Source organism: Cinclus cinclus, chromosome 16 (assembly GCF_963662255.1).
Source record: "Cinclus cinclus chromosome 16, bCinCin1.1, whole genome shotgun sequence".
Lineage (NCBI taxonomy): Eukaryota > Metazoa > Chordata > Aves > Passeriformes > Cinclidae > Cinclus > Cinclus cinclus.
In genome coordinates, this window is record NC_085061.1 from 5,048,704 (window position 1) to 5,329,655 (window position 280,952).

The 280,952-nt window shown below is 48.2% G+C and overlaps 6 protein-coding genes and 1 long non-coding RNA gene across 17 annotated transcripts; 5 read left to right on the forward strand and 2 right to left on the reverse strand.

Annotated features, from left to right (window-relative positions):
* The first annotated feature begins 27,936 nt into the window (after positions 1-27,936).
* On the forward strand, positions 27,937-33,336 carry PSMG3 (proteasome assembly chaperone 3). 3 transcript variants are annotated; one of them, XM_062503975.1, is made up of 3 exons: positions 27,937-28,860; positions 29,213-29,430; positions 31,450-33,336. In XM_062503975.1, the coding sequence occupies exons 2-3, from the start codon at positions 29,215-29,217 to the stop codon at positions 31,600-31,602; spliced, it is 369 nt and encodes a 122-aa protein (XP_062359959.1). In that variant the 5' UTR covers positions 27,937-28,860; positions 29,213-29,214; the 3' UTR covers positions 31,603-33,336. The 3 variants fall into 3 exon arrangements, with proteins under 3 accessions (XP_062359959.1, XP_062359960.1, XP_062359961.1); XM_062503976.1 differs by lacking the exon at positions 27,937-28,860 and adding an exon at positions 28,878-29,112; XM_062503977.1 differs by lacking the exon at positions 27,937-28,860 and having other exon boundaries at positions 28,878-29,430; positions 32,162-33,336.
* LOC134050710 (uncharacterized) lies at positions 32,608-35,335 on the reverse strand. The gene is made up of 3 exons (XR_009933722.1): positions 34,483-35,335; positions 33,351-34,360; positions 32,608-32,728 (listed from the first exon to the last, which is right to left on the reverse strand). It is a non-coding gene; the product is annotated as an uncharacterized LOC134050710 (long non-coding RNA).
* A 1,057-nt stretch (positions 35,336-36,392) lies between these two features.
* Positions 36,393-41,905, forward strand: TMEM184A (transmembrane protein 184A). The gene is given in 9 exon segments (XM_062503969.1): positions 36,393-37,064; positions 37,066-37,296; positions 37,946-38,111; positions 38,903-38,993; positions 39,081-39,156; positions 39,721-39,812; positions 40,180-40,349; positions 40,449-40,646; positions 41,082-41,905. Coding segments are annotated over 9 exon segments (1,368 nt in total). The 5' UTR covers positions 36,393-36,971; the 3' UTR covers positions 41,333-41,905.
* A 5,031-nt stretch (positions 41,906-46,936) lies between these two features.
* MAFK (MAF bZIP transcription factor K) lies at positions 46,937-59,486 on the reverse strand. Of its 5 annotated transcripts, none has more exons than XM_062503973.1 (3): positions 59,373-59,486; positions 51,235-51,314; positions 46,937-50,457 (listed from the first exon to the last, which is right to left on the reverse strand). In XM_062503973.1, the coding sequence occupies exons 2-3, from the start codon at positions 51,268-51,270 to the stop codon at positions 50,023-50,025; spliced, it is 471 nt and encodes a 156-aa protein (XP_062359957.1). In that variant the 5' UTR covers positions 51,271-51,314; positions 59,373-59,486; the 3' UTR covers positions 46,937-50,022. The 5 variants fall into 5 exon arrangements, with proteins under 5 accessions (XP_062359957.1, XP_062359956.1, XP_062359954.1 ...); XM_062503972.1 differs by lacking the exon at positions 59,373-59,486 and adding an exon at positions 58,743-58,855; XM_062503970.1 differs by lacking the exon at positions 59,373-59,486 and adding an exon at positions 58,270-58,377.
* LOC134050705 (lysosomal alpha-glucosidase-like) lies at positions 57,453-74,119 on the forward strand. 2 transcript variants are annotated; one of them, XM_062503968.1, is made up of 20 exons: positions 57,453-57,723; positions 64,421-64,952; positions 65,152-65,297; positions 66,248-66,413; positions 66,909-67,005; positions 68,038-68,157; positions 68,408-68,526; positions 68,595-68,723; positions 69,467-69,577; positions 70,382-70,495; positions 70,654-70,738; positions 71,087-71,204; positions 71,554-71,687; positions 71,784-71,935; positions 72,057-72,205; positions 72,296-72,437; positions 72,637-72,735; positions 72,843-73,007; positions 73,087-73,233; positions 73,440-74,119. In XM_062503968.1, exons 2-20 carry the CDS (start codon positions 64,431-64,433, stop codon positions 73,500-73,502), a joined length of 2,778 nt encoding a protein of 925 aa, XP_062359952.1. In that variant the 5' UTR covers positions 57,453-57,723; positions 64,421-64,430; the 3' UTR covers positions 73,503-74,119. The 2 variants fall into 2 exon arrangements, with proteins under 2 accessions (XP_062359952.1, XP_062359951.1); XM_062503967.1 differs by lacking the exon at positions 57,453-57,723 and adding an exon at positions 63,149-63,277.
* Positions 74,120-74,442: 323 nt separating this feature from the next.
* Positions 74,443-102,369, forward strand: INTS1 (integrator complex subunit 1). 4 transcript variants are annotated; one of them, XM_062503998.1, is made up of 48 exons: positions 74,443-74,682; positions 74,817-75,107; positions 75,656-75,852; positions 76,067-76,204; positions 76,808-76,967; positions 77,264-77,369; positions 77,639-77,825; positions 77,960-78,105; positions 78,408-78,549; positions 78,889-79,065; positions 79,319-79,427; positions 80,043-80,163; positions 80,784-80,861; positions 81,374-81,531; positions 82,708-82,804; positions 83,223-83,314; positions 83,637-83,697; positions 84,069-84,266; positions 84,544-84,673; positions 84,833-85,012; positions 85,104-85,253; positions 85,818-85,997; positions 86,185-86,289; positions 87,116-87,283; positions 87,598-87,709; positions 88,040-88,201; positions 88,953-89,099; positions 89,437-89,535; positions 89,902-90,026; positions 90,722-91,021; positions 91,547-91,706; positions 92,306-92,446; positions 92,842-93,022; positions 93,106-93,229; positions 93,300-93,317; positions 93,750-93,868; positions 94,847-94,934; positions 95,545-95,771; positions 96,754-96,877; positions 97,356-97,489; positions 97,861-98,053; positions 98,318-98,445; positions 98,911-99,023; positions 99,543-99,656; positions 100,486-100,556; positions 101,057-101,148; positions 101,221-101,330; positions 101,737-102,369. In XM_062503998.1, exons 1-48 carry the CDS (start codon positions 74,625-74,627, stop codon positions 101,850-101,852), a joined length of 6,627 nt encoding a protein of 2,208 aa, XP_062359982.1. In that variant the 5' UTR covers positions 74,443-74,624; the 3' UTR covers positions 101,853-102,369. The 4 variants fall into 4 exon arrangements, with proteins under 4 accessions (XP_062359982.1, XP_062359979.1, XP_062359980.1 ...); XM_062503995.1 differs by lacking the exon at positions 93,300-93,317 and having other exon boundaries at positions 82,693-82,804; XM_062503996.1 differs by lacking the exon at positions 93,300-93,317 and having other exon boundaries at positions 82,693-82,804; positions 88,043-88,201.
* An 8,806-nt stretch (positions 102,370-111,175) lies between these two features.
* Positions 111,176-135,107, forward strand: MICALL2 (MICAL like 2). The gene is made up of 17 exons (XM_062503425.1): positions 111,176-111,352; positions 117,563-117,611; positions 121,117-121,258; positions 123,679-123,839; positions 124,463-124,584; positions 124,939-125,610; positions 125,818-125,987; positions 126,871-126,946; positions 127,095-127,210; positions 127,756-127,905; positions 130,593-130,648; positions 131,046-131,169; positions 131,621-131,711; positions 132,075-132,148; positions 132,449-132,563; positions 133,469-133,515; positions 133,607-135,107. Exons 1-17 carry the CDS (start codon positions 111,210-111,212, stop codon positions 133,690-133,692), a joined length of 2,394 nt encoding a protein of 797 aa, XP_062359409.1. The 5' UTR covers positions 111,176-111,209; the 3' UTR covers positions 133,693-135,107.
* The last annotated feature ends 145,845 nt before the right edge of the window (positions 135,108-280,952 follow it).

Genomic DNA, 280,952 nt, shown 5'->3' on the forward strand with positions numbered 1-280,952 from the left:
CATTGAAATGAAAAGGTCCAGTCAAGACACCAGCCACACCAGCAACACTTGGATACTAGTATCTTTCCAGACAGAGAAATAATCTGAAAAAACAATTTCCATCCCTCAGTATAAAGTGAGAGGGTGGGACATCTGCTCTAGCTTTGAGAAGGATTTTTGCCTTTCATGCTCTTCTCCTTTTCTCTTTTATTTTTACTGACTCTCCTGCCTCACCTCTGAGACTCTCCCACACAGACCAGCCAAGGACCACAGTGGCAGCAATAAAAAAGGGGGAAATTTGTCCAACTGTCCCCATTGCCTTCCCCGGGTGGCACACTCACTGGGACATAACTCGGTAAGCACATCCTGCTCAGCTCACAGCTGATTTGGCCTCAGTGGGGGTGACACAACCATGTAACATGTTCTTCTCCATCATGTTCCATCAGAACTCAGGAAGAGCAATTACCAAAACCCCTGTCTGAATCTAATCAGCGTGGAGGGCTCCTGCCTCAAGCAGGGAGAGCCTCAATGTACTCCCTGGAGAAAAAGATGTGAAATTAGCCTTGCCAGACTGGGGAGTGCTTTCAAATTGCTGAAGTGTTTGAGAGATAGCTCTACTCTCCACAGGAGCTTCTCCCCATCCTTGGGATTTAAGCCTGTTAATAGTGGAGCATGATGATATTATCTGTTTGTGTTCCACTTTTTATCATAAACAGTCCCCATAGTGATTTGCTATAATTTCCTCTGAAAGCTGCTGAAACAAAGGCCCTGGTGGGAAGCAGCAGCAGCAAAGCAGCCACCACCCTGCTTACAGGGGAGAGAAAGGGGGAATTTGGACCAAGAAAATCACATCCTTGGTTCCTCAGACTCTCACAAACCAGCAGTGATGTGGGATTTTTGGTCCTATCCAAAAGATCTGTGTACTAGACAGTGCACTCTGTCTATGTGATGATAGATGGGTGGGATGACAGAGCAAACTCTGACCTTGGCCAGGCTGGGACACTGCTCCTGGGCAAAGGAGTGGCTTCAGCCCCAAGCCCAACACATGCCTTGCTGCTCCACACTGGACACAAGTTCCCAGTGCCTCACCTGGCTCATGTCCTTTTAATTAAACCAGAGGAGGTGGGAGCTAGTGGGCTAAAACGTGGGGGCAGTAAGGAGCAGGGAAGCACTAAGCAAAGGGCTGACCAAGTTTCTCAAGGGCAGGTTTCAGGAATGCCAGTGTTTTCATCATTTAATGTTTTAATTAGTGACCTTGGTATAAAAATTAGTCTTATGCTAATGAGATGCTCTAGAAATGCAATGCTGTGAAATATCCTCAATACAGAGGCACATAATATCATACCAGAAGACCTGGGTGATCTCAACATGAGTAGAAGTGATTAAATCTAAGAGTGCCTGAAGTGCAAGGTCACTCACATAAGGGCAGATAAGGAGAACTTCTGCTACCAGCTGGGAGCTGAGCAGCAGCTCAGGAAAAATGCCTGAGTCACGTAGTTAATGGTGGGTGACCACACTGCAGAGATGCAACCCAGCCCCAGGATGGGCCTGTTGTGTCCATCTCAGCATCACAGCAAAACGTGGGTGTAAGTCAAATAAAGGAGGAGTATTCCCAGGTGGTGTGTGACCCCCGTGGCACACAGGGGCATCACCAGGAGCTGTACCAGGCTCTGTGCATCCACTGGTGTCTCAAAACATGGTGACAGTGATGGAAGGACCTGTGTCCCCATTACTGACTGTTAATATTTTACCACCTATTTTGTACCCATTTTCATTTTGATTCCAGCATAATTTGTATCAGTTTATGAAATGTGGCCTTTCTTTCATTGCAGAAGAACACAGACACAACTATGATGTCTAGGTCTTATTGACTTAAAGCATGTATAGGTGTGTGCTTTATTTGATCATCTCAATTTTTCTAATTTTCCCCTTCCCATATTCTTTTTCCTTTTTATTACATTGCTGGCTGTTGGAGGCCCTTAAACAGAAATAAAATTTTAAGGTAATATTTCTTAATAAAAAACATAATTTATTATTGTTATTCCCTACAAATAAAAGCTCAGCTCCTTCTCTCATTGTTTTAAGTCTAGATTAACATCTTTTGTGGCAAGGCTGGAATAGATACCTGAATATGACTGCAGCTGTACTCAGGTGTAGGTGTGCTAACAGAGGTCAGGTCTCAGCCACCGGCAGTGAATTACATGTGGCAATTCCTTGCTGCCACAGCTGGCCACTGAGTATGGAAGAGATTTTGTTTCAGGCTCCTGCATTTACCCTGTAGTACTGAGAGCTGAGAGGCTCCTGACACCAGTGCCTGATCCTGCACCACTTGTCCTCAAGTCAAGGTGCTGCTTGTTGAATTTCAGCTCAGATGCTTCCCCTCCTCTTTGCCTCAACAGTTTATCAGAATGTAAGGACAGAGATGTCTCTGGAAGACACCTGAGCTGTTGTTTATTGTATTGGCATTTCAAGGAAAAGCCTTTTGTGTAAAAGACACTAAAATAACTAATGGCATTAATATAAACATATACTTTAACTACCGTTTAAGGCTGTCACTGGGTTAAAATAATCCCTGGTGCTGCATCCCAAGTGCACAGTAATTATGTGGCGAATATCTTTATTACAGGGTGTCAATCAAGCCACGATGTAGCTGCGAGTGAAATCTCTTTGTGGCTCCACTGATATTCCCAGCACGGAGCTGAATGCTCCACGATGCTTCTGGAGCTCTGCGTGCCTGTGCCCAGGATGTCTCATTAAAACGTGGCCGTAGGAAGGAGAATTGGACACAGTAACTGTGCTTGGCTTTCAGGGAAGGAAATGCTTCTGAAAAGTATCTGTCCAGCTCCCTGTCAAAGCAAAGCACACAGAATTACTTGTTCTAATTTTGTGCATCTTCAGGTGATGCTCACAGGCCACTGCACTGCAGTCTCCAGCCTGGATGGCCATGTGGCTGGGCAGAAGCTAGTCCTGCCTTTGCTGGTCCTGCCTTTGCTGGTGCTGGCAGGCACTGAGCTGTACAAACAGCCAGCCTCACCACAGCCCTGGCTAGAGCCTCAGTGGTGCTCTCAGACACTGCCTGCACCACAGGCTGTGGTGTGCAGCCTCCCCTGTGCTTGCACAGGGCGTTTTGGGACCATCTCTTGCCATTCCTCCTGCTGGGACAAATGCATGGTGGCCAGGGATAGTGGCATGGAACTGGAGTTCTGCTGGACCTTTAGTGCAGCTGGCCAGTGGCTCCTGGCATCCCCACACAAAGGCCAGGGCGGAGGTCAGGGCAGCCAGATTAATCCTGCAGCCAGGTTAATCCTGCAGCCAGGCTGTGAAACTGCCCAGGAAGTCAGTTCTGGGGTAATAATGGAATAAAGGACACAGCTTAGGGAGGAGACAGGTCTGCACCCACACAGCTTGTAACCCTGAAGTGTGCAGCAGCCTTGTCTCTGAGGGAGGAGGGGACCACACAGGTGCTCTTAGGACAGACTGAGGCCCTCTGCAGTCACAGTGACAGCCTGCTGCTGGTCACTGTCTTCTCAGGAGGTGGAAGCAATGTGGGGATTTAAAGGTCTGTATCTGAATCTAGTTAGAAAGCACCCCAAAACCTTCCTCTTTACATACATCCTTCCACAGTGATGCCTGCACTCCTTAGCAGGAACCTCAGCCTTCTCCTGGAGCTCTACAAACCTGTCCCAGCAGATCTCGCCATGGAAAAGAACAGCCTTACAGCATCACCACATCCCAGGGGGATGTCACTGTTAGCACTCACTGCATGTGGATCACCGAAGTTACTCTGTGAATGTGTAAAAAACCAGAAGCCCTGCACAGAGGACACTGAAGTGCAAGGGACAAGACAGAGAAGGTCCCCAATGGATGGAGGATGTCACAGTATCTACAAGGAGCCATTCCAGAGCTCAGCCGATGGGAAGGTCAGTGCACATGTCCTCATGGCCCAAAGAATTTTTAACTCTTCTCTCCAGCTGAGTGGCAGGTAAGAAGTAACCTCAGTGATTGCATTTCTTTGTATGACCCCATCTAAAACTTTCTGCATCAGATAAACAACTCCCAAGGGTCAATTAACATGTCTTGAGATGATTAGAGTCTGACACTGATGAAACCCAGCAGTAATTAGCAAATTAAAAAAAAAAAAACAACCCTTTTGATTAGTACTCAGCATAATTCCCTCCAATTATTCAAAGTTCATGACTACAGGGGGTGGAATATCTCCAGGAATATTTATTTATATCCCTATTTTTTTCCAATCAACTTTGTGAATCTAGTTAATCATCAGCACTTGAACTTGTTAACTTGGAGAGTTTCAGAGCTGTCACTCTGTCTGATTGCTGGAGACAGCCGGGGGAAGAGTTTGGGGAGCACAGAGAATCCAAATACCTGTCTGAAGCAAAATAAAAAAAAAAAATAAAAAAAAAAAACAGAAGAAAGAAAAAAACTCCAACTCAGTGCAGCAGCAGAGAAAATAAAAATACTGTGTTTTCCCTCTCTGTGTTTTGAGTCACAGCTTGGTGCTGGCATGTTTTGCATTAGCCTGTCAGACGGTGCTTTGCAAAGGCAATACATTCCCTTCTGCACACGGACAAAATCCTCTCCGAAGGCATGCTCCTTCCTGCAAAGCCCAAATATCTGGGTAGGAACAGTCCAGGCAGCCAAGCTTCCCTGAAAACGTGCTCCATGGTAAGGCAGGCACAGAATGGCTTTAAGCTATGTAGCTGCTTGTCTGCAGGTGCAGTAAATCAGCTCCCCAGCCATCCCCCCGCTGCGGCTGGGGCAGGGCTGACCTGCCCACCATTCACGGCAAGGGCAAGCCACGAAAAAGCTGGAATTGCTCTGGAAGTCGCTGTTGCCTGCAGGGAAGCTTTGCTAAAGCATTTCATGCCTGTCTTCAGATGGTATGAGAACAGTTTTCCTGCCCTAAATCCTCCCACATCCTTTCCAGCAGGAGGGAAGGGGTTGGGAACCACGAAACCACTCCTTCACTATCCCTGCCCAAAGGGAAATCGCTGCTCCAGGGATCTGTGCTCCTGGCTGAATGTGGGACTGCTGTCAGAGGGGGATCTGTGATCCCATCTGCTCTAGAGTGCTGCTGTGTCCTTGCTCTCAGAGGTGGCTCCGGACCTATGGGAGAGGCAGATGAAGAGGGAGTTGGAGATGCCAACACTTTGAAGGATCACAGTGGTCGGATCACCACGAGGCCTTATCGGGCCACTGCTCCAGTGGAATCAGATAAAAGCTACACTTTGCAGAGAGGACAGGCCCTCTCTCATCTCCTGGCACTGGCTCTCAGTATCCCCATCTCTGCTGGCCCTTGCCTCCCACCAGGCACATTGTTTGGGCAGACACACTGTCCACCCTGGTGGCCTGCAGGGACTGCCCTTGTTGATCTACCTGGGCAAGTCCCAGGGGCATGGGGAAGTGGCCACATAGAAAGTGGGCTTGTCAGGCTCTGAGCTGCAACTCCTCCACCCTCTGCTTCATTAAAAACTTCTTCCCTGCCTGACTGAGCCCTGAGGGATGGAGAAGGCTAGTCCTAGATAGGAAGACATACACTTAAACCTTTCAAAGCCATTTTTCATTGGACTTTTCTATATTCATCACTGCAGACTAACAGAGATTTTCTCTCTAGTTTAGATGATATTTTTTTTAATTTAATCCTATCCAGAGAGAGCCCTCTAGGGAGCTTCTAACCCTGCTTTAATAACATGCTCATTAGCAAGGTTATTCAGGGAGTGGTTTCTATTTGACACTCCAGCATCTTTCCAATTAATGTTGCTTTAAAACAAGCAAACCTTAAAAAAGAGAGACTATCAAACAGCTCAGAGTCAGCACTGCAGGAAGCCAGCAATTTCCTCTGGATTTTCATCTCCCTCCTCTCCAAAACTTGGTTCTTAGTATCACAGCCATTTGATGAGACAGAATTAATCATAAGACTACAAGGCCCTGCTATCTCCCTAGCTCAGAGATCTCAAACCAGAAGCCACAACACCGAGTAGGACAACAAGGGTGATTTTGTTGAGCTGGATCAGGTCCAGCATGATGCATTCTCTGGGCCATGCAAATGCAAGGTTGTACCAATACACACAGGCACTGCCATGGGCCAAGGGACAGCTGGGTGACATTTCCTGCCATCTCTGCAACTGGAAATCCCTCCATCAGCTCAACATCTCCCAGCACAGGAGATCTTTCCCTGGGTCCCTCACTTGAGGCTCCCAAAGGGAGGTCACTGCTCCAGTGACCAGTGCTCCTGGCTGAACGTGGGACCAGCATCCCCATACTGCTGGTGTGCTGGGGGGGGGATGTGTGATCCCATCCTACAGCTCCATCTGCTCCAGGTGCTGCAGAAGGTGAAGCATTGCACTATCAGGACATGAGTTATTGAAAACCATTTCAAAACATGCTCAAATTGTCCAATATAAGCAGGACTGAAGCACTTCCTCCACTGCCCACCACTTCCCCTGCTGCAGTAACAGGACCTATTAATTTCATTTTAGGTGATGGAAATTGAAATCTGGGTCAGAAGCGTGGAAAGCAGAGGCACACAAGGTACACAGCCACTGCAAAGAAATACCACCCCTGGCAAGTCAGCAGTTACAGAGGAAGCAAGACGGGGACAAATTCTGTACTGTTGGAGGGCCAGCACTAGTCCAGTGGCCAAAGAGAACTGCAGCAATTTGTACCCAGTTGAGCTTGGCCCCAGAGGCATGAGAGCAAGTACTGCTAGAGCCAGGAATGAAATCAAAGTGGTGAAACACCAAGGGGGAAAAAGGTGTTCAGAGCCTGTGAGTGCCTAGAGCTGGTAACAATACCAAGACTTGTTACCTTTGGTGTCCTCCAGTCATTCCCCATGACTTGGACTGAAGTAAGTGCATAACTGTGTTTCCTACCACAGCTCACCTTGCACACCTTGCTGTCTGTGATGCAGGGAATGTTACCTGGTTGTGGGAACAGATAAACTCTGAGTAAGTGCTGGTGTCTTCTGCTCTCTATTATCACGAGTCCCCCTCAGGCTCTTCTCTTTGCCTTCCCCAGTCTTACACAGAATTTTGGCTCTTTCCTTGTTAATTAAATGACAGCTGTCTGCAGCCAGAGCTTAAATTACACCTGCCTAAAGCGATCAGCAGTGATTGGAATTGTCGTATCATTTTGATTGCAAAGATTCCCACACAAGTCAAAACAAGCAGGGAGTGCAGGCATGTGCTGAGAGCTCTTATGAAGCTGAGACAATCCCTTTCTGCTCACACACACCCAAGGCCTGTCCCAAGCTCTTCTCTGCAAGAGTTTAAGAGCAAGACTGAGCAGTGGGTTTTTTTCCCTTCTGCTGCAGCTCCTTGCAATGGTTTGCAGTGGGAGCAGATGATGCTGCTGCTGGCCAGAGCTGTTTGTGGGACCCGAGGTAGTGCTAGAGATGAGGCACAGCCCACGTACATCCTGCTCTGCTGTGTCAGGATTATTTCTTCACATCAGGCTTGCAGTAGTTGATGTTTCCCTGGCTTGTTTTACAGCTGTGGTGGAAGAAGAAAAGCCAATGAAAGGGATGTAACTGAAATAGGGCAACTTAGAAGCAGGCACATAAAGATGAAAGAGTATAGATCAGTGAGGCTCTATGGAAGCTCTCCCCAGCAAGCCTCATGCCAGGATTTCCCAAGGGATTGTCCACTCCTATTCATACTGCACTGCAGTGCAAACACCAGCCCTCCTCTGCAGTTGTTCTCCACTCCCCATAAAGTTTTGACCATACACACAATGAACGGGATGCCCAAGACTTCTCAGTACATCAGGAAAAATCTGTCCCAAAGCTCATGGGAGGCTGTGATGGCACAGCTACACTGGGAGAGGACTTGTGAGTAGCTTGGGGAGAGGAGGGTCAGGCATCAACAGAACTCCAAATCCCTTATTTCCATCAGCTCTTACATTGAACCAGGCACATGTAAAATGTTTTCAGTAAATATCAAACCAGCCAGGAAACAGATAATCCAAGAATTCAAAATCATTGGTGAAATCAGGCTGAATTTGGGAAAACTGCAATGAGAATCCCTGGGAGAAGAAAGCAGAAGAAAGATGTTGCCCTCTATAAATGAAATTTCTAACCGTGGTTTCAAAGGACAGTTTTCTTTAAGACCAGACCTCATTTTTAAAGTGAAGCAGGGAGAAGGCAGGCAAAGTGTGTGTCAGGTCAAATAACCTAAAGCAAAATATTTCAATTCAAGTCTAGTGAAACAGCTGGGGTCCCCAGCTAAAAGATGAAGCAGGGGGAAACTGAACCAATATTTTTCCCCCTGATTTATTGGACCAGATACCAGCCAAAAAGACCTCTGACGTGCCAGCTCTGCTCTCCAGCCCAGGGCTGTGGCAGGGGCACCCACTGGGGCAGCACACTGCTCAATCCCGCTCAGGAATTGCGGTGCCCCTTTCTGTTGCTACAGAAGCAGCCATGATGTCATCCCCGCAGATGAGGAGGTAGTGCAGGAGCTCCCGGGAAGGGCAGAGAGGTCACTCAGGACTGTGTCCTCCCTGTGCCAAACCACAGGCACTCTGTCCCCAGGCATGCAAAGGTGTGCTGGGGAACACAAGAGCTGCAGGAGAAGAGGTGAACAGATTTGTGTCCTCAATTTTAAGCATTTTAAGTACTGAAAACTCACATTTTTTTGGAGGTCTGGAATAGATTCTTCAATGCATTGGTTTGGAGCAATAATGACATCCAGTGGCTGGTTAGCTTAGTTCTCAAGGGGAATTGTGCATGAGCATCCCCCGTCCTGTTGCTGCTCCAAGATGTTAGAGAGGGACAGGCTGGAGCAGACAGGGCTGTTTTCAGGTCACTCCATGCTCCTCTTGCAGCTGGAAGGAGCAGCACTAGGACGAGCGCTCCAGCAGCTAAAAACATGCTCCCAGGACATACTCCTGCTGCATCTTCCCCAGCAAGCCCCAAGCCTGCTTCTTTTGAAGTCTCTTGGTTTCAGGGTGAGAGCAGAGTGAGAGGCAAGAACTCTGCTGCTTCCAGCAACCCCGGGCTTGCTGGAGAAGCAGGTATGGTGAACACCAACCTACAGCAGAATGGGCACTGAATGCTGACATGGTTTGTGGAATTGAGTGACAAAAGCTGAGACATTTGAGGCCAAGCTGAGCAATTTCTGTGCCCAGGGAAACCAGGGAACCCTGAAACACTGGGACACCATGACAGGTTACATGGGCCAGAGGATGCCAACACAGAGCAACTCCATTGGATGCCACTGTGCCCATGCCAAGGGTGACACTGACAGTTGTGCCCCACAGCTTTCTCAGCAATTGCCCTGAAAGGGGTTCCCCAGGCACCATGGTGAAGGGGCCAAGGCCAGGGGCACATCACAACCTCTGCATAGGAGAAACACTTTCGTCTGCATGGTGGGCAGGAGCACATTTCCTTGGTGTCTGGCAGATGGTGTGGAGTCAATATCTCTTCCCAGCCCTGCTGTCCCTCCTTCAGTCCCAGCCAGGCTGTGTGTGTGGCATTTGGAGAAGCAGTGGCTGGAGAGCCTCCTGGCAGACCTCCTCCTGCAAGGTCAGGCTCCCAAGCAGGAACAAAGCCAACCTTAAAAAACCAAGCAGCATCTCAGGGCCTTTGGCAAGATGCAGCACTGTGTCCCTGTTGCCCAAACCAGGGGCTGGGACAGCAAAATTTGGGGATCTGAGGCATAGAATATTAGCAGATTTACATGGGATTAAATGAAACTCAGCACCTGGGGTGTGGATTAATCACATCCCCCAATGATAGCAAAGGCAGGATAGTGATTTATTTGAAGCCAGAGCCCAGTTGTTGTGTTTTTAAGGTCTCTGAAAGTGTTCTTTGCAAAAAGCCAGGTTGGCAAAGCCTGTCAGGAGTGGTTTCTCTGCTCATCCCTGCCAATGATTACTGGGTCAGGCAGAAGTTTCACTCTGGAGCTGATGGTTTTACATGCATGGATGTTCCCAGTTCCCCTCAAGGCTCCAGCAGCAAACACAGCTCAGCTCACGTGCGCCTGCCCAGACCCCAACCAAGCCACTGAGACGTGAAGGATGCAGTTATGCAAGCGGAGAGTGAGCTCCAGTGCCTCTGCCCCTGAAGCTCAAAAATGGGCTGAGCTGGAAGACGGGCTGGCACAGCATCCCCCCACATCCCTGCTAGAGCTGACAGGATGATTTGGATCAATGCAGGTGCAGGCCATGGCTATGGCACGGTCCCAGGAGCCTCTCACCCTTTGACAGCAGCCTTAAAGCTCTCCCTCACATGTGCTAAGAGTGTGAGGTTTGCCCCACATCTGCTTCTCATCTGTAACTGCATCTCAGGGAGAGCCACCTTTGTCCTGGATGAGCAGATGAAGCCATTCATCTCTGAGGAACCTGGGAGAATGCTAAAGTCAATTAAGCCAGGGTACTAATTGCAGAGGGTCAACAGGCATCTCTCACCACCCTGCAAGATGTGCCAAGACCCATGAACACAGAAGATTAGTTGACTTGGACAATCATCTCTTTACAAAGCCACTTTGGCAGTAAGGCCATCACCTTCTAGAATGATCTGTGCTCTCTGCAGTGACATTTTCCCAGCACAGATTGCACCGCTTTCTATCACAGCCTATAAGCTCACAAACACCTTCATTGCAGTGCTGTGAGGGCTTTGCTTACACTCCTCACTCCTTGGAGAGAATTACTCTGTGTGCCCAATGCCCAAACATAACTGCAGGAGGAAAAAAAGGGGAAAGAAATGGAAAAGAAGTGTGAAAAGGAAAAATAAAAAAAAAGAAAGAAAAGAAAAGAAAGGAAAGGGAAATGGTAAAAGAAAATAAAAAGAGAAGCTATTCCAAACCCAAAGGACCCTTCCAGGCCAACATTTGATAGGTTTTCTTCTGTTATATTAGCACCACACAATCAAACTGTTCAGCACAAGGTTATTTCCCTCAAGGATAAGGCAGTGACCTGGTGAATGCTTAAGAAGATCTAACAGACGTGTTATTGTGTTCCTGAAGGCTGAGGAATCACCAACAGTTCATGCTGGTCTCTGATGGCCTCATGCTGCTGGGCATGATGGGTTTGATATGAGACAAACTGGATGTCTCAGCTGAGGGAAGTCATCCCAGGCTCTGCCTTTTGTCCCAGGCAGGTAGGGACCCCATTCCCTGGCCAGCCCCAGACATGTGGCAGTTCTGTCCCAGCTCACCTGTGCACACACGTGGCTCTGCTGGGCTTCCCAAAGTGCTCTTGCCAGCTGCCATTGAACAGCTGCCATGTGGCCCCTGAGAGGTTTCCTCATGCCAGCATCTGATCCTCCACCGCCTCGCAAAACATGGGAACAGATACACATCCTACCCACAGCATCCCACAGCCAGTCACTGCCACGGCCCTCCTGCCTGCACTGGGGACACTGTGCTGTGCACTGAGTGATCTGCTGCCCAGTTCCACTGCGGGGCCCAAACCCCAGCCAGTCTCACTGCTGAAAAGTGGGTTTCAGTTATGTAAATGGATTTTTTTCTCTCTCTCTTGCAGCTCATGGCCACAAGGTACAGTTTTGTCAGTCGCTAATTAAGCAAAATCATGGATTTCCTTCCTTCAGGCAGGGCTCCTTACACCATTATATCTTAGCCTGAATATCCCCTACTTTCCTCTACAGATTTAATTTCCTTAATCTTTTGTCCTGTAACTCCCCGCAACTTCCTATACTGGTCCTTTATTGACATGCCCCAACCTGGGATTCCTCTGCGGCATCCCCTGTGCTGGACAATGCAAACAGGTCCTGGGTCATCTTACACACAAAACCTCCAAGTGGTCCATCACCTGCCACAGGATACTTTCTTTCTTTCTTTCCTTCCTTCCTTCCTTCCTTCCTTCCTTCCTTCCTTCCTTCCTTCCTTCCTTCCTTCCTTCCTTCCTTCCTTCCTCCCCTCCCCCTCCCCCTCCCCTCCCCCTCCCCCTCCCCTCCCCTCCCCTCCCCTCCCCTCCCCTCCCCTTCCCTTCCCTTCCCTTCCCTTCCCTTCCCTTCCCTTCCCTTCCCTTCCCTTCCCTTCCCTTCCCTTCCCTTCCCTTCCCTTCCCTTCCCTTCCCTTCCCTTCCCTTCCCTTCCCTTCCCTTCCCTTCCCTTCCCTTCCCTTCCCTTCCCTTCTCCCTTCTCCCTTCTCCCTTCTCCCTTCTCCCTTCTCCCTTCTCCCTTCTCATACCTCATTTCCTTTGAGCGCTCTGATTTCAACCCACACTCACCATTTCTGTTGTATTCCCCCTCATTACATCACATTTTAGGCCCCTAGTCCTATTACAGAGATGAGACATGTCCATGTAGTTAAAGGTCTGTGGCTCAGAGACAGGGATTTAACTCCCCTCCATGACACACTCCGTTTGTACAGTAAAGTGTTTGGATATGACAGCAGTGAGACCCATAGAAAATCCCTCTGAGGCTTATTTATGGAGGATGGTAAAGTGCATTTGAAACATCCAGTCCCTACAGGTGCAGAGTTGCTCAGTCTCACTTTTCCTAGTCCATGTGACTCTTCTGTGGAGTTTAGAAACATCAATATCTCCCCAGCCTAGCACTGCTCTGTTGCTAGCATAAATTCCAGCTCCCCTGTGCTGCAGCAAGCCCTTTAGAGCTATTTTAAATGACATTACCTTTTCTTTGTATATTTTTGATCCAAAGCACAGGAGAAAGCAAACAGAGGGAAATCAGCATTTTAACTTGGTGATGTGGCATTTCATAAGCAAGTCAGCTTATACATGGGTTTGGATGATACAAAAATTGGCTAGTGGGAAGAATATTTACAGGAGTCTTTTCCCAGCTTTGGAATTAGAGAAAATAATCCTACTAAATTAAACAAAAGTGATAATAATATAAGAGAGTACTTCTTAAACACAACAGCATCCTTCCTTGCCAGCAACATAGAACTCAATGTTTTCAACACATGTATAATGCATTTTTAATGTAAACAGCATGAGGCAAAATTCCAGCACAGGATGTGAAATAGAAAGAGAAATTGTTCAGGAAGTGAGCTGGGGAAATTGCTAACGTTGCACACAGAATGAAACTTTCTCTAAATCCTAAGCTCTGTCTACAGGGCATTACAGCATCAATACCATTATCGCTGCACACCATGGGCCACTTATTGCTTTTAATTATGTTAGCAAAATAAAGGATCCTTTCTGGCCGGACTGGATGGACAATGTTAAGCCATACTGGCAAAGCTGGATAAAACTCATTAAGGAGAATTTGGCACAGAGAGAGATAAGGCTGCACGCTCACCGAGTTGAGGGTACTTCAAAGGGAAAAAAGGCTTTTGATAATGGATTTCTTGGGAGTCACAACATGGCTGGGCACCTTACTCATCCTGCAGCCAAGTGCTACAGAGGAGGGGAGGTCTCCCTGGGGACGGGCCCTCTGCTTGCCTTGCCACCTCCACAGCCACTTGATGTGATGGTGCTGCATCACAGCCAAATTGTGGGGTGACAAGACTCTGCCCCATAGTTTTAGTGCCCCTGAAACCACTGAGCATGCAGTGAAAGGACCATGGCCCCAGGAAAGCACAAAATGGGATGGCAGATCCCTGCAGATCTGCTATATCAAATGGCTCCCAGACTGTATGGACAGCTGGGCTGCACATTCTTCTGTGTTTGCTCCATTTTGTTTGCATGGAAGACACAGTGAGGGATGAAGGAGCAGGGTTATTAGGCATGCAGACAAGAGTGATTGAGGAGGGATGGCAAGGACACTTCAGGGACAAAGTTAGAATTCAAAATGATTTAGCCAAGTTGGATGAAACTGCCCCAAATGCTGAGGTGAAATGCAAATTGGGGACAACAGCCAGGCACTGCATTTCAGTAGGAGGCACTAACTGCTCACATGCAGGGTGGGAATGAATGGAGGCATGGTTTTTCTTCCAGAAAAGAACTGGGATAATGGCAGATACAGGGTAATGGTCTCTCCTGCAGCTCCAAATGAGGAATGGTTCCTCTCCTTGCATAGCTTAATAAGTAGCAGAGAAGAGATGTTAACCTTGTCTCCCTCTCAGCTTAACTATTCAGTCCTTAAGGCCTTTAAAAGATAACATTCTGAGGAAGGGAACAGTCTGTCCTGCACAGCTGCAGCACACAGGACAAGATGACACAGGTTTAAATTGCAGTGAGAGCAAATCAGGTTAGACACAGAGGATGTTTACAGGGTCTGGAGTAGATAACTTTGGGATGCTGGGGAGTTTCCATGTCAAGAGCTGTAAACTTTTTTTCCTGTTAATCTACAGGTCTTTTCTCCCTTCTGTGAGGTCTAAAATGCTATCTGTGTGGCAAAGGTACTTGAGAATTTTACCTATCCCTTGAGGAGAAGAGCTTGTCTGGGTTCCCCTGAAGCATTCTCCCTAGCACAGGGAAGGCAAGGCCAGCTCATCATCCCATGTACTAACACTGCCCTGAATATTGGGAAAAGAGAAGCGATGCTATTTTTGAAGGCAATATTGAATATAAATAGACATGGCAAGGCACCAGCTTCAAAACAGAACTGTTTCCAATAGAGCTGGGCGAGGCACTCAAAGAATCTTTTGAAAAATCCATTAAGGCTCCACCAAAACAAGGAGCCTTTCAGGATGACAGACACATAGGTGCCTCCTTCAGCTCATTCACTGAAGTAGAAAAATCAGGCATGTTTTCTCCTTATTTCCTTTCATTCAGATTCAGCCCCTTCAGAGGAAAAAGAAAGTAAATTAAAGTTTCTGTTGCAGAGAAGAAGCCAGCACCATTTCAAGTTTTAAAAGATCTTCTACTGATTAGGCTTAAATCAGATCTTATATTGGCTGTGTGCTGTCTTCAGTCGAGCTCTCGGCTCTGCTGCACTGCTGCTGACATGGAAAGGACTTAGCAGGCAAGCAGAGCGCTCCCGAGTCTGCAACCCTCATCTGGTGCTCAAAGCTTCAAAATGCAGAAGCTTTCAAGACTGAAAAGCCCAGGCTTTTGCCTTTCCACCAGTAGGTCTTTGAACACCTCTGGGTCTTTGTAATAGCAGCATCTGCTTCATCATTTCAATTTCTGCATGACTCACAGTTTCCCTTATGTACTACTTTTCCTTTCCCACTTTGCCTCAGAGATAAGAATTCACTGTCCCAGAGCAGAGATTTGAGAAACCTCAGGCAATGGATTCATGTCCAGAAAAAAAAAGAATCTTGTCTATGACAAAGAGGGAAAAGGAAGGGGGCGAAATGTGTTTGTAGTAAAATTGTTAAGAGACCAAATCTGTGCTTCCTTAGGAAGTTCCTGGGTTGTAAAGCACCAATTAATGTGCACATGATGTGAAATATGAATAGGCCAGGGCTTTGACTCATCCCCCAGTGCAAACCAAGTGAAGAGCTTGAGTTGGCAACATGAGCAGCAATTTCAAGAGGGAAAAGGGAAGCCTTTCACTTGATCTGGACGTGCCTCCAGCCACAGCTGAGGGACAGAGGAAGTAATACAAGTTAGGAAGTGCCAAGACATGGAGATGTGAGAAAACAGCACCTGGGGTCTGCCCTGGCCACATGCCAGATGACTGCCCTAGGTCCTTGCAATTATTTCCATCATGAATCCAACAACCACTGCAGATTTGCACACATAAGCAAGGACCTCAGATTCCGAAGGAACAATACACACTTCAGCTGTGGATCCCCAAGCACTGTGTCGTGCTGATCAACCAACCCACTCAGTGCCTCTGGCAGCAGAGTATTTTTACAATATTTTAGGAGACAGGGAAAGGATCAAGTTGTTGAGAAAGCCACCAGAATTGATAATTTTATTCTTTAGAAGATGCTTGTTCTACATGATTGCAGCTGAATGCTGGGGACATAAGGAGATAGATGGGTGATACGTCCTTGGTTGTGACCCCCAACTGTCCCAGGCAGGACAGCATTAGTGCCCCCATCCTGCCTGGCTGATTGATATTTGGGACCCAGCATAGTTGGTGCCCAGATGCTGAGGACAAATCAAAGCCATTTTGGGTGCACTCTCTATTTACAGTTGCAGCACAACCAAATCCATCAAACAGGAAGAAGAGTTCAGTTGTCACTGTCACATCCCAGAGGAAGACTGGGCTGACTCAATTAGAAGACATACACGAGTATTGATTATTGCCAAGTACAAATTCTCTCTCCCTCTCAGCTATGTGGTATACTCTTAGTTTATTTTCCCCCTCCAGGTTATTCTTAATTTCAAAATAATGTGATTGTTGTTGTTCCCAATGTACAATACAAATTGACAATATAATGTAGCTTGTATTACCACAGTCCCTACTGGCCTCGGATGAGTTAGTAATTCAGCCATTCGATTTCCTCATATTTTTTTCCTTTTTTGCTTGTGGATTCCAAGTGCTCTGAAAATGTATTTCATGTTTATGTTCAAGCAAAGCCACCTCAGAGCTATAGGATGTCTGAAATACCTTTCCCTTTGACTCTACTATAGAAGGAGCTGGATCTGTTCCAAAGATCTCATCCTGTAATTGCAGCCATCAGTCACTTATTCCCAGGGAAATTTATTTCCAGGGCATCAAAGGGTGTTAAGGGCAGGTTCCTGGGAGCCAACCCTCTCTGTATGCTGGGACAACTATTTGGGAGGGGACAGTAGAGGCTGTGAGCTCCCTTCCTTAGCTTACAGGCTGGGACTAAGCAAGGAACGGATGTATCAAGCTACAGTCTCTGAGGGTAAAGGAAGTGTTAGATCCCACCAAACACATCTGCCTGGAGACCTATTTATTCAAGGGGGAATCCATCATCCCCACCTGTGGAAATAAAGCCATTAGAGTACCTTGCTATAAACTCATGAGACTAAAAAAGAGTCTCCCTCATCTGAAAATGGAGATCTCATGGTCCTGCACAGAGCAAACAGAAAAGTCCAACTTTCTACTCAAGCATCATCACTCTCCTGCCCTTGCAGGGGAGTCTGGGAGCCCAACTTCTCCCACACCTGCAGTTCCCTGCATGGAACTGGCAAAATGCACTGACTGCATTGAGTAAGCCTAGGGACTCAGAGGTCCCATGATCTCACCAGGAGATATTAAAATTCTTCATCTTCCTCTCGCCTGATGAAAGAGGGATGAACTGTGCTCGAGCCAGTTAGAAATTAAACTATTTCCAGTGTATAACATCTATTGCTCTCCTTGGGGATGACTCAGGATGTGAGCTACACATTTCTGGGGGAATGGTACTGGAGAGGACAGCAGGGCCAGCACTTCAGTTCTGTATTTATGGATATCATCAGAAAAGTTTTATTGGATACATATTTTGCACCCCTCTCTCTTGAGGATCTTGCTTACTTTCATAGTAGTTTTGTTCTCTTGCTTTCAGTAACTGGTTTTATACATGTATGTATACACAGGGATTTGGGTATGAATTCCTCAAAGTGTGGAGAAACACTGGGTGTTTCCTACCTTATATAGGGAAGGAACATGGAACTCCAGCCTTGACTGGAAGTCCAAAGGGGCTGGAATGGGTCTAACCCTTCTACCTGTCACCACATCACATTTCCCTTCTCTAAAGGAAGACTGCCATGCATTTGTCTTGCACAAAGGCAACCTGCCAAGGCTGTTTGTTCTCCCCAGCAAGACGTGCTGCTTTCTTCATTTAAATCACCCATCAAGGGCACCCGAGTACCTCCCTTGAGGGCTACTCCCACTGATGATCCCCCCAAGGAGCCCTAGGTTGTGTTTCAGAGGGTTCCCAAAAGCCTTACTGCCAAGCATTGAGCCCAACTTTCCCCGGGGACAGTGCTCACATGGTGGAATGACTGAGACATGGGACCACTGTGTAGATAAATAAAAAACCCTTCTGCATTCAGATGCACCAGACAGTGATTTGGTACCTGTCCTGGTTTAGCACCTTGGTCTAGGTACCACATGATCTCATTGGAGTGTGTTTGCCTTTCTCCAAAATGTGAGACATCCTAAGATTTTTCACTCAAATAGGGAAAAATGAATAAATATTTTAAAGGTTTTCACAAAAACAGCATGTCCTGCAGGTAGTTTGGGTCAATCAAATGTTTTCTTTTGCTCACTTTTCCTATGTAAGATAAAATGTGGATAAAAAAATCGACATGAAGTGAAATGACTGCAACTTAGTTTGAAAAATCATCAAAGCAAAACACTGTAACCTAAAAGTTACTTTTGAAAATGGAGTGATCAAAATAATATGGCCTGATGCGTCAAAATAACATTTCCAACAAAAATCCCTTTAACAACATTTTCTCAAATGCTCCACCATTCCCAAACGGATCATTCCTGGTGATAACATGAAGAGAACACTTAGAAATTTTCTCCTCTTATGCTTCCTCCTAAGGCAGTGGTAACATGTATTGGTCTCTACTTCTCTCTTCATTTGCTGTCTTTGAGACTTCTAGTCTTTTGTACTAAGTCTTGTTATTAATGTTGGGCATGGGGAGCAGATGTGTGAGATGCACAGCACCACAGACCCTGCAGAGCTGTATCACGTTTGCCTTCAATAGCAGGGACTTGTTGAACTGACACTGATGTCCCCAAGACAGAAGAGATCTTTCAGAAGGAAAGGCAGCCCCACATGAAGGTCACACAACACGTTTTGCCCCATTCATACTGGTAAGTGCAATGTGTTGCTGTTTGCTGCTGTGTATGTACAGAGCACATACGTAGATGAGAGGGGGTGTGCTCATGCACTAGTCAGCAGAGTATTGAGATGTCCAGTACATCATAGAAATATATACAGGAGATGATCATTGGAGCATGAGTGTGTGATCCCTCTGCCCAAGATAGTACACACTGAATTCTGTCCACACGAGTAGGCTGCTACAGACCCGAACAGAACAGAATGAATGCTCTTCATCATGCAGGTGTCACTTCTGACTCACATTCAATTACACTCGTGGAACTGATTGCAGATTTCAGCCTACTCTTGCATATCAAGCACATATTAGATGTTCCAGGGACTCAATGAAACAAAAAGTCAGCACATGATCTTCCTTACAGCCCCTGAGGCTTGTTCATCCCTGGTGGAGCCACGTAAAGAATGAGTTTGGCCTATTTTGTCAGATGCAGGGATGTCTGTGGGATAGTGTTCAATCCTTTATGTAATCTATCTCTTCTCAGCAAAATGTATCTGTGATTACTTCTCCATTTGCTGTTTTTTTTAAATGCAGAATTATACAATAACCCTCAAACTGAAAGAGAGGGGAATAAAAATGTTTAATTTAAAAGTTTAACTAGTCAAAACAAAGTTAGGGAAAGCACTGAGCATCTCAGGTGCTGGTTAACCTATAAATGAAAAATAATGAAGGCTGGAAAAAGGAATATTAAATTAAGTATATTCTTTGAGGAATCATATCTTGGCTCATATACAAGTCCTCAGTGCTGCAGGAAAAAAAATGGGAAGATTGAGCTGGAGGAAAAGGGAAAATCAGTGTCTTCTCACATAAAACAAGGGAAAACGTCAGTGGAGCTTGGGTAGAATAGAAAATAGCTCCACTTAAAAAAGTTTAGGTCACATTCATACCATATAACAGCAATAATGTGTTTTGCCCTCAAAAACAAACAGCAAAGCAAGTTTCATGCTCACATACAGCTTATCCACGCATGCAGCTTACACACAGCCCTGTAGGGATTGTTCCTGTTGCATGGAGCTCCTGCCTTATTGTACAGAAGCACTTGTAGTGTCAGGAGAGCATCCAGAGAGGAAGTTGCACACTTCTCTTTCTCCACCAGAGAGGGACACAGTCCCTTGGGAGCAGATACTGGCTTTTGCAGACACAGCCTCCTTCATAATTTATGGCAAGTTGTCTCAACTTCCTCCCTGGATGCTTTCCTTTCCCTTGTGGAGGCATGTGGGATCCAGAACCAGTGCAAGGGCCATCCCCTCCCACAGCAGGTTTGGGGACAAGGATGGCTATAGACACATCAGTCCTGCTGTCTCCAGCTTCTCTGTGGGAGCTGATGCTGTGAGATCCATGTTGCATTGTTGTGTAGAAAAGATGAAACTCCCCTCCAAAGCTCTAACATGGCTTCCAAGTCAACAGCAAATAAACTTCTGCACAGAAAGCTGAATTGTAATGCTGGTCCCAGCTGGTTTGGGGAACACTGTTCTGTTGGAAACCATATTTCATGGTCTGTAACTGTGACAGGGTTTTCTGAAGATGGCCAAGCATGTGGGAACACTGCTCACTCCCTGAAAGCAAATGGTTGCTCCTCATCAGAGATTTAAAATTCAATTAAAAAAAAATGAGGGAAAGAGACGAAATTTTGATTAACACTGCTCTAAATCACCAAAACTTTAGCTGGAAACTACCTGGTTTTGCCAACCTAAGCCATAACATATATTAGAGGACTGACAGTAGAAACAATTAGAGAGGAGAATAAAACAAGAATAGGGCAAATGATGGTCTCACTTGCTCAGGAGCAAACCCATGACATAAATAGTTACTCCATATTTATGTGGCTGCAGAAGCTCAGTTTGTCCCAGTGCCTTCTCTACACTGAACATTTGTCCTGCCTTCTAATCTTTAGGACCTTCCCCTAGCAAGTCTCCTGTCAAGCTCCTATTTTTCCTGTTTGCATGATATATCAGGAAACATCTCTAAAAAGAAACATCAGTCTATGGCATGGAATTCTCTCTGGGAAATAACCTGCTGTGCTGCAGGCTGTGTAGGGGAGATCTGTTACCATTCAAGAGCTATCCTGTACAAAAGCTGCTGAAGCAAAGTGCAAAAATCCTCTGAGTCAACCCTAAACCAAAGTCACAGTCAACATCAGGGAGCCCTTTTCTGTTAGAAGAGCCTCTTTTCAGTTAAGACTTTCATCCAAGGTTATCTGAACACTTGCAATCAAATGGCATTTAGTGCTAACATTAATCCTGGTGTCCTGGCCACGTTCCAATTCAAGTACCAACATTCTGCCAACCTAAATTCCTCCAGAGGCTCCAGTAGGATGGAATTTTCTTCTTCCTTTTTGTCATTCATTTCTGGGTAGTTAATTCTGAACAGTGCAAAAGACTGACCACCTCCCAACCCAGCACTGGCAGCACCTCTATCAGGAGGAAAGTGGACCTTGAAATGAGAAGGACCAAAATCCTTAATGAAAATACATAACTAATAATAAATGACTTTTAAAACACTTAGGTGTTTTTCTTTGAATTCTGGTATCAGTTGAAAATGTAGAGCTGGAATATTACTGACATTTCTGAGAAAGTTTATCAGCGATCCCAGCAATTAGTACAGAAAGGTGCCTTTTAAGTTGTAATCAATACACCTGTGACACAAATGAAAGGGAGATGTTACATAAGGAGTTTTTTCCACTGGAGAGAGCCCTGACAGCCAGTTATTGCACTGAGGAAAGGAAGTCACCCAGATGGACTCTCCGTCACACTAATGAAGCCATCTCATAACTGTAACAGAGACCTCATGTATCTGCTGCGACACTTAGAAAATCCGGGCATGAATAAATAACCAAAGTCCAATTGAATTAACCTCCAGCTGATCAGGCCTACTAAACAAATTATCCTAAACTCTGAACAAGATTAGAAGGACTGGCGCAGGCCAGAATCATGTGGCAGGAGTGTTAATTCAGTTTAACAAGTTTAAACCTAATCCTCCAGTGTTCTCAGATCTCAGGGTTTCAGGGCAAACTAGTTCCAAAATGCTCTTGGAAGGGTTAGAAAAGGAGGCTCACATGAAGTTGAGAACAAAAACATGAGCTCATCCTAGACAGAGTCACCTGAAGATACAGAAGATGAATTGCAAATGCAGAGCAAAGAAGGATTTAGGTGGACCATTTCTTATTGAGACAGAAGAGAGCAGGAAAATTACATTGATTTCCTCATGGAATATTCCAACCTCATTTCCAAGATGAAACTTAAAAGTTCGATAGCATATCTGACTTTCTTAATTATCATGTTTCTTGCGTAGAAACAGGAGATAAGCACCTATGAAATAAGGAACAATACTCCATTTTAATGCCATTTTCCCCGGTAGATAATTGTATTTTCTTCTAAGAGTACATTTGTACAGTCAATCAAAAGCACAATTAAATCATCACAAACTTCAGTTCATTACTTAGAATGGCACTAACAAACAATTTCAGTACTTCTTTATTTTTATGTTGATTCATAAAAGAATTTATGTGGTCAGTTAAAATTAATTTTGAACTTCAACTTTAACAGACTCAATATTTTGCAGGTCTTTGAAATATTAAATCTGTTTCCAAGAGGACATATGTATTTGATTACTCTCTAGACACAGGAAGAGATGTAGTAAACTCTACAAGTTTTCTGAAATGGAGATAACCAGGATTAGAAACTCTTCTAAAAACAAATTCCTGCGGTGCATGCACATGCCTCACAAAATCTTTCAAACTGCAATATTCATAAATGTGTTTCCAATATTCTGTCATAGGTAAGTCCTTCAACAGAGTTCCCAGTTTCCTAAAATCTCACATCTTTTCAGTGAGTCTGCTTGGTACAGGCAGATGAAGACAGAAATCTGAGAGTCTCTATAGCCCACTAAAGGACACCTGCCTGCATTCTCCTACCTTGCCATGGAATGTCTTTATGCAAGTCTGACTTGGATTCTTTACTGTGGCTTACTGCAAAACTTCAGTTTTATGTGCTAAACTTAAGCATCAGAGAGGATGATAATTCTGACTAGATGGCAAACGAATTTAATGTATCATGAAAGAGGCATTCAGACACCAGGCATTCCCACCATCTTCAATACCTTTGATACCTATAAAGAACTTAAAAATCAGATTAGGCCACTCTTCACCTAATATTCAGAAGTAATAAATAATACTCAGAAATTATTTCAGCATTGTTTCATTGGCAAGACATTGTTCCCCATTTTGTTGAGAACTGCCTGAATGCTTCCACATATTTGAGAGTTGCAAAATGAACACCTCCTGTAATTATGAAACTTTTGTTACACAACCCTCAAAATGGAATCATAACTTGTCTACTGTGTACTTTGCTGTTATTTATGCAGTATATAAATGCAAGGTAAATATTTATTCTCATTTTCCACTGTGTGCACTGACTGATATCTCCAAAAGTTAACAGCAGCATTATGAACTGCAAATGATGACACATTGTCAAAGTTGAAACCATTTGATTAGATGCCTCTTACATTTTCAAATATTCCAAGTGTAATTTCATAACTGTCTTGAAAATAATGAGGCAATGGATTTTTCCTCTTCCAACTGTGTAACAATGAACAACTATTAGAAACTATTATTTCCAGAGTTTGAGGGATCAGTGGCCACAGAGAAAGTATGCCCTTTTCAACCAAGTTTTTAATTGTTTTCTCACTTGAAAGAGGAGCTAATTTATTACTGGCAGCACAGAAAGCATTTGTCTCATCAAGATATATCATTTCAACTGTGGGTGAATTCTAGACAACACCACTATTTAATTTGCTGTCACAATTAAGTGATTTATAGGACTGACTATACTATTAGCATCATACTAATACTCTGACATTCTTGTTACTTCTGCAAGAGCCATGGAGTTATTTTCTGTGCTTTCATACTTCTCAGGAACAGAGGGGTATGAGTTTTACTCTTAGAAGCTATGCCACAGTAATTTTTGCAATCCACTCCATTTGCATGTCGTCTTCCATCTGACAGACCATCACAAGCACCTGAAAATCTCCTACATAAACTACAGTGGGCTTTAAGGCAATTACTGCTGTCTTTACTGACCCATGGAAATAATTCCTTTGGCCATTGCAGCAATACAAAGCTTCTGCTGCTCACAGGTCTGCTGATGGATGATACCAATCCACAGGCGCTGTCACGGTTGTGATCTATGAAGGACTGTTATTTGACAAATGAAAATTATGTAAACAGTACTCAAACTCAATCTTGCCTCATGATGACTCTGTCTGTTCCATACCCCCTGCCTACAGTGCCCAGAACAGCCAGCTGTTATCTCATGATAAATATCGAGGATAAAATTATCATCAGACAGCACCAGGTTGACTGCATGATGTAATCCTGACTCTTTTAGGTATCTGGAGCACTTTTAGCTCCCTTAGGTAGTCTGGAGTGTTTCTGGAGATATATCTCACACATTTCCAGACTGTTGTTTTTATTTCAGTGGTTGTTGAAGTAATTTCTGGAGAAATTTTTGTGAAGAAATTTAGCATGTGCTGGTTTTAAGGGTACTGAAAAAATGAGAGGTCCTGCTGTTTGAGATCAAGCACCCTAGAAACTGTTTTCAGCAAAGTCCTTCTGCAGGTGTGACTTGTTTCACTCTTGCCAGGCTCTGCAACCTTAGTATGAGCCCCTTCCCAAAATCGTCCCCCAGCACCAAGGTTGCTCCTTTCTCTTCCTAGCCCCATGGATCTTTAATCCTCCTCCCCCAGCCTGCAGAGCAGCTCAGAAAACACCAATGACACAGCATAAAAAAGTCCTACAAGGGCTGGAGTACTCCTCTATTTATAGGTCGCTAAATCTGACTAAAAAAAACTTCCACAGAGCACCAGTCAAATTGCTACCTAGATGTTTCCAGGCCCAGCCAGGGCATGCTGGCTTACTGCCATGTTTTTAAATCCTACCCTGTGCATTGAGCTTTCTCAGGAAAATCTGCTAGTGCTCATATGTGGGCTGTTACTATTGACACAAACATTAATGAACATTCCCATATTGCTTCCTTACTAAGCTGCAAGTTCAAGAAACCAAAACAATAGCATGACCTGACAGTCTCAGGCATGTAAGCACATCCAGCACTTTGATTTTAGATGTGCAGCTGAGTGCAACTCACTCAGAAAGGCAACAATTTGGGTTTAAGTGTTATGTTTGTTTTTTCTTCCAAGACTATGTTTTTTGCTGGCTGAATTCTACACTGAGAAAAAAATGTTTCATCAACAACAAAATAGGTTGGAGTGGTTCCACAATGCCTGATGGATTGGCTGAGCCTTCCTCTCACACAATCAATGAAATAAGAGATGTTCCATACAATAAGAGCCATGGGGACAACTTCAGAACAAAGCAAACCTCTTAGAATTGTCTCTCAGAATAAGAACTGATAATCTTGTTATCCTAAGGAGCACAGAAAAGGGACCCATGCACAAAAGAGCCAGAATCCCCTCATCTTCCTTCAAAACATTGAGAACGTAAACTGAGAGCCTCAGAGCTGTAACTCTGAGATGCTGTTCGGGTATCACCTAATCCTGGACACATCTGAACTCCTCAGCGGCTCACACTCCACCCTCAGGCTCCCCTGCACACCTGATGTCCCATTTCTGCTCATGTGCAGAAGCAGCCAGGCTGTGGTCATGTTTGGCAGGCTCATACCTATATCAGGAGGAGCTCTAGAAACCCAGAGATAAACCAACCAACTTCAGGCACAGCAAGGGTGACTCCTGACTGTGGACAGTCGGGTTCAAAGCTGTGTTTTCATTCTGCACCAAAGGCCAAAGTCTCTCTCTGCTGACTGCGGAGAGCCAGCCCGGGAGACCTGACTGCTGGGGCCAAACAGCCCCAGGTGTGCTCTTCTCCCTGCCTCTCCCAGGGACTCCATTCACTATTATTTTCTGAACACAGTCTCTTCCCGGCTAATTAAATGCAGTGGGGATAGTTTAAAAGGAGAAATCCAGGAGGTGAATTTCTGATGTTCCCTCTACTCCTTTTACAATGGCCCCATAAAGAGAGCCCTCACACAACCCTGCACCACCCACATCCCCGACCTTGCTGTGACAATAATAAGGGGAAGAGGAGCGTTCTGATAGTGTCTGGCCCGAGGAATGTACTCACAGGCAGCTCCACTTCACGTACCTGATTTATAACAAGGGCCACAATCATTCCCAAGCAGCTCCTGCATCAGGGAGCAAACTAATTCCTTACCTCTCGCCTTGGCTGCACAACCCAGAGTCCAGCTGCACCGGAGGTTCCAGCTCACAGTCTATATTCTGCATCATAAAAGATACAAGAGAGAAATCTAAACTAGAGAAGTAATAACCTGTAAACTAATAAACCAACACAGCACTTTGATAGTGAGGCGCTCCCCAGAGCAGGGATTATTAATGGGAGTCCTGAAACACTGTGTGTCTATGTTTGAGAGTAGTGGGAAATATTTCTGATGCTCTGTGGATCTTACACATTTGTTCTTATAAAATCAGTTCAGATAAATGCAAAGACTAATATAAAAGCAGCTCCTTCCATTCTACACACACAAAAGCCCTTAAGCAGCTTAAGAAGAAAAGCAGTACGAAACTGCTCAAATAAATAATAATAAAGGTGTTAAGCTGCAATATTAGGAGTAGTTTTGCTTGTCAAAGTATGGGGCTGCACAGTCATTGATTTTCTCTTATAATTGAGATAGTGACATGCATGACTTATGTTTCTTTGGCAGCAAGTGCATGGAAATGGAAGAAGGGATCTTGAAATCCTGTGAAATCTCCAGCTGAGGATTTGATGGCTCTGAAACTGTTGTCAGTCTCGATTCTTTATTTCCCTCAAAATGTAAAATGGGTTATATTATCAATCTGCTATGATGAAAGACAGTTTATGAAGCTAAATGTAATCATGTTTGCAATGCGATCAGGGATCACTGGAGGAGAAGTATTATAGAAGCCAGGAGTGTGAGTATGGATACAGATCCTTCTCAGGCAGAAATACTGGGGAAAACAGGACAGACAGACAGACCCCCTGAAGAAAGGTCTCATTACCTGTCCTGGTGTGTATTGTCAAATTCCCATCCCCTGTCTCAGTCACACAGACAACAGGAGTCTTCTCAGTTCATTTCTTTAACATTCACTTTCAGTGAGGAGGATTCAGTGCTCAGTTACTTCAGCTTACTATATCCCACCTCAGCTACAAGCTGAAATGAGACATCCAATTGACTGAAACTGTGAAAGACAACTTTTTTTTTTGTCCCAAACTAATGCAAAACAGCAAAGAATGCTGTTTCCATGTAAATCTGAACTACAGTGGACTCCCTTTGTTCTCCTCTCATGTAAAAAATAAAATTAAGTCTGGCAAGGATGGCAGGAAGAATTCAGTCCTTTGTGTCCTGAAGTAAAGTTACCCTCTGGAGAAGGCAGAGCAGGAATAAACTTCTTTAAGAATCAGGAGGTTTTACTGACAATAGCTGCTATTATCTCTGTCAAACAGGCGAAGCCTCGAGTGATTGTGGTAAGGAAGAAAGAGGAATGCTGTTTATTCAGTGCCGGAAAACAGACTATTTGCCAGACTGCAAAGAGTACCAAAAAGGTATTGGGTCTCTCTGAATTAACCACAGAAATAACCTGCAAAATCAAAAGCTTTTCCATGGACCTCTGCTGCTCTCTAACGGTGCCTTAAAGAATTCTCAGCACAAACGCTGTGTGCTCCTTCTGTAATCAAGTTTTGGTAAAAATTGTAATGCAAAACAAACAAAAGAAGCGTTCATGAGGTCCTTCAGAGATGTTCCCTGAACAGATAACCCACAGGTCACGTAGCTATTGCTGTACCCATGGCCAGGACATTTGGGATGTGGTGAGGATGTTGGTAAAGGAGAGCTAAAACATGGGAATGCAGGTTTCGACTGTATTTTAGATGCAGCAATTGCAGGAGTCTGGGAGGTTGCAAACTTCTGGGAAATGCCGATTTTCAGGGCTTCGTATAAATAAGAATACGAAATTTTTATTCATGAGTACCAGTATTCCAAAGGAAAAATAATAGCACTGTATTAACTGGGTATAATTAACAGAAACAAATGCTTGCACCTGGAACACACATATTTGGTTTCACTCTCCTCACACACATCTTTCTTTTATCCCCCAGTAAAGGTCCATTGGGCATGCTCACCTGGCTAATGGAAAGGCTATTTCCATTACTAAAACCAGCCTTGTTTTCATAAAATCACAGAATGGTTAGTGCTGGAAAGGACCTTAAAGATCATGTCGTTTCACCCTGCCATGGGCAGGGACACCTTCCACTATCCCAGGTTGCTCCAAGCCCTGTTCAGCCTGGCCTTGGACACTTTCAGGGATGGGCCAGCCAGAGCTTCCCTGGGCAACCTGTGCCAGGGCCTCAGCATCCTCACAGAGTTCTTCCTAACAGCCAATCTAAATTTCTTCCCTTTGAGTTTAAAAGCTTTCACCTTGTCCTATCTTTGTCTGCCTATGTAAAAAGTTGCCTCCTTAACACAAACCCCATTTATAACTCACTTTTATTTAGATGGGAAAGCACACTCAGGATCTTACAATGTGGCCTACCACCACCCAGTAGCGGGAGCGATGGCATCCCATGGGGAAATGGGGAGGAAAAGAAACACAATATTCGGGCCACCAGGGTCACCTGTCCCGTCACCCCACTCCCTCATGGCACAGGGTGACCTTGCCCTGTGACTCCTCCCCAACTCCTGGTGTGAAAACTGGGAGAAACTGGGCATGGGACCAGACCGGGTGAAGGGATTCATCCCCAGAGAAGGGGATCATTCCCAGAGAAGGGGTTCATCCCCAGGAAAAGGGGATCATTCCCAGAGAAGGGGATCATCCCCAGGAGAAGGGGATCATTCCCAGAGAAGGGGTTCATTCCCAGAGAAGGGGATCATTCCCAGAGAAGGGGATCATTCCCAGAGAAGGGATTCATCCTCAGATAAAGGGTTCATCCCCGGAGAAGGGGATCACCCCTGGGAGAGGGGGTTCATCCCCGGGAGAAGGGACCGGGAGCAGCAGCTCCGCCCGGGGCCGCCGAGGGCCCGTGAGGGGAGCGGGGGGCCGGAGATGGCGCCTCGCCGCGCGCGAGCGCAGCGGGTAATGGCGGCTGAGGGAAGGGGAGGGGACAGGCCGTGAGAGCAGCGGCTGCCCCGCGCCATCGCCACCCGCCGGCTACGGGAGGAGGGAGGGAAAGGAAAGGGAAAGAAAGGCACCGCTTCCGCCACGGCGGGGCGGGCCTGGGCGGAGAGCGGCGGCGCGGCGGGGCTGGCAAGGCTAGGGGCGGTGAGGGCCGCGGCCCGGCGGGAGGGGGGGTGGCTGTGTCTCTGTCTCCATGTCTCTCTCAGGAAAAGCCTGGTGGAGCCGGGGTGGAAAGCAGGGCTCGAGGTTTCCCCTCGGTACAGGCTACCCTCGTTAGCGGGGCCCCTGTCTGAGGCAGCAGGGCCATGCGGGGCAGTGATGCCATCGCTGCAGGGCTGCGAAGTTTCCCCACCCCCGCAGTCAGGAGTGCGGGTTTGCGCTGAAATTAACTTAGCCGTGGGTATTTCAGATTATGGGAAGGTTTCGGTCTTTTTGTAGCCCGCAGCGCATGTTTTTAATGTTGTTACGGTGTTGTCATTTTGTTCTTTTTCGGAAGCGATGGAAGCGGGTCCCATCGTGACGTCCAAGCAGCGAGAGGAGGTGGTGCACGGGGTGCCGACCGAGGTGGTGTGCACGGCCTTCTCCAACTCGGTCCTCGTGGTGGTCACACAGTACGGCAAGATGGGCACCATCGTCTACGTGGATCCCAACACCATCGGCGACAACGTGGGCAGGCCCTCGCTCACCACGAAGGTGCTGCTGGGCAAGGATGAGGTGAGGTGAGAGAGGATGCGAACGCAGAGGCAGCCAGGATAAGGGGGAAATGTAGTAGGTGGGGCTCAGCAAGTTGCCAGGGAGTTGATGAATCACAGCAGTTAAGCAGTGTTTGAATAGTGATAAGATTAATTTTAAAATGAGGAAAGAGGGGCTCATCAGAAAAGTATGTGCACTCGGCTGCTCTTGGACATAAAAGTTTAACTAACCGTGAGTGGTTTGGCGATCTGTTGTTTTGTGTCCCACAGGATATGGATTGCTTCTGCATGTTTATGGAAAGTTTGATAAAGCTCTGTTGATTTAAGGGTTGCAAGATTAAATATGCAGCCATTGATAACCTTTTTGGGTTTCTGTTCCAGTGAGTTTGTTTTCCTTTTCAGGTCTGTTTTCCCACCCCCATCCTCCCCATCTATGCCAGCCCCATAATGGACTTTAGTTGCCCTCTCCCAAGTGTGCCTGCCAGCACCTTCCCTTGATAAAGTTTAATTTGTTTTGCTTCAACGAAATGAGGTTCTTAATCGACCATTTCACAAAGCTAGAGAGAAAGCAGAAGTAAATGTGTTTCACAAAGCATCAACTGGTCAAACATTAAAACAGAAAGTTACAGAGCTACAAGATTATGAGGCTTTCCATCAGGATTGAAGCTATCACATATTACTTGCCAGCTTTAACTAGAAAAGCTGTAGCAGGACAAGTTCCTGATTATATCAATGACTTCCCCTTGTGGAGCTCTTTCTCTTGAGCAGTAGCCTTCCCTTTTTGGATGGGAGATATTTTGCTTCCTCTGCTTTGATATCTGCTAATGCTGACCACCTCCACTCCCAAGCTTATTTTGTGTTTTATTTGGAAATGGGAAGTGCTATGTTTACTTTGTTCCATTCTATTTTTAAATAATTGTAAATAACTGATCTAAACTTCAAGAGAAGACTTTCACTAGTTTGCTGCTTTCCTGCTTGTCACTGTTAACATCCTTCTTTGGCATGTTACACACTTCCGAACAGCAGCTAAAATCAAGCAAACTCACATGTATTCTGACAGATACACTACTATGGGTGTAAATAAAACCTAGACAAGCTGGATGGTTCAAAGCTGTGCTGGGTGAAGCTGAGACTGGACATTAGAAAACATCTCTTCACCAAGAGGGTGGTCAGACACTGGAACAGGCTTGAGGTGGTTGATGCTCTGAGCCTGTCAGTGTTTAAGAGCCATTTGGACAATCCCCTGAACAATGTTTTAACCTGGTCAGCTCTCAGTCGGTCAGGCAGTTGGACTAGATGTTGCTGTAGATGCCTTCCAGGTGAAATAGTTAATGCTGTTCTGATCTGATCTTGTTAAAGAAATCTCATGGAAAAGATTATATCCCTTTTTTTGCCTCCTTCAGCCTCACTACTTATTTCTGGTTTTCATTATTCTATTAAAATAAAAAGAAACATGTTTGTAACACCAAGCATACAAAAATTGTATATATAATACCATTTGGAGGTCTGTAAGAATTACAAGAATAACAGCTTTTTTTTTCCAGAGCTTATCAGTGGAACATCCCCTCTTCAGAACAAGTTTTTAAACAAAAAAAAATGTAATGCAAACTTCTTTAGAAACCTGGCTGTGAAGGAAATAAAGGCATTTGGATCCACAGCATTTCATGTAATTTAACACTGGTGCCATAGTTCAGGTGGGAGGATTATGGAAGGAAAGCTCTGTTTCAAAGACTTCCAGACAGTGCTGAACTCAATTCAAGTGCAGCTCCAGTAAAGTCATTTCAGGGTGGTGTGGGTGGCTGGCACACGCATGGGACCAAACTCTTCCCTTTTAAGCTGGTTGAGAAAGACCTTTCTAAATTTCCCTGTCCCATGGCTTGCCTTTGCTGACCATGTCAGAACTGCTCAGCAAACATCAAGCTCAGTCTGAATCCAGGATCAACAGGTTCTCTGCGTCACTCCGGGACTCTTCCTTTCCTAACTGCTGAGGGAGGGCTCACCCATGTGTAGGAATGTACATCTGTATCTCTTTGCTTTTCAGCCCCTCGTTCATGTTTGTGCCAAAAACCTGGTGGCATTCGTGTCTCAGGAAGCTGGGAACAAACCTGTTCTCCTCGCCATGGCTTTAAAGGACAAAACCATGGAAGGAATACAGGCTCTCCGAGAAGTGATCCGAAGTTGCCAAGTGTGGTGAAGTTATGCCATCTGGATTCAAGGAAATGATCTTGAGTCCATGACTCATCACCACCTATTTAAAAGGACTAGAAATGAAAATGCTGGTAATGTCTTTGTGGTGGTTTTGGACGTCCTGAGGAATTTCATGAATTTTTCTCTACTGTGTAGAACATTTGTGGGTTTTGTTACTGGGACAGGTTTTCAAGTCCATATAGACAGTGGTGAGACGAGAGCAATTGCCTCAGTATAGGAGAGAAGTGCTACTTTTATCTTGTTGGGTGCGTCATTTATTTGGGGAAAGGCTCAGCTCTGCACATGTGTCCTGAGGAGCAGCAGATGCCAAGCTCTGTAGCTGCGCCGTACCACAAAGGGGGAACACCCAGTGCAGAGGGAATAAAAGAAACATTGTCAAATCAAATTTTACCTGTTTTCTTTTTTGCTCTGTGAGAATAACTTCCATTGAAACACAAGCCTTGGTAAAAAAATCAACAGTTGTATAATGGGAAAGATTTTCTTGCCTTTTTTAAGGAATTGAGTCCTAAATGGCTGCTTTTGTCCTTATGTCCATTCCTTCCTAGATGCAGTCTGAATTCATTTTCTACTTTCACGCTGATTTTAAACAGAAGCAGATAATGATGCTCTGCAAATTTCATGAAAGCTGATATCAGAGTGGAAGACAGAAACCCACAACAGTGATAAGAAAATCTCTGCCAATGGATTACATGCTACCAACTCATCAGAGAAACAGAACATCCATAGGCTGATCACCTGCAGTGAGCATCTGTCTTAGGAGACATGGGGACAGAGGGTTTGAGGGGTTACACAGGGTTGTTTCTGCCAAGTCATTTACAGAAAGTGTCAGATTAAGTTGTTGAGCTGATGCAAAGATTAATAGCCAAACTTTTGCCTTTTGCTTGGAAAGCGCATTTGTTTTTACCTCTTGTAACAAGAACAAGTTGTAAATTTTTAGTGAGCTGTTAACACACTTTTGTCACTTAGGAACTTGACAGCACAGAGGCCAGGTCTTGGATTCTGGGCAGGGAGGAGTTGTGCTAAGACCAGTTGGTACAGCAGAATCAGCACAGAGCCTGTACCTGCCCCATGGTGATGTAGCTGCTAGGCCATTTCTGTTGCTAAAAAATCCCCTAGAAGTTGAAAAGCAGAAAATGGATTTTGAAAGGACTCTTTTCTCTGAAGTAAGGGTTATTTACAGCATTTAAATGGATTATGAGAAATGAAACTTAAAAAATACATTCAAACTCTGCAAGGCTTCCAGCTGCCCTTGACAAGAAACTTCATCTAAAAATAATTTTCCAAACTGTGTTTCCAAGAACCAAAGATTCGCATCTGTCAGAACTATAAATTTTTCCTCTTTTACACTTCCCTTTTTTTTTGTCTAGGAAGGCTGAGTGAGGCATGTGGAATTAGTTACTGTCCATCTTAGTTTGCTAGTAGGGATGCTCTCCTGACACAAAACTGGTGTCAGGAGAGAACTGGTGTCCATAGCTCCAGCAGCTTGAGGAGAACATACATTAATTAGCAAATTGGTTGGAAATTGCGTATTCCACTGTGGTGATACAGTGGCATACTACCGCAGTGCTCCAAAGAGCTGAGTGTTAACTGCCTAAAACCCAGGCACAAGTTAAGCACCTTCATTTTCTGGCTGTGTATGTGCCACCAGGTCTGCACAGGGCAGCAAAGGAACGTGGGTGAGAATAGGACGTGGAAACCTCTCTGATTTGATGCTCGGAGCCAGGACAAACTTACCTTGCTGCCTTTCCATGTGCGATAAATTAGAGCACGAGCAATTGGTCCTTCGACTTTGCTCCTCTCTGCTGCACAGTAAACCAAGGGGAAGGCCTGTCCAAACAACAGGCACAAGGTGCCACCAGCTGCCTGCCTTTTAGTCATCGCTCTCCTCCAGGCAGGGATTAATTCCCGATTGCTGGGAAAGCTGCCTCTGCCACCCAGGCAGAGCTCTTGCCCCCGGCCGCAGGACGAGTGCTGGGTGGGGGGCAGCAGCGTCGGGCCGCACCGCGGCTTTCCATCCGTGTTTGCTTTCCGGGCGTGGGTGCCGAGCGCGGCGGACTGGAAAGGTAAGTTGGGTAGCTTTGCGGGAGACAAAGCCCGACCTGCTGCTCCAGCTCCCGCGGGGCCCGGGGCGCGGGGAGGGCGCTGGCAGGGCGAGCCGGGCACAGCGAGGCGGTGCTGGTAAGGTAAGCGGGGCGCCGGCGGGACCCGGGCACAGCAAGGGCCAGTGGGGGGCTGGCAGGGAGAGTGGGGCGCTGACGGGGCCCAAGGCGAGTGGGGCACTGGTGGGAGCCGGGGAGCAACGGGGGTAGCTGGGGCAGTGGCAGGGCCCGCGGCCAGCAGGCGGGCAGGGCTGGAAAGGTGTCCGGAGGAGGAGTCTCCAGCGGTGCAGGTGGAGGAGGGCACGGGGGATGCAGAGGCAGATGCACGGCAGCCAGACTCCCTCCCGGAGGATCCCCAAAGGGTGAGTGGGGCCCTGGGGGCTGCAAGGCAGCTGAGGGAAACCCCACAAATCAGGGTTGACCCAAGCCATTGGTTCTGATCACCTGTGGGAGCCGCTGGGAGGGCAGCGCCTCCTCTAAGAGCTCTGTGCCTGCGTCATCAGCGCCTCCAGATAGGCTTCAAGGAGGGCTCGATGCTGCTCTGGCGCGATTTGTAGCTGTGTGCTCTAAGTCCTTCCTCCTGAGTGGCCTGATGGTGGTGTGGAGAGGCTGGTCCGGTCAATAACCCGAGTGTCCTGGCTTTATCTGAAAGCAATCAGGAGAAAAGGCATGTCTCCTGCTCTGGTGGGGCTAAACCTGGATGCTACCCTCCCCGGGATGTGGGTCAGGGATCTCAGAGGCACTGCTGGGGGACTGCGAGGGCTCACCTTTCCCTGCTGACTTGGTTCACCCTGCAGGGGGCTGCCGCTGAGATGGGGATTTGTCCTAGGTTCTGCAGGACACAGGGAGGGATGTGAGCTGGGAGTCTGAGCTCTAGCAGCCGGCACATGGAGGGGAATCCCTGGCAAGGTGAAAAGCCCCATTTGCAGGTGGCCTGCTTGAACACAAGCTTCACTTCTCAGTTTATCTTCTCAGTTCTCACTTAGCATCTCTAATATCCCAGGGAGCATGTGTAACAGGTAGACACTGTATGGCAGGTACCTACAAGGTGTCTGAAAACCGACAGATTGGATATGGCTCAGTCCCATCGAGGAGCAGAATTTGGCAGTTGATATTCCCGGTGTCTCCTTGCTGCCTTTGTTTTGGAAGCAAATGTCTCTCTAACTGCATTGAATTGCCTGACTACCTTGCACGGCCGGGATCTAATTACCTGTGGATCTGGGAGCCCAGTCTCCGAGTGGCACAGAGGCTTTTGCTTTTAATGACTTGCTCTGCCACGTTCAGAGTGTGACAATATAGGGGAGGCTGCCAGGACTGGCTGTTGGTGCCACCATGCTCACACCACAATGACTGGGAAATAACTTAATAGGAGATGGGATATATTGGGCCAGGCATCTGTGGCACAGCACTGGGTTGAAAACAAAATAAATGGATCTAGTGAAGAGCACAGTTCTTTGCCATGTCTTTGGGAGTAACCTGGATCAGTAGAAAAGTGACTAGAAAAACACAGCTAGAAAGAGTGAGCTTTTATCCTGCTCTGTCATGATGCTCTGGCAGAGGCAAAGCATGGCCAAATTCAGCCATTCAGCCCCGGCCAGCAGCAGGGCAGCCCCCAGAGAGAGTAAAGAGTGACTGGGAAATGGGGCACAGCCGGACTCTCATCTCCCTCCCTGTGCCACGAGCTATCTCTGTCCTCCTGTTAATGTTTACAAGGCAGGTCCGACAGCATCCAAGTCTGTCCAAAGACCAGATCTGGCCCCAGCTTTCCCAGGATCCTTTCTCCTGCTGGCTAGGGCAGACCACAGGCCGGTGGCAGGGAAGAAGAGCATGGCACCTTGCTGCCTGTGTAACACTATCGGCCCCGCTGTCCCTGCAGCCAGCTTCAGCTCTGCTTCTCCACTCGCAGTGCAGGTACTCCGGGGTGAGCTCCTGGGGCCTCGCCAGCTGCTGCCCGAGCATCTCCACTTACACACAACTCCTGCCAGGCTGAGCCAGGCAAAGGTATTTTTAGGGCTGTTGATCTGACACCAGCTGAGTTTCCTCTCCTGTGAGGTTGGGGTTCAGTGAGAGGGCAGAACAGGGAGCCACAGCACCAGTTCTTGCTTTGGTTTGTTTTCAGTATTTACTTGGACTGAAGTATTCCCTACTGCTCTTATCCATGGCAGATATTTTATGCTTCTCTCCAGTTCATGCTTACAGTTTTACCCCAGGCAATAGTTACCCAACAGCTAAAACATTTGTTTATTAACAATGCACTGAGAAGCATCGATATATATATATATATATATATATATATGTAATTCAGCTTGCAGGTTGTTGTTTTTTTTAAACTGCTATTGCTATACTTGGGGAAAAGCAGCTTTCCATAGATTAGCAGAAAGAGAACCCAAACATGGCAGTTTATGCATCTGTTGGCCTTGAGATATGAAGCTGCCCTATAAATAATTGCTTATTATTAGGTTGGTCCTTGCTGTCTGGAGCCACAGGGTACACGGTGTCCGTATGCCCAGCCACCCTCTGCACCAGGAATGCTCAGTGCCTTGGGGCAGCCAGCTTCCAGGAGCATACACTGATCAGGGAGATGCCATAGCATCCCCAAAGGGCAGCAGCCCTGCCTCTGGCATGGCAGGCTTGCTCCCTTGTGCTTAATTTGGGTGCAGGAGGGACTGCTGGCTGTCCTTCAGGTTTTGGGGTTGGCACTACTGGCACACTGACACCCCCCACAAACCTGAAATAACTGGGTGAAGAATGTGGGTGACACCAAATGTCTGGTTTCTTAGGCAGCCCCAGACTTTTTCCCCAGTAGGCCACACCTGATGAAAGGAGCTAAATTTGGGGGGGGGCTGGTGTTTTCTGGGTTCCCAAGGAAGATGACATAAGTGTTCTGATGCCTTGTTGGTAAGGGTCTCTTTATTATCCTGGGTGAAGAATTGGTTTAACCCTTAAGTCTCTGGTTCCTGATGGAAAAGGGTCCTGAACCACAAGTGTGAACTCACAGCGGTGCAAATATGCACAGATCATTGTCTTTCAAGCGGGAGTGATTCCTGAGGAAACAAGGAGCAAAGCTGGGAAGAAGTGTGCCTTTTGGGAGACACGGGAATTGCACAGACCTCCCCATGGAAAAGAGGGTCTGCTCTTGATGGATATTTGAACTTTCCTGCTGGGAGAATCAGTCATGGCAAATGGGCTGGTTTGCATGAGGTAAAAATGCTGGAAAAACCCTGGGGAGGAGATAAATCTCACAGGAAGTTTGTACATGCTGTGTGGGCTGGGAAATCTGCTGGGACCTTCCCTGTCACCAGCTTACCTCGCTCCTGGCTTCCTGCACCACTCCCCTTCCCTCTCCCTCTCTGCAGATGAGTAATGCCACACGTGCTGTGCCCTCTCCTGTGGTACCTGGCACGCTGGGGCCTGACACAGCAGCCAGGCTGGCCTCAGCCCCCCCATTCTCACCTGTTGCCCTACTTACGGCTGCACACAACAACTCCCAGGATGGCCAGCAGCTTTTCCTGACCACGACAGCGGCACAGGTCATCTCTGGAATCTTCGTGTGGTCAGCGCTCATCGTCACCTTCCACCAGGTATGGGCTGCAGCAGAGATGGGGCTCAGCACAGGGGTTGACATGAGAGCAAAACTATTGATTGCCCCCAAGTCCATTGCAAGTCAGCTCCAGATAAGTATTTCTTCCTGTTGCTGCCCAGAGGCGATATCCTTGCTGTCAGGAGCCTGGTGCTGGCAGCTCATGGACTTTGCCCACACCTTCCCCAGCTGGTTACCAGAGCCAGGAGAGGCTACAGGGCATTGGCACTGCCCAGAGGCAACACCCAGTAGGGCATTTGGAGTGTTTGGGGTGCACAGCACCAGCTGCCTTGAGGCATACCCCAAGTGGGCATGGTTTAGGAGGCCATGCAGGTCTGCGCTGCTGAAGGCAGCCCTGGGGCAAGCTACTGTGTCCAAGCACTGGGATGGGGCTGCACAGGGGTAGGCACATTCCTCACACAGCCCAGGGAAGGAACCTGATTTCCACAGGTTTTCATGCAAGGGATTGGCCCAGGGACTGGGAAGGAGCCTGTTGTGTGTGGTCACTGCGTTGGGTCTGTGCTGGAAAGCTGGCAGAGCTATCACCCCAGAGAGGAGGGTTACCACAGCATCCCTGTGGGCTTGGGGACACCTCTAGTTCCTATCCTGATCTGTGGCAGCCACAACTCTGCATGCTGGGCACTTTGCAGATCTACACACACCTGAGGAATTACACCATCCCAAATGAGCAGCGCTACATCATCCGCATCCTCTTCATTGTGCCTGTCTATGCCTTTGACTCCTGGCTCAGCCTCCTCCTCCTCGGCAGCCACCAGTACTACGTCTACTTCGACTCGGTGCGTGACTGCTATGAAGGTGAGCACAGCATCTGCTCAGCAGGGAGGCTGAGGGCGAAGCAGAGCTCTCCTCCTGCTGACCTGTCTCTGGAGTGTCTCGGATTGTGAAGTGATGAATTTCCACCACTTCCCACTCACCCTTCCTCCATGCAGAAGTTTTCCCCTTCCTTCTTCGTCAGCAGCAGGGAGGGGATGCCCCACAAACACAGGCTTGGAGGGACCCCAGCACCATGGTCCTGGGAAAGAGGTTTTCTGGCTGCCTGTGCAGCTTCTCTAGAACACATGGCAGATGAACCCAAGAAACTGGGGAATTGGGGAGTGTTGAAGTGCAAGGGAAACTTGTCAGGATTAAGCCCGTTTTTCTACCTTGTTCCTCTCTTCTTCAAGAACTCAGTTGTGTGGGCATTTGCATTAATTCAGGTTTGGAGTATATGAAAAGTAAGTGGTGGGGATGTCCAAGAAAACTGTCCAAGACCTGCTCCTTGCTGGCCACCAGCCGTTTGTGCTGCCCCGTAGCAATTCTGAGGCACTTCCATGCATAGTCCCTGGATAGACTGTGTGTGCCCAGAGGAGCTGCTGTGTCTGTAATGAACTCTGTGCACATAGCACGATGTGTCTCACGCCACTTGGAAGTAGGATGGATTTGACCAGCTGCTCCTCTCACTGGGCTCCCACCCACCAGCATCCCAAATCTTGATGCACTGCCAGGTTGGATGAGGAAACACCTGAGCAGGAAGGAATGTGAGATGAAACAACCCCTTCCAGGACTTCCATCAGTCCTGCTGATCATGTCTGCCCTTGCTTTGGCAGCTTTTGTGATTTACAGCTTCCTGAGCCTGTGTTTTGAGTACCTTGGAGGGGAGAGCACCATCATGACAGAGATCCGAGGGAAGCCCATTGCGTAAGTCCCAGCATCCTGTGAGTTCCTTCTTCACCCACCTTCCCTACCCAGCACCCCCAACGGCATCCCCTCGCCTTCTGCTTCCAGGTCCAGCTGCTTTTATGGGACTTGCTGCCTTCAGGGTATGTCCTACTCCATTGGGTTCCTGCGCTTCTGCAAGCAGGTGGGTACCTGATGGGGAGCATCGACTCCACTTCCCTCAGATGAGGGCTCTCTGGGTAGCAGGTTCCTTCCCCGCTGCCCTGCTAAGGGGGCTTAACTTCATTATTCTCTTACGATGCTGGATTTGGAGGCTGTTTTCCTCTGAGGGAGGCAGGTCACCAGCTCACTGGCACCTGGCCAGCAGCAAGGCTGCTCAATGTCCTTGCCTCTGACTCACTGCTGAGTCAGGGTCCCCTCCCACTGCAGAGCTCAGATTGCCATCTCTGTCCAGTCCCAAGTTAGCCTGGATGCTGTCTCACTCTCCAGGACTGCACTGTGGGCTGAATTCTGTCACGGTCTGTCCCCAAGCACTCTGGTCCCCCACCTTGGACTGGTTATGCTGCCTTTTGGGAGCCGCTTTCTGGAAGCCACACTCCCTCACATCTGCAGATCTTGTGCTGGTTCATATTTCACCCCACACCACTGCTCTCTCCTCTGTGTGTGTGTGTCCCTGGAGCAGAGGGGTGGGATGTGGGAAGTGGGATGTCCTGCTGCCTGTGGTACTCTGTGTCTCTCCCTTGTGCAGGCCACACTGCAGTTCTGCATCGTGAAACCCCTCATGGCAATCATCACCATCATCCTGCAGGCATTTGGGAAGTACCACGATGGAGACTTCAAGTGAGAATGCTGGGTGGGGCTGGGGGGTGGTGAATGGGAGAGGATAGATCTCTGCTCCATCACCAGTCTCCCCAGGAAGCTGCTCCATGGATAGTGAGAGCACTGTGAGCCCAAATTTCCAGGGAACAGACTCACTGCCCCCAAACTATAAAGGGACAAATCAATAAAATAATAAATAAAAAGAGGTCCTGCCAAGAGAGGAGAAGCTGCTACCTCTGCCCTTCTCCCCCTCCTGGGCTGTGTTCTCCCCCACAGCAAAGCTATGCACCTTCCTCTTCCCCATTTGATCTGTCTTTGCCCCCAGTTGCACTTGCTGTGCTCCCCACAGCCCAGGGCAGCAGCTCTCTCTCTCTCTCTCTGCCTGCAGCGTCCACAGTGGATACCTCTACATCACCATCATCTACAACTTCTCTGTCAGCCTGGCCCTTTACGCCCTTTTCCTCTTCTACTTTGCCACCATGGACCTCCTGCGCCCATTTAAGCCAGTCCTCAAGTTCATCACCATCAAGGCTGTCATCTTCCTCTCCTTCTGGCAAGGTGGGTCCCACCATGGACACCCAGCACTTCTCCTCCCATAGCCCTACCTGGATCAGGGTTGCAGGAGAAGAACTGATCTCTCTCCCTTCCCCCGCACAGGGACACTGCTGGCAATCCTGGAGAAATGTGGGGTGATCCCTGAAGTTCAGATCATCGATGGGAAGGAGGTGGGAGCTGGGACAGTGGCTGCTGGCTACCAGAACTTCATCATCTGTATTGAAATGTTCTTCGCTTCCATTGCCCTGCGCTACGCATTCACGTGCCAGGTGTACAGGGAGAAGAAAGAAAACTCAACAGGTAACTCCTCCTCACTTCTTCCTTTCTACAATGACTAAGGAAAGAGGAATCTTCCCTTATTTTATTAATATCCCATTACCAATGGGATGCTAAAAGGTACAAGAGGAATTTCTTTATCCTATGCTCCATGCATTTCTTCTCCCTCTCCCCTTATTACACCCACAAACTAAAACAAGTGGGGCGGGTAAGGAGACCTTGGTGTGGCTGGGAAGGATTAGGGAATGGTGGTTATTACCCACATGCTGTTGGAAAGGATCTATCCTCTTTGGAACACGGAGCTGGGATTGCCTCCCCTCCCTTGGAACTTGAAGGCACAAGCTGACGTGGCCCACAATGAGCCCCTGATCTTGAACTTCTAAGGAAAAGTGTCCTGGATCACTTGGGCTTATTGATTGTCTGCTGTCCCATCACCCTCCTGCTTTCCCTGTTTTGCAGCAAACCTCGCCCCAATGCAGAGCATCTCGAGTGGGCTGAAGGAGACAATCAGCCCCCAGGACATTGTGCAGGATGCCATCCACAACTTCTCACCTGCATACCAGCAGTACACTCAGCAGTCGATGCAGGAGGCAGAGCACAAAGCACCAGGGGAGAATGGCCACGTGGCCTCCAAGGTAGATGGACAGAGCAGCAGGAAGAGCAAAAACATTGAAAAGAGAATGCTAATCCTGTCAGATGAGGAGTTGTAGGAGGTATCAGAAAAGACACTGACACTGAAGAGGTTTTAACCCATGCAAAGGGGAGGTGTCTTGAGGCTGAGAGAGCTTGGGCTAATCAGAGCACTGAGAAGCCAGGAACTCTATCCAAAAAGCTAGTCTCTCAAAGGGAAGATGCAATAACCCAGAAAAGGTTAAGTCAAATAGTGCCAGCCTCTGCTGTCATGGATGGAGCCGTGCTGCCCCACTGCTGCTGTCTCTCTGCCAGCCCTGTGCCAATGCTGGGGGATGCCAGGCAGGGAGGGGAGCTGGGTGCAGGAGAACCAGCCGCCCTCACCCTCTTCTTACCTCCAAGCAGTGCTGAAGCCTGAGAGAAATGCTTTTCTCAGCACAGTTCTGCTCTAGTTTCTCCCAGTTTGAGTAAAAAATTATCTCCAAGGGCTCCGTGGAGAAAACCAGCCCAGGAAGGTGACTTCGCTTCACCTCAAAACCCGGTAAAGGTTGAAAGACGTCATTCCTTTTTTTTACATCTTTACCCCTCTCCTTCTCATAGCAAAGCTTACAGAGATGTGCAAATGACCTTTACCATAGAGAAAGTCATCCTATTCTCCCTCCAGATGTGGATGCAGCTGTCCAAGTAACTCCCCCAGGAGTGTGCAGGACATCACTGGGACTAACCAGAGGTCCACAGCTGCATTTCTGAGAGCTGCCGGTGACAGAAGCGCTTGTTTATGTCTAAAGCAGCTTATCTGTGAATGGATCAGAAGTTAAAAGGGATTCCAGCTTCCTTATCAGAATCTTTAGTAGGGAACCAGACTGTGACTGGTGGTGGTAGGAATTCACTTACTGAGAACTGTCTGTTCCTCCTAACCCTTCGCTATTCCCCATCCCTGGGCTTTGCCTGACCTGTGGGAAGGCAAGCAAGAGCTGAGCCCAGCTGGGTGACCATTGCAAGGATAGAGAGGTGCTGAGGGATGTTGCCATGTGGGGCAAGACCACAGACAATGGAAGACTGTGTACAGAGGGATGCTCCTCATATCAGTGATGATGAGCTCACATCCTTCTGTTAAGACTTCTTTTCCTTTCTTCCCCAGTTTTTAGTCTAATTCCTAGTTTCCTGTTAATGAGATGATCCCTGGGAATGAACTTAGGCACTGGTTGGGCTGTCATCTGGTATGGTAGCTGGTTAGTGGAAGGATGAAGGCAAATCTACAGCCTCAGATTTGCAGCCATGTGGCAAACAAAACAATGGATAAGGCTTGGACCCCTTTTAAACACAACTTGTAGAACTTGGATCCTTTTTCCCCCTGCTCTTAAGCTGCAAAATGTAAATCACAACACGAAATTATTTATTTTTTTTCTAATAAACAGCAATTTCTAGCACAGAGCAAGCATTTTCACTGAGCTCAGCAAGCAAAGCCCACGATCTGCCTGTTCCTGCTATAGTGCTGATGCTCTTAAGCTTAACGTCCTCCCTGCCCCTCAGTGCTGGCCCAGCAGAAATACCTGCACACGCAGCATCCTGCACATTTTGGCATTCCTACAGGATTTGTGCTCATCTTTTTCAGTCCACAAAGAATGTGCGTGTCTCCCAGTTGCTCTCCTTGCACAGCACCTCTTCCAACCCTTGCCTAAGCTGTGGATGCAGTGGTTAAGAGGTGCTGGATCTGGTTTAGCTAAGCTAAGCCCAGACTCCAGCAGCAACAAGACAAGCTCTGTTTAGTATTATTGGAGCAATCTTACCATGCTATAGCCCAGACTCCACCTGAGCAACCTATAGTTCAGCCAGTCCTGCAAGTCTCTCTGGTCTGAAGGAGCACTGCTCATACCTGCTCAGCCGGTGAGACTGCTGCCACTTTTCTTGCAATAAGGTCCATAAGCAAGAGCCAGATGCTCTGTACATCCAGGCATTCATCCAGGATCCCATACATCCTGAGAGCAAGACTGTTCTGCATAGAAAGTGCAGCTTCAGTACTCAGGGACAAGGCTGTTTGGCTTTGTAATGCAGCCAGCACAGAAGCAGCGACATCTCAGCTGAACATCTTGGTCTTCACCCCTCTGGGAGAGGACAGCCACAGCTGCAGGAACAGAGGCTGCTCTGGCTCCTGGGGCGAGGACAGACTGCAAAGGTGATGAAGGCACATCTGCTGGTGCGCTCGCAGCCTCCGAGATAAAGACTTGCACAAGAACACAGCAAGAACCGTGGTTGTACTTCATTGCACAAATGATCGACTCCGGTGCATAATGGGCTGCCTTCATTGCTCTGCCAGCAGGTGCAATTCCCATTGCAGACAATAACATTTGCCTATTTATGTCAAGCCCTGATTACTGTATTATATGTAAAACAGATCTTTCTTGCAAGCCAAACAAGGGGGGGGAAGGAAAAAAAAAAAGTCAGCTGTGACTCATGCAAGTCAGCAGTGTGATACCAGCCTGAAGGAGCCGTGCTGGGCTGGACACCAGCTGGCTGCCGCGACAGCAACAGCAGGCACCCTCCCTGCTCCAGCCGGCGTGAGCTGGGCCTCCTCCTCGTCCTTTTGCTTGGAGAGGGGAGAGAGGCAAGAGCTGACGGCTCAGGCTGGGCACTGTCATGGCACTCAAACCCTTAGGCTGTCAAAAGGCATCCATGGGGAGTAGAAATGCCAGCAGTGGAATAGGCTGGACGCGGTCTCCTCTGCTAATGCGTCTCCTCCACCTCCTCAACAAGGACACGGGGAAAGCTGGCAGCGAGCACACGGGTGACCTACACAGGAGCCTGCTGTGCCTGGAGCCACGCCAGCAGGCAGCCTGGAGGAACAGGCGTCTCTCACTGCCAGCAGCAGGCTCCGGTGGTCGGCAGATTTGTTTTCCCATTGTCGCTTGTCCTCAGGGTTTCCCCAAGGACAAGGCTGAACTGCAGCTCTCAGAGCTCTTAGTGCTTTTTGGGCTTGGATCAGGCAGGTTTACACCCCACTCATGGCAGGGATGATCGTCACAGGGCAGACCCTGCCACTACACCTGCAGGAGCTCAGGCTGACCTCCCTAAAAGCAGAGGGGAAGGAAGGCAGCTGCTGGCACCGCAGCAGAGACAGCCCTCATGCACGGCTGCTCGCTGCACAGCACCCAGTCAGAGACAGACACTTCTTTTTTTGGATGCTAGCACTCACCAACAAGTCCCTGGGCCCAGCTGCTGACAGGCACCAGACTGCCAGACCTGTGCCAGAGAGCAGGATTTGTGCTTTTACCAGCCTGTTCACAGAGACCTTCTATGCTCCTCTCCTATGCATTGTGAACGTCGAGTTTCCTTTCACTTCTGAACCTCCCCTGGCCCATTCCTGATGCCCTTTTCCTCCTGAACTAATGCTCCTCCAACAGTCAGAACTGGCCCACGTCCCTGTCCCCTCCCTTGTCACCAGCTCTTTGCTGCAGTAACTTCAGGCAGGAGCCAAAGCAGCTGATAATGCTTTTTTTCCCTCAGCACAGAGACTGCTATCACCCCCAGGCATCACCCAAGTGCCTGCTCAGCCAAGCCTGCCTGGCCCCACCTAATGACCATCCATTACCTGCTGACACACAAAGCCTTTCAGCCCTGCTCCTCTCCACTTTGCCCTACCTCTTAATTCTAGCTTTGGCCAACACACCCATCTGTCTTCAACCTAGTGCCTCAACACTAAGTGTTCGACCCTCTTCAGCTGTTCCCTCAAGAAACTCGACCACTTGAAATAGGGAATTAAAGCCAACACAACCCCCGAAAGCTCGCTGGCACAAGGTACCACCTTTTTAAAAGCCCCAACAGGGAAAAGCAAAAAGATGAAGTATTGATGTAAGGGGTTAAAGGAGTTTATTCACAAGCAGTCACACAGGGAAACTGTGAAGGGATATTTCATAACCCAAAGGAAGACAGAGGAGTGTCTCTCCAGCACTTCAAGATCACAGTCACAGTGTCTCCAAGCCACAGATGGCTTTGCTCAGCATCACAACTGCAGACAGGTGTCTGCTGAGTTCAGTGCTGCTTCTGCTAACACAGACCCCCACTGACTGTGCACAAAGACAGAGCCCCTGGGTTAGGAACAGACACACATAGTGAGCACGGGATCAACCTGACAAACAGCTGGGACAAGAGCTATCCCTGTAGCACATTCCAAGTGTCCCAAGAAAGCACCACAGCAAGCCTGAGATGGGCTCCAGGAGGCTGGGTCAGATGATGGAAAAAGCCCAAGCTGCCATCCCACTCACCTTAGCCCAGCCTGCCTCCAAAAAACACATCACTCACCGCAGCACCACAGCCAGCCGGGTGCTGCACCGGGGACAGGCAGCAAAAAAACCCGAGGAAAACACTCCACTGAAGATCAATTCAGGTTCCAAAACGCTGACCATAGACCAGGGCAAGTCTGAAACCAGAAAATGCTTTATTGGAAAGGTACAAAAAAACCAGTCACTGCAGCTAAATTTACAGCAATAAATTACGTTGTGGCTGTCAAGAGAAGTAATGGACACATACACAGGGCTATTCGCCTTACAAACAGGAACCCACATTGCTTGGTATATCAATAATTTATTTTATAATAAAAAAGCAGCACAAAAATAAATATTGAAATGAAATTACTGAGTAACCACAGAGGATAGAATGAGCTGGTGATAAAAAACAACTTAAAACAGAAGACTTCTATCATTAAAAAAATGAAAGCAAGTATCCACCATCTACAGAAACACCCCAGCAGACTGAAATACAGACAAAGGAAAACAAATCCACATTACAAAAGTTTTTCAGTTTTGTTTTTTTTTTCCTTTTTTTTTCTCCTTTTTTTCCTTTTTTTTTTTTAAATAAAAACAATCATGACAATGAAGTTTAAATGATTCGAGAGAGAAAAAACTGCCACCTTCTCCTCCTCCCCGGGTCTGAGCCATCCCGTGGCACAGCTCGCCTCGTCCCTCCCCGCCGTCCCGGAGCTGCCGTGGCACCCAGGTCTGCACTTTGTGGTCTCCTCCTGGCAGATGGTACAGCTGGGCAGGAGCAGAGACGCAGCCTTGTTTCAAAGGGATCTGGAGCTGCCCTGGAGGGAAAGGTTCCCCACTCCCGACAGAGAGCACAGCAAACACATCTACGAGAACAGAGGTGTCCCTTCCCGGTCCCTGCGCGACGCTTTCTTCTTCTCCTGCCTCCCACCCACCCTCGGTTCCCACGTCACACTGTAGATGGGGAGCAACCAAAGAAAGGCCAGGCCCAGGGGAGAGGATCCTAGCACCCAAAAATCAGAGCCCCCCGCTCCTCCTCGGGGGGACAAACTAAGAGGGGCAGAGAAGGGAGCCCCAGTATCCAAAGTACTGCAGCAGAGAGACGCGCGGGAGGTGCGGCTGCGGGGACGCATCCCACGCCACGCTCGCCCTGGGTGTCAGGCTGGCAAGTGCAGGACGGAGAGAAAAACAAAACAAAACAAAAAAATAAAACACAACAGAAACAAACCGAACCCCAGAGGAATGCAACGCGACAACCCCAAGCTGGAGGGCCCTCCAGGGAGGAGGGTGGAGGAGCTGGGTCTCCAATGTAATCAACAGCTTTCGGGTCATTCCTCCCTCCACGTTACCTTGCAATTCTGATCCCTCTGTGGAAGTTTAGCCAGGACATTTCATTCCCCTCCAGGTCACCACCCAGGGAGCCCTGGACTGGCAATTTCTTTTAATAAAGATTTACAGTATCAAACTTGGAAAAAAAATTATTTTTTTCTTTTTTACGAAAAATCTGTACGATAAAATGTATATAATTATATATTTATATATATATTTCTCTCTCTTTAAATATTTCCACGTGGTCCTTATGGATATCCAATATGGATTACCTACCATGGCTATGGTATCAACAGCTTTCACAACACCCAGGCCTCTTGTTCTTTATCGAGTGACCAGAGATTTAAGTGCCTACCAGCACTTATCTAGCAATCACTTGGACAAGCCTTTGGCACCCTTCCAAGAACTGGAAAAAAAAGAAATATTTGGCCACAAGGGAAGTGCCACAGAAAGATATGTTTCTCAACTCATTCCAACAGCAAGAAGACCCCAGGAACAAAGTTTGACCTCCGTCCCCTTCAGTGAGACAGGTCTGATTTCCCCGGAGGGGTGTCAAGGGCAGCCAGAGGGTGTTCCTATCTAGCCAGGAATGTTACGGAGCTCTGGAGCTGTTTTAAAGACTGGAAGCATTTGGGCATTTTCAAGTCAACTGGCCTTTTTCATTAAAGTTTTCATTTAAAGCCCCAACAGTGCCAGGAGTCTCCATTTTGCCTGTTTTTGGAGGCACCTGTAAGGTCTGGGAAAGTGTCCAATGTCTGTGAGCTGGAGAACATGAGAGGACCAGGAAATGACCGTAACATCTTTCTCTTCCTCAGCTTCTGCTGTGGGAGTCAATAACTGGTACTGATACACAGGACATCAATCTGCCTGTTTGGAGATAGGGAGGGAATGGAGGAGAAATGAGGTAACACTAAGTGTCATCCAAACTCTACGTGTTGGAAAATCACTTAAAGGAAACTTCCTGCTCCCCTCCAAAACATGTGGATGTGGCAGGGGGAACGAGCCTTCAGGAAGCATTTCACTGACACCCTTTCTGGCTCAGTAAGGTCACGGACGTCGATGTTGGGGACTGAATGAGAACCAAGTCTGAGGTTTCTCTTTTCATTAACCTATTTCACACAGGATCCTCCTGGGAAATCCAGAGACTCTGATGACAAGGTGAAAAAAAAAGTAAAAGCAAGCTAACAACTTCTTCAAAAGACAAGTAGGGCTTCACTAAATTTCTACCAACTTACTGCCATTCAAGGCAAGACAAAGCCTCAAACAACAAATTATACTGGGTGTCAGATGCCAGTTCACTGTCTTCTTTCCAACAACGGTAGCACTTGATTATTCTCTTTCAGTCCAAACCACTTATGAATTCTCCATGATCTTTGTTTTCTGTTCTGGAGCCCAAATTCTCTAAGCTCTTCTCCTCATCTTAAACCTCAGCAATCTCATTCTCTTCTCACCTGCATGACAACAGGCATCGTCCATTCCACAAGTCTCTGACATGCCCTATAAAACACACGGTCCCTTTTCTTTCCTACTTCAAGAAAAAAAAAAACAAACAAACAACAACAAAACACACAAACACCAACATAGCTATTTTTTTTTTACAGTGACCTGGAAACATTCATCATTTCATCACTGCTGCGTGACAGCAGAATCTCTCCTTTCAGCTTCCTAAACCCTGCCCACTGCCAAGCCAGAAATCCCTCTCCCAAACCACTGCTCAGAGCCAAACAAACGACTTCTCAATCCCAATTTTTCTGTCCTCTACACGCACATTGATTTTCCATCCTGCCCTCCGTGTGCCTCTCAAGATAACTCGCCCACTTGCAAGAGAAAGCATCAAGTTTCAGGGTCACATTCACACAGGTTGTCTGAACACTGAGGGTTGTTCACTGTACTCTTTGGATCCCAAATTCAGCATTTGATATGTTATGGAGAGGGAAAGACTCTTCCAAGCTCCCATCTAACCTCCCCATAGCCCTTCTCTGATCACCAAGGACTGGTGAGCACAGCTCTCCAGCTAAGGATGCTCATTGCTAATATACCAATGCTTGTGTCAAAGAGGAGACTCTAAACTTCTCTCCTCCTGGCTGAATGCTATTGTCCTCTAGTTACACTTCAGTGCTTTAAAAACATCCTTCTGAAATACTCTGCACAAACCCCTTCCTGTAGCGCTGATCCCAGCAGAACTGTCCCACCTTCTCTCACAGCCAATTCTGCCTCCACCAGTAATACATGCAGCAATTTTTCTCCTCATCCCCCCTTCTCCTCCACAGTGCACGCTCTTCACAGCATTTACTGTGCCTCCCTCCCTTCAGCTTCAGGTAACCCAGGAAAAAAAAGCTTCTACTTCAAGACTGTGGATCATCTGGAAGAAATAAACTGCATAAATATACCCAATTCACAGGCACACCTTAGGGAATGAGCTATCAGGAAACTTGGGCTTGGAATAAAGGAGGCTGCAATGTGGTTTTTTACAGGCCACACAGGTAATGGGGCATATTAAAATATGCAAAATATATATTTTTCCATATTTTAACAGCATGGATTGAAAACAAAAGGTTATTCTTAATGGGTGTGGTCAGACCCAAGCATTTATCTCCATCATCCTCCCGCTCCCATCCACTCTTAGCAGGATGAAATTAAACCCAAAAAGCCTATATTCCTGCCCTCATAATATAGGATGGAAGTGGGGAAGGTAGGGGAGACCCTTCTTATAAGGAGTAGGAGGCCACTAAAGGAAACTCTTTTTCCCATACATTCATCTCACATGATGATTTCTACGGTCCATATATTTCCTGGCTCTTGAGCATCATTCACGAAGATTCCGGAGACTCCTCAGGTATCTTCTCCCAGCTGGAAAGCTGCCCACAGCTGAGAGGGGTTTGTGGAGGCAGAGGGAAGGAGGAAACGGATCTTGCAATTTGTACTGCATACAGAGCTCAAATCCTGGACACAAGAGGTTGATGGAGCCACTGAGTCCAGACAGAAGCAGCCAGTTACGTTCCCTTTGTAGGGACCCTTTGGGTTTGTTTTTCTCTTTTTCTATTTTCTTCTGTTTTTTGCACTTTTGGAAGAGACTTCTTAAAATGCCAATTCTTGACGTGACCAAGGACTCCGGAACAATGCATAAGAGCCTTATCCCCTCCCCTCTGAAAGGCTGCTAGTTCCCCCCACCGAGGGCACTAGGAGGCTGCTGAAAACGGCACAGAACTGGATGAGATTTCGGCTGACTTCACGATGGTGATGACACTGGTGGTGGCAACTTTGGTCGGGGTAATAGGCCCTCGCGCCACAGTACGAGCAAAGGTCTGGAGTGCTTCGTACTTGGAGCGCAAGGCATCCAGCTCTAGCTTCATGCTGCTGTTTTCTCTGGCCAGCTTCTCCACCTCTTGCTGCAGCTCAACCCGCTGCCTCTCGAGCTCCTCTTTCTGAGTCACACGCTTGATGCGGCAGCTGGCAGCGTAGCCCCGGTTCTTCAGCGTGCGCCTCCGCTGCTTCAGACGGATGACCTCCTCTTTGGTGAGACCCCTCAGGTGCTGGTTCAGCTCCCGTACGGACATTGACACGAGTTCATCATCACTCAGCACTGGGGCATTCTCTCCTGACTCCTCCTTTACCTGCAAATACCAACAGCACAGGGGTAGCAGCAACCCGACGTGAGTGGATGCTCTGGGCAGCAGAAGGAGAAAAGGGCATCCCTCAGCAACGTGACATCCCTAGCTGGGAAACACCCCTGATGTGCTGTGCAGAGCACAAGCTCCACTGAAACAACTGGGTTAAATGTGGCAGAGATCTGAGTACTGCAGTTGTCTGGTTTGGGTCGCCCTCTTAGGTCAGAGAAAGCAGTGAGCTTTAAATACCCAGCATGAACCCAACAGCAAGATTTTCAAGGGGATAAATGTAAAGTCAGCTGAAGCCTTTTTTTGTGAAGTCCTTTGCCCGGACCTGGAATTCATCACGAATGCTAAAAATGACACCTTTTCCCAGGATTACGCTGGGACACCAGTGCAGAATCTCAAAAGCAGAATAGCTGCTTCTGTGCAGGGCTTAATTCAGCATTTTCTGGTTTTTCGTTGAAGATTGCTCATTTGAGTAGCAAACAAAACCAACTATGCTTGGCTTCAAGGACAGCCTGATTTGGTTTTGATGGGTCACAGCATGTAGTAACTGAAGTTACATGAGAATACCACCAAGGCCTTGCCCCTTCCTCGAGCACGTTTGCCACCACCATTACTTTCAGAACTACAGAATTGTTTAAGGCGAAAAAAACCTTCAATATCACTGAACGCAGAACTTTTAAGACACCATCCTTTTGGCCTTCCAGAGACTGCAGGACATATGGAAGGAAGAGCCTCCCCAGCCACCCAGCACCACCCACTCAGCTTCTTCCCTACCTTTAATGCCTTGTTCGGTTTGGGATTAGTCGTCATAACCTGAGCACAGTCTTCCAGACAAAACTGCTCAGAAATTGCAACTGGAAAAACAAAACAAGGTTTCCAGGTTAATCTCGGAGACAAGGGCAGAAAGAAGACATCCAACACATGGCCCGAAACCCCAAATCAACCACCATTAAAAGAAATAAGAACACAGTTGTTTGAAGCACCGGGATGGATTCAGATATCATTTACCCTATTCAGATAAGAGAAATTTGTGTTGACAAGTGCATTGCTTTTCAACACCAAGACCTCGTATTTTGCTGTTAACCACACTAAGATCCAGCAGAGAAGATAGGGCATGGAGGAAAGAAGGACACCCACATTCATCTGTAAACAAGAGTCACACTAAGCATCACGCACCACCTTGCCATGTGCCACCCCTTCCCAAGGGGAGAATGGAGCGTGGCCTCCAAGGCCCTGTCACTGGCTCACCTCCCTCTGGAGGCATCCCAGACGCTCCAAATGGCCTATTAGGGGCTGAATTAAGAGTTACCTCTGCTCATAAAAGGCACTGAAAAGCCACAAGACAACAACTCCCTTCATTCTCATTTTGATGATTATTAGCTCCGCTCAAAATTGAGCCAGCCACCCAGAGAGAAGCTGCCAGGTTTGTAACCTGCTTCCAGCACTGTCCCCACCCCAAAGGAGACGCTACCAGAAAACCCAAACAACAGAAACAAAAGCCCCCGACAACAAAGCCAGGAAGGAGTTCACCTCTCCCAACACACCAAGACTGTTGCTCCCCCAATCTTCCAGCCCAGACTGCAAGAGCAGACCTGCTTGATATTTCTAGTGACGTGGAGGCACGTCCATCGCCAGCCAGCCCGTCCCCTGCCGCGACACTGCCCTTCACTCTCACCTTAGCCAGAGACTACACCCCTCCGACCAGCGCCTTGCAGAAAATCCACCTGCCCGCACCTCCACCCAACCCCTTCACCCCGTGGTGACGGCAGCATGACGGCCCCATGGTACCTACCCTGGGAGAGGTACTGGCAGCCGTTCCACCATCACAGCCTCTGCTATGGCTCCCCAGCGGGGAGGGGGCGAGGCGCTGGTGCCCCCGACACAGGGTGGCTTCGAGGGCTGCACACCCGCGGCACCGCAGAGCGCTGCCTGTCTGGCGGGAGTCCTCTCTCCCCCCCACCTTCTCCAGCCCAGCCCAAACCCTCCCCATTTCCACGTCTGCATCGTGTCACACATCCTAATCATTCATGAAAAATCCAGCCAAAGCATCCCAAGCATGATTCCCTTCTGATAGTTGCCATGGTGACCTTGGGAAAGTAGCCAACCCGGAGACAGTCACCATGGAAACAGAGAAGCCCAAAAGCAATAATGACTTCAGGTCATGTCTGTGCAAAGACATCACGAGGTCGTCAGAGAGTAAACAAACTCATTCATATCTGCAAACAGGGGTATCGGGATTTGGGGGGGGTGCAAAGGTGGGGCGTGGGGACCAGTGGGAGCCAGGTGGGTGAAGGTGCTGGCTCAGCCCGTGCTGCTGTCACTTGAATTTTATCAGTCAAGGCATCTCATCATCGTCATACGACTTACATAAAAATCAAGATGAAGAGCAGGAGGGGAAAAAAAATAATCCTGTAATTGCAGAGCTGCAAGATACTATCCTAGATATTAGGGAGTGTATTTAGGCGCCTCCTCTATTTTTAAGCCCGAGACAGCACAGCTCTCCATGTCTGGAGGAGGGACAAGGACAGCCGCACAGCACACAAGCCAAGATGCTCCGTGATGAATGGACCACTTACAGCAACTGGTGTGCGCTGCATTTTCTAGAGCATCACCGAGACCTTCCCTGCTCTCCTCCAGCACTGAGCCCCACCCCGGGCACACCTCCAGCCACAGCCCCTTGTCTCGCCAGGACAGCAGGAGTGGGCAGGGCACGGGGCAGGGGGGCAAACTCCAGCCCCTCTCAGCTGCCTCCGACAAACAGGGACGTGCCCAGCCTCTGTCTGCGCGCTCTCCAGAGCACGATCTCCTGCGAGCACAGGCACCTCTTCCGACCCCAGCACTGCCCTTTCACCGTCCATCGCTTTTCCCTCCGCACCAGGCATTTGCTGCCCACCCCTACCTCCCGGCCGGAGGCGCAGACGTAGGCACTGGCAGCTGGGGGGGAAGGAAAAAGCTCCTCGTCTTGGCCAACAGGTCTGGGAGTTGAGGAGCGCAGAGGCGCTGCCAGCGCGCAGAGGAAAGGGCCGGCAGCCCCCTCCCTGCAGAGGCGCAGCCGGGCCGCAGGCAGTTGGTGCCATAGTTATGCAGTGAGTCACCAGCTGTTTACAGAGTTTGAGCGCTCACATTCCCACAGCATCAGAAACTCTTCCTTCCCTCGGCGGCATCCCCCCTCCCTCGCCGCCCCCATCCCTACAAGGGAAGGGGCGCGCTGGGCGCGCTGGCCGCTCGCCGCGCTGCGAGCGCCGGAAAAGGAAAGGCAAAAAGGAGGGGGAGGCCAACGACAGCCCCGTCACACCCACCAAGTGCACAAAAAGCCTTTTGATCCTCACCCAGCGCGTCTTCAAAGCGTTTTCTGCGCCAGCCGATGGAAAAACTGAACGCGGCCACTTGGCTGCGCGGAGATGGAAAGAAATGTAAAGTATCGTGGAAAACAAGAGCCGAGAGGTGAGGTTGCCTCCAGTGGGGGTCAGCGTGAGGGCTCAAGCTCACCTGCCACCCTGAGCAATGCTCCAGCTCTGAGTGATGAAACCCTTCTGGTCACCTGTTGCTCCATGTCACCAAAGCAACAGCTCCTTACCCTGCACATTCCTCAGCGGACAGCACAGGCGCTCGGCTCAGCGTCTTCTGCGGTACACCTGTCTCCCCTCACACACCAAGGCACCCTGGATGGGCCAGCGTCCCTCAGAGATCGGCTGGGATCCACCCTACTGCACCAGGGGCCATGGGCCAGAGCTGCTGCAGACACAGGTTAATGAGGAGGACCGAGGCACCATCAGGAACTGTGATGCCAGACCCTCTTACAACAAGGGTGGGAGACTGTGGGCTAGCCTGACCTAGAGGGGAAGATTTCATAGAGCAAGTAGGAACACTCAAACAGGCTCAAGTCTCACACTCAGATATGAGTGCCAGGCAGAGTCTTATCTCTGCACTAGGTGAAGGCACAGGTGTGGTCCAGGCTGTGCTCGAAACCGATACAACAACACTTGCAATCCTCACCAAGGCCCCTCCAGGGCCTTGGGCCTCATCTCCTCATCCACCAAATCCTTCCCACCAGGACTATTCGGGACTATTCAGCTACCAGCAAGAAGACACGAGAAATCAGCATGTCATCTCCCACACCTACAAAGCAAAACCCCACAATGAAATCATAAACCACTCTGTAAACAAGTCACTCCCTAAACATGCTGCACAGGGGTCTTCTGGGACCCTGCCTGCGATTTGATTATTAGAACCCTTTTAGTCTTTACCCTACTCCTGCCCTTCTTTCCTTAATTGCGTTTGCTGCATCACATCTAAAATTAGGAGCTCAGCTTTTTGGAACGAGGACCGCGCTACATCCCTGCTCTGTAAGCAGTACGACACACTTCGAACACCACATCAATAAAGCAGCAAGTAGTATTACACCAACTGTGAGGGGAAAAAGCTTTTCCAGAGCAGCTCCACGCTCGTATTTACAGCAAGTGTTTTGACTGTGGGTTACATAAAGAGCCCTTGTAATTCTGCAATAAAGTTACCCATTGACAGGCTTGCCAACGCCCTCTCCCTCTCTCAGACAGCTCCTATGCTTCCTGCAGCATCCTCCCAAAAACCTGGAAGTCTCCAGCTGACATCCTAAGCCTGACAGTCTCATCTTAGAGCATCTAGAGATCCCAGTTCCTTCACTTTGAAAGGGAAAGGCAGCAGAAAACCTGACTCGGGCAGAGGTAGGACAGAGGTTTCTACACAAAGCTTGCAATTAAGGAAGAAAACATGCCAGAGTGAGATTTCAGACTTTCCACGCTACAGGGCTTTCGAAGTGCATTACACATTAAGGAATTACTATAAAATCACAGCCGACACCCGGCAACTGCAGATGAACTTGGATTTCAAAACTCTTTCTACACTGAAAGTCAACCCCGGCCACAACATGAGTGCCTGGCAGACAGCCCTGCTGGTGTCCCTGCTAGCTCCCATCCTCACACACCTACAGCAAACTGAAAACATGCAACCCTCACCTTCCACCAGGCCAGCGACAACTTCCTGAGGGCAGAAAAACAGTGCAAGGTTCAAGAAGCGACAGGAATCTCTGCCATCACATCTCAATTCGGCACCGACAGCTACGCAGGGAACGCTCTACTCATTCCCAAATGAAGCCATTCAATTCCTAGGCAGCCGTTTAAATTTCTCGTTTATCTGCAAGTTGTTCCCAGCTCTGGAGCGCTAGCCAAACGGATGTGCCTACCACGGGTAACATCTGAGCTGACAGGTGAAGGCAACTACAGATGCTCAAATCCTCATTGCCGTACCTCTGCCGCTCAGAGGCACGACACGGATTTCCAGCACATTGCAGCATGGTAGGCAGAGCACTCTCCCCATCATTCAAAAAGCCATTCTCCTGCTCTGACAACCTTCACACATCCTGTAAGGCAGACTGACGCCTGTCACTCATTTGTAATGAGAGCGGGGAGGGACGGGCTGGTGGTGTGAATCAGAGAGTAGAGAAGCATATGCGAGGCAATATATTTGACATGAAGAGAGAGAAGACACAAGGAGGGGGTGAGTCACTGTTTACTGTTCTAGAGGAGCTCCACGCAGCCCTCGCCCAGCTGGCCAGCTTTCCATTTCCCTTATGGATCGGAACCAGCATCCAGCAGCAAAGAGGGGATTCAGGAACCTTCAGAGCGCATTTGAGAGCTGCCAGGACACAGCTCTCTGAGGCACTCTCTGGGGAATCCTGGACACGGATCAGACAGTCTTCGGTGGTTTGGTAAACAACCTAGTCAGAAGCTGCAGAGAGCCTGTGGTTAGGGAGCAGGGATGTGGAGTGCCAGGCGGGTACGCCTGTGTGTCACCTCTGAAACTTCATGGAAGAGGAGGCTGAAGGGGAAAGGTATGCGACAGCCAGCCCTGGTACTGAGAAGCTTACAGCACTTTTTCCATCACGTGCTTGTAAAACACGGTGACAGAGATATACTGGAATTACACCTCAGCATCACCAGCCCAGAGACGCAGCTCCCCAGCTGGACAAGCTGAACCACCAAGCAACAAATAACTTGCTCGGACGCACAGCCGGACCCTGGGGCAGAGCTGGGATTGATATTCCTAACTTTACTGCTCCTGACCCCAAGTGCCAGCTATCAAGTCAGAGATCTTCACTAACTGTTAATAATGGAACTTAGAGGCACTGCTATTTGGCATCCTGCAACATTGCAAAGCAGTGGGATCCACTACGCAGCCTGTCCCTCCACTCGGGAGCACAGTGACAGGGTAATTGCTCTCATTACTGCCTTCCCCCAGCCCTTGTGCTGATGGTCACACAGCACTGCATCACTTGTGTTTTCTTCATGCTTGGAAGACTCTCTGCCCAAGTTTGAAGATAGCCTCAAACAACAGCTGAGACAGAAGTGGAAACTGCCTGTTCATCCCTACAGGGTGCTGAGCCTGAAACTTCCTGATAATTGAAAGTGCTAGCACCACTCAAGTATTTCACAGCTGGATGTTTACAAAAATGATCAGCGAGCAAGCTTATCCCACAAACCCTGACTGCCGCAGGGGCCAGCGCTCCCAGCTGTCCTTTCTTCACTTCCCAAACATCTCACACAGCTAGAGATTTTCAATACCAAGTCCTGCAGCACATTCCATGCCATTAATCATCTTCCAATGCTGATGGAAATCAGAGGGTATCAAGCTGATCTGTATTTTTCCCTTTCAGGAGGCACACAGCAGTACTGAACTCCATGCCGCAACAGATTGCTGAGACGGGCGACGGCGCAGAAATGACATAAAACATGACAAAGCACGCTGTCCTTGACAGGCAAGCAGGGAAAAAAAAAAAAAGAGCTAGCAAAATTTCTGCCTCTGGTTCAGAAACAGTTGTGAATTAAGGCAGGAACCTGGCGCAATACAGCCGGGAACATCTAACAGGGCTCCAAGCCTTGTCAAGCTCAGAGCCCGCAGAAGCGGGCAGGGTGTCCTGACGGCGAGAGTCACCGCGTACCCAACCTTGCGGCAAGCTCCCCGCCGCTGTTCGCTGCTCACTGCCAGCCCCAGGTCCGGCGGCCCGGCCGGGCGGGAGCGGAGTTAACTCCGGGGCCGGGCACCCTGCGCCATTGGGCAGCCGCGGCGTCCATCAGCTCGAGGAAGTGACTGCACGGGGAAGGCTCGGGGAAGGGCTCTCCGCACGCAGCACCGCGGACACACACGGAAGGAGAGCGGGGGAAAAAGAGGAGGGACGCACGCTCCTTTCATCAGTGAGGAAAAAAAAAAAAAACAAAAAACCACCAGGTAAAGGCATTCGCTGCTAAAACCCCGACAGCACGCACGGCACGACGCGGTGGGCTGGGGCGCAGGGCTGCGTCCGCTACAGGGCTTACAAATACTGAAAGTGCAACAAAAAGGCGTGCGGCTTTTCAGGGAAACACTTTGCTCTCACTGGCTCCTTCCGCAGTCCCAGCTCAGCTTTAGACACCCTGGCAAAGGAGGGGGCGGCCAGGTGAAAGCGAAAATGGAGGCCTTTCCCTTTTCTGTAACAACTTTGCCCAAAGGGGGCTCGTTCCTAATTTGAGACCTCATGGCCTGCTTTCAGCAGAATCTGTAAAATAAATCCTCCGCGGAGGAACCCACGAGGGAGGGGAGCGGGCTCTCAGCCCGAGGAAGAGGAGGAAGGAAACAGACCCTGACACACTGTGAGAGTTTGGAGATCTCAGTTCCCGTCGCTCGTGGCCTGGATGTTTCCCCACCTTATGCCGCTGCCGTCACGGGGATGTTGAAGAGGTTCCCCCCACCCACCTCCTCACTTCTGATTAAACCCCCAAACTGTCCCGCACCCACCAGACAGTCACGCGGCAGTGCCCGCTGCCGGAATGTCACCGTCCCCTTTCCTCCCACGGCCAGTCCCCGGGCGGCCGCAGAGCACCCCGCTTCCAGGGCGGCCCCACGCACCCGCCTCCCTCCCTCCCTCCCCACAGGCTCCGGGACCAGCCCGAACACACCACGCACCTCTCCCCTCTTTCGACCCAACAAGCAGCTGTGCTCAGCAGAGATAAGCCCCCCACCCGCCGCAGCCCTGACCCCCCATCCCACCCGATGGGCAGCGACGCGCCCGCCTGACGTTTCCCGGTGGTAGCTGCTCCTGCCCGATAACCCGGGGCGGACAGCGGATCACGAAGCCGCCACCACGCCCGGCCACCGCCGCACTCCGCGGCCACGCTGCCCGGCCCCGGCTGCGCCCCGGCTCCCTCCGTACTACAAAAGCTGCTATTTTTAGTCGGCGGAGCGCGCGGCGTCACAACAGGTTTCCTCACATGTATTTTAAGAGCCATTCAAAGGCAGAGGCAGGCAGCGCGCTCATCATTCTCGAGGGGAAAAGAAAAATATCAACAAGAGACAGGCAAAGCATCACCCCGGCAAAGACCCAGGGGACCCCCAGCCTCACGTCCCCGATAGTGCGGGGGCGCTGCCAGCCCCGTCCCACGGGGGTTGCGCGGTGCCGGCTCCGCACCGGTGCGAGGTGACAGGGAAGATGTGACGGCGGGGCCGTCGCGTCCCCGCCCCGCGGGGGCCGCGGGGGCCGCTCGGCGGGGGCGGGCGGCGCTCCCCGAGCCCCCTCCCGCTCCCCCCACGGCGGGGCCGCCGCCGCCCGCCCCTCGCCCCCCGCCGGGCCCCACGTGCGCGCCCGGCCCGGCCCGGCCCGGTGCGAGGGGCGGCGGCACCACGTGCCCGGCGCGGTGGTGACTCAGCACTTTTACCTCCGCCGCCCCGCCCGCCCGCGCCCGACCGGACCCGACCGGACCGAGCGGGACCCGGGCCGGAGACGGGCCGAGCCGCCCCTTCCCCCGCGGATCGAGCGGCAACGCGCGGCCACCCCCCCTTCCCGGCTCCGACCCACCCGCCCGCCCCCGCCCCCTCCGCGCCGCGCCCGAGCTGCTCCTCACCTGCGTGCCGGCGGGAGCGCCCCGTGGCGGGGGCGGCGGCGGGGGTGGCGGGGGCGCGGGGGCGGCGGCGGGGGCGCTGCGCGGCTCCCTCCTCCCTCCCTGCCAGCGAGTCCCGCGGACAACAACAAGCGCGGGGCGGCCGCCTCCCCCCCGCCGCGCCGCCGACCAACCAGCGCCCCCGCCGCTTCCGGCATGGCGCGTCACCGCGCGCGTCACCGCCGGCCCGCCCCGCCGCCGCGTCACCGCCCGGGACCGCCCGCGCGGTTCATTCATGGGGAAGGGCGCGGGACGGGCGGGGCGCTGCTGCCGGCACGTAGTCGCCCCCTTTTCATCCTTGTCCTCATCCTTTCTTCATCCTCATCTTCCTTCTCGTTCTCACCGCGATGCTCGTTCGTCTTTTTATGCTCCCTTCGTCCCCATCCTCGTCCCCCGTCTCCCCTTACACCACGCCCCGTGCCCCCGCCCCGCTGCGGGGCTCACCCCTCTCCGACAGCTCTGTGCTGTCCGCATCAGTCCCGATGGAAGGGGCGCAGCGTGGCCGGGGGTGCTGCACGCTCACGCACGGGTGCGTTTTATAGAATGATAGAATGGTTGGTTAGGGAGGGACCTTAAAGCTCATCACGTTTCAAACCCCCTGCAATGGGCAGGGACACCTTCCACTAGACGAGGTTGTTCCGAACCCCGTCTAAACTGGCCTTGAATACCCCCAGGGATGTGGCATCCACAGCTTCTCTGTGCAACCTGTGACAGTGCCTCAGCACCTTCATGGAAAAGATTTCTTCCTGACGTGTGATCTAAACCTGCTCTTTGTCATTCTAAAGCCATTACCCCTTATTCTGTCACCACAAGCCCCGGTCAAAATCCCTCTTTAGCTTTCTTGCAGGCTCACTTTAGACAGGGAAAGATGGCAATAAGATCTTCCTGAAGCCTTCTCTTTTCCAGGCTGAGCAATCCCAGTTCTGTGCTCCTTTCTTCATAGGAGGGATGCTCCATCCCTCTAATCAACTTGGTGGCTTCCTCTGGACTCACTCCAACTCCATGTCCCTCTTATGCTGAGAACCCTAGAGCTAGACATAGCACTCACTATAGATGGGGTCTCATCAGAGTAGAGGGGTAGAATCACTTTCCTTGACCTGTTGGCCAGTCTGCTTTTGGTGCAGGGCAGGACACATCTGGCTTTTGTCAGAAATTAAAATCTGTACTCCAATCTTTAATCAAAATGTTAGTTATTTATTAAAATATGTCTGGCAAAAAGCAAGCAAAGCAGCTAGCTGGGTGCAGGGGAGTCTTTTTGCTCTACCAATATGCACCCCGATTTGTTACTTCTGCAAATATTTATACATGTGCATAAGTATTTCTCAGCAGTTTTCAGTAGCCCCCCTCCCCATTTCCCATTGTGGTGCCTATTTTTTTTTTTTCTGCACAAGATGTACATGTATGGGCTCCTTTTTTGGTGGTCTTTTAGCTCCTTCTCATTGGGAGGAAGGCAAAGTCTTCAGAAATCTTCTTTATTCATTTTTTTGCTGATCTTTTGGTTCTCATGCTATTTGCTTACATAAGCAGTTTCATATAGTTATTGGTTTGCTCAGTTTTCCACCTATTGTTCACCATATTCCGTCCAGTTGTTTCCCCTCTGGCAGTTTCTCAGAATTCATCTTTGTATTAGCTCTCATTCTCACTTTACAATCTCATCTTTATATATACACGAATCATAATATTTCTCAGACTTTATAGGCTGCAAGTGCTTTGTTGGTTCATATCCAGCCTCTCATCCACCAGCACCCCCAAGTCCTTGGAAGGGCTGCTCTTGATCCATTCATCCCCCAGTCTGGAGTGATATCAGGAGTTACTCTGACCCAGGTGCAGCACCAGCACTGGGCCTTGTTGCAGGGCAGATGATGCTGGGGAAACGTGTCCTGGGCATTCCAACACACTTGGGAGGACTCGCTTGTTCCCTGGGCTCCTTGAGGTGGTCTCTGTCCAGCCTTGTCCTCCTCCACTGGCTGTGGACCAGCCTTTGCCCAGCACTGCCTGTCCTGCAGCCTCCTGAGCATTGCAGCAGGGCCAAATCCTGCCCAGGGCTGGATCCTCAACCCATTATTTGCACTTTCCTTGTGCAATTGTGAGAGCTGCTAAACACAGCACGCCGACTCCAATGGTGTGAGCAGCATTTTGGACCCTGGGAGCATCCAACAATGATGATAATGCATCAAAAATGTAATAACACAGGCAGTTGTTTAACCAAACTACCTCCATCCCAACTGGGCTTGTTTTGATTTCTTTGTGTCCATAAAAATGTTGGAAAGTCTGTGTTAGCCCCGTGCAATTTGTGCTTTCCAGCCTTGGGGCCAGATATTGGAGCAGCTCTAAGGGCCGTAACCAAGACTGTGTGTAAGATCCCATCTTTCCCTGCTCCCTTTGAACAACACAAGCTGCAAAACATAGGAAGCCTTGTATCTGGCACAGCCCCATGGATCTGGTCAGCCAGAGCAAGGTTTAGGTAGATGCACCTCCCTGATGTTAACAAATCCCTGGTTTTCATTGGAATTTTGCTAATGGAGTTGACTAAAGGTCCCAGGTGGTGGCATGAAGCTGCTGCCAGTGCAGCTGCAACAGCTTTGGCCTTCACCTCTCCCAGATTTGCAGACACTGGTTGAAATCCTGCACTGGGTACTGGGACAGGGTGAGCTAAGGGTTAGAGGGCAGATTTCAGCCATCATTGTGGTCTCCACTGATGCCTCTGAGGTTTGTCTCCAAATCTCCTTTCCATCCAGGAAGGTTTTAATGGCTCAGAGAGCCAAGACAAGCAAGGAGAGGAATGCTGGTTGTGGGAGCCTTTGGGGCCACTGATGTCCCCAACACAGCCACCTGCACCTGTGCTCTATCTGAGTGGTGACAAAACCAAGAGTGGCCAGAGCCATCCTAAATCATTTAGGGTTTATCCCTGAGACATCCACGAGATGGTGGTCTTCAAGGGCAGGAGGGATGGGCTGGCTGCATCCTGGATGGGGGTTTCACCCTCTGTGGTGACAGCCCCACACATGGGGCTCACCAGAATTGAGGTATTTCCCCCTGTTTTTCCAACAACATGGGGTTTGACAGATCTCATATGGCAGGAGGGGAGCGGCTGTGTCACCTGAAATTCTGTTTCTGGGTGAATTGCCCTGTTCACAACAGGTTACTTTTTGTTTTTATTCCCTGGGGAAAGTACCTCTGCTCCAAAGGTCTGTTTTCATTCGCTGCTGAACTTTAGACTGCAGTCGCCTTCAATAGTAAACAAGGAGCAGCTCTCCAGTCCCTTGAAAAGTGGGAAAGCCTGTGCAGTACACATGCTTGTTAAGCAAATGAAGAGGAGTGCATGTGAGACAGAATATCTGGCGAAAGCTTGATTGGAAAAAGGGCGATGTTCTGGGATGTATGGGGTTTTGTTAGTGTGGCTCGCCTGCTGTGTGCTCAAAACACACCCAGCATCACGATTCCCTGAAGCCACTGAGCAGGGATAAAGCGCTCTCACCCTAAGAAAGCACAGAGGCGTTCGTTCTCTGGGTTATGACACCCTGCGCGCATCAGCTGGGGAAAAAAACTAAAAAAACCCCCGCTGATCTCCCATACTCTCCACTCTCAAACATCGCCGAGCGTAGACACACATATTAAAAATTAAATTTAAAAAGCACACAACCCTGAGGAGCGAGCGGAGGAGGGGCGTGTGGAGAATGCGCTGCTACTAGAGAGGCGCGGTAGGAGCCGACCGAGCGTCTCGTCGGGTGTTTACGGCGGAGCTGCAGCACCGGGAGCTCTGCCCGCTGCCCGCCCGTGCCCGCTGCCCGCCCGTGCCCGCTGCCCGCCCGTGCCCGCTGCCCGCCCGTGCCCGCTGCCCGCAGCCACAATGTCAAGAGGAGACACGTGTATGTAAGCGCCGGCACGGCCGGAGCGGGGCCCGCAGGCGGGCAGGGGTTCCCGGGGCGCGCCGCTCCTCGTGCCCGTCCGTGTGTCCCCTCCCGGTCCGTGTGTCCCCTCCCGGTCCGTGTGTCCCCTCCCGGTCCGTGTGTCCCTTCCCCGTCCCCGCAGCGCCGGCCGGGCACAAGCCCTGGTTGCGTGCAGTGGTCCCCGGGGTTCGCGGAGCCGCTCGCTCGTGGGGAAGCGGGCGGAGGTTGCATAAGGCGGAGGCGCTGCCGCTCGGGGAGGTTCGCGGCCAGGCCCCGGCGGGTTGAGACGTCGCGGTTGGCCTGAGCTGGGAGAGCGCTGCCGGAGAATCAATCTGTTTGTGGGGGATGGAGCCGCTTTGAGAGGCTTTACAGGGGGCAGGGTGAGGGAAGCAGGGTCTGAGTGAGAGTGAGGAGACTGAAACAAGAAAGTTGTGTCTCTTTTTTAAGATGCTGAGATTGCTCCTTGCAAACTTAACAGGAGCGTGGGGGTCTCCTTCCCTTAGAGTCCGGGAGGTGTTTGCCTGAGAAGTTGTCAGAATCAGCTTTTATCAGTGGAAAGCAAAGACTAATGGCATATTCCCAGCCATCCGTTGTCCAGCCCTCCTCGGGTCTAAAACCCCTGAGTCAGGGCTTTGGACTATGATGACAGAGGATGCTGAAGGCAGAAGAATTCTCAAAGCAGAGAATGCTCCACACCTCGGAGCTGCAGCTCTCAGCATCACAGCTCTGTTCCCATAGGAAGAGCAAGCTTGGTTTTACTTGCACCTTCCAGAAACACTGCAGTCCATTAATTCAGACCTGGGAAAAACTCCTTGAGGGGCCACTCTGCCACCTCCCAAATGCAAATGGTGCTTTGTCCTTTGGGATTGGTGGACAGTCAGGTGTCAGTGTCTCCCCACACTTAGCAGGGTCAGGACCACCTGACCTTGGCAAAGCCTTCCTTTGCCAAGTTTGCCAGGTGCATCTTGGCTGAAGATGTAGATATGATGCTGCAGGGTGCTGAGGTGGGCAGGCTCTGCCCAAAGCACAGGCATCAGGAGAGGGGGAAGCTGTCCTTGAGGCCTGGGCAAGCTCTCCCTCTCTGTCTCTTTCACACCTGCCATCATCTCCCCTTCCATCCAGCACCAGGACAATGAAGTCGTACCAGAAGCTGACAACAACACATCCAGCAGCATGCCGGGTGGAAGAGGAGGGCGCTGCCCCGATGCCCTCTGGCCATGGGAAGCTGGCCCCGTGGTGGGTGGGCAGCGGGCTGCTGGTGGCCGCTGTTCTGCTGAGCACCATCACTGTCTGGGTGCTGCGCCAAGTATCAGGGGGCTGGCTCGGGCCCATGCCACCCCCCAAATGTCTCCTGGTACCTGAGAGCCATCGCTTTGACTGCTACCCGGAGCGGCGTGTGGTGGTGACCCAGGAACTCTGTGAAAGCCGAGGGTGCTGCTTCATCCAGAGTTCCCCGCCGGCAGAGGGCAAGCAGGGGGTGCCCTGGTGCTTCTATCCCCCTGACTTCCCCAGCTACACCTTGGAGAGCCTCAACCAGACAGCGCTGGGCATGGTGGGGTTGCTGGTGCGAAGGGAGAAGGCCTATTACCCCCGGGACATCGAGAAGCTGAGGCTGGATGTGGAGTTTGAGACGGACACACGGCTGCACATCAAGGTGAGCTTCCTCAAGAGCCTGTGACTGTGTTCCTGACCCTTGCACCTGCCATAGGGGACCATCCCTTGCTTGGACCAAGTCTGGAATCTGCTGTGCTCCAGGCATGTCTGTGTGGGGCCAATGAACATCTCCAGGCCTTTGTCCTCTTGCTTTAAAGAGGACAAAAAGTGCTTTAAAGTGCTTTTTCTCCTGTTTGCAGATAACTGATGCAGCCAACCCACGCTATGAGGTTCCCCTTGATGTTCCCCGGGTGATGAAGAGAGCAGAAAACCCCATCTACAGTCTGAACTTCTCCTGGGACCCCTTTGGGGTGCTGCTGCAGCGCAAGGCAACAGGGACAGTGCTGTAAGAACCCACCTCGTGCTCACACTGTGGCAGGTGGAGAGAAGCTTATCCCACCCTAGGCAGGCTCCAGCATGCTTCCCAGAGGTTTTTCATTAGGAAAACCCATGCTGTGAGATCTTCAGCCAATTATTACTCTTTGTTCTGCATCTTTTGAGTGGTGCTCATGTGGGGATGTTGCAGCAGGTGGCTTCTTGGCCTCAGGGACCAGCCACATGCTTGCTCTGGCCATGGCAGAGCTGTGTGGGATCAGAATCTCTCAAAAAACTTCCCAGTGCTCTGATTCCTCCCACAGTCCTGCAGAAGTCAAACATTGTGTAGATCCCAGCACATCACCAATAAATGATCTGGTGGCTCAGGAAAAATGCCAAAGAATGGTTGTGACTTTGCCCTCTCCCTGCTTTTGGGTTTCCCTGGCTGTCCAAGCTATCAGGACACCCACAGCTCCAGGCCTTTTGTGGAAAAGGACCATGGGTTACTTAGCTGTACAGCTTCTGTCACCTCCACAGCTTTGCCCACACTAAGTTAGTGGTGAGCATCAACAGCTGGACAATGTCTGGTCAGGGTGTTTTGGGATCCCATCCTTTCCTTCTCCCCATTTGCTGGTGGCTGTGGTCCATCCTGTACTTGGGAACTGCTTATCAGTGACAGCAGGCTGAGAAACCCCATGGACATATCACATCAGTGGTTAAAAATAACCTGGGCGGAAACTTCTGGTGTCAAAGGGAAGGCTGTGCCGCACTGGGTCAGGCTGCCTTGGGCTATGCCTTGTGTCCAGCCAGACCCGAATTTACTCCTCTGCCAAGGTGTTGGGGCTGGATGCAGGGTGGGATGTGTTGCTAGACTGCCCCTTGAGATGCTTTTAGAGGGAAGAGATCAATTATTGATGTGTAAATAGATCCTAATGAGAGCCCTCTCTTGACCCTCTCTCTTTCTTGGTGTCACCCTGGCAGGCTAAACACCACCGTGGCCCCCTTGATCTTTGCTGACCAGTTTCTCCAGATATCCACATCACTCCCATCCAAGTTCCTGTATGGGCTGGGGGAGCACCGTGACAGCCTCCTGCACAGCCTGGACTGGAAAACTCTCACACTGTGGGCCCGCGATGTCTCTCCCACGGTACATCTGCCCTCTCCCCGTAGGGGTGCAGGGGTGAGGGCAGGAGTGCCACTCTCCTATGCTTTAGAAAGACCCTGGGAAAGCATGGCAGAGGTAGGCAGCAGCACTGGGAGAGGCTGGGGATGGTTGAGGCTGATGAGCAGGTATGTGCCAGGGAGGATTTCAGAGCAATTGCAAAATGCTCTTGGCACTCCAAGGGCTCTGGGTGTTTCTGCTCCACCCTGCTCCTCGTGCAATGTGTTGTGGTGAGGCAGGAGGTTTCCCCCTCACCCAGCCCAGCTCAGTAGCAGCCCCTGATCTGGAGGAAGAAGCAGCCTCCCATGACCTTAAGCTCCAACCCTATCCTCATTCCTTGCCTTATGCTCCAGAGGAGTGACAGATGCCTGGTTAGGTGGTAGCAGCATATGCAGCTCAGGGTTGTTTATTTACCCTCAGTGACATGGGGCTCTCCTGCTTTGCCCTCTTTGCTGTCTTATTGGGCACGTCTCCTTGCAGGAATCGCTCAACCTGTACGGCGCCCACCCCTTCTACCTGCTGATGGAGGAGGGTGGAAATGCTCATGGTGTTTTCCTACTCAACAGCAACGCCATGGGTAGGTGTCATGGGGACCCTAGGCCAGCTTGTCCATGGTGGAGGACCTGGCAGACTGGGACAGATGGGAGCTGCTGGAGTGGCCAACTTGGGGTGAGAGGAAGCCATAAAAGGGAAAGATGTGGTTTGATGGCTCCGTTATTGAGCGCAGCCATCTGTTTCCTGGCTACGGTGAGGCTCTTTAGCAACTGCTGAACAGTTTAACCACACACCCAGCTGCCGAGTTGCCATCAGGAAAGCAAGTCGCTCGCATGCAGGTCCATGCCCATTCCCCTCCACTGTAATATCCTTGTCCCCAGGCCCAGCAACAGGGCACGGCTGGGGCACAGCCGGGGATGCCATCTGTCACCTGCGCTTTTCCCAGCAGTACTGCTCCAGCTGCGGCCGTGGGATCTGCCTGTGTGTGCCAGCTGGTAACACAGCAGCTCCTGCGGGCTCCTGCCGTGTCAGGGGTGGCACCAGGACCACCCATCCCTCCCAGCAGCTGCCTCTTGCAGCCAGCTGGGATGATGCTGCTCACGCCGAGGCTCCGGCAGCTCCAGCTGTGCTCAGCACTGTTGCTGTGATGCTGCCGAGGAGGAGCTCCTCTGAGATGCAGCCACCTGAGCTGAGGTGCAAAGGTTTCTCCATGTGAAGAGCCCTTCCCAGGAAAAGCCTGGCTCCCACGTGCTTGCTTGTACAAGCAGCTCTCGATTCACTTAGGAGGGGATTTCAGGGGAGGACATGAAGGAAAGCACTGCACTTAAGTGCTTAGTCTTGGTCCAGCAGTAGAAGCTGGCACAGATTTGAGCTTAAAGAGCAGATTTTCAAGACAGCATAAACCCATGATCTCTCTGGGCTGTGATGATTTAAGCTTCCAGACACCCATTTAGCATCTGCTGAGTGCAAGGCAGGGATTTCTCTATTCCCCTGAGCATTGCCTGTGGTGCTGCCTGGGCCCTATCATAGGGGCTAAAGTCTGGGGGTTGCTCCCCAGTTGTCCCTACCTTTTTTCTCTTCTCTTCTCTTTCCCTTTTTACCTTCCCACTCAAAGAGGTGGCTCTGCAGCCTGCTCCAGGCCTGACCTGGAGGACCATTGGAGGGGTGCTGGATTTTTACATCTTCCTGGGGCCCGATCCAAACATGGTCATTCAGCAGTACCAGCAGGTGATAGGTAAGTGCCCACACAGCTATCTGCAGGCACCTTCTTCATGCCCACATCCCTGTCTCACCCCAGCTTCACCACCATGACCAACCCTCTCAGCTGGGTTGGGATCAGCATCCCCCAGCCATCTCATCCCCAGCCCTTCCAGCACACTGTGGTCAGAGGAACACCTTTTATCCTCCCTCTCCCCTTCCCATCCTTTTGAGATGCTGCTGTCATCTTGGGAAACCCCATCCATGCTCCCACTGTCCCACTGCAGGTTTCCCAGCCATGCCACCCATCTGGGCTCTTGGCTTCCACCTCTGCCGCTGGGGCTACAGATCCAGCAATGAGACGTGGCAGATCGTGAGAGCCATGAGGAACTACCAGATCCCCCAGGTAACCCCCAGGCCTGTGGGGCAGGGGATCCAGTCTCCATCACCCATTCCTGAGCCTCTTTCCTGCAGGATGCGCAGTGGAACGACATCGATTACATGGATGGGTACCGGGATTTCACCTTGGATTCCCAGTTCGCCTCCCTCCCCTCCCTGGTGGAAGACCTCCACAAACACGGACAGCACTACGTTATGATCTTGGTATTTCTCCTCCTCTCCCACTGTGCTGTCTTTGCTGCAGGGTTGTCAGACAAGGTCATAATGGATGGTCCTGATCCCAGCTGGTCATTTCTGGCCCTGGGGATTTTTGTAGGAGGCCAGTTCCCAGTGCTGGTCACGCAGCTGTAAACTGGAACTGGAAATCCCCCTAATGCAGGGACCTTGGAGACACGGCCAGGTTCTTGTGCTGTGCTCTTCTCTTTCTGCAGGTACAAGGATGACCCTTACCCCTGTGAGAGAAGGAATGGAGGAACTGTGGGTCAGGCAGTTTAACTTGTGGGTGCTCAGCTCAGGTGCCCTCACAAATGCTGGGATCTTGTGACTTGGCTGTGATGTCCCTTCTTCCTTCTGCAAGGAGTGGGGCGTGGGTTCTGCTTGCTGGAGGAGGTTCTTGTAGGGGAAAGTTGGATTTCCTCCTCATTGAACTCTCTGTAGTAGCCCAAGCCTGTCCATGACCTGACATTTCTTGCATAAGAGCAAAATTTCTTGTATTTGTCCCCCTTCCCAAAACACTGTGACAGGTCCTGGGGACTTGCAGAAGTGGCATTTTAGAAAACATGCCTGGAAGCGTTGAAGCAAGTTTCTCTTCCCCTTGGAGGGAAGCAGCCTCTGTGTGGGCTGTGGCCAACCCTGTCTGGGTTCTCTTCTGTGAATCACACCAGTCTGGGCAGGAGAAGGAGCCATGGTCTGCCTGGGATGGCACTAACCTTCTGCTCCATCCCCAGGATCCTGGCATCAGCAGCACCGGCCCTCATGGCTCCTACTGGCCTTTTGATGAAGGCTTGAGACGGAACTTGTTCCTCAACACCACCAAAGGGCAGCCACTCATCGGGCAGGTGAGGAGCTCCAGAGGGAAATCCCAGCCCAATGGGTTGTGCAATACCAGGGTTGGGATTTCATCACAACAGAGGGAAAGCCAAGTGGCCAAGGGACTTCTCTGGGATAATTGCCAGAGCCTGGCTCAGCCCTTGTCCTCCCCATGTGTCTTCACCAGCCCTGGGAGTCAGCCCCTGCTCAGCAGAGCAGCCTATGGAAGTCATATGACTTTACCAGAGTCAGCAGTGCTGCCTAAGGCTGGTCATCTGATTTCTCTCCCTTCCTGTTTCTGGGGTGAGGGGAGGTGGTTTGTGATGGACAGTGTGCCTCCAGACCTGCTCTGCAGCTGTTCCCTACTACTTTGGCCCCTCTGGGTGTTTTATCCCACCTGTTCTCTCTCACCATCTCCAAGGAGGGGGCTTTTGATGTAGCCTGGAAACATGGGGGGAAATTAATTGGCTAAAATTCCTAGATTGAGGCAAAGCACAGAGAAATCATGGCTTTTCCCTGACATGTTCTTGGTGAGGTGGTATCAGGCTTTGTGCAAGTGGGGCCAGAGCAACTTCTCCATCAGCTGCCACTGCCCATGGATTGTGGGGACTCCTCAGCACCTGGTACTCCTGGTACCATGTATGTAGGAGGGATGCTGATGTTTGTGTTTGTGTAGCACCCAGGATTGAAGCATTGGCCAGGTTTATCTTCTGTTTCATTGCCTTTTTCACCCCCAGCTGAAATTTCTGGTGTGCTCTGGTACCCTGTTCCCCATGGTGGCTCCCCACAAGTCACCTGCTTGCTGAACCCGTGGATTTGTGGTGTCCCCACAGGTCTGGCCTGGTTTCACTGCCTTCCCAGACTTCTCCAACCCAGACACACACCAGTGGTGGCTGGAGAACCTGCAGCACTTCTATGCCCACGTGCCCTTTGATGGCCTCTGGATTGTAAGTCCCTCCTTGCCCTTGGGGTGCTCCCTGTCAGCAGCTCAGCTCATGCCTGGTGTGTGTCCTGGCAAGACTGTCCCTCAAATGCAGCTTTTCCAGGTCTACCACTAGTCCCAAAACCACACACCTGAAATTGCTGCACAATTTTCTTTGCTCAGGACATGAATGAGCCATCTAACTTCATGGATGGGTCTGAAGATGGCTGCCCCCCAGGAGAGCTGGACAGCCCCCCCTACACTCCGGGTAAGGAGGGAGATGAGATACAAGGCTGTGCTGGTAGGTACTGTGCGCCTTGACATCACTACCAACTGAGTGTGCTGGAGGAAAACCATTTCTAAGAGACATTGTGTCTCTTTTATGCCCTGAATGCCTCCATCCCTACCTTCATGTGCCAGTATCCATGTCTAAGCCATGCACACTCATTAGGGTCATGTCAGGGTGCAGAATGGGGCCATCTGCATGAGCTTTTGGCACTGGGTTGGCAGTGACAGCTGGCTGTGGGAGGGCTGACTCAGAGCCAGCAAGTGTGGGGAGTCCATAGCCCCTGCATCCCACCACCACTGGGTCCAACTGGGCTCTCCCTCCTGGCAGCCGTGCTGGGCGATTCCCTCTCTGCAAAGACGGTGTGTGCCTCAGCAGAGCAGAAAGTCTCAGTGCACTACAACCTCCACAACCTCTATGGGCTGATGGAAGCCAAAGCCACAGCAAGGTACCTGAGTACCCCACTTCCTGACAGCCTGGGCATGGGTTGGTACAAAATCCTTCTCAGAGCTGAGTGGTAAAAGGATGAGGATTTGAGTGTGATCTGAAGAGAAGAAGCTCTTACTGCTCACAGCCTCTGGGGTGGGAATAATCCAGGAGAAGAGAGAGGCTGACACTGCTCTGGGGGGAATATGTGAATGAGGCTGGTCCTGCTGGAAGCCTTTGCCATAATGCTTGGACTGACTCTCCACCCCTCTGCCAGGGGGCTGGAATTTTCCCTCAACTGTTGCTGGATAAGGCAAACACCTGGCAGGCTGCTCTTACCTTCTGCCCCCAGCTGTCCTGTTGTTTTCCAGCGCCTTGGTCACGATCCGGGGGAAGCGCCCCTTCATCATCTCCCGCTCCACCTTCCCCAGCCAGGGCCGCTACTCAGGGCACTGGCTGGGTGACAACCAGAGCCAGTGGAAGGACATGTACTACTCAATTCCAGGTGGGTGGCACAGAGCCCCTGCCAGCACTCCTAGAGCTTTCTGCTTGTTTGGAGATGTCTCCAAAACTGTGCCCTGTTGACTGTCCCTGCCCTCAGGGCTGCTGAGCTTCAGCCTCTTTGGCATCCCACTGGTCGGGGCAGACATCTGTGGCTTCTCCGGCAGCACCTCGGAGGAGCTGTGCACCCGCTGGATGCAGCTCGGTGCCTTCTACCCCTTTGCACGCAACCACAACACCCAGAACGAGAAGGTGAGAAGGTCGAGGGCAGTGTGCCCAGTGGGAGGCATCCTAGGGGTGGGATGCAGGAATGGAGGATGCAGGAGGTGGGGTTGTGGGTGGAACAGCTGCTGACTGCCCACATCTCCCCCAGGCCCAGGACCCAACAGCGTTCAGCCCTGCAGCCAGGACAGCCATGAAGGACGTGCTGCTGACCCGCTATTCCCTCCTGCCCTTCCTCTACACCCTTTTCCATCGTGCCCACCTCCAAGGGGACACGGTCGCCCGGCCCTTGTTCTTTGAGTAAGGCCATCCCCACCAGGAGCTGGGCAGATGCTTGGCTGAATCGGCCACACGAAGTGGCCGATTGAGCGGCGTCTCCTCCCACCACAGGTTCCCTTGGGATGTGGCCACGTGGGATCTGGACAGGCAGTTCCTGTGGGGCCGGAGCCTGCTGGTAACACCAGTGCTGGAGCCTGGGGTGGACTCAGTCACAGGTTACGTCCCCCAAGGCACGTGGTACGACTTGTACACGGTGAGGAGCATCACGGCGAGGAGCATCACGGCATTTGGCTCGGGGCTGGGTGATCCCTGCTTGACCCTCTCGGGGCTTGGGTGGGAAGCCCTGGCTGAGCCCAGTGAGCCCTAAGGGAGGGAGGGTTGTGGATGGCTGCCCCACAGACCCGTGCCTGAGCCCTGATCCCTCACACCCATGTCTCTCACCGCCTGCCCAGGGCTCCTCAGTGAACAGCAGTGGGGAGATGTTGAAGATGTCGGCCCCTCTGGAGCACCTCAACCTGCACATCCGGGAAGGTTCCATCCTACCCACCCAGGTGAGTGTCCACCCTGGGTGCTGTCCACAGCGTGTGTGTCCCCCAGCACTTCAACTCCTGGACCCTCATCCCCATGGCTCTACAGAACCCATGTCTTTGAACCCCAGAAACCAGGAACCACCACAGAGGTGACTCGAGGGAACCCCCTGCGTCTCATTGTGGCCTTGTCCTTGCATGCCACTGCCTGGGGTGACCTTTTCTGGGATGATGGCGAGAGCCTGGACACCTTTGAGACGGGCAACTACTCCTACATGGTGTTCAATGTCACACAGGTGAGATGTGGTGGGGAGGGCAGGAGTGGGGGTCCCGTGGTACCTGGTCACATTGAGCTCATGCCATCCCCTCTTACAGAACATTTTCACCTCCACCGTCCTCCATGCCAGCACCGAGGCTACCAAGGTCACCATTGACACATTGAGCATCTTTGGAGTGCAGAAGCTGCCCAGCAAGGTCCTCCTGAATGGCCAGGAGAAGCCCTTTTCCTACCTGGACAACCAGGTATGGCCCCATTTCAGAATGCTCTGTGGACTGGGGGACCCCATCCTGAGGGTCTCCACCCCTCCTCCTCCAGGGTCACAGTGTGACCAAAGAGAGGGGTGAGGACTCTCTGTGGGCTCTCCTGCCATGCCAGGGTTTAGAGGAAAGCATTCCCCTCTTCCCTCCTGTCAAGGCTATAACCCAAAATGTCTCCTCTCCCCCCACAGGTTCTCACCGTGAGTGACCTTGGCATGAGCCTCAGCCAGGGCTTCTCCCTGCAGTGGCTGTGAACAGGGGGCTGTGGGGTCACCCTTACCTCTCCAGGACACCCACCCGGGACATGCTCAATGCTCATCCCCTGAAGCCAGGATGCTGCCATGGAGGGGGCATGGGGGACTGTCACCTGCTGCTGCTTATCCCCCTCCAGCACAGCTGGGGACAGGGGACGTGGGATGGGGGCTTGGCTGCTGGGTGCCACCTGCATGGTCCTGGGTGGGTGGTGTGGGTGGAGGTGTGGGCACCCGTGGTTCCTGCTGCAATAAAGGCAGGTGGAGAACTTGTCCTGGGAGCATGGTATGGGGACACAAGGGGTGGCATGGAGGAGAAGGGGTGGGCCAGCCAGTTGCTGTGGGGTCCTCAGTTTTAGTCCTTGACCTTGGTTCTCCTGACTCCATCTCCCTGATTTCAGCTGCTCAACTTTAGCCGCAATCCAACACCCCTGATTTCAACCCCACATTCCAGAACTTGAATTTCAGCCACTACTTTCATCTCCCCAATTTCAGCCCGTGATTCCAGCCTCCAATCCCACCTCCTCCTTGATTCCCTTCTTTGATTGAAGATCCCCCAATCACAGAATCATTTAGGCTGGAAAAGACCTCCAAGATAAGTCCATCCTTGGACTAATCACTTTTTCAAAGACACCATGGCACTGAGTGCCACGTCCAGTCATTTCTTGAATGCCTCCAGGAACGATGACTCCATCACTACCCTGGGCAACCCATTCCAATATGTAATTCCCCTTTCCATGAAAAAGTTTCTCCTGATTTCTGGAACACCCCCTGATGCCGCTTGAAGCTGTGTCCTCCTGTCCTGCTGCTAGTTGCCTGGGAGAAGAGGTGCATCAAACATCAAAGAACATAATTTCTTAAGAAAATGTTTACATATTCCACACCTTTCAGCAATCCCAGCCCCTCTCTGACCTCGGGAGCCTCCCTCTCTGACCCCCGGGTGTGCAGTTCCCCCTCCCGCCCGCCAGATGGCGCTGCCCAGCGGGGCGGGACGGACGGGGCGGGCGGTGCCGCTGCGGTGGCGGTTCCGGTTCCGGGTAGCCGTGGCCGTCCGTCGGTCCCGGTGTCTGTCCGTCCGTGCCGGGTGTCTCTCGGTCCGTCCCTGGGCCGGTGCTCGGCGGCGCCATGAACCGGCCGAAGGCGGCGGCCGTGCGGCGGCCCAGCGCCGTGCCCAAGCCCTCCGGTAAGTCCCCCGGGCCCGGGCGGGCGGGGGGCTGCGGGCGCTGTCGCTCCCTGTCCCTCACTGTCGCTCCTTGTCTCTCACTGTTCCTCCCTGTCCCTCGCTGTCGCTCACTGTCGCTGTGTCTCCCCTCGCAGCGCACCCGCCGCCCGGAGACTTCATCGCGCTGGGCTCCAAGGGGCAGAGCGGCGAGGGCAAAGCCGCCGTCACGCTGCTGAAGCCGGCGCCGCCCGGGCTGCCCTCGGAGCGCAAGCGGGACGCGGCCGCTGCCTTGGCGGGCCCGGCGGGGCTGCCCGGCCTCACCAAGCGCCCCAAGCTCTCCTCCACGCCGCCCCTCAGCGCCCTGGGACGCCTGGCAGAGGCGGCCGTGGCGGAGAAAAGAGCCATCTCGCCCTCCATCAAGGAGCCGTCTGTCATCCCCATCGAAGGTGAGGCCTCGCTGCGCTCCTGCCGTCACACGGAGCCTCAGGGAAACGTCTCCTTTCTTTGGAATCTCATCCCAAGAGTCTGCCTTGAAGCCTGCACAGTAATTATGTGCTGTCCTCGAGGGTTTCCTTCCCTGGGTATAGGGCTGAAGTCGAGGTTTTCTCTCCTGTTGGCACTGGGTTGTGCTCATTCTGTCTAACAGTTGTATACGTGAAATACTCCCTTGAGGAAATCTCTAAGTCTGGATTGTGGTATTTTATTCATGTACTTCTTTAGCAAACTCTGGGTCTGGATGATGCCTTTTGAATTGTTACTCTATTTCTGATGTTGGATACATTTGCAGAGACGTGCTAGCATGGAAAAACAATGAAGGGGCATTGTCAGTTGTGAAACAGAACTTTTAATGACAATTGAGTAGGGAAAAGCTATTGCAGGGGGTAAAAGTGAGCTGGTCTGTGCTTTGCTGTCCCTTGGGACTGGTCCTGCAGCACCTCGGGGTGGTTATTTGGCATGAGGGTAAATGCTGATGCCTGTGTGTTGGTGGTTGCAGTTGTCCCCACAGTGCTGCTGGATGAGATTGAGGCAGCAGAGGCAGAAGGCAATGATGACCGTATTGAGGGAGTGCTGTGTGGAGCTGTGAAGCAGCTGAAGATGAACAGAGCCAAACCTGACACCACTCTGTACCTGAGCCTTATGTACCTGGCAAAAATCAAACCAAACATATTTGCTACCGAAGGGGTTATTGAGGTGAGGACTCACAAAGTTGCTGATGGATCATTCCTGCCAAACTGTGAGCAGGGTTGCACTTTCTCTCAGGCCAGAGCATGATCTGCATGGCTTTGTAAATACCAGAGCTCTGTGGCAAGCTCCTGCAATTGGTATTTCCCTTTCTGCAGCTTCTCTGCATGCTTTCTCATCGATGACTTGTTTATTATTTTATTTTTTGTGGGTGTTATTCCAGGCACTGTGCAGCCTACTCCGAAGAGATGCCTCCATCAATTTCAAAGCCAAAGGGAATAGTCTTGTGTCTGTCTTGGCATGCAACCTTCTCATGGCAGCTTATGAAGAGGATGAGAATTGGCCAGAGATCTTTGTCAAGGTTGGTGGACTGAGGGGGCTTCTGCTGGACTGAGGCAGTGGTGGGCAGACTGTATTGGGAAATGTGGATGTGTTGGAGTAGAAGAGCAGCATAGGATTTATTATAGCTGTAGGGAAGAGGGTGGCTAGTGTCCTCTTTTCCAGTGTGGGAATGCAGCTGCAGGAGGCAGAAATTTGAGTCTCGGCCCATCCCTTTAAAGAAAAATCTCCATGGGTTTCTGGAATGTAGCCTCCATTGCCTCTTGTTACCTTATCTCTGCTCTTTTCTGGGATGTCTTTGAAAGTCTGTATTGATGTAAGTGTTGCAGAGACTCCTTACTTTCTATTTGGTGTGTAGGGATTAAAACAGCCCACTAACTTAAAAAGGCTGAGCTGACCAGCCTCTGTATTTTGATGGTAGAAGCTGTTGTAAAGTCTTTTTTGAGAAGGTGCCCAGTAGAGCTTGGGATGTGATGGTGTGTATTTTTAGTCTTGTATGATCATCTGTTTTTCATCCATGCACTGGTTATGCTAGTTTCCTACTCTGTATATTGGGAATCCATAAAAACTCACAAATACTCCTTTAATTAAGCCTGTGAAAAATGGATTGTGCTCCCTGCTGCAGGTGTACATTGAGGACTCCCTTGGGGAGCGCATCTGGGTGGACAGCCCTCACTGCAAGACCTTTGTGGATAACATCCAGACAGCTTTTAACACAAAGATGCCTCCTAAGACCATGCTCTTGCATGGAGAAGTTGGACGTAGTGGAGGGGACCTTAGTGCTGGTAAGAAGATGTTTGGGAATCAGGAACAAAGGTTTAGGGAGAGGATGGAGCCTGCACTGCTTGTTGAGTTGTGAGAATAGTTTGGTACTGGATGGAGTCACATAGGCCAGGCTTTGAGTTCCAGGCATTGCTTTTCTTCTTTATAGGGCTCTTTCATGTCCAGGGGATGTTTGAGGGTAGTGAAAAATGGGCCTGTGTGGGATGCAGAAAGAAGCTGAACAAACCAGAGCACAAGTGATTGACCTCTAGAAAGAGGAGATGTCTGATGGAGTGTGCTGTGTCCTGGTCTCTCTTAGGGAGTAGCCCACACCCTTCCATGACAGAGGAGGAGGACAGCCAGAGTGAGCTGCTGATTGCAGAAGAGAAAATGAGCCCAGAGCAGGCGGGCCAGCTCATGCCCAGGTACAGTGCCTCTTCCTCTCCTAACACAGTTGTGTGCAGGTGTGTCTGTAGATGTGTCTGTGCTCATCCCCCCTGCAGAGCTGTGGCAGGAAGCTCCTTCTCTGTTCTCCTGTGGCACCTGCTGGGGGATGTCGAGCATCAGATAAAACTGGTTCCAGGAGGAAAGAGGAGATGTTTTTGATTTGCAAGTCATACCACAAACAAGAAAGAGTGCTGATCTCTGGATTGGCTTTTGTGGCAATGAGTAAAGTTCAGTTTGTGTGGCCCAGGTACGAAGACCTTGCAGAGAGTGTGGAGGAATATGTCCTAGACATGCTTCGGGACCAGCTAAACCGGCGCCAGCCCATGGACAATGTCTCCAGGAACCTCCTCCGCCTGCTGACAGCAACCTGTGGCTACAAAGAGGTGCGTCAGATGGCTGTGCAGAGGCTGGAGATGTGGCTGCAAAATCCAAAGGTAAGGAGAGGAGCTGTAGAAGCACTACCCTGGTCTGGAATCCAGCCAGGAGGGCTGCATACTGTGTGTATAACCAATTACATTTCTGGTCTGTAACGGTGAGTGGCTGGAGCCTTTCTGCTCTTTTTCTGCAGTTGACCAAGCCAGCTCAGGACTTGCTGATGTCAGTCTGCATGAACTGTAACACCCACAGCTCAGAGGACATGGAAGTTATCTCCAACCTGATCAAAATTCGTCTCAAGCCAAAAGTCCTTCTCAACCACTACATGCTGTGCGTCAGGTGAGTGACTGGGTCTGTGACAGGAAGAGAAAGCACTGTGGGAGATGTGTCCAGGGATGTGACAGTCTCAATGTCTCTGCACAGTGGTTTTAAATACCAGCTTGGGGCATGGAGTGTCTTGTGTTCATTTAAATTAATTTCATTGTCCTAGAAATCTTTCAGTAGTCCTTTGATGTTGTCCTTTGATATGTGCTGTTCCATCCTTTCCACTTTTATGTGCTAAATACTTCAAGGAGAAGTGAAAAGAATGTGTCCAGCTGCAATGAAATGTCAGTTCATGTATCCCTGGTTTTCCCTTGCAGAGAGCTGCTGAATGCACACAGGGATAACCTGGGCACCACCATTAAGTTTGTGATTTTCAATGAGCTATCAAATGCAAGAAATCCCAACAACATGCAGATCCTGTATACTGTGCTTCAGCACAGCTCAGAGCAAGCTCCAAAGGTAGGTGCAGTGTTTTGGATGTCTGATGGTAACCACTGAACCTCACCTGACAGATTTAGTTGTTTTGAGGCTCAGATAAAGCTTTTCACAGATAGCTGTCAGAGTTGTATCGTACTGTTTTGAAATTATATAATTATTGTTGGTAGGAATAAATGTAAATGGACATTTTCTAAGTCCCACATTCTTCGTGATAATGCACTTTCACGAGAGAAACATTCTTACAGCTCCCCAGGGGTCTGAAGGACGGGATACCTCCAGCATGGTTTCCTTGTGTCTCTTCATTTTGTGGATGCAGACCCATTACAGTGCCTTGAAAGTTTTCTCTCTGTGTGCCCCCAGTACCTGGCAATGGTGTTCCAGGACCTGCTGACCACCAAGGACGATTACCTGCGAGCTTCACGGGCTCTGCTGAGAGAGATCATCAAACAGACAAAACATGAGATCAACTTCCAGGCCTTCTGTCTGGGTCTCATGCAGGAGCGGAAGGAGGCCCTATATGCAGAGATGGAATTCAAGGTACCATTTCTGACCCTTGTGCTGCTGGATGTGCCAGTGATGCACTGAGCTCTTCTGTGTCTGCTTTCCTGGCCATTCTTTCTTTTGCTCTCTGGTGTCTGAGTGAGTCATTATTTGTGTGTATCATAGCAGCATTCCCACATCTCATTTCCAAACATCCACGTTCATAATTTTTGATGACAAAACATTTCCAGAAGGCAGCTCTGGCTGTTGCTGTTCAACCCTTTTTTCTTTTATTATTTTCTATTTTAAGGAGCGGTTTGTCATCCACATAACTGACCTGCTAGCTGTCTCCATGATGCTTGGTATCACAGCCCAGGTGAAGGAGGCTGGAATTGCTTGGGACAAAGGAGAGAAAAAAAGTAAGTAGAAGAACCTAGGTTCTCTCTGAGGATGGGCATCTTGGTAGATATCTGCCCCTGATGCTGGGAGTACATCAGCTAGAGTTGGGAGCCTGCTGTAATTCTGGGACTGACAGAGATAGAAGGTGTAGCATTTGCATGGCTGGGTGCTTCTTGTGTCTATGGAAACAGTGGCTGTGAGGCTGGGGAAAGGGAGCTGTGGGTGAAGGGGCCTCAGGCCTGAAGGGGCATCTGTAAGGATTAAAGGGCTGGGAAGACAGGCCTTTGGTGTGGCACTGACATGACTGCTCATATGCCTTCTCACAAAACTGATCCATCTGTGCTTTGTCTTGGGGACTTTGCTGCAGCACATGTCAGAAAGCAAAGAGCATGTTCTGTCAGAGCTGGGGGGCTCAAGTCTTTCTTATGTACTCCTCTGGTTCCCCTTCTCTAGAGGGTGTCCCTGTCTGTGGTGCAGGAATTGGAACAAGGTGATCTTCAAGGTTCCTTATAAGCCAAACCATTCTGTGATTATGTGATTTATTGCTGACGCCTCAGAGTCCTAGTTACTGTCTTGAAACTACCATGCTTCTGATGGGGCCCATGTGTGTATTTTGTGACCTGACTGTTTTTCAGACCTGGAAGTGCTGCGCTCCTTCCAGAACCAAATTGCTGCTATCCAACGTGATGCTGTGTGGTGGCTGCATACAGTTGTTCCATCTATCAGCAAGCTGGCCCCAAAGGACTATGTGCACTGGTGAGAGTCAGCCTGGTCATGTCTGTGCATAACCAGTCCCTTCCCCTACATTGTGATGTATTTTGAAAAACCAGGTATACACAAGGGTTTGGTTAGATTTTTTCCCATTTTCAGATAGGGAACAGAAAGTTTTAGCAGAGTTCAGGCTGGGACTGTCTCCTTCTCTGAAATTCCTTCAGATGCATATGATAATGGAAAAAATTCTGATTTATATTATTTCCGTCCACTCAGTAGGGGACTTTTAGCTATCTGACCAAACAAATTCCCTGTGGACTCCTTGTTTTTTTTGTTTGACATTCTTTTTAAGGCTCTATGGCTGAGAGCTCCACAGGTAGTTTTGTCTTCTGGAGGACAGATGGTATTCTGGGGTCTTGACACAAGGCATTACTGAGGCAGCTTGAGTTAGAATTAAGAGTAAGCAAGAAAAGTTAGCCCAGAGCCCATACTGTATAGTCCTCTCTGTTCTGAATCATGTTGTTACTGTTGCTGGACTCACTTACCTGAGGGGGCTCCTTCATGTGTAGGATGGAAAGCTTTAGCAGGATTTGGGGGAGACTGGACTGTTGTTATGTGTTCTTAAGCCTCACAGATGGTGTTTACTGTCCTCTTCATCTCTACAGCCTCCACAAGGTGCTCTTCACAGAACAGCCAGAAACCTACTACAAGTGGGACAACTGGCCCCCTGAGAGTGACCGCAAGTGAGTGTGGTGGGTGCAGGTGGGGAGCTGCTCTAGCTGGAGGCAGAGGAATGGGTATTTTCTGGTGATCCTTATACAGCTCTGTGTTGGAAAGGCTTGGAACTGTGCTCAGATTTTCTTCATCTGTTACATTGCCATAAAACTGGGTGGTGTTGTTCCACTCTCCATCTGTTCCTCTACCTCCTTCATTCCTGTTCCCTGTGCCAAGCTGTTCTCTGTCTTGACGCTGTAGTTGTAAGGAGGGCAGCCACACAATGTGTGGGTTACTGGGGTAAGGTTAGGGAGCTCAGAGTCAAGGGGCCTGGAGCCTAGAGGTAGAAGGCAATGCAAGTGATACTGAGGTAATAATTTGTTTCAAATAGTTGCATTTGCAGCTGGGGGTCAGGGAAGGTGGGGTAAACTAAACTGTGGTGTATCTTCTGCTCACATGAGTTGTAGGGTCTGTGGAGGGTTCCAGGAGCCGTCAGGCTGCTGACCAAAGAAGTGTAATTGATGGCTGGTGTCTCCTGCAGCTTCTTCCTCCGCCTGTGCTCCGAGGTGCCCATCCTGGAGGACACCCTGATGCGCATCCTTGTGATTGGATTGTCACGGGACCTGCCCCTGGGCCCTGCCGATGCCATGGAGCTCGCCGACCACTTAGTGAAGAGGGCTGCAGCTGTGCAAGCAGATGGTGAGGCTGCACAGAGCTCCCACCAGCGAGTGCTTGCTTCTGTCTCCACGTCCTCCTATAGGCACCCAGGGCTGAGACAGCTCCTACCACCTACCAAAGAGCCTTTGCATCACTTAAAGCATATTTTAGTCGTGATGGCTAAGCATTTGGCTCAAAGCCAGACATGTACTGCTGTTGCTTTCTCACTAGAGAAGCTTCTTATTTTCTCTTAGTGTTTCTCTCTGTTACTAATTTTGTATCGTTGAGTGTTTGGGAAATTAATGGTTGTGTGGAGAATGAAGGACTGTGAACAACCACCCAGAGTTTTGAGTCAGCGGTTTTAAATTCAGTTTAGTCCTTTGTACATACTGTAAAATGAAATTTGTAGGCTATACAAAAATGGAGGGATTGAAAGTTAAATTAATTAACCAATTGTGTACTCTTCCCAAGTCTATTATTGGGACACTTACAGAATAGCAGTTAACAAAAGCAATCTTTACTCTTAACCCTTTTATGAATTCATTTAGCATTGTCTAAATTCCTGCAGAGCTGGGAAATACATCCATTCAGCTGAGCTGTATGTGTTTGTGGCAGAATTGAGGGTGTTGTCAGAGTTTGATTCTAAAGCATTTTACATGCTCTTAGTGCTGACTGGTTAATGGCAAGGACTGATCTTGAACTGCTCACTGCTTGTGGAAGGATCTAGACTTTGCTGTTCAGTATCCTCTCAAAATGTGTCCAGTCTCTCATACAGGATATTAAATCCTGCACCATTTCATATACTGTAAGACTCAGAATTAGAGTGAGTGTGAAAACTTGCAACAAAGTTGAAATGTATTTTTATCTCCTCTGAGCCCCAGAAATTCTGAGCAGATTTGTTGCTTACCTGATGGAGTATATCCAAGTTCTGAAAAAGTTGTAAGTATCATATTGGAGGCATTTGGGAAAAAAGGCACCCTTAAGAATTTAAACCAGATTGCTGCTGGAAAGCACCATATCCTTATATATTGAGTTATAGGATTTTTTATGTGTTGTTGCTCTTTAAATGTTGATTTTTTGTTTCTGTAATATCTTGAGAGCAAGCCCACAATAACACAGTTGCTTGAAGTAAAATTTTTTTTATACCGTGTTGCTTTTCTTGTAGGACTTTCAGGCAGGTAGACATGTCAATAACTTGTTCAGTCTTTTCTTCTCCAGATGTTGAGGTCCTAAGGGTAGAAAGAATCCAGCTGATCGATGCAGTCTTAAATCTGTGCACTTATCACCATCCAGAGAATATCCAACTACCCCCAGGGTAAGACTTATCACACAGATAATCTTGCTGTGATCTAGCTCACTTTCACCTTGTGACTAACATTCCCAGCTCACAGATTTTAAAATGTTTTTCTCTATTAAAATTTGTAATAGCAAAATGACAAGGAAGCTTTTTCAGGGTCATGTTCAGGTGAGCATTTTTCTAGAGCAATCAAGACCTGAGTCATGGAATGTACTTTGGTCTGCAAGCACTGACCTTTCTGCCCTAGAAATCTTCAGCTGAATCCTGCTGTCCCTCCTGAAAGGATTTTTGTGTGTGGGAAGGTGTCTTTTTGTTGGAAAAAGTACTGAACTGGCATGATTGAATCTAAACAGTGCATGATTAAGGAGAAAAGCAGACTTGAGATGGGCTTAAGGAACCAAATTTGACCACTTACCTCTATGGATGGCTTTTGCAGGTACCAGCCTCCAAATCTAGCTATTTCTACTCTCTATTGGAAAGCCTGGCCTCTCCTGCTTGTAGTGGCTGCATTCAATCCTGAAAACATTGGTGAGTGTGAACATTTCCCAGGATACCAGTTCTGCTGCAAGAATTGGCCAGGTTGCTTTCTGCAGGAGTCTGGTTGCTTGTGTGCAAGGCCTGTGCTGGATTGGTGAGGTAACTGCAGTTAAATAACAGTGTATCCCCTATGGGTGAAAAATGCATGGAGGTGGGATTTGGACCAGTGTGTGGCTGGAATTGCCTTGTTTGTGCTCTGAGTGTTAGAGCTGTTCGCAGGTGACTTTGTGTCTCCTCACCTTGGAATGTGTTAGAATATATGAAGGCTCTATTTTTTTTTTGCTGTATTCCATGTTGTTCTTCTCTGCTGCAGGTCTGGCTGCATGGGAGGAGTACCCCTCTCTAAAGATGCTCATGGAAATGGTCATGACCAAGTTAGTATGCTTAAATCTCTACATATATCAAACAGACCACTGAAAACACACATTTCTGAATTAAATTTGTGCCATGCGACTCCTTCCTTTCCAGTGGGACTTGTGTAAAATAAACTGGCATCAACACTGCAGTTGGAGTGGGAAAAGTGCCTTCCCTTGACAAAAATATTATAAGCAAGGGAATAAAGCTGAGAAAAAGGGGGAGGGGAGAGGGATGACTGCTGTGCCTTGCTGAGGCTCCACTGAGAAACTACTTGTTTTTTTCTACATTGTCTTTCAAAAATCTAGGTCCTATGTTTTTTCTGACTGTGGTTCATGAATTTTGAATGGAACAAGATAACCATTTCCTTTTTTAAAACTTATTTTCTCAGTAATTATTCCTATCCTCAATGTACCTTGACGGATGAGGAGACACGCACAGAGATGATTAATCGTGAACTTCAAATCTCCCAGAGAGAAAAACAGGAGATTCTTGCATTTGAGGGTCATCTGGCAGCTGCATCCACAAAACAAACAATTACAGAAAGCAGTAGCCTCTTGCTGTCCCAGCTGACAAGTCTGGACCCTCAGTAAGTAGCCTTCTGCATTCTGTTATCTTCATGAAATCCTAGTTAACAACACTAGTCAGGAAACCCTGCTCCTCCACAGGGTGGGAAAGAAGAACCCTGTGGTGTGGTAGCCCATGGGATCACAGAATCATAGAATGGTTTTGGTTGGAAGATCATCTGGTTCCAACCTGCCTGCCACCTTCCTATAAATCCCTCCTGCACTACAGAACTGACTGATCCTCATCACATCAGAGCGAAAGTCTGTGAGCCTGTGGGTAACTTGCTGTTTCTGTGGCAGGGGCCCCCCTCGCAGACCTCCACCACATGTCCTGGAGCAAGTGAAAAGTCTGAACCAGTCGCTTCGCTTGGGCCACCTTCTGTGTCGCAGTCGCCATCCTGACTTTCTTCTCAACATCATTCAAAGACAGGTGGGCTGTGGTGGGACTGGATCCCTCGCTTCTGAAACTTGAACAGAGTGAGGGGCAAAAGGAAGCTATGTGGGATTAGGGGAAGGTGGTTTGCCGCTCAGGAATTAGATGATCAGTGTGCTGCATCTATGTGCTGATCTTTTTACTCAACCTTCCCAGGCCTCATCACAGTCAATGCCATGGCTGGCAGATCTGGTTCAGTCCAGTGAAGGGTCCTTGGATGTCCTGCCTGTGCAGTGTCTTTGTGAGTTCCTGCTTCATGATGCTGCTGATGAATCGACCTCAGGTGAAGAAGAAGAGGAGGGTGAGAGTAAGGACCAGCGTGCCAAGAAACGCCAGGTGAGCAGTTTCTTGGGAATCCCTTCTGTTACCTACTTTCTGTGCATCCCAGAATTTATTTCACTGGACAGACCAACTTATCACCCCACAGAGACAACAGAAACAAAGGCAGTTGCTTGGACGCTTGCAAGATTTGCTGTTGGGACCCAAAGCAGATGAACAGACAACCTGCGAGGTGCTTGACTACTTCCTGCGGCGCCTGAGTTCCTCCCAGGTGGCTTCCCGGGTCCTGGCCATGAAGGTGAGCAGAATGAAAATCGTCTTGACTAGGGTCTGTCTGAAGCCCAGGGCAGAGCCCTAGGTTGTCTTGAGTCCAGAGCCAGCACAGTGAAATTGTTGCATGTCATCCTTCTTCAGTGATTTGTTTCAATCTCCAAACCCCATCAAATACACTTCTGCTCCCTGCTGCTCGGAAGTTATTGTTCAGCAGCTAAGTTGTATTTAGGATAGAGCTGGATTTTACCTGGTTTCCTGTGAAGTTCAGGTGCAGACTCGGGAGATTACATGCCGTGTGGAGTAATTGGCAGAGGCTGTTGCCTGTGAGGGGTGTGAGTAAGTGCCTGGTGCTCTGAAGCATAGACAAGGCAAAGAGAATTGCAAGGAGCTCAGAAAGATCATGCTCAGACTGAAACTGCAAGCAGGGTATCTGTAAAGAAAACACATTGTATGAGCTGAAACCTGTTGTGTGCTGCATGTGGATCATTCTGTGGCGTTTGAAGCATGTTTCTATTATATTCACTAGTATGAAACTAGCAGTCCAGCTGTGGCTTCGTATGCAACAGCCATGTCTGTGTGACTTGCATAGGGCCTGTCCTTGGTGCTGTCAGAAGGAGGAATGCGTGATGGGGAGGAGAAGGATCACCCCATGGAAGAAGACTCTGGTGATTCTGAGCTGCTGCAGGGATATCAGTGGCTGCTGAGGGACCTCCCGAGGCTGCCACTGTTTGACAGTGTGAGAGCCACTACAGCTCTGGCCTTGCAGCAGGTGGGTGGAAGCAGCTGAAGGGAGAAGTGTCAAGCTTGTTCTTTTTCTTCTAGTGCTGAAACAGATCTAAAAAAACTGGATCTGGCTGTGATATTTACATGTTTACGTGCTTGCGGAAGAGTTTTGCTTATGCTGGTGCTTGTTTTCATTAAATCCTGATTTCTAATGAAAGGAATTCTCATTCTAGGCCATCCACATGGAGACAGATCCCCAGACCATCAGTGCTTACCTGGTGTACCTCTCCCAGCATGCCCCAGTGGAGGAGCAGGGACAGCACAACGACCTTGCTCTGGTGAGAGGAGGGATTGTGTGGGGGATACATGGCATGTCCCAGGACAGTGGTAGGCATGGGACTTGCTGTACCGCCAGGATGAGGTCTGGGGAGCGTGTCACTCTGATAACTGCATGTTTGTGTCTCTGTGCATGGGTTGAAAGGCAGACCTGTGTCTTTGGTTTATATAGTGAAATGGCAAACAGAGCAATAACCTCCAGTGCAGCAGCTCATCAGCTGGAATGGAGAATGAAAGAGTGGATAGAGGTTTGATGGAAATCCCACCACCTGGCAGTGTTTCCTAAGTAAGCAGGTGCTAAACCTGCAGTCATATGTGTTTGGGGAGAGAATGGGAAGTCAGGAATTTCAGTGGTGGGATATATACTCCCCTGTAACCAAAATATATATTTCTGGGTTTATTTGCTTGTGTGTGTTTTGTTCTTTTTAGAAAAGCTTTTGGTGATTTTTTTAAATTATTTTTTCTCTTTTTTTCTGCCTGGGTGCTTTTTTCATTGCTTTTAAGATGCATGTGCTGATAGTGTCTCTGTTTAGATACATGGAGGAGGTTGAATGATAAGTGTCAGTAGATCTTTCTCTTCAGAGGAATGCTATGTAAATGTTTACTTTGCAATGGGGTGCATCAGAAGGCATCTGTGCTTCCCTGGGGCACTGTAAGATGCATGCAAAGCACTGGCCTTTTCCCTCCTGTGTCAGTTCTACTCTTGACTCCACAAGCTGATCTCCGGAATGCTGTGTACTGGGCTGATGATGGGAACTGGAGAGCATGTTGCAATGAAACAGGACTGTGTTTTGCAGTAAAGACCTCCTGGATGGTTTTTCCTTGCAGGATGTTGCACGACTGATCGTGGAGCGCTCCACCATCATGTCCCACCTGTTCTCCAAGCTCTCCTACAGTGCTGAGTCAGATGCAGTGCTCGTGGCTCTGCTCTCCATCTTCTCTCGCTACATCAAGCGCATGCGGCAGAGCAAGGAGGGCGAGGAGGTGTACAGCTGGGTGAGTGCCTCCTGCCTTGTCCAGCAGGTCACAGACTGGGCAGGTTAACAAAACACAAGCCCTTTTTGGGTTACTCAGTTTGAATAAACCAAGTCCAGTTCAAGAATTCCCTGATCTGAAAATAATCGAATTGTGGCATAGTATCAGAGCCAAGTCTATGTGTTTGTAAAAAGCCTTTTTAACTTTTCCCCAAGTATCTTTTGTGGCCACTGTTGGAGATATTGGTAATTATGGTCTGAATAAATTTGTCCATTCTCATGTTCTCCTTTCTCTCCTTGCCTTTGCTCATCCTGTCTTTTCCTGCATTTTTCCAGTCAGAGTCCCAGGATCAGGTGTTTCTTCGTTGGACTAGTGGGGAAACAGCCACCATGCACATCCTTGTGGTCCATGCTATGGTTATTCTCCTGACACTGGGGCCACCTCAAGGTTGGTGAAGTATGCTCATATATTTTTAGGGGGTAATGGTCAATACAGGGTGGCTTTTCTCTGTCTGCTGTCTCCTAACAGGTCAGGCTGGTGTTAATCCTTCTACTCACAGACTTGACCCTTGCAGTACATGTTTGTAGCTGTAAGATTTAGTAGAACATTGCATCAGAGAGTGAAGAATTTGCAGGCTGATTTATTTTTTTCTTTTTTGCCTTCTGCAGACATCAGGAAATACCAAAACAATGGTGTGTTCTGGTGTATTGATAGAGAAGGGCAGGGCATTCTAGGTATTTGTGAACATGGGAAATAATCTTTTTATCCACTCTTAAGCAGGGGATGGTGATTTTTACACCTTACTGGATATATGGTTCCCGGAGAAAAAGCCCCTTCCAACTGCTTTTCTGGTTGACACCTCCGAGGAGGCTCTGCTGCTCCCTGACTGGCTGAAGCTGCGGATGATCCGCTCCGAGGTCCCACGTCTCGTGGATGCAGGTGAGCCTGTGCCATGTTCGTTGGTGTTTTAAAGCCTGCTGAAAGGAAAGGGAGAGACTTCCCTTCTCAAGTGTGCCTAGCCATCCTGCTTGGATGCCTTTGGATGGAGCCATCTGTCACTGTTACTTTTAAAGTAGGGGAGTGAGCCTGAATGGATATTGCCCTTTCTGTGAATTTTAAAGGAATGGGAGACTCTGAATTGAGGTCCCATCTCTTTTTACAGTTCAGATGGACCTAAGCTATGCAAACACCAGACAGCAGGCACAGCACTGTGGAAAGCTGTGCCTAAAGGATGTAAGCTAAACCTCTGGTTGCTCTGGTCCTCGTACCACTCATCAGTGCTCTCTTTCTTCTTGGTATTCAGAGCTTTCATCCTATTTTGCTAATTAAATGACAGCTGTCTATAGCCAATGATTCAGTTATTCAATAATTCCTGCCTGCAGCCATCAAGAGATAGGGTGGAAGTTATTTTTTAATACGAATGATTGCATTACTGAGGTTCTAATAAAATTAAATAGAAGATCAGATTAGCCAGTGAGTGAATTAACTGGAAGATGCAATAAGGCAGCAATGATTTGCAGAGGAAAGAAAATATAGTAGGCAGCTGTCAGACTTCTGCCTTTAGGCTCTCTGCAGTCCTGTCATTAATGTGTCACTGTTGGTCCAGACAAAAGCATAAAGATCAGGTAATAAAGATGACCCTCTGTGGGCAGTTCAGAGGTCTGAGGACTCAGTGTTTGTCTTATTTCAGCCCTGCAGGACCTGGAGCCACAGCAGCTGCTTCTGTTTGTTCAGTCCTTTGGAATCCCAGTTTCCAGCATGAGCAAACTTCTGCAGTACCTGGATCAGGCAGTATCTCATGACCCACAGACACTGGAGCAGAACATCATGGACAAGAGTAAGCGCTACAGATGAGACTGGCTAGGCCTTTAACTTTTCTTGAACAGTTTCCATGAGTGTCTCCTGTGACTTCCTTGGAAAAATCCAAGCTAGTTCAGCGAACTTTGTTGTATTTCCCAAAATAGAGGAGGATTTTTTTGGGTTGGAATGTATGGAGTCAAAAAGTACTTTGGAAGGTACTTTGTAACAAACGAAGTTTTCAAGGCATCTTGTTTACAAAGTCTGTGGGAGCAGCAGATTCTCTTGTCTGTGGGAGCTGTACAAACAGCCAATTCTGTCCTGCTTTACTGAAGAGGGCAAGATGATGACATGCTCTTATTTCCTCCTTTTTTCAGACTACATGGCTCATCTTGTGGAAGTTCAACATGAGAGAGGAGCAACAGGAGGCCAGACTTTCCACTCCCTGCTTACTGCCTCCTTACCAGCCCGCCGAGGTATTGCCTGGGGTAGCCTAAATGTCACAGTAATCTTTGAACTTCCCTCCTTTGTTTCTCTTGAGAAGAGCAGGCATAGGTGTCTTTAAAAGCAGTTGTGTTGCAATAAACCAGCAAGCTGCAGTTAAGACGCCAGTCCTTCCTAGAATGCTTCTGGCAAAGAGAAATTCTAATATTTTTGGAATTTATTACAGTGAGTTTTTCTGAGTCATATGGAAAAGTAGGTCTTTCTTGGAATTAAGAGAAAAACTGCTGAATTCCTCAGTAGTTAAGAGATAGTAAAGCTGAAGGTGATCTGATATTGGGGCTCCAGATGCGATCTATCATAACAGAATTTTCCTTTTTTTCCTTTTATTCCTCTTGCAGACAGTGCTGAGACTGCAAGGTCAAAATCTAGTCCTGAAAACTCTCAAAGTCAGAGCCGGATCCGGGCCTTGAGCCAGGTCCGTGTTCTGGGCCCAGAAGATGATCTGGCAGGCATCTTTCTGCAGGTACTGTTACAACTTCCAGCTGAGTAACTGCTTCCATGCAGCTGCTTTATAAAATCCATTTATCTTATACTTACATCTTGTGACTCCTTATCCTGCAGCGTTTGCAGGCAATAAATATGAAAGCACTGATGCATTCAGACCTGCGTCTGTGCCATTACAGCCTGGTGGTGTTGATACTGGCAAGAATTTTTTCTTGCAGTTACAATGTGATGTAGCTTTTGATCATGCCTGGTACCTACTAGCATGTTGCTGTCTCTGCACCTTGTTTGTTCTGTGCATAGAGCCTTTCCTCTCAGCAGTGCATGCAGGATTTGTGAAATGCTCACAGGGCTCTGGCAGCAAAGCTGTGTGCAAACAGCATTTGTACTCTGGCTTGTCTGCTTACAGAACTTCCCTCCCTCCACTGACTCCAGAAGGAGCCTACAGGGAATTAATTGGCCAAGTCAGTTGTTGGTGTTTGGGTAGCAGGATTCCCCTGCAGTGTCAGTGTTGACAGTCATGTTGGGGTTGCAGAGATGCTGCTTATGTTCATGTGCCAGACACTAGAATGTAGAAAAAGCTGTATCAGAAGGTTCCCACTAGCCTACAGTCAGTATAACTGTACAAGGTAAATCACTCCTCTGCCTCAGAGTGTTCATGGTACTGCAATTCTTTCATTGTCTGTCATAAACGTACTCCCTGTTGTATCCCCGCAGCTTTTCCCACTGACCCCGGACTCACGGTGGCAGAACTCCAGCCTGCGGCCGCTGGCCCTGGCACTGCAGCAGGCACTGGGGCAGGAGCTGGCCCACATTCGCCAAGGGGCCACGCCGGCCGGCGGGGCCACGGCGAGCGGGGCCGAGGCCAGCGGGGCCACGGCCAGCGGGATCTCGATGCGGCTGCTGCAGGCCGTGGCTGCGCTGCTCAATTCCGCACACAGCGGCGCCCTGGTCATGGCCATGCATCGCCACCACTTCATCTCCTGCCCGCTCATGCGCCAGCTCTACCAGTACCACGTGAGTGGCTTTGGGAGCATTTGAGAAAGAGGGGTGAGGGGGAAACGGGAAATCTGCAGTGAATCTGCTCTGCTGTGTCCACATTTTGTAATGTTCAGCTCAGATTGCCTGGCCGTGGGCATTTGGATGCAGGCTGGCCACATTAGCCTGGCACTGCTGAGATTAGTTGGAGTTAGTGTACCTTACCTAGCCTGGTAACCATTTTTTGCATTTACAGCTGTAGGTTTCTGCTGGTTTTGGGATCTCTAGTCTGTGCTGTTCTATAGTGTTGGACATGTCTTGCAAGCCTGGGCATTTGCAGACGGTTTGAGAGCTGAAGTCTAATTCATAGTGTCATAAAGTGGTTTGGGTTGGAAGGGACTTTAAAGATCACCTAGCTCCAGTTGCCCTGCACCTTTCACTATCCCAGGTTGCTCCAAGCCCATCCAACCTGGCCTTGAACACTTCCAGGGATGGGGAGTCCAGAATCTCTGGGCAACCTCTGCCAGCGCCTCACCACACTCACTGTAAAGAATTTCTTCCCAGCGCTGCATGCCACGGGACACTGCCTTCTCCTCGCTGTTCTTCAAAGTGCTCATGCAGATGCTGCAGTGGTTGGAGAACCCCGCGGTGGAAGATGGTCCCCTGCGAGCTCAGCTGAAGGCCTTTGCTGTGCAATACTCCTCAAGGCACAGGATCAGTGATGGTACTGACACTGGGCAGCTTATGGGACTCAGAGGGGACAAAGTGGGCAGAAAGAGACGAACAGAACTGGGCCTGTAGCAGGATGTGTCCTGGGCAGCCAGGTGTCATAGGAGTTACAAAAGTAGCACACTGCTGCAGAAACTCTTTGAGGCTGTGAGCAAGTGCTTTAGCTCTGGGGGCTTGCTGTAGATACCTGCTAGCATCTCACCAAGCACAGCAGATCTCTCAGGGAAAACTTAAAATTTCTCAGGCCAGGAATTCTATTTGAGTTGTTGTTTTGGTAGATAAGCGTGCAGGAATGCCTCTGGAACAAGGTCACATGATGACTTGTAGAGTTCTTTATCATCTGCCATCTCTTGGGAGCAGGATCTAATCAAGAGCTTGAGCATGGAAATGGGTTTGTGGTTACAGAGCTTTTAGCTGCATGTCCCTGTAACGTGCAGGAGAGCTGTCAGGGGTTGTGGCCATAAATGGCAGTAGAATGTATATTTGTATGTTTGAGTAGTTGTGCCCTGGAGCCACATGGGGAATCTGTAGGAGGGAAGTCTGATGTGGGGGTTGGCTTGTCTCTGTGATGCCAGTGCTGTGATTTCATTACAGTTCGAGGTGGCTTTTTGCACCTCACAGAAGCTCTTTCTTTCCGTCGTGACCCTGACTTGATCAGCTCCACGGTCTGTGCCATCATTGCAACCCTGAAATCAGGAGAGAAGTGTAATGTGGAGCCAGAGCTCATCAGCAAAGGTATGGATGTCCTTCTCCTCTCCTTCTTTGCAGCAGCACCCTGAACTTCCAGCCCAGCAAGGCAGTGCCTTCTGTGCCTACAGCCTACTGTGCAGGCTGTGGGAATCTGCCTTCTCCCTGGATCAGAAAATATGAACTGATCTAAGCTTGGCCCTATCTTGTATCACCTCCTTTCCCCCACTGTATGTGGGTTTATAAACTGTGATCTGGGGCTGGGATTAAGTCTCTGAGCAAACTGTTGGTTTCCACTAACAAAAATAGAAATGGAATTACTATCCCAGTAAAATGTCTTCCCTCTTCCTCACTGAACCTAACTTCAGGAATAATACTTGCAAGGCTCCATACCTTTCACCACATCCTGAAGTTAACGAGTGGCATCTTTCTCCCTCTGCCAGTCCTTCAAGGTCTGATTGAAACCCACTCTCCGTACCTGGAAGAGCTCCTGATTGTCCTCTTCTCAGCTACTGTTGAGACCACTGCCAGGAGTCCTGCCATGAAACCAATTGCTGTGGTGTGCTCCTTGTTGCTCCAGGACAAAGAAGAAACACCAGTAAAGAAAGAGGTGGAGAGTTGCAGGTGAGCCAAGGCAATGGTGGGAATTCATGGGTAGATTTGGGTGCATGGTGTCACCAGTGACACTGGCTTCGCTTTGTCCACAGTGCTGAATCAGCTTGGCCAGGGCCTGCCTCTGGCCTTCTCAATGACTGGCTGGAGATGTTGGACCCAGAGGTCATCAGCAGCTGCCCGGATCTACAGCAGAAGCTACTGTTCTCCTGGAACAAAGTAAGAATTGTTGGGCAGAGGGCTGTGCTGAAAGGACTTTCTGGGGATCCTGACCTGCCCCTGGAAACAGGGCAAGGGCTGGTTTTATGTTTTGCCACAGGTTACTCTATGAGTTCCAAAGCAGTACTAGGAGGACAGTTCTGTGCAAGGCTCACATTTCTCAGTGCAGGCCTTATGTTTCCTCTTATCTTTATATTTCCTCAGCTGTGTTCTTTTAAGGACTTCAGAGTGCTTTACAGATACAACACAGTACCATAACAACCCAGCCAGCTGTGTTTTTGTTGGTATTTTTGCAGACAGATCAATAGTTTGCCGAAAATGCCACGCCAAAGTTAAGGCCGGAACTGAATTTCACATCTGATGCCATTTTCTGTCAGAAAGTGCTGCCCTAAATCCTCATGCTGTCTGTGCTGTCTGCCCTCCTGGATTGTCATCCTTCTGCAGTACACATGGCACGTCCTACAGCCACCTTGCTACCAGGATCTGTTCATTACATCTCTTCCTCTCTTGGTGCTTCCAGGCAGGGTCCCAGGTGCCCTCCTTCCGCCCTTACCTCTTGGCTCTTCTGACTCACCAGTCCAGCTGGACCACACTGCACCAGTGCATCAGGCTGCTGCTTGGCAGGAACAGGGAGCAAAGGTGAGTCTTGTTTGTCAGGTCTAGCCTAGGGATTGAGTTGGGCAACTCTTTCTGTCTGAGAGAATACAAGACCTGCCATGTACATGATGTGTCTGCCAGGAGATGTAAGTCAGCCAAAAATAGACTTTGTGAGAAGGATGCAGATTTCAATCCTGCTGATTTGTGTACCTTGATATAAATATTACCTACTGTTTGATGGAAGCAGCACATAAAGATTTGGCTGTGTTCTAAACAGGAAGTGCTAATTGTGAGTAATCCATCTTGCATTGCCCTTGTTGATAATCTTTATGAACACAAGATTTGAAGGATGTCTTGGATAGCAAACTGAGGGCTGTCTCTGTACCTGGGCAGGCTCTGATGGATTTTTTGGTTGTACTAAATTCCATTTCCAGTCTTTTCTCTAACCCTTTCATGACATCAGCCTCCCAGTTTTGATCTCTGCAGCAGCCCTAGCTGTCAGCTTCTATACACAGCTTTCAAACATTGAAGTTTCAGTGTAGTACTATTGTTACAGTTATGTACCAGGAAATGCTAACACCTAATAACAGCAATACTTTAAAAACTGGTAATATTTCAGTTCATTATTTTATTTTTAATTTCTTTCTCAAAATTACATTAATTTCTCAGTTCACGGTCTGTGATAGGGACAGTAAGGTCACTGGTCTGATAATACCAACTGTTTGTGTTGATGAGCAACTTCTGGCCTTGGTGCAAGACTCCATGTAACCCCCACACTTGCTGAAAGCCACTTGTTCTTCTCTGTACCCTGTGCTGTGTTTATTGCAACAACTATTTAGTCATAATCTGGGAACAGAACCAGCCCCTTTCTCGGGACTTAATAGATCCTATTTTTACATTTGCAGATGTTTCTTTCTTCACAGCACTCATCATGTTTAGTGATGCTTCCATGTGTTTGTGTGCTGCCCAAGGGTTGTGTTGACTATAACTGCAGATCTGTCTTCTTTTGTCTTCTGGCAGGTTTGACCCAACTGCATCCTTGGATTTCCTGTGGGCCTGTATTCACATTCCTCGAATCTGGCAGGGAAGGGACCAGAGAACTCCTCAGGTATTGGTTCAGTTCTTCCAAGATTCCTATCTGGATGGAATGAGAGGCAGTGTTTTCACAGTGCCTGATTTTTCCATGGCCAAGAGGTGGCTGGAGTGATTCAGGTGCAGTGTGCCAAGTCTGCTGCCTGTACCTCAGCTGGTTACTTAGCTGCTCTGCTGTTGCATATTACAGTGGCAATTTAGAGTCCAAAAAGCTGATAAGAATACGTAAAGTTTGCCCACTTGGCATTTCTCCTGCAGCAATTGCCACAATATCTGGTAAAGGCACAAGGCTGGAGTGGCAAGCAAGCTTAAAACCCAGCACAGCATAATTGCCTTTTTACAAAGAAAAGGAGGCTGTGTCTCTTCTCCACAGAATTTCTTTGGTTTGGTGACTGAATTTTGCTTTCTGACCCATCACACATGCTGAGAAGGAAGTAAATGAAGAAGTAGAGGAGGGGTAAAGAGGTTTTACTTTGGGTTGTGATGCTTTCAGAGCTCTAGTTATGGGGCTGTTCTTAAGTCTGGTTCTAAGATGTTCCATTCCAGTTGGGGAAGGTGTGACTAGAAGGAACTAAGGATCTTGGGATTTGGTGAGGAATCATTTGGGGTGTTCTCTTGCATTGCAGAAGCGCCGTGAGGAATTTGTGCTCCACCTGAAGGCATCAGAACTGATCAGCATGGTGGAGCTGATCCTGGCTGAAGCAGAGACCAGATACCAGAACACTGACGAGGCCTCCTGCACACTCATCCAGTCTCGACTGCCATTGTTGCTCAGTTGTTCTCATGGAGACCTGGAAAACATTAAAAAAGTAACAGAATATTTGACCAGCTGCATCCAGCAGTGGGGAAGTAGGTGAGGCTGCAAATGAGGAGCATTGTCTGTCTGCTGGAATTGTAGCTTTTGGGCACAGGCAGGCAGGTAATGATGAGACTTGCCAGTATGTCTTCATTAAGAATATCATGTTCCAGAGCCTGTATGAAAAGTGCATACTATCCTCCCTGAAGTTTGGGGGAATAACAAGTGGTTATAAGTGACCAGAAAGCTGACCTCAAAAGTGAAATTTAAGGGCCCTTTTGCTTTTAGGACTTCAGAATTAAATTCTTGACATGCTTGGGGTTTTTTTTCTTTCGTTCTTTAAGGCAATGGTTATTTTTAATTACTAATGTGGGATTTCTTGTCTACTCATCCCTTGAGTCACTGCTTGTAATACATCCTGCTTCTGACTTGCTTTCAAAGCTGAATGGAGACCAAATTGTTTCCTAACAGCTAATTTAGGACTGTGGAAAGAACAGGAAGATGATGGTTTTGTGGTAGTGAAAGGAACTGACCTAATTCCAACCTTGCTTATGGTGATATTAAGAAAGATTCTGAGTAACTGTTGTTTTCTGCTGCCTCCCAGTACAGACTATGTCAGGGATCTACAGGGGTTTCAGGTGTGTAGAGAATGTGTTGGTTACCCTGAATAGTTGTGGTTCTGACTTCTTTTCCAACTGGGATGGGGCTGGCCCTGAGTACCACATGCAGGAACTCGGCACTGGAGATGTAAGCAGAGCTTTCTTGTCCTGTGCCCTTTGGAGCTGCAGTTTTCTGACTCCAAATGGCCTTGTGATGGATCCCTATAAACTGTGGATGGATCTCTGTAGAAGGTGAATGATTTGAGCTGTTCAAAAGAAGCAAAGACTTAAAAAACACTCTTTGGGATTGGTGATGTCTGTGTTTTCACATGCTCTCTTTGGCACATACAGGAAGGCTGTTACTAATCTGATGGGTCTGGGATGTTTGCTGGTTGAACTAATGTAGTAGCCAGTGGCTGACCTCTCCCTTTTTTCTTTAGCTCTGTGGGGAAATGCTGCCAGGACCTACTGCTACAGATATACTTGCAGCTACCTGAGCTCCTTGTGCCTATGCCTGAGATGCTTCTTACCAGTGAAGGAGCCAGAGACAGCAGCACTTGCAAGGTAAAGTTAGAGGCATAGAAAAGCCCCTTTCCAGTTGTGTATGCAGAATGGATGCTACCTTGATGCCCAGTTTAAAAGATGAGGACTGGCAAAAGCTTCCCGGGTGACTTCTGTTTCTTTATTTTGCTTTTCTGTTACCCTGTCCCTGCCTGCACTCTCCAAAGCAGAGAGTTTTGGTGTGGTTTCTCTTGCAGTGTCCTTCTATAAAATCATATAAGCTCCACAGGCTTGTGTGTGCCAAAGGCTTCTGTAAGGAACAAGTGTGCAGGCATCTGATCCTGCTTTGATGTCTGTAGGGACTGTGGACTTCAGATCCCATGCCAGCTGGAACACTGCATCTACTTACAGATTCTACCTGAAAATAATTTCACTTAACCCCCCTGTGTAGCTGGAAAGGAATTGGGAAACACTGCTGGAGAGCCAGGGGATGGTTTGTACATTAAACTTCTTAACAGTTTGCTCGTTATTTTCCTTCCAGCTTGATGCCCTGGTTCACAGATTCATTAACCTCCTCGCAGACACCAGTGACTCCAAGTCATCCGAAAGCCGTGTGTGGGATGCCAATATGGCCTGCAGGAAGTTAGCTGTGGCTCATCCCATCCTCCTCCTTAGGTACCTCTCTATCCCTGTGTGTGGCAGGGGCTTATTGAAAAGCACCCAGCCTTGCCCTAGAAAGGGAACAAACTTACAGCAATCACAACAGTGGTGAGAGAATTCACCTTCGTGTACAGAAGTCAGGACAAAAGGCAGCGAAGTTCCATCTTTTACAGTGAGGCAACACCTTGTGTCTGCCAGGAAATAATCTTGGAGTTGGAGACAAGGGAACAGAATATGGGTGGGAAATGAGGCTTGCTGAGTCTATCAATATAGGAATCAAGACCAGAACTCTGAGAGAGGATAAGGGATTTTGCCTTCCAGGAGCTGAGGTAACATATAACTTTCTTGAAAGATCTAGGCCTAGATTTTCTTGTTTGGTGTTTCAGGCACTTGCCAATGATTGCAGCACTGCTGCACGGCCGCGTTCACCTCAATTTCCAGGAGTTCAGGCAGCAGAACCACTTGACCTTCTTCATCCACGTCCTGGGGATCCTGGAGCTGCTCCAGCCGCAGGTCTTCCAGAACGAGCACCAGGCGGCACTCTGGGACTGTCTCCTGTCCTTCATCCGTCTGCTGTTGGTAGGAAAATCCCTGCTTCCCTCTGTGTGCTGCTGGCCGCTAGATGGGGAAGCTCTTGTAACACAGGGCCGGCCTTGGTGCTTCTCATTTGAAGGGAAAACCTTCCTAAATGCCTAAGAACAAAAAAGTGCATTAAGTACCTTGGAGAGCTTGAAGAGGAGGGCAGGAGATCTGGAAACTGCTCCCTGGTACCCAGAGGTGCAGGATGGGACAGTGCATTGCTGCTTTTTTTGGTTAACTCTCATCTTCTTGATCTTTTCCCAGAACTACAGAAAATCCTCACGGCACCTGGCTGCCTTCATCAGCAAGTTTGTCCAGTTTATCCACAAGTACATCACATGCAATGCCCAGGCAGCTGTCTCCTTCTTGCAAAAGCACTCGGATCCACTCCAGTAAGCTTCCTTATGCCTGTTAGCCCATGCACAGTCAGATTGCCAGGAGCTAATCAGACAGAAGACAGCAAGAGGATGTGACAGACTAGCTGCTAATATGGCACTTTTTCACCCTTGGCTCCCTTAAGTCTCCATTGAAATGAGCAGCATATCTCTTCTTTATAGGTGAAAACTGAGCCCAGGGAAGTCACATAATGACTTTAACTCACATAATGGCCTAAATGTTATATTGAGGTATTATAGTGGCCTGCAGCCTTTCCAGAGAGGCAGCTAGAGAGTCTTTCCCCAGAGAGTGGCTGCAGGGTCCCACCCACAGATAGGTGGGGAAAATGCATTTGAGTTCCAGTTATGAAGAAAGGAAAAATCTTGTTTCTGCTTCTGTAAAGCTCTTTGTTTCAGTGTACATATCTGTGCTCATGCCCTTATTGCTACTGAAAGCTAAAGATGCCACCTCTTTTTCCACAGTGATCTGTCATCAGACAACAGTGACCTAGCAATGCTGAAGTCTCTCCTGGCTGGGCTGAGTCTGCCTAGTAAGAGTGGCATCTTGGACAGGGGCTCTGATGAAGAGAAGGATGGTGAGTCTGGGTGGGAGAAGAGTTATTCCAACTGGGGAACCTGCAGTCTGTTTTGGAGAAGAGATGTTTTTGCGGGGTGTATACCGTGCTTGTTCTGTGTTTAGAGTGGAGATGACACTTGCATGCTCAGCAGTTGAGAACCATTATCTGGGATGGGTTAATTTGTTTTCCTGCCAGTGGTATCACTACTGGAGCAGAAAACCTGCCCTTAACAAGGGTGAGTTTCCTGGTCGTGAATTTTGCCCCTTTAATCCACACTTAAGAATTGACCTGTTGGGGGGACTCTGAGGGTACATCCATTCTTCCACTGTTTACAGATTGCACAGCTTGCATGGGAAAATTATTTGGTATTAAAAGATCTTGTGAAGCTTCTTCCTCAGTGTCAGCTGAGGGGGTTACAGGAGGTGCAGTGAGATTAGACAGTGAGAGAGCCAGGAATTGTATCACAGCACTGCACTGGTAGGGAATACTGGCCAGTCCCCAGGCTGTCAGGAGTGTCCTGCTCTCTCTCTCCCCCAGATGAAGCAGCTGCTGGCTCTCTCCCCCTGGTCAGCGTGTCCCTCTTCACTCCCCTCACGCCGGCTGAAATGGCTCCATATATGAAGAGGCTCTCCAGAGGCCAAACAGTGGAGGGTGAGTGAGGACCTGCAGAACTGTGCACAGACACAGGGCAAATGCAGACATTTGTCAACCTTGTTACTTATCTGTCAGCAGCAGCCTGGTTTCCTGTTTCAATCTTGTGTTTGGAAGTCACCAGCAGTTAGGATGTTGTTCCATTTTTGGATTAACTTGTCCATAACCTCCTGTGATTCTGTGACAGAGGCTTCCTATGATTCTGTTATAATTTTCCTCAGCAGTACTTCAATGGCCTCTACCTTGAGGGTCTTCAAGGATCTTTAAGCATTTTGGGATATAATATGAGTAAATCAAGGAGTGCTGCAGTACAAGCCAGATATGAAGTGCTGGTATGAATGAAATACCAAACTGATGAGAAGCAGGATTTGTTAGAAATCCCCAAGTGGCCTTCATGGAAGAAAACCATGTTAACCTGGCATATAAGCCAATAATTTCCTCAAAAGGTTTTCTGAAATTTTAAGTGTCCTGTGTTCAAACCTAAATTGGGACAGTTTTCCTTCCACAGTAGAATAGGACAAAAAAGTCCTGCCTGTACCTTGTTTTTTAAAGAAACACTCTGTGAGGGTCTTTAATTACAGAAGGTGGTGTTCTGGAACTGAAACCTCTCACCCCATTGCAGTCCTTCCTCTGCCTGGGCAGGTTGGGATGTGTTGTTCTGGCACATCCCTGGTCTCCTCCTTTTTGAAGAACTGCCTGTATTACATTACCTCTGTGTGCAAGTGGGAAAACTTCGTGGCTTGGGAGATTGGTTTTGTAGGGAAAAAGAAATTATTTGTTGCTGGACCAGTGAATTTCAGTCACCTTTTCAACTTGTGTCTTCCCCCAGACATCCTGGAGGTGCTGACAGACATCGATGAAATGTCCAGACGGAGGCCAGAAATTCTTGCCTTTTTTGCTGTGAGTATTGGTGTCTCAAACTGCCACTGGAAGGAAGAGATTCTTTTCACCAGAGTCTGTTGCACAGCCACCTTAAGCACTACCCTTTTTCTGCTTTTTTGGGTGGTTGTTGCAGCACCTTAGGAGAAAAGTGTCCTCAGTTAGCCCTGCTGAGGACAGACAGTATTTCCCTCCATACTGGCTCAACCATTATCTACTGTATGTTAGAGAAAGAATTAAACCTCAGTCTTCTTCCCAGGGCAAGGAGAGAACAGAACATCTCTGTTGAATAAGCTGGAAGCTAGGGAAAACTCAGCCGTCCCACATGAAATAAGATTACAGAAGGGTACTTGAAAGTATTCAAAACCAGGATAATCTGTTTTACAAAGAGGGATTTTTGGGGTCAGCCAGTACCTGCTGGATTTGTGTTGGGCTGAATCGGTGTGGAGGGGGAGTAATGCCAGTCTGAGGAGTTTGTGCTCTCTGAATGGCCCTGTGATCCACATTTGTCCATCTTTCAGACAAACCTACAGAAGCTGATGAGTTCAGCAGAGGATTCCTGCCGAAACCTGGCCTTCAGCCTGGCTTTGCGCTCCATCCAGAATAACCCCAGGTGAGCACCACTGGAACTGAGGCTGTGCTGGCTGATCTGGGCTGTACTGACACTGTTATGTTTCACTCTTAGCATTGCTGCAGATTTCCTGCCCACCTACATGTACTGCCTTGGCAGCCGAGACTTTGAGGTGGTGCAGACAGCCCTGAGGAACCTGCCTGAATACACCCTCCTTTGCCAAGGTAAGTGGGCATCAGCCACCTTTGGGGCATGGTTGGCCTCACAAGGGTCAAAGCTGGGGTCCTGTGCTGGGAACAGCTCCCCTGGGAAGTTGCTGTGGATTGCTGTTGCTTAGACCAGGTTGTCAGTACTAGTAGTAGCTTTGGGCTGAGCTTTACAAGGGGGATCTGTCACAGAGACAAGGCAGGCTTCCTTAAAGTAGATTTGCTCCCTTATGGTTTTGTCTGAGTTGTGACCTCTCACATGATCACAAACCCACAGTGCTGTTAGAGGGGGGGATTGTGCCAAGTTTTTATGGAAGGAGAGATTTCTTGTGCAGCTGCAAATGCTCACCCAGTGGTTTTTGGTGGATTGCTCTTGCTCATGGAGCCCTCAGGCCAGTCCTCACTCTGCCTTTCCCTTTTCCAGAGCACGCAGCAGTGTTGCTGCACAGGGCCTTCCTGGTGGGCATGTACGGCCAGATTGACACCAGCTCTCAGATCTCAGAGGCCTTGAAGATTCTGCACATGGAGGCCATGATATGAACATGTGGTTCTGGGAGTTCCAGTTCCAGAGGAATTAATTTAATGGATTCATCAGCTGCATTACAGCCCTGTAAGAAGAACAGTGTATTGCAACCCATGTGGTGGAGGATCAAAGAGGTGATGTGGCAGGCCAGACTGTGCTGGAAAAGAAGATGCTGACTGAAGATCAGAAAGGGGCAAGGATCAATCTGACTGGCTAGGATGCCATTATTGTGGGAGATAAATCTCCTGAACATTGTGCCAAACAGGGACCACTTCCTTCAGGGCGTCTTGGAGCAGTGGCTGTCGCTTTGTTGTTTGGGGTTTTTTGTCTCTCCAAGAAGGCAGAGCTGCTGGGAGAGCAGAAGGCCTTTGCACTTGAAGTGTCTGCATTCTCTGTGTTGGAGAGAACATACAGATTTGTGCAGGGCAAGAGACCATTTTGGTTTCTAGGGGGTGGGTGGCTTTTTTATTTTATAATTAAAATTATCTTTGTTTCCATTGTGCCTTTCTCTGCTTCCTTGAGCATAGCTTGACATCCCTCTCCCCGTGTTCTTCAGTCTCTTGTTATTCTAGACAAAGCATCTCTGGAAGAGCTGTGTCCATGGCCAAGTGCTAACAGAGCTGTCTTGGCCTTTTACAGGATACGCAAGAAATGGAGCAGATTTGGAAGGGTCAGTGGGGTATCATGGATGAGTTGGGTCAGCACCAACTGCTAACAGGACAACTTTTAAGATGTTCCTTGGAAAACTTCTGTTTAAAAACAAATAAAACAAACTTCTTGGTACTTCTGCAAACATCCCAGCAGCTGGCCACTGTCATAGTGAAGGCTTTGAACAAGCAGCTGGGTTTCCTCTTTGGGATCTGCCAGTCCTCCCTGTGCCTCTTCTGACCACTGCTCTCTGGTCCTTGCCTGCTGATAGGGGTGATGGTTTATTTGCCAGCTGTCATTTGAGAACAGGAAATCTTCCTTTCCCCTGCTCCAGAGAAATGACTGCTCTGTGTGCTTGTTCTCCATTCTCACTTAATTCTAATCACCAGTTTGTTTCATGTCATTTGTCTCTATTCCTCTGGTGCTCCACTTGTTAGTAGAGAAACTCTGCAATATAGTAAAGACAAACATCCTGGAGGAATTTTATTTCTATCTCCTTGCTGGTGTCAGGGACAGTTGTGACCTCATAGGTGGTTGGGTGAGGAAATATTGTCTGTTCTTGCACATGAGGAATACCACAGCTGAGCGCTTTAGCTGGTGTGTCAAAATATGAATGAATGTCCAGCTGGCTTTGCAAAGAAATGGAGAAGAAAAGGGGGAGAACTGAACCTCCCATCAACTCTAAGTAGCCTTGTCTTTAAATAGAGATTAGAGCCATCAGTTATGGGTGCAACATGCTCTTTTCCCTCAGCAGCATCTGCTTCACATCCGGAGCCACTACTGTGGCAATTAGCTCCATATAAATTATGTGGAGGAACAGCTGAAGGAGATCAAGTCAATGGAATGGGTTTCCTGAGGGGCTCAGTGACAGCAGGATTAACGTCAGTCCAAGGGGAGCCAGTAATCTCACTGGGAACCCTTACCTTACTCTCTTATCACACATCATTAAGGCACTGCTGAGTTTGTCAGAGCAGGGAGGTAGTTCTGTTGGTGCTGCTGTGGGCCTAGAGCAGCTGGGAACTTATGGGACTTCCTGGAAAAGGGATTTTAAGGACTTTGAGTCAAGGAGCAAAGAAGATGTCTCAGGATTGTTATTATGCAAAGAGAGTGAGTCAAACACAATAGTGGTGCTTTGGTGAAGATCCTCTGCAGCTGGGGCTTTCCAGAAATTCCACTCTGGGACTGCAACTAGAAACATTTACAGCAAAACCAGACAATGTGGTTGGTCCCAAATGATCCTGTGTCTGTTTTGCAATGCCTGTGGTGAGCAGACCTGCTCCAGGATGCCTGGGTCACAGGACTAGGGCACACTTGGATGTTGGCAGAACTACTTCATGACCCCTCAGTCCAGAACAGACAGGCTTTGCTGAGCTGTCCAGAAAGAGATGTGTCTGGGAAGGTGGAAAGAGCATCTCATTAGCAGCAGCAGCAATCACCTTTTGGGAGATCAGGAAATGAAGTCAAATGGAGATGATGTGGGTGGAAGTCACTCTGCAGAACTGACACTTTCCATAGATCTCCCAGTACAAAAATCATCATCTGTGATTTGTTGATCTCTTTGCTGTGTTGAAGGTTCCCACAATGTGTTTTCTTTGCTGCCATCCTCTCCTTGGACCCGGTGGAGTTAAGCAGGTTGCCTTAGCTTGAAGCACATCATCAAAACCAGATCAGTGCAGAAGACAGGGCTGTCAGAGGGTGCCTGGCTGTGTGGAGACAGCTCGGGGCAGGAGCCAATCCCTCCTGTTGGGGAAGGCAGCCGTGACAGCTCTCAAATGGTTGGTGACAGTGGTACTGATGCCCTAACAGTTGCCTGCCTGTAATCGTGCTCTGTAACTTCCATCTCTGCCTGGTTGAGCACGTCCTCTCCTCCCATCCCAGCTGAGCTGACAGTGTCACCCTTCACAGCTCTCCTAGGCTCCTCCTGGGGCTGGGGCAATCTGTGTCATCAAGAGCTTGTGCCTTGTTGGAAGATGAATGGTAAGGATGTTTGCAGGTCTTTCTTGGCCAAGCCCATGGGCCCCCATGACTCACTCAGTGTAAGTCACTGCTCCCATCTGCCTTACAGGCAGCACATCCCAAACTGATGCAAAATTCTCGTTTAGACATTTTTCTACCATTATCTCCTGTAGTCAAGAGCTTTCTAAAGAGAAGTCGGCTGCCAGAGCTGCTGTCTGGGGCTGGGGAATGTGCTTAACACTGGCTCATGGGGAAGCTTTTTGTCTTTTTAGATACACTGGGAATCCCTTACCAGCTGTAGGCAGTGGCACGATGGGGAAGAGAAACCTGGCCAGAGGTTTGTTTCTCATCCTGTGGCTGCACCCAACTCAGGGTGAGGCTCACTCTTGTCCAGCGTGCACATGATGGACCTTCACTTCTTGGCTGGGCACAAGTGGACATCTCTAACCTGGCCATACCAGACACCTGCCAGTGTGGCTGGAATTGTGGCCTCTCACATGTGCCAATGTCCTGGAGGTTTGTGGCTTTTTGACACAGCTCTGGGCAAGGTTGTGCATCCCAGAAACTGTGAGGGGTATCCTGGAGCAGCATGTAAATTTGGTCATGAGCAGTGCATAACTAACCAGGGAGATGCCTACTTGTTCCTGACTCAGTGGCTGCTGCCTCTGGGACATGCTTGGCACTGGGGAGCTGGACGAGTCCCACCACTGAGCTCAGAGGAAAATCTGCCCTACCTGCTACACTCACAGGGGAAATGCAGGGAGAGGTGTGCAGGTAACAGCCACTGACTGGGATTTCATGGCTAAAGGCTGATATTGTGCCAGCCATGAGAAATGAGAAAGGGTAAAGAGAAGCCACCCCTTGCAAGAAGCAGCAGGCAAGAAGTCTTGTGCAAAATAAAAAAAAAAAAAGGAGAGGAAAACTCTGTCTCCATTACCTCGTATCTGTGAGTGGAGTCTATTCCCAGGACTGCTCCCTAGGGCCCTGCCATCCACTTCCTGCAGCCAACCTCATCCATGGCCTCCATCAGTGACAAATGCAATACTGGCCCTGCCTGCCCTCAATTAACTTCCTTCTGACCATACGACCATTCATTCTGACCATTGGCGACTTGTTTGCTAAAAGCTAAAAATGGTAAGACTTTTGTGAACTTCAGGAGTGTCAAAGCCAGCTCCAGGCCAGCTAAGTAGCCTGGCTGCTATAGGGGTAGCATTTGCCTGAGGTGGACTGTCCTTTATGTTGCCTGTGTTTGCACTTAGATAATTTGCCCCTAAAGTAGCAGAATATAGAGCTTGAAATTTCCCATCATTTTAAAATCGGAAGACCTCTATAATAACATATCTGCCTGTCCTGTGTTGCTGGTGGTGTTTTGGTATCAGCCTGTTTGCAGGAACACCATCTATAACACAAGAAGATACTGGCAAAAAATGTCAAGACCCCCAGCGAGAATTTAAAAATTAATTAAGCTACAGTAGCCCAGTCATTGCTGGGTAATTATTAAGCTGTAAGAAATGCTAATTGTCTTATTAGCATTAAACAATTATGCAAATAATGGAAAACATACCATAAAAGTAATAAAATTACCTCCCTTTCCCCCCTTTTTTTTAAACCAATAATGATATTCAAAATCTAAAGTGATGCATATGTTTTTACTCTGAGAATCTTTGGAGAGGAGTGAGACCTCTAAGGGTGCTCAGCCCTTTTGGGGCATTCCAAAACACATCTGTCATGAGTTCTCTTGCAGAGCTTGTAGTGCCCCACACCAGGCCATGCCCTGGTTCTGCACCCACCAAGGCACCAAGACAGGGACACAGGGTGGCCACGCTGCTATGCCAGGACTGTAGAGTCCCAGTTTTATACTGTCACTAAGGGAGTCCCTGTTCTTCCCCTAACAAAGCATGTATGTGCTTCAGGTTTGGTCTGGGAAAAACAAGGCAGTTTGTAGTTTTTCCATCAATTCAGTGCAAAAATAGAAAGTTCTGGCCTTTAGAGTTACTCTGTCTTAAGGATTTTATTGCTATTAAGTTCATAACCTGAAGTAAGAGCTGGCTTCTTTTCCAGGTGAGGTTCCAGCTGGACTTCAGGGTTCAGAAATAAGCTGAATAATAAGCAAGTGTTTTGGTGTTCCTTGAAACAAGAACAAGACCTCACTTACCCTCACTACTGGGAAAAGGAAACTTCTCTTACACATGTCTACAATGGGCCTAGAAAACACAAAATGCTTTTTTGCTTCAGCACATTCACACTGTTAATCACTAACAAATTTTATTGGTTTTACAGGCTTTAAACTCTGCTTTACTGATAAGACACAGCATTTCAAGGTGCCCAAGCCAGTTCCTGCTCCAGGGTGTGCCCTGCTCCCATGGTGGTGCCTGGATAAATCTGAGGTCACTTCACTCAGTTGCGTGATCCAAACAGGTTTTGGTCTGCAAAACACACCTTTGCTTTTGCCTTCTGATAAGAATGGGGGTGTTTGCAGCTCCTGGAGGACCAGAGAGAATGTTCTGCCTTGGCAGTGCAAAGACTGGGGATCACCATCACCTATTTCCCTTCCTTGGAAGACAAGGGGAGATCACTTCATGAAATAAATACCACCCCCAACACTCTTGGAGAGCTCCTTTCATCTCCCTGGGACTGGTGACCCACCAAATTGCTGTTTATGCATTTCATTTTCATTTTTCCTATCACCTGGTGTGTAGGATGCAGGATGTGAGCAATCTCTTATCTTTGTTGCCTGGAAATAACTTTTGGAAATCACCCTCTAGCCTGTCCCTCATTTCACTGCACTGGGGGACAGAAGAGCCAGCAGGACATCTGGCTGGTGGGTTGGAGGGACAAAGGAGAGAAACTTCTTTCTATTTTGATGTGATATTGTATTATACCTAGGTGATAGGACACTCTTTGTTCTGATGCTCAGTGATTTTGGTCCTTTGAGATTTTAGGATAGTGGGTTTACCATTTATGAGCGTCTCAGGGGGGCGTGTGCAGAGAGATTTACTGAAGTGCCTTTTCCTGTAACTTCACATTTCTCTTTCATCTTCTTGGAAGAATGGAATAAGTGGAAATTCTTGTTCAGACTTGAATTTCATAATAACTTTTTTTCTGCTACTTTTGCAGCTCAAACTAGTCAGACTCTAAGGGGAGGCAGGTATCACGTGGAAGCATTTCTGCATGAGTAGCTGCAAAATTTTCACTGTTTGGGGCCTTTCCATCTCTGTGGAGTCAGCCTGGCTGCCTTCTGGGAAGAGAGAGCTGATGAGGCATGTTACTGATGAGGCAAATGCTTTTTCCTTCTTGTTTTAAATCCCTCAGTTTAATTCAAGCCATTGGCATGAGGATGTATGAGAGCTCTTGGCTACAACACACACTTCCTATTGTTGGGAGTGAACAGCCCTGCACACAGCCTGTGGCAAAAATATGAAGTAGCTCAATTTGATCAGCTGATTTCTCACAATAGTTAAAAGATGTGATTTTTTTCCCTATGATGTTATGCTCTCTTATGAGAAAAAAAAACACCAAAAAACAAAAAACATCACTTGATTCTCAGCTTCATGAGGCTCCACATTTCCTAATACAAGGAATTGGCCTTTCCTCCCCTCAAGTCTTCAAGCTGACAAATGTTGGGTGGGATTTTTTTGGGCTTTAGGGTGGCCTAGTCAGATGTTCAAGATTTTTCTATATTAATGGTAAAATCCATGGGTTGCTGCATGTGGGAACCAGGATAAATTTAAGAGGTGATGGCAGAGTAATCCCCACTAGTCATAGTCATAACAACTGTCAGGAAGCACTCAGCATTTCTCTGGAGCAGTCTGATATCTAAGAAGAGAACTGCAAAGGACTCAGGAAGAGAAAGAAGAGTGTCTATAAGTAGAGAAGATTAAATCAGTCCATATCTGTGGATTGCTGCTGCAACAAGCTTCCAAATACATCTTGGGAAGGGAGCCAGGGGAACAGGCACTGTGCTGCAGGACAGACTTTGCTCCATGAACCAGCTGTGCATCACAGGTGGGAAACCTCACCCAGCAGCTCTGGGAAAAGCTCAGTGAGCAGGGGCAAGGTCTGCAAAACAGGATAAGAACCTCTAAGGCTCCCTGGAAGGAAAAGATGTAGAAAGGAGAGGTACAATCCAGAGTAAGGATTTGTAAGCATCATCCCCTGAGGACCATCCTGGGAGAACAGCAGCTGTGGGTAATAGGCAGCTCTGTCCCCTTCCTTCTCTCAGGGTGTGTTAGTTTACCTGTTGGTGCATTAAAGGCTCATCATAGCTGCAAACTCCCACAGAGTTCTCCTTAATCATCAGCTAACCCTGCACAGGTCTCTGCTGCCTGTACTTTGGAAAGCCATTATTGGGCCAGCAGTAATACCCTTGCTGTATTAGCAAACTCCTTCAGCAATGTCATTTTAATCACCTTAGTGGATAATGTGGACCTGATTCTTCTGGTGAACCAAGGGCTGTACCTCCAGACTAACCCTCTCTTGGGATGCACAGCTTGCAGCCAGCAACTAAGAGTTTCTTCTTCTGGTGTCTGCAAGCCTGGATTTGTGATATTGACCACCCTGGTGAAAAACACAGTGTGGTGCAGGGAGAGACAAGGTGAAATGTGGTGGCCTGTGATACATAGGAAATCACAGCTGCTCTGAGCCTAGGCTGACTTCCCACTCCATGGGTCTGTGTCCCCTGCCCCTGTGTCCCCTGGGCAGTCCCCAGCTGCCCCTTCCCAAAGCACAGTAATGAGAAGGGACTAACTGCATTGGCTCATTAAGCTGGGTTTTTTGGAAGACAGATTGTCATGTTAAACAAATATCTTTTTAAAAACTGAGTCTCATTCCCTGAGCTGTTCCCCATTTGGGCCATTAAATCTGAAAGGGGTAAGTACAGCTGTGTCAAAGCTGCACTCAGGAGCTGATTTTCACTGTTTGTATGACTGGCAACTGGCAACCACTCCATTTCCAAACCTCATTTTCTTCTAGTTTCCCAGTGCTGCACTATGTCTATTGGAAGTACACCAGGGGATGCACCCTGCTAAACAGGAACTCCACAGACACATTTCCAAAACCCAGCACTTCTTCTTTATTTTTCACCTAGCCCTAAGGTACCTGAGTATGGGAAGGTGTTCTCATGGTTAACCAAGCTTTTTATAAATTATACAATTTTATCAAAGGTGTTGTAGAAATGTGGGACAGCTTATCTTTCAGGGATCCAGCAAGTGTCTTTTTTGAGGGAAGTGAGGTGTAAAAATCCAACTTTGAGTTAATCCAGCATTTCTTTTGATCGGTCCCTTGGTAGTGTGATTAATTTTGAGTGCAGATGTTTCTGCTTTCCATCACAGAATACACCCAGGACCTGGGAGCAGCCTCACAGTGCCGTATTTCCTCCTCACCACACCACTCTTGTTACAGTTGTGCAGCAACATATGCTAAGGCCTTATTACAAGGGATTCCTATAAATGGCATAAAGGATTAATAATGTATTTATAACACAACTTTGTTTTAGTATAAAGTGATCTATAAATTTGTAATAAATGTTTTATAATGTTTTTGTAGCCTGTTATAAATGATAAATGGGAGACTATAGATGCCACATCAAATATTCATGCTGTATTGTGTGCATTATTATGCCATTACTGTTCAGGAAACCATTAATAATAAAGTGAATGGAGATGTAAAAGTTGCTGACATGCCCAGCAAGCCATTTATAATGAAATGTATAATCCTTACCATAAAGTAAATACATTGGCCACTGATTGTTGATGAAATGGAAACACTCTGAATTATTTGTGAGGTATTTATATATTAATGTATATTATCCATATCATGTCACAGAAGTACCATTAATATATTATATGTATTATTGATTATTTTTACCTAATTTATAGGCAGCTGTTTAAGTGTTACCTTGTCTATTCTCATGTTTTGCCAGCTGCATGAGGTCTGCTGAGTTATTTTATGGGAAGCGTGTTCTTCGGGGCAGCTGTTGAGACCTGGCCATCGCAGCCCTGGAGCGAGCCCAGCGGGGCAGGACGGCGGCGGGGGCTGCCCCTTCCTGCCCCTCACTTCTCTGCGGGAAGGAGCCCGCAGGGTCTTTTCCAGCCCGAATGATTCCACGATTTCAGGACACTGCCGTATGATACCTGCTGCGCTGCCCCTGCAGGGACAGAGCCCCGCTCCGGGCTGGCCGCCCTCCCTCGCCACAACGAGAGCTCTGGGCAGGCTCTGGGCACAGCTTCATCCTCCCTCCTCCTCCTCCCCGTTCCCTGCCCGGCGGTCTCTTGCTCAGAGGGGCTCCGGCGCCGCTCACACTCGGTGTTATTTGGTGATGCTGCGCTTGTATCCGCACACCCAGCTCAGGACTATCCAGCGGACTGTTACATTTAAGTGATTCATGGTGCTTTTAAACTTCTCCTCCAGATGGGTAGAAGACATCTCTCCCAGCGTGAAACATGATTCACGCCTCCCCTGGTGGCCGCCCCTTCGGGCAGGACGTTTTGGCGTGGGAGCAGAGGAAATTCTCCTTGCCCTCGGCAGCAGCGCGGGTGCCGCGGCCCGCTGCTTGAGGCGAGCTGAGGCGGGGCCGCAGCCGCGCCTTCTCCGCCGCTTCTCCGCCCCTCGCCCGCCTCTTTCCCCGCCTACCTCTGCCGAGTCCGCCTGCCCGCCGCCGGCTGCTCGGCCCGGGCTGGGCTCGGCGCGGTGCGGAGGGTCCCCGGCCCTGCCCGTCCCTGCCCGGCCCTGCCCGGCCCCGCGGTGCGGCGCCCACCGGCTCCCCGCGGGCCATGGCGGCCATCCAGAACCTGCAGCTGTGGTGCCGGCAGCAGTGCGAGGGCTACCGCGATGTCAGCATCACCAACATGACCACCTCGTTCCGCGACGGCCTCGCCTTCTGCGCCATCCTGCACCGACACCGCCCCGACCTCATGTGAGTACCGAGCCGGGCATCGAGAGCTGCGCCGGGGCTGCCGGCTCGGCGGGGCTGGGACCCCCCGCTCGCGGCCTGGGACCCTCGCTGGGCTGTGGCCATCCCGCCGTCCATCGAGCTGTGCATGGGCTGTGGCCATCCCGCCGTCCATCGAGCTGTGCATGGGCTGTGGCCATCCCGCCGTCCATCGAGCTGTGCATGGGCTGTGGCCATCCCACCGTCCATCGAGCTGTGGATGGGCTGTGGCCATCCCGCCGTCCATCGAGCTGTGGATGGGCTGTGGCCATCCCGCCGTCCATCGAGCTGTGGATGGGCTGTGGCCATCCTGCTGTCCATCGAGCTGCAGACCCCTGGTTCTCCATCCACCCAAGAACCCTCTCCAGGCCGTGACCATCCCACCATCCATCAAGGTGTGGACGAGCTGTGGCCATTCTGCTGTCCATCAAGCTGTGGACCCTAGTCTTCCCCCTTCCCTGGGCTCTTGCTCTACCTATGGGCACATCACCAGCAGCATTCTGCTCACACCCACGCTGAGAATCTCCAAGAGAAAAGCTCCACTCTCCCAGCCTACGTGCTGGTTTTTTTCCATACATTTTTCCCTTTTCTTCCCTCAGTAGCTGGATTATAAATGTTGCAAATGCATCCTTTCCATTGCAAAACAAGTTTGGGCACCAATCTTTGGGGCAGCATTTCCTTCTTTGCTGTTGTGTTTGCTCTGGTTGGGCTCTCCTTGCTCAGCCCAACAACAGTGCAGAATTCACAAGTCACAAGGCAAAGGCTATTTAAATAAAGTGCAGTAAAAGGGCAGGGCCCACAGCCACCGGACTCCTGCACATCCTTATTTTTCCCATCTAGAGCTCTGTCTGTGGGAGATTGAGTGCTTTCCACGCCTTGCTGGTGCCGTTGCTGGTGCCCTGTGAGTTTTGAACTGTCCCTGCCCAAATGTTAACATCTGGGAAGGTGAATGGCCAAAGGGAGTCATGGGTCCTGCTTCAGAGTTGGGGTTTTTTGAGTTTGAGTTTTTTTTTCCTTCTGGGTTCTTTGAGATGAAGAAGAAGGTCTCTTGTTTTCTGTCCTCTGTTGTCTTGAAACTTGACAGAAACCAGAGCAAGCTTGGGCACCAAGGAGGTTAGTTCAGGAGCTCCAGGCACATTTTGTTGTCCCAGTGCTTGGGGAGTCACCATGGTGTTGCTGTGTATGACTTCCTGACATGTTGTCATGTACATGTGACTCCAGATATTTCCTTTCCTTCCTTTGATTCACAGTCCCAAAAATACAAAACACCGGGGCAGAAAGGTTGAGGTGTTCTTGTGGAGGGGCTGTGACTGCTTCCTGCAGCTGGCCCATCCGGAGCACGGCTGTACACAGGGGCTCAGCAATGAGAGAGCTGGAATAATCCTGTTGCCCAGTTTAGTGAGTTGTTTATAATCCTTGAACTGTGCAAAAAAAAAGGTTGTGGATAGACATCTCTTAAATAAATTTTCCTGTGCTGAAGAGGGAAGATGTTCCTTGAGGCATCTCTGTTCCCATTCATTTTCTTTTATGGTGGACATTCTGCCTGACTTTATCTGGGACATCACAGAAGCTCTTTCTGACTCAGACCAACTCAGCAAGGGCTGCCTGAAGGTTAAAGTTAAGAGAAGCCTTTATTTGTGACCTCCTTCATCAGTGTCAGTGCTGTAATACAGGAGAGCACCACGTGTATCATGGGCTGGGCAAAGTCCTGCTGGAAGGAAATGGTGCTTTCAGGTGTTTGGTGGCCAGGGTTGCCAGGTGCCATGTGTCAGATCCTGGGGCAGAATACTTGTGCAGAATCTCCATGTATATCTAAAAGCTTCTCTGAGTGTTCTTGGTGCAGGGTACAACAGTAGAGACGTGCAGCTGAGTGCAGGTGTGGCTGTGACTTCTGCTTCCCAGGGGCCCATCCTAGGCTCCTGTCCTTTCTTCTACCAAAGATCCTAGTTAAAGATTAAAAACATCAGACTGAAAGTAAAACTAGAGGGTGTTTGGAGTGCTTGGATTGTTTGTAGCAGGTCTGCTGCATAGATCACTTGCAGAAAATGATTCAGTCACAGCAACACTTTGCAACAGTGTGTTTTCTGCCTTGGTTTACACAAATGACATTCTTGGGCTGAGTGAAGGGGATTTCTCCTGCAGGAGCCTGAAAAATAACCAGGAAAACTTCAAGCTCAATACATGAGCATAAACATGGGCCTCTCCTGTGATGTGTGTGGCTCAGAGGACAGGCTGGTATGGGTCTCTCCTTCCTTCCTGTTTTCTTGCTGGAAAGCATATGGAAAATATGATAACTTCTCTCAAACTTAGCTGATGTTGGCTTGTGTGTTACCAGTGAACAGGGAAAACTGTGTAAAATTAGAAATGCAGTTCCCACTCACTTCCCACTCACGTAAGGATGCTCAGGGGGAGTGGAGGTCCATGCTGAATTAGAAATCCATTTCTTCTTTGTCCCAGATGAAGTGTGCTTTAGAGTCAGTCCCAGCTAGGCACACACACTGTGTCAGGCAGGCTCCAGCCCATTTTCTGGGATGATTGTAGAGCCTGGGGACATCTCTTGTCAGGGGAACATGAAGCCTCGTGGCAGCGTGGTAGGAGGCTGAGGTCAGCAGCTGCCACATGTGGTGGCGAAGGTTGTGCAAGCTTCAGCCATGATTTTAGTGGCCTTGTCCTGATAAATGAGTTAGAAGAGGCAGGGGAGCTGTGCGCACTCACTCAGATATTAATACCAGATGTCAAGGAAAGGTTTTGATTAAGATCCTTCTCTTCATCCAGGATCTTGCTCTTTCCCAGACTGCAAGCTGGTATTGTGGGAATGGGCTGGTGGTGAAATCCCCCTTGGCAGATGAGCAGCAGCAGTGCTCTTTGCTCCAGCAGCATTTCCAGGTCACTGTCAGCTCAGCAGGGCAGGATGAGGTCATGCTGGCCCTGCTGGGGATGGGTTCTGCAGACTCTCCTCAGCAGAAGTCTGGGGTGAAGCAGAGCTGCCTTCTTGGCCTGGTGGGTTTGTGGTTTGTGTGACAGGGGGAGGTTGCCTCGGGGTTCATTTTGGCAGCATTTTGTCACTTGCCAGCCAGGGCATGGCAGAGTGGAGCAGGCATTCCTGAGAGGAGGATGAGCACATAGGGGACATCTCTCCACCTAGAATTTCCAGCATTGTCCCACCCCTCTGGCTTTGCATCTGCAGAAAGAGCACAGCTGAAAGGTCCTGTTCCCAGCACAGCATGCTGGTTTTGAGCCCCCTGTCCAAGGACTGTGAGCTGGCAAAGGGTGCCTCACTCTTTTACAGTTATCCTTTTGATTTATTTTCTTATTCACATCTTGTTTTCTGTAGAGAAAATACACAAAAGTGCCAAAAAGCAGAAACTTTTTTGGTGCCATTGAGGCTCTGGGATTTTTTTTTTTCTCTCAGTCTGCTCCAAGGTCAAGTTTCCAATCAAGTTTGTGCTTGCAGCAGCAAAGATTCCTCCTATGGAAACACATGTGCTTGCAGAGGACTGTGGCATGTTTGTGAGTGCTGGGTTTGTGCAGCTGGAGCTGGGGATGGTCACGGAGATGTGTGGGCATGAGGAATGCTCAGCCAGTTGTTTGCTAAGGGAAGGGGTTTTTTCAGAGCTAAGAACTCCTCTGCTATTCCTGTGCTAGTGAGCTCCACTCTGATTTGTTTTCCAACACTGGAGGCCCCTCTTGGGTCACATTTATATTTTTCACATTTTCCAATTAATTCAGTTGCCTGTGTTTTCTCAGTGGAGAACTCCTACTTCTCTGTTTGTATTACTGTTGCTGTCTTAGGATTACATTGGTCCAGAGAGCTTTGATATTCCAATATAGGAGATGCACCAGCAAGATGAATTTCCAAAAGAAATATTAGATGTAAGCAGTTCACATGACTAGCCAGGGAAAGAATGATGCTGAGAGGAGACTCTTGAAATGACCAAATAACCTGGTTGTTTGCACTTTCTTTTGAGGAATAGAAGGGGATTTGAGACATTCACTGTCAAAAGGTTGGGGTTTTTAGGTCTCTGCTTCATGCCAGGGAGTGCACACTCCTCCATAGAAACAGCACTGAGTGTGGCTGAAGGCCACTGACTGACAATAAATAGTAATTCCAGTGTCTTACATGTCAGAATGACCAAGGAAGCTGGAACTCCTCTTTGTTCTTGCAGTGTTTTGCTGCATTTCCATGCTACAGAGACTATTTGGGAGCAGAACTGGGAGTGAGGCAAAGAGCTGAAGTCACCTCCTTCAGCTGGGTCTTAAAAAAAGTCAATGCTCTGGCCTGACTTAACCCAAGGATGGCTGTATCTATTGTTTCACTGAGACTTTTTTTGGTGCATGATTATTTTTGTTTCTTGTTTTAATCCATTGTCTCAGGGAAGGGAAATCTTTGGGCAGGAGCACTGCTAGAAGAAAAGCCTCTGCAGTTCTCTTTGATTTTGCACAGGAAAGAGTCTATGGTTTATAGGTGGGATGTGCCTTGTCTTTACGTGCTCTTTGGGGGAGTTTAACCTCAGGGTCTTATCTGTCATTCTTTCTCTCCTTATCCCGCATAGTAATACCAGATGTGGGAAGCAGGGAAGAGGCACAGGCTGTGGCATGATGAGCAAGCCTGTTTAAGGTGCCTCTCTTATTTATGATGTAATGCTCCCCTTTCTGTGCTGAGTAGATAAAGGACTTGGCTTGCTCCTTGCTGTTACAAGCAGTGGAAAAAGTTCCCCTGATGCGATGCAGATCATGTGTTTCTCTCATGAATAGGTCACTGCGTGCCAGCTTTGCCCTGGCTCTCAGGGTTACCCTGGTTCATCCCAGAGGTGAGGGATGGGCTAAGAAGGTGGATCCACACCAGGTATAGAGGTGCTACATACAAAAAATGCAAAGCTGGTGCTGTTTTTCTGTTTATCAGTGAGAATTCCCTCTCAGGTGTCAGCCTCTCGCTCAGCTCTGTGCCAGCAGACACAAGGATTGTAAGTTGAAACAGGGTTATCAGAGAGGAATTGACCCTGCCAACTTGCCTGGGCAGGAGGAAGCAGTGTTGGAGAGCAGGGCTGCCAGCCAACAGCCAGTTTTGTATTCCCTGTTTAGCAAGTGCCAGTCAGTCTAATATAAAGCTGATAATGGCTGTTTCCTAAGCAAGGGACACACTCTGCTATGGGTGAAGGAGCATGCTGTCTTGTGGCTCTACTTCTAGTAGCACAAGCTCTCCCTTGTGCTTTCAACCCTGTCCCAGCACATCCCAGGTTCTGAGTTCCCAGCACTGTGCAGAGAGAATGGCATCTGGGTTGGACCAGGGAGAGGGAAAGCAAATCTGGGGAGAGGTGAAGAAGGAAGTGATGTCTGGGGACAGCAGAAAGGAGTTGTTGACTTTGGCTTGGATTTGTGAACAGTAATTGACACTTCCTTTTCACTTACTAATTATGATCACATATCAAAAGTTACAGCCCTAGGGAAGGCAGAGTAAGATTTCTACTGGCAATTTTGGTGTTAATCAGATGCAGTATGGTGTGGGTAGAGGTTTTCCCAGGCAGATTCCTGGTGCTGGTTTTTGTGGAGTTCTGCCAGAAGAAAAAAGAGGATTTGAAGCCTGAACTCATGCTGCTGGACCCAGGAGTTTCTGAGATCAGAGGATATGGGTATGTTGCAGAAGCCTGTGATACATGCACTGTGTGAGGGATCCATGAGAGACCTCTTTGGAGCTGAGCTCTCTCTGTGTGGACAGAGCTTTCAAATCAGGAGAAGAGCATGGATGTGACTGGAAAGTACTTTTGGAGAGAGAATGTTAATACCTGGCCAGCAGGTATTGGTGTGTCTTTTTGAGGTGGGCCAAAAAACCACCCCTTGAATTAGAGGTTGCTCCTGGCTGTTTCAGCAGAACCCCTCAATCTGCCTGGGATGTTTTTGCACCATCACGTCCTGTCCACAGGCAGCTGTGGGAGTCAGCCCTGCAAAGGTAGATGTACCAAAATCGTCTTGTGCTGTCTGTGGGCAGATCCTGTGCCTGCTGCACATCTGTCCTGGGTACAGCAGGTCTGTGACCCTCTGGTGGGATCTGCCACACTGCCCTCTCTGGACCTGTCCAAGGGTGGGATGGGGCGCTCTGTCCCTTAAGCCAGTGAGGCTCTGAGAGGTTTGAGAGCTGGAAGTGGAGCAGCTCACTTTACATCACCAACCTGAGATTTTTCTCTTTCTGTGTTTCAGAAACTTTGACTCCCTCAGAAAAGAAAATGTGTATGAGAACAACAAGTTGGTAAGTGACTTTTCATGTTTACTTTTGATCTAGTTTGTGACCTGGCACTTTGCTCATGTGATTTAGCAACAGAAACCCTGCAGACACAGTGTGCCCATTGTGCTGTGTTCCAATCCTTTGCCTTAGTGTGCACCTTCCAGCCTTCTCCTCTGAACAGCAATGTCCAGCCAGGCTGGCTGCTTGCGAGAACCTTCAGACTGTTCATACTTCTTAGCTGGCCACACAGTGATGCCTGTTCCCAGTGTGTCCTGTGGAAGCAGGAGCTCAGACAGAGGTGCTAGAACTCAAAATATGGACACACTGAGTATGTGATTCTCCTGAGGGATGGAGCAGGAGCTGGGAAGTAGCTGGTGTGAGAGGGAAAGCACAGGGAGTGTCCTCCCACTTCTGTTCCTTCATGGAGCAGGGGATCAAGGTGGATACATCTTAAAACCTGATGCTGCCTGGACACTTCATTCCAGCCTGATATTGGAGTTTCTCATGTTCTTTCCACAAAGGAAATGGAAGTTAGGCAGGCCAACACCCTCCTGCACTGGATTCTAGCGTGGTCTTAGTGATCGAAGGAAGGATTTTCCTCTCCCTCTCTCCATTGCAAAAGGAGAGGCAGCAAATTATAACACTTCTCTTCACTTGGCATTGCTCCACACAGTTTCCTGGCTGCTTGGCAGGAGCTTGGGATATGACCGAACCATGGCAGCTTACCCTTGTCAGGGCTGGAGGAGTGACACACTCTCAGGCAGTGAGCTCCCTGAAGTGCTTCTTGCCTCTGGAAGAGCTAAACTTGTCCCGCCATGGCTCCTTATCTTCTGCCCCCCTTCATCCCTGGCCATGTCCACAGCTCCCACCACAACCCCTCTGTCCTCAGACTGGGGCTGCAGCCTCTGAGCAGTTAGTGACATTCTGGGGTTCAGCTCTATGTGTTCCTTTCCTCAAGGGGAGCTTCAGAGCATGCATTTTGCCCTGGAGGTTTGGTATTTGGCAGGAACTGGGGCCTCTTTGCCATGCAAGCGTATCTTGGCTGAAGTGCTGAGGATCCCTGAGTGCTGCTCCTTGTCCAGCTGGGCTGATGGTGTCTGCTTGTGTCTGGGAAATGAGCTCTGTGAACTGCCTCCACTGCTTTTATTAATGAAAAGCTTCTTTGTGCTTCTCATAAAGCGTTGCTCCCCTCCTTTGTTGCAGTCTCTATGTCCCCTCCTCCCCCTTTCTTAGTTTCTTTTATGTCCTTTGTTTTGCTGTCTCTTCCTTACTCCACCTGCTGCAGGATGATTTGTCTGTGGCATCCTTTCAGTGCTGCTGTCCTGCTGCCTTGGCTGTGCTGTCCATGGGATTGACCCTCCACCTCCCTGTGCTCCTGGGCTGGCCTCTCCCTTGGGCTGCTCTCCATCCTAGCTCCTACACTTCCTTGCTCTGCGGTGCTTGGGATACAAGGATTGCTTCCAGCATTATTCCTCTGCTATTGTCCAGATCCATCTTGATGCCTTACTTATCAGAGGCTTCTCTTCAAGGGCTGTGTTGTGCATGTAAAGCAACCTTGTTTGAAGTGCAATTTGTCATGTAAGGTCATCTGTCAAGGAAGAACATGTCACTTCTCTAGTGCCACAAGATAAACCACAAACCCTAAAAAAATTTGATTTGGTGGCATTTTTTTGCTGGAGATTTCAAAAATATATAAAGAGGAGTAAAGTTTCTAGAGGCCTTGAAGTCAGTGCTGGTGGATGATGGTGTGGTGTAGCAGGCAGAGCCTGTGCCAGAGGGAACCTGTTCCAGAGGGAACCTGTGCCAGGACAGCTCAGGTGGCCTCGAGCATATCTCTTTCTCATTTTGCATGGACATGGCAGCAGTGGCACTTTCTTCCCCTGGAAAGCACTTGGAGTTGCACTGATGAAAAACATGATGCAAAAACAACATGTTGGTCTTTAAAGGCCAGCCTGGGCAGGCAGGCAGGCAGAGAAGGGCATCTGGGTCCTGTTAGGTGGTGATCCTTTTAGGTCTCCAGGCAAGAGCATTTCCCAGGAACATGAGGTTGCTGCAGGCACAGGGACATCATGTCCTAATGCTGCTCTCTGCATTGCTCACCTGCCTCTGGCCAAACCAGGTGGGTGCACAGAGCATCCTCCCCTTTGTGGTCCAGGCAGCCCCTCACACGTGTTCTGTCCCCGTTGCCCCGGTGTCACCTGGGGCACAGAATGTCCAGCAAGAAAACTTGACTGGTCAGACCAGTTGTGCAGCCAGTGCAGTGGGGAACACTCCAAAGAATGTGTTAAGTACCAGTTTACAAGACAGGAAAGTGCCAGGCTGGGCTGGCAGCTGGGGTGACACAGCCGGTGGTAACTGGCTGAAAGTATTTTTACTGTCAGCACTGTTAGATTTTTACTGGGATACCCAATGGAAAAAATATGGTAATTATCTTGCTGAAAAATAATGGTTGTTTGTTTCTTCTGAGTGGGAATGGTTGGCTTGTACACCAACACTGTGTGTGTCCGTGCCAGAGGTCAGATGCAGAGGGGTTTAATATATTCAAGGGGTTTTTTTTAACCCTTTCTCTGTGGTCTTTAGCAGTAGCCTTCCTTGTGTCTCTGATCCTGCAAGTGCTGTTCTCCTTTGCTGTATTGGCATTTCAACAGGGGTGCTCCAAACAGGGGGGGGAAATTATTTTTTTTCCCATAAGTTAGGAAGGAACAAGGCTGGAGATGGTCCTTAGTAAAAACCTTAAACTGAGCTGGGCAAGGGTAAAGTTTGGGTGTTGCAGTTTTTTAGTATTCTATTAAAGGCTTTTGTTCAGAGGCAAGAGAAAATAGCTTTTGCCTCCTTTACCTGCAGTTTCACAGCAGAGGACACCACAAAGAGGAATATTTACCCCAAATACATGTTAGGCAGCATGGAAGCAATTAAACTAGAAGGGAGCTATGTATCAGGAATTCTTCTGCATTACACCTCTTTTCCCCCTTTCTGGTCTGGGAGAGCAGGGTCCCTTCTGCAGCCCAAGATTTCCCATTTTCAGATGGAGAAGAGCAGGCAGTAGGAGGCAGGAAGCTTTAACATTTGCACAGCACTCAGAGATGAAAGCTGCCTGCAAGCACCTACCAGCCCACCGTTAATTGGGGAGAACTCCAGGTTGTGCTGGGAGCCTGGAAACAAGTCTGCCAGCCTGGACTGACACATCCCCTTCTGCCAGGCCTGGCTCTCTGCAGCTGTGCACTCACACACACAGGCAGGCTGGAGGGAGAGCAAGGGAAGCCCAGGTGAGTTACTGTGCAGTGAGCTATGGCCAGCTTGCCAGGCCAGATTGCTGGCTCCTTGCCTGGATTTCTCAAGGCAGTGGCTGGAAGCCATGACTCCGTTGGTTCCTATGATGTAGGAGTTAAACTGGTGCAGCTGTTCCCCAGTAGAGTTATTATTTGAGTGGGGCTGTTTGCAGTGCACTTTCTTACTTATGATGAGGAGCAGCTCTGCTGCCTGGTGTGGACAAGACCCCTCTAGTTTTATTTTTTTCCCCCTTCTCCAGGCATTTCGAGTGGCAGAGGAGGAGCTGGGGATCCCAGCCTTGCTGGATGCAGAGGATATGGTTGCTCTGAAGGTACCAGACAGGCTGAGCATCCTCACCTACGTTTCCCAGTATTATAACTACTTCCATGGACGGTCTCCAAGTAAGTGCCATATTCCCTGAAGAGGTGGCAAGGATCAGGGCTTCATTTCATGCTTTCCCTTGCCTCCTAACAAGCTTGGAAAAACAAAATAGACTGCACACAGACCTTTTTGGTATCAGAACTATTTCACTGGGGGGATCTGAATGCTTTTCACACCAGCCTACAGTTGCACCAGTGCTTTTAGAAGGGCAACAGGGCCATGTCTTGTATTTGAAACTACTGCCTTAAAATTTAAAATAGAGTCTAAAATTTCTTATGGTCCAACCAGAGAGGAGCACTGAACGTTCCTCTCCATGGTCCCCACCTCAGCTTTCCATTCTCAAGCACCTCCACCCCTGTTCCAGTCTTTGCCACACCTGAGGGCTGGTGAGAACATGGAATAGAGCGAGGCTGAGCTTGTCTGTGAGGCTGTGCCAATGTGACAGCATCAGTGGTAGAGCTTGTACAGTACAGCAGCACTGATAGAAGGAAGGAGAAGAAAATGATCACCTTAACTGACATAATTGTGATAGAAGTTCTGTCAAACGTAAAAGAGGCCACAGAGCTGCCAAGGCATTATATTCACATACTGGAGAGTTTAGCTGGGCTCACAGGAGCATTATTGTAGTCTTGGTTTATATTTGGCTTTAAGCTCACACAAAATGAAGTAATATGATAAACCAATTTTACAGGTTCCTCCAGAGGAAACTTTAGAAAGTGGGACATGAATGACTTAACTGGTTAAGGTGAATCTAAATGGAGAGATATATATTGAAAATGTCCTACATTTTGGAAAGAAAGCACAATTCACTCAGAGCTGTCTTTAATGTTTAAACTCTTCCTACTTCTCCACCTCTTTACACATTTAAGCATGCTTTTTCTCTCCCTCCACAACTTCTTGCCTCCCCCTCTTCATTTTTTATTTCTTGTTTTATAACTGTTTTGATTGAAATCAAACAAATTCCATCATGTTTGTGCCAAGTGGTGAGAATCTGGGTCAGGTTGGGGCCTTTGCCCCCCCCCCTCCCCCCCGAAACTTGTCTACCACGTCATCAAGCACGGCACATTTTTATACTCTCTAGTGTCCCACAAAACACTTTGGTTGCATTCCTGTTGCTGGGGTGAATGTGAATGTCTGAAAATGAGCCCAGCCTGGAATGTGCCCTCTGACACCAGGCAGAATCATGGAATCACAGTCGTGCCCTTCAGATGGGTTCCAGCAGGACCATGAAATAAGCAGGACACAGGAGGACAGAGAGGGTGGGCAGGCAATGTTTTAGTGAGGTCATGCTTTTGTGGAAGTAGAGTTGAAGCCACCCATCTTTGTGCTGAGCTCTGGGAATTCAGTAAATGGCACAAGTGGGAAGTGAAGGGGCAGTCTGAGCCTGAACTGGTTACTGGGTCAGCTGTCCCCTGGTCCCTGCAGTAGGAGCCCTGGGTGTTTATTTGGAGAGTTGGCTTTCTTGAGGGCAGACTGCTGGGAACTGGGCTCCCTCTCTGCTCCCTGCCCTTTCTGTGTTTACTGAGCAGGATATAATCTCTTTTCAGATGAGTGGCCATTTAAGTGTCACTTGGAAAGTGAAGCTGTGGCTCAAATATCCCACAAGGAACACAGAGACATCTCATTCAGAATAGGAAGTGGTGCAAGAATAACATCCCTGTGAGACACAGTCTGTGTCTGTAAAAGTTTTGCACAAAGCCTTATTTCCTAGGGAAGTTTCCCTGCACTTCCCAGGGCACCATTCCCTGCCTGAAGTGTGTTGGAGATTCTCTTTTCTCCACTTGTAGTGAATTTTGAGGGGTTCTATTTCATCTGCAAAGAAAAGAGAATTGGGCATTTTCAGGCTACTTGTGGCAAGTCTTGGTTTCCACATCAGCACCTCTATGACACCTCCAAGCCCTTGCAGAATTACCCATTTTTAGTGGTCATTTCCACACTCAGCAAGGCTGTCCCAGTTGAGATGTGGAGTGGGCACTTGCAGCAGTGTACGTTCAGGCTGAGTAGGAATTCTGGAGCACAGCAACTTGAATGAAGCAAACCTTCTGTGCTTCAGCTCCTTAGCCACAACACCTCTGCCTGTCCCAGCAGGGCCTGTTTCAATTGGGATCAGTTCCAGCCAAACCATGGGCTGGAATTGAAAACCCTAGGTCTTGTTCTCACCATCAATTGATGACAATTTGCATTTCTTCACTTTTGCAAATCTCTTCATGAAATTCCCTGAGAAGAGAAAAATGAACAGTTTCAGAATGTTGTTACAATTCACTTGTTGCCTCTTGCCCCTCAGTCCAGAACTGCTCAGGAGGGAAGTCTTTTGTCTCCCTGTGTGCTTTTCATGTTACCCATCAGGCACCTCTGGATACTCTTACTTTGTGAATTATTCCTAAACCTGTGAGTTTGCCTTATGTTTCCTTAAAAATATTCCCTTCTTCCATTCTTCCAGTTGGAGGCATGGCTGGAATCAAGCGCCCTTCCTCTGAATCTCCAGAGCAGCATCCTGGGAAGAAAATTGCTCCAGAGCCTCCTAAGCCAGTGCCACTAAAACTACCTCCTGCCCACCCACCAGCCAGAGCTAAGCCAAAGGAAACCTCCCCAGTTACCACAGTAAGAAATGGTTTTGGGTGTTCTTTGTACTTTAAGTCTGTTCAGTGAGATAGATAGTACTGGACTAGTTCAAGGCTCCTGGTGGTAAGGACTTAATCTCTAAATTTTCTGTTCACTATGAATGATTTAATCCAGAGGTCTGATTCTGGCATAAATTGAGGTGGGAGTCACTGAAAAACCATCAGGCAGCCTGGATACCTTGAGAACAGGATGTGCGTGTCTTAGGACATGGATATGCTGTTCCTAGATATTTGGGATGGAGACTTTTTACAGGATGTAGTAATTTTTGCTAAAAAACATTGATCCAATTATTGTACACGGTTTCACAGCAGAGTAGGGATGAAAACAGGGTAGAAGCCCTTTCCCAGCTAATTTAAATCCGAGACCTTTGCCTATAGGCAGACAGGGCACCCTGGTCCTCTGGCTTTGTGGGAACGTATTCCCCATGCTCTGTCCTTCCAAGGGCTGTTCCACTTCTGTGACTTCTATGACAAAGGGATTAGAGGCAGAGAGGATTTCCTCTCTGTCCTGGCTGTGCATACCAAACACTTGCCTTCTTGGGAAATTTGTAGCTATGTCCAAGGCCATGGTCTTGTCTGCTCACACACTGCTTCTCCCCACAGAAAAGGGTCCTGACAGAGAGTGGGAATATCCCCAGCAGCAGCTGTGGGGTCTGTGGGAAACACGTGCACCTGGTGCAGCGCTACTTGGTCGATGGGAAGCTCTATCACAGGAACTGCTTCAGGTACAGCAGCTCTTCCAAGCAGGGGCACATCCCTGGGGGTCACAGACGGCCAGCCCAGTGCCTTTGGGACTGGAGAGAGTGGTGTGGCACATTTTTTTCAGAGTGGAGGCAATCTGGGCTTGCTGTATGTAAGGGAAGCTGTCTCCACAGGTCTGTTTTCATCTACACCTTTCCTGCTTCAGGCTGTGCTATCAACAGTTCTTGTTCTGGTGCCTGAGGAATGTACACACAGGGTCTGCTCACTGCCAGTGTGGTGCCTTCACCCTCCTGTGGATGGTGGAGTTGTGACTGCACTCCCAGCTGTGTGTCTCCCAGCACTATGGAGGATGTTTCCCGAGACTTTTGTATCCACAGGTGCAGGCAGTGTTGGAACTTGCTTCTTCCTGGAAGCTACAAAGTTGGGCCTGAGCCCGGTACATTCATCTGTACCAGCCACCAGCAGCCAGACAATGTCCAGATCTCTGGTCTCCACAGTACTGGGAAAAAACCTGACAGTACCCCAGCCCCTACTGCTGCCAGGGCATTCCAGAAAGCAGCAGAACCCAAGAAACCAGAGCAGGTGTTGAAGAAACCCAGCCAGGAAGGCCTCACTAATTCAACCAAGCCATCTGTTTCATCTTCTGGAAGCTCTGGCTTCAAAAGTGTAAATACTCCATGGTCCTCCTCAGCTGTAAACAAATCAGATGACTGCAAAGGTGCCTCGTTGGGGAATAAAACAGATCGCCATGAAGGCAGCCCATTGAGGCCTCCTTGGACATCCTCCACAACAAAAACACAGCAAGCCCGAGAAAATTTTTTTCGGTCATTGGAGTCCTCCAGCAATAAATCTTCTGACTCTCAAAAACAAGTCCAGTCTCCTCATGGCCCTGATAAAACTGCCCCTGCCAGAACCACTGCTGAGATCAGTCAGGTCAATGCTGGGAAGGATCAGGCCCGTAACCATATTATACAGGCTTTGTCTGCATCAAGCACTTCTCCAAATAGGCCAGGAGGACTCAGTTCCACTGGCTTCTCAGCACCTAGAAGGTAAGCACTATTTCTCTTTCCCTTTTTACTGCCAAGATATTCTTTGGGATAAGTTGGAGAAGCCCCTGCATCTTCCTTTGCTTTGTCCTGACTGCTCTTATGGCTGTTTTAAAGGCATGTAGAGGGACACATACAAATCATTGGAACAGAGGCAAATGAAAAGGTCCATCCTTTCAAAAACACTCACTAAGTTGTTCTTTTTTGCAGTGGCAAGTTTTCTCCCACCAGTTCTCAGAGTCCAGCTTCAAAAACACAGTCCAGCAAAACAGGGTACACAGCACCAAAGCAGGAAAAGTTTACAGACCCTGTGCCAAAGAGCCAGGCGGCCAGCAAACCTGTTGAGTCTTTGCACAAGCCAGAGTCAAAAGGCATCAAAGGTGAGGATGAATCATTCACACACTTCTGCCTGGACACAGCACTCCAACTTTATGCCTTCCTCTTGGATCAATACAGCAAATGTGTCCATGATTCCTGTCCTTTGTTTCTGTACCACCATGTAAGGGTTTTCTGAGCTGTGGGGCTCAACATACCTCCATTTATCCCTGTGCAATTGCTCCCTCTAGCATGGCAAGTTCTACTATTTTGAGGATCTCCAGGTATTTGAAGTTGTACTTGCTGTCATCAACCATTGGGATCATGGTGGCTTTCAAACGCTTAGGTTTTCCCAGATGGGAGACCTTGCCAGAACTTTGGGATTATTTTTTTAATTGCACTTGCAGGTCACCCAGCCTCTTTGTCTGTTTTGAACCAAGCTTCCATCATGGTGACTTAGCAGTGGGCCAGGGGATGATATTCTGGGGGTTGTCAGTGTCCCAGGCACTTTCAGGTGGCTGGTGTTTTTCTGGGCCAGAAAAAATGTCTGTTTGCAGTCTGCTGTGACACTGTGGGGCTTTTTTGTCTCTCCCTCTTCCTGCCCCAGCATTTGGTCTCTGAGATCTGAGCTGTTTGTGTTGTATTGCTGTTGAATGTGCCTGATCATATACTCCGTGGCTGAATTTCTGTAACTGTGTAGCTTTTAAAGCATTTGATCTGAAAGGGACTAAATGCCACTGAGATGATTTAATACCTATTATATCTGAATCTGTCCTTGTTAAACTTGTTGAGCTGGTGCTGGTTTACTGCAATAACATCATAGTACCTGCCCCAGTGCATGGCTTATCTCCTAGGATTCTCCTGAGACTCAAATCTGGCTTGTTTCTTTTTATTGAATGTTTTTGTTCTTGTTTATTTTTACTTACCTTGCTATGTTCTTTTCTTCAGGAAGCACAAATGTTGCTGACAACAAGTCTGAGAGCCCAGAAGGGTGGAGATCTCGGTTGAAGCCTGTAGCCATCAAGTGAGTGTCTTTGGAGCTGGTGGGTTTCCATGACAAGTGCCATGGATCTCCATCCCAGGTGGAGATCCACACCAGAATGTCCAGAACTTTTCCTGTGGACCACTCTGCAAGATGGATTGTTTCCTACTTTTGTTTTTTTTCTTTGCAGGGACCAAGATGGCTCTAAAAAACCTACTGATAACTCCCGGGTGGGAACAGGGAGCCCAGCACATAAGGAGCCAAAGCCAAGCCCATTAGTTGTCCCACCAGCAAAGCAGGACTCTGGTATGAAGGATAAAAGCTTTGCCTTCATTTTGCTGATCAGGAAGGGGACAGGCATTGGTACTGCAAGGCCCATGTGAGGAATGTGTTGGTGGAGACTGTGCCTTGCTTTCAGGGTTCTTTGCTCTCTGCACCTGCTTTAGCCTTGTGGTGCCTTTGTTTTTGTGCCTTTGATGGGTGGCCTACTGTCCTGCCCCAAGGAGAGGGACTCAGTCTCTGTAAGGTTCCCTTTTTCTGCAAGACAGCCAGCAAGATTTCCCTTAATCTCTTTTGCATGATTGTGTAATGTTGAGAAATCTTAGTGATGGTTCCCAACTGTTTATTCTCTACCCAAATGTTTATTCTTCTTGTACTCTGGCCTTGTAATGAGTGTTTTCTTCCCTGATTACTTTGGGCTTATGCCCTTCATTATCATCAAGAGAGGAGGACTAGGACTAGAAATGGAGTTTGGTAGTGGTGAGTGCTAGAGACATTGGGCAATAAGGGGATTTTTATGAGATGAGAGTTTAAATTTCTTACCCAAAACCTGTCTGTGCTTCTTAATCCAGCTTCATCTGGTGGATTCATGAAGAAGTTGTTGATTCCCAGCTCAGATCTTATCAGGAGCTGTCAGAATTCAAAGCAAGACTGGAAAGATCCTGGAGAGTCTGCCAAGAAGGAGGAAGATGGCAACCAGTTGAAAACAAACACTGCTACATGTAAAATCTCTTCTGCCTACTAAAGTCACTCTCTCTTCTGCACTGTCAGGGAACAGCCTGAGTGGCCAGTATGGGATATGTGTTCCAGAGTTTTCTGTGGCTAACCCTGTGGCTGCTGTCATGGGGGCAGAGTCTTTGTAATTAGTTTTTATTAGTCAGCTTGGCCTAAGCAGGAAGCAGCAAAGCCAGAAAATTCAGTGGGAAAGGATGAAAATGAAATAGGAATTTTCCAAGGTCACTGCCCTGTCATTCTTTAGACTTAATGCTATGAAGAGGACCATCTCCTAATTTGGGGAGCTGGGATCTAGTTGATGTTTCTGTTCTTCATCAGTTGAGTGGCTTTAGAAAATAAAAGGAATGCAGAGAACTGTCATCCAGAGACTCCAGCTGGTGGGACCCACAGGAGCAGGAACCAAGGCTGCTGTTTCTTTGATTTTCAAAGGTGTCCTGACCAGTTTGTCCATACTCTTAATCCAGTTTCTTACTCCTGTTTGTTCAGCCACAGCTTTACTGTGCACCTCTCTTCCAATGCCCACTTGTCCTTGCTCTGACATATCCCACTGCAGTGCTAAGGAAATTTTCTGGAACTAACCTGATGTTTGCTGCTGTCCTGTTTGCTCAGCTTCTTAATCTCCCCTTTCCTTACCCCATCTTGCTGTGTCTTACCTGTCTGGAGTAGATTCTCACAGCAGGGCTCAGTCCTGCCCCTGATGTCTGTCTTGGAGGAAGCAGGAAGCAGGATGGATTCTGATGGCTCAATGGCCTCATGCTTTATTTTTTTGTCAGCTGGTTCCAGCATTGTCCTTAGCCAGCACCTTTGACAGCTACCAAACATTCAATCTCCAGTTGTGTTGCCTTTTTAAAAGGTTCGGTGTGTCTCTCTTGCCAGCATTTTCCCAAAACTTTCCACCTCCTCTTTCCTCAGACTCAGCCCCAGCGTTCAACATTAGTCTCTCCCAGGAAGTGAGCTGTTAAGATAAGGGAGGCCAGGTTTATATCTGTCTTTCTAAAGGTTTAATGATTGCCATGGGGGAGGGCCATTGGGAAATTTTCCATGCAATCTCCCACACTTTTCCCCACCTGAAAGGCTGGTTCCTGCTGCTGTCACTGGACAGGCTGTGGGTTAGGGACAGAACTGTTACTCCTCTTTGTAGATTTTAACCTCCCCGCTCAGACAGCTGTGAACAGTCAGCTGCTGTTCCTGCCCTCAGTCCTGGGGTTGTGTTGAGCTGTGGAAGGTGAGCATTGCTGTAGGTCATTCCTTTTCTTTGGTGGTATGTGGTGTTTTCTGTTGAGAAAGGAGACTCCAGGGTTTTCCTGCTAACTGTCCTACTTCCAGCTTGCTGGCAAGCACCCAACCCATCCTGTGTCTGTCAAGCCAGAACCTGAAGGTATCAGGGGATATCAGATCCTGAGCTGGTCACAGGGTGTCATTTTACAGGCTCTTCCTCTCCAGTGACTGTGGAGAGAACTCTGTCAGTGGTGCAGCTTTCTGCCTCTGGTTGGAGGTGCTACAGAGGCCACTCAGAAGGAGCTGGGAGATGCAGGACTGAGCTGAGAGAGGGAAGTGTTGTTTAGGCAGACAGCTTGAGGCAGGATAAGTCCCTCTTGGAGGAATCTTTAAGACAAATGTGAATTGCAGGCAGTGCACAGACAGCAGACCAGCAACATCCAGAGGGGAGAGATCCCTGATGTAGGCCAACAGTGCAGGAGCAGCACAGCCACATCCAGCATCTTCTCCTTTTGCACTCTTTCTAGAAAGTACAATAGAGCAAGGGCTGGGCAACTGGAGAGCTGTCCTTGAGCTCTTCCTCAGTCTCCAGAGACTCTCAGGAGGCTCCCCTAGTCTGTCCTGTCTTTCTCCTTGTGTGTGCTGAGCCTGCATTGCTGCTGCCTTTGTTACAGCCTGCTCTTTTGATAGTAGAGTTTTTCTTCCTTATCACATCATCCACTCACGCCTCTGTTCTCTCTCTGTGGTAATTATCCAGCCCAGCCCCTCGGGTATCCAAATACCTCACACTCTTCTGTACTTATCCTTGCAGCACAGTTGGGCAGAGGAAGCTGAGGCACAGTGGAACAAATACACATTGCTTAAGGATTGATTTTAATAGGTGTCCAGGGCCTAAATAATGCTGTGTAGTGGGGCCTAAGGGACTTCTCACCTAGGAAGCATTTTGTGGGAGGAATTGAACTTTAGTTTCCTGAGATCTACACTGGGGTCCCCTAGACCATCTTTGTTTCATCAGTATTTACTGATACTCCTTTGTAAAAGAGCACTAGAGGGACTTTTTTATTATGTCTTGGTGTTTCCTGTGACAGTAACCCAGTCTTTCTGTGCTATCCTTTGGAAGCTTAATAAGGAATGGGTTTTGCCACGACAAATATCTTTGGGTATTAACAAGTTAGTGAATGAACATGGAAGTCAGTATTCTTGGGTGGAAGTTTAAAGTTACACCTGAATTAGGTGACTGTCTATACCCTGAAAGCAGCAACTTGTGACCTGAATGACAAGCCACAAGGAGTAAATTAGGCTGTGAGGATATGTCTCTTACTTTGGTCAGGTGTGTGGATGCATGTGTATCATCTGGGACCTGTTGTGCTCTGGTGGTGTAGGCACTGTCCCATGCCATAAAATTATTTAAAGGTTGTTGTGACATTGTTTGTTTGATTTTTTTTTTCTCTCCTAGTTAAGCTCTCTGTTCCAAAAAGCAAAGGCAAGCTTCAAGTGGTGTCCCCAACCAAGGTATGGCTGGAAACCAGGTGCAAGAGGAGTAGGCTGGGGTTGTTAAATATCCTTCTGGAGTGCTTATCCAGATATATCTAAGTTTGTCCTCCTGGGAGGGTTTATTTGGATACCCAGGGAAAGGGTGAAAGGCTCTGGGGCAGAGACAAGGTGGAGAAGCTGCTGGTTATCTTCCATGCACTGAGACAATCAGAACTGGAATGAGACAGAGCCAAACAAAGCTATGGTAAATAGTGCATTCCCCACAGAAGGAGGGAGAATGTGTGCAGACCAACCTGGTCCTCCCAGGCTGTGGCTCTGTAGCTGGGCTCCTTATGCCCTTCCCCATCTCTGTTGTGACCTCAGCAGGCAGTCTGAGGGTTGCTGAGCTGTACTTGATCCTACTTTTTTTTCCTAGCTGCACCCAGACTACCTCCCTGAGGAGAAAATCCAGGAGAAGGTTCGTGACATCGAGAAGCAGCTAGACGAGCTGGAATTGAAAGGAGTGGATCTGGAGAAGCATCTGCGTGCCTGTGAGGGAGGTAAAGGAGACCTGGTGCCAGCTCTGCTGTGGTGGGGAGGTGTGGGGCTCATGTCCTACCCCTGGGCACTCTTGGCTCCATTTTTAGGAGCTCAGGCTACATGTGAGACACCAGGTTGCCAGAGGTACCTGGTATACAAAGACAAAGCCTGGGGAATTTTGAATCTTCTCTGGCTGTTTTGTAATGTATTTTTTGAGCAAGGTCTTGTGTTAATTTGGCTGAGGATCAGAGGGTTTTGGGAGTCCTGTAGCAGAGTATCCATAAGCAGCTTCCTTGAATCCACAGGGAGCGACCTGCATCCCTTGTACCCAGGAGCTCCAAAGATCACCTATTTTCACTTGAGATTGCCTGGGGCTCACATAAGACATTCTGGGCTCTTCCTCAAGAGATTGTGTGTTTGAGCAAGGGGGGCTGAACTGATGCAGCTATTTGTCCTTTGTCTCCTCTGTAGATGAGTCCGAGGATGCCCTTATGGTGGATTGGTTCAAACTGATCCATGAGAAACAGCTGCTGCTCAGACAGGAATCAGAGCTGATGTACAAGTGAGTACAACCAGAAATTCACCTGTCTGCTTGTGCACTTCTTGTGAGGAGTGAAAGAGAGGGAGTGTGGCAGCCCAAAAAAAATGATGTGCCAGTTGTTGGGATGAGAAGGGTCGAGGGTGTCTCTGGGAGAACTGCCAGCATCATGATGTATTAGCTGGTGAGTCTTTGAGCACCCAGGCTCTGTGAAGAGCTTGTAAGGAGGGAAACTTCAGAAATGTGATGGAGGAAGATTTCCCCTGACCCACCAACCCCTGCCCAGATGGTGGGCAACACAGAGATGAGGCTTTAGCATGACAGGAGAAGGATCCAACCCCGAGGCATGGAAGGGCAGTAACTCATCATGTCTGTCATTCCTTCCAGGATGAAGCAGCAGAACCTGGAGGAGCAGCAGTGGAATATTGAGATGGAGCTGCGAAGCCTCATGAGCAAACCAGGTAAGGACTGGCCACGCTGGGAGTCCTGCTGGCCCTGGGAGCCTCCACTTTATGTGCCAGCCCTGGGATGTCCTTCAGATCTGAAGGCACTGCCAGGGATTGTGGGTGCACTGCAGGTGTCTCCTGTCAGGTGCAGACTCCTTGTGACATCCAACCCACCTCTGCTGTGTGAGGGGATGTGGGATATGCCCCTGAGTGTGAGGATAGTAAAATATTAGCCTTGTTGGAACAGGGTTAGAGGCAGGAGCCACAGTGGGGAGGTACTGTAACTGTGAGATGGGCTTTCCTTGTCTTGTGCAGAGGAACTGAAGACACCCAGGGAGAAAGAGCGAGAGAAGGAGCTGCTGGAGTCGTACCTAAACACAGTCAATGATCGGAATAATATTGTGGATTGCCTGGATGAGGACAGACTCAGGTGAGGGAGCTCAGATGGTGGGAAATGAGCCAACACTACTGTATTCCACTGCTGCCCACGCTGTAGGAGTGGATGAGTGACTGTAGCCCAGACTTCTGCTCCATGAGAGGTGGGTGGTCACCTGCCATCAACCATCTTGTCCTAAAAGCTGCTGTGTTTGCATCCTTGGCAGCTGTTGGAAAGAGATCAGGACCACAGGCCTGTTCTCTCTCAAGCTAAAGCTGCTGTGAGAACAAGGCTGTGAAAATGTGTGGAATGCAGGGAAGAGAGGGAGAGGCTGGATATAGGGAGGTTGGAGGCAGTGTGGGAGATGCACAAGACATCTGGGAACTTGAAGTCAGGAATGTGCTCCTCTGCTGCAGCAAGTGAAAGAGCAACTGTAGCCAAGACCTGGATCCTTCCCAAATTCAAAGAAAGACTGCTGTGTCAAGTAGCTGGATTTGTGCCTCTTTATGCTGAGAACAGCCTCTAATTCTTGACCTCAGAGTACCAGCTCCTGCTTGTGGATTCTGGTACTGCCCAGGACAAGGTGGTGATAGCAGTGTGCTTGTCCCTGATGGCAGTGAGCACCTCTGTAGCACCCCAGGCTACTGTGTCTCAACTTCATTCATCTCCTGGGGTGTTGTGGTGTCTCACCACTCCATGAACTCCGGGTAATTCATCAACCAGCTGGGAGAAGGTCTGGAAATCCCTGCACAGACCCTTGCTTTCAAGGGAACCAGATGGAATTTGCTAATGTCTAAAACTCTTAACTGTTGGGTTTTTTTCCTGCAGCTTTCTCAGGGTGTGCTGTGGAGGTTGGTCTTACTGGGGAAAAAAAAAACCAGTATTTCCATGGACTTTGGTACCTACCAGCTTGTCATGAACACAGCAAAGTTTTCTAATACCATGTTGTTCCATTACAGAGAGAAAGAGGAAGACCAGATGTTGGCAGACATGATACAGAGGTTGGGTAAGGTCCCTTTCTTCTCTTACAGAGCAGCACTGGGACTCACTGGGACTGTGGGTCTCAACCTGCTTTGTGTCTGCTCCCTCTCCTGCAGATGGATCTCTTGAGAGCCAGGAGCCAGAGAGGAAGAAGAACAAGTTCCGCTTGTCCAAAATATGGAAGCAGAAAAAACAAGAGTAAAGCTCAGGAGCTTGATGTTCCTTTTCCCAGTGGCTCAGAGTGACCCATCAAAGGTGTGGTCCTTCCTCAGTGCTGCTTTTCTGGAGCTCCTGGACTTTGAGAGGCTCCTCTGCTCCCTGACATGGAGACTGCAGGTTTGCTGACCGAAGGGGCAGTGTGAACCCCCTCTGGCCTTGCTGTGGGGCCCAAGGAGAGCTTTTCCAGCACATGGACTTTTAAGACTGTGTTCCTTCTTTGGTTCTGGGTCAGAGCTGGTGCCTTGTTGGCAGCTCAGGAGGGCAGAGCTCAGTTTGCCCACCCAGTGCTTGGGTCAGTACAGTCCTGAATGCAGGAGCATGGCCCTGCATGGCACTCCACAGTGTCCCAAACTTGCCACCAGGGCTGCACCCAGGACACTGCACTGGGCTGTGGAAGGGCCACTGTCCTCCCTTCCTCCCTCTCTGCTTGTGCTGTGCTCTTTGGCCAGGATCAGAGATGCAGAGAGGGAGATGCTACAGGTCAAGAGGGATTGATGGTTTCCCTCTTATCATACCAGTGTGAACTGGAGGCTCTGTGTCTGGGGGAGCAGAGCCACCTCTGTGTCTGGTGTGTTCTCAACCCACAGCAGTTTCAGCAATAGTGATTCGTTTCCAGACCTCTTTTGGAAGTTCCTGTAGGCTGATTTCTCATTGCTTGAGAGGCTGCTCACTGCTTCATTCCCTCTGTGGGGGAGATTTGTAGCCTCCTTATTTCTCATGACTGCTCAGTGAAGCAGCTTTTTTGTTGTCTCTGGCCTATCCTGATGAAAATGGACAGAACTGTTTTAATAACCTGGTGCTAACTGGGAGCACAAGGGAATTCATGGGTTTGCCTCACCCCTAAGTCATCTGCATGGGACCAATATTTCGATTCCTGAGCTCCATCCTTGGACAGCCAGTGCCCTCAAGGGGTGTTGTGGGTTACCTTGGTGAGACCAGGAGTATAAGAGCAGGTTCTGGGCTGTCGCAGGGAGCCTTTCCACTCTTCCCTCCTTCCAGTGTCTGCAGCCAGACATCTGCCCTGGGTGCACCCTCTCTTCCCAGTCAACCTGGGGAGCAGGGATGGAGACAACCATGGAAAGATCAGATCAATTAGTGCTGCCTCTGGTCTATGTGGACCTCTTCCATCCACACCAGGTACTCGAGGTTTCTCCAGCCCAGCAGGAGCAGGGATTTTGCTGGAGGGGAGGTTTGGTCCCGCTGTGCCGGCGGCAGAGCAGAGGCGATGCGTCCCTTTCCCACGAGGTGGCAGTGGGACTCTCCGGCCCGGGCAGGGATGGGCTCGGGGTGGGACCCAGTGCCTGCCCGAGGGGCTTCCTGGAGCCCGCTGGGGGGACCACGGATGTGCGAGCGGTGGGATATCCCGTACCTGCGTATGCTTTCACCCAATAAAGCATTACTGGAGCAAATCTCAGCATCCTAAGGTGATTTGGGGATACTGGGTATATGGCTGTCCTGGTCACTATCAGCACTGATAGTCCCTTTCTGGAGCTTGGTGTACCTTGTGATGGAGCAATCCATGCCCAGAGCCTGTAGGGCAGCAGCACGTCCTGGGGGAGCAGTGGCACCAAGTGGTTTTTCACTGACTTTGTTTAGGTGCCAAACTCGCCCCTGCTCTCAGGTAAATGCAATTCCCCCCCTTGCTGCTTTAGCATTACGCACATCCCAAAACTTGTGGGGTCCCAGCCTGGGCAGCAGATGTGGGAGAGACAAGAGGCAGAGCTTGTTCTGCCAGAGCTGGAGGGTGGCATTGGTGACCTGAGTGGCACAACTGTGGTGTCACTGGCTTAAAGGCTGACAGAGGCTCTGCCACTGCATGCTGGCCTGTGCTCACCCAGAGGGGAGGACAAACTGGTTTATGGGGACATGCTGACCACAGGGGCTGGCATGCTGTGCCTTGACATCCCGGTCTGCTTGTCAGGAAGCTCTTTCTTTCCTGGGGCTGTGTGTAAACATGAGGGGAGAGAGGAGGGCTCCTCTTCCAGACCTGGGCAGTAGCAGCAAATCCCCAGAACTAAACCTGCTTTTGTGGGCTTCCAGCTGAGAGGAAAGGAGCTGAAACCATCTCTGCTGAAGGAGAGAAATACCTTTCCTGATGAGCTAGCCCAGGCTGTCATTACTGCTGGGCTTTCATCTTTTCAGGCTCTGATTCTCCAGCCTCAAGAAGTTTAGTCTGCATGGATTTGGAGGATGGTGGCAGCATCATCCAAACTCATCCAATCCTTCTCTGTCCAGCCTTCACCCACCTTGAAAACAGGCAGGAAATGGACCTCTGCAGAAATGCGGTAACAAAGTGCTTAAACAGCAACCTCAGGGCCCTGTGGTGGCAATGGTTGAACCTGCTGTAAGGTTTGCTTTTGTGAGAAGGCCAGGCTGCTGCCAGACAGCAAGCAGGGGTACACCTGCTAGCTACATGCTCCAAGAACAGGTTTTGAAGGGAAAATTGCTCCTTCTCCCATCTGAGATGGTAGCCATGGTCTAGGGGATATGAGGTTCATCTGGAAATGCTGTGTGCATTTAGGTTTAAGTGGTCTCTAGGTAGAAAAGCACTGAGAGTGGGAAGGGAGACAGAACCCAGCCTGCCTCACCATGCTGCTGGTGTGAGGCTGACTGCAAGACTAACCTCAGTTATTTTTACACCAAAGACAGGAGGGTAAATAGTGGAGTAGTGATCCAAACACATCCTGCTCAGAGTCCCGAACTCTTGTCTGTATTGATGGAATGGTGTCGGGCTGTGGCCAGGGTATACCAAAGCCAAGCTCAGTACAGCCACAGCTGTACACACTCCTGCACACCCTGACAAATGCTGGTGGTGACCGTGAGAATGACCTGGCTTGTTCCTCCTTCCTCTGTCTTGAATTTGGGACTCACAGGATTTGCAGTTCCACCATTCTCCTAATCCAGTGCTTGAAACGAGCCCTAGAAGAAAGAACTAAGCTGTTGGCTGAGGTGGAGAAAGGGAATGGCTTTTCTCCAGCTGGCTGCTTTTAGCTGAGCTGATTCCCCTGCCTGACCCCTGTTTGCTCTCCTGGCACAAGCAGCTTTGCTCACCCTGTGGAAGTACTCCAGAAGGCACAGCAAGAGGATTTGGCCTTCAGACTGAGCAGGATGTGTGTTGGGAAACACAGGGAGGTGTTGGGAAACCAGCTCTCGACTGCCTCTCCACAGTGGTCACTCCTGAGTAATTAGGCAATCCAGTCACCCTCCTATAACCGAACAGGAATCAAATTCCTCTCCCTTCTCCATGAGAAAGGGTTGTTTGTGCTCTGTTCCAGCCCCACCAGACGTTGAGCCCCGAGGTCAGGCTGGCGGGGGGTTGACAGATACATTGCTGTATGCATGTGGGTGTCTGCATTTCGGTGATGACTGAGAGCTTAATTACTCTTCTAGGTCAGCTGCTCCACTTCCAAAATGATTTTAAGGGGGCTGAGCTTCCTGCTCATTTCCCGATGGCCTCCAGTTGGGTTCATGGCCTCACCAGCTCCTGGATACCTGGAGTGCCTCCACTGCTTTCTTTGTAGCTGAAAAGGAGTGTGGAGGATGCACAGGGCCTGCACCCATGAGCCTCTGCCATTTAGGAGACTCTTGGGGATCCTTCTGCAGGTTTGGGGTGATGGGGATCCTGCTGTTGGCTCTGTCACTTCCAGACTTGCAGATGAAGCTGTGTGTGTGTGTGTGTGTGTGCGTGCGTGCGTGTGTGTGTGTGTGTGTGTCTCTCTCTTCTGCTGTTTTCTTTAATTACAATCTCTGAGGTAATTTCTGACGCATCATTAACAGTTCTGAGTAAACAAGGGGAATTCTCCAAATTATTTGCCATGAGCACAAAGGGAAATCGACTTTCATCGTCTCCCTCTTCATCCAAGTAAGAAGCTGATCTGCAGTGAGCAAGGGGAAGAAGAGAGTGTTGTGGCTGCTTTCTGTTGCTTTGAGTCCATTTGAGACAGAGCAGGAACACATCCAGCTTTTCCAGCTGACTGAGGCCAATTCTGCCCACAGCTTTTTGTCCCCACTGCTAAGTAAAGTGGCTGGAGCTCATCACCATTGCAACTGTACATGCAAAGTGCTTCTTGCCCCTGAGAGCTTTGGGTGCTGTCTTTGAATGTTCACCTCTTGTTTCCAGTTGGATGAATCAGAACATGAGCTGCTCAGGAGATGGGACAGTCCAAAAGCATCCTCAAGGCTGTGTCTCAGCTTGGAAGGTAACACCTTGCTCGTGGCTGCTGGGTTGAAGGGTAGTACCTGAGACCAGCATGGATTTAATGGGGGAAAGAAGGAGCATTGATACAGGGAGTTCAGGGTTGGGAAGCGAAGGAAGGGGGACTGACACAGAAGAACTTGGAGCCCAGGAAACTAGGTCTGATCCAAAGTAAGAACTCACAGGCATGCTGGTGTACCCTGTGAGAGCCACAAATACACCTGGAAGTTGGGGCAGGAGGAGGTGGCTGGAGAGGGCTGCTTAGCTATGAGTCCATGGGAGAGCATTTCAGCCCAGTGCAGGGCTCAAGGGAAAGGGGCCTCATTAGAGGGGTGGCACGTGGAGATCAGAGGAGGCATTGCCTCTGTTGGGGCATCCCTACCCCTGACCTGCTCTGACAACCCCTTCACCCATGCTCCAGCATGGTGGAAAAGCATCTGCGGCAGCAGCCCAGGGAACGAAGATTATTTATATTCATGCTGCAGCTCTGCCAGCCGTGACTCTGTTATCTGCCATGCATGAATATTATTTGAATACAGAGTTTGTCGTGACTATTCTTCCGCGTGAAACGAGGGATTTGCTGTGGGATGGGAGCCCTCCCTCTGGCTGTCAGTCAGGAGGGGTTTCCTTTTCCTGTCTCGTTGGAAGCCTCGTCCCCAGCAAGGTGAGACAGTGGACACTTTTTCTCTTGTTAATATCCATGTCTAATCTCCTCTCAGAGGGGCCCTTTGTCCTAGACTGTAGCCAAGATGAGTAATTCAGGGATAGATGAGACGCTATAATTGGTTTGTGACAAATTAAAACATTTTTCCTTCCGAGCTGAGAGCAGGACTGTGGTCTGGAGCTGTCAGGCGTCACAGGGGAGGGTGATTTTCGGAGTAAGCGCATTGCAAATTGGCTCCAGATATGCCTTGGAGTCTGAAATTAAACTCCAGCTGGTGACTCTTCTCAGTTGGGGTTTTATTTTGGGGGGACAAAGGGAACGTCTGTGTGGAGGGACAGGCTGATCGATACAGAGAACGTGACTGCTTTTTACATCATGCCGTGAGCTGGGAGCCAGAATGAGCCATGGTGGGGATGCTGGAGAGCACCCAGAGTCGTGCTGGGACTGAGCAGGCCAAGCACCAGGGCTCACCACTGCCTGTGTTTCCTTCACACATCACTCAGTGGTTCCTCCATCACATCCCAGAAAGAAAGAACCATGATGGAAAGCTGAAGATCACACCGTCTCCTTCCCTGGTCACAAGTGGGTGCCAGCTGCAGAACCTCTTTAGGAGATGCAGGTTAATCCTTGCCCTGTAATAATTGTTTTTACTGAGCCAAAAAGAGTCCCTCACCTCCACCAGAGAGCAAGGGAATAGCTAAAGTTCAGGAGCACAGAGATGCTACAGCAGCAGCATCTCCACCTCGCAGTGAAGATAGGTGGAGAATGAAGGAATGCTTGGTAAGGACATGTGTCTGTAAAGGAGGTTTAAAGACACAAGGGGAATCACCATGTGGGCTGGTTTGTGTGTAAATGGTGGTGGGAAAGAAAGCCTCAAGATCTTGTATCTGCTACAGAAGAAAAGGGAGGCCCAAGGAAAGGGTGCTGTGAGTTTTCCAGGAAGGCTGTGTCTCAAAGTGAAGGAAAGTGTGTGGAAGAAATAGTCGTAGTTATGAAAACAGGGTAAGTGCAAAGGCTGTCAGCGAGTTGGAAGAGTTCAGACCCTGGAGCTGCTGGGTGAAGAAAGGAGGAGGCCTGGCCATCTCTTAGATATGAGGAGTAAAATGAACAGGCCATGGTGGCAGGGTGATGGTGACAGGGAGTTGGGGGGCTTGGAAGAAAGATCAGAGGATCTGGTTTAGCAGTGGAAAGTGCATAGATGCAGCAAATCCTGAAAGGCAGGATCAGATGGTGAGCTGTGACTGGTGTCACTGGCATTAAGACATTAGCTAATCCGGTTTAAGGGGATAAGCCAAGAAAAACTGTGGAGACCTAAATTGGAGCTTGTCACTCTCCTGTGGAAAGCAGAAGTGTGGAGGAGGAGGAGGAAGATTTGCTGAAGGAGCCCCCTTGGATGGTTGGTTGGAAACAGAGGGTGAATGGAGGATGGCTGTGAAGATGAAGGGTCAGGAGGTATCAGGTGGGAAGGATACCAAAGAAGAGAAATCCAGAGGCCTTGTGGTGTGCACAGTCTCTCTGTTAATAACTGACCTGCAGCCCATCCTGGTGGTGAAGCTGGAAAGGTAACAGGGGATCTACAGAAACCCAGTGATTTTGGTCTGGGGAGCTTAAATGATGCATATCAAAGCCAGGATGTAAATTGCGTAAGTGTGATGTAGGTCTGGCACTAAAGTGATAAGAGTCATATCAAGGGAATAACTTAATTAACTGGTCTTGATCAAAGAACTATATGAATTCAATAGCCCAGTTTTCAGTGCTAAATGATGAAGTTTAGAAAAACTGTACTTGACACAATTATCAATTTTCCTGTCCGAGGAGCTTTGAAGTGCCATTAAGAAGGGACAGTCTATTGTTCTGTTTAGCACAACTTTCTCCTTCTCTCCAATGATCAGGAGGCTGAGGGGCTCTCTCTCCTTTTCAAGTGCTCATTTGAAATGGTCTCAAGCATAATAAACACTGTATGTCAAGGGGAATGGTACTGTGGATTTCACAAATTAATTGTTTCAGATGATGTAAATCAGGAACAAAGAGCTGCCCTCTCCCCTGCTGTCCAGAAAAAAAAAAAAAACAGAAACAAAACCACAAAAAACAAAACAAAAAACCCCACAAACAAACAAAAAAAACCCCAACCAAACCCACCACAAAATATATTTATTTCCCTATAGCTTTCATTTTGCTCAGATTTTTGGATGCTAAATGGTCCCATTTAACTTTCATCAGTCCTTCCATCAGTTCTGATCAGTCCTTCCATCCAGTCCCTCTGACAGACTATGCTGTTCAAACAAGACGCTGGGTATGAGGAATGAGTCAGGCTGTAGAAAGGCTTCTGGAAGTCTTTGAAATACTGAATGCCATGTTTGTCTATCCAATTTGGATGAGTCTATGTGTACCACAGGGTTGGTGTCTGTCTCACGAGTTGCGTTCCTGTGTTGAATGACAGTTTGGGCCAAAGGGAGAGGGAAGTGTCTGGCCAGGATGATCCACAGTTGTCCAGATTCAGGTGCTTTGTCCTGCTGAGCATCCTCCTGGTGATGGGTTCCTCAGCTGCTGCCTCAAACAGGTGCTGCTCTTGGGTTTGCACCTGGGTTAACCTGCACAACTTCACAGCTATTTTGAGGGAGATGGGTTGTGGGCAGCCCTGCACTGCACCTGCGTCATTGCATGTACCCTCCTTCAGTTGCTGGTGGTTTCTCTCGCCTCCCTCTAGCCCATCTGATGTCCTGGAGACTCACCCTTTTGCTTAGGTGTAGTGCAGGAGATGGGTCTTCTCTCTGCTGTTACCTTGTCAGACTTCAACCAGGGATTCCCAAGAGGCATCTACACATTTGGATGTGCCTTCTGGAAAAGGATGTCTAAGCCTTGTCAGTGACAGTGGTGGGAGTAAAGCCCTACTGCTTCCAGCTGCTTCTACTTGTGAGCAGATTTCCCTGCCCTTCTCCATTCTCTGGGCACTGTGTCCTTTCCACTGGTGAATATCTCATTCCCAAGGCAGGGAAGACCAGGAATCTGTTTTGTCTGTCCAGTGCAGGGTAAGACTGCTGTGAAAAGCTGAGAAGCCTCAGAAAGTCCCTTGGGAAATTGAGGATTAATTCAATTTCTTTACTACTCCAGGACTTCCCTCTGCAGAACACAGATGGACTCTGAAATGAGGTGGCTCCTCCTCCTGAGCAGAGGGAGGGAATGATTTCCAAAGCAAGCCCAAATTCCTCTTGCTTGGGTCTTCCCCAGAATAAGATGAGCGATGGCAGCGGGATGATTCCCTCTCCAAGCCACACCACTGGTTTTTCTCCAGGAGATGGAAGGAAGCTGGGTGCTGGTAGCCAGGAGGCAAAGCTGCAGCTGGCCATGCCGGCTCCGAACAGCGAGGGCAATTAGAGATCAGAAGAGCTGGGGTGGCTTCGTCACATTTCCCTGCTGCTGTTCTGGAGGTGATAATATAATTCATATCAGAAGAGTTAGTGGGCTGAAAATGAATTGGAGAAATCAATCCAGAGGGTATAAATGAATTAGCATGTAAATGAGGACACTTGCTCTACATAGTTTAATATTGCCTGCAGCTGTAAATAATTCCAGGGATGGAATCAAAAGCCGCAAACAACTTCATTTTTGTGCTCCTCCCCCGTCCGGGAGCACCTGCAGCTACGACCGACCCACCCTTGCAGAATCATTGCATTGCGAGGGAATTAAAGGAGATGAGATGTATAAACTTTTTTTTTTTCTCCCCTGATTGGCCATTATTTACAAAACTGCTGCTCCCAGTTCTGTGCATCAAGTCCCTGTTTGTGCATGCACATGGCAGTCTAAGTGGTGGGGAGGGGCAGGTGGGGAATCAGCCAGCGGTGAGACCTCATGCAGTGCATCACGAGCCATCCTGGTCACCCTGTGTGTGTGAAATAGCAATTCCTCACCAAACAGCTGCAGTATGAAAGCTCTCAGCTGGAGTGAAGGACAACCTTCCTGGGGTGCCTGAGGGTGAAAGAGGTGGGTGCTTGGAGAGCAGGGGCTGGCTGGGGTAGCACCTTGATTCTTGGAGCTATCTGGAGAGAAGGCATTTCCAAGGGATGGGGAAGCATTTGCACAAGGGGACTGCACACTTATGTACAGTCTGGAAAACTGGAAGAGGTTCAGAGCCAGGTCACCAGAGTGGGAAGGGTGTTGGGAAGCCCCTTTATGAGAGATGACTGAAGGAACACAGCTTATTTGGCCTAATGAAAGGAAGGCTGAGAGATGTGACTGCACAGGCAGATAAACACAAGAGAGGGAGAGGAGCTAGTTAAGCTAAAGGCCAATGTTGATACCAGAACATGCAGATACAAACTAGTCATGAATAAATTTAATAGGGAAATGAGATGGAAGTGTCTAAGCACCAGAGCAGTGACTATGGACGAATGCTGGACAGTCCACACAACCAAGCTGCTCTTGCACTGGTGTTTGACTGTAAAACAGGATTATAGGAGCAGGTCCCTTGAGATCAGGCAACTGTGTTTTGTGATCTGGGAAGTTCTGCCTGTTGCCAAAAGCCCCTTTATTATTCTGGCGGAGGAAGGATGCAGATCTGAGGAAGGGCATATGTCTTGTTGAGTGACTCCAAAAGCAGTTGTTGAGAGCTTTTGGAGTGGTGCTGATGACAGGAGGTTAAAGATGATCCTCAACAGTCTTTTATCAGTACTTCCCTCTTGTTTTTTGACACTGACAGATCACTGAGTTCCCTCTTTCATCAGGTTGGAGTTTCAGGTTCTGCACTAACTAGATCTCCCAGGTGGACTGGAAACACTGATTAAGATGGATAGAGTGAAAGCAAGTCCATTAAATTGTTAATAAAGAATATTACACACATACCTTAATCTGCAGCTAGCCTGACACTTTATAAAAGTACATTAGGATATAATCCAATTGAAGCCACAATATCGAGAACATCTTATCTCATCACAAATTGAAATTATATCATATTCCTCATTTCTTAAATTAAAAAGCTAAAACCTTTTAGTTTGCTCTCATATGCTTGTGTAAAACTTAATCAGTGGTTTTAACAGCATTATTTTTCAATATGGGCCATTTCTGCTCTCATTTATTTACAAGAGAGAACTTCCTGGTAGAAGAAGTGATTCGATTTGCAGGAGGATACATCAAGCACTTAAGGATTTGGTAGGGATTGATTGATTATTTATCGTGTTATCTTGCCTGGAGTCGTCTGATATGCCTGTGCTTTTGCTGTCTCTCATTCCACCTAATGCTCTCCCTTTGCATCTCGCTCCCCTCCAGTGCCAAGGGTGCTGTTCCCGTGCACACGTGTCTGCACGAGCATGTCGGGGGAAAGGAGGTCAGGGGAGGCAAGGCTGAGGTTGTCTCTGCTGGGATGAAGATGTGGGACTGGGCAGGTGGGAGAGATTCATTTCACTGGGAGATAGCACAGAGGTGAGAGAGGTGGAAGGGGGGTTTGAAATTCTGCTGGGTCTGAGCTGCAGGCTGTGGCACTGCTCAGCTGCACTTCTCCGACTGCAGCAAACGTGTCCTTCCTCACAGGGGAAGGAGCTGAGACACAGAGAGGCTGGGTGGTGTGCTGGAAGTGCCTCCAGGAGCAGAAAACAGCCCTGAAGGGCCATCAGCTCTGGTTAGTAGCTGGTCACCTGGGACCACACTTCCCAGGGTAGCCATAATCACCTTCAAGTTGCCCAGTGAAGCACTGGATGATGTTCTGGCATGTCCGTGGGACAATGCTTCCCACCCAGCTGAGCTGTCCCTGTGATGCAGCAGCAGTAGCTTCTCCAAGGATCTTTGCAAAAACATCCTTAGACTTACGAGGAATCTGGTGACCTGATAAGGCCAGGATTGGGGTCCAGAGAGGAAGGGCCACGTCTTCATGTTTAAAGGAAACCACTCTCACAGCAATGTTTGATTATCTCTCACTGTTTCACTGTGGCAGAGGGTCTTATTAGCAATGCCCATTAGCATGTCCTTCATGGAGGTGTCAACACAAGGCCTAAGGGGTGACATGCAAGGTCTCCGTTTGAGGGAGGATGGCCCTCAGGAGCCCTGCAAGAAGGCTGTGGCTTGAGCTTTGTCTTGAACCTTGGCCATTCTTTAGCACTGGGACATGAGTGGGAGAAGGAGGGATGTTGTCAGTGGGAACTCTTGGCCTCCCATCCCTGGTGGGGCACTGGGGCATTGGATATAGCAAGAAAGAAAACTTTTTTGATTTTATGCAAGAAAATGATGACAGTAGAAATTCCAACCAAACCCTCGAGCATTTGGACTGTGTCTGTATGGCAGGGGAGGCACTGGGAACAAGGACATTTGAGGTTTATTCTTTTCACTGCCGCAGATTTTGGCAAATCACTCTCCCTGCCATAGTTTTCCCTGAGCAGTTTGAGATCAGCTGGGTTTATTATTTTATGAGTATTGGAGTGCAGGAATTGCTGTCTTCTGGTGAAAATAAATACAAAAATCCTGAAGCACGACTCCAAAGAGAGATGAGCCTGCAAAAAAAGCACCGTGCTGGAAAGGGAGTATGTTTGGTTTGTCTTATTTTTCTTTTGCTTTCTGGGATTTTAGGATTCCTGTTGCAGGGATTGCACCAAGATGACAAACTAGAGAGTTTTCAAAATGGAAACACAATCCCCTGACTCCAGGAGCTCAGACTTAAATATCAACAAATAACTCAGGATGCGGTGCAAGTGCTGATGGAGCAGCTGACTCGGCGAGCGTGGAGGTGAGCAACTCCAGAGCCCCACAGAGCCCCAGAGTCCTGATTTGCTGAACCCAGTGGAATGAATTCCTATATTGGATGATCCATGTGCATGGGCCTCCGTGGGATCACAGCCAACATTTGCGAAGTGCTGTGAGATGCTTGGATGAAAGAGACCACAGAAGCGCAAAGTATTACTTTTTCATGATTGCTGCAATTGCTATCCTTGGGGCTGTCCAAATATTGTTGTTCCAAGTGAAAATATAAAATCATTTTGGCACGTTTCTGTTTTGCGTTGTGATAAATAGAAATGCAGGAGGGGAAAAAAAACCTCCTCCTAAGAGTGAGAGAAGGAAAAGCAGCCCCTGTGCAATTTGTTACACATCTCATATGTCTCTGACTGCTAGCTGTGGAGATATTTAGAGGGAGTATTTAGCCAGCCCAGTGCACAGCCTCTGGAGTCCCAGCTTCTGCTTTGGTCCGTGCTTGGTTGAACCTTTACAGCAGCTTTATGGTTTTTCTGCACAGCATTTCAGGAGAGGCTTTGATTCTGGAGGATGCCAACTGCGCTGAGTGAGGCTAAGATGATTAATCAAATTATTTGAAGGGTGTTTGCCAGAACTGGGCAGTGACCAGTCTCTGTCCTAATCTCTGGATTGAGATGTCAAGCTGGCCTCCAGCTCAGAGCACTGAGCTCGCCAGGAGGCAGAGGGTGGAAAGAAATCTCCTGCAGCAAACAGCCTGGCAGGGCTGCCCGTGGTAGGGAGGGAAACTGGCCATCAGGGGCCATGGGCTGGTGCTGCCCAGGGGGCTGGGGGGCTTTGCATGTTAGAAAGGTTGGACAAAGCTTCTCTAGCTGTCATGGAATGGGAACAAGGTGATGGTTGTGCCTCATGCTGCCTTCCTCCCACCAGGCTGCTGGGAAGAAAGGGAAATGGTTGGGATGTGCAGAGCTCCTGCACCTCCCAGCTGGCCACAGGATGAGGACTTCTCTGCTCCCATGTCAGTTCAGGTTGTGGCCGAGCAGGATGGAGGAACAAGTGGCCTGGTGTGGAAGAGATACAGGCAGTGACCAAATAATTTTGAACTTGGTGCCTGTGTCAGGTGCTATGGTGAGCCGGGGCTTTGTTTGGAATCTTGCAGGGTGGGTGGTGTGGGATGAGGCTGGCAGAAGGCTCCAGGACATGAGAAACGCAGTGGGAAGCAGGGACTTTGGCTCAGTGATGTGCTTTTCTCTTCAGGGACCAGCTGGGTTTTTGCCCACCTGCTTTTCTGTTCAGCGTTCGGTTCTATTCACAGTTGAAGATGAAGCCAAAGCACCTGAGAAGGAAAAGGCACATGCTGCAGCAGCACAGCCTAGGGCAGCTGGGGTGGGGTCCCCCAGCCTCCTGTGGGGGACCCTCCTGTGCCCTCCTTCCCCTCCTGCTCTGGGGACTGCAGGCAGATGGGCTTTCCCCAGTGCCAGGGCGAGCACTTGGCACTGCTGCACAGGGAATTGCAGATCTCGCTCTCCTCTCCAGCTGGCTGGGTGGGCAGGATCTCTGCCTCTACGTGAGCCCCAAAGAGTGCCGGGATCCCCTTTGCTGCATGAGCTGACAGCACCTGAGGCGCTTCATGGACCACTGCCCCGAGCATCCTCCCTCTCTACCCTCCCCGGCACGCTGGAAGTTGAATTCCTGCCCACCACTCAACTCTTCCTCTGCAGAAACCTCTTCGCATCTCTCCACGCCTCTTCCAGCCCCAGCCCGGGCTCTCTCACCCGGCCGGAGCAGCTCCGGGGCCGCGCGTTCTCGGGACCCGCTCGCCACCCGCGCGGCTCCGGCCACTGGCCCCCGGCCAGCCGAGCTGCCCTGAGCCACTGCACCGGGCACCCGGTGCCCACGGCACCGCCGTCACATGTGCCCATCAGCTGATGGGGAGGATGACTCAGCCGGCAGCTGTCGGGCCCCTAAAATAATGACAAAAACAATTAGCAGTCCAAGCAGTAGCCTCTCCTTAATTATCTCCTCCGAGTTTAATTAACTAGCTAAATTATCAGCAGTAATGTAGGCATTAATTATGTCAAATTACAGTGTAAAAATCACAAAGTGTGGAAAATGTCAATTCAGCTGCGCTCACCTGCCGGGCTGAGACAGTGCCGGTGACAGAGGCTCAGCCTGGCACAGGGGAAGGGCTGCTCCCCCTCCCCGGGGATCAGCATCCTGCCACGGCGGCCTCGGTGACACCAGGGGCCGCCAGCACCGACAGGAGCTGGTGGCACGGTTTTAGCTAGGAGCCGGTGGGGGCTGCCTGGATGGGTGCTGGAGTGGGGAGGGGGGGAACATTTTGGCTCTGGCAGAGGGAGGGGAAGGAGCGTGGCTCCCCAAACCAGATGGCTTGGATGCTGAATTATTAAATTATGAATATTAATACAAATCAGACACGGAAGAGGTAATAATTTTGCTGCCCTACAGAAATAATTAACATAATTTTGATAAATTACATGATAAGAGAATCTCAAAATTGAGGTAGATTTATCTTAATTAATATCTTGGACTTGCTCCGAAAGGTAAATTGTTCCACTGGGGACTGGGGAAGGGTGAAGAAGGAGCCCCTGGCTCTGTGAGCTGGACCTTTCCTGGGGTTAGCATGGTGGGGAGGACAGGGCACTCCCCCAGGCTGCACCCCAGCCCTGGCACAGAGGGTGCAATGTCAGGGTTAGTCCCAGCCCCACGGGGACGCCGAGTGACTTATTTCGGGTTGTGTGAGTTGGTCAGAGAGCACAAGTCTGAGCTGGTGTCTCCAAGCTTCTTTGGACCCAGAGCCACCCTCCCCATGACTCTGCCAGGCATTTTTCCACAGCACAGTTCTGGGTAGGCACTGGGGTCTGAGCCTGCAGGATAAATGGCTTCACCAAAAAACTGCTGCCCAGGTGTCCCTTGGCTTTGCTTCAGGTGCCCCTGCTTGGGCACAAGGTACATTGCACCCCATGTGCCTGCTCTGTTCGTCCATCCTCATGGACACTCCGGGCAGGTACAACAAGTACAGGGGTTTGCTTTTTGCTGATGAGCTACCACAAGCTGAACCAATGTTGGTGGGGACGTGCTGCCACGATGGAAATGAGCCTGGAAGGGAATGGGGCATTCAGTTATTGCATGATTTGCTTCACCATCCCTTTTGTTGTGTTGCCACTGTCCTACATGGTTTTCCTTTAGCCTGCATGACTCCAGGTAAGTCCATGTCCCTCTCCAAGTGTGTGTGTGATGATGTGCAGTGCCCTTCCCTTTGACAAGCTGAGGTTTTCCCTGGGTCTTTGTCTTGATGCTGCTGCTCATCTGCTCTACCTGCAAAGGTGCAAATCTGCCCAAAAAAGGTTGTACAGACAGGGAGTGCAAAATTGCTTTGTGTGATGTTGTTGCTTTGTAAAATGTTGTACTTAAATCTCAAGAGTCATCCAGAGGGATATAACCTTCCAGCAGTGACTTAACCCCCAGAACATCCCACAGGTACAGACAATTCTGGTACAGGTGTGTGCATGGAGATCATCCATAGCTTGTGGCATCAAAGCTGCAACTCCAATTACAGGGCTAATTGCAAAATTAAAGTCAATTATTTTTTACCATGGCATTTTTGTAATGTCAGATCAGGCACTTTAGGAGAAGATGTTATCTGTACATCCATACTGTCTATTTTAAATGTCCAGAATTCTGGCCCCACCACAGTTCTTCCTGTAGCCTGTTATGTTTCAAGTATGTGTCTGCTGAAAGGACTTAGAGCTTGGTTACTTGATATATTTCTGACATGGCTGAGCAGGAGGAGAGTGAGGAGCAGAGAGGAGAGGCTGTTCTCAGGAGGCTTCAGTCTTGGTCTTGAGCTCGAGAGGTTTTTAGATTCACATCCATGCGTTTGCCAGCTTAATTGGCAAAAGCTTTAATTTTTCAGAAGGGTTAGAAATCTTGTTGATCTGTTCCCACTGGCAGGATTTAAAGCCTCAAACACTTTATTTTTCAAAGAGCTGTACAAATGTTAACTAATACAGCCCCAGTTAAGCATAATCTCTAGATGGGGAAATAGAGTCACACACTGTATGAGTGCTTTAGCCTGGATGGGGAGTTGCTGGTTCCTTGTCCCGTGCTTCATCCAGAAGGCACTGGCATCTCTTCCAAGCCTTCCCTACTCTGCCTGATCCCCTTGCCTTGCTGCTGTAAAACCAAGCTGTATTTAATTGGTTTTGGCTCTGCAGAAAATAACAAAAAGCAAAAACCCAAAGCCACTCATTGTCGTGATGCCAAGGCACAGCTGGAAGCAGAGACTTCTCACCATGTGGCAGCATTGGTGCTACCAGGTGAGACCAGGGATGGTGCCCAGGATAACAAGGGAGGTTCCTGGGGCATGGTGAGCAGTAGGAACCAGTACTGGGAATATCATTCATGGAAAATGCACAGCAGGAGATCCTTTGGCCTGCTGGGGAATTCCAGTTATGGACTAACAGTCATTGCTGTTATGGAGCATGTGAGCTGACACCCCTGCTGCTCCCCACCCAGCCTGTGGGGTAGCAGAAGAGGGAGGTTTATATTGGGGTCCCCTCTCGTGCAGACCCCATCAAACAGTCCCCATGGCTGGAGCTGTGGGCAGCCCCAGCAGCAAAGAGGGCTGTGAAGCCACCTGTCTGCACAGTGCTGGAAATCCTGTTCAAACAAGGGCATCCTGCTGAGGGACACTGAGCGTGGCTCTGTGCCACCTGTCCCCTCAGCTGGGTCCAGCCAGGGCTGGAGCAGGGTCAGTGAGATGGCTGGGCAGCCCTTCCTCACACACAAGCTGGTTGGCACCCAGCTCCAGTGCAGGGCAGGGCACCTTTGGGCTCCAACTTTCACCCATCTGTGTGCTTTCCTTGCTGAGCAGGTAGAGCCTGGAGCTCTGGTGCTGCAGGAATGTCCCATGTGCATCCCCAGGGCTCCTGCTGTGTGTAGATATATGCACGCACACACACACACACACACACACACACACATACATACACACACACGTATGGCCTGGCACAAACACTGCATCACACGGTTCAATTTGAGCACAGCCTTAACCCCTCCACTGCTGCAGGAAGCAAATCCTGGGGCTCGGTGCTCTCAGGAGTGGGGAACACACACCTGGTGGTACTTAAAGCCATTGAGATGGGATGAATGTGGCTTGTTCTTGGGGGGGCCAGGTTGTTCAGCTGTGTCCAAAGTAGGGGTTGGAGAAAGGAAATGGAAGCCCAGTGTAATGTAAGGCACAAAGGAAGGATTTTAGGAGGTCTAGGAAGGAGGAAGGAGGGTTGGATTGAGAGTGGGGTTGGAAGAACATCTCCTTTCAGGCACCAACCCTGGGCTGGGTGTGGAAGGGGGGAAACTGAGGCAGGGAAATTGATGGACACATATGGAGAGGGGCAGTTATTGTCATGACTACCCTGCATCTGTTGACAAGGACTTTTATATGAGGAGAAGGAATCCAGGCTGAGACAGCAGGAGAGTGCAGGAACCATCCCTACACATGCACATATGGGTGCAAGTAAGATGTTCCCACCTGGGAGAACACATCTGTGATGCGGAGCTGATGGAAACCTCATCATTCCCCTCCTCTTGCAAACTCCTCTCTGCTGGGGCTGGATGGGGGGAGACTGGCACTGCTTCTGCCTTTTGTGGTTGCTGTTTCCACTTTGTTTCAGGTTTCTCCTCTGTTGGGACTTTGGGCCTTCCCGTTCCCCAGTAATTATATAATTACTTCACAACATGCTGCAGGAAGAGTCAGGGAGATGGCTACAGCTAGCACAACAATGGTGACAAGTAAAACATTAATTTCTGGAGTTCTTTTAATTAATTCATCAGGAATCGTGCTGTGCGGGATGATTACGTTAAAGTGTTTAATTACAAATTTATATGTAATGATGCACTTTAATTACTTTGGACTGGTACAATATTATTGGGCCCTTTTCCCAAGATTCCTGGCACTGGGTTTGGGCTGCACATAAGCAGTGCCATGGATGCTTGTGCCTCTAAATTATTTACATGGCATGGGAGAAATCCGGTCCTGATTGATTAGAGCAAATTTTTCCCTTAGCTGAACAGGAGCAAGGGCCTTGGGGAATCCAGAGAAGGAAGGTCAGTGTGGCGTGTGTGTGTCAGGCAGCACATCAGGGCATTTTTCGTTGGAAGAATCAAGGCTAATCTGGTGGAAACTGAAGTGATAGAGAGCCAGGCACGATAAATATTTATCAAAGGGACCGGTGTCAGGATTCTGGTTCACCGATGCAGATATGTCCTGGATGGATCTCACGAAGCAGCACGAGATGCTGCTGCAAGCAGCCCTTGCCAAGCATGTTGGGTGGTTTCTCCAGCTCCCCTCCTTTTGCTTGTCCCCTTTGCCTTTGTCTTGCCTGTCTTTGTGTGCATATGTGTGTGTGTGTGTGTGTGTGTGTGCATGAGCCCTCATTTTCTTTCCCTTTAGGCTCCCATTTTCCCCTCATCCTATCTCTATTTGCCTCCATGCATGGGGAGCATCTGTCATTCTTGTTTCTCCTTTGTCAGCATCCTCCCAGGCTAGACAGACCCCAGAGGAATGGCCATGCTGTTAGAGAGGCCTGGGAGCTAAAGGGTTTCAAGTAAGTTTGGGATCAGCCTGTCTTTAAGCTGCTCTACATGCAAAATAGCCAGTGGTGAGGTACATAGAGAGAGAGGCATATTATTTAGGTATAGTTAGATATCTCTGTGCTACACAAAGTAGTCTGCAGGACAGGCAGTGCCTTATTATTTAGGGTTCACAGCTTCTGGCACACAAGGATCTGGCAAGACTTGAGTTTTGTTTTCATTTGGGGATGAGGATCTGGCAAGGAAGAAATCAGACCGTTTCCTTTCCAAGTGCAAGAGAGGTCAGCTTTGGGTTTGTATTGATGGGTCCTGGCAGGTGCACTGGTGACGTTTGCTGTGGTTTTGCTGACACTTGTCTTGCCGTGGGTTTGTGTCAATGCAATTGCAACCAGAATTTGCTGGCAAATAGCAGCAAATGGACCCTGTGAGATGCTCTGCTCCGCGGCAGCCGTGACTCTGCATGCTTATTTTCTGTGCAGTTGCACAGATGATGCACAGCTTTGCCCAGGACTGCAGGGTCCCGGGGTCCAAGCCACTTAGCTGTGTTCTCTGGCTTCAAACACACACAAAAGAAGTCACTTGCAGGTGCTGATGTCACACTTCCACTTTCTGTAGGTACAGGTTGCTTTTAGGGATGTGCCGGTTTCTGGTGGAACTGGCTAGGAAGATATGAGAATTTTTATGTGAGTTGGGAGAGGTAGGGCAGAGGTGGGTGAGGATTGCCCTCGTGGCCAGCACCCATTGCCTGCTCTCCAGAGCACCCAAGCTCAGGGGGCCGTTTTGCTGCAGTGAGGCCATTCACAAGGGTGAGCAAGTTGGAAAGAATCCCTCCGGGAGCCAAAATACACATCACCCTGCTGACTCACAACTGCTGTTGCTATAGCTGAGAAGGTAGAGCAAAACCCTTTTTCCCAGGGGAAGACAGGATGTTTGCAAGCACACCTTATTCCAGAAAGTTTCGTCTCCTGTATCCGCCCTCCACGATGGTCAGGCTTTGCAGAGGCTGTTGCAGCTTGTGGGAATAGCCCCTGACTGCACATGGAAGGGAGGGAAGCACTTCTCCCTGCAGCCTTCCTGTACCCTTTTCCTCTGCAAATGTGCTTGTAAGTTGTGACCACATTTTGGCAGAGAGCTGGGAGTGCTGGACAGCTCAGTGAGAGCAGAAGCATCTCTCGCCACAGCTCAGGTATTTGCAGTCCAGAGCTGGTCCCAGAGTTTGGCACTGCACGTGTGAGGTCATGCCACCCCTTTCCTGGCAGTCCTCAGTGGGAAGGGATTTGGGAGTGATGACAGGAGCAGGGCTTTCCTGGAGGGTGGGATTCAGGAGGCTGTGATCAAGGTACAGGCAAAATGTGTGAGCATCATGGAAAGCAAACCAAGTGGACTTAGGTTTATCCTAAAGTCCTCGAATGGCATATATCCTTCACAGATTTGTTGTAGCCATGGACTCACCCCTCATGGACTTTGTTAGAATGCCAGGCGGGCTTTAGGTGTTTTGTTGTTTTTTGGGGTTTTTGGGGGTTTTTTTCAATTCCCTTTGACTTTACTCCGGACACCCAGAAATGGTTTCAGTGCTGGTACTTACTCAGGGAGGAGGAGATGGGGTATGGCACACATCCTAGCCAGTGTGCACAACACACATCCACGTGTGCTGTGCCAGTCGGAGGCACAGGGCAGCTTTCCAGGGCAGACCCACCAGGCAGAGGGACTCATTTTGCCGTAAATAATTCCATTTGTGGCCCTTGTCCCGCCCACACCGAGCAGGTTCAGGTGCTGCAAGCAGAGGCTGCTGCCCCGCTGTGATGTGCGGGAGCCCCACGGAAGGGCCACCTCCCCATCGCCTGATGCTGGAGGGACCTGGCCGCTCCTGTGGGGACAGGAGATGATGCCCGAGCTGTTATAACGCGCTCGGGAGTTGCCAAAGGCTCCTCTTCTCATGGGGCCAGGAGGGCAAGGCATCCCCCCGGAGCACCCGCTCCCCTCTCGCTGTCCCCAGCGGCCACGCGGCCGTGCCGAGCGCGGCTGGCACCGGGCTGGAGCTGCTGGGGAAGGGTCCCCGGGCCTGCCAAGGCCAGATGGTGTTTGCGAGCCGTGCCAGGTCCCAGCTGAGCGCTGCCCGGCGAGACGCGCGGGAGCTGCGGCCGCAGCCGGCGCTGCCAAAGCCGCGGCATATGCTGAGCTCTGCCCTACACCTGCCCAGGGCAGCGCCGCCCGACACCGCCCAGCCAGGGGGAGAACCCACAGCCCCAGCTGGAAGGAGCCGAGCGGATAAAGAAGGGCGTAGAACGCCCAGGATGGGCATGGTAAGTGAAGCGGCGGTGCAAGGGGGGATGCGGGCATCCCCGGCGAGGTCCTGGGGAGCAGAGGGAGCGGGCTGAGCAGCACCCAGGAGGTGGCTGGGACAGGTTCCCTTCTGCACAGACCCCATCCCCACCAGGATCCCCGTTCCCCTTGGCACGGCACAGGGCCCACTGCCCCACCATGTCCCCACCAGCCCCAGCAAAACGTTCTGGGAGACTGCTGGGGGATATTTAACAGCTTCTCAGGAGCAAGCCCCAAATGGTCTTGAGCTCAACTGATGGGAGAATATGCTTTCCGCCTATTTTGAATTTACTTTGGTAAACTGTACTCACTCGGGGCTCGGTCTATAATTTATTGAAGAGAACCAGACTGCAAAACAGCTTCATACTGTGAGTAATTTCTAGCATCATGTAATCTATCAACACAAGACAGGGCACTTTGTTTCTATGAAAAATTATTTTTATACTTGGCTTAGTAACAACAACAATAATTATTATTAATATTAATAACTACTTGTGTAAAGCCTTTCATGCGTGGTTTAGGAAGTGTTTTGCACACAGGTCAGCAGGTGCTGGCTGCATCTCATGGAAGGGAAACTGAGGCACAGATTCAGCCACTGCTTCACTCAGGCTCATCCTGGTGTGCAGGGCATCCTCACTCCCAAAAATGCAGCTTGGACCACTGGGTGCTGCTGCCCACCATGTACTTCAAAAATATTTGAGGGTTTTGTGATGAAGGAGCTGAGGAAATATTTTTCTTTAAAATTTACGTCTCATTAGGTTAAAAAAATTATTAAGAACAGTCCACAAAGAAATAGCCCCTGCCACATCCTGGTAGCTGGAACTCATCCCCTGGGAGAGTGCAGAAACAAGCACAAAATCTCAGCTCAGAAATTGTGACTCAAAAGTTTCCTTCACTTGGTATTAATGTAGAAAATGTTAGAAGTCTTAGATTTCCCTCGGGCTGGCTCCCTGGTGTCTGGCCTGTGGCCACTGAAGCCCAAACACATTGTCCTGAGCACAAGGACATGTGCCTGGATGTGAAACTCAGGACCCTTCCCCAGTGCAGTGGTGCCAGTGCTGAGATCTGTGGGATGCCCATCCTTCACTCCGTACTGCAAACCTCACCGGCCTGGCTTATTAAATAACACTGTGACACTTTGCAGGGATCTCCCCATTCTCTCCTTCCAGAGAGGAAAAATGCCATTTCTGGGTGGAGAGCAGCAAAGAGCCGCTGCAGCAAATGCACTGAGCTCTGGGCATGGGGAGAGAGCCCCCACTCAGCTCCAGGGGTGGACAGATGTGGATGGGGACACTTCAGCTTCCCCCTCTTTTGTCCTCTCTGCTGCTTAGGCCACCTCCAAACTAAACATGGTTGGTCTGGACACAAGTGAATTAAGAGAGTGAAACTACTCCAGGTGACAATTGCATTCTTCTGTGGACATGGTGTAAATTTTCTATACATACATCATTCAAGACACTGTTTTATCAGTAACAAGACAGCTCTTCAGCTGAACTTTATCCCTGTCTCTTTCTACTTCTTGCTTTGTAGCAAGAATAATAATATTTAACATTTATGGAACACTTTACATCTTCAAATTCCATTTGCAGGTATTAACTAATGAAGGCCTGGCTTGCTCCTGTGAGGTAGAGGGGTATGGCAATGTTATCTTCTGCATTCTCAGGTGGAAAATTCAAGGCAGAAGAGGAGGTTGGGCAGAATCAGCACTGGATCCTGACCTTCCTGCCTGGCCCCAGGCAGCACCCCTCAGTGCCTGTCTGGGGATACCATATCTGGGCTTACTTACAAAATCTTCTCCTTTAGTAAGAAAAGGGGGTAAAAAATATCAGAAAAAAAATAATTTCTTAACTCTCATTAGGAATTTCAGTTTTCTTTTGGCATTTTTTCCTTTATTTCTTTAATACAATGAAAAAACATTTGGAGCAGAGACACGTTCCTTAATCCTGTACAGTGGTAATATAATCTTCATTTGTTCAGAGTCATTCAACCTGAATCATCCCCGAGCACTGCAGCTGATGTGCAAGCAATGCACAGCAATAAATCCACCCACCACCTCAAGGTAGGTGCTCCCATATAACACACAATAAGACAGCCCAGGGGCAGGGGGACAACACACATTTCTACACCCAGGAGCATGTTGGGACTGAAGCCTTTTCATGAAGTGGCCATTTCTGCTCAGTTTGCTAAATTGGATTTTTAGGATTTACAGTGCAGGTACATGAGCTCCAGACACAGATTGTGCCTGTGCTGTCCCTCTGTCCAGGATTTCTGGACATCAGCTCTTCCCGCAGCCATCCCTGACAAACTCCCCATTTCCACCTGGAAAAGAGCTCTAGGAATTTGTGCTGGAGAAGCCCCCGCTGGTGCTGGTGGTGGTAGTTAATTATCCAGGACCCCAGTGGGACTGGGCTGTCACTGCCCCATTCAGGCTCCAGGAGCAGGGCCCCAGGAGGGCAGTGCCACAGCCCATGCATCAGGTGGAAAAGCAAAGTGTTCCCACTGCCAGACCCATCATCTCTGCCCGCAGAAGTTAGTGAGAAGGGCAGACAGAAGCTTGGGGAAAACCAGGGTGAACATAACATTTCCCCCCCACACTTTTCTCTGATTCCCCAGGACTTCTGAGGGTTCTGATCCACCGCAGGGTGAGGAAGCCAACAGATGGCACTGTGCTGTTTCTGGAGGAGCCCAGCCTTTCTGGAGGCCAGAGAAGGGATGCCCGAATGCTGGGAAAGCCTTTGACTTCAAGGAAGCTCCTCTCCATGCAGAAGTACAAGCAGTCTCACCGTGGATAAAACCCCATGGCCCTTCATCTGCCTGTACAAAGCACTGTGCAAAGCAGGTATGTTTGTACACAGCCATGGCATGTTACCTGCTAACAGGAAAAAGGAGGCAAAACCCTCCAGCAAACTAAGTCAGTGTAGGAAAAGTTCAGATTCTCATCGGGGAACAATTTTCTCCCTGCAGCCTCTGTGGCAGGCTCAGGCAGAGCAGACCCTGCAGGGCTGTGCCCGTGCCCTGCTGAGGAAACCAGCTGTGGGGAGCTGATGGATTTGGCAGGAGGTGCAGGGCTCCCCAAGAGTGTGGCTGGGTCGGCTGGTGGCCCTTATCTGGAGTATGACTTCAGCTCTGGGGACTCTGGCTGTTCAGCAGCAGCAGAGCAGAGGTGAGGGATGATGAGGTTGGTTCATGGTAATAAATCCCTGCCTGTTTTTCCATCACACCTCCCCTGTGCAAGAGTGCTACTTATTTCACACATCCTGAGGTTTGTGCTTGCTGCTCCAGGAGCAGAGACACATTCATGGCTCCAGCCATAGGTTTGCCCTCTCAGCAGCATTGGGCAGGTGGTTTAGGGTGAGTTATCCCCACCACTCAAAACGTGCCTTCCAAGCTGACTCTCTAACTTATTTCCAGGCCAGTATTGTGGAGTCCTGTGGAGCCTTTCCCCAGTGTTCCCAGTCCTACCAGGTGGGTATCACTGATATCACTGATATCCTGGTCTTCCTTGATTTCAGCTCCCTAAAGAGGAGCTGAGAGCAATGAGAAAAGGTCCTCTGTTGATGCTGTGTCCTCCACTGAACAGTAAGTATATGAGATGGGGAAAGGGAAGCCTGGCCCCAAACCCAGACCTGGGAGCTGCTCTTCCCTGGGAACTACATCTGAGCAGGTGTCAAGGTGGGGTAAGCTCAGAATGGCCCGATTTTCTTGCCTTAAGCCACCAGACCTGCCCCAGTAAACAGGGCCAGCAGTGAGTGTGACCACAGTTCCTCACCCAGCCGAGCCATCTCTGTGCCCTTCATTGCTACAATTTTCTGTTCTCTTTTCCCCTCCCTCCCTTCCTCTTTTAAAATACCTCTCCAGGTCCAATTCAGCAGAGGTATGCAGTGTTTGCTGCCAGGTCCTGAGCATCCCCCAGAGCCACTGTGCCCCCTCTGAGGATGTGCTGCACCTGCAGAGCCCCACATCCCTGACCCTGCTGCCATCCAGGGCCACCTTTCAAATTGCTCAAGTCAAATCAGGGTAAGTAGTTATATCAGCCTGACCCCTGCCTTGTCAATCTTTACATCATTCAAAGGCAATTTACCCTATTCATTCATAACAAGAGGCTATTGATTGAATAATCTCTGTTATTAGTGTATGGGTAGAACTTGTCCTTTGTTGTATGTTAATATTGGGTGTGTTGGTAGCTTAAACCTCCCTCTGTTGTGCCCTGCTGTAACTGCCACTGCAATTACAGTAAAGAGCATGAGCAGATACTTGATTAAGCCTTGCAGAGATTATTACAAAGCAAGGCCTCGTTCTGAATGCACATATTTCAGAAGAAACAGCATAAAGAAGCATGCACGTGTGAATTCCTAGAATCTGCAAGCACAATTTATCCTTGCAGGTCAATAGCTCATATTGCCTGCTCTGCCAAATTGTTCAAACATATACAATGCTCTCAAAACATTGCTTAATTAGATTCTAGAGAACATTGACACACAAACAAAAGATATTAATATCAAGGATTTCAGCATCAAATGTAGTTTACACAGATCAAAGAACATTTTTGGCGCAAAGAGGTTATGAATGTGACAGGTTGTTACTCCACAAGTGCAGAATATGACAAGAGGGGGAAGCAGTGATCAGACAGCAGAGCACAAAGAGGAACGAGTACGGACTCGTGAGGGACACGGGCAAGGTAAAGCTGCAGAAACAGAGGAAAAAGGGAAGATTACTGAAGAGGCAGGGAAAGCATTTTACAGGAAACAGTACACCCCAAAATGGACATGGAGATTTTGGAGGGTGTAGGGTTATGAATTGCTGGGGTAGAATGAGATTTGTCCCCTTCCTTAAGGAGCAAGATCTGAAACTTGAAAACATTTGTAGGCAAAATCTTCCTTGAAACTAATGGCTAAGACCTGAAAGGACACTTGGTCCTTGGCTGGGAGCCTTTTGTGGCTTAGTTGTTTGATCTGTGTTACTTGAAATTGGGATGAGGTAGTGAAGGGGTGAAGGAAGGTGTGGAGCTGAGGTAGAGAAGGGACAGGTCAGAGTCAGAGGTGAGCTATGAGATGTGCAGTCCCAGCCAGGCCTTGGATCTCGGGGGCAATGAGATAGGAAAGGGGACAAATGCAATTCAGAATTGTCTGTCCTGAGTTTCACAAACACTGATGAGAGCAAGTGACATATCTGCATATACCCAGTGTGGGGGAGACTGATGGTTAGCATGGGATGTGGATGTCCTGATGTCATCACGTTGGAACAGCTATAGGGTCAGAGAGAATCTTGTTGGAGCCTCAGTGATCCTGGGATAAGCAGATCTGCCCCAACTCTGCAGCCTGAGCTGGGGAAATATTCAGTCTGGTCAGCAGGTCTGAGTTCAGCTCATCCACGGAGCCTGGAACAGAAAATTACTCTCTAGTGGCTATCTGAAACAGAAGCAAGGAGCTGGAAAGAAAATATTGGAAATGCATGTAAGGCTAGGCACAAAGTAGCAGGCCAGGAAAACCAGCAAACAGCTAAAAGAGCAAGCCAAGGGGAAGTCAATAAAATTGACTTAAAGTACATATGAATGAAAAAAATTAATAAGCCAAAGCTGTATTTAATGTCAATATTGTTGTAGTAGTCTGAGAAATCATGAATAAATAAAAGCAGATGGTGGATTGATCATCCAACACCAAGAAAGGCACTTGTGAAGAATATTTTCTTCTCAAGGCAGACAGACTCATATGTGTGTGTCTCGTTTGCTTTAATGGGAGTCATGTTTACAAACTCCTGTGTATTAGGAAACAGGTAAACCTCAGTGGCTAAGGCTTGTTTTGACAAAATTATTTCCTTTTTCTCTTGGAAAGTATTAACTTCTGCTTTGAAAGAGTTCCACATGCATATTACACTGTATATCACAGCAACCTGCCAAATCCACTGTAAATTATTCAAAAATGGGCTGACAAATCAAGGACTAGCATTTTAAAGTGTGGGTAATTTGCAGCATTATTGAAGAGCTCCCTCTCCCTTCAACTTTTCCCAATGAGCACTAAAAGCAAACTGTCCCTGCTGGTTCTGACAAGGAAAGGATTGCCCTTATTTCAAACTCTGGCTGAAAGGCTGGGACCCGCACCTCATTCCTCACAGATGCTGGGGGCTTTCAGAGCCAATCACACTCAAAAAAGCTCAGCTCCTTGCCCAGCTTTTCATCTATTGATTTTTCCTCGTGGAGAGTGCATTGCAATATCCTATTTAAAAAATTGGGAAGAGGGGAAGCGGCATCACGTTGAGCTCCTGGCACAGAGGACTTGTTATTAGGCCCTACTGTAGAAGATTGTTTAAGCATGCATTTTCTGAAAAAAAAAAAAAATGTATTTTTATTAGGCTCTTTCAATAAAAAAGTCCTTAGTTACACTGCGGAGGCAGAGAATTTGTCTGTCTCTCTATCACTAGTCCTCAATACCATGGCATGTAACCCTCAAAAACTGAACTAACATCCTCAATGTCCCTTTGAAAATGCATTATTTGTCTTAAAAATGTAACTTCTACATGAGAGTAAGAAAGAAATGGCCAGGCACAAATTAATCAGTATGCTCGACTACGCAGATTTTCATTCCAACCTTTTTTCTGCTCATCAGCAGGGAGCACAGCTTTTAGTTTTTCTCAGTGATCTGAACTTACAGCTGTGCCCAAGCATGGCTCGGGTAGCTCATGCCCCCATTGCTTTGGAGGGGAGATGGATGTGAAGGCAGAGTCATGAGGAGAGCAGAGAGTGTCCCTGTTTCATAGTGCCTCAGTTCATGGCCAGCTTGGGCCACTGAGCAGGAGTGGTGTGAGCTGGAGGGGCCCCTGCACAGCTCCCAGCACACCCCTGCTGTGTGTTTGTACCGTGTACTGACCATGTTTCTCTGTGCCTTAAGCAAGTCATCTTTAGAAAACCTCTGCTGCAGCCTTTGAGATGGGTTGTTTTGCATTTTGATCCCTTCCTGAAAGCCATGGAGCTGCCAAGAAAATTTTGTTTACTACAAGTGAGTTGATGTGGTGCCTCTGTACATGGGATGGCCATTACATACCTCAGGAGAAGCTGAGCTGCCTGCTGAATGTGGTCTGATCCTGTCAGGTCCCCAGGACGGTGCAGAGGAAGCCCAAAGGCTCTTTGTTTATCTCTGGCACAATTTATGTCTTGTTTCAAACCTGTTTTTGTAGCCTGGGTGTTCTTGCTTGCAGTGTCCCCATTACTGCGAGATGAAATTTATGGCTTGTGCTCTTCAAGTGTTTGACAGTTCTGGTTTATCTGCCCCAGGAGTTTTGTCTTTCCCCTGAAAATGATTAGGTGGTTGTGAATTGACTTGAGGAGCTATCTGGAGGAATAGGCAAGAGGAACAGTAGCAGCCTGTAGGAAACTCAGGAGACCTATATCAACAGGTATTTCAGAAAAGCATTAGGGGAGTTGCTGTTAAAGGAAACAACTTGCAGAGCTGTGAACTTGATTGCCACCAGACTGTAACCCAACTGATAAAGTCAACTGAACACCAGCGACATAGGGACAGGGGATTCTTGTGTTGAATTCACTGGTAAGGAGACCCAGTTTTGCAGTGGAAAAGATGGACCAGGCCCTTGTGACAAGATGCAAACACACAAGGCAGGTAAGGGATGGTGCTGACTGCCAGGCAGAGGTGGAAAAGGCTGAAGGGAGATTTGGCTTAGATTTAGGAAATCCTGAAGACAGTGGATAATCTGGACACAGAACGGTCGTTCACCAAATCCTATAAATACAAGAACAAGAGGCACTCAGTTGAAAACAGTAAGAGATTAGGTTTGAGATAGATAAAAGAGCTCTTCTGGACACGGCAGGTAGTGAACTTTGGGAACTTACTGCCACAGGAGGAAAAGGGGATTAGACAAACTCATGGAAACAGCTTTATAAGTGGCAGCTAAAATCCCTGGCCACAGATGTACCCTCCAGCATCTCTGACAAGGCAGCTCAGGGAGCCGAAGGGAAGTGGAAAGCAGCTTGGGGAGCACACTTCTCTGAAACACCACCTCCTGCTGTGCCCATCAGAGCCAGTGCACCAGGCTGGACATCCCTCTGGACGGAGCCAGCCAGGGCATCCCGTTCACGGAGCTCTCCGGCACGAGCATTTCTGCCGCAGCACACACACGGGGCTGGCACGCTCCCCGAGCTGCATCACCCTGCAGCTTCCTCTGCACCAAGGGGTGAGTGGCACAGCTGCTGGGGTGGTGCTTGCCCCCCACGCTCGGGGCAGGGGCTCTGCTGCTTCCCTGCTTCCCATCCTTGCCGTGCTGTTTTGAGCCCCAGCCGTGGCAGCTGCCCAGAGAGTTCCTCGCCGCTACAGCATAAGACACATGGATCAATTAACTCAGTTGCTGGGTTTCGCTTTTGAATCAATTAACTGGAACTGAAATTAACTAAAAATATCCTTTGCTTATTAACAGACCGAACTAATTGCAATAAAAGGTGCAGAAAAAAAAAAGGGGAAACACAGAGATGTTATTTGTCACAGTGAATCTCAGCGCTCATCTTGATTGCAAATATTCCTCATTTACTGCGTGGACTAATGATTCCACAACCTCCAAATTGGTTGTGTCACCCCACATCTGTGTTTCCCACCATCTCCAGTGCATCCCAGCTCTGCAGGACTGGGATGGGACCTGTCCAAGACGCATTCTTGTATCCACCAATTCTCCTGCCCTGGCTGCTCTGCGGGGCCTGGCAGCATGCAGCCCTCTTTGTCTCACCTTCTTTCCCTTTGTTTCTGCCTTCAGTTCTTTGTTTGTCTGATTTTCCCCTTTTTTGTTGTTTGCATCCATCATTTCTCTGTTGGCCTTGCCATTCTCTCTCCTTCTTCACGTGTGCCTCCAGGGATTTCCATCCGTTTCCCCAGCCATTCCTTTCTCCCTATTTCCACCATCCTCTTCCCCTTCCCTCTGTCCTCAGCACTACCCCGCTCCTTCCCTCTGTCTTCCCAGCTGCAATTAGAGCTAATCAGATACCTGAGCAGCTCTGCAAAGCTGTTAGTGGCTCCTCTCTCATCCCAGGGGGAGGTGAGCAGAGCTGGACAATTAGGATTTTCCATGCAGCCCCCAGTCTGATAAACACAATAACCAATGTGGGGCTATGGGCACATTTCTGCCAGTGGCCCAGTGAACATCCCTGGCCACACTGGGACTCCCATGGTGGGATCCAGCATGGAGGGTGCTCCTGAGGAGCACACCTGGCCACCCTCCTCCTGCCCCTGTGTGCAGCCTCTGTCTGGATCACCTCCTTTGAGGAGTCTGGGGGGTTTTTTTGGTGGGGGCAGAGCCTCTGTGGCAGGGCCGATGTGCAGGGCTTGTTGCAGAGAATTTCCCCGCTCGCTCTGCAGCCCAGTGCACCCCTCCTGCTGCTGGATCTATGAGCTGTGTGTGTGTTTTGTAATTAAGCAGTTAATTGCACTGGAGTTCTTGATTAGCTTTGGGGGATGGTAATGTTCTAGCAGGATGAGATGTTGTGTACAGTTCAGAATCATTTACAGAAATTGGAGCTAATTTTGCTGTCTGTGCTTATTACTGCATTAATTTAATTTGGGTTGCTTTTAGCTCATTAACACATCTAATTAATTCGTTGACATCACTATTAAGATGTCTCTTTGAAATTGGCGTCTCCAGATAATCAGGATGGAAGAGGCTGACAGATCAGGCGCGAAGCTGACTGGGAAAATGGGGAAGGAAAAAAAAAAAAAGGACGACTAATGAATTTTCCATCAGAATCACACGGTTTGTCAGAGTTGGTATCAGAGAGACAGAGAGAGAGACAGAGCTGGTGAGACAGAGAAAGGGCATGAGAGAGACAGCACTGGTAAAAAGAGACTTTCTTTCAAAAATATTATATTTGTTAGGAGAGCAAGCAAGATGCGTGCGAGGACAATAAATATTCTTTAGTGAATCAACATCAAGGCTGCATATTTCTTAGTTAATTTTCCTCTCTCCCTGGTTTTCCGTTGTGACCTTTTGGCAGTTCTCGTTTTTCTTCTGGCACCACAAATGATTTTGTTCTCCCAGTGCTGGGGGCTTTGATGGCCCCATTGGGTTGGGGACTGTATGTTGTCCCTTCTGCCACCACAGGTCCTGCTCTGCCAAGGACAGGGGAAGGCTGCATGGATGGGAGATCCTCTGTGTCCTGTGCTGCAGAGAGCTCAGGGTTCAGGGGATGGATAGACAATTGCAAGCAATTAAATGACAGTGGCTTAATGAGTTTGCACATATCAGCAAAACCTCACTATTTGGAGGTATGCTGGCCTGGCTGCATTTGTGAAATAAAACAGCTTAGCTTAAGCCTGCCCCCACAGTGGTTGCAGCAGATGAGAATTGTCCTGCGGGTTTGGAAGGGTGGTTGTGGCTTGCTGGATTGGGAGGAAAGTCACATGAAGGCTTTCCCAGGAGCTGCTAGTCCTGTATGAGGGCAGGAGCCCCAGAGCAGAGGTGGGTATGGGGCATCCAGGACAGCCCACCTGCCTCCTCTGAGAGAAGGTGAAAACACCCTTCATGACATTCACAGGGAACACTGTGCTGAGAGCCTGGGACACCACTGGAGCCTGGGAAATCCACTGCATGTGGGCAAATGTGAGTAAATCCAGGAAGATGGTAGCAAGGAGGCAAATAACACCTTCACCAGGCAAGAGCTGGTGCCCTTCTTCAGGGCATAAACTCACGGCCTCTTCTTGGGTGCAGCTGTGCAGACGGTGAAGGTGCCCTGAGGCTGGATGGTGGCAGGGACAGAAGAGCCAACACTGATCTTGCTCCCTGACACAGGTTGATAAAGTGACCCAGAAGAGCTGCTCTTCTAGCTCCAGGACACATTTTTGGAGGGTTGATGCACAAGGGACACATTTATGGGGCACAGCTGGCTAAAGGCACAAAAGATGGATGGAAGGGTGGAAAATCTGTAGAGGGCAGAAATATGACAGTGAGAATAAAGGGAGGGTTTGGGGTGAGAGGTGAGGACTGGGGAGTCCTGGTATTGGAAATATTTATTCAGAGGTGAGGCAACACTTGAGGAGCAGATGTGGGAACACCAGACATGAACATTTTCTTTTCTCTTTAATGCCTCCTATGTCCAACTCTGCAGGGCACTGAGCCAACAAGCACATGCCTCAGCACACAGCCAAGCTCTCCAGTCTCTTGGCTTTCCACTGTCCTCATATAATTCCCATTTCCCTCAGATTTGAAGAGCCTGGTCAACACAGTGGAGAACTGGAAGACTGAGTGTGGCCACGCTGCCTTAGCAAGAAACTCTCCTGTCCTCCAGCTCCAGACACATTGTCCCAAAACCACCGGGTCCTGGACATAAAGGTAGGAGGAAGCAGACTCAGATTTGTTCTGAGGTGGATTATGGTTTTCTCCTCCAGATTACCCCCATCCAGCTCAGAATTCACAGCCTCTTTCTGCCCCACATTCCTTCTGACAGGTGGGATAGAAACAGTAGAAGCAGCCCCAAACCCATTTCACCCATGATTTCAGCCTATTTGGATTCACAGAGCCCCCAGGTTTTCACAAGGCATGCACAGACCTCTCCACATACTTAAAACTTGTGCTGGCTGACAGCAAACCAGCTTTCCCTGATTACCTTGCACAACTCCTTATGGTTCCCTCTGCAGTCTGTGGGCAAACACATTGAAAACACCAATCCAGTTAACCCACCACACTTCCAGTCACATTCTGCACACACCAGAACTCATGCTTGCTCCTAGAAGCACTTTCAGTGGAGTTGGTAACATTATCTGGGCTACAAACATAACGTTTCCTTCTTACCATCTCAGTGGCCCTCCCAAGGGAGGTGAAATGTGGATGGAGGCAATAGAAGGAGCATTTTCACTGGGAATAGCTATGCTGCAGAAAGGCTTTTGTAAAATGGCTTCACACGAATTGATTTTAAAAGAGGAGAAAATCTCAAGTTGCAGTAGGAAGGCTGTTGTGGAGGGAGAGGATGATTTTAAAGGGTCTGTGCATGGCACCTGATTCCATGGGAGGACCTTGAAGTTTCTGAGGTCGATGTGCTGCCCAGTGTGATGAACCCAGGCAGAGCAGTCCCGTGCCACTTACTCCAGGGACAGTCCTGTCCTCATCAGATTCATTGTCTGAGTGCCCTCTCAGGCTGAAAAAGCCAAATGGAGAAAGCAATTTCTGCCTTACAGCAATTACCAGCCTTGCTCAGAGTGAGTGGCTGGGGGAATATCACTGACAGGATGGATGGGCCCTGGAAGAGGAGGCTCCAAGGTCCCTCCAGGCAAGGTCTAGGTGATGGTGAAGGGTTGCAGAGATGAAATCTCCTTCATTACTTTCTTTGCCTTGCCAGACCTCACTTGGGAGAAGCTGATGGTGGTGGATGGAGGTGAGGAGCCAAGCCCTTCCCATTACAGGGACAAAGGCAGCTGAGCTCTGTGCTGTGCTCTGTAGGATGGGTACAGGGAGGCTGTGCCCTTTGACCAGGGATGCCAGCCTAGGAAACACGTGGTATGCAGGCATCCATCTGGTTTTCAAAGGTACCAAACCAGCCTGGGGCAAGTTATAAATAGAGGAGACTGGTTAAAGAGCCTCTTTTCTGGCAGCCTTGCTTTGCCCTGATGCCACTGAGCTGGAACACCCAGGCCAGTGACATCACAGGTGCTGTTATGCAATCTCCTTCCCAAAGGGAGATCAAATCCTTCCAGCCCACCCCAAAAGAGAGAAGCCCAATATCCTGAAAAGCCACAGGAGTGGCAGTGTCTTCCTCAGATTCCTTGTCCAACAGTGCTAAATGGAGATTGCCTGCAGGTCTCTTCTATCCATGACTGGAGAGGAGAAAATCCCACAAGTATCCCCACAGAGTCGGTGTAAAGTGGAACCTGAGCAGATCTGGTCTTTCTCCCCTGCATCATAAGGCTCCCTGTGAGGAGCACAGGGTGATTTACTCCAATGCTGATCTCCAGTTCCCACCTGGGGAGGAGAAGTTTGCTCCAATTCCTATTCAATTTCATTCAAAGGAAGAGAATATTAGAAACTCCACTCTTTAGCACTTCATTAAACACTTTAGTTTAATAGCATCCTCCAGGGAATCCCAATCTGGACCACGTGAGCCAGGAGTAAACAGCTGCATCAATTAACCCCATAATCTCAAGGGTGCTATTAGAAGGTGAGATACCCTTAGAAAGTGCATATGCCTGCAATTAGGCTTAAAATACTTAAGTGTCGATAGCCTTAGTTATTTGTGCTCTCTGCTATTGATCTTGCTTATGTTTTCCACATTAAACAGTCTTTCTTACTTCATCAATAAATTAAGTGCTGTTTAGATTTATTCACTTTTTCTATCAAATAGTGCAAACTCCTGAGCTCCTGGCTCTATCTGAGGTGAGGGTCTCCAGCCTTCTTTGCTGGCAGCTCCATCTTGCTTTTGTTCCAGGAGCTGGGGAAAGCAGCAGTGGAGAAACAAATGCAGGAGCTACTGGATTGGGTTGACCAGTAACAAAGCACAGCAGGAAAAAGGAGCATTTTGTCTGGGTTTGCTGGATTTGCTGTTTTATGTGTTTGTTAGACCAAATTTGGACAAGACCTTAGAGAAGGCCCGCTTTCCACACCATGAACATAACAGAAATGTTTGAGTTTCTGCCACACAGAGGTTTGAGGAAGGGATAGTTTCTACAAGTCTATGCAGAAGATTATTTTCCTGGCTTTTCTTCACAGTAAAAAGCTTTGGGAAGAGCTTTAGATCATCTGAAATGGCAACCAACCAGGCAGGGAGACTTTCTTTTTCCTCCTCATACTTTTCATCAGCTTCATTGCAGATTGCAGTCTCTTCCTTCAGATTATTTGGCCCCAAAACAAGTGTATGCATAGCATGTGACTGTGCTGTGTTGCTGGCTGGAAGATGGGATCATTCTGGGAAAGTCAGTTGTTCCAGAAAGGTGTGAAACAGTTGAGGGACCTTTCCTGCAGAGCAGCTTGAAAAGAGGGCTTGAAGAGGGGGAAGGTTTTATGGTTGTTTCTGTTTTGCAGCTTGACTTTTAAGCCCTAATTCTTACTCATCTGAGTGTGGACCAAGGCTGTGATCCTGCTGCAGGGTTACTCCTGTCCTGAGGGTTGGGCACAGTGAATGAAGCAGCAGCTTTTGCCAAGGGCTGGTGGCATCATATGCTGAAAATATCTACTGTCCTTTTCATTCTACAAGTTCTTCAACTGACTTCTCTTGTTTTCAACACATCCCTTAAAGATTGTGTGTCTTTCTGAAAGGAAATTGTGACACTCAGGGTTTTGGTTTGGTCGTGGAGCTGGAATTGCTGGGTTAACAACTGGACTCTGTGATTTTTCCCAGACTAAATGATTCTATGACTATTTTCATGGTCAATTTTTTTCCTTTAGTCATCCTGACTTTTTTGTGCTATGTTTAATGAATGTTGTCTCATCAGGAGCATGCCTGAAAAAAAAAAAAAAGAAAACTTAGGGCATTTAAAAGAACAATCATTCAGACAGTACGCATTGTTTAGTTCACTGTTCCCTGCCCATCTGGTGTGTACCAGTGCATGCAGAATTTTATTTTTACCCAGACATTCCTGACTGAAGGGAGGCTGGCAGGCCCTTGTTGTTGCAATTAAACCGTGTGCTACTTTCCATAACTCATTAGCCCTTTAGTTTCTGGATTAATTCAATGTGCAAATAATGTCACAAATTGAATATTAGTAGACTTCTATTGAGGATTAAGAGGCAGTAAAAGCATATCTCTGTGTCTTCATTGTGCTTTGCATGACTGTGGTTTGGCCAGCGTAGCCAGAGGTCTGTTAACCACCCGATCCCTCACTGCCTCCTCTCCTCTGCTGGCTTGGCAGGTACAGCCCAGAAACTGGATGAGCAAACCAACACGTGCATGTGGAGGTATGACAAAGGAATCACTGCATGGTGTCCAGACTCTTTTCAAAGGAGAGCTTTTCCTGAGGATGGCCCCAGCTCTTCTAGAGATGCTCCCACACACACCCAGCAGCACTTGGTTGACAGCAGCCCATGGTCAGCTAATGGGCTGTGCTTGCTCCAAGTTAGACACTTCACCTGTGCCATGCCATGGATTTGGCAATGGATTTATTGCCTCCAATTATTTTCAGATGCACAGTTGAGGTGGGACTGCTAAAACCAACCTGAGGATCTCTATTATTGCTCAGAGATGGAGCAGAAAAAGCAGGGTTTGGAAGGGGTGTAATGTCCCATCCCAGGCAAAGATCTCTGTGAGGACCCCAGTGCCTGTTCCCAAGGCTCTGGTTGTGTGTTTGGAGCCCATGGTGGGCAGTGCCAGTCTCACACAAGCCCAAAGATTTTAACCTCAGATATGTTGGTGGTGTTGGAGTGGGCAGGATGGCTCCATGCCACGAGAACTTTCAGGGCATTGCAGAGCAAAATGGGTGGGGTGCAGCTTTCTTTTAATGCACTGAAGTGGAGGCAAATTTCAATCTAATAATGTAAAGCAGCAATAACCATTATAATTAATTTATATAAAAAAACATTATAAAATTACACTTGATGCATTTAAATCCCATCCAGGAGCAGTGCTCGTTTTCCAGTTAAGCTATGGGTTGTGCTAAGGCAGACGGGGAAAGAGGTATTTCAATATGTCTTATAATTTTATATTCTTTCTAATATCTCTCATGCTAATTTCATTATGCAACACAGTCAGCACAATGATGTAATTATTGAAAAGTAATTTTGCAATAAATGGATTTAAATGTGTTCAAGTCCATTGTAAATTCAATCTCTTGGTAAAGGTGGATTGAACAGGCAGGAAAAAGGGAGCAGGGACATTGCTGGGTGAAAAATGAGAAGTCCTGAGCATCCCACATCAAGCATCTGCTTACACCAACTAATAACATCCACTTCAGATGGAGACCACTCTCAGAGCCAGCCTCCCTCCCTCTGAGCCCCCAAAGCTGCTCCTTCCAAAGGTCGCTTCCACCCCTCGTGGTGGGGGAAATTTTGGATCAGTAAAGTCTCCTTCCAGAGAAAGGCAGTGCCATTTCTGGGTGTCTGTGCTGCTCCCAGCAAAGTGGGTTCTGTGTGGGTGTCTTAGTCTGGATTAAGGGCTCAGTTACTGGGCAGGGACATAAAGATATTCTTCTGCATAAGACATGGGAGATGTGATTTCTATTCCTGGCTGTGTCAGAAACTTCCTGTGTGATACTGGGCAAGCAATATATCATCTCTGTGCCTCCATTTCCTCATGTGCACAATAAGGATAAGAAGTGCTTCCCCAGCTCATCGGTGAAATTAATGTAACATATGTAAAGTGCATGTATATCCCCAGATGAAAGGTGCCATTGTAATAATATTCAAATTATTATGGAAAATAGATAAAGCGACCAACCCCTGCTAAATGATCGTCTAGCTTTTCTCCAGATTCATGAGATCCATGCTAAATGTGATAAGAAAACTTCAGATGTCAAGTGGTTTAGAGTCAGGCTCTGCTCATGAAATGGAGCTGGCTGTGCCTTTTAAGTGGAGGATGAGATAGCAAAGAATTTGGGGCTGGGAAAGTTGTTGCTGTGGTTAAGCTGCCCTGGTTTATTGGATACCACTATTCTTCTCCAGGGGAAGGCTGGGGGATGTGTGGCCTAATGGCCAAATCAGGACTAGGAACCCTTCTGTGACACCAAAATCAAAGTGATAAAGCAGGGGGCTATTGGGACTTTCTGACCTTATTGGGACGTCCCAGAAACCTGGGATGTCCCAGAGAGGTCACGTGTGGGTGGCAATGACAAAGGAGAGACTGGAGGAATTGGCGTTGTAGGAATCCTTCACCCACAAGGACTATGTTAGGCCTTCACCTAGAGGCAAAGGAAAGAGTTCTGCTGTCACTTGTAGAGCAGTAGCAGATACTGCAGAGGGAGGATAATCAGGTCTTAGTTCAGAAGGGATGACACCTCTCCGATGTCCTCCGTGCATCTCCCCTGCCTCTCAGCATCACTGCAAGGTGTATTTGGGCAGGACCCTACAAGCAGCGTCCATGCTCATGGCACTGGGGTGTATCTGACCAGGACTGATAGCATGCAGACATTTGTGCCTTTCCTCTGAAAAAGTGACCTCCCGGAGCTCCCTTCTATTGGGAAGGGGGTGCTGAAAGAGCCGTGCTGGGGATCACTGAAAACCTGAGCTCACGGGAGGTTTGACTCTAAAAGTGCTGTGCTGGTCTCTCCTGGCACCATTGTACAGTTGCCCAGCACCAAATGCTCAGTTATAGACAAAATTGAATTTACAATTTGCTTTTGGGCAATGTGTAAATTGGCCCTTCATTGATTATTAATGAAGTGCTAATTGCTCTTTGCAACCAATTTTTATGCAAATGCTATTAGTGCTATTTGCACAGTCCTGCAATTTACAGTTTTACATTTGCAATGGCCTGGTGAAAAGATGTGAAAAGATGACAGCTTGTCCTAAAAGAAAACAAGAAGGGGAGGAGGGAGGCAATTGCAAAACTTGCAAAACTTGGAGTAGCAAAATAACACAATTAGGAATGAGAAAACATAAAAAACCCAAACCAACAAAACATGAACAAACAAACTCTCTCTCTTTATTGATTGTTACAGATTCAGCGTTGACAGGGGTTGTTCTGAATGTAACAGGATCCCACGGCAGATGTAAACCAGACTCCAGGCATTTGCTGCGAGTTTCACCGAGGAGGTCAGTGTATGAATTTGCCTGTGAAAACATTGATGGAGGCTGCCAGCATTATCCATTCAAGAGCCGGGTGCTTCTCTGGGTGACAAATGACGTGGTGTTAGTTTGTGAATGGAGTGTGGGCAGCTGCTGAGCTGTTTTGCCACGGAGCTCTTCTCCGAGGTAACACCTCTCCCTGCGTGGGGCCAGGAGCTGAGCGCTCCCCATCACCTGCCCAGGCTGCTGGGGACCCACAGACCTCCTGCCCTGCTCTGCATCGCACCGGGTGCCTTCAGACCTCCCTCTGCTTCTGCATCCGAACAACACCTTGTCGACTCTGCAAGGGCTTATGTCCTGCCTGGCTCCTGCAGAATGGGAGTGTTGTAGGTCTCATTTTGCTTGTGGGGAGTGAGGGTTTCCACTAAGGGCTCGTTTGCAGCTACAATTTTCATAGAGGCTCGGGGTGCTCCTATCTGCTCTGAGGTTTCCTTGGAAGCCTTTGGTGGAGTACAAAATCAGATTCAGCTCCGAGCTTCTCCCTGATTTCTTCACCTCTATCAGACAAATTCTCAGTGAATTTCACTGCCGGCGTTTGGGGCAGCAGAGTGGCCTTATCGGCTGGGGGACAGATGCTGCTGGTGGCATACGGTTTGCTGAGTCCCTAACAGACATGGTTTTTACTTTGGGTAGGGGCAGGCAGTCATCATTAGGACCCAGAGGAGGAGGTAGCAAGTGAATCACTGCCCAAGTGTATTACCCTCATTCAGATGCCATTAAAGACATAAAATCATGGAATTGTTTCAGTTGAAGGGGACCTTAAATATCATCTTGTTTCAACCCTTCTGCCATGGGCAGGGACACCTTTCACTGTCCTAGGTTGCTCCAAGCTCCATCCGACTTCACCTTGGACATTTGCAGGGATGGGGCAGCTACAGCTTCTCCAGGCAACCTCTGCCAGGGCATCTCCACTCTCATGGGAAAGGATTTATTCCCCATATGTGATCTAAACCTGCCTCTGTCAGTTTGAATTCCCCCTTGTCTCATCACTCCCTCCCCTGGGGCTCTCTTGCAGACCCTCTCTGGGTACTGGGGGAAGGAGCAGTCTATTCATACTCAGGCTCATGGCAGAGCATTTGATGCAAGCCAAGGTCTCTCTGCTGCCCCATTGCCATGAGCAGATGCCCCTTGCAGGGCTTTCCCATGGAGCTACCCAGAACCTCTCCCTGCTTGCTCCCTTTTCCCAGGCAGCAGCGCAGGAATGCTGGTACAGCCCCAGGGATCGCTGCCGGCAGCACAGCAGATTTCCTCTGGCTTTGGTTACAGCACGGGTTTTTCCCCAGTGGGATGCTGCTCCTGGCTGCTCCTGGCGTGGTTTCTGGTGGTGCGGGGGTGCTGGGGATGCCGCAGGCACAGCTGGAGCCAGCAGCTGTTTGCCATGGAGCACCGTGCCGTGAGGACTCTCACAGACACGGCGTGGCACTCTTATCCAGGGCACCGTGCCCAGTGCCCATGGGAGCCTGTCCCCACGCGGGACCTCATCCCTGATCTCACCAGCAGCCACAGGGGCCCCGCTGCTTTCCCAGCTCCACTTGCTCCCTGCACACCCCACTCTGCTCCTCCTGTACACCCCACTCTGGCCACTGCCCCTCCAGCCTGAGGCTGGTGCTTTGCTGGGCATCACCCAGTCACCCCCAGGGCTCAGCCTCAGGATCATGTCCAGAGGATGCTTTACAGCTGCTCAGAGCATGTCTGCATAACTTGAATGTTTTGTGGAAAGATCACCTAGGAAATAGTTTAGAGGGAGGGTATAATTTTTGTTTTTAACCCTGGCAAAACTGTTTGGATGTGACTTGGTGTTACTGTTAGTTTCCCTTGGTTTTGTCATATATAATCTGATTTTTCATGGTGGATGTGGCCCTCATCTGAATGAGGATCCAGATGTGACAGCTGAGGCTCCAGAAAATGGGAATGCAACCAAGCAAACCTAGAGGTAAGAGACATCCAGCCACCTTACCCCAGAAAATCCATTTGATGCCAGGGCTAAAATATGCACTGTGCCCAGGAAAGAGCTTTTTCAGCCTAAAAAAACCCAAGAAGCTGAACTTGGCCTTGGCCTGAGGTGGCTGGTGACACTGGACAAGACTCCTGATACCTTAAGGCCTGTGCAACAACACCCAAAGCCCCCCAGGAACAATGCCCCAGGGACAAACAGCCTGCAGGCAGCCCAGCAGGAACCCCAAAAGACAGAGAACAGCACCACTGTCCCCCTCCAGGAGAAAGAGAGCTGCAGCTTCAATTTAAATAATTGTTGCCAGGCTTTCATCAGTGACTCATTGGTCTCTGAGACAGGATCCCTTGTTAGCAGGGCACTACCTGGGGACACCCCCTGCCCTGTGTTGCCAAGGCACCTTGACTGGAGGGACTTTCTGCACCTCCTTCTGTTCCTTCCTCTCACCTTTTGTTTTCCAAAACAGCCCTGGCTCGACAGAGCATCTCAGCTCTGTGGGCACAGACACATGCACAAGGCTGACTGCACTCCAAAATAACTCTGCTTTGCCATGGACTCTTGGGTCTTTGCTCTTTGTTTTAGCAGAGATGGGGGAGAGACTGTTTTGTTGGACTACTGAGCATCTTGTGGGCCAGTTCATTCAGCGTTGTCACCAGGATGCCATCTGCATCCTGAATTCCCAGCCTGGCAGATCAGTGTTGGGCTTCCCTTGGCCAGTGTTGGGCACCCTGAGGAAGGGCAAACATGGGGTGGTGAGATAGGATGGAAATAAACTAATTTGTTTTAACTTTCAAGTTCCCTTCAGGCTTAAAGCATGCTTTCATTTTCAGCAGTTTCTTCCTTTTTCTTTCCAACACCTGGTTTGGAAGACTGTTCTACCAACTAAATAGAACAAAGTTGTGTTTTCCCCCACTCCTTGGCAGTGACTGCCTGCCATCAGCAGTGGCAGTCTGGGCTGGGCTTGTTCAGTTCATCCTTTGTCTCCAGGCAGCACAGGGAGGTTCAAAAGATGGATGAGGAAACCTCTTCTCTGATATAAGAACACTTCCTTTGCAAGTGCTGCTGGACTTCCTTGTCCATAAAAATGTCCCTCCTCCACATGGCAAAAAAAACTCAAGAAGAATTCATGTGTGTTATTTTCTGGGACCAGCATCCTAGCAGGACCTCATTTCAAATTCCCCAAATTTGAGGAATATGTATTTTAAATATAATGTTATAAAAAAATGTAGTAAATATTTAATTATATTTTTATTAAATACTAAATTGATGATGGCTGACACTTCATTAAAGTGTCAAAGTGAGTGTTCCTACATTCTAATTACTTATTCTAACAAGGAGGCAGCCTCGTCAGGAGCTGTGCGTGCTGGCGTGTGCAGGCGAGGGGCGCTCCTGGTAACTAACACCTATTAAACTATCATTTGCACCTAGAGGCATCTCATTAATATCTCAACTGGTGAGACTGTGCTGCCAGTGTCTACCTGACCCAGGGTGTTGACAGGAGAAATGGCTCCAGCAGGCCTTTCCTCGCTCCAGGCTTTCCTGTACAAATAATTCCTATAAAATTAATAACGGCAATGCCACTTAATTGAATTCCTGATAAATTAAGATTCTTCCAGGCACCTGTTAAAAGCATCCAAGAGACGCAAGAGGGGTGCTGCACCTCATTTGGGGGGCATTTTAGCTCCTCCCCTCTCTCCTATTCTTGGTTCCTTTGTCTCTCTAAGCCTCTTCCACCCTGTTCATCTCTCCTGCTGTTCCCTCCTTGTCATTCTATTCCTTCCTTTCCTGGTCATATCTTCTCTTTTCTGCAGCACTTTCCTTTCTGATCTCCCATTTGACTCCATTCCACTTCCCTGGCTCTGCTCGAATCCACCTTTATGGGTACCTATCTCAAGGATTAATATTTCTTCTGGAGCCTTCGCCTTATTTCCTCTCTTCTTCCTTCTTTGTTTCCCTTTCATCTATCTTCCATTTGGCTCTTCATCTCACCAATAAGACCCATTTCTCTCAGATTTCCTTCCAGGCCCTGAAAAGATTTTTTTAGAGGGATTTCCTCACTGATGTGAGCTCTCTGTCAGATGAGGTCGTGGCATTTCATCTTCAGAACCATCCAGTCATCAAAAAGATACATCCTCTCCCAAAGTAGAGTTTGACATCCTCAAAAACTGATGAAACATGCATTCATCCCACCTTCTCCATGGATGGAGAGATCCCTGTGTGTGGAGAGGAGACTGTCCTCAAGCCAGAGCTTACATGACCACCACCTGGATATCAAATCATTATGAGAGAGGTATTGGGCCTCTACGAGGGACACATTGGAGTTCTAGGGCTTTTTGTTGCCTTGTTGCTCTTATCTTGTGCAGCTGCATTACTGGTGTTTTTGTTTGGTCATCAGTTGTTGAGGTTTGCTTTTGTCATTCCTTTAATAAATATAAAAGTGACTACTAAAAATTCTATTCTATTTTTATTTTATTCCAATTAGAAAAACAAACTAGGAAGTAGACTTAATATTAAAAACACCAACTCGGGATTCAAAGCAAGTAACTTTAAAATAAATAAATACATAATGGAAAAAATATCATTAAATAACACATGAATAACAAGTAATAGGATTTTAATCTTCTTGCCAGGAGAGGCTACTTCTTCAGCACTAAAGGTGACTCACAAGCAGAATCATTCTGGGAAATTTAGAAGTGGTAATTCAATAAGACTCAAGGATTGTGTGGAACTCAAAGGGATAATACAGCCTTGCAGGGGGCTCTACTTCCTCTGTTCTCCTAGTGATGAGTGAAACTGGAAAGCCAGATCAGTTCAGAACTGCTGAAAAATCAAAGATGATTATGTCTTCATGAACACCCAGATAGGGAAATCACTGGCCTGCAAGGACATGATGCTGAAAGCTGAACAGAGTTCAAAAGGAGGTTCAGCATTTTTATGGATAACTACATTCAGAGTTGTTGTTATTATTATTATTATTATTATTATTATTATTATTGACAGTGGTGGTGGTCTGGAGAGCATCTCTGTGTGCCTGTACCAGGACTCCATGAACCAGCAAAGTTCATTACTCTCAAAACAGGGTTTCTTCCACCAATTTCTGCTGCCTCCAGTGTTAGAGCTGAGATGGAGCCTGAGACCTCTGGGGCACCTGGAGATGGGACTGTTGTGCTCAGAGTTTGTACTAAAGTTCTGTGTTTCTCTTCACATCTTCTGTGGAGACATCCAGAACACATGAACAGATGAAGATGAGAAAGAAACAGAATAGGTCAGGGAAGGAAAAAAATTGGTTTATGGTGATGGTGGGAAAGCCAGAAGGGAGGAAGGAGAATATCTGAAAGAAGGGAGAAACAATTGGAGAAGAAAAATTATTTATTTTGACAGGCAGTAGGAAGATGACAGGGACAAGTTCTAGCAGACAGGGCCTCCCACTGAAATCCAAAGGCAGTTACTTAAGGCAGGTATTTTGCAATGTAGCAAAGCAAAACAAAACAAAGCAAAGCAGAAAAGCTGACTTTTTGATGTTTGGTACTGGGTTGCTGGGTGAGCTAGGAAAGCAGAAACAGACAAATAGGAGCTGGGAAGAAGAATGCAGGGAACAAATAAAATTTTATGTAAGCAAAGAGTGCAGAGAGGACTTGGAGGGACTGACCAAACTGTGTGTGTAGAATGTTTTAATGTTTTAATCTAATAAAGGTGACAACAACAACTTGTGAAGACTTGAAGAGGAGGTACTTGATGCTGTGTTTGCTGTGCAGAGAGGACAGAGGGCAGGCCTGGCAGGAGCAGGGGCTGTGCTGCTTTCCCTGCCTCGCAGCTGGTCATTGCTGTGGGTGTAATTTAAGGCAGAACTTGGCCTTTCTTACATATTTCACTTACTCCCTTGATTTTAACTGACCCTGTTATGGGCATTTCAAGCATTTCATGAGCCTGTGGTGCCTGGTTTCCCAGGTCAGAGAGTGGTGAGTGCTGTTCCCCTGCCATAGGGGAAGGGAGTGCTGTGCAGAAGCTTTGGGATGGAGAGAGGGCTGGGAGTTGGTGTTGAACGTGGGTGCACCTTGTAATATTGCTATAGTAGCTTCGCCTGCCTTCATTCACCCTCCTTTTCCTTCCACCATCTCTCTTTACTTTCTCTGCTTCAGAGTATCGTTGCTCATACTCATGGCTTTTGCAGGAGCACGTTTAGTTCTGACACCGTCGCAGCCAGGAGGCCACTGGGAGCTTCCATGTGTCCCTTGGACAGAGGGCTGGGTTTGGCGTGGCTCAGGATGCTGGGTCTCCCTGTCCCCGTGGTGCAGGCAGGGTTCCCAGGGCTGGCACACATGCTTTGGGCAGTGCAGCAGGGCAGGACAGGGGTGCCATGCCCCAGGGGTGGGCAGCCAGGTGTGTGCCCCGCTCCGTCCGTGGCACTGGATGGGGCAGGCTGCTCTGAGGTACAGCTGCCTGCCTCAGATCGCTGTTTATTTTCCAGGCTGAAAGGAAGCTTGTGATCCCAAAGCCCTCTCTCTGTGTTTAGCCAGACCTCTTATTCACTTGCAGAGGAAACCCATGTCAGCCGCTCCCCTTTGTCTCCCCTGAGCCATTGCTTTGAATCTGAAAGGACTGGGTGCAGATTTCAAGGGATGTTCAGACAAAGGCTGTTTGAACAGCACTTGTGTAAATAATCCATGAAAAACTCTTTGAATAACGTCAATGAAATTTTCTCTGAATTTGCTATTCTTTTTCTCCAGCGGCAGAAAGAAGTAGAAGTCCGGAAAGGGAGGAGAGTCGGAGGAAAGGAGAGAGGGAGGGACGAAAGGGGTGGGAGAAGCACTGACACTTTTTTTCTCTCTGCCAACTTCTCTCAATGCCAAGAAGTAGCTTAACATAGAAAAAAAAAAAAAAAGAAAATCTTAGTTATTTTCACAGCTTTAGGAATAATCTCATACGGGACCTCCGTGTCCTCAAACTTCTCCTTACATTAAATGTAAGGGGACACCCCTGCATTTCGCACGGCTAGGGTAATGCCGAGCCAGTTAATTATTAGCCGTGTGGTTTAATGTTCACTTGCTGTACATATGTACGAAACAATTCCCTTTTAGCATGTCGTTTAGTTTGCATTAAAATGGAGATAATTATTTTGATGCCAAATGTTCCCGTCCCGCCTCCCCCCATCCCTCTTCATACAATTTATACAAATTACAGCCTCAAACAAGAGGGACAAAAAAAATCTTTGATTAGGTGCCTTTTGAAGACATCCAGACTGAATTCCGTGCTGTGTTTGGGGATACCCCAGGGGAGGGGGACAGGGGGATCTCCGGTGTGTCCCCTGGTGTGACACGGGATGGGGCCGCACCGGGAAGGGGCTGCGGGGCTCTCGGTTCTTCGGGAGCCGCTTCGGTGGATGTCCAGGAGATGGAGCAGTGTTTCTGTGGCCTCTGCCGCCGGTGCCCCTAACGAGCCAGTCTGTCTGAACTCGGAATGAATTTTGTTCCCTTTTCATCACTCCCTGATGTCCAGCTGCTCCTGTCAACACCTTCTTATAGCATGTAATTCATCGCTCAGAGTGACAGCTGGGGCCGTGGGGCTGGGACCAGCTCCTCCTGCCATCGGCTGCACCCAGACTGAGTCCCTGGCCGGGGCAGGGGCTTCCCTCGCCCCCTCCCCGCACCTGGGGCTCACAACTCTCCAAAGGATTCCCCAGACAAACCCAGGAGCAGCCCGGCTCGCCCTGTCCCCCTCCTGCTCTCACTGGGGAACCTCTGCTGCGGGATTTGTGCGGAGCATCTCCTTCCAGAGCCCGTCCCCGGCAGGTGCTGCGGGGCTGGGGGAGGATGCTGAGGAGGGAGCAAGGCACTGCTGCCAGGAGCGAGGGTGGCCGTGCCCATGCCGGCAGCTCCCGCACGATGCAAGGCCACCTGAGCACCAGTCCAGTCCTTTTATTCCTGAGGTTTGGTTTATTTTGACTGTCGGTCAAAGCAGGAGCAACCTTGTCCCCGGATTTATGGGTTTGCACCCAAATACTGAATAGTGGCTCTCACCCCATGCGTCCCCAAAGGAACACCTAACAGGGAGATGCTTTGCTAATGCTGCTGTGCACAAAATTGTGCAGCTTCCTTTTGTACCAATCCCCAACCCAAATGCCCTCCTCCCTTCAGTCTATCCATCAGTTTCAAATAATTACTCTTTAACTCAGCACTTCTGCCTTCAATTCTTCCCCTCTACCTTCCTGCTTTCCCATAATTTATTCTATATTTCACCCATTTCTTGTCCTCATTTATAATTCTTCTTTATTTTATTACTTTGCATAATTTCCTTTTAGGATTTGTCATAAAATAAATTCTGCCACCTCTGTCTTCTCATTTCTGCTCCCAAGTGTCAGCAAGTGCTCTTCTGAAGCAGTTTCCAATAACTCCCAAACCCCTGTGCTGGACCTACCCCAATCCTGGAGGACCTGGGGAGACTTTCCAAATGAATCAGAGCCCTGAGTGACATCTGAAAAGACCCTGAGCGCAAATCCAGGGAGAATCTCTTGTGAGGTTCTTTTGCTATGGTGAAATGCTGGCATGGGCAGAATCATCATCTCATGATTGACCAAATCTGAATTAAATATACTGATGACTGAGTGAAGGAGGAAGTCAAGGAGAAAAATTACCAACATTTTGATGCCAAATATGTCCTGGAAGGCAGGAAAGTACATAGGGAAACTGAGGCACAGACCTCTAATCCACGTCCTTCAAGGTGTGAGATGCTTGGCTCTCTTTGAATTCCAAAGACAGAGACATCTGACATTTTTGATAGTTTGTGTCTGATTCACCTCTTTAAGGTCACACAGGACACTTGAAGGATAGTGACAAAGAAAACAGAATGCAAATTTCCTGTGGTTCATTCCAGAATCTGAACCTTATAGCTGAAATGTGGCCCAGCATGAGGAAGAGCGGAGGACATGGATGAACTTCTCTATGTTTCAGTGTACTCCATCTCCACAGAAAATAGAAGCTGTTTTTGTGGAATTAGAGTCCAAATGCTGTTGTCTACTGGAAAAGAGGGTGGATCTACCACACCCATTGAGCATTTCCAGAGCCATGAATTTCCAGTTACTTCCATGGAGTGGAAATTTGAAATTTGCTTAATAACTTCTATGCCTGGTGAAGGATTTGGGAAAACTGTGGGAATACTTACTGATGAATGGTCCTTGCTGCACAGATACAGGGAGATCCAGAACATGAGCTTGTGATGATGTTCCCTTGCCCTTGGAAATTCCTTTTCAAAAGGTGAGCACCCAGGAAGGACCATTTCTATAAAAGGCAGTAGAGCCTTAATGCAGACATGAAAACTGTAAGGGGGAGGAGGTTGCATTCCACAGAGGAAAGAAACAATCCACCCCAAACCCTGGTAATGTGAGCCCCTCCTGGAAAGCACCTTTTTTCCCACAGACAAGAAGATGTCCCTTTCCAGCACAGTCTTGCAGCAAAGTTTGGGGCCATTCCTGGAGGTGGTTATGCAGGGAACCAGGAATCCATGGTTCATTTCATTTTTAGAGGGTCCTGATAGGAGATTATAGAAAGAAATGAAGGGACTTGCTCTGTGCCCAAAATCTGTCATGGTTTCTCCACTGCAGGCCTCGTACCTGCCTCCAAAGTTGTGGCATCATGCACTTAGGCTTATGAACCCTTTTGAAAGCTCTTTTTGAATGAACGTAGCCCCAAAGATGGCTTTGTGTGTGAGAACCACGTGGTGTCATTTGCCATGCCCTTGATTTTTAAGATTCTTGGATCTGAAGGTGAAAGTAAAACACATGAGAACAAAACCTCAGAGGAGCCAAATGGAAAACATCCTCCTGGTTCTCTGTGCTGGATGAAAACCACCGGCTTCATCTTCCTAACATGTTTTGTTTTGTTTTGTTTGTTTGTTTGTTTTTTCCCTAGTATGGAGAAATCCCTGTGTGGTTTGGGTTTGCGAGAAGGATTTTCCCTTCATGCACTGCCACAACCACTGAGATCAGCTGAGGCACTCGAGTGAACGGATCCTGGATGTAATTGTCTGAGAGCTGGTGCCAGGTTTTTTCAGAGGAGGGACCAACTGGCTGTGTTTCAGTTCCACCTCTGCCTTGACAGAGCCTGTCTCCTTTAATCATTAGAGTTCAGTGCACGGCTCTCGCTTGGCACAAGCTGGAATTTCATTTGTTTTGGAGGGAGATTGCTTCTTTTGTTAGTGTAGGTCTTTTGGTTCCAGTTGTGTAAACTGGGACAAGCCGATCCCATTGGCTCTGAGGAGCTGACAGCCAGGAGAAGGCTGGTCTGCCATTCAGTTTTGGGGTTTAGTTCTAAATCTTTAATACGTTCTGGTTTCTATAATGAGGCACGTTTTACAAACCACAAACTGTATGAGTGTGTGTTTTTCCCAAACTCAGTGCAGTCAACACAAGTTTGGCACCACAAACTGAGTTTCCTGAGCAAACTGAGTTCTGAGTTTATTCAAATGAAAGTGAACGTTGTGTTATTACAGCCTTGCAAAACTCTAGTTAATTTATGGTAGTATAAAATCAATTTTTTTAATGACGGTGACACTGCCAAAATCTTTGCAGATGCAGAAACAGCTCCACAGGAGAATTTCAATCTAACATCAACAGGAGATTTGGAAGATGAATTGTGCAAGGACCTCCTTCCTCCAAAGATGCTGCTCTGTTTTGCTTTTTAGCATTTGGTTTGCCTCTAATATTGCCTGGTTTATGATGTTTTAATTATTGCTGTTTATTTATTATAATCATACTTTAATTGTTTGTGTAGTGCCTTGAGTGCCTTGGCAGGGGGGCGTATTACAAATTAAATTATTATTAAAATGTTATTATTATGTGTACCTACTCCAAACTAAGCTAGAGCAGTGAACACACTCAACAGCCTGGAATTAATTCCTCCCTCTTCTTTTCCTTTGTCTCTACTCAGGAGCATAGTTCAAAGGGTTGGAGGGAGTAAAGGATGTTTCACTGACTTCTCCTGGGGCAAGGCAAGTGAGGGGAGCTTTGCTCTGGGCTCCCTGGGGACCCCACGGTGCCTCCCTTGGGTCCCAGGGATGAAGTTAGGGAAAAGATGTGCTCTGTGAGTCGGGCAGAGGTTGGAGCTATTTTTTAGAGGGACTAGTTGATGTTTGCTGCAGTACAACAGCATTTCCTAGTTCTTAAATTAAAAGGGAGAGTGTCATTTGTGCTTGTGTGTGTGCTTGGAGGGCTTGGCCCTGTCTGAATCCCACTTTCCATGTCCTGATCTTTCTGGTTTGCTGCAGATGTCACTGTGGGTCCCATCAGGGTCTCTGCCAGACCAGAAAAACCCTACCTAGTGAGCCCACAGCTCTCAAAATCACAGCCAAGATTTCAGCTCTGGCCCCATTCCTGGTGAGCAGGGTTGATGCCATCACTCCTCCACTTCTGCTTTGGCCTCTTTGGGGTTTCCATGAGGCAGAGACAAGTGGCCATCTCACTCATCTCACCTCACCCCCAGCTCATCCCAAGACCAAATAGCACATCTAGGAAAAGTCTGAAGAGACACATGCTCTTAATTTCATTTTCCCTTATCTCCCCACAGGTTTTCTCAGACCTCTCTGTCCCAGCCCTGGCTGTTGGTGCTGCAGCATGAGCACAGATAACCCTCCCCTGGAACAGCCCTGTTCTGTAGGACTGGGATCCAGCTTGAAGGCCACCAAGGCCTCAGACCAACAGATGTCATCAAGACTCTTTGTCCGGCATGGAAAAGAAGGATTTCCCCCCTCCTTCAAACCTCCTTATCACTTGCTCAGAGGTTCAGGTAAGAATTATTTGGGTTCTCCATGGATAATAATCTGCTGCAGGGATGGTACTCGGAGGAGGTACTCGGGTGTTATGGTGATAGGAGCCCCACGAGTACCATTGATGGATTAGTGATAATGTGAAGGGTTTTCTTATATTAGCCATCAGTTTGCTAATGGATATTAAGAGACAGTTGTCATATGAGCATCTCTGCCCTTTGGAGCTGGTGGCAAACTTCACACCTTCACCTCTCCTAATAAGATAGTATTTCATCCTGTTCAAATGCTTATTATAGATAGTCTGATAGGTACTGTAAGATCTCATTATTTATCTATATGCTTTATTTTGGGTAGATAATAGAAAAATTGTCTAGAAGGGCAGCAATTTATTCCTACCATTTAGGAAACGGATTTTAACTTATTTCAGTCTGTGGACTCCTGAATTAAGGCTTCCAGTGGAAGTACAGTTCTCTTTGTTTCGTGGCCTGCTACAGACCTCAGTCTAACCCATGGGTAGACTGGAGGCTACGAGGACAGGAGAGGGAATTTGGTGTGGAGTTTCTGTAGCATTCTTAATGCCTTAATAAGCCCACAGGGTTTCACTAGGTGCTGCCCCATGGTGGCATCAGAGAGGGTCAGCAAAAACAGCTGTTCCTGCAGACACTGGGTGTCAGCCGGAGGAGAAGCCATCCTTTCTGTCTCCCTATTTCTTCTATTCACCTTCTCCCTCCACAAGATGCATCTGTTCATTGGTCCTGCTTTGGACACCGCAGCTCATCCTCTGCTTTTCCCACCCCTTCTCTGGCACTTCCCCAGGGATCTCCAGATGGGGCTCAGCTGCTGCCCTCCTCCATATGCACAGCCTCTTCCTCAGGCCCTCTCTGCCTGGCTGGGATGGGAAGGGAGCTGCAATTCCCTGCGCTGCCCCATCCTCCAGCAAAGCCCTGGTAATCCTGCATCCAGGGGCCATTTAGTCCTGTCTGCCTGGTTTTGTGGCTCTGCCACTGAAGGGTCCTAATTTGGTGTCATGTTGAGAGAAGACCAGAAGGCAGGGCAGGGCTCTCAAGGGCTGGGGTCTGCTCCTGATTTTGCAACCATGCAAAGTGTGAGCTTGGGAGAGGGTATTAGTTAAAACCAGGCACCCCCCTGTCGTGTTGTTGCTCTACATCTGCTTTCCTGGCTTAAGGTTTTAATTTTATTGTGTTTGTTGATGATCATTACAAAACAGAAGCTATTTAGGCATAAAGACTTTGAGCTCCTCTGACATTCTGAGCCTGTAGTAAAGCAAGTAACCCTTTGCTAAGGAAAAAGACATCTTTAGACCCTCTGTACCTGTGTCACTTCTGCCTGAGCTTCTGATAATGGAGCAACATGAACCAGATCTCATTCTTCCCATGAAAACTTAGGTTGTGTTGCCAAAAGCAGATACCACAATGGCTGATTTCTTTACTTCTTCCTCTAAGAAGCTTACACAAGAAATCTCAGTCTGGGAAAAATAGGTCCCATCACCCTCTTCTGGAGTCACAAAAAGGAAAAACCAACTCATTTCCAGGGGTTTTTGTCTTGGATTGGCAGGGCATAGGGAGACAAACACATGTGCCTCCCTCTCATGCTGGTGATAGTGGATGTAGCCATGGGATATGTGTAATATATTTACACTGCCCTGTGATAAACCACGCTTAACTCAGCTCCGTTCTCCCCACTAATCCACCTCCAGCGGGATTTCCTCTGACACTGCAGACTCTGCAGGCTTCAAGAATGGTCTTTATGAAAGCAACACCAAACCAACAACCTGCCAATATCTGGGGGTTGTGCTTTCCCCCAGGAAAAAGCAGTTGCCACCCTGGCTCATTCCTCTGCCCACAGCCCAGCAGACATTGCTCTCGTGCCTCTCTGAGCCCTGATACTCTGGGAGTCCAGCTCCAGATTTACACCTTCAGCCTTTTCCATGGAGCTCTCTGGATTTATAAGAGGGCAGGAGGTAACCTGCAGGATTTAACAATGGGTGCTAACCTCAACTGTAACCAAACCAGGCTGGAGCACTGGCTGTTGTATCAGGAACTAAGTTGCAACCTGCCTAGAAAATAACATTCATTCCTTTTCTTGGTGTGTTCTGGCTGTGTCTGTGCTGGGGAGGGAACAGCTGGACAACAGGAGCTTCTGGCCCAGATGGCCTCCATCCTTTTCCATTAGCTAGCTGAAGCCAGAGGAGCTTTTAACTGGGAACAAATTATTTTAGCCCCTCTTCATGCTGCCACTCTTCAACCATGTTGAAAAATGTTATCCCCAATGCCTGATGTGCCTGTAACATGTTTTAACTTCCATGTGACTAAATGCTGGGCTCTTGCAGGTCTGCAGCACAGCTCCTGGTTTGGCTGGCTGAAAATCAAATCTATATGTGCATTTGCATACCAGAGCTGGGCTAGGATCCCACCAGCCAGCCAGTTCATTCCCTGTGCAGACAGGTTCTTACTGTATCTCTTTCCAGACAAGAAAGCCCTTGTGGCTGAGATGCTAAAAATAACAAATGTGTCTTCATGCCTTCAGTAAGATGGGCCATGGATGGGCACAGCCTGGCTTTTAAAGGGTTAAGGAGGCTGTGTCCTTGGTGACATGCAATTTATGATCTTGTGAATCCTTTTTTAATTATTTTGCTGTGACAGAGGTGGAAATATCCAACTTCAAACGACTGGCTTTATTGATATGCTGCTATTTGTGCCTCTGTGGAGGAACAATCCCATAAAAGCAATAAATTAGAAAAACCCCTTTTCTCATCAGAGAGAGAGATACTTTCTGGCTGGGAGCAAGAGACCTAGTGCAAAGGCATTTCAGCTCCACGAAGGGGCTCCCTGTGATCTGTGGTGAACAGCCCTTTCTTACTAACCAGGCACATTTACAGTGCACCCAACTACTCAGCTGCACATCCCCCTCCAAGCTGGGCCAGGCTCATTGCACATGGCTGGAGTTTGGAATTTTTTGTCTGCATTCATGGATGTTGGCTGAACATCTGTAAAATGTTTATGACTTTGTGGCTGCTCACGTTGGTTAGTTATTTACCATATTTGCTCTGAGAGGATGATCAGAAAGCACATTTTAGGACAGAAAAAGGGATTTCAAAGTACAATTAACTGATGCTGTTGGAGAGGAGCTGATTGAGGCCAAAATGGCTGTGTTTATTTGCAGACATGAATGACCGGTTTTCACCACAGAGAATGCAACTAAATCCATCTCATGAATCCAGATGAGAGCAAATATGACATTGTATTTTTTTGGGGTTTTTTTTTTTTTTTTTAGTGCAAATAGTTGCTCATAACAGAGATGTACAGGCCTGGCCACAGGAGTACCCGGGCGCAGCCATACAAACACCAGCAGTTATGAAATGATTTGTGCTTCCAGCTGCATTTGGCAGGTGCCAGAGCTGAGCTGGGCTCTGCCAGCATGTGTGGAGTGAGCATTGCCTTGGGTCTGACCAGTCAGCAGCATGTGAACAAGCCTCTTCCCCTCTCTTTGGACAGGCACAGTCTGATGTGGAGCAAAAAACACGTGGGGAGTCAGCCTGGGCCCCAGGGGCAATCACCATCCTGACCCCTGCTAGCACAAAGGAATTGTAAAGTTTAGGGAAATGGATTCCATGCTCATCCTGGTCAAATCCCATCTGTAACTGCAGCTGTGGTCTCCTCAGTACCAACCCCAGAAGGAGAGAGAGAGACTTCACCAGGGCTGAGCTCACACATTTTTAACAAAAGTCAAGCATCTGGCCCAAGTCTTGTCTTTGCCAAAGGGGAGACAGCAGTGTACCTCGAGCTGTAGTCTCTAACGTGTTCTTTTTAAGAGGATCTGGGAAATATCTGCTCTTGTACCAGTGGAAAATTTTATCGTAACCCAGAACCCCAGAAGATGGCCTTTGGTAACAACTTTTTCTGGCACCCAGCCTGGCCCAGGTCTGAATTGATAATCTCAAGGTAAAATTGCTCCAAATGCCATCATTATTCCTTGGAAACACCCAATAAGCAGAAGATAAGGCCTGATTCTTTTTTGCACCCTGGCATAAATCAGGAATGTCTGCACTGAAGTCCCAGCCACTACACACACTCTAGTAGTAGTACAAGAGAAAGATGGTTTGGTCTCTGAGTTTTTACCAGCTGTTGATCCAATCCTGAGATGCTGCAGTAAATGGGATATTACTTTTGACTTACACAGATGTTGGTCGAAGCCTACAGTGATTAACATTCAACCCCTGCGCTTCAATCAAGGTACTTTTCTGTAGTAACATCATTTATGTTGAAATTTCTTCTCCTTCACTCACTGATCTTCAGGCTTACCTGCCTTAGCCTGGTGTACATCCAGGGTAACGCTGTTCTTATTGGAGTTACTCCTGATCAGGAGTGGTTTAAGTGAAATCTGAATGTGACCCACAGATGACATGGTTTCAGGGCCCTGCAAAGACCAGAGCTATACAAGTTCCCTGGGTTATATATCCCTTCATCCATGCTGACCAGCACAAAGAAATGTGGACGGGACACTTTTGCATTTTCATTCCTTGACATGGTAAAATTGACTGTGCAGTGGGGTCTTCCAGAGGCTATTCCCTGTTTACAGGCTGTTTTCACGGGTATGGAACCACAAACCTCTGCGCTGGCCCATCCTCAGGGTTTGTCTCCAAATCCATAAAACTTCTAGACTTGACACATGCTGCACTGTGAGAGGCTGAACAGAGCCAGTCCAAGGGATGGAGAACATTTCTCATCCAGGGACAAAGGGACCAGGCAGGAAAGCAATCCTGGCTTTGGGAAACCCTATCCGCTGGCAGATGGAGTTGATCATCCATGTGGGCAGCCCACCCTCTAGATAAGGGGATTTTCCCACAGCTCCCATAAAATCCCATTTGTGATCTACAGCCCAACTTCATCCTTTGTTCACACCCCATCCGAACCAGCGCTTTCAGGTTGGACTGGGCACCCTAAAAAGTGGTGAGTGCCAGTTCAGAGCCCATGCAGGATGGATTTTCAGAGCCCGTTTCCAACAGCACCTCCTTCTTCCTATGGGAAAGATGAAGCATCACCAGCGATGCACAGCACGGGACTAAAGCCCGTGCAGTGCTGCAGAGCTGGAGCAGACTGGACCCTTGTGCAGAAAGATCTTTTGCCTCTGCTTGTTCACATCTTGAAGGTCACTGGTGAGACCAGGCAAGGAGAAACCAACGTCTGCCACCTCGGTGGGCCTCCTGGGCATGTTCACACCTCCAGCCTTGTGACCCCCTCAGGAAATCATCCCACTAGAGGGCACTGGGAGTCGATTTTCCATTCCCTTCTCTTGGTTTCTGCTCTTTATTTGAGTTTCTCCTTGCTTAGCGTTCTCCCCACCTCTCCCTCCTCTTTGCTGGCCAGCTCAGACTGTTTAAATTGGAAATTATTTGTATTACTGTCTGTAAATAATAGATGAGGGAGTGAAGTGGAGTTGGTGTCCCTTCCATAAACTCCTCCTCACTTTAATTAGTGCGAAACAGCCTGGTGAGAATGCGAGCTGCCTTGATGCTGGTAATTAAAATTGAAACCACTGAAAAGCTGCTCTATTTTTTATCGGAGCTGCTGTTCGGAGCCGGGAGCCTGCGGACGGCTCTGCAGTAAAGAGTGATAATGAAGGTGTGAATTCCCGGAGGGAGGAGGGGCAGCTGTAGCGATGGCTGAACTTACACCAGATGAAAATGCAGGAGCAATTAGAGGTGGCTGTGTACAAGCTGGGCATCGGAGATTAGTTGGCACCTTGGGAACATGGCAGGGAGGGACAGGGAATGGGGAGATTTTTTTTTTTTCCATTTTGGAAAAAAAAATAATAAAAAAAGACGGTGGTAACTTAAAATAAAGACAAACATGTGCAGTGTGCCTGCCTGAGCAAGGGATGGGAGAGATGGTGGAAGATGGGGCTGCACTATAGAGCATGTGGGGTTGGAGACAGTGGGGTATCTTGCAGTGGGAAACAGCAGCATTGGTCAAAGTGGGTTTTTCAGGAGCTCCCTGGTTGCCCTTGCAGGAAAGGCATGGACTTGCTGCCGTCCGCAGCTGTGCTGCTCCTGAATGTGCATCTGAATATCTCTGCATGTCCTCTGTGTGCCCATGAACTGAAACAAAGCCAAGTGGTGACCACTGAAGACTTCTCATCTTCTGTTAGGCCTTGGATCAGACCCCACCTCTGAAAAACAGTAACTGTTAACTTTAGTATTCAAGAGTGGTGGAAGATGGAAGAGCATGGAGAGCTTGGTTATTCTGAGCCAAAGAGGAGTTTGGGAAGAGTTGCTCTAAGTAATCAGATGTGGTTATTAATTTCTTCCTGCTCTGACACATTCATCTTAGTGTGTGTCCCACCAAACAGTTGATAGTGTCTGCTGGGCAGCAGAAAATATGTCAGATAATATAATGTATATACATTCTCCATCTATGGTAAGAGCTGTAAAACTGCAAAATCTTCTTTTAGTTATGGCCACCCTGCAAGGAGAACACTATCTGGACAAAAACCCATGAGACAGAGGTGCTTTGGGGGAACAGAAGCTCCTCCAACCTCCAAGAGTTGATGGGAGCTTCCACCCAAAGGACACCTCACTCCACCCTGGCTCGTTATCTGCCTAGACACTGGGGAACGCCTGAAGGTGTCAAATTGTCTTAATTTAAAATAAACAGAAATTTTATAGAAAGGAACTTCAAGAGGCTGCAAATTGCCTGCCCTGAATCAGTTGTGGTTTCAGTGGGTTGGCTCTTGGATGCTTCTAGGATCAGGAACTGCCTGAGTAAGGTGCAGCTTCAAGGCAGAAACGCCAGTCCCAGTGTGAATTTAGGCTACATAGTAGGAAAAGTTCAGACTTTCTGTAGGAAGTTTCAACACTGGAATGAAAAGCCAAAATTTAAAAACTGACCATGAAGGGAGCAAATTTAATATATCCTGTAATGCCATTATCTTGGAAAAGACCTGTGAAATAAATAGTAGCAGGTGCATTAGTGTCCTTATGCACCAAGAAACAGGAAAAGAACATTGCTTAATTTGAAACATACACTTGGACTTTACCTGCATGAAGGATTTTGCTAAATCTTCATTGAAATGATCAGCACTTGGTTCTTGGTTTCCTAACAAAACCTATGGCTTTGTAGAATAAGCATTTTCTGGGGAAAAGCTACTCAGCTTTTTTTTTCTTTGTCATTGAGCCACAGTAAGAAAATATTTTTACACTTGAAATTTATCACTTGATCTCCTGAAGGAAGAATCTGAGAGAAGATCGAGGGCAAAGGAAGGAGAGCTGCGATGCCCATGGCTGGTGTTCTGTTTGTTTTCAGTTAATGTGATATTCTCAGGAATATGCTGCTCCAGGTATAATGGGGTGTCCACAATGCTGATGAGTGCCTTAGCATATTAGTGAGATCTCCATGGTTCATATTTGCCTCCTATATCTTCTCTGCCTATGAGTTTCTAAGATTTCTCTGTGATTTCATCTGTGGGGTGCAAGCATTCCTCAGAGACACTTTTCTAAATACTCCAGAGTTTGGAAACTGGCAGTTTATAAACCCAGGAGATGGGCAAGTTTAGAATTATTTGAGGCTTAGAGACTCTGAACAATTGTGTTTTTACTTGTTTTTGGTTTGTTGCAATGAGGCTGTTTTATTTCATTATAAACCAGGCAGGCCTTGCAGTTGAATTAAGCCTTTGTGCACTATTGTACACTCTGCTCAACGTTGTTTTCTCTGTTTGTAGGTTGTATTCTCTCACCTGTCAGGCATGATACAAAAATGTGATTGAGCAGATTTCAAAACTGAGAGGGAGTTTTCTCAAGCCTACAGGACATGTTTGTTTTTCACACACTGGTCAGTGGCTTTTGTTATTTAAATCAAAGAGAAGGTAGAACAGATTTGTATCTGAGCCGTTTTGTGTACAAATACTTGGGACTCTGTATCTTTTTGTTTTGCCAAATAATGTTTTCAAGGCAACTGAGCTGTCAGTTTGTTAGAAGGAAAAAACATAACTCTTCAGAAGTGTTTATTTCCTTTACTGAATGCTAGGAAATTTCCAGGGGAAAAAAAAAAACTTATTAGGATAGAACTAAGTTAGAAGATAAATTGAAATTCCTTGATTGAAAGTAATGTTATTAAAAAGTTTTAATTATAGAGAAGAAAATGTAGGAAAGGCACTCAGAGCTAACATAAAAATTATTAAAAACTGGTAATTAAAACAAAATGTTTTAAAATTAAACATCACAAAATATGAAACTGCAAACATGGCTCTGATTCATTGCAACACTTAAAGTTTGGGATTGCTATTAAGCTGTAGATGGTTGCTTTGAATTCTGTGAGTCTATGTTGATGCTGAAAGTTGGGCAAATGCTGCAGGACTTTCCTGGTTGAGGCCACCAGATTTCGGGTCCCATCCTTATCCTTCTCTTTCCCACCTCTTGCCATCCTCCATTTAGATTTCCACTCTAAAGCAAAACTTGTTTTAGAATCTTCTTTCTGAGAGTGTCTGGATGCCACCTTCTCTTGTGTTTTTCAAGTTCATCAGTTTCACCCTTCCAAACAGTTAAAGCTTTATTTTGCCATCCCACTGCAATTACTTAAGCAGAGAGCTGGGTCTCTGCAGAGCACTGACTTCTGCTCAGCAAAGGTTGCTTTCCTTGAGCAGCCTCTGGATTTCTACACAGACATCTCCAAAACATCCCTGGGATCTTGCAGAACCAGATCTGTGTTTCTTCTGGAACACTTAATGAGGGAGTTAGCATCAGCCATTAGTTCCCATGGTCACTGGGCTGGTTTGGGAGTCTGCTTCACCAAAATACTAGAGGAGCCCTTTTATAAACAAGGTGTAGGAAGTACCAGCATGCTTCTCTTGGCATTTTTTGCACCAGAAAAGCCACCACTCCTCTGAAAGTCACAGTCAGACAAGACCCATCTGCTCATCTTCTCTACTACCAGACTGTTTATTTTTTTTACATGATCATATAAAAAATGTCACCTTGTTGCCATCCTCTGCTGGACAGACTGCCTCATCCCCTCCTCCAGGACATCTAGGAAGAACACCTGAGCCCCACATGGGACCTGGCTCCTGCCACCTTCTTTGCCCACAGTGCTCTTTCCCAGGAGAGACCGAGAGAGAGCAATCTTAGACTTGGAAGAAGGTAATTTGAATTGGATGTGAAGTTGTTACTAATTTAATGTTTATCCAATAACAAGGACTTTGCAAAACCCCTTACCTTTTCATGAGCCTCAGGTAACACTGTCAATTCATAATTGCTATGATTCCTTTATCCTGTGGTTTAATAAATAATTTACCTAAATTATTAAAATGAAAATTTCAACATTATTAAAAATTAACCAGGTTAAATGAGCAAACAGTAAATAGTGCTGGGATTGTCCTGCGTGACAAGAGTCCGCAGCTTTTATTGTCTTTTTCCCAGGCACAGAGGGGACGTTCCTCCCTCCCCCTGTTCCTCCTCCCTCCCTCCCTCCCTCCCTCCCTCTACTTCCACTGCTCTGCTCTTGTCTTTCACAAACTCCTCTCCTTGATATTAGTTTTCTTTACAGCCTGTTCTTTCATCTTGGTGTCCTGTTCTTCAGTGCTGTTTTGCTCTTCCTTCCTGTGAACCCTCTCTCTCCCTGCTCTAGCACCAGGCATCCATCTCCTCTCTGCACACTCTATTCTGCACTCATATGTAGCACAAGATGCCTGGTGGGCCTTCTTGTGCTTTTTTTTCCTTTTGATCCATGGCTGGCAGGGCCATCTGATGCCAGGAAGACAGAGATCCAGCAGAACATACCACCTCCAAAGAGAAAAGAGTTTGTCAGGTCTTCAGGATACGGGCTGCTCCCATTCATTAAAAATTTATTAAATTCTGACTCCTCTTAAAGGATTGCAGCTCTGTCATTTTTAATTGAAACATTCAGTTTACCCAAAATTAAGTGCTCCATCTTCCAGGCTGTATCTCTTGCCAGACGTTTTTTGTTCTTCTCTGTAATTCCTGCTGAACTGCTCCTTCTGCTGTTTTCTGGCAGAATTTCTCATTGACTTAAAAGGGTTTCCCCCCCTCCAGGCTTCATCCATCCATTTTGCCTTTCAGCACATGGGAGTCCTGGAAATGGCCTTTCCTCCTGGCTGGCATTTTTTCACACAAACACTTGCATCAGCACAGACCTCTGGGCACACAGCTGATCTTCTGCAGACCTGAGAGAATGAGGTACCCATCTCCTGTTGAATTTTGGTAAGAGCTTGGTGCCAGCAGGCCTGTCCATCCCTTCCCCAGGGTGCCCATAACACCATTCCACATCCCCTGCAGACACCTGGGCTCTGAAAGGAAGGTGTGGACTTCTTAATGTGCACTAATCATGCTCTTCTTTTTCTTCTGCTGCTGAGAGACCACAAAGGGAGTCAGGCAATATTTGCCACTGAAATTTAGTTCTGTTGACAGGCCCCTTTCTCTCCCTTTCTGAACAGCCCTGTTTAGGATGGAAAATGAAGGAAAGGATCCCAGCTGCATGCAGAAGCAGTGGTGGTGTGAGCCACAAGGATAATTCAGCTGGAATGTGTCCAGGAGACCTGGAGTGCTTGCTCCTACAACATGCTCTTGAGAGGTGAAGCCCCAAGGGTGCGGTCAAAGTGGAGGCAAATGGATGCACTATGAAAGTGGTGAGACCCAGAGCCCATAAAACAGGGGAGATGTGTCCATGGGGAACGTGGCAGTTATTGACTGCACTGTCACGTGGCGTGGCCCTTTCCTTCCACAGTCAAGGCTGATATCTGAATTACTTTGGATTTTAACCACAATTAAAGAGCTAATCAAGGTCAACAGCTCCTTTCAAATACAGTTTAGTACAAAATCCTAATGCAGGAATTACACAAATTGATATTGTCAATATAATGGATTCGAACCAATTGTGCTAAACAAGGTTGTATCAAGTCTGCACTCTGTATTAGGTGAGGGCTAATTCTGTCTAGCAGCAGTGGAGACGAACAGAAAAACAGATACATCAAGGCTTCACAGTCTGGATTTATTACCAAGGTGGTTTTTACTCCCCTCAAAGAATTCATTAGTCTAAGAAAACAGTGCAGTTCTGAGGATTCAGTTCCATTCAGAAGGCAGAACACACAAAGTCGAATGCATGTGATCTCTTGGTCTAATCTATAGGAGATAGAAGGAAGGGACAGTCAAGAGAAATGATGAGCCTAGAGAATAAATCCGAACAGCAGCCCTTGGTGAAAAAGGAGGTGACAAAAGACTCTGTTCGGGTAACGCAAATGGATTGCACTACTTGAGACATCCTGGAGTATCCAAGACATCAGGCACGGCTGGAAGATGTGACAAGACCTGTAGAAAACCCATATTCTCCCAGCATGGCAGATCTCCAGAGTGTCTCAAATGAGCCCTAGGATATCTAACCCTCTCACAGCAAGTGACATCCCAGCCTGGTTTTGCTTTTCCTCCGAGTCCCTCAAAGATTTCATCAATGAGTTCCTTCCCAGCTTTGTAGACATGATGTAACTCTTTCTCTTCATCTCAGCATCCACCTTTTGATTCCTCTCCTCAGATGAAGTGTGTGGAGTGACCCCAGCCCTTACTCCCACCCTCCAAACTGCTTTGGAATGGTGGGAGACAGCCAGCTTTTCCAGGGTCCGTGTGAAAGGAGCTAAATGGGAACATGAAGGTGGTAATGGAGTGGAAGCAGAGCAAGGAAAGCCTCACTGATGGATTATTAGGCACTGTCAAAGTTTCAGCAGAGTGGAAAACTTGGAGGCAGAAGTAGTAACCCATGAAAAATCACCTCTTCCTTTTCCTGTTCATGGCAGGGCAGCGTGTCCAGATCAAAGCCCCCGTCACTGCTCAGCCTCAGTCACACGATTTACGAGGCACTGGGGCACCAGCCCATTAACAGCCCTGGTAATTCATTGCAAGGGCAACAGGAGGTGTAAATCCCCTCCCCTCAGGACTTACACATTTACCCAACTGTCCCCTCAGCCACTGGACCTGGGCACCAGAGGGGTTGATGTTATGAATGAGAAGGGCCAGAAGAGAACCAACAGGGAAGGAGAGGACACTTGGGAGAGTCTGGGATGGTTGGAGTGGGTGGGAGAGGCAGGACCCAAGAGGCAGAGCCATTTTCCTACGCACCCATTAAGAAAATCTCATCAGTTTTAATTGCACTCTGACCTTCCGGAGCTCCTCCTGGCTGTTTCCCTTGGGATCAGCTTTGGAGAAGGAGCATGCTCCATGCACAAGGGCAGATGGGAGGCCTCTGCAATTTTTCAAGGTCTGTGAGATATTGTGCTCCCCACACAGGGCAGTCCCTGCTGCCAGCAGCTGGTTTAGAGGCTCAACAACACCAAAATCACTGATGGCTGCAGGTCACACCAGCTGAGGTGAGATACAAGGTCCCAACACAATTTGGAACCTGAAGACCTAGGAATTCCTAGGTGGAGAACATTCATCTAGCATTCCATCACTTTACTGGCAGCACTCAGACATACTGTCTTCTCTTACATCTTCTCTTACTCTTCTGCAACATGCCTACATTCAAAACTAGCTTTTCAGAAAGCAAATGCTTTGGTGCTTTCCAAAGATAACAGATACCAGATTTATTCTTTGTGTCTGGTTACTCTATCCATTTGATCTCACTCCCTTTCTCTTTGTCTTTACCTTCCCCATAGTCTGACAGTCCCAATTCTTATTTCCCATCACCATTTCTTATGTTATATTCCATTTTCCTTGCACTGGTATCTTTCTGCTCTGTCATGCTTGGCTCCAGCTGTTTCTGGCTTTCAAAGAGTTCCCTTCTGTTTGGTCTTCCCTGACTTTTTAAATTCTTTTGCTGTTCCCTGTGCCTGGTCAACTCTTTAACATTAGCTAATATTTGGTGTCAGAAAACTTGTCTCAGCTATATGACTAGGTTTAAGACATCTATATATTCACAAGAAAACTTTGAATGTGAATTTTGCTCTTCAACAGTCGGCACGCTAGAACTAAATCCTCATCAGAGGTGCGTGCCTTTAAGGGCAGCAGTGGAGATAAATAGGCTCTGAAGCAGAAATGGAAGGCTCACCAGTCATATTCAGTGAGTGAGATAAGATGGCCAGATGAGTGGAGTGTTTTCTTGCAAAAATCTTTCAAATTTCTCTTTAAAAGGGTCCTTTAAAAATTAATTCCACTGCAGTTTCTTCTGTGCCATTATTAAGTTGCTACTTATAATTTCTTTTTGAAGCAAGACTACAAACAGATTTCCATCAATTTCCCTCAGAAACTCATTTTCTGTTTCATACTATGAAGTTCACAAGAAATATGGCTAATTTCCCAACCACTGGTTGCTGTGCACTTGACCCCATGGTCACAGGGCCAGGCAGATGTGCCTGCAAGACAGGAGAGCACTGGTTCACTGCTTTGGCTCAGCATGGGACAGGGAATTGCCCAGCTAAAATGAGATGGAAGTAGTCAGAGTATTTCCTGTTCCTCCTCAGAGGGAAAAATATGGCCCTTAAAGCATGACCAAGAATGAGAATCTGGCAATGATCTCTGGTTAAAAGATAACCAGAAAGGAGGCAAATGGAGAGAAAGTGCAAATGAGAAGATACTGGTTTAGCTGAGAGAAAAAGGCTTTGTTAGAGCAACAATTTGGAAGGAAAATCTCTGAAATTTGGGTTTATACCTGCCTGACTCTTGAAAATGTGATTTAGACACTTCAGTGGTTTTTAGGTGGAAGAAACTCAACTCTGGTTAAGTGGAAGAAACAACTCCATGAACTGCTGTAGTAAAGTTTGGACACTTTGTCAGTCTTGACTTTCTGGAAGCAGAACTCAGCCTCTCATGCAGTTTCTCCAGGGTCCACAGCCCTGCAGAAGACACAAGAAGGAGACGAGGCAAGATTTTGATGGCTCCTCTGTGTTACTTTCTCAGAAATGAGCCTCATAAATGTTCATAGATGTTGCCATGGGATTTACAGCCTATTTAGAACTCAGGCTTATGGTACATTCCCACCTGTAAAGGCAGATGGCTCATCTTTACCATTGAGAAGATGAAGGATGAGATGAATCCCTTCAGCAGAGGAAGGAATGAAGCAGGGCCATGAAAGGACAAACCTTTGATACTGCACACAAGGGAAGTCCAGCATGGGAAAGGGCAGAGTCTCCACCAGGTCTTGCAACACATGTGAAAACCATCAGGGTCACTGTTCCCATGGTATTCTGTGGTCTGAGCCATAACACGACACCCTACAGGGAGAGAAAGGCATCCTGTGGGTAGGGGGAAGAGCTATCTGTGCTTTTAAGAGGTTGGCTGGGAATTAAGGCAATACTTTATGGTGGTTACACTCTGAATTTATAGTTTCCTCCTCTTGCTTTTTAATGTTCTCCTTCCAAATTACCTGTGGTTTGTCCCATAACTTCCAGCTGCCCTGTGGTCTGACATGTCCCAGCACCACCTGGGACACATGAACTAATACAAAACAAGCAATCTGTCGAAGAAGAGAAGGGCTGCACTGCAAAATGTAGATTCTTTTCTGGACCTAAACCCTAATTGTCCAGACTCTTGGATCAGGATTTAATAAATTTGCCCTCATGTGATAGGGCAATGGTGACATTAAGACACAGATCAGAACTTTCTTATTCCAAAAGTTTTCAAGAAACTTATTTCCTGTTTTCAAGAAGGCTTTTGGCTGTGAAGTTCAGAAAACAGACACTGCCTATTAACCAATCTCTCTGTCTTATTGCTTAGAGGTCTGAGCTATTCTGCACACATCTATTCTCAAGAGACAATAGAAGGTTCATCATCAGTGTCTCCCAGAGCTTCAGAGCACGGAAGGACACCTACTCAGAGAAGCCCTGGTACTTCCCATTGCTTTCCTGGAGAAGCTAAAATCAGGTCACATAGAACTGCTAATATAAAAGTAATTCTGTTCTGAGAACCTCCTGGCCATTCATTACTTGAAGGTGAGTTGTTGTTAAGGATTTGGGATATCTTTTTAGTATATTTTTGGAAACCTGACCTCGTTCTGTGGATGTCTGGCCTTCAAAGCAGACCCTCAAAATAAGGCTATGTAGTCCCAAGGGAGAAAGTCTACTGGTAGTAGAGAAGAGAAAATAAAGCCTTCTCCACAGGTGGCCCTGTTAACATGACCCTTGTTTCAGAGAGTTGCTCAGGGTTTATAGCTGCTTATCTGTGTGTCCTGGAGTCTCCTGTGTCTTTATCTTCATTAAGGTCTTTCCTTGTCTCACAGGCTGTGTCCCCCTGTGTCCCTCTGCAGCTGACCCATTTCTCCTTCAATCCCTGTCTCTTCCCAGTCAGGAGCACAGCAGATGAGGCTGCCATGTGTGGGATTCCAGCAGAGCAGTTCCCTGCTACATGTGCCCCCATCAGGAGCAGGCACGAGCTGCCTTTTTTCACAACCACCCTGCCCGAAGCCATGTTCCAGCAGTTCACCTCAGTGGCTCTAAAATAATCAGGAGGTTTGAAGTTTCACATGCCCCAGCAGAGAGAGACAGGACAACTCATCTGTTATTGCAGCCTCAGTGATTAACAGGGAATCCTGAACTTGGCAACCCCTCCATGACCTTTTCCTGAGAGTAGGGTCATCCCCAATATCCGGGGTAGATGCTGGCTGAGCTCGGGTCCCAGTCCCTTTCAGAGCAGAGCAGGGAGCCCAAGTGTCCCAACACAGGGCATCACCTGCCAAGTCAAGCATTAAACATTAATCCTGGAAGGACCTTCACTCCTCTGTCTCTGAGGTGAAAGCAGATTAAGAATTTGATCTCCCAAGATTACTGCATGAAAGTCGCCCTTGAATAGGCTCCCTGTAGTTTGTCCATCTCTTTGGGGTTTTGCCTTTCATTAGATGTTGCTGCCCTTCAAGCTACTTATTTATTTATTTATTTATTTATTTATTTATTTATTTATTTATTTATTGATTTCTATTCTCTTCTATGACCTCCTGGGGCATTGCAGGGGGCCCGGAATATTTTCAAGGTGGTTGTGGTTGTGAGACCTCCCCCAAAAGCATGGTTCCTTTGCTGTGGGGCTCCACAGCCAAAGGAGAGCTCAAGGGTCTTGCTGGTACTTTGAGGAGGCCATAGCTGTGTGAGAGAAAAACATCCTCTGCATGCAGGAGTGGTTATTTTGCACTGTGTGCAGGGTGAAGGAGTAACCACCAGTGTGGTATAGCAGGGCTCATCTGAGGTGGGCACAGGGCCGGGTCTGGCAAAGGAGGGTGGGTGGCACCAAGGTGTGGAGAGCAAGGTCTCTCAGCCCTGTAGCCATGGGGACTCTGGTATTAGGTGAGGTGGTACCTCAAAGGGAGCCCATGGTGTGGGAAGAGAGAGAGCCTGTCCTTGGGGCTGCTCATCCCTGCCTGGAGCCTGCCAGGGCTGGCAAAAGCCAGCCACAGCATCTGAGGTTTGGGAAAAGCAGCAAGCTCAGCCTGTGGTGAAATAAAAACGGGAGAAAAGAGAAAAGGGAAATTCTTTCCAAGGTCTATTTTCTTTGGGACAAGCAGATTGATGATTTAGGAAGGCTTCTTGGTTATTTTTCCATGTCGCTGCCTTTGGCCCCTTGTTCAGAACAGCTGAGCCAGAGAGACGGGAAGTCAAAGTCTGGGGAGCAGAGCCAGGGCTGGGGCTGGCATTTGCAGGGCAGGACTGTATCTGCAAAACCCACCACCAACAGCAGCAGATCACAGGACCCTCCTCCAGTGGATCTTTGTCCCCTGACCCTTGGAGTGAGCATTCACCAGGCTCAACATCACTATGCACAGCATCCTACAGCACCTTCTGCTCTATCCCAAAGTGCAGAAGGAACAGCCAGCACAGGGAAATGGCGTCCCAGCCAGAGCCCTTCTGTCATTCAAATTCCTTTCTTTGCAAGCTCTCTGCAATCCCAGACTGTCACCATGGTCTTCATCCCACAGAGGTGCTGCATACCAGTGGAAGGAAAGTTCCCTACTTGCCCACCATTTCATGCTCAGCACAATCATCTCGTGTCAAAGCAGGTAGGCATAGACCCCCCACCTGCCTCCAGCGCCTTGGCTTGGTCCTGCCACGCTGGAAGGAATCAGCCTCTACCTGAAAAGCTCTAACAAAGGCAGGGCAGGTCCCCTGTGGGTGCCCAGCTCTCCCTGCTGCAATGGGTTGCTGGATGCGTGGAGAAGCCCCTCGGTCCCCTTCCCACTGGGCCTGGCAGGGAGGTGGCAGTGCCAGGCGTGATGCTGCTTAATTCACAATGCTCTCCTCCACCGACAGCACCTCTCACAGGGATTGCAGAGTAGCCAGCATGCTGTGGTTGGATTGAGCCGGCAGATTTAATTAAGTTGCGATTTAATTACCTATCAGCATCCCTATTTAATAAAGCTCAGGAGGATTTTAATTTTGAAAAAATAATAATAATAAATGATAAGGCCTGTCATCGAGCGGCAGTAAGGGCACCCAGTGCAGGCAGGAGGCTCTGCAGGCAGTGTCCCTGTCCCTGTCCCTGCCCTGTGGGACGAGGCAGGACATGGCCAGGCTCAGACAGAGCTGGGAGAGCTGGCACAGATTGCAGGGAGGGGAGTGTGACCCTTGGCAGCCCAAGTGATGCCACATGCCCAGGGCTCATCTCCAGGCACTCCTGCCTCTGCTTGCTCATTTTGCCTCTTCATACAGAGACTAAGGGGACTCAGGAGCCCCCTGCCCACTGCCAACAGCCCCATATTGTACTGATCATGACTTGTCATTTTTGCTGTCTGCTGAAGCCTCTCTGAGGTGACGCTGGCCCTTGTGGTGGTTGGCATTTCTCTGGTGTCCTTGCTAAGCAGCAAATCCAGGGTGTGGATGCTGCTTGGTTTTTCTGGAGAGGTTCTGAATACAGTGAGACCCAGTGGGTGATTTTAACCTGAGGTTTACTTTTGATTTACCAGATCCGAGTCAAAGCTGTGTGTGATGCTCATGGCCATCAGGATTTGGGGAATTTTGAAGAAGACCCTTTGGCTCCTCTCTGAGCTGTAAGTGAACATGTCAGGTTGTGGCCATGCCCAGCATCTGGGAGAATTTCTACCAAAGATTCATCCAGTTTAGCAGTTCAGCCATTATCCCCTTCCAAGCCCCTCCCAGCCTCACTAACCTGTACACAGTATTAATGTAACTGTTTTGCTGAGGATGTTTCCTAGGGGTTTAATTGTACTTGAGGTTTTATTTCTTTTGGGCCAGACCCAGACCCCGTGACAAGCAGACGTGGTCGTTATCCCAGGGTGGGACTCACCAGCTTTATGTGAGCTCAGATGCTGGACAGGGACCTTCTGGTCCTTGCTGCCAGTGGGGATGGGTTTCTTGTTCTGCCATCTGTGTTCATTCTGTTTTCTGTTTTAGAGCTTTCTTTTAAAGGAGACTCACCTGAGACCTCTCTGTCACACAGTGCTCGATTGCATCTCCCCACTGATGAGGATGTGTCAACACCAAGTTTAGCACTTCTTAAACTACAGTAACTGTAAACACAGTACAAAGGAAGCAGTGCTTTAAGCAAGAAAAGTGAAGGAAAGCCCAAACCTTTACCCCTAGTCACCAGCATCAAACCAAATGAGATCTAGCCTGAGCTTTAAAATACCTCCAAGGGGATAATTTATCCATATGTGCTTCCCACCTGCACCTGGGACAGCACATATGGTTTCCTTAGCTCTTGCTCTGGCTTCTAAAAGACACCTAGATTTGTCACACTCACTTTTAGAGACCCCTCAGCTAGGCACAGTGGGTTCCCTCCCTCTCTTCCCCCCAAAAAGCCACTTTCCAACAGGGAAAACAGCCGACATGGAGAGAAACAGACCTTGATATTTCTGTTGTTTCATGGTAACAGTGCCTGTCCTGAGACCCCAGGCCTGACAGATTGACATAACAGGTTAATAAGTGCTTTCCACTTCTCCTAAAGGCTAATTAAATATTAATCCACTTGGTGAGGTCAGCAAAAATAACAAACAATTGGCAGAGTGAAATTCGTTTAATTAATTCTCCTGTGGAGGTTTTTTAAGCATCTTCCTCCCCTGACAGATGACTGCCTTGGCTGCAGTAACCTACAGTGAAATCAGAACTTATTGGTTCTGGGCCTGCTTTTCTCAGATATTTAATTTTGTTTCTTTTGGTTTGCTTGTTTTTTAGTTTCTGAATGCTTGTTGGGTATTGCCCAAGGCTCTAAGCAGAGATGAGACAAGAGAAAGAAGGGAATGCAGAAGTGGGGTGTGAAGATGAGGAAGAAGATATTGGACAAATTCTTCTTAGAAGGCTCCAACCTTCAGCTGCCAAAGACATGAGGTGCAGAATCAGCGCAGAAATCACATAGCAGGTGTCCCTCAGCCTCGGTGGGCTGGGTGTGGGGTACAAAGGGTGAAAGTCATCTCAGCCAGACTTCAGGCAAGCCTAGAGGTGCCTTTCCTCACAGCTGTAATCTTGGGAATGAGAGAGAAAGGGGAAACGCAGAAGACAGCGTGACTGGGGATCAATGAACAACTCCAAGAAGGAAACTGGAGCTTCCTTGCCTCCAAAATGCACCCTTAGAAACAAATAGTAGAAACTTTCAGAGGAAAGGATTAAGGAAGAAAAAGTCTTCATATGCAGAAGCTGCACTGACTCTGTCTCCAGGTATTTCTCCAAACATCTGCACGTCTGGAGTAGGGCGTCCCCATGGACACTCCGTGGCTGATTACCTGTGAACTGCAACCCACACTCACCTTTCAGCATAACAGGGGAAAATATCCCTGGGCATGGAGCCTTGCAGGCATCAGCCCAGACTTGGAGAAAACTGAGAGAAGTGGTCAAACTTTCTCTGGATTACTGCTTTAGTTCCATGTTAATTTTTTATTTATCTGAAAGTGTCACTGGAAGGGTTTTCAAAGTGAGTCTAAAGTAATTAGGCACTCCTGCTGATGGATTGCACTGGAGAGACATGTGGATTATTTATTACAAAGTCACTTGCTGGAAAGGTTAGAGGCTGAGAAGTAATTATTTTTTCCTTTTCTTCCTTTTTTTTTTTTTTTTTTCCCAGTGCTGGAATCATCGTGGGAGACCAGCTGAAGCTCCTCTGTGAAATAGTCCATCCTGCCTAAGTGTCCCTTTTGTCCCTTCTCCTGTGATACCCAATGGGACTGGTCCCTCAAGGAGGATGTTGAACTGCACCTCATGAAGCCTTCAGTGCTGGGAGCGTGTTCTGGGCTGAAATCCCTGCCCAGTATTCACCCTTTACACCTGGGAACCCTAGGGGCTCCCCACTCTCTGAGTTCAGCACATCACACCTGCAGCCAGGCTCGGTTTTGAGGCTGCCCAGCTCACCTTATCAAGCCCAGGAAGCCTGGGAGGGTGGCTGGTTCTCATGGCACGTCTGGCACACGAATGGTGAGTGTTTTGAGCAACACCAGGACGATTCAACGCTGCCAGCAACCTCAGCTGCCTCCTCCTCTCCTGCCTTGTAATCTACGTCTAGGATGGGAATTGAATCCAAAGAAATGCAATCCTCGACCTTGAAAAACAAAGCAAGGCTTGGCAAAGTCTACCGATGAATATGCAACAGCCCTAATCAGGAATCCTTTGTCAGAAAGGGGATAATTGTGGCTAACAACATGTTAGTGTAGTGCTGGATCTTCAGCCTTCTAACAGCTTATAAAATCAGGAACCGTTTTTGGAGGGAAAAGCTGAGGGAACAAAGACATGCTCAAGCAATGAGTCACTGGAGAGTTCAGTTCCTGCTGGACAGTGTTAAGAGTTGCATAAACCGAACCAAGTCCCGTGACATTCGGAGCAAGAGCCTGGGGTGGAGTCAGGAATTAGAGGGTGGTCTCAGGGGAGTGGTGTTGGCACAGGGAAGTTGGGAGGATGGAGCATTAACAGCTCTGCTCTGTTTGTATTCTTTAAACAGTACCCTTGCCATGGTGTCTGGGCAGGTATTATCTCAGCTTTACAGGAGACGGCTATTGAGGTCCTTGCCAAATTTAAAAAGAAAAATAAAATAAAATGCTGAGTAAACCTTGCCCCTTTGCAGGGGTCAGTTTAGTTTTACGTGAAAAACTACATTAATTTCTCAAGGCAAGTGAGGAGCAGGTATCTGCACTGGAACTGGTGCTGAGGACTCCCCAGTCCTGTGCTCCCACTGCCTGGCTGCATTCCCAGCTATCTCTGGCTTTGCATCAGCACATCCCAGGGAATACCCCGCCAGTGGTGTCACCACCTTGTGCTAGTCCTTCCAGAAGTCCCCGGGGTGCCTGGCTAGGGACACAGCCTGCATTCCCTGCCTGTTGTGTATGGCTGGCCCCCAGGCCACCCAGGCAGAGCTCTCCTCTGACAGCAGCAACCCTCGCTCCTGGTATTTATAGATCGCATCCATGTCCTCGAAAGGAAGGCATCCATAATCTCTCACAGATGTTGGTGAGAACAAAGCCAGCCAGTGACTCGAAAGGACCGCCCAGCAGAGTAATGGATGGAGACCTATTTCTTAGTTTCCTCTGACATTCCTCCCCCTGCATGCTCTTCCTCTTCCCCAGGAGACTCACTGGGGCCTGAATGTTGCTCCCCAGTGCCAAAAAGCCTTCCCTGGGGCCCACAGTGATCCCCATTCCTAGCAGAGGGAGTCTCTAGAAAGTCTTCCATCATCCCTGAAAGGAATGGGATGTTCTCCTGAAAATCCCAGAAGATACACAAACAAAGGAGGAAGGGCACAGGAGGAAGATGTTTCTGATGTAGATGAAGCACAAGGCTCCTGCCTGAGGGGCTGGTTGCTCCAACAGGTACAGCCACACCAAAGTGCTCCCTGCCAGCTCTCCTGGGGCTTTGGGGTCAGGTAACATTCAAGCCACGCACTGTACGTGCGCATCTCCTGGATTTACTGCACAGCAGGGTGTTCTGCCTTCCCCTAAATCCTTACATTACCATCTCAAGTTTTCTCCTCCAGTTATCAATATCTCCTGCACAGGAACAAAAAGCTTCTCTGATCTCTTCAGCATCCTTTCCCTTTTAAGTCACCATCTCCAAATTCCTCTTCACCCCTGGGTCAAAGCTCACACCAAAATTCTCCCTTCTTTACCTTTTTATTTCCCATTTCCCTTTCTAGACCTTTTCTGTGCCTTCCTCCACCTTCCCTCTTGCCCTGCCCCAAATCCCGCCCTGCCTTCTGTGCAGGGAGGTTTGTACTTGGCAGTGCTGGCATCGGGCCACCCGGCTGCCCTGGGGTCTGGCGGAGCATGTTCTGTCCTCGTTCTCAGGTCAATGTCCTGTGTGCCAGGAACCCAACTGTTCGCCTGGCAAAAGCCAAGGTGAGAGATCTGATTAGGAATTTACGTGCCTGGATGTTGTCATCTCCCCCTCTGCCACTGCCCAGAACCTCAGTCTCTCCTTTCAGTTGTCCTGCAAAGGGATTTTGGGGAGTGTCAGGAGCTGGTAGGGAGTAAATAAGCTCATGGGCTCAGACCTCAAAACAGGTGAACTCAAAGCAGCACACCCAAGCTCAGTGGGAAATGAAGCACGTGGAGCTGCTGGACACAGACCCCTGGCAGCACCAAGGGAAGGAGGGGAGTGCTGGCTGGAGAGCTTCGGCTGGGAAAGCAGAGCTGGCTCCCGTCCCCTCTGCACTTAATTGCACAAGGATCTGCAGCCAAGTAACCTTTTAACAAGGGTCCAATTCGTAACACATGCATTTGCCTTGAATCATTGCTAGAAATAACTTCGAGGTCATGTATCCCTGCCGACCACCTGCAGAGCTGGGCGTCGTTTTCAGGGCTCACTGTTCCATGTGTTTTGGAGCCATTTGGGAGCGCTCTGAGCAGCTCCCTCTCTGGCAGTCCTGTCCAGCCACACCGGGCTACAACTGCACCTTGCTTACTTTTAATCCCATCTGCTGCGGACTCTATGCAACCCAATCAACCCACTACAGGGACCAAGCTGGTGGAGAGAAGTTTGATCCTTCTTGTGACTTGCATGAATCTCAAATCTTTTGCCTCAAGACCCAGATGTGTTGATGCCTTCCTCCTTACTGCAGTGTGGCCTCTTGGATGGTCGTGCCAGAATTTCCGTTTGGAATTTCCTATAATCTGAAGTTGCTGCAAGACCTTGACTGAAGCTCAGCAGTGGGGAAGGGGAGCCCTTTGGAGACCACCTTCCAGGCTTCAGCTCCTTACCAGTGCCAACCCCATCCACAAGGAGGGATGCAGGATGGACAGATCAATGGGAGGGCAGGCAGTGGGTCGGCAGCACTTGGCAGAGCGGTGACTTTGTACTGAGCCAGAGCACAACTGGCCAGGGCCCTTTTAATGAGTTCTTCTGGTCAGGGCAGCCCGCTGAGACAATATTCACATGATGCTCTGGGTAATGGCAAAACCGGCTTCTAAACCTGCGGTGGCCAAGGGAGGGAGAGGGGGCAGCTGCCCACACGCAGAGGGGGCTGGAGCCAATAGCACGGGAAAGGGAGGCTGGAGCAAGAGGTCAAGCAGAGAGAAAGAGGCGCCTCTCCCATTGCCAATGTCCTCTGCACGGGGCACAGATCTCGCCCTTTGCACTTCTTGGGGTTTTCCCTTCCGGCAGCCCCAGCCCCTCCGGCAGGAGGCATGGCTGGAGCAGCTTTCCCTGGAATCGGGGTGTCCCCGGAGTGTCCCCCACTCTGGGAGAGCTGCAGCCAGCACAGCCCTTGGCGGGGCTTTGTCGGGAACCAAACACAGTAACTGTTTAACGATTTAACTGCACTAATGAATATTGGGCCAGATATTTCCAAGGCCTGTTCAGACTGATTACTTGGAGAGCTGAGTATGTCTACCAATTACCCAGGCAATTAGGCAACTAATTAAACACTTACCCTCAGCTTCATAAACAGAAGAGAGAGAGGGAAAAAAAGGAGGGAGGGAGAGAGCTGGCTCCAGTTTCTGTGAAATATTAGCTGTCAGAAATTGCTGCTTGCAAGGGAAGGTGCACAAAGGCAGACGGATCTGGGCGGACAGAAAGACTGACAGCACACACAGGGGAGTCCAGCCATCAGACCCCTTTGCTTTGGCAGTGCCAACAGCATGGAAAAGTGTGGAGCAATGGGTCTGCCCAGCGGGTTTCAGGACATGTCCAAGCCATCATTCCCTGCCCCTTTCCTGCTTGCCTGTGACCACGCAGGTTGCAGAGCCAGAACTCATCAACACGCCGTCATCTGGCACGGGGCTGGAAGAGAGCTGCCAGGGAGGATGCTCCAGCCCAAGCACCCAGCAGCTCCTGCCCCATCCAAAAACACGTGGTGAAAGGAGGCTGCAGCAAGCTGCAAGCCAGACTCCTGTGAGAATTGTTTTGCAGTGGACAATAAGCAGAAATGGCCCCGGAGGGTGCGTGCAATAGGGTTTGTGCCAGTTCAGCACATCATGGTTTCATCTTTTTAGATACTTAGGAGCAATGCTGGTCTCCAGCTCAACATCTTGCCAAGGGTCACAGGGTTGAGGCCATGCACAGATTAAATACCACATCTGGCATTTGCTCAGGCCTCTGCTACAAAGGAGATTTATGTTAAACGCGAAGCTCGTGTGAGAAAGTGAAGCAGTGTGGTTTCCTCCAGGTAAGGCCCAGAGGGTTTCACATTGTACTTCCCATTTCTTCCCTGCTCAGCACTGGTCCTGCTATTGAAAGTCCTGCTTCCTAAACCTCTGAAGACATGTATTTTCCAAGAAATAATGGGAAGAGTGTTGTTGGAGGGTATTCAGAGACATTCTAGGCCTTCGGGAAAATTTTGAAAAATAGTTCTTTCCTGGAAGAAAAGGTTGAAAACATTGGGAAAAAGCAGAAATACATTACTTAATTTTTTAGTTATTTTGCTATAAATTTTTCCCTTTTAAAATATGCTTGCCCCTTCCATTTTCAGAGACAGATTTTGGAGAATTTGAAGGCTGCATGATTGCTCCTGACTGATGCTGGATCAGCCCCATGGTAGTGATATCCTGCTTGTAGTCTCAATAAGCCACCAGCCATACTCTTTATAAAAAGTTTTGGAAATATCTGTAAACTTTTAGATGCATAAGGTCTTCATAATATTTATTTGTCCATTCAGGCCCAGTTCCAAAACCAGAGTGGGATCAGAGAGATGCTCAGTGATAGATTATTTCCACATCACAACCATGTTCTCTTTCTGGCTAGATGGGATTTTGCAAGAGGTATATTTTGTGTAGTTTTGGGATATTCTAAGAGCTGAGAGGACAGGAGGAAAATCCTGAAGTCTCTCTGCACTGAGATACTCTGACAGCATAGAGCTGTCTACTCTCTTTTGGTACTGTTTATCTTGATCCTACCTTTGGAGACCATAACAAGGTGGATGGGATTGCTTGGGGGTATTTCCAAACATTTCAGAAGATAAAAATCAGCTTCATGAACATGGGATACTACAGAAGGCACCTTGACAAGCTACATATTGGTAGTATGGGCAGATGGGCTTCATCTCACTGGTGAATATTCAGACAGAGATGCACCTTTGCTGAGCGCGGTGACAGAGCTGAGAGGAATAACTGGATGTGACACGTGGCTGATAATGCACAGATGGCACTTAACAAGGTAAATGAGTGAGTTGATGGGCTTCACTGGAGCCTTCAGACAAGGCAGAGATGGAGTTTGCTTTGCCCTGGAGTTTGAGTGACCCAGAGGTTATTCACTGAAGAGCTCTCACTGTACCTGCTGAAGTGACATCTGGGTTCAGGGCAGCTGTAGCTCCCTATTTCCTCTTTCCAACCCCTCCAAGACTTTTTCACTGGGCATTGTGGCCCTTCAAAAATATCTTCTCTATTAATACATCCCCCAGGAGAGCTGGATAATCATTCACCAGGGCATGTTTCATTTATGGACTCTTTGTTCAAGTCCCTCCACAATCTCCTTTCCCTGAGCTCACTTCTCCACATCATTGAACTTCCCAGCTGTACATCCCTTAAGGTGGGATAAACAGCCCAACTTTGTATAACGCCCACATTGAATGTAACCATTACTGACTAGCTGTTTGTACTCAGATCTCATTTACTAAATTCACTATCTTTTTTTTACTTTTGGTTGGTCATGAATTGCCAAGCCTTAAAGGTTTCCAGTCTCCTTCTGACTCCTTCCCGGCTTGCTGAGATGTGACCCTGCAGACCTGAGATTTCCAAGGCCTTAGGGACTGCGGTGCTGCACTCTGGCTTGCAGATGTCCAAAGGACATGGACAGAAGGTCACTCAGCTGTAGGACATGGTGAAGCCCTGCTGGCCTGCTGTCACAGATGGGCCTATAGCAGCCCCTTTTGGTGATGCCAGCTTCTGCCTTGCATCTCATTGGGAAGCCACGATATCACCACCCTTGTGTAGGTGGAGCCATGGCAAAACTTGCTTGAGCTGGTTTTGTTTCCAAAAGGAAAGACAGAAATACCTTCCCGGTAACAGCAGTATCTCTAATGTACCGTAGGGCTCTCTTGGATTCAGGCCCACTGGGAGCAAGGAGGGTTTTCTCACTGGCTCCAGGGATGCAGGATTGGACCCTTAACTATTACTCCACACAAAATAAGCTGTCCTGGTAATTGGGGTAGGTCTGCTCTTGTGCCAGAGAGTTGAAATGTTTATTGTGTAAGGCATCAGAAAAAGGAAAGGAATCTGCTGGGAGCACTTGGATGGTTCCCATAGAACATGCCCTGAGTCTCTGTTTGAATGCCGGGTCTGTGGCATGGAGACAGGAGCTTGTTTTGATAGTTTCTTTGCATTCAGAGGCATGAACACTTTACAGTTTTCTGTTTAAATGACCCATTTCTGAGAGCGGAAAGCACCAGCCAATAAGCGCCCAGGCCCCTCCGTATGTATCCGGAGTTTACAAACCATCCCCACCGATCCATGGTAGTTAATGGACACTCCTGCTGCTTAGGGGGGCTGGAAAACTGTTCCAGGTGACTACCGGCCTCAGCTAGAGACAAGTCGGTCCCCAGAGGTCTGAGGAGACACGTGAGAATGAACTCAGCGTTTCTCCCAAAGCGTGACGTTGATTAATGAGGGTGTACAGCTCCATCCTGCAAGCAGCTTGCAGGAGTTTCAAAGCCACACCTCATCTCTGCCTGCTTTCGTCACCTGCTCACCCATTGTCACCTGGTATTTTGGTTTCAGCCTCCTGAGCACGTTCTCCTTGGGGACCAATTTAGTTTTGAGCTGGGTCTGGTTTCAGACTGAGCAGTGCACTGGCTCTTAGGATTCTGGAGCAGTGCTTTTGCCAGGAAAGGTAATTTTCCTTCGTTGTTTTTTTCAGCTCCTCCCTCAGCTTCCACAGGTGATGGCTGAGGCTACAAAAGACTATGACTTGATCTAGTCCATCTTTATAATACCAACTGCACCTAAAACCTTGTCCCTACTCGATGCACAATGATGGACATATCTGACATGTGGCTCCAGGTCATCCTCCTTAGGGGTCTCTGAGCTGGGCATGACAAACTCTTAGCACAGCAGTTGGATTGGATCTGAGGCTGCCTGGATGTCTCCTTCAGCCTTCCTCCCCCTCTCCAGGAGGAGTCTGTTTCCCCACTCACACACCAGTGTGTGATGAAGATCTACACACCGCGCTGTGCTGCTGCTCTGAGAGCCTCCTGCTTTCTTCTTGCTTGCTGGAAATCCCAGGGAAGACTGGGTTTATCCTGAGGTATATGTCCTCAGACACCAGTTTTGCATGACATCGTAGTTTGGTGTCGAGGAAGAGCTGGAAAATCCTTCTCTTCTACAATGGCAAGAGTGCACATTCTTCCAGACCTCTTTTCCCTGCTTGTCCCAGAAGTGCTAAACATCCTACTGTGATCCTTTGGGTGGACAGAGCAGGCAGAGCTTCCTAATGCCTTTGCCATCCCAGCACAGTGCAGACATTGAGAGTTGTGGACGTCTCGGCATCTTTCTTCCCATGTGCTCTGCATCTGAGACTTCCTGGGAGCTCCTTGTGCAAAGCTAAAAACATCTGCAAAAGCAAAGGTTAAGAAAGCTGCTGGGGATTCATGTTACCTCTGTCCCATGAGGACTCTGTGACTTCCATTCACACCACTTCCCGCATAATCAAAAAACAAACCTTGAATGCACAAGAATGTAACTTTTCTCAGAGGAAGGAGCCGCTGGTTGTAAACCCTCTGTAAAACAGCAGGTTTCCTGGTAAAATGCACTGGCTGTTTCCCAAGGGGGGGTGATGCTATCTCTACAAACCCAAGCAAGATTCACAGCAGGCAGCTCATGCAAACAAATACCAGGGCAGGAGTGGCTTGCGGTGAGGAGATGTTTGAAGCTGGCTCTGCTTTTGCGTGGTAGGTGAGAGCTGATCAGCTGCAATTTCATCTCCTGCTATCCTTGGAGGCTGGCAGGACAGCACTGATTCAGCGATGGCATTGATACAGCCAGAAATGAATTGGAAATGGAAAGGGAAACCCAATGTACATTGCAAGAGAAGAGATAAGAAGTTCCCAATCGGGCCATCAAACTATGCATGTGCCACCAGGATGGTCATGGTTTTTCTTTCACAAACATTGCCTTTGCTGGGGCAATGGATTAAGCTCCCAGTGCAGGACATATGCAGAAGAAAAAATACTAGAGGTTAGAGAATGTTCTTTTAAAAGCTGTATACCCTTTTGTGTGTCTGCCATCATTTGGAGAGTTAGAAATGAAACAAGCCCATATCTATCTATTTAACACCGGCCAAGATGTGTCTACATATATGTTTGTATCCAATGCATATAATATACACTCCAGTTTCCATAACCTGCTCTCTGATGGTGCAGCTGAAGATGCTTTTACCCTCAGTTCAGACAATGCCAGGAGATGTCTGTAGCTTTCTATGACATGCAGGAGGAAAATGTCTGTTTATTTCTGCGTAAGCAGCGGGTTTCCTCTGGGATGCTTTGATTGATAACCTGCTATTGATTCCGGCAGCAGCTGGGATGGATACAGGGCGCCCAAATGAAAAACTGAGGGGAAGCATGTGCACACAGCACAGCTGTCCTGCTGCCCCATCCTGCCTGCAGCCTCCTGACCCTCTCCTATTAACCACAACCCCCAAGCAAGGTGCTGGCAGGGTGGTTGACACCTCCAAGGTTTTTAGCAAACCTCCCTGCCAGCCTTGGCCCTGGAGCCACAGCCACAGCTGCTCTGAGCCCGCCCAGAGAGGGTGTCCTGGTGGGCTGGTGGAGCAGCTCCAGGGCACCTCTGGAGCCAGGGGGCTGCAGGCATGTGGGTCAGGCTGATTTCTGGATGTAGCACTCCTCCTCTCTCTGCCATAGGCTGACACAGTCATAGGGCAGCAGCAAATAGGTAGGACGGGGAAGAAACCACCACAATTCAAAATGGACAGGTGTAGGACTTTTAGTTAAGGGACATGCAGGAAACTTTGGGGTTTTTTAACACTTCTGCTTGTGTTTATTCCTGGGATATTTTTGATAAAGATCTTGGTGAAACACTAGTCAGGAGAGAGGGGAGAAGTGAGTTTGAATGCAGCCTTCTGGAAATAAACTGGCATAAAATAATAAATGAGGAAACAAGGCACCCTGCAAAGGCAAGGGGGAAAAAGACTGAACATGGAAAAAACTTCTGGACTGGTATTTTTAGTTCCCTCTCTCCAAGAGGAGCCAACTGCAGGAGTTTGGAATACAGCTCCCAATTTCTCCTCAGTTTTATAGAAAGGGGAGGTCTCTTCTCTGTGTTTCTACCATGTGCTCATGACCAAAAACCAGAGCATTTGTACCCAGATTTTATTTTCATCACTCCAGTCTCATACCTGCATCAAGGTGTTTCCATTCCTGTGTTCTCCTGGTGCCTTGGAGGTGAAGTATGGCAAAGTTTATGGAGAGCAGGAAACAAATTCCCTCTGGAGTCTGGAAAGACCCTATCATTTAAATTAAATGTTAGCCTTTGAGAAGACAAAAAGAGCACTGTCTCCAACAGAGCTGCCTGGCGACATGGCGAATATTTATTACAGTGCAGGTAGTTTAAGAAAACAGAAGCATTTCACTGGAGATTTGGATCTTCAGCCTAAATAGGAGCTTGGACTGCAAAGGTTCAGTTGCTAATTAAATCTAAGTTGGACACTGTTCCATAGAGGGCAGATTGTAACTATAAGAGGATGTTAATGTGGATTTTAAATATTTATTATAACTGAGGTAGGTTATAAAAACAGACATTCTTCCTTTCAACACTCTATAATGTCAGATTTAGAGGTTTGTCTCGGGCTGTGAGTGATTTCCCAGCAGCTGTCAGGGGCTGGAGGGCAATTTATCACCCTCCCAGTGAGAGATCTCGCCGGACAGTGAAAGATTAGCACTCTGATTTATGGCACGCAAGGAAAAAACAACGTTGTTCGAGCGGGTGCCTGGGTGCTGATTTTCACACACCTGTTCCCAGCCCAGCCACACGAGTTGATGATTTCACTTCTCCAGCAGTGCCTGGTAGAGTTGAGAATCCCCCCGGTGTCACTGCAGGGATGCTGGGCTGAGAGGGCAGGAGCCCACGTGGGCAGCAGGGCTTGGTTCTGAAAGGCTTCACAGAGCCAGGCGTGGTTTGAGGATTGTGGTTCCTGGTGGAGTTGGGATTTTTCTTGGCCAGGTCATCGTTGAGATGAGCTCCGTCCAAACTGGAGCAGTGGGGCAAGACCTGGCAGTGATGCACAATTCTGCAGGAAGGGAAAAGTTTATGACGGACCAAACAGGGAGTATTTTGTCCCTTGGAAGCCACCTAGGCCCCTGGCACTGCCCCTTAAGGACATTAAGTACCACTCCTAGCAAATAAATGAAGTATTTCTTTGCTTCTGAAGGGCACAACCTCAGAAGGGTTAAAGCCCTTTCCTCAGCCCTGCAGGGTAAATCTGCCTTGAGCCATGATTTCCACGGCAAAGTGGGAGAGACCACTGGCACTTGCTGCTGAAATGTCCTATCCCTTATGTCAGCTGTGGACACTGCAGGTCTCATCTGCAGAAAACTTACCATGATCTCCATGTCACCTGCACAAGTGGTGGGGAGCAAAGAGATCAGAGCCACATTGCTGGAGCCTGGGATGAGCCTGGTGTGGAAATGTCCCTGTTTTGTCCACCTTGGAAACAATGTGACTGTAGGGATGTGGGATGCAAGCCCTGGGGAGAAATGGGTGTGTACCCAAAGGAAGACAAATGGAGGATGGAAGTGCTTTCATTGAACCCACCAGAGCTGGGTCGGAAATTTCGTTCAGCAGAAAATCATGAAAACTGTGGCTTTGTGGTGAAAAAAACCCTTTAAAACCAGATGAATCCCAAAGTTTTCAGTGAAACACATGCATCCAAAATGCAAGACCTGTCCTGCAAGTGGTTTCAAATCCACATTTGTCTGATCACACTGGGGGATCACCTCTCCACAAACCTGACTTTATCTTGTGATGTAGGACACACCCAACTTCCACATGCCTCAGCTTTTGTGCTGCTGACAAACTACAGTTCCCTTGTTGAGATCCCCAGGCTTGTGAGTGCTGAACCTTGATGCCTGGACCCAGTCCTGCTTCCTCCCTTCCTCAGCCTGGAGTTTATCAATATCTTCACATACTTTGTGTCCCAGGTCCTGCAACATGGCTACACTTGTGCAGCTCAGTCAATTAGAGGGGACAGTGCCATCATTTGATTTGGTTTGTTACTTAGGAAAGCAGCAGTGGAGACAGGATTGATTCAATAGTCCAAAGTGAAGCTTAGATGGGGAGGGATGCTCGAATAAGGGGCTGTGTGTAAGTGTTAGTGATTGGTTTTAAATCAGTTTTCCTTCGCTCTGGGTTTCACATGGAGGGAGGGCTGGTACTGAAAATCCTCTTGCCAGAGAAAACGTGCTAAAAGGGCAATTTACTCACTCCCTGCGTTGCCATCCAGCTCAGCGGGGCTCTGGAGCTGTAGGAGGCCTTCCAGTTAAACACTTAGAGTGGAAAAAACAACTTTCAGGTGTGGTTTATGACGTAACAAAAACAGATCCTGTGGGTCTGCTGGGGCACAGCCATTGCCAAGAGCCTCAGCCGGGCAGAGGTGGCAGTGGGCATCCTTTGTGGGAAGGAAAAGTCTGGGATGGTCCAACATTTTGCAGCCGTTAGTGGGAACGTATGTTCAGCACACTGAAGGGTTACTCCTTGGGGTTTTCTCTTAAAGAGTGACAAGAGGTTTTTGGTGTGTTTTGGTGTGTTTTTTCCCTTACAGGATGGGAGAAGGATGCTGTTTCTTGCTGAGATTTGTCTCCACTGGAACCAAAATGACCAGATTAAAAACCTTCATGAAAACATGCATTTAAAGAAGTGAATCTTGCTGAGAAAAATATGACTCAGAAGTCCAGGAAACAATCTGATTCCCCCTTCCAGAAATGGCCTGGTCACTAAACTAAAATGATTTTAAATCAAAGCTGCCAAAGAATTCCATTAAATGAGCTGAGCGGGAGAAAAGCAGCTGTGTGCAGCAAATAACTGCATTAGCCACATGACAAAACAAATATAACAAAAGCCCCCAAACAAAATTACATTTCACAATTAGGAAATGAATAACTCTTTAGACAAAAGCAAGGCAATGGAAAAAAAATTAGCATAGACCAACGCTTCTAATTGTCTTTCTTTTAGCTCCTCTGTTCACTGATCCATCGAGCAATGATAAAGGCATTAAATTTGGTGATTATGTTCAGTGTTTCTAATGACAGTGAGCTGCCTGGGACTTGACTGGCAGTGCTCAGGTGTGTGCTGGAGGGAGCTGTGTCTCTGCATCACACTGCAGTGTGCAATTGGCTGCATGGAGGAGGTGAATCGAGGTAAAGCATCTCAACCACCTCCATTCTTAGCAGCTCTGGCAAGAGTCTTCCTCCAAAGCTAGGGCAACAACCTGCAGTGGCAGCAGAGAGGAAAACTCCTGCTGCAGTTGGTTCTGGGTGCATTCATCTCTTGTGGTGGCTGTGATGCTCTGGAGGTGGAAGCCCCTTGCTGTGAGAGTTCAAGGCCAGGCCCTGTCCTGAAGGAGCTGAGCTCTCTTGAGCTGGGCTGTCTCATGCACAGCAAGGATGCTCCAGAATCTCAATTAGGATTCCCCTCTTTATTTGTTTCCTTATCTGTAAGAACATGTTTCCCCAAAGCACATCCCCAGCTCCTGTTAGCTTGGGTTTGCCTCTGATTCTGATCAAGCTGGTACTTATGGCCATGATTGAAGCAAGCATGTGATCTGATTATCCATATGTCCACCGGGGTGCGTGTCACAGCTTGCCTAGCACATGGCAGTGCTTATAATATCATTAACAATGTCTGAATAACAACTGTTAGTTAGAGTCAGCCTTTATTAGCGCATGGGGCTTCACTGGGTTTCCTTTGATTATTATTTTTTCCCATCTTGTTGTGCGTGCCTCCCAGTCCAGCAGTAATGAAGGGCAGTTGCCTGCAAAGGGATGCAGCAACACCTTTCAAAGATGCTCGTGATGGCCTCGGTGCAGGCAGGAGGGGGGATGTTTTGGGATGTTTTAAACAATTGCTCTTGTCCAGGGCATGCCTAAGTTACGTGACCCAGGTCCTTGGCATCACCACTCCTTCCAGATGAGTTAATGCAGAGCAAGGCCTGGTGACCAGAAAGGGACTCCTCCCTGACTGAATTTAAATCTTTACCACCATGCTGATTTGCTAGAGAGAGGAACTTCTGTCTGCCTCTTTGTGAGGTGCTCAAGTCCTGGAGCGGGCTTTGTGCCCACTGCCAATGCCTCTGCCTCTGAGGGAATGATGGGGATGCTGCAGCCCATGGGGACATCACGTGCAGTATCAGAGCTCTGGACACGACTCCTTCTGAGCCCAGTGGTCATAACCATTGCTCTGCACGGGGTTTTCTTTCACCTCTCTCCTAGCTTTAGCGAGTGCCTGAGCTCTCATTACCATCCTCAGGTCAGGAAAGGACACTCTTAGCCCTGGGAATGTCCAGAGCATCAGGGGAAGGGGAGCAAGGTTTGCCCTGCATCAATGACATGAGTTTTATGCCTCTTCCCTTTCAAGTGTGTGCTCTGTGATGTATTGACCTGCTGTGTTTTTTCAGTTGTGTTGTGGTTTGGAGAAAAACAGCTCTGCTCCTATGAGAGAGGCAGCTCTGAGCTGGTTCAGCCTGGGCAGGGGGAGCTCATAAAACTCTTCTGTGAGCCACGATTGGTGAAGGGGAGGAAGAAATTCTCCATAGTGCAGGAGGATTGTGGAGCTGGTTCCAATCCCTGCCAGATTGAACAGGCGAAAGTCACAAAGCAGAACATGGCCTGGTTTAAAGCCCCTTCTGTCTCTGCAGTGCTTCCCAAGGGTTGGGTTTGTCCCAATCCTGGGCTGGAAGAGAGGCAGGACAGAGGCTGACGTGAATATCTTCACTGAAACACTGCCTGCATTGCCCCTACACTGGGAAACTCTTCTGTTTCCTGAAAAATCTATTTTCACATGGTTGCTGTGATGGGAAGGGTTGTGTTCTCATCCTCACACATGTCCCCTGCCCTGCAGTTGTCTGCTCAAAGATAGGAGCTGTCAGACATCAGGCATGGTCACCCTATGCACTTTGTTGTCTCCTTTCTCTGTAAGAAGCCCTATGAATTCCTTTCTCTCAGAAAACAGCCTCAACACCTGCATTCCTCCCCCGGCTGCCCTGGCATAGAGCATTTCCCTTCCCAAACTTTCTGGGTTCAAATGGAGCCAGGACAGTGCGACACAGTCTATTCACCACCCTGTTCAGGAGCATCCTTGGTTTTCCACCACCAGACTTATGTCAGGATGGAGAGACTGTCCCACTCACAACCCTGAGAAGGTTTTAAATGCTTTTCACCCAAATTTTCTGCCCTTCTTCTCCCATTGTGCTGCCCTCTGGTAAAGCAATCTTGCCAAACTCTCCTTGCAACTACTTAATTTTGACATGAGCTTTTGAGAGAAGGGGCAGTACTGGAACTGAAGCTGGAAACGTGAGACCAGAGGGTCTGGAGAGCTGGTGCCACAGGCCCAGGCACAGTGAACGTGACCACACATAGATTTGTACATGCATGTCCTGACTGCAGCCATCCAAGTCTCTCTAGTGAGCAGAATGTGCTGTGTACTTAACTAATGAATTAAACAACCATAATTAATTCTATTTATAAGATGCCTCTAGGTGTATTTACAACAAGAACAATAAAAACAATAACACATTACATGATGCCAAGCAGCATTAGTTAATGCAAACGAGAACACAGAACAACCAAACCCCAGCACTGACTGCCCCGTGCCTCCAGCCTGGCTAAGCAGCACTGCCTGGGCCCCTTCTCAGTTTTGTTTTGCTCCCCTCAGCTCTGATTTCAAGCGCTCATTGGCTTTTCAACAATGTCCTTTCCATTTCTTTCTGTTGGAGAGGTCACTTAAATCTAATAATCTTCCATTTAAAATGGGTCTTCCCATCTCAGTGGGATTCCCATTTCGGCACATCCAGACTTCACCAGACTGGTGTGTCCATCTCAAATAGCAAATTTTTTTGCCCATTTGCACCCAACCCCAACTAGTGCCCCAAAAACACCAGGAGAATCTAACAAAGTGGGGCTGGAGTTGCCGGAGGGCAGCAGGGTTGGGCAGCCACGGCAGCAAACCCCACACCTTCACCAGCCCCACGGCAGCATCCCAGTGCAGGGACTTGCCCTCACCTCAGCAGGTGGCAGCCAGGGATGGAGATGCAGCAGGAGCACTGTGGGAGGAAGGCAAGGACAGCTGATTCCTGGGAGAGACCTCACAGGCCCTCAGGGTTTGCAGGAGGGATTTTCTCATATTCAATTTTACCACATTCTCCTTCTGGTGGGAGTTTGGTCTGGTGGCTGTTGTTAGCTAGGCTTTGATCAATTGATGGTGAGGTTGGGGTGAAATATTCCTCCCAGCCCTGCACACCAACTCTCCAGGCAAGAGCACATGTCTAAACCTTCTGATGGCAGTTAGACTTGGTTAAACCAATGCTCTTTTTATTATTTTTCTGGCAATAAACATATGGGCTGTAACTCTTTTTGTCAGCACTCCAAGAAGGATTTAACACCTTCCCTGTAGAGGACAGCCTACTGATTACCTGCTGCTCTGCTGGGATGTCTGCAGCCTGCCTTCCCTAACTCCAAACTCATTTACAAATCCAGCATGCCTGATTTCTGGGGGAGCTGCAGCGTTTTCCTTAGAGCAGGCATGCAGTGGTCTGTACTCCAGGAGAAGATGCACAGAGTCAGAGCCTGAGCTTGGAGGTTGCTCACTCCCCACTTACTTTAGCAGCTGAGGAAGGGACTTGGGTGCAGCAGAGGGTCTGTTCCTTCCCAGGGGTCCCTGAAGGATCCTCTGTGGGTCACACAAGGGATTGTGAGTGATTGTCAAAATCCACCTTCATGCAGTCTTGGGATGGCCCAGGTTACTCACATGGTGTTTTCCTCTTCTTAAGTTTCTTTTGCGGCCAGTTACTGATGTGTTGAATGATGGGGATGAGCCATTAATGATAAGAAACTCTAAAGACTTGTTGTTCTGCTTTCAGCTATTGGATATGATTCCTGCCTGCAGTGTTGCTCCTCAGAGCAAATCTCCCCTCTGACGTGTGCACCATGGAGAACTGAGCTCAGCTCTGCACTGGATCTCCCTTGCCCCCATGCTCTATGAGCTGTGCAAGACATTTTGAGGGGCCAAGGCTGAATATGCCAAGACGAACCCACTCAACCCCTCTCCATGTTCTGGTTCCCTCTGGTCACCACCAGCAGCAATGGGATGTTCTTCCCTGCAAGCAGACCATCCCCAAAGGCTGTGAGCTGCCCACCACCCTCCTCTGCAACCCTTCTGCTAGGGGAGGCTGTGCAAAACTCCCATTCCTACTTTCTTTGGCAGGGATTTTCTTGAGCCTTTCAGTTTTGATAGCTTCTCCTGGCACATGGCCAGCCAGTTCCATGCTCCTTTTTGCTCATCAATCTTTTCACCAAAACATGGTGATATACACTGTGATATACACTGAGAAGCATCCCCACGGGCTCCCAAGACAGCAGACAAATTACCAGATTATTTGTGAATTTTAGCCACCCGATGGGAATTCAATGCTTCAACTGTAAACGTGAAATCAGCTACTTCCTACAACTTCAAAACAGGGAGCTGTTAACAAGTCAGGTAAATTAAACAGCAGACTCTTTGCACTAACAGGCAGAGCTGTCAGGAGAAGACAGATGCCTGCAATCAGCATGGAGCTCAGCCTGGCTCCCCACCCCTGGCTTGAGGAAGAAAGCACTGACTTATTCTGGAGCAGCTGCCTGGGAAGTTCCTCCAGGAGCAGATCTCCCCCCTGCCTTGGCTGCCCTTCACTGGGATGCTCCTGCACAAACCCATGGTGGGCACCTCACTCCAGCATCCTGCTCTTTTATGCTGTTGGCCCCTGAAAATTCTTCAAAACCAAGCATGCAAGAGCTTGGGGGGGGAGGGGGGGGAACCTTCAGAAATTGTTCTGTGAGCACAAAATGGCTTTAAAACCTCACCTTGCCAGAGATCAGATAGAGGAGGAACAGTGCTCAACCAGGGATCAAGCTGAAGGTATGGCTCAGTTGAACAAAGCCACTTTCCTTGCAAAAATCCATCAAAACCAGGGTTACAGGGGCTCATCCTCTCCTGCTGCACAGGGATCTGCTAAGCCAGAGTGTAACTCTGAGTGCTCCCACACAGAGAAACTCTTGACAAGGAGAAAATGCAGCTACACTCGAATTTGTTAGGTAAATTTATTATGGATAATTTAAATACACTACAGAACTTACTGTGCCGTATGCACCCTTTGATAGGGCTCCACAGTGCTGTAATCAACTAGTGCTGACAATAGGAAATGCAGATTTATTAATTCTCATTTATATATTGGCTTAAATACCTTAGAGTTAAATAAGCAGATTTTTTTTTTCTAATTCCCCCTTCTTACTGCATGGCAGATCAGGTTAAATTTATTAAGAATTGTCACAGGCATGAACCAATTTATATAGCACTCTTTTGAAATGTGGAAAGTACTCACAAAAATAGTATTTTGGGGGATGAAACTAAAAGGCATCAGGGTGTGAGATTCCTTTTTTCCTTGTCTTACCTCTTGGAACAAAGTTGGTAAAGACAAGCATATGCCATCCTTGCACCTCCTTTGGAAGATTCTTTGACGGCTTGTTTAAAATATTTATGTGGGTACAGAAGGAATTACTCTCAGCTTTGTGTCTGCAAACAATTCCCAGCAGTATACTGCAGGAGGCTTTCAAGGTTTGGGCCTTTTTTAAAGTAGTTAGGAACCCTTTGCATAAATGTCATCTGATTTTATTGTTTTGACACTTCTGCAATGATAAATATTGTTACTGAAAGTCAGCAAAACAGATGGATGGCTGCCTTGGTGGATTTTGTGAAATCTCATGCTAATTAAGGGACTGTCAGGCCAAAAAAAAAAAAAAAAATTGAGATTGAGATACTGCATTTGCTTGTCTGACTTGACACACAGGGAAAAGTGCTGCTGGGGAGGTGCTGCTGGGGATTGAGGAGCGTGTGCCTTGACAGACTGTCACCTCCTTGCCCTCCTGCTCTCTACTCAGAAACCTCACAAGGCTTTGGAGTAATGTTGTCTTTCTCTGAGCTTTAAAAAGAGTGGGTGATTTCAAAAGGTGTTGGGAACTCAGCGATGAAACAGGAGGATGGTAAAACACTCCATGTGCATCTTCCTTGGCCGTGCCCATCAGAGTGGACACCTACAATGTCTGGACTTCTGCAGACCTGGGGATGGAAAAGCATCCGGGGACCCCTCCTCGTCTGAGAGAGCAGGCACAGGAGAGGTCCCAGCACTGGGTGGGGGGAAGGGTGCAGCACCTGGTTGTCTTTAACTGAAACAGCCACAACATCAATAAAAAGTTACAGGCTGGCACAAAATTGATTGGTTCTAGGAGGTAAAGATTGAAAAACACCAATGGACTCAAAGGGCCGGTGGGAATGAGCAGGACCTGCCCAGGGTTTTGTTTACAGTTCCAGGTTCCCACCATTAAGCAGAAGAGCTGACAGGGTTGTTTTCCTTCCAGCAGCTTGAACTCATCTGTTTGTCTTCATCTCTATTTGCAAACAGCAGCCCAGGGCCAGCTTTGCTTTCACTTTATGCTTGGCGGCAGAGCAAGCTGCAGAAACTGGAGCTGCAGCCCATCCACAGCATGAGGGATGGGAAACAGCTGAGTAGGGAGAGCCCTGATTCCCGAGGAGTCCAGCTTAAACAAGCCTAGTGTGGGACCCACAGCCATTCACAGTCCTCCCTGCCAGCTTGGGAAAAGGGTTGAAACACGGCCAGAAATGTTCCGTCACTGCGGGCTCCGCTCTTCGCCAGCCTTCTTCATGTGAAGGGCCAAAAAGATCCTGATTACATCCTTGAGCATACTGATTATCCTTGGTAATCCTTGATTAGCATCCTTGATGATGTCCTTAGCATGATTTTTTTTTTTTCCTGAGACACCTATGCTATGCAACGTGGGACAGCAGAATGCAGTGGACCAGTCGCTGGTCTGGGATCAGGGAGTAGTTGAGTTACAACACCAGGTCTGTCACTTCTCATTGACTTTGTTAGAGATAGTTCATCAAGGATATTAATGTTTCCATCATTGCAGCCTTCAGCTGGTTTCTCCCACAGCAACTTTATATACGTCACCAGGACAAGCAGTGCTGACAATAAAACCCCAGCCTTCCCCAAAGGGAAGGGACTGTTCATCACCAGTGCCACTGCTGTTCCAGGGACATGGGTGGCTGCAAGAGGGTCATGGTTCATCTCTCTCATTCCTCCCAAAATACTGCTGAGGGGGTTTTAAAGAGAGCAGTCACAGGCCTGAATTTTTGTCTCACCACTCTCAAAACCTGGAGAGCTTTGGTGGGAGTGTCAGTCCTCTGGGTGACTTTTTCCAACCAAGGCAGTCAGTGGAGAGCTCAGGGAGCAATTTCTCCAATCCAGGAGGGAATTGCTCACCAGGATGTCCCTGCACAGGTCCCATCCTGCTATCCCATGGTGAACAAACCCCACCACTCTCTCCGCAGCAGCAGAGTCCACTCCCCCACTCCAGCTTCCTCTCCTGCAGCAGCATCTCTCCTTTCCACATCCACAAGTGCCAGCTATTTCTCCACTTCTGTGGGGTTGTCCCAAACAGTCCCCTACTTTACTTCCTCAAGATATCCAACTCTAAAAAGGCCTTCCCACTGACATCCACGCTCCCTGCTCCTGTACATGGTTAGAATCCCTTTACTGTTTGCTTAGCAGCCTCACCCAAAAACCCCCAAAATGGGCAGCAAGAAAAGAAAGCCCAACCATTGCCCCTTCATCTGTCTTGTCAAGCACCTTCCAACCCTCCCAGTCTCCAAAGTACTTGGCTTTGTAAGCTTGGCCAGATCTTCCTTGGCTTTCATACTGAGCCTGTTGTTGCATTTTAGGCTTCCGTTTAATTTAAAAAAATCTCAATGATATTTTGTGCTGCTTTTTTTTTTTTTTTAATTTCCCAGGTTGCTAATACTCCTTTCAGTGGGCCTTGATTAATGGCTGAAAGCTCAGGAATATTCCTGGTATTCACTTAGCCAGAGCAATTACACTGCAAAAAGCAGCATGAGGACCCTGGGCTGACATGCAAATAGCCACGTTACACAATTAGTTGATGCACAATTAATTGGAATAATGACAAATGTAGTCAAATAAGGCTGGATTTAGGCTGTGTAAATCTGAGGCATACCTTAGGGTTATACAATTAAGAGACATAAGGAGACAACAGCAGAATCCTTCAAGGACAAAAAGCCTATTCCTGAGAAAAATTATTTTCTCTTTACATCCAACCTGGGAAAAACTGGAAAAACAAAGGTCAAAGTGACCTGAATGTGACAAAGACTAGACAGGCACATGTCCCTTACCTGTGTGGGTTGCACTGAGAATTACCAGCCCCAGTCAGGGCACCTCACCCTGCTTCCAGCCAGCAGGAGCCTGCACAGGGGCTCTTCCACCCCAGTCTCAAAGGCTTGGAAAAGGCCAATCACCCCCAAACCTGCCCAAGCCTCACGGGACACCTTTGCTTCTGCTTCTCATAATTGTTTTTATAACCCAAGAACCACCAAACTTTCTTGGAAGAAGAAAGGAAAAAAGAAAATCACACTAACATCTTGCACAGCATTGCCACAATGGTCTCTCCTACAACCCACTAAAAAGGAGGATAAACTTTGAATGTTCATCTGTCAATTTTATTTCCCTCCCATCTGTTTCTCCCTGGTTTGCAAGCCCAGAAATGGGGAGAGAAGGTGGGATGCAGACACTTTTTTTCTGCAGATGCTTCAGAGCTTGTCTTCCTGTCATCCAGGCTGACAGTGGTCTGTGATCCACAAAATGACCAAACCTGCACAGCCCCATGGTAACAAAATAATTACCCAGCAGGCAGGGAGCACTGGGGGCTTCCTGCAGCTGAAGAAGCGGGACAGCCTCGTCACTGAAATGTGCAGAGGACGATCATGCCTCAGGGTCCTTGCAACGTTCATTTTATTTTATTACTACTTTATTTTCCTGTCCTTTAGAAAACTGCTACATTAACCCTCGGATCTCAGATATCGAGCCTAGCCGGTGTTAAAAGTTTAATTAATCTTACTGTTAATTATGATGCTTGCAGAGAGTGCTTGCCATCCAAGCCTGCCAAGCTTTCATTCCTTGCACGGTTTTAATGGTGGGATGTATTTTGGGGGAAGTTTTATGGTCTCTGATGATAGAAGCCCCTGATGGATTCTGGTTGTAGAGACAGGTCTGAGAGGATCCCAGGATGAACCCAAGCAAGGGCTTTCGGATGTGCAAGTCCTGGGGGGAGGTGTCCTGATACAGTCTGCACTTGTTTTCCTTTTCCTTTGGTCTTTCTTTCCTATTCCCATGGTACCTTGGTCTATGGGGCTGAATAACCACTTCTGTTTTCTTGCTGATCTCTTTTATTCCTGCTGTTCTTGCTCATCTTCCCAAACACTTCTGTTCTCTGAGTTTGAGCTCCCAGTGGATGGGGCTGCAGAATGGTCCCCAACATAGCTGAAGCAAATCAATTTAAAAATTGACTTGATTTACAGAGAACTTTCCTGCATGTTTCACCAGCTTGTGATATTCTGTATATTTTCAAGGCTTTAGATATCCACTTCTTACTCCTGTCTTGCTCAGTAGCTTTTCTCCATTGGTTGAAGAGGGAATTAATCAAACCCTATAAAATACTCTCCATGCTCAGTCTCTTACTGGGGTTCTATTGAGAAATAAATGATGCTTTAGGACTTAAATCAATGTTCCTTGAGCCAATACCCTTCATGTGATTTCAGTGGGGTTTGGATCAGCTCTTTAACATACACATTATTACAGTAAGTGTTCTTTATCTAGAGAAGATATTTAGCCTTGAAAAACGATCAGGAACATTTTAAGCAACCAAAGACAAATTCTGCTTGATCACACATACAATAATGATTGATGGTAATGGAAAAAAACAAATGCTATCATGATGATTTACTCGCCTGTCAAAAAAAATTAGTCATCCTAGAATTATGCCAAGCTCATGTGTATGTGGGGATATGTGCACAAACACACGTGTGTAGGCACACAGGCCAGGTTCATCTGTGACAGCAGCATGTGCACATGCTCTGGGGCTGGGCAAGACCGTGACAAAAGAGTCACTTGCACAGTAGAAAATATAATTCACAAGGGTGGCAGCAGTGCTTTGCCGAGGGATGAGGAGAGGAAGCATCTAATTACCAACGTGTGCCACGCAAACTATGGCTGGTATGTAGGAAAACATACAAAACACGTGTGCTGAGGCCTCATTCCACACTGCAAGTTGAACCAATCTGTTTTTAAGCATGGACAGTTTGAACATATTTCATCCTAGGGATTTTTGGTGATATGGAATGGAGGTGATTTTGCAGGACACCCAGTGTCGTGTATCTACTGTCACATATTTGAAATAGATGTGCCATGTATTTCATCCGGTATTTATTTTTGCCAGCTGGGTGGTGGGAGTTGCTGCTATCAAACATTTGGGTTCCCTGCTGCTGGTCAGGGAGGAGGGCTCTTTGTGGGGTTTTATTTGTTGGGGTTTTTTCCCTCCCCCACCACAATTTCAAGTCGTTTCATGTCATTAATACTGATTGTGAACCTCCCCTCACATCTGAAACGAGCATGGGGCCATAAGAGTGGACAAGACCATCCCAAGATCTCTGTTTCTTTACATAAATCAAATTCTTTTACAATCCTTCAACATAACACATTAAAATATGCCTGTCTTGCCTGCTCTCTCCCAGCAGCTCTCCCGGATTGCCTGCGAGAGGAGTGGAGACCCCTGGGAATTGTTTAGCAGCGATTCACTGGGTCAGTGTATTAGAACAGACTCAAGTCTATCAGCCAGATGGTGACTTCAGAAAAAAATTGACACACCATTTCAAACTGATTTCACGCAAACCCTCCTGAGGGGAGCCAGTGGGAATCCAGCAATCAGATCTGTTGTGAATAAATATTACAAAATTGTCAATTACAAAAGGGATGTTTAAAATGTTTGACTGATTCAGAATCTATTCATTCCTTGCCTTATACTTTGATGGTGGATCTTTCAATATCACTGACTGATTGCTTCCCTTGGCCAGATAAAACTCAGATTTTATTTTATTTTTTTTTTTTACTGGAAGAAGTTACTGTGCTTCCTTTCCAGGCTTTTATGGTAAGCAGGCATCTGAGATAAAAGCTAAGCCAGGTACAATTTGGAGCATGATGTGTTCTGCAGATAGTGGTTTAAAAATGAGCATTGGACTTAATAAGGCAATCATGTCCGAATGCTTTCAAAGCTAAACAGAACCAAGACCTCACACTAGCAAATTTAATCAATGTACTTGCAAATGTCTGCCTTTGCAGGCAGGAGAAGTTGGAATATTCTTCCAAGCACCAGTTATGCATGCTCATCAAGTTATGTATTCAGCTGAAAAAGTTATTTGCCTTGTGTTGAAACTTACAGTGGAGGCAATTTTTGTGCTTCTGCTCCCCATGTGGCTGCTCTCAATCCTTCACTTTCTCTAGCTTTGATTCTTTGTCTCAAACTGCACAGACCATCCCCATCTTGGCAGGGCTCGCTGAGCCTTCCCCATCCCTGGCCACCCTCTCCCTCCATCAGACCAGAGTGTTGCCTTTGGGCCACCTGAGTCCATTCCGTAACAGTTCAGCTTCCCCATAACAGATCCTCCTCTTTCCAAGGGTTCTTTGATTTTACCAGCACTACTGCACCACTCTCTGCTTCCCTCTGATGGAGACCTGATCCCTGATGTGGTCAGTGTTCACTACTTTTTTTGTTTTCCCTATCTCTGAGGTGGTTTAATTTATTGTCCCAGGGTAGTATCACCAGTTGTCTCTCTTTAGATCTTCATATAGTAAATAATAAAGCTCACCTCTGAGTGAAACTCTTGTTCCCACAGGTCTTTTAGCTGGTCTGTGCAGGTCAATCTTACCAGTCCATCACTCCCACCAGATGGAGATATGATCACTAGAAAGGACAATGAGGCATAAATCAAAGTTATTCCACAAACAGAATTTCAAAAGGTTTCTAAGGATCACAATGAAATTTATAAAAATTCATTAGTGCAGCATGATTTAATTGTATCCAGATTGTAGTAAATTTATAGATTTATAGAAATTAATATACTATGTTTTCATCCTGGATTTGTCTCAATTTCTGAGGGATTACAGTACTTTCTGATAGTCCTAAAATTTCTTCAATAAACAGATAAATCTCTCTTCTAAATAATCCAGATTCCAGGCCTTGTCTCTCCAGATTTTATCTACAATTCAGCCATCAGCCTGAACCTGATCTGGGCCTGGAAGAATCTTTCTTAGCAAATATTTGTCCACCTTTTTAGAGACTTGGTTTGCCTGACTCAGAGGCTCTCTGGATGTGAGCAGTGATGTGTGGTATTTATATTGCCTTTCTATGCACCCTTGCTCCCTGGGCAATGGTCATAGGCAGCTCCAAAGAGGAAAGAGCCATAAGAGCTGATGTCTCTGCCCAGAAGTGATGAAAGACGATCTCACATCTGGGTGATATCTGTGCTCTCTGTCCCTCTTGCTCTAAATACCTGCTGTTTATCTGCTGTCCTGCCTCTTGCCAGAGTGGTCCATGCTGCTGGGGTCATGAAAACCCTGGCTGAACCCCCTCTTGCCTTGGGCTCACACCACCCTCCTCAGTGTGGTTGCAATCCACTGCTCTCCTCACTTCTCCTCCCCAGCCCAGAGACACGATCAGTGACCACCAGTACCCCCAGCCCTGGCTTTTCCTCTCCTGGAAATTGCATCTGGCTGCCCCTTCAGCAAGGCCTGGGACAAATTCCTGCCTTGCAATGGCAATGTCATGGAGTGGCAGCCTCCATGGGAAGCTGAGATGGGCCCCAAGTCCCTCTGGCACTGGGTGACATCTCCTTCCCACTCCCTCCATAGTTCTTTGTCCCTGTCCCTGTAGTCCCTGTGGTCCCCATAGCCACTGATGGTTCCCTAGGGCAGAGAAACAAGCCAAAGACAGAAGTGCACATGATCCACAAGGCTGTGACCAGAGTTTCCTTGCTGAGATCTGAGACTCCTCTCCTCCAGCATGCCTGGCCACCCTGTCCCTGCTCTCCCCTAACGCCCTTCCCAGGTGCTGGAGAAACACTTCGGTGGCACCATAACTCTGACATCAGCCTTCTGCACAACTGCCCCTTGCCAGACCTCTCGGTGGCTTCCCAAACTCCAGGTCCCCCTGTGGCCCTCGAGCTCTGTCCCCACACCCTGCTGCCATCCCAGCACACAGCGTTTCAGTCAGCATCCAAGCTGCCCGCCTGGGAAACTGCCTGCTGGGGGAACTGCTGCAAGCAGAGACCCGGGGACAGCAGATAGAGTTGCACGGTCATTATTTCCAGGAGCCTCTTGATCAGTGGTATGAAAAGCAACAACAAAGGTCATCCTGAACTTTAAACTCAACACCGTTTCCCATCCCCCCAGCAAAGCATTTTCCACCCAAGCAGTAAATCTTTCAGTGATGAGGGAGAGAGCACCATTCCCAAAGAGCAGGTCCTTCCCAGACATCGACTTCAGCAGCTGAGCCTGTACTCATCCGAGGGAGAGACACAAAGTTTTGGCTCTGGAACTTTATGCTCAGCCTTTATGTCCCATTTCTACACCACCACAAGATGTTGGGAGACCTGGTCTTGCACTGGGCTGTCCCTGCAGCACAGCAGGGCTCGGGAGTGGGGCTGACAAGCTTGGATGGAGTGTGCTAGAGACACCTCAGACAGAGCAAAACTCAAGAGACCTGGGTCTACCTGCTGCAGGGAGATGTGGGTGCAGCATGAGTTTTATCCACCTCCAGGCTCAAGGGGATTTTCCATCCCAGGGAGCACTGAAGGCTTCTTGGGTCTTCGGTGTTCCCAAAACAAGGCCATGCTTTCAAAGAAGTGTCTCTCCCTGTGGTGAGATTTTTACAATAACCACTCATTTCACACCATGAGGCATCACTTGTAACAAAGAAAAACACCCAGAGAACAAGAAAATAAGTCCTGGCTCCAGAAACAAAACATTCCACACAAAACATTCAGATTTGAGTCAATATTATTGAGAATTTTTAATAAAATTGCTCAAAAATTTTCCTCTGAATGACGATCAGAAACCACGTCTGTCATCCACTGAAACTGCCTCACACTCTCTTAGGTCGTCTCTGATGTTCCACAGTCTTCCATGCTCTCGCTTTTTTTTTTTTTCCCTTCCTTCCCCATAATAAGATTTATTATTGGGTTATTCTTCATGGTATATTAGCCCTTAGCCAGAGTCGGTGCTGACAGAAATGTTAGTCATTTGGGCTCTGCTTAACCTGCTAAGAAGAACTGAATTTACAGAATGGGACGAGGCTTTTTATGATTTCATTCCAGAGCCAAATCAGATAAGAATAATTATCCTCTCCTGGGATATTAGGCAGCACCTCCCCAGGACCGGCAGCTGACAGCTGTTTTATTGGTTGAGTCACTTGGGTCTGGAGTCGAGGATTAATTGTTCATGTGTCCGGGTGGCTTCAGGAACAACAGTGAAAGGTTCTTTCTGGAGATGGGAGATAATTTATTTTCAATTGTTTTCATGCACATGATTTCAGTGGACAAGGTGAATTAAAAATAAAATCGCATAAATAACCCTGCTCCCACCACTCTGCATTCGTTGTTAAACACTGATTTGTGCATTTCACATCTAGGGGGTCTTATGCAGAAAAAAAAAAGGGTGGCAGTCAGAGGTTATACAGTCCTTCCAAAGTAAGTTCAAGTCCACTTTGTCACCAAATGTCCTCTCTCACCAACCCACGAAGCAGTGCCCGATGCCCACCCCTGCCCTTCCTTGGCACCCACCCCCAAACGCTTTTATTCAGAATTAATTTACTCCTGCCTATCACCTGCTTGAGATTATTCTAATGATAATGGCGTGGATCCAAAGCAAATTAAAAACCAGTGGTGAGGCTTTCCCTGACTTGAGCAGCCTCGCACTCGGCTGAGCGCGGCTCCGCTGCAGCCACCGTGTCTCCCAGGTGGCAGGGCCTGGCTGTCCCCTCTCTGGGACACACGCTGTGCCTCTGTGCCAGGCAGAAGGGGCCCAGGAGCAGGCAGGGAAGGCAGTTGCCTGGAGCAGCAGGGGCTCAGGCAGCTCAACACCCACTGCCCAGCTTGTCTGCACGGTTCTGCCAGCACTGGGAAACCAGGGAGGATTCCTCACCCACCCTTCCCTGGGATGCAAGTGGCAGCAGGAATAAAAGTCCCCCATTCTCCAAGGGTGTGCTGTCAGCTTACTGCTCAACATCCCTTCTTCTCCAGCTTGTGGAAGCTGCCTGTCCATGGGTTGTGCTTTTCCTGTGTGCTGAGGAGGGGAAGCAGCTCCAAGGGGGTTTTTGCTCTGGGGTTTGCAGTTCGAGTGGAAAGGGGCAAGTCCCCAAGTCCTCTTGCAGAGCTTACATCAGTGCTCCCACAGCTCAGCTCGTGCTGCAATCACTGTGCCTCAAAACAGGGAAGGTGTTCTGGCAGAAACATCCTGGCCGTGTGGGGAAAGAAATTAGTAACTACTTCTCACCCTTCCCCCTCTTGACATCTTCATGTTTTGTCCATATCTGTGGTACAATTGCTTTGGATTGCAAGGAGAGTTTGAAGTTCCTCTCAAGAAGAGGAAAAAGAAAGAGGGCAAATCATTCCTGGGGCTGGGTGAATGAACAGGGGTCTTATGGCTTTGGAGCAGGGTCGGTCCTTGCAGTGCTGCACCTCAAACCCAGGGAGCAGAGCCCTCCAGCAGATAAGGGACATGAGGTCTTTGTGTGCATGGAAAAGACATTGGACAGTTTTCAGGCTTGGCACAAAGTGAGCAAAAGTCTCACTGAAGCTAACAAGCATCTTTGCCCACTTCTGCCAGGGCTAACTTTGTCCCTGAGGCCATTACCCGGGGGCTTCCAGGCGCTTCGGGTGCACATTGCTGATCTGTCAGATGAGGAAGTTATGAGGAAGCAATGGAGTGTCACGAAGGGATTGAAGAGAATTGATACGTGAGCCCGGATAATTATGAGGTTGCCAGTCCAGTGTCATTTCACGGCTGGGCTGGCTCTTTGTGGTGTATGATACCCATCAATGCAAAAATGGAAATGAAGATAAATGGGGCAATGGCAGCAGCAGTTAGATCTGTCTTGCAGGCTGGCTGCTGAAGTTCCCTGTTGATTTGGGAACAGCATCCCCCATCAGCAGCAAGAGGTAAATTTGGACTTGCCACAACCAGCTATGGGATCCAGGACAAGCCATGGAGCACTACCAGGTCACCAGGCTGGGCAATTTTCAGACAGCAGTTGGGCAATCTGTGCATTTTCAAGGTTAAATTGTCACTCTGCTGTGTCTGCTTTGCCTGTTGAGGTGAACATCACAGGAAAGGTTGAAGTAGGACAGTGCTGCAGCTGGGTTAGGAGGACATCGGGGAGTGACAAAGCCAAGGGGGTGGAAATTTTAAGTTAGATAAGAAATAACAGGAACTAAGACAGAGGGTCTTAAAAGATGTCCATGCAATAGAAAAATGTAGGATAAGCAAAGGTTTAATTTCGGAAGAAGAGAAGAAAGAATTGTTTCCGTGCAGGAGAAAGCTGTGTGAGATGTACCTGATCAGAGTCCCAGTAGAGAGAACACTGAGGCTCAGCTGGGCAGTGTGACTTTCTCAAGGTCACATCAGTATTTCCCTCCTTGGGAGGGAAGTGTGGACTGTAAGAAAGTGGAAACTTGTGATTTGCACCAGCATGTGTTGCTTCATCCTGAAGCTGACCTAGGCTCACTGGCCCCACAGTAGTTACAGACCGAAATCCCTGAAAAGCCAGAGATGCAGTGTATTAGAAGAGACAGGATGAATCCTAGAAAGAAATCTGTAGGAATTACAAGAAGAGGAGAAACAGCAGAGGATGCTGCACATTTAAAAACATTGTTGACTATAATTGGATTTAGTTAGAGAAATTTCTGTTCCATGTAGCAGCTACTCATAGCCTGACCCTGTCTACAGAGGTGCCAGAAACCCCAAAGCAGTGGTGGAGGATGGAGGAGGAAGCTCTAAGGATGGTTTTGAGAAACCAAGTGTTTTGATTGTGATGCTGAGCCCTCTGCAATGAAGAGCGATGCCAAACAGATGATGACATGATTTATTTGCAGAAGGTGCTGCCCTCACCATGCATGAGATGTCCCGGAAATAAAGGCTCTCAGACCTCAATTAGCAATGAGATTCCAGAGATAAAGGTTGCTGCCTGGGATGGAGGAGAATGAGACCTGATTAGAGGAGTAGTGGAGGGTGTCTCTGTAAACATGGCCAAATCCGGGGCTTAAGAGCTGACCTGGCATTACCTGTCACCCTCTGTATTTCCCCCCACTTCCATGAGCTGAAAACTTGTGGGAGTTTCAGCCCATACTTGCTGCATGGTCTCCACAGAGAGGACACCTTTCTGGACTCAGGGGATGGAGATTTGGGTAAGAAGCCCTCACAATGACTGTGCACAGTGTTTTGCAGATCAGTAGGGAGGCTGCTCTGCATCCATTTCAGCCAGGAGAGAAGGCTTGGGTCAGGCAGAGGAACACTGCATGAAATACAGTGGCACTGAAATCACCACTTCACCCCACATCCTGCTCCAGAGGAGGGGAAATTTGAACATACTCCAAGTTTAGGACACTAAAATAAGTGAGGAGCATTTGGAATCCCGTCTCACCCCTGCAAAGAGAAGAATTATTGAGAGCAGAAGACAGACTGTCCCTATTGCCAGCCCAGCAAACATTTAATACAAAGTTCAGCAGCTCTAGATAGTTCCTTCATGAAGCATAACTAAGACGTTGACAAGAGATTTAAAAACTTTGTTGCATCAATGAAAGAAATTGGAACTGGATGCAGTTTTATTGGAAATGTAAGGGCTTTTTTTCCCATTTCTGTGTTCAATAGAAAACTTAAATATTGAAAGGAAAGCTCTCTGGGGATGGAAAATCTCCTCCAGTCCACCCCATGGCGGACAAGAGGGGTGATAGCTTTTCAAACCAAGGCTGAGAGCTCTCCTGGGAGGAAAAACAGCAGGAAAAAGGTCAAAAGGTTAAAGCTTAAATTTAGGGAACTTGTTTTCTTCATTACTTTTAAATTTTACCCTTTAAGATAAGAATTTAAGAGCACAAATTTGGGAGATATTTCCATTTTCCCCATTAGGAGATAGCTGCAGATGCAGTCAGGGCTACAGTTTTTCTCTCTCTTCCTGGCAGAGTGGTGGTGGGAGGTTGGTGAGTTGAGGATGAAGAAACCTCATCCTCAACAGTGAAGAGACCTGCAACTCACCCTATAACCTTGGAGCAGGTTATTCACCCTTTTCTGCTTTTTCTCCCATGTAAGAAAAGGTGCAAAGCAAGCAACTGGGGTTGAAAAGGGCTCTCAATTACTTGGCATTGTCCTCATGAGCAGAACTCAGACATCTCTGGGAAGTGATAAGCCAGTGATGCCTGTGCCTCAGTTTCCCTAGCTGTGGCAAAGCTGTGCTGCCCCACAAAACAGACTGGAGTCATAAACCAGCCAGTTAGCAGGACTTAGAGCTGCTGTAACAAAATCAAGTGGGAGAAAGTTGATACCTTTTCTTTTTCTCCCCCAAATCAGATGCAAACCTACTCTGCTCAAATCCTCCTCTCTTAATGTGGGACTCTGCCAGTTTAAGAGGGGGGCAAAGCAGGGATTTCCAATGCAAAATTCAGGACAGTCGAGAGGCAATGTAATAATTGTCAGTCCAGAGAGCATCCCGGTGCACATGTTCAGAGGATAAGAGTGTCACCAGAGTCTATTGTCTGTCCCCTCTCTGTTAAAGTAGAGATAAGGCTGGGATAAATCTCACTGGGACATTCTGCCCTATGATGTTATTTCATGCCACATCACCTAATAGGTGTATTTTCACACTGCTTGCTACTGCTGTGAGGCTCTGCAGCTCCTAGCCAGGCTGACAATCTCACTATATGGAGAATGGAATAGTGACGGCTAATTGATTTTACAGCAGTACCGAAGGACAGACAATGAAAGTACCATCAATTTAATCCACTATTTAATGGTTCCAATTTAGCCTCTGTAAATGCTCACTAAACTAATTTCTCTGGGTTCAGCAATCTGAAAAGCTATCATATCTCTAATCTCCTTCAATATATTCATCTGGAAAAGGGAATTTAGCCAATTCTGATGTGCGGAGATGATCTGTTAGCACAGTGTAAATGTTTATAACACGGCAATCTAGTTCGTTTATAAGGATATGAAAAGTTTTATTGGGGAGGGCACTGAAGTGGAACCACGGGATAATAGGCAGTTACCCAGCAGTCTCTGGGAGCCAGGGAGCGGGCAGGCATGCAGAAAAATACTAGGATTTACTTTAATCCCAAATTGTAAGCTAAAGTTCTGCCCAGTACATGATGCACCTGGGACTACTGGAACAAAGGATTGTCTCCCGTCCCCCCGTGACCCAGGCTTTCACGCCACACCATGATAGCAACAGTCATTTTATTTCCTCCAAGAGGCTGAAAATTAGTTTAGTTTTAGCACATATGTATCTCCTTGTCCAACCAAGTTGCTAGAGGGGAGCTAGTCTTGAGGGCACTTTATCTCCTCTAAGGTTTGGGGGATTTGGGATTTGACTTTTGGGATTTTTTACAGAGGTTGGGTTGTCCATGGTGAAATCTGGTTGCCCCCAAGTCCTGGACCACACCCTGATCTTCTCCAGCTGCCAGGATACCTCTGCTGCTCAGGGACTCCTGAGACCCTCCTGAAGCCAAGATGGAGTTTTTTCCCCAACCACAGTAGGAACAAGACCCAGTGACCTGTCTGTAGAGGGGAAAGTTCCTTGAGGCTTAAAAGTTCTTCTCCAGCAATTCACCCCGACTCCCCCATCATGGAAGAGGGTCTATCCTTGGTCCAAATGCAAAAAACTGAAATCTGCCACCAATCCAGGACAAAACATACTGGGTTTGGGTTCTGGGCCCCATGCAAGCATCATCCCTTCCTCTTTGTTGCCTGAATCCTGAGGAGAACAGAGACTGGTATGAGCTGGTCCCAGAAACTGGGGACTGTTCCTTAAGATGCTGTGGGTACTGGGGACATGAAACAGACCATTTCTTGTATTTAGAAATTTTTTTAATTCCTCTCAAGATTAGACTTGCAGGGGGACATTCAGTTTTGAGAGCAGTTCACAGCCTCAGAGTTCTGATGGTAAGAAGGAAGAGATAAAGCCTTTCAACTCATCACAAGAGAGAGGTATGACAGAGAAATAGTCCCTCTGTGTAGTTTTTTATTTTAAGTATAATGCCATTTAAAATATAACCCTCTAATAGCTGCCACATGCTAACACACCTACAGGAGAGAATCTGCCCATGTAGACACAGACCTGCCTCTGTGCAGGGACACGTGGGAGCAGCTCACAGCTCATCCAGGAGCTCTTCATCCCCAGTTGTCACCACCATGCCTGCTTTTCCACTTCCTGTCTTTTTTGGCAGGACCTGGCAAACCCATCCGGGCACCCAGGACTGGAGAAGGCATTAACTGGCCTGGGCTGGTGAGTGTCTTCCATGGAGACAGCACTTCTGGACTGCACTGGCTTTGTAGCCCAACCATCTTTTTTTTTCCCTTTTAAATTCAAAGACAATTCCACAAATGAGCTTCTGCTTGATTAGTGTTTTAATGAATATATCTGGATACACCACAAGTCCACCAGCCGTGACTCCAGAGCCACAGGCAATGCTATCCAGATGCTGCCTTTGTGCTGTCAGCTCGGGGTGTTAATGTCAGCTACGCCAGGGGAGCGACAAGGGCAATAGTCAAGGAATAAGTGTCATGTGAGACCATGATTTTCCCTGGGCCGAACTCTCCAGCCTCAGCACAGGCACTGAGAGGTGCAGATGGGCCATGAAAGGCACTGGGCCGTGCTCCTGCCTTCCTGGGACCCCAAACTGGGGCAGCTGGGACCCCGAGACGATGCTCCCACTCTGGGCAGCGCAGCTCCCTTTGCTGGAACTGCACTCAGATTACTTGGCTCCCGTTTTTTGGCTGCACTACAGATGGAGAAAGGGCTGCTCGCACACCGAGTGTGCTCATGATCACTTTGGATGGGGAAATCCTGAGCAAGGGCAGGTTTCCTTCTGCTCCCTGGACTGATCCCCGGAATGGGACACCACACAAGATGCTTTATGGCAGCAGGGCACATTTTTTTTCCCTTGTAAATTATATTTAACATTCCAGAGAACTTTATTGCATTTGGTGTTAGGGTTTATGAAAAAATCTGTATTTAACTTCAAGCCCTGGTAAACATCTTTGCTTATGTTGTTATGTGATTCTTTATTTGAGTATTTCGATTTAATTTCACAGTTCATATACCTTAAAGTTTTGATTTTTTTTTTTCCCCTCCCCACTCATTCAGGGAGAGCCAGGGCTGGCCAGGGGCTTGTTGGTCTCTGGTGAGCTCTACTCTCCCAAGGGTGATCCTGGGCTGCCACCTCCATCCCTCATCCCTAGAGAGGTGCCGGGGCGTAGGGACCAGGCAGGACACCCTCTGAGGATGGGGAAATGCTGCATCTCAGCCTGCTGCTAAGCTCTGCTCAGAAGCTTTCAAGAAGCCAGTCTTCTAAAATTAGTCATCCCTGGGAGCTCCCAGGGCTTTCCCAAATTGGAAATGCATGGGGCTGAATGTAGGTCAGCACAAAGGGGCTGTCCCTAGAACCACATCTTAGCCAGGTGTCAGGAGTCCATCCCAAAACATGCTGAAGGGAAGGTTTTCTGCTGGCACCAGTGGACTCTGAATCAAGCCAAGAAATGCACCTGTCACAGCTTCAGCCTCCAGAGGGAGGAAAGGGAGGATGAAGAACCAAAAGGATGGCAGCAATAAAGATTGCAGGAAAATGTAAATATGGAGCTCAGTGGCAAATCTTGTTGGCCTCCAGGTGCCAGGAGTTGGCTGCCAAGTGTTGAGATTATTTTGATAACATGGCACAGCTCAGTACCTTGGGTTTGTGCTGCTTCCACCAGCTCCATCCTCCTGGTCTCATCAGGAACATTGGATGTTCACCACCTGGGAATCACAGGCCCAAATTCCCCTGCAGCTCTGTGGCACAAGGAAGAGATGTGCAAGGGTTGGATAATTCATCAGAAGCTGGTGAGGCTGTTCCCAGAAGACAAAAAATGGTGAACTTGGATAATGATGGGGATTTCTGTAGTGCTATTTAAAAGATCTGTGTGTAAGATCTTGCTTCCCTGTTTTTGCACTCTTCCTGCAGGATTGTCTCCCTCCAGACCCAAATGCAGCAGCACTTTGGCAGCTCAAATGGCCACAGCTGTATGTCCACTTCCCACTTCTATTTACAGAACACCATTTTTAACCTGAGCCTGTGATTAAATTGTCTGATTGATGTTACTGGGGAAAAAAACAAAAAAACAAAAAAAAAAAAAAAAAACCCCAAACAAACAAAACAAAACAAAACAAAAAAAAAAAAAAAAACAAAAAACAAAAAACAAAAAACAAACAAAAAAAAAAAAAGCCAAACCAACAGGATGTAGAGTTTTTTGGAGATCTTTCCTTTTCAGACTTAGATTTATGGTTCAATTTTTGCTTAGACAAAACCCAATGCAACACTGCTGAATAAACATCTATTTTAGGAAGGCCTTATGGAGGAGAAGTGACTTTGTGAGCAAACCCAAACCCCCCTCAGGCCTCACCAAGATGACATAACACTTTGGTATTTTTGAGGAGACAGATTTTTTTTTTTTCCAATCCTGTTTGTGATTGCTGTGTACTGGAGGTTTCCTATTTACTTCAGCCTTCCTCGCTCACCAAATAATCGCTATTTGCATTTTGAAGGGCTTTCCCACAAATGTGCGTGTCATACTGATACACAGCTTCATTTCCTTTGGATGCTCTAGGCCGTATGTTCCAGTCTTGAATATGAAAATCCTGTCTTGGAATGCCAAAGGTCTCAATAAATCCACCAAAAGGAAAACATTTTTTATTATTCTTGAGTAAAATCAAAACAGACATAACTCTTCGTCAGGAAATGCACCTCTCCAATGAGGGGGAGGTTAAACTACATCCAGAAAGGGTGAAATAAATTGTATCTTTGCCTTTCTAAATGAAGAGTCATACTCTACTGCACATCTTTGTACAAAATTCCCATTGACACCAATTCCACTTATTTATTGATTGTTTTTTTATGTGCTCAATGCCATAGCAACGGGCTACATTCCATAAATTAAATGCAACATTGCATTAAGTTAAACTTCTCGCAGTGGAGAACACACACAGCACCCCACCCTGTGCTGCTCCTGAGCACTGATAAATAAACCAGCAATTATCCCAGGCTGAGCAAACGCTGGCAAGGAATTGTGAGAGGCAGTCAGCTTGCACTTCTCTTGGTGGATGGGCACAGGCACCTCCACGTGCACACAAAATCACACAGAGTGTGGCACATCACAGAGCGGAGCCCTCAGTCTGCAGTCAGCAGGAACATTGCTTGGCTTGCTGCTGGTGTGATACTATTTAGCTCCAAGCTACTCCTCACATGTGTAAAATTAAGCAAATGAGCAAAGAGAGAAGTCCTGGATCATCAGAATAACTACAGCTCGTCTGCATTTATGGGTGTCATTCATTTTAGTGACATCATTGCTCCATGGTAACGAGTATATTTTAGATTGGAGAAATAGATGGCATGAAAAATATATTAGTTTTATTTAGATAGATTATATCATTATATAAATAGATAGACCACTCTATTTCTACTCATCTTCCACCTCCTGGTTAATAGGACACAGTTTTATTTATAGATAGCGATGCGGGAAATGTTTCCATGTAAATGCTTCATAATTCTGTTGTATTTCTGTTATTTCATTTTATTTTAATGGGTCACCCTGATTGTACCAGTCTGAGCTAGGTAATATGTCGGTGCAAAGAGGAGAGTACTTCAGGGTTGCCCAGATGGACCCAAAATGGGGAACACTCAGAGAGCTGATCTACTTCGTGTATTGAATGTGGGAGAGTAAGGACTAAAGCCAGGTCCTGGAGGGACACTAAGGAGACTTCAGGCAGGGAAGTATTCGTTTGGGTTATACTAAAAAACAAAAAAATGGGAATCGAGAAGGGAGGGCATGAAAGGGCACACACATGTGTCAGTCCAATCTGGGACCGCTAAGCAGCCAGGAAATGCCATGCTGTTCCCCCTGCATGGTCAGAAACAGAGAGACCCCAGGTGCTGTTGGAGGAAGGGTCCTGTCTGGGGACTGGGACCCACAGGCTTCATCAGGTGGTGACACCCCAACAGACTCCTGGTTCCCACATGGCATTTTGGGTGTCCTGTGCACATGCCAGTCTCACCTTCCCCGGGATGGCACAGGCAGCCCAAACCCCTTTCCCATGCAGCCTCTCACCCCAAACCCTCCCTGGCCAAGAAACACAGCAGCACCTTGCCCGCAACAACCCCTCAGAGGCTGAAACCACCACGCAGGTGGGACAGAGCCTTTACCGTGCTGCGTAAAGGAGCAAACCCCAGCAGCCAGGCAGCCCAGCCCATCCTGCTCCTTGCAGGGTGCTGGGGAGCAGGCGACGCGTGGCTGTGGCAGCTCCGGCGCCTTCCCCACGCGGCTCAATTACAAGCAGACAAGGCAGTGTCACATGTGATTCACAATGTCGATTTCATGCTCGCCGTAACCATTTAGGAAAGAGCTGCGGAGGTTTTACATTTGATAAGAAATCAACAGTGTTTGTGTTTGTAAAAGACCGATCACGGAGTGTGACAGCTCCAAGAGATTGCTGCGGAGCTTTGACTGCACGTCTGTAGTCTGTCATGGACCCATAAGTATTTATTTCAAATGTTGGTGGGTTGTGTTGTGATGGTGGTGTGGTTTTCTTTTTTTTTTTTTATTTTTTAAACCAGGATGTTTGAAAATAAACTGTCAGTCTCTATTTACAGCTGAACAGGTAGAAAATACGAGAGATTTTAGGTTAAATTGTCAGTTAACAGAATTCAAAATAGAAAAAAATATGTACAGAGCTTGCTGGTTTATTACCTGCTGGAAAGAGAGTATCATTTCTAAATTTAGAGATACAGATGTCTCTCTTTCAGGAAACACAGATTGACTGTAGAGCATATTTCAGGTGCCTTTATCTTCCTGAACTCCCCCACCTTGCCTACCCCAGCACATTTGCATCCAATTTCTAGAGCATTAACTGGTAGGGACCTGGTGCAATCCTAGCTATGCTGGTGTTAATCTCAGCATTTTGATAGAAATGTTCTTGATTTACCAGTAGAGCGGAGTTTGTAACCACTACATCCAAGGTCCGGCGGGATTTTGGAACCAGCTTGCCAGGACCAGATCCTCATGTTGGAGACATCTGGGTTTCTTGAGAGAGCCCAGATACAAAAGCAATCCTCACTTTTACACCAAATAGCAGCCTCTTGCACACTTACTAAATGACTTGTCCCTGCCTGAGTTTCCAAATCTCTTTTCCAAAGGTGGGAAGACCCTACATCAGTTCTTGGTGACTTTTCTTGGCAGCTTCATGATGCAAACTCAGGCACCTGAAGCAGACAGTTTTCAGTGCAAATTCTCCTGCATCCATACCTGGCTCCCCCCCATTTCTAAATTCAGGTTTGCTGTACCTTAGCTAAATGAGTCAAAAAAAACTTCCCACTCTCTACAAGAAGCCAAAATAGGAAGTATTGGGACTAAGGCATTTCCCAACAGTATAAACAAGATCAGTCAGGAGTTCTCCCAACTGTGAGCATCCAGCTCTTAAACACAATTAGGAGACAGCTTTGAACTCTTAACAGTCAGGTATTGCCTCTAACTCAACCTCTGGCTGCATTTCAAGCATGAACTTTCTCAACAACACAAGAGAACAGATGCTATCCTTCACTAATAAGTGCTTCATTTCTTGACGGGTGCTCTGGGTAGTGAACAGCATCAGAGGAAAGAGGCGAAGGAAAATAGAAATATAACATGGAACCTATATATTGGGCCAGGAGTTGGCTGGAATAAATCTGAACATCTCACAGTTCAGTGAAGCAATATTGGTGAGCCTTGACTGAGGATGTCTCTCTTTTAACACATGTAACAGTCTGCAACTATGCTGGGAGAAAATCATAGACCCAGAAGGAAATAATCCTGTGCTCCATCAAGTCATGGAGGTCTTGGATGCCACTCTGGAAAGCCTTGGCTTTGTCTGAATTCTTCCAATTTTCCACCCAAAATGCTGCCTAGTAAAGTCTGACCCAATATTTCTGTTTCAGCTTCCATGTCCCTGGTAGAAAAAAAAAGAGACACTGAATGAAAGCCAAGATGCAGTCCCATGGTCAGACCCATTCCCTGGGTGGAAAATTAATTCAGATGGGTCAAAAGCTCATTTTTGATGGAACAAGACCACAACAAACTCCTTCTTTGGGCTTGTTTTGAGATAGTTGGTATCCAGTGCTTGCTCTGCTGCAGGGTGGTGGATTTTTCTGCAAGGCTCTGGGAGTCCATGCCGTGGTGCTGCTCAGCTGTGCTTCTGGTCTGGTGGCTCCTGGGACTCTACCGTGAGTGCTGTAATGAAAGAGAGGTTTTTTTCCTCAAAGCTTCAGCTCTTGAAATCTTGTGAGTAAGAGAACAATTTGGATTTCTTCCAAGCAAATTTCTAGTTCATGGTTATGGAGAAATCTTGAAGAGCTGAAGCCTGCAGGCTAAGCAGAAATAAATATATATATCTATATTTGGGGGGGGTGGAAGAGAAAGAAAGCATTTTAAATTAATTTCTTAGCATCTTGCACATCATAGGGCCATTTCATGAGTTTCTGACTGCAGCTGTTGTCTGCTGGAGGTTCACAGCCTGCTAAATATCTCTGCAAGCTAAGATGCCTCTGCCTTTCTTCCTGAGATGTTGCTGAGCCACAGGTCACTGAGCCACTGCTGAGAACAGCTTGATGCATTTCCTGCTGAGTTTTGCCCCAGGCATGCTCCCAGCTTACCTGGGGCATCCCTGCCCGGACACTGCTCCTCCTTTCCATTCCCCCCAGGAGTGCCAAAGCCAGCAGTGCTCAATGCACCACTCTGGGAAGGCATGTTAGCCTGAGTTGTCGTGCTCATCCTCCTTACAGGGTGCTCCCAAACCCTTCCCCTCTTCTCCATGGCTCCCAAGTGCACAGCTCGCTGACTTCTCTGCACCAAGAGACACCAGCACATTTCCTGTGACTGCCTTGTCAAAGGCCAGCATCAGAGCCTGCCTGTTTGCAAGCTGTGATTTTTCTCCATGTTTATCCCTTGGAGGGCTTGTTTTGCAGGTTTATTGACTAAATAAGGGTATTGATTTGCTAAGAGCCTTTCTTCCTCCTTTCAGTGGGAAATATTGCTATCTCTTTCCTCTTCTCTGTACTCCAGGTGAGAAGTTCTTTTAGTGACACAATAAATTTCCATCTCTGCTTTACTCTGCTCTGTAAACAAGTGTTTGCCTGTCCACAGGGATTAATTTGGTCATGTTAAATGCTCTGTAGATCCCTCTTGGGCTCTGCACTCATAGACTTTCCCTGAAGGAGACCCCCATGCTCGCTGTGCAGGCACCTTCCATCACCCACTGCATTTCTCCTGACACCCATTGAGAGCTTCAAGATCAGGGTGTTGCAACAGCCCACACCAAAGCAGTGTTCCCAAAAAACAACTGACCAGGACTTCCACTGGGAAAAAGGATAACTTGTAGAGACCATTTGAGGGCTAACACATGATAATCACTGTTAAGAATGAATGAAGGTCATAATATCATTCCTTCACATCTGTTTTATAAGGCGAGACACTGGTTATTGCTTGCCATTGTCATGCAACACTTGGATGTGCTGGTGTCCATAAATGCAAAAGAGTTTTCTTTCCAGAAATTCATGGTCTCTGAAAGGTTTCCAGTTTTTCTGGATGAGCTCAGCTTGAAAGGTTTCCAATTTTTCTGGATGAGCTCAGCTTGGACTCAGTGAACCTTTCTTCCTAAGGAGAAAGTGCAGGTCTCAGGGAAAGTACACAGAAAAGTCATCTGTTTCTCAGCTTTTCAGAGGTGTCTCCAGTTTTAAACTCCTAATACCCATGGATAGGTTTTGTTTGCATTTTATTTCTATTAAATCCATCCGAAGTCCCAGGTACAAGGGGGAAAGAGGAGTAAGTGTTTTGGTTCACAGTGTATTTTCAGCTAGAGCAGGAACATCAGCATCCTTGATCAGATGAACTTCCTTAACCACACAGTTAGGGACCTTTCACTGTGATCCTCCTTGGACTAATTCTTTCCTTCTTGAGATTATGCTCCAGCAATGAAACAAACTATTTTAATCTCTCAGGGTGCCATAAGAGATTACATCAAATTCCATTAATCTTTTCCTTGGCTTAACTGTGAGCCACAGTGGGCTTTGGAGGGCTATGCTAGAGCTGGACCATCAACAAGGCTGCTTGGCTGGCTACTTGTACCAGCAGCAGGTCGTGCAACCAGTCCCACCGGGCTGGATCCATCCCGTCCTCCCCTGGGCTGCACAGTTTGAGCGTCGTGCCATAAAGGAGTTAATTTTCAGAGTGTTGCAGCACTGCACGAGCCTGGGGAGTCATCAGGGAGCAATACAACCCAAGCCCATGCAATACTTGGGAAATTCACTCTTGTATGCCCATATGTCTCAAAAGCCTCCTGACTTGTCAGCGTTATAGATCACGGGGAGGCTGGTGGTGCCGGGGCACCATCGCAGCCACCAAAGGTCTTATGAAACTGTAGGAAACATAATCCCAGAAGGTGCTGTGTCAGCTCCATTATTTATACAGCAGCAGAGCTCTGTAGGCAATGGAAGCACAGCTAATGCAACGCAGAGCCTGTGCTACCTCTCGGGTATCAACATCTTGGCTGTGATCTTCGCTCTGCTGAACTGAAGGAGGAGAGGGTGCCCTCGTCTTGGCAATGCCAAGACACAATCCAGTGACTCCAATCAGAGCTCCAGGATGGAGCACAGTGCACCATCATCAGATGAGAGGCATTGGAATTGAATGAAAATAACCCATAAGTGTAAGGAGGTCTGGCCTGGGCAGCAGGCTATGCTGCAGGAAACACCAGGGCTATATTTTTGTGATTAGAGCAGACAGATACACCAACACGCTCCTGCAAAGTATTTATCCTCGAGTGTTCCATAGCAGGCACTCAATCAGGACTGATTTGGACACAGCCCAAATGCCTTTACACTAGAATTTGAATCAGTCACCCAAAGGTTTGAACCATCCAGTTGAGTGGCATAAAACACCAATTATGCAGCCAGTGATTTCCACCCCACTGCCCCAAGAGAAACCCTGATGTCTGATCCCGTGGGTCACTGTGGAAAACAGCAGGTAAAAGCAAGCTCAGGAATACTGCCTGCAACAGCAACACAACATCTGCTGCACCAAACCTGCCTCTGGATGCTCGAGCCTGCTGCTGAGCTGACTTACTCCTGCCTTACGCTGGTGTGAGAGATGAATCAGAGCCTTGGTGTGCACATTGAACATATGTCCCAGCAGCTGCTGTGGAGCTCTGCTTGAACCCAGTTGTGCGAGCAGCCGGTTCGGCTGGGTTTCCTCAAACCCAGAGTGCCACAAAAGGCATTAATAGGCTGTTTGGTGCATGTTGGGAAGCACCTAGAGGATAACCCAACCACAAGCAATAAACAACGCTGCTTTACGAAGAACAAGTCACACCAGACCAACTAGATAGCTTTTTTTCTTTTTATTCTGGATCAAATTACAAAATTAATGGATGAAAAGTCTTACAGAAGATGAAATGCATGCAGTCTTCAGCAGAGCATTTGATATTGATCCTTGCAAAATGCTACTTGAGAAACTCATCCTGACTGCCTTAGATACAGGCAATAACAACAGTGAGGATTGAAAAGCATCAGCCAGGCTGTAAACAGAGAGGAGACACCAAGGGCCAGCAGCACTCTGATGTACAGGAGATGTGTCACAGGGCCAGTCTTGGCTCAGCTCCACACAAATATGGGACATGGGCTGATGGGGACAGGGCAATTCAAACACAGATTGACCTGAAAGGACCCAAAGGATTTCATCTTAAAAAACACATCCCTAGGGAGTGGTGCCATCATTGCTGAGGTGCTGATCTCCTCTCTGCCTTGGAAATAAGGTGATCCTGACCTGGGGCTGATCTGGGACTGAGACAAGAGATGGAGGTCACCAAGACTGTGTTTGAAGCAAAGAGTTGCTCATCCTGGCCAATTCCCTGCTGCAAAACCCACATTCAACCTCTCTTAGCCTCAGGACCGCTCTTTCAAATATATATATATTTTTAATGCTGTTTTATTTTTACAACAACTTCTATTAATGAGGACCATGGGCAGAGAAAACTTTGGGAAGTTTTGCTGTGAGTGTGAGAGGCAGCTGAGGCAGCCATGCTGACAGGGGTTGCCGATTGGCCCTGGCTCAGTTTGGCAGCTGTCACATCTCCCTGCCAGACAAGGTTGACCTCGAGCCTGGGACCCTGTAGCAGGAAGAAAAACACATGTCTGGCACATGAGCTGTAGAAAAAGGCCCACTTCTGTTGTCACCAGCAGAAAAACTGACACTTTCAGGAGCTGACATCCTCCTGAGCATCCAGGCAGATCCATGGTCATGAACCCACGTTTTGGCATCCCAGCAAAGGCACCAGTCTTTGACATGAGGTGCAGACTTGCTACCCAGACTTTCATTGAAGGAGCAAATTGCAAAGAGGGGTTTGTCCATCAATCCTTTTTAAGATTACTGTTCTTGCTTCCTCTCTCATCAAACAAGGACAAGCCTCCATTAAATCCACCTGCCAAGTAAAACCCATGTGGGAGGAAAACCGACATTTTAGCCACAAGTTTCTTAATTGTTTACCCTCCTCCTCAACCTTTGGCTAAAGTTTGGACTCTTGGTGCCTCCACCCTGCTCACTCCCTTTTACCCTGCTCTTCCAGACCATCTGCCAAACAGGAGCAGTTTGTCCCTGCATCCTACTCCAGCAACAAGTGCCCCAGCCATTGCTGATCTCACTCAAAGCAATCCCATTGCCATCAAGTCATGTCTGATCATGCCATTAATCTGATTATTTACCATGTATGTGCTTAAATCCTTTGATTGCTTCTGCACCTACAGAGATGTTGATATGCGTGTTGCTAAAAAGCTGGGGGAAAAGAAATCCATTCAAATAAATAAATAAATAAATTCTTCAGTATCCTGTTAGAAAAGTGTTTGATCTAGGCACACAAGCACGCTTAACAGGTCAAGCACTTAATCAGCATCCACTCTTCATACTGGAAGCCAGCAGCCAGGGCGAGGTTTTGCCAAGCTGGCATGAGTGGGATGGCATTTCTTGGAGAGGAATGGCCAGGTGGGAAGCAGCTGTGAGCTGGCATCACGTGGGTACCAGCCTGTCCACCCAGAGAAGCCATCCCTGCATCCATGCAGGCTTTTCAACTCCAGAAAGGTGTCCTTTATTTAATCCAACTGATGGAGAACCCTAATAAACCCCCAGTTCTCAACATTTCCAATCCTCATGGTCCTTCTCAGGCATGTTCCAGCTCCTCATCTACCCAAATACCCTCTTTGCACAGCCATTTTGCATGGCTTTGGGATTGCAGCACCCTTTGGACACCTGTCCTTCCTAAAGCCAAGGGGTCAGAGCAGCTGTGCCAGCCTTCCAGCAGCATCCCATCCCTTGTGGGGTTCATGTAGCACGCCGTGGTTCCTACATCCTTCACACGTGTGCTTCCTCTCTGCTGCCCAGCTTTCCCACTCTGGGCCCTGTGCTCCCATCACTGGGACAGGCAAACATCATCTGATTGCTGGACCAGAGGCAGAGGGCAGCATGTGGGGACCAGGGAGGGCCAAATCAGGTTTGTTTCCCTGATAAAACTTGGGAAGGATTATTGTGTCTTTAAGCCTGTCTCCGCAGCCTTCCAGCTCCCCGTGCGCTGACCCAGTCGTGTGCTGTATTAGAATTGTAGAGTAATAAATGAACAGTGGAGGGGTTTGTAATGATGATTAGGGACTGAAATTGGTTCAGATTTACAGTGTCACTCAGGAGCGGAGGCAGAGGGGGAAGGCATTCTGCGCGGCCTAATGGATCCATCAACTCGTTTTGGCTGCTCGGTGGGCCGCGCAGGGTCACCAGGCTTTCCGCTGGCAGCACAAAGCACTTCAATTTTGTTAGGAAATGTATCAATTTAACTGACTTGAGCAGTGCACGGCGGAAAGAAAAAAAAAAAAGAAAAAAAAAAAAAAAAGAAAAAAGGGTGGGGGGAGCAGGGAGGGTTTAAAAAAAAAAAAAAAACCTAATGAATCTGGACTCAATTTTCCGCCACACTGCCTCTGCGAACTGTCGGAAACAATGTCTGCGGTCGGGGTGAAGGCAGCGCGGATAGGCTGCCCGCGAGCCGCGGAGACGCGCTGCCTCCCGCCAGCCACCGGCCAGGGCTGCCACTCTCCTAACAATGATGTCATTAAAGGTAAATTGGCCTCTATTTCAGCAGGATGATAGTGCTAATTGAGTGGGAAAATATAATATAGGGAGCTGTTGTCTGCAGTTAAAGGGAGGAGGGGGACAGATTAAATGGCCTACAATAGTGGGTGTCAGGCACGGCAGATGTTGCTTTCCGCTGATAACTGCGCTGACATATCTCGAGCTTGTCAAGGCTGAGGTTTTCAGAGAGACTTACAGCAAAAGGCAGCAGATGGCCCTCCTGAATGGGAATGAAGTGCTTAAACAGCCTGGCTGCTGAAGGCAGCTAGTTTGTAAATAGAGGAGTCGGAGGTGTCTTATTGATCCCACTCAGTGCCCGCCAGCGCGGAGGAGCGGCGGGGCGCCGGCGGGATGGGGCTGCCAGCGGCGGGGGCTGCGCTGGTGACACGGCCGGGGCTGGCAGATGCTGCTGGATGGCAGCCCGGGGTGACGGGGCCGAGCAGGGCTCCGTGCTGGCGATGTGTCGCCTTTAAAGTCACAGATGTCAAAAAGTCAGGACAAAAGTCAGGGCGGTGTCCGAGCGAGAGGGTGGCGGGGATCGGGAGCGGGAGCGCGGCGCCCGTGTCCCCGGCAGCTGCACAGTGCAGACCGGGACTTCTGCCCCCAAAGCAGCCCAGCAGCAGCACCCGCACCGCGGCCAGCTCACGGCACACCCCGTTGGCAGCCCCGCTGGGCCACCGTGTGCAAAAAGCCCTGAGGTGAGCACAGGTATTTCAAATACAGACAGGCACGTCCTGGAAATGCGTGTCTGCGAGTGCAACGCACCTGCTGTAAGGTGTGAAGCCACGTGCAACGTTAAACAGACTCTGCTGTCTTCGGCCACAAAACGGGCCTCGATGCACATCAGACTGACTGCGGATGCCCTCTCCGTGAGGTGGAGCCTTGCTTGACTCCGTGAGCTGCGCCTCAGCTGCAGTGGGATGTGCTGGGAAGTGCCCTGGGCATCATTTATACTGGAATGTGTGGGGCAGCACCCTGCACCTGGGACGTGCTGCATGCTGCAGCAACAAGTCAGAAATGGCACAAAAATCACACGCGTGTTGGCGCTGTCTGGATCAGTAACACACACTCAGCTGTGCACTTTTGGCCACATTGTCCATGCTGTACTGAATTTTGGAGGACATGAAGGGATGCTGTTATGGGTCCATAAGCATCACCCTTCTGTATCTGCCCTTTGGAAATCTTGCAAATACAACTTCCCGAGGCACCCACCAAAATGAAATGGCGTATGTGTGTCTCACTTGCAGTGCCAAAATCACACACAGTCCTCTCCCTCCATGTATGAGACCATCACCAGCCACTCAAGCAGGCTGGGACACAGGGTCAGGAATGTCCCACACATGGGCAGGAGCAGACCCAGTTTCCATCCAGAAGCCTCCAGAAACCCTCCTTAGCCAGGGCATCCCAATGCTGTTCTGTGTGCGCTAAGCCTTTCCCATGAGCCTGTCTAAATATAAACACACACACATGCGTGCTGTTATTAAATCTATCCAAACATGTAAGCACGCTTCTCAAAACCGCATGGAGGTTGGCACGAACGCTTACCTGCTTACAAAATGACATAAATTGAGTCTGTATACACAAACACATACACTGACGCAGCTGGGGAAACACACTGCTAATATCCACATCGACAGAGGTTTACCACTCATGAGGTTTTGGCCACACTCCCTCTCCCACACATCCTCATGAGCAAAATCCTCCAGCCTGGGATGGATTCTGCCCTCCCTGAACTCGGTGGGGCTGCTGTGGTTGGGAGTCCTTGGCATCCATGTGGTTCAGACCCGGTTCTCTCTGTCTCTGCTGACTGGCATGGAATTAAATTGAGGTTCAGTTGTCATTTAGGGATGTGACGAGGCTGCCCAAAGCTGAATGAACCAGCACCAGCACCAAAACTCCCTACCAAAGACCCAGCAAAGCATCAGGCCTGCAGACTGTCTGGGACAGGCACCAAGAGCTTGCACATATCACAAGCATGTCCCACCTTCACCCCTTTCCACCGGGGGGACAGCAACAATCCTGCAAAGCTGGTCCTGTGGAGGGCAGGCAAGGGGGGGCCTTCAACCCTGCATGGGCTCCCCACTGTGCCCAGGCATCTGTTGTGTGCATGGAACAGGATGTTTCCTTTGTGGGAAGGACCTTGCTTTATCCAAATGTGCTCTGCTCTATGGGATCAAGGCAATACTACCCTGCTCCTTGCTCTCTTCCATCACCAACTACAAGAACAAGGACATGGAGCAAACACCATTAAACTGAGGCATTAACCAGTTTGAGGCCATTTCTAGTCTGAGGGCTGCCAGCAGCCAGAAAGGTGGGAGTGATGTCTTACACAGACATCCAATACCTCTCTCCACAGGCCCAAGCTTCTGCCCCCAGCTCATGCCAGGGGCTGCAGGCAAGGAGACACATTTCATACAGCCCAGAAAAGGATCACTGGCTACTGGCCTGACCACCGCTTGATCAAGGGAAGGTGACAATAAGACTTTGCTCTTGGTCTGGGTCTAGAACAGTCTTTTTGGTGCCCCCTGCATTCTGTATCCTAAGCCACTGACAGCAATTCCCTTCTCTCCCTGCTGTGTTCCCTCAACATCATCTCTTTGCTCTTCTTGTTATCTTTTGACAGTCCATTTTCTCCCTCCTTTAATGCATTTTTGTCTTCTATTATTTCAAAGTCACTGTTATTGGCACAAACCAGCAGTTTCTGTCCCTCTCCTCTCCTCTCCTCTCCTCTCCTCTCCTCTCCTCTCCTCTCCTCTCCTCTCCTCTCCTCTCCTCTCCTCTCCTCTCCTCTCCTCTCCACCACCCACTTTCACTCAATTTGCTGTTAAACCCCAGTTTCTTTGCTGCTTAGGCAGCTTGGTCATCTGCAGCTCTCCCACACCCTCACTCCAGAGCAGCACTCACCCACAGGCAGGGCAGGCAGACAACCTCAGCTGAATTTTGCCATGGCTTTGCCAGCAGTCAGGGATTTGGCTGCCATCCACCCTAGAGAGGAGGTCCATAATTTCACACAGCAGGCTCGAATACACCATCAAAGCTCAAGTACAAAACCAAACATTGGAGAGACAGATGTTGAGCCAAGACCTTCTGCTTCACACCCAGTGCCCTGATTATTATATGATGTCTACAGGCCTCTGTAAACTGCCCTTATCTGGTAGCAGGAGCTCTCCTGCCTTCAATGCAATGTGTTTGCAGCTCTCTCATCCCCACAAAGGTGATGTTCTCCCTGCAGTGTACTCCCACCAAGTGGGAAATGGTTGGTGCACGTGAGGATGTCCTGGATTTTGATCCAGTCCTTGCCCAGGAGAAGCCTCCAAATGGAAAAAGAGGGAGATGTGCCTGGACAACAGAAGATCTGACTACACCCAAGTAACTCAGGAGCACTTTGGGAGCCTTGAGAGATGTGAGGAAACCATCTTGGACACCTCCACCACTTCAAACTCATTGGTCTGAGTGAACCTCCCCCATGGATCCTAAGGGATTCTTTGTCCAGAGGATGGGGTATCACTGCCCCAGTTACAAGCTCGGGGCATGAAGAAGCTCCCTCTGCACAGAGGGAGAAGCTCCTTACAGTAATCAAGAATGATTCAATTGACAGGTTTGTGTGGTGTTTGTTAATTTACTTGAGATTCATTCCTGGGAACAGCTGGCTGTATCCCAGCAGGACTGTGACTCGCACTAGCCCACCTGCTGCTAGACAGACGGGCTTTGGGTACAGTTGTAGTTAAAGTTTAGCAGGCAGATATTTCTGGCCAATAAAAATGGAAAAGTTCCTCAAATATTCACATACAAAAGAGGTTTTGGAGGCAAAGACATTGGCTCTGGGCTTTGCTAAATGGCTTCTCTTGGTTTCCAGAGTGGTCAAGCTGCCGAGTGCTTGTTTTGTCATTTGAGCATTATCAGCTGAATTGCCATGAACATGGTACAGAAAGAAGAACTCATGAAAAAGTCACTTAATATTCAATTACAGAGTCTGTTCTGGGAGCTTTATATAAGGAGTTTGACTCATAGGCAAGAGACACCCAACTCCTCCAGATAACTGGGGGAATGGGCACCTACCTCTCTGCTTTGGAAACCTCTGACCAATCCATTTATATAATATTAATCTTTGTCTACCTTAAATTGACTGTATTCTTTTAAGAGATAATTACATTTTCTTTCCAGTTCCCATGTGGACACGAATCTTAAAGTGTATGATAAAAAGATGTATTAAAAATATAGAACTATTCCTCAGAAGAATCTTTTAATAAATCGTAACTATGTTTCAACAAAATATATTCCTCATGTACAAATACAGACCTCCCCCAGAAATTCCAGCAGGTGATGAGATGCTCAGAAAGAGCCACTTGGCCCCACAGACCCACAGGGTTGCTGGATCCTGTACCACAACCCTCTTGGGAGTTTAGGGGGTCAGAATTGGGGCTGTCTTCCCCAGTTGCAATGTGGGTTACTCAGAGCCCAGCCCAGCCCAGCCCCTCCATGACCACAGGGTACCTACCACCAGTGATGGAGAAGTGCTGCATCCCACCACTGTCAATGGTGCTGCTCCCAGTCCAGAGCAAGGGTCAAACATCACCAATCCAGAGCAAAATGCCCACAATGCTTGTGGCAATCCCCACTGCTGGGCTTTTCTGTCACTAAACTATTGATTAGTTATTGATTAAAACATCTATTAATCTTTATAAACTATTTATAAGTGGAACTTTAACATAAAGTGTGACCTGTACAATATTGAAATAGAAATTGTACTTAATATGGATTTTAAGTAAATTAGATACATAAGTGAAACCTCACCTCACATCCCCTGTGCTTGTTGTGTGTCAGGTGCGGAGCATTCCACTCAGTTAAATACTTTGGGCTTTCCTTCAAGTCTCCACACTTTGATAAAAATAAGTAACAGCTTGAGCTAAGCATCTGCCCTGACCCCTATTACACACCTGTATTTGAAGGACTGGTTGGCTCCCGTCCTTCAGCAGCACTTCCCAGCCTCACACTAAGCCCAGGGCTGGTGAGGCAGCTGCTGGAGGAGGTGATGGCAGCACTGGCTGTGGCTGTGAGCTCAAACCACCAGCACTGGCTGGCTAAAAATCAAGCAAGGAGCTCGCAACTGTGAGATCTCAGCCGACTCCATTTGTTACACGCACATCCAAGGGGGTAACCAGCTTGCAATATATTAAACAATTAATCATTGAGATTGTGATGCTCTTAATGCTGCAGACATTTCCCACTAAATGTGTGGCACAGGTGCAGGTGCCCTGCAGAGGAATCCTGCCTGCAAACTTTGGGAAACAAGGACAGAACAGACAGCCAGGCTGGAAGAGGTGTGTCCTCTAGACTGACAAGGCTTTCCTGATGACCCCTCTTCTCCGTGCCCTGCTTGTTTGCACATGTGCTGACCAATAGCCCCAAAAAGCACCACTGTGACTGGCATGGCTCAGAGGGAACAGCAGAGTCCAACGTGCTGCTGAACGCAGTCTGGGCTGGGCTGAGCCTGGTCTGGTTCATTTGTGCTATTGATGCTGTTCACCTCCAGCCTCTCCTCTGCCAGGGTTTGCAGCGAGTACCTCTCTGCACCTATTCCATCAACAGCTTTTGAAGCTCTTGACATCACCTACTTCATGGCATTTGCATCCTTGTTTCCAGCTGAAGGATCAGGTGACACAGCAGAGGAGATATTGCTGTTGCATATAGTTGTAACTAAAGGGTTTTCAGTATTTACATTGTGCTTTTCCTGTCCATTGTAGATTACAGCTGCCCTTTGAGAAATAGGCTCAGGGAGGGAAGGACATGGCCTGCTGCAATGGGCAGGAGCTGGGGTTCTGCAGCCTGTCCTCTCCAGGTAATGCTGCAGCAGCTGAGAGGGGAAAAGGTGTCTGGGTGGGACTGGTTACACACCCTGAGGCAAATTGCAGCACTCCAATTTTGGTACCTCAGTTTTCTCACCTAAGGAGGATTTTATGCAGTGCTGGGAAGGCCAAGTGCAGTTATGAGGATTATCAGGAGTTTTGAGGGGTGGAAAAAGACTTTATGCCGAGTCAGCTCCCATCTGTAACCCTGTGCTTCAGAAACACCCTGGGCTGCTGGTTGTTTCCAGCACAAATGGCAGAAGAGGCTCTTGTTCCTCTGGCCCTGCCATGGCTTGTAACAGATTTACTGGGCCACATTAATTTCTGAGGGGTCCCTACAGGGATAATACCCTCACCTGGGAAATGGTGGTACTAAGAGAATAACGAAACCACAGGAGGAGCTGAGGCACTTTAAAATGTCCAAGGCACAGGGATATGCCCCACATACTGCTTTCCTATTAATAATGCATCAGGAGCTCCTACTCCACCAGCAAAGTGCCCAGCACATATTCAGGCTCCTGGACACCTCAGCAGTGTCCAACGGGATTCCACTCCTGTGCATCCACAAAAATAATTGGAGAAATCCTTCTCTGCCACAGAGATGCTCCAGATCTGCACTCTGCAGACCTAGGAGCAGGATTTGGCCCTGTGATTTCAGCTGATGTCTCATGAGCTGTGGGCTGAAGAGGAACTGTAATTGGTGCAATTCTACATCTTCAAGGCTATTAGATCCTTGTAGCTCCCCATCATGCTGTGTTTGGAGTAAATAGAGAGTGTTTAGCCAAGCTGAGCGATCCTCTAATGGAACAGGCAGTTCTTCCTCTCTTCATCTGCTTGTCCACACAGCTTTGTTATTTAAAGTCAGGTTAAAAAAAAAATAAAAAGTAAATAAATAAAAAAATTCAGTAGACAGGTTTGGTTTGGAAGCCGGAGGACAGGAAAAGTTAGAGATATTTATTTGACAGGGTCAAGGTTGCTGCTTTTCTTTTCTCTTTCCCCAGGTCCCATAGGTGTTAGACTGAGAGACATTTAATCGAGGGAGTAGCGGTTTCATATCTATAACAAAAATCAAATAATGCAAGATGATTTACTCCCCCTAGCAACCAGGGAGCTTACCCTTAGCAACCAGCCTAGCCTCAGGCAGCGGTGTAATCAGCTTGAAAATATTTCAATTATTGTGTTGATTTTAGTGGATTTGAGAAGCGCTGTGCGGAGAGACCAGGCACATTCTGCCCACGACCTGGAGAGGAAGATATTGATTTAAACAGGTGTCAGAAAGGAAAAGTGGAGTAAATTTAAATGCAATAGGAGAACAGCACATTGAGTGTGGTTCAGTGTGGGGGTGACATTTTGCTCATCGCCTTGAATGAAAGTGACTCAACTGAACTAGAAATTTCACCTTGAAAATCATCTCCCATCGACACAATCAAGAGAAAGCCGTTCGCCATCTCTTTTCCCTGGTCGGGGGAAGAAGCGAGGGGGGAGCTGGCACCCGGGTTTCCAAGGCAGCTTTGGAGAAAGTAACTATCAGAGAAATATGGGATTAGTGTATCCCACTCGAGAAATTAGCCAAGTGGTGCTGGGGGAGAAGCGGAGGAGACAGGAAGGAGAACATCTGCAGAGGATGGGATGCAGAATTCAGGACTAAGCTACAAGAAGTGATGCCGTCCTCAGACTCCAGGTTGCTACCCCTTAAGTGAGGAATTTGGTACCAGCACCAGAATGAGTTGCTGCAGGTGGAGTCAGCAGGAGCAGTGGTCCAGCTAGTCTCACACCTCAGACTCTTTCTCCTTGCATGGCACGGGTCAAACCCTGCTCTCAGTACCATCACCACTACCCCACAAAGCAGCACATCGATGGGGTCTCTGGCCAACTTCAGCCTCCACAGTGTAGCTTGTCCAGGTTTAGCTGCCTGATCTGGCCCAAAAGAGGCAAACAAATTCTGGTCTTTAGGAAATCGTCCCATTCCCTTGCCCCTCTTTGCTGCCTATGCCCCCACGTACATCAGATGCTCCCAGCAGAGCCCCAGCTTGGCCCCAGGCTGCTCCCTCACCTGCTGCTCCCACGTTTTGTACTCATCAGGCAGCTGCAGGAGCAGCCTGTGTGCAGTTCAGCAGAAACCAGTGACATCTTTGTACACACAGCACTGACGAGCTGTTTTCTGATGCAGCAGAAGTCTGCAGACACTGTACTGATAATAGGGTTTCACCTGTTCCCAGTGAAGTGACAACTGACATGCCATGTTCTGATGAGCCTCTTTCCAGTAGGGTGACACCGTGCACAGAGTGCATTATAACCCTGGTTCTCCAGGCTGCCACAGCCTGTGCTCAACACCAGCAGTACCCAGAGCTGCAGCAGAGCTGAAACTTCGTCCAATTCACAAGGAAGCTGTGATCCATGTGCCTCTGACAGTTTGTGTGCAGGGCACTTCTCACCTGTTGCCGTGTGATGAGTGAGAGCCGTGCAGTGCAGGGATGCCCGGAGTGGGGATCAATACCTGGCACAGCTGAGCACAGATTTGTGCCTTGCCTGGACACTGCTGCTGCATCCTGAGCTCTTCCTGCTCAGAGCCATCCTCCATCAGAGAGGGAAACAGCCAAGGCAGGAGCAAGGGCTCTGCAGAGACAGTGGGGGCCAGGAGGGCTTCTTCTCACTGGAGCTTTTGGGGAGCCTGGCAGGTTGGTGCTGCCTCAGTTTTCTTCCTGTCACCAGAAATTCCTTCTGCACCTGTCAAGTGACCAAGGCGAATCACTTTTGTTTGAGATGGTTCACACTTCTCTGGGTTCAATTTCAAAGTGGCATTTTTAGAGCTTATCACATGCCATTTATAAATGTATCAGTGCCTGCTCAAAAGCTCGGTGGAAAGAGGAATGCTGCATCCCTCCTCCGTTTGACAAGAACACAAACCCTGCACAATCTTCAGACAGCAAAGGGCACTGCCTTATCTCTGGCTAGTAAAGGGTGTATCTTGACATTGCTACAATCACCCTCATGGTGTAAGAAGAGCAAAAATCAGCCTTTCTCCTGGATTTTGAACCATTTTGAAGCTTTTCTCTTTGCCATAAATGAAACCGATTTCTGGATTATGGCTGTTAGAACAGACATCTCCAGTTAAAATGGGCTTTGAACCACAGTTGTGGCAATCCCAGTCCATAGTCATGCACCCAATGTTGCCTTCCAGTAGATTCAAGGTGGGTTATTCAACTGCCACAGGGGAAGGGGTAGTGTATTTATCCCAGGGAAAGAACCCTGCCACAGGGAGTTGCTACCAAGCAGCCACTGGACTACAATTCTCAGCTTTGGCTTTTCCTCACAGTAAATTTCCATCAAATCCTAAAAAGGAGAAGGGTATCCAAAACATCTTTCTTTGGCTTATTTAGGGACTCAAAACGATCAAAGGACTGCTGAGATAACATCCACTGCAGCCAGAAAATGTAGCAAGGCCAAGGAGGAGACAACGGCGATGTGCCTGGGGAGATGCTGTGCAGATACACAGCTAAACACCCCCACACCACCAGGACCACACATTTTAACCTCATTGACTCACCCCAGGCAGGCAAGATCCTTCCCTCACCGCTCCCAGCAGAGCCTGTTTGATGTGCTGACCTGCCCTCCACAAGCATCTTACACTCTCTATCTTTGTTGGACTGGGAGGGAAAGAAAAAATTCAGATTATTTTTAAGCCCATTTGCTGCCTTGCCCTGAAATGTGCAGTCTCTTCCCTGGAACGTACCTCCAATGTAATCCTCTCTTTAGCAGGGTCTGTAGTCGCTCATTCGCGCGTTCCTCTGCCTCCCTTCATTTTAACCTGTTGCTCGTCAGAAACCCTAGCAGCTTAAACTGGACTGCTTCTTTGCTTGATAACAGTAATCAGGGCTTTAGCAGGCAGCTTTGCAGAATCAGCCTGCCCTGCACCCCTCCCACTCCCAATTTTCTGATGGATAGGTGATCACTCAGGGAAAAAAAGTACATGTTCACCTGTACAGCAGAACAATTTGCATTTTGGGGGGTGGTTTCTGAAAAATGAGGTATTTAGGCACTGCCACATGAGATTTCCAATGGAATTCCTGACATAAATTTGCAGCAACGTTGCCCTGGCATTTTGCCTTCTTAGTACCTGTAGAGTTATTAACAGTCAATGACCAAATCAGAGTAGGTAAATATATGGGGGCATCTCCTGCCATTGATTTTTGGGCAGGATACCCCTCTGAAATCAATGGAGAGCTTTGCTTAAAAACCAGTGGCACGTTAAGAGCCACATTTCTTAAACAGAAAGAAGCACAAATCCAATATGAGTTTATCTACCAGCTCTGTCTCCAAAACCTCACATTTTTGTCTTCTCAAGCCCATTTTCCTCCAGTACAATCCAAGTAATTCTCACTGATTTCTCATAAAAAATAAAGTCTTATTTTCTATGGCTGTTCTTTAAAGGGAATTAGGCAGTTGCTGTTATTGTGTATTTGGAGATACAGATACAGAGGTTCAGGTTATTCTGCCTTTTGCATTTGCACGGCTGAGTTGGGCACTCTGTATGAGTGACAGATCAATTCATTCACTTTTTGAAACTTTTTTTGCCTTTAATATTAAAGGCTTCAGTTTAGTAATGATGGTATCCAGCCAGTCAGTTTGTAATTGAAATCAGACACTGAAACAGGAAATGCATCATCCGGCTAAACTGTATTTACAGCACAATGCCAATACTTTAAACTGCAATGGCCATCCTAAATCACAAAGCCTTCCTCAACTACCCAGCAGCTTAGGGATCAGGCACTGCTCTAACTCTGGACCCTATCCAAGGCCTCTTGAAGGCAGCTGGTGTTTTTTTTGACCTGGCAGGTGCCTGAGAGTCACTCTAAGGCTCTTCCCTATGTTACCTCAGCACACAGCGCATCCTTTCTCTGGCCAGTTTCCTTAAGCTGCCATGGGCAATGACAGCTTTCCTCATGTCTGAATTACTGCTCACATTTTTGGCTTGAAAAACAGCATAATAGTCCCTTTTATGTTTTTTGGGTTTTTTTCCAAACTTCCCAATCAAGCATAAAGCTGGAGACCCATTTCTCAGTCCTGCAGCATCTCTGCTTCTGAGGCTGCCAGCTCCTGTACCCCCATTGCAAACACTGCTGCAGATCTGCTTTGCAACAGAAGCTTCTCAGGTGGAAGCAGATCTTCGAGCATGACACCAAGATTTAGACTTACAAAATTCAGGAGAGGTGACATCCTTCCTCCTCACGGGTGCTGGCCCCTGTGTCTGCTGCAGTACTGTGCGAGGCAGCTGGGCAGGGTAAAACCAGACAGGTCAGTGTAGCCACCAGCTGCAACAATATTGTTTGGCACAGGGAAAAGGTCTTTATCCCCTCAGATGGGTTGCAGCTTTTTCAGAAGTGAGGCTGAGACTCATCTGAGATACAGAGGGTTCATTCTCCACCTAAACACCTGATCATGATCCTGGGCTACACCTGGAGGGGAAAGCCACAAAGGAGTTGAGATACTGACCTGGAGCATCCATCCTGCTGGAGCTCTCCTGCCACATCTTCCCAGCCTAAGTCTCTGTGCCAGGGAGATCCAGCTAGCTCAGGTGTGCTCGCTTGCATTAGACTATTTCCTTTCCTGGGAATAAATTTTGTGACAGCTGCCGAGCAGGATCCACTTAAGCTTGGTACTAAAGGCAGTCTGCACCATCCGCTTCTCTCCTGGAACAGATCCGTACGTGGAGCAGAGAGGAACAGCAGGAACTTTCATCTCAAATGTGCAGAAAGCCCAAAAGCAGCATCCTTCCCTGTGCTTCCTCCCTCCTCCAAGAGAAGAGAAGACAGCATCTTCAGGGGAAGGAAAACGCAGAAACCACAAGCTGGAGCCTTGGGCACAGCCAAAGGAAGCTGGTGGAAATATTCCAGCTAGGAAATAGATTGAGCCAAGCCATAAAATGCTTCGCTCAGACACATTCCCTGACAACACTGGGGGCCCCCTGCTCTATATCCCACACTGCCAGATTTGCCACATATAAAATCAAGGCAAGTGACCACAAGCATAAAAAAGAGTTATGCTCTGCCACAGTGCATTTTGAGCACTCCAACAGCCCAGTACCACAAGGAGAAACAGGGTTTGTCCCCATTTCCTTCAGGAAGAGGTTTCAACCAGCAAAAATCCCACATTACAGCCATGGCAGAAGTAGGCACTACACAGTGGAAGGAGCCCAGGGGACCTGTCACAGAGGAAGGTTTTCAGGAGAGCTCTTTGTTCACCACGTGCAGAGCCTTGCCCAGGATATCTGGCTCTCCTGCCTTCCAGTTGTGGGTGTTGTGTTCCCAGTTTTTGAAGGGTTTGGGTGCTGGTGAACCCCATCCACATTTTCTCTGGACTCTGTATTTGCACTCTTGTCCACTGCTTCTTTGAGTTTTTCTTCCTGGCTTCCCACCCAGAGTAGGGACATTCCCTGAGGTGTGAGAGAAAGCTTGGTCAAATCTAGCTTCACCTTTGTGGTTTATGGATGGCAAGAGGATCTCTGTGGCATTTCCAACTGGCCTAAACCACCTTAGGGAAAATTCCCCAGCAATATCTGGAAAAACTGGAAGGGTTCTCTACAGATTCAAACTCAGCCTCAAAAAAAGAAAAATAACACACCCAACCCCCCCCACAAACCCACCTCTGTTGGTTTCAAATTATAAATGTACCCACCAAGGACCTTTCTGCAGTTCTGTGTTTACAATATATGTCCCCCTTCACTCTGTAGCTGTAGCAAAGCATGGGAGGGAGGCTTGAACACAGTGATGACCTTACAAAATCCAAGATGAGAACTGTTTTGCAGTTTTGTGTCACCAACAGACCTTTCCAAATAACTGATATATCTCAGACCACTCATGTACACACCTGAAGCTGCTCAGAAATAAGCTCTGCTGCCTTTTTGCTACAGACAGAGCATCATTTCAGAACATAAAAATAAAACACCCAAAGCTCCAGAAACTCTTATTGCAAATAACCTCACTGCCAGAAGAAAGGCGGTGTGGGGTTTATCAGAAAGCTGGGTTCGTGTGTAGGACCTTTAACATCTTCAGATGAAAGCAATCACAAAGAACAGCAAGCCTTTGGTGTGAGAAGGAATTCACCTTCACCACAGCACCGTCCCAGCAGCCTGCCCAACGATGCAAAACTGAAAACACTCTGTTCACACAGTTTCCAGCTGCTTCTGCTGAGGTTTTCCTTGTTTCAGAAAGGAATTTGGGATCATTCAATGAAAGAAAGAACCATGCCTGCTCCTTCAGGTCCTGTAGAAATTTAGCAAGGAAGAGAGAAACTTTTTTAACCTGAAGAATTTAGGAAATGAAGGGCAGTTCTGGCAGAGCTATGCCACACGATCCAGGAAGCTCCCACCTCCTGTGTGTTGGTATGAAGTTTAAAAAATAATCAGTCCTCACAGGTGGATCAAACCCAGACATTCTCCTGCAGCCACCAGGAAAATAACACTGTTTTCTTAGGAACCAGATGTTCCCCACACTCCAAATTTATGTCAGCTATGTCAGACTCTGCAGACCTGTAATGGTCTTTGGTCAGAGGGAACACAGAGCAAACAGAAAATATACAGGAGGAAGCAGAGGAAAAAAAGCTTCATTCCACATCCTCAGCTGTGGAAATGTATTTGGAGTAAACATTGGAGGCTGCAGCTCGTAAAGGAGGCTGCACTGTCTCTCACTGAAAATGAGACTGAAATTATGTTCCATGTCAGCTGTCAAGTAATGGTTTTGAAACCTTAAACAGAGAATACATTTGCAGCTATTAGCATGGTATGGTCATGGTTTGTATTTGAAGGTGAAAACAGTTTGTAAGGAGAGAAAGAAAACATTAATTCTATTCATCTTGAAAGTTACTTTAACTTTTCAAAATGCTACGGTAAATTTTGGAAGTTTAAAATTAGTTTCAAGATGAAGAGAATTAATGAGTGAATTAGAACTGGTACAGAATTGCAATAAATAATATTCAAAACCTTTTAATAATCTTTGCAATTATTAAAATGAATTGCATTTTTTTTCTTTTTGCTATAAAACTGGAGCTCTTTTAAGTATAAATTGTGATAATGACTCGAGAATTTCCAACATGAGGTTTTTCCATTACATCTCAGCCTCCACAGTTGATCTAAGGCTTAAAGAATAACATTCAAGCCTCACTTTCTAATGATGAGGTGTTTGACACAGAAAGCAATCCTAATAGAGGAGGCTGCCTGCCCAATGATTGCTGCCAAGTAGAGCTGACAGAGACAAAAAAACATTTTTCTACAGAGTCTCTTAACAAAACCTCTTCCTCAGACCTGGGACTGTGAGTGATGAGCAGGGATCCTGTTGTGAGAAGCACTTGGCAGATCAGACCTGTGTTTGTAACTCTGACAGCATTTGTTCTAAGTCTTGCCTTTAACAAAAAAAAAAAAAAAAAAAAAAAAAAAAAGCACAAAAAATATAGGACAAGATTTTCAGTAATGCTGAGTGAAGAAACACTAATATAATTAGCTCAGTTATAACAGTTTGTGATACCTCAGGTCTAGTTCAACACAGGAAAATCCTCCTCAGAAACCAGGTTTGGAAAATGTAAAACTTCTTTGCCCACAGCTCCTGCCAAGCCTTTAACCTCACAGCCTTTTCTGAGCTTTTCTGGGATATGCTTCCATCACTGCCAAGAAGGCTGCTGGTGTCCTGTGAGTGGTTCTTCAAAAGTCTTGCACCAAGTTATGCCTGGACAATTTCCTGTAATTTCATTTTTCTCAATTTTGGTGGAAATTTCATCTTGGCATCAAAAAGTGCTGTAGCAGAAATGTTTTGGTTTTTTTTTCCTGTTTGCTCAGCCTTTCTCCCCGTGTGCCTTGGGGAAAAGCTTTGCTCACGGACACTCACACTGGGACAGCTGTCTCAATTCACCCGCAAACACAGCCCCCAGCACAGCTGGCTGACACCCTCCAAGACTGTTTCACTGCCCCCTTCATATCCTTCATTCCTCTTCCTCCAGGTAGCTCTGTAACCCTCATTTACCCCAATATCACTGTACTGCACGTGGCTAGCTGGCTTTTTCCCTGCTGTTGCCCCTCTGGCTCTTGTGCCAGTTTTACCCTGCAGCTGCAGGGAAGCAGATGCTCCAGGCTGGCCACTGCTTGGGCTGAGCTCTGCTCCCCTCCTGACAGCATCCTTTCCCTGTGGCAGGAAGGTCAGGCCTGGAGCCTGCTCTCTCCAAAGACAGACCTGGTTTCTCCCTGGTTCCTCAGTTTTCCAGCAGGAGAGTTTGACCTGCCCATAGTCTCCACCACCATCCTCCAAACCAGCAGCTTTCCCCTGAGGGTCACTGCTGCCCAGGGAGCACAGCGTGGCCCCTCTCCCACTCCTGCTGTCCCTGTGCTGTCTCTGCTCACTGGGTGCTGCTGCCTGGCAGGGACCACAACTCCTGGGCACCCACTACACTCTAATGAGCTTCTCTGTGGTGCTGAGATTCATTTTCAAGATCCATCACATGTCCATGGCTGGTTTCTCCTGCTCTCTCCAGCAAGATGCCACAGGCTCCTCCCTAAATCCTCCACTTTCTGTTTAATCAATCATTCTTCCATTATAGGAAAATATGATCCTCTCGCTTGGCTTCCAGCTCTGCTTCCCCTCTGGAGATGTGAGGGTGCAGCCTGAACTGTGCTTTCTTTATTTCTTAGTTTTGCATGAGAGCCCATAATCCACTCAGAAGTAGTTTGTAATAATTCTGCATGGGAGATGCCACCCATAATAAATTGTGCTGTATTAACTTCCCGGGTGCTCCTGTGCCGGCAGCCAGGCTGGGGGAAGGACAGAACCATCTTCCAGGTGTATTTATTTCCCCAGCCAGGACAGCTCGTAATCGCAGACAAACTGTTTGTCCTTGACTCCTGTCTTGGCAAAGGAAGACTGAACTTCCCGCAACACGATCCATATCACATCAGATTTGATAAATTTCATAACAGCCTTTTATTCTCCTGTCTTTGTTCATTTATTTATCAATCTGACACTTTGCTAGATATGTCGCTGTCTTTCCTTTTATTCACCTGTCATTATCTCCTGCTCACATGTTATAATACTCAACTTTTTTATGTATATTAAACATAAAAAGGCTTTTGGCCTGTGCCTTTTCACTGTGGATTTTCTCTGTTGCACTTAAATAGCCATAGAATGGATGCTTTGCAAATCCTTTCTGACTTTTAGTGATATAAATCGTTGCTGCTTGGAGCTTCCAGCCTGCCTTGAAGCACTGCAAGGCCCCTCTGCCACACATGTCTGCACAGCCCAAGTCACGCCTGTGCTGCTCCCCAGGCTTTTGGGACCAGGTCTGTGGAGAGGGAACTCAGGAGCAGAGCAGAAGAGCCCCATAAACACCCAGGCACTGTAAATAAACATTTACCAGCTTTCCATGATCTAATCCACTGTGTTAACCTGCGGTAAATCCCACGGGAGGGAGCCCAAGGGGTTTTCCCCACCGCAAATCCCAGGAGTTCAGAGGCTGCGAAGGCGCTGCCGTGCCTGGTGTGGCTCGCTGGGTCTCAGGTGCAGAGCTCAGCTTAATCCTTTAGAGGGAAAGTTGGCTCACAACTTACAGCCAAATAAAATCATCCTCTGCTTTTCCTGGAGCATTTCACAAAAGCAGTTAGTTACTCCATCCTGAATTTTTACTACCATCAGAGAAACAACTAAAAATATTTAACTTGTTTGTTAAAATATTTAATGTGGTTTTGACAGTTCACCAGCTGTTTAAAAGTAGCTGAAAAGGATGGCAAAGGCTGTTGCTGAGTTTAATAAATATGTGTGTGTGTAATGTTTGTTATCTGAGAAGTACATTTAGATGTCTGCTTAGGTTAGTATCACATATGCTAGAACACATGTTCCTTTTCTGGTACACATCTATAATTGTGCCCATTTATCTTATTGCAGTTTAAAGTACCAACAGGATAAATAAAGGCACTGTCTATTCTACTTTGAGAAAGAGAGAGACCAGGCTATTTAAGTCAGTGAGAAAATATAAAACGTTGCAGATAAAAATTTTCAAGGGTGGGGAAAATTACTTTTTAAAATAACACAATCAAGGACATCTTTGCTGTGGAAAGATTTTAGTCAGAAGGAAGCAATTCAAAAGCTTCTACAAAATAGATGTAGGCAGAGAACAGTGGCAGAAGCAGGGAGGCATTCTGCCTGTGTCCTTTTTTACAGTAATCTCTAAGTATTGATTTTCCATGTCTATTAAAATAAAACGCTCTTACAGATTTACTTTCCCATGGCATAGGATCCAAGCATGGGTAAGGGAGGCTGGTGCTGCAGGTGAGGGTGAGGAAAGAGTGGAGGAAGCACAGGTAGGACTGAACCTGCAGCATGGATTAACCACACTCCACCAACCCAGCAGGACAATTCCCTCAAGCCAGAGCACAAGTGACATCCACATAACAGTGCCAGCTGAGTGCCTACACAGATCAGGGCTGGGGACCCACCTACACACAGCCTCGCTCAGGATCAGGACAAACCTACCACAACTTGGCCTTTCTCCACATTTGTGTGGCCTTTGTCAAACGCCAGGCAGAAGGATTTGCTGGACCAAGTCTGTAAGTATGCTGAAGGCAAAGAGAATGAGGATGCAGGTTTGGATCTTTCAAAATAAATGTCCTTCAAGATGTACATAACCCAGACTGGACTCTCACACTTGGTTCTTCTAACCACTCACGTGTTAGTCCAGATGTGGAAACAAATAATCAGCTCCCCCTAAAACCAGAAATGATTGTCCCAACCCTTGACACCCAGCCACAATGTGCAGAGTGAGGAAATAAAACAGCTCAGGAATCCAGCACTTTGTGGCTTGGATTTGTGAAAGCAATGATAAATTTAAAAGGATTTAGGGAAACTCTAATTGAAGGAATCAGTCTTGAGAGACAGAGCGGGACTCACAGACTTCTTTGATGTTCAATTCATAAAAGTCATCAAATTACAGAAGGAGAATCACTTTGCAGCTTGGAACAAACTGACAGTCCAGAAATACACTGAAAACCACTGAAAAGTCACTGAGCTCCAGTGAGCTGCAAAGACAAACTGCCAGGGGCGAAATAAACATTAAAAGCAAGATCACCAGACACACATAAAATGTGTTTTGAAGGAGAAGCCCAAGAGTTTGATCATATTTGTGAGTGGACACAAGAGCTCACCAATCAGCTTGGTGGCACTGGATTTTCCAGGGGCGATTTTTTTTTTTTTTTTTTTTTTTTTTTTTTTTTTTTTTGTGTCTCTTGTTCTCGCAGATAAGGCTGATAGAGAGAGCCTTGGTGGGACAACTGAGGCAGCTGAGATCCCCCACTTCTGGTGTAAACTACTTGAAATAAAACAGAAATGACAGTGAAGGGGTTAAGGGTGCTGATTTGTCCACTTGAGGTGAACTGTGATGGTTGTCTTAACCACAATTTAGGAGAGCAAAAGGGATGAAATGGACAGTTACAATCTAGTAACTGGACCTGCTTAAGAATTGTAATGTCTCCATAATCTTTTCTTGCCTAAAAAGATCAAAAAAAAAAAAGATCAAGTGTAACATGAAGGTTATTTTCACCACACACAGAGGCAGCATCAGACAATTCAAGAGCCATTCTGGAGCACTCTGTGTGCTCTAAGAGCATCAAAGCCATTTTATGTGGAATAAAACATGATCCTTCAGGAGCTTCTTGCAGCCTGAGTTATGCACCAAACCCAGATGACAATTCAAATAACACTGGGAAAAGTCATTGTGAAGTGGGGCTTGAATTCCTGGGTGTAGCAGGAGCTGGAAGCTGGAGGAATGCTTCTAAATCACCCATGGATCATCACAAACGCACCAGCATTGCTGGAAATCTTGCAAATGACAAGAGGCTCAAATGAGGACTCTATCCTGCAAAACAGAGAGCGGTGCCAGAACCACAGCTATTTAGATGCCTTGCCAGAACAAACCACCTTGTGAGAGCGAGCCCTTGGCTGCCAAGAGAAGAGCAGTTCCTGGAGATGCAGGGATGGGGGAGAGGCGGCTGCGCCGAAAGCGCTGCTGGAGGCTTCAGCTCCTTCCAAAACGAGCAGGCGATGCTAAAAAGAGAGATAGGTTTATCAAGCACATTACTTTTAGGAGAAAGAGAAAAGCTTCCAGTGCCTCCAGCTGTCTCCGAGGCTTTGGGGTGATGCAGTGAGGCCAGGGTTTGCTCTGTGGGTCTGCAGGTGCCTGCTGGGGGTGGCCCATGCTGCTCCAGCAGCCTGGGGGGAGCAGAGGGGAAAGAGGAGGGAGCAGGGGAGGAGACAAGGAGAAGGAATTGTGCCATGTCCTTCTCCTATGCCAAAAAAAAAAAAAAAAAAAAAAAGAAAAGAAACTATAAACCCCCTGTTTTCAGAATATAAAAAGGTTGTGAAAATAGGACTCCAAGGGCTCTGCAAATGATTATGCTAATTAGATCCAGGGCTATTCAATAGCTCTGAAGTGATGCTCAGGAATTTTGAACTACAGTTTTTAGTGTGATTACAGATCATATTAAAATTCTATTAGTCTTCACCTAAGTTGCAAATAAGTAAGATGGAATGAGGGGCCCATACTTTCTTCAAGCCAAATACTTTTAATGTAGCAGATATTTTAGGGTAAAAATATCCCCATTTTTGAAATTAAAAGAAGCTTTATTTATGGAATTACACAGAGTGAAACTACAACTGTGAAATTTTCAAGGATTACTGATTTTTCCACATGGGCCCAAGTTTTGAGTGTTGTTGTAAAACAGCATTTGTAATTGTTTTAGCCTTGCTACACAGTATAATTGAGACACTCAGTAGAGAAAACTTGGTAGCAAAATCTCTTCTTGTTTCTGCCTAGCAAATGATAAATTGTTAATGACCACCTGTTACAATGTTAATGAAAGTGAGATCTGTATGTAAATAAAGAAAATTTAATAACTTAACAAGGTGGATTAAAATTCCCAACCTGCTCCTTGCTAATCTAATGCCAAACACCAAATAGTTGCTATCTAAGCAGGAAACTAGTTAATGTATTCACCTCCATGTACTTTTCAAACTATAATTAATATTTTAAAAATTTATAAAACCAAAATCATAGGTTTGATTGTAACAAACAAAATATCTGCCTTTAATCTACTACAAAAGGTTGGCACAAATCCCCTTAAACGATACTAAAATGTAAACCACAAGGCAGCACTGAGGAATTGATTATGTTTAACTTCTTTTGCATTTGTCCTAATCACATTCCTTATAATTGTATTTAAAATTACTCCAAAACACTTGATTGGTAATTCTGTAGCACAGAAGAAATATGGAATGAGAACACTATTTCCTTGGAAGAAAAAAAAAAAGTCTTGTTATAAATAACTTTCAAGCAATGTCCTCTGGACATTGGGTGAATATTAACACTTGACAAATGGAATGAGTGAGGCTCTTACTTCTTGGAGAAGAAACTCACGTTCAGGTGTTTTTTCTCTTCTCCAAACCCCACACAGGGTTTTAGAGCACTGCCTTTCTTTCCCCTTCCCTCCTGATTTCCACCCCACCCCATGGGTTTGGGGGGCAGCTCTGGAGGGCTGGAGCTGCTGGTGGAGCTCGGATTAAACCCCAGCCCTGCAGGTGTGCCTTCAGCAGGAGACCTGCATCAGGGACTCGTGGAGGTCCTTGACCCAGCCTCCTGCCCCAGGCAAGGTTAGCTTCAAACCTAGACCAGGTTTCTCAAAATCCTGAGGGTGGAGACTCCACAGCCTCTCTGGGGTGCTGTGTCAGGGCTGCACCATTCTCATGGAGAAATGTTGGAGTCTGGGGGCTTTCTCCTTAAAACAAGGGGGAATTTCCCATTGCAAGTCACCCCCTGCCCTCCTACTGAGCACCTCAGTAGCTTCAGCAGGGAGATGGAGGGAGGGAAGGTGCATCTTCCCTTTCCATTCCACCACAGCCACACACCCCATTTGTCCACAAAACCAGTTGATGCCTGAGTCCTTCCTACCTTCCCACCACTTGTCTCCTCAGCTTCAGTGCTTTCTCCCTGTTTTAGAAAGGTGGCCTGAAACACAGAGAACAAGGGGTTTTGCCAACCCCCCAGTGTAAGCCCAAAATCAACCCATGGTATAAAAGCTGAACAGACATGGAGGAATGACACTTGGATCTGCCTGGGCTCTCCTCCACTGGACCTTCTCCTCCAGCTGCTCTGAATTTGGAGACCTAGACACAAACGTGGGTGCTGCCAGTCCATGGTCACTTGTGATGGACCTGATCAGCATCATCCCACATCAGAGCAAACACTGTCCTTGTCCATGGGGAAGTGAGCCCCAGAGGACATTCCACAAATAACTATTTCTAAAAAAAAAAAAAAAAAAAAAAAAAAAAGAAATTTGGAGAATATACATGCATACTCTGTCCTTTAATTGGGAAGCACTTCACGGGTCTGCACTTAATCAAGATGGATACCTCATTAGGACATCTCCCAGGGAACCAGTTTAGCCTAACAACAGCAAATCGCAACACTGCTGCTTAATTGGGACAATTTTTGCAAAGTCTCCTCTTAATGGAGACATATTGGGCCTGTGCCAGGAGTTAAGTGGTGTTAAATGAAATAGGTGCAAAACTCCAACTTCCTGTCTTTTTATATAAAGATTGTCAGCTAAGAATGTAAATAAATAAAGGCTAAATATTTAAGAGTAGGGACTAGGGTTTCCTAGTTTTTTGGTTGCATAGAGTACTGTAAAGAAATGTGAGCTCCTTGGGTCCATGCTCAACCCAACCTCCACTTCTAGCCTCGATGAGTAGAAGGGTTTCTGCTATTCTGCATGGCCAGCACAAAGCACCTCTGGCTCCACATGTCTGGTGGAATATCCTGGGTTTGCTTACCATGAGCAAGACAAATTGTCACCCTCTACTTCAGCCTTCTGCAAAGGTGTCTGTAAAATCATAAGAGCAGGTCTCCAGAGGAGCTGGTGCCTTAACCCTGAGGCCCTGGAAACTGAAGCCAAGGTTCCCAGTGGAGCATCCCAGACATGCAATCACATACATTTCGATGTTCTTGACATTCAAGGACCTTTGTGCCCTGACTTTGGGTCAGAAATATAAAATTTCAGATTTCCACCAAAACGACACAGAGAATCTACAAAATTCTACATTCATGCCCACAGTGGGAAACCTGCCTTCACTTCCATGAGGTCAGGTCTCTCCCACTTACAGGATGTTGCACAATTTGCCTTGAACAGAACAAGTCCATCCCACCATGGTGTGGTGGGAAGCCTGGTCAGGTGGGTGAGGCCCTTGCTGGACACTGGACATCTCTGGTTTTGGCAAGAGCCATAACAGAGGGTTCAGTATCTGTTTATTTGCCCATGCTTTATTCCTGGGACCTGCTCCCATGAGAGTCAGAGTCCTCCTTCCCTCAGGTTCCCTCCCTACACACAGAGAGCTGAAATCTTGTTCTCTTCCCCATTTTTCTTTGGAAGAGCAGCTGCTGGGGCAGCAGAGTGCTGTTCAGTACAGGGTTGGCTTCTGGGCAAGGCTGCTGACAAATAAAGTAATCAAACTAATGGCAGCTACTTTCCCAAAATCACTCAGGGCAGTAGCAGCCACCAGCATGCTGGGAACAGACATCCAGAGCATCTTCCAGAACATAAAAAAAAGCTCCCTTCATAATACCTCTCCCACAATGTCTTAGATCCCCTTAGATATTTCTGAGTGTTAACATTAACTGATGAACCAGCCTGAGAGGCATCAAAGCAGTTTTTTTTCCTCCCTCTGTCATTAAGAGAAGCTGTTTTACAAGTAGCTGAGCAATTTGAAGGATATAAAAGGTGTGCAAAAATTGTCTCTTTAAGACATTGACTCAGTAACCTGTAAAAGATATTAGTTAAATACATTTCCTTGGGACTCCTACAGTCTTTGACTGAAAGTGTTTTGTACATAAACAAACAACAACGCTCCTTCCATTCATTAAAACCCACCAGGCACTTTAATACATCACAGCGTAACCATTTAGCTCAGTCATTTTTCATTGTTTGACCTCACTTTTAATTAGAGACTAAATTATTAATGCCATTTGATAGGAGACAAACTACTTGGGAGTGCTGCTGTTCTCTAGGCCAGATCTCAGGAACTACACACTCAGATTTTGTACATTTCAAATAAAACATAAGTGGCCAGAAGAAAAACAATTTACATTTACAGCTCCTACAAACCCAGCATCCATCAAGAGTTTGGTGCTTAAAAAAAAACCCTCATGTGGTGTTATCGGTAGACTTTTTAAAATCAGCAAGAAAATATAAAGTTCCCCCAGAGAGAAACTCCCTGGAGATTTTCCAAGAAGTTCATGAGTGCTGGAAAAGTAGTTGCCAGATCCTGTAATCAAAACACCCAGGACTGTTTAAAGAAGTTAGCAATGTATTTTTCCCTGCACAGCTTTGATGTAGAGGTTCCTAAGGAGGGAAGATGAGCCCCCAGGAACAGGGAAGCTGGAGGTGATTTAGAGCCCGAGAGCGAGAGGGAAGGGCTGCAGCACAGAGCTGGTGTCTGAGCCAGCTCAGCTGAACTGTCCCCAGGTGGGCAGGTCAGGGTGTACCTCGCCTCCCACCAGGGCATCTGATCCCTTGGAAGCACTGGCCTGGGCTCCCCACTCCTGGCACTTTCTCTCTAGGGCACAGAGCACTGTCAGAGCAGGCTCTAACACCAGGGCAAGCACCACATCCTGCTCACGGAGAGGTCCTCCTTCAGGAAGAGAAACACCAGGCTCGCAGTCATTGTCGTGAAGGAGATGACAAATCTGGGATGCTTGGGAGACTGGATATGGCCTCCCTTCCTAACAAAGAGCCTGAGGCCAGACCCTTTCCCTCCTATTAAAGCCAGGCCTGGGTGAACCCCTATAAAACTCTCGGCACTGCTGGGTTGGATAAAGAGCATCAGTCCCCACTTGTGGGTGTCTGTTGAGCTCACCCCAGGGGTGTGTTTAGCATTATTTCTTTTATTTGGGGTTTTTTGTGTTTCCCAGGACTGAATTGTCTTCATCCCAGCGTACAAGGGCTGGGGAGCTCAGAGCAGCCACCCAGCCCTACACTGCCAGGAGATCCATGTCTGTCCTTTTGAGGGCTTTGAGGAGCCAACAGCACAGGACTGCCTGGAGCTGGTGAGGGGGTCACACCACAACAAGGTGTTAGGAAAACCATACCAAAACCTTTCAAAAACTGCAACTCTGGAAGCTAGATAAGGAACTAGGGACGCATTGAGAGAACGATTTCTCCAACAAGGTTCATCGTCAGCAAGATCCCTTGCTGTGTTAGACAACTGTTCAGCTGTTTCCTGCACAACTGTGGTATTAGCAAACAAGGATGTAAGTTTGCTGTACTGCTGCTAACAGGCAAAGCCATCAGCCCTTCCCTCACCCAGGTCCCTTCTGTCACCTTCAGGTGCTCTGACTCAAACCCAAGCCCTTCCTGGCTCTGCCCTGCTGCAGGTGGGTGGCAGGAGCCCTGTAGCCCTCATACATACACCCAGGGAGTGAGGCTCTCCTCAGCTGTTACACAGCCTTCGTGTCTGTACCAAAGGCGCAGAGTAACAATAATGTTTCTGCTAATTTGATGAAGCAGAAAATAGGATCTCTACGTTGTTCTTGAAAAACTGAGCAACAAATCAGTTTTTCAGCTAGATGGGCCTTTCTGCAAAGGATGATGCCTGCCAAGCCCATTTGTTTGGATTCAGCTTTTCCCCAACAGAACTTTGAAGAGCCTTGTGTCCTGTTGTTCCACTTAAGCCATGAGGTTACAAGTTCTTTGCCATCCAAACTCAGGCTACAAAAATTCACCAAGTTAGATTTTAGCCTGCAATGCTCTTGTTGTCAAGTCAGAATGTGGTTTTGTTTCTCAGACATGTGCCTTTTTATGTTTTAGTAGGTTTCAAGCAGTTATTTTCACTTACTTCTAAGACACAGAAAATTTGCTGTTTCTTCTCCCCCTACCCTAAAAATGACATAATCCCCCTGTATGCTTTCAGTGTAAAATAACCAAGTGCATATGAGGACTAATGGCCCTAAAGGAGCTGGCTAGATCTAGTCACTCAATAATCCATGCTTTCAAAAGGCCTGATTTCACAGTTACAGAGACACCCCTGAGCAGTTTTGCTGCGAGAGCGAGCACTCGTAGCATCTCCTCTCCTCTCCTCTCCTCTCCTCTCGATATGCTTCAGCAGCTCCCTCTAATGTCAGTGGGGACCCCCGAGTACAGCTCCAAGAAAATGAGACAGCACCAGACCACATCCTGCCCTCAGATGCACATCCACAGCTTCCAGTGGAGGTAATGAGACCATCACGGCATCCCAAGAGACAGAAGCTGGTTGGGAGGATGAGGCTGCTCAAGGCACACAGCACATCCATCTCACCCTGAGCTCCATCTGTGGACAGGGTGATGCATCCATGCAAGATGCTGCTGCATGGGAGGCACCCCAGGGATGGAAGCCTCTTCCTCTTCACCCACTCTGGTTCTAATGCCAGGAGGGAGAGCTGTAGGATAGAGGCTCGGAGCATAAAGCATCCAGAGTCCTTGAACGAACCCCCCAGTCACATTCATTTCTAATCTGCTGATGCCCTATGTCCAGTAGTCAGTATTTTAAATTGTTATTAAATGTCTTTGGGGGGATTATAATTTGTATGCCTGATTATACAACGGATATACCTATCTATCTCGTGGTATCACAAATAGCCATACCATAATGATGATTGAAATATATAATCCCCCCAAAGATGGTCAGAACAATTTAAACTTCCCTCTGCTTAATTAAGAGAGTTAGGGGATTAGGTACATGAATTAAATGGAGGGGAAGGTTTGGTTTGTGTTTTTAAAACCCACTGGAGTCACAGGGAACTGGTGAGGGAGAAGTTAGACTGCCTTGTCCATCCTTCTACCGTCTTGTCTCAGACAGACCTGTCTGCCTGCCTGACACTGGGAGTTTTCCTCCTTCAATGAGGAGAAACCCTTCTCTTCCATTTTTCAATATTTCAACCCCTCCAGTGTCTTCTCAGTGTCTCCTAGGGAAAACACCTCAGCACGCAGCCTGATTCCTTCACAGGTCACATCCGTGTGACCACAGAGTGCTCATGGTTTGCATTGCTGAGATTTCCAGAGCTCTACCTGGCTGTACCAACCCACTGTGTTCTGCTACCTCCAGCCCCTCTCCCAAGCACGGGGTAACAAAAGTTCCATCACCTCTGGGTGACCATGGGGGATGAGGTTTATTTGGGTGAGCTCCAAAGCCCCATGCACAGAGGAGAAACACTTCAGAAGAGGTTTAAAAAAAAAAACAAGCCCAACTCTCCTAAGTTTCCCTTCCTTCAGGAGATCTCGGAGTTGCCAATACTCTGCCAAGCAGAGGTGATCTGTTTGTCTTCTTCATGCTGACAATAAATCCAATCACACCTTGGACGGGTAAATAGAATCAATTGAGTCCCTGCAGCACCATCCTCCCCTCGACTCGGCACCAGCCCCCCTCTCCCTCATCAGCCATGCTAACAGGGAAAACCGGGCGGATTTCACTCCCCACATTTACCTGCTGATTACAGAGCCATCTTTGTCATTAGGGGTAAATTAATCAAGAGAGGTGAATGTTTTCGACAAGCTGCACTGTTTACTTCAAAAAAGCAGAAACAAAATTAGTGCGGTACAGGGAGAGCCAGACACTTGCTGGGCAGAGCAAAGGAGCCCAATCCGTCGGGAAGCAAAATCACTGACTTGTTATTGCTGACTCCGAGCACAGCTTGGGGCCAGGGATCCCTCAGCAGGCAGAGAGCTCCGTGGGGTGCCAGGGAAGGACTCCCTGCACTCCTTGCCTCTGGTCCCTGCTGCCAAAAGCCCCTGCCAAGGAAAAACTGGGCTATTGTGCACCACATGCACAAGTACCAGGGCAGCTTTGACACCCTGATGCTCAGCTCTCTCCACTGACAGATGTCAGGCTGGGATGTTCCCAGTTCCTCCACACACTTTAGTCACTTCTAGGAAGGGTCCTTCATTCCAGTCCTAGCCAAACGTTTTAGCCTGGGAAAAAGGCACAGAGACTTTTGCGGCCATCCATAACTCTCTTGGTGGGTCTGACCAGATGCAGCTGAACCATTGTCTAGTTAAGAGGAAAAGATCAACCCAGATTTAAGAGGCAGCAAGGCCTCCATAACTCTTCCTTGAAGCACAGCCTGGCTGGATTTATGCTCTGCAGCGTGGCAGCAGGAAACAGATATAACTCGTAGTGATGGTGATGCTCCTTCTGAGAGGGAGGCTTTCACCCCAGCCCTTCACAGGAAAGTTTTGGAGCCACACCTGAACTTCAGGTACAGTGTCCCAAGGTGTTGCATGTGGCTCCTGGTTCAGATCTGCAGGGCCTGTAGCGGGGAGGATATTTTTTCCCCTTTCTTCTTCCTCTTTTTCTTTTTGTCTTTGAAATCTTGTCAGTATATCAACACACTTGATAAGGGCAGTGTTGTAGTTACACTTCTTTAATTAAGTGAATAATTAAAAAGAAGTTGATCATCAATTAGTTAATTAAATAATTAATCCATTTTACTTTCATACCCTTTTTTGTTAATCACTGTGGCTTCGGTAATGAGCCTCCTATGGGTTGCTAGGCAACGGCCTCCTGGTTTAAACAATCAGCAGCTGCCGCCCGTGTGAAGGGATGCTCGGGGCCGGGGGGCGCGGTCCTTTTGGGGCCGCAGGTTCGAGCCCCGCCTCTGGCGCGACCCCTACCCCAGCCGCTGCCTCCGGGACCGGCGGGGAAAGCAGGAATTCCCCCAAAAGCCGCTGGAAAACCAATGTCCACGCGCTCTGCCGGGCCCAGGCAGCAAGGACGGGAGAAGGCTCTGCCGGGTAGCAGGGAGGGAGGTGGGGGGATGTGGTGCCGCTCCCGACGGGCGCCGGCAGCGCTGGCACGGCTTTCCCCGCCCGCTCCCGGTGCCTTCCTGGCGGGCACGGCCACCCCTCGCCCCTCAGCGACCCCCCCCGTGCCTCAGTTTCTCCGGGAGAGCGATGTCCCTACGGTCCTTTCGCAGATGGTCCCTACCCCGTGGGGGTGAACGGAGGGACTCAGTGCTCCCCTGAGGCAGGCGAGAGCTCCCCTTCCCTCTGTTCTCCCTCCTTATTCCCCCGAGTTCCTTGTTTTTTAATTTTTAGTTTTTTCTATGGTTTTTTTTCCTCTCTCTCTTTTTTTTTTTTTTTCTTTTTTTTCCCCCCTTCCTCTTCTGTTGCCAATTGTTTCTCTGCCCCGGGGCCAACCTGTAAATGAGATGTTACATCTGCACCGAGCTAAGTAAACACTTTATAAATGAATAAATAAGTGAATAAATAACGAAATAGCAATATCTGAGCCGAGCGGAGCCAGGCGCGGCGGCTTGGCCGGGAAAAGTGGGAAGCTGGACGGCGGTGGACGGGCGAGACCCTAGGCACCCAGAGCTCCAAATCTCTGCCACGAGCTGCTTCCAGGGGGTATCTGAGCCGGCTTTCCCGGAGTGTGATCCCCCCTGGCAGCGCAGTGCCAGCGTCCCGTCCTTCCCCGGGACCCCACTCCGGGTGTGTTCCGGGGGGGACCGGGGCTCGGCAGCCCCTCCAGGGCTCCGTCCGCACCGCCCGGCCCGGGCTGAACTTTCTAATTATAATGGATAACGAGAACAAAGGCAAGAAGCACTCATTGAGTAACTGATATCAATTATGGAAGCAGGCTTTTGAGCCTGGAATAAATGATAGGGGAATTGGCCTGAGAGGGAGTGGGAACAGACATGTTATTATTTACGCCAGATTAAGAAAAGTATCCAATTTGCTGGTCATCTCCTTCCGCTGGGAATCGGCATCAATTTTATTATTGTTCCTCAGATTTTAATATTCTCTAAATGAATTAAGATCGAGCTAGGTAGTTAGTCAATAGTTTAATGCAATTAATTAACTTCCCATCGCTTGGTTATCTCTGTTCGGGCCCCTTTTTCTCTGGCCGGCCCCACTGCTGGGCAGCAGTTTGGGATAAATAAAGATGCAGGCTCGGCTTGGAGCCGGGCTCCGTATGTCTGTGTGTGTGTGTGTGTGTGTCTGTGTGTATTGACTCTTCGGTGTCTAGATTTTTTCCACTGTTCCGTGCATTGTACGACATAACTAGAACTGAAGCAGTACATTTCTTCAAACAATGCCTCCCCGATTCCATTTGTAATGGAATTGGAGGGAGAAAATGTAATTGTGTGTTAAACATGAGGCAGCCATACATGAAGATAAGCAGGGCTGAGTGACTGGATATGGAAATCCAGCGCGGGGACTAGATACTGGAGGTCTATTTTGGAGTTAAATGGCTCATAAAAATAGGAGGCTGGGGTTTATTTATTTATTTATTTATTTATTTGCCCGAATATCTATAGGGCTGCGCATGTGGAGCTGAGTCTTGAGGGGGGGAGAAATGCAGGGGGAAAGAGTGGGGGGCTGATGGTGGGGTGGCCGCTGCTTTGGGAGGGGAATAGGGAAAGGGAGAGCAGCCAGCCCGTGGGTCAGGGCTTCCTGCCCGCGGATCCCCGCCCGGGCTTCCCGCTCTGGCATGCACCCCTTGGAGCCAGCCCTTCTTGGAGCAACTTCTGTGGCCCAGGTCAGGACAAGTGAGATCGGGCTTTCCCTCACGGTTTGAGGGGCCGGGGGCTGAGCACCGGGGGCTCGCAGGGCGGGGGCACACGGGAGCCCCGGGGGCACACAGGGGTCCCGGCGATGCGCACGGGGAGCGGGAGCCTCTCCCCGTACGGGCGGAGCCGGCCCGAGGTCCCTCAGGACGCCGAGCCCCGTCCCCCCAGGGCGCTCCGTCCTGTCCTGCCCTGGGCCAGGCTGGCAGAGCCTTTCCGGGGGGGCCGCTGGCCGAGGCCGCCCCTTCCCCGCCGGACATCTGGGAACGTCGTTAGGGCCGCTCCGCTCAGGAAGTTTTTCACACTTCACGTCTCATTAACCGCAGGTCTCGGATTCCTTGGGAAAGGGGGACAGGCGGGAGGGCGGCGGCGGCCGCTGGCCCGAGGAAGGGGGGCGGGCGGGGGGTGGAGGGGGGGACGCAACTGCTGGGAGAAGCTCGGGGGGCCCGGGGAAGCCCGCACCCCCCGGTACCCCCCGGGACCGAGCTCCGTCGCCGAGAGCCCCTGCGTGGCCACCCTGCCCCGGCCGTCGAGGTGACCCCGGGAGGGATTTGGAGCAGGGAGGGAGCCAGACAGGGCGGGGGGGACCCCTGGAGTAGCTGCGGTCACCCCCCCCGCACCTCCCCGACGGGGCCCAGCCCCCAGTGGAAAAGGACCTGGGCTCCCCTTCCCTCGTCCGCACCCCGCAGGGCCGCCCCGAGGGGCCGCAGCTGAAATCACAGTCCCCTCTCTTCCCGGGGGCTCGGCGGCCCAGCCTCTGTGGGATGCGGCCTTCTGGGGAGGGCCAGGACCTCCCCAGCATCTTAAATGTTTAAAAAGGGTTTGTTCTGTACTTACAGAGAGCGAAATTAAAAAGAAACAGTAAAATATTTGAAAATGAAGTGCATTATGTTTAATAAATATAAAATGAACAAAGGCTGCTATATTGCCAGCAATATCATTTCTTGCCCGGGGGCATTAATAAAGACTGAAAGGTTTGGAAAAAACAATATTTTCTATTAAAATTCTACGGTGCGTTTCAATATTAAAAGGATAGGTGATGAATTTTCAGTGTTACTCAGACGGGGTCAGCGACTAATTTCATTTCTTTCTGGTCAGCATTCTGTCGATAATTAATCAAAAGCAGAGTTTCTTAATGAAACACTTTTCATAAGGTGATAATTAGCAGGAAAGACGCGGAGTGCAGACAGTCACTGGTAGCTGTCTAATAACCAGAATGAAATCAGGGCTGGGTCCAGGGAGTTAAGCAAGAGCTTAAAAAAAAAAAATCTAAAGAAAAAAAAAAAAGAGGGAGAGAGAGAGAGAAAGAAAATAAAACAGGGAGAAGAGGAGGAAAAGGGATGGAAGAGCCGCCTTGTGCAAAGTCCCGGGAGAGGGCTGTGTTTTTCAGCCCACTGCTGATCGCTTTTAACACCCGAGCTGCTGTCATTTCTCCTCCCGTGCCCCGCGCGGCGCGGAGTGGGCGCGCAGCCCCACGAGCCGGACCCACTTTGGGGGTACATAGATACCCCCACATGCACCCTCCTCATCCTCACCCCACGCACTGAGCTTCAAGGCAGAAATCAGCGCACGGGACACGGTCCCCACCCGGGCCTTTCCCCGCCTCACCCCGCAAAAAAAAAAAAAAAAAAAAAAAAAACAAAAAAAAAAACCAAAAAGACGCGTGGAAAGAGTAAATGAAGTTAATGAAGAAAATTAGCAGCGATTAGTGACATCGCCGGGGTCCGGCAGAGCTGGTGCTCCGGCCAGGAAAGTGTCTGGTAACAATTACAAAGATATCCCGCGCATAAACAAAAGAAATTAGCCCCTGGAATGATATTAAACAGTATAAAATTAAGCGAAAGTTGTAATAAGTGAGGGATTAAAATGGACCTGGCATTAATTCGTGGGTCTGAAGAGAGCCCAGCAGAAGGGGAAGAGAGGTGTGCTGAACATTTAATTAATATTTGGCTGGAACACACCTTATTCATAATATTCATTGATGTAGTTATTCCACAAACAGACAGGGATAATTTGTTTAGATAGATAAAAATAACCTTCAGGTGAGATTTTAAATACAAAACCAATCTATCCCTTGCATCTCGTCTGGCACTTAAACAGCAAACCTTTCAATGGGCTTTTTTTCTCATATTAATATATTTTTTTTAATCCGAACATGAATGACAAGTACTGCTTTCCTACAACGCCGGGTGTTTTATTATAAAATTCTCCTGAAATGCTGTAAACTTTCAGATAAAGCTGAGAGGCAGGAGGCTGTTGAGTAGATGAGATTATTGATAGTTATTGAAAGTATCCAAATAGGATTTAGAAATCGGGCTCCTGCGCCTTTAATAGAATTCCAGATAATCTTTTATCACAACAAGACACCCATAGAATTATTTAAACAGATTGGACTATTCCAGCAGCAAATTTCAATTATTCTAATGCTTTAATAAATGTGTTGTGTGTGTATTAAATTCAAGCTTCTTAATCCAAATTTTACGATTTAACTGCTCTGATTTTTCATTACAGCTACACCCACATACAGCAATTTACTTTTTTTTTTGTTTTTTCCCCCCCCCCTTTATCCTAGAGAAACTGATGTTTAAACGAATCGGGCCCTCAAATAAAATACAAAATAAAGACTGACTTAAAAGTGAGTTCCATAATCCCCAAACATAAGAAATCAATAGGAGGCTCTGCAAGCCCCTGTGAAGAGTACGGGAAAGGGGAGCTCAGGTAGGGAAGATGATGGGCAGAAGAAAAAAAAATAAAAATAAAAAGGAAAAGAAAAGAGAATTAAAAAAAAGAGACAAAAATCAAAACGCAGGAAAATTAAGAGCAGAGGATTGAATTGATGGGATCTGGGGGCTTTGTGGCTGGAACCTTTTGTTTCAATATTTATTTCCTCTGAGGTTAATACCTTTTTTTTCTTTTTAAACGTAACAGCAGGTGAGAGGGAAAAGCGTGGCCT

Excerpts from the sequence above, each read along its gene's own strand:
- MICALL2 (XM_062503425.1), top strand. The coding sequence starts at position 111,210 with ATGGCGGCCATCCAGAACCTGCAGCTGTGGTGCCGGCAGCAGTGCGAG. Across the intron at positions 123,840-124,462 it reads AAACCTCCCCAGTTACCACA|AAAAGGGTCCTGACAGAGAG; the intron begins GTAAGAAATGGT and ends TTCTCCCCACAG. Across the intron at positions 127,211-127,755 it reads ACCAGCAAAGCAGGACTCTG|CTTCATCTGGTGGATTCATG; the intron begins GTATGAAGGATA and ends TTCTTAATCCAG.
- INTS1 (XM_062503998.1), top strand. The coding sequence starts at position 74,625 with ATGAACCGGCCGAAGGCGGCGGCCGTGCGGCGGCCCAGCGCCGTGCCC. Across the intron at positions 75,108-75,655 it reads GTCTGTCATCCCCATCGAAG|TTGTCCCCACAGTGCTGCTG; the intron begins GTGAGGCCTCGC and ends TGGTGGTTGCAG. Across the intron at positions 80,164-80,783 it reads CCAAAGGACTATGTGCACTG|CCTCCACAAGGTGCTCTTCA; the intron begins GTGAGAGTCAGC and ends TCATCTCTACAG.
- PSMG3 (XM_062503975.1), top strand. The coding sequence starts at position 29,215 with ATGGAAGCGGGTCCCATCGTGACGTCCAAGCAGCGAGAGGAGGTGGTG. Across the intron at positions 29,431-31,449 it reads TGCTGCTGGGCAAGGATGAG|CCCCTCGTTCATGTTTGTGC; the intron begins GTGAGGTGAGAG and ends TTTGCTTTTCAG.
- MAFK (XM_062503973.1), bottom strand. The coding sequence starts at position 51,270 with ATGACGACTAATCCCAAACCGAACAAGGCATTAAAG. Across the intron at positions 50,458-51,234 it reads AACCGAACAAGGCATTAAAG|GTAAAGGAGGAGTCAGGAGA; the intron begins GTAGGGAAGAAG and ends TGGTATTTGCAG.
- LOC134050705 (XM_062503968.1), top strand. The coding sequence starts at position 64,431 with ATGAAGTCGTACCAGAAGCTGACAACAACACATCCAGCAGCATGCCGG. Across the intron at positions 73,008-73,086 it reads TGGTGTTCAATGTCACACAG|AACATTTTCACCTCCACCGT; the intron begins GTGAGATGTGGT and ends CCCCTCTTACAG. Across the intron at positions 73,234-73,439 it reads TTTCCTACCTGGACAACCAG|GTTCTCACCGTGAGTGACCT; the intron begins GTATGGCCCCAT and ends CTCCCCCCACAG.